Here is a 288,358-nt window from a genome sequence, read left to right on the forward strand (position 1 = left end):
AGAGCCAGCTCCTCGCAGGCTGGGATACTGTCCCTTAGGGGGAGGGAGGTTGGGTAAGGGAAGATAGAGTTAAACGAAAAATATTAGCATCTCTCTAAAGTGAAGTTTGCCAGAGAAGCATCCTTGAGTTTATGGAAAGGAGGAAAGGACAGTTGCCAGGGGTGCTCACAGGATGCCGATGCTGCTCGGAGCCCGTGCACGCTGGCAGTGGAGCCGGGCGCAGAACGCTGACTTTCCTGGCAGCCGGGAGGCCTTCCCTCTGGAAACGCGCCAGCCCAGCAACCAAGAGGGAGCATCACTTCCGAGAGGCTTTTGTTTTTGTCTCCCTTGTGCTGGCAGGTAATCCTTCAGCATCTGGAATCTGGCCCTGGAGACATGGGCAGAGTTTATTTTAAGACTCAGCTAATCACCAAGGTCCACACCCGCCTGATAAGCAAAGCGCAAAGGTGGGTGAGTCCATTCCCAGAATAGAAACTTTTGGTCCTAGTATATGCAGCGTCCCCACATCCGTGGCTGAACGCGGGCTGTGCCCAGGAGGCTGTGTGCTCCCGAGCCAGCGCCACCTACGCTCCACAAATCACTGGTCACTTTCCTTCACAGTGCTCCCCTTGTCCTGCCATTGCAAAGAGGTGCAGCGTTTGCTCTCTGGGGCTGCCACCAGAGAAGGACGCTGGGCAAGCTGAGACAAGGCAGTCATAACCTGGCCCTGGACAAGAGGTCAGAGAAAGTTTCTGGCAGAAGAAAAGCCAGCTTGGAAAGAGACCGAGAGATGGGATGCCTGCCAGTGTCCCTGGAAAATGGGCACCAAAACGATGGTGGAGCAAGGCCACCGGTCCTGGTGCTGGGGAGCCTATGCTGAGTTTTGCCTCAGCTGATCTGCAGTGATGCAGAGCTTATGACACCTCACCGACTGGTTCTCACGCATCGGAATCTCCCGGAGAACTTTTGAAAATGCAGATTGCTGGGCCCCACCTCAGAGCTCCTGACTCAGCAGGTCTAGGGTGGGACTGGGGAATTTGTATTTCTCTGGTGCTGGCGCTGCTGGGCCTGGGACCACACTTCGAGAGCCACTGTCCTGTTGGGATAGATTTGTATTTTTAGTAGAGACGGCATCTCACTCTTGCTCAGGCTGGTCTCGAACTCCTGACCTCGAGTGATCCTCCCGCCTCGGCCTCTCAGAGTGTTCGGGTTGCAGGCATAAGCCACCGTGCCCAGCCCCTGTTGGGATAGTTTGTAAAGATCACGGTCCTTGTAGATCAGGGGAACCACCTGAGTCTACTGGAAGACCAGAGGGTGCATTGATAGCACCACCTCACTTCCAGCTTTACCCGGAACCCCAAAGAGAGCTACCCAAGAGAAGACCAGGCTGTCAGTGCCAGCCTTTCAGAGGAAAGAGCAGGAGCCGCAGGAAAGCCCCTCCTCATCTGCCACTGTGTCCACCCACCAGGGGAGGCATGGGTGGGGAGGGGGATCAACCCTCAGCTTCCCCACAGCCCCCCCACCAGGCTGAGAGTTCACAGCTAAACATCCATTCCTGTGTCCCCACAGAAAAATACGAGAAGCTAGAGCTTCTCAGAGCATTGTCCATAGACCACCTGGGAATATTAATTCAAAGTAAAAAACTGCTTCCTGAGACCAAAGGTTTGGAGCCAGAGCCCGAGAGCCCGCATTTGACAGCGTGCACGTTCCCATCCACCACTCCAGAGCCAAGAGGCAGCTGAGCCAGCCCTGTGTGTGTGGACCGTGACGCCTGCCACTCCCGCAGCTCTGCGCCAGGCTGCCTCACGCACTCCTGCGTGCTCAGCTCAGCTCTCAGCCCGCCTGGCTCTTCTGCGGGGCACGTGCAGAGCCATGGCATCCATGAGTCAGCATGCCGCAGGCGGAGACTGTCACTGCAGAGTAGAGAGCACCCTGGCTAGTGGCAGGGGCAGCCGGCAGCCAGAGGGCGCCCTCAAGGGCAGATGCACCCTGGGTTTCAACACTCGTACCCAAGGCACATTCATCCTGTGGGATGGGGGAAGTGGGAACACAGAGTTCAGATTCTTTGATGGATTAGCCACTCCCTTAGGGACCTGAAATCACATGTCATTTTCTGCACTTCAGAGAGGATGTGGGATGTGAACCCCACCCAAGGACGTGCACACTGTGACTTCCTGGGGACTTACTGGACCTCTGCGGGAAGAGCGGCAGGCTTGTGTTGTGTTGACTCCCTAGGAAAGAAGGAAAAGAACTTCCCTGGAGGGCAGGTGGTTCCAGGTCTGGTTCTCCTTTCTCCCAGGGGCAGGAATTGGCCCCTGTGTTAGGGAAAGAGGAGGGTGTCAGCCAGATGTGGGTGCCCCCAGACACCAGGCAAAGAAAGCACAGCCCCACGGCTCTCCCCTCTGGTGCAGCATCTGTGAGGCCTCAGAGAGTTTGGCACTATGAGTACCCTGGGCAGCCCACCCACTGCGTGTCTGCCAAGAGTCCTGTTTGCAGACACCCCACTGACGCACTGCTTAGCACACGACCAGCACAGACTTGTTCTAATCACCGACCAGTCTATCAGTGCTCAATACATACACACCAACTGGTGCTTCCAGGGATGTTGACACCTGCAAAGCTTATCTTCCATTCCTGAAAACAATGCAGAGGCATTAACCAGGGTCAAAACGCCATCTCAGCTGCTGCGCCCTGGGGAGAGCCCTCTGCAGGGAGCAGCTTCCCTGAATTCTTCCTGGTCCACAGTTGTCAAATGTTCTAACAAATTCTGCAAAATCAGAGTCTTGTATGTAGCCTCAATGCAAGCTATTAAAGAGCTAATTTTCAAGCTTTGATGAAGTTTATCCCTAAAACAAAGATTTTCCAATTTTATCAGCACGTTTTACTAACTTATGCTGCTTTACACAATTTACTAGGACTATAGTAATTTCCAGGCACTTTATACACTAGCCTATGTAAACAGTTAAATAGGATAGCATCTCCACCTCCTTTTTAAGAATATGATACAATATTACACAAGAATATTGATCACAGCAAGTATGTCATTTAACATGGATGATTGGATAATTTAGGAATGACATTGAGGATGACTTTTAAATCGAGTAGGAAAGCAAATGAGACGCAGAGTGGCCAAAGATAAAGATGGGAATCTCAGAACCACGTTTCTTTCCTGCGACATGAAGGGGGCCTGACTCATAATAAATTCTAAGGTACTTTGGCTTCTCTTCTGATTTAAAAAGCTCCCAAGGGTAGATAGTTCACTATCTCTCTCCTGTTGGCAGATAACTTGGAGAAGTCTGGAATGCAGGAAGTCAGGAGGAGGCCTTGGCCAGAAGCAGCTAGACGGTAGACTGCAGCCGCTCAGGCTCCCTTCCCCATTTCCAGGGGCATGCAGGGTGGGCAGCTGCAGCTTCAGGCGGGCCCCCTGGAGGGCCTGGTGCCCGGGGAGCTGCTCCTTCGAGAGGGGCCCTGGCAGGCACTAGGAACTCCCTGAGAGGCCCACGGCTTCCTGCCACACACGGGATCGAAACCCAACTCCTTACTTGGCCAAACATGACAGAATAATGGCCTCTCCAAGATGTCCATGTCCTAATCCCCAGAACGTATGAATGTGGTATTTTACACGGCAAAGGTTGCAGATGGAATTAAGGTTGCTGATCAGCTGACTTTGAAAAGGATGGGCTTCCTGGATTGTCCACGTGGAGAACAGGAGAAAGACCGGCCTCCCATGGCTGGTTTGAAGAGGGAGGGGGAGGAAGCGGCCATGAGCAGTGCTATGAAGGCATCCTCTAGAGACCGCAGAAGGCAAGGAAGCAGAGGCTGCCCAGGGCCTCCAGAAAGGACCCAGCCTTGCAAACACCTTTATCTTAGCCCAGTGAAACTTGTGTCAGACTTCTGATCTGCAGAACTGTAAAGTAATAAATTTGTGTTGTTTCAGCCACTAAGCTTGGGGTCATTTGTTACAGCAGCCCTAGGAAATTAATGCAAAGGCTTACAGAGTTTGTTCCTGACCTTGGCTTGTACCCTTCTCACCCTGGCTTCATATGCTCTGGGCAAACTGACTTTCTCACTCCTCCCGAATATGCCAGGCTAAGTCCTACCTCAGGACCTTTGCACTGGCTGCTCTTTCTGCTTGCACCATTTGGTCATGCCCCATCTTCTCACAGCTTGACCTTTCAGCCAGTCAGTGACAGTCAAAGTTAAGCAGATCACCGGACATGTTTTCCTTGGTCACTCAACTGAGATACCACCCAGTCACTCTCCACACGTCATGACAATGTTTTCTTGCAGCACTGGCGGGTTGGCAGGTGGAGAGGAAGGGACCCAGCACAAGCTCAAGGCTAGCATTCAGTGCATCTCAGGTGTTGCTATCACCATCCTCCCTCAACTAGATGTGCTCTTGTTGATTTTGTCTTTTATTTGATTGCTACTTTGTCTGCTCCTCCCTGGTCGGCTCTGTGCAATCTCAGTCTTAGGGAGGGACTGAGGGAGAGGCAGTAAATGATAAATGATTATGGAATAAATGGATTGTCCTGCCGGAATGAGGCGAAAGGGCTGAGTACACTCAGAGTGACTTCTGGCTCTAGCAGTGCATGATTGCATGTCATGAGCAGTAATAGACTTTAATCTCTCTTTGCCTGTGACGAAACATCTATCTCCCTTGGGAATCAACAGCTTAAAATAATGGCTCTGCTGAGGCAAGATGTTGCCCTGCAGAGGGGTGAGGAAAGGTGTGAAAGAGGAGGGCGGGAGGACTGCAGGTCTCAGAGCTGCGGTTCCGACTTCATGTGATTTGGGCAAAAGGCGCTCACCCATGGCATACCACCGCACACGTCACCACCCTACATGTGGCACAGACATGTGCCTGTGCAGACATAAACACTGTCTGTCACTCTTGGTTACTTTTAATATTTCTATCTGGCATTCTTGTTCCCATAGCCACTTTTTTCTTCTTTGCGCTTTTTCCTCTGGTGGGTTGAAACTCAGCGGTAAGCATAGTTTTGCAGGCTCCCTAGAACTGAGCCTGGTAAAAATAGACCCGCGGCTATATTGTAACATCCCAAAGATCCAGCCTGGCTGCAGAATGGGCTGGCATAGAATACCCAGGGCAACTGAAAGATGACCCCTGGAGGTCCCTGGGGGTCCCCACAGCCTTCACTTTCCCAAAAGTACAAGTTGGGCAGTTAAAATTTCAAGGGTACAGTTTTAGAAACATAATTGTTTTACTTCCCAGAGATGGTTACTCTTGTAATATACATATTTGAAATTAATGGCTAGCAATTAACACTTTAAAAAATGATTTTAGGCAGTGGTGGCTCACGCCTGTAATCCTAGCACCCTGGGAGGCTGAGGTGGAAGGATCATTTGAGCTCAGAAGTTTGAGACCAGCCTGAGCAAGAGCAAGATCCGGTCTCTACTAAAAATAGAAAGAAATTAGCTAGACAACTAAAAATGTATAGAAAAAATTAGCTGGGCATGGTGGCGCATGCCTGTAGTCCCAGCCACTCAGGAAGTTGAGGCAGAAGGATTGCTTGAGCCCAGGAGTCTGAGATTGCTGTGAGCTAGGCTGACACCACGGCACTCTAGCCCGGGCAACAGAGTGAGATTCTATCTGAAAAAATAAAAAGTGGTTTTAACAATATTAATTTTTCCAATCCACAAACATGGGATATTTTTTTATTTACTTGTGTCTTCTTCAATTTCTTTCATCAATGTTTTATATAGTTTTTCCTTGCTTAAATGCACTCCTAAATATTTTTTGATGCTATTGTAAATGGGATTGTTCTCTTGATTTCTTTTTCAAATAATTTGTTGTTAGTATATAGAAATGCTTCTGATTTTTGTATGTTGATTTTGTATCCTGCAACTTTACTGAGTTTGTTTATTAATTCTAAGTTTTTGGTGGCATCTTCAGGATTTTCTACATGTAAGATCATGTCATCTGCAAACGGAGAAAATTTTAGTTCCTTTTTTTCCAATTTGGATACCTTGTATTTTTATTTCTTGCCTAATGATGCTAGGACTTCCAGTACTATATTGAATAGAAGTGATAGTGGGCATCCTTGTCTTATTACTGATCTTAGAAGACACTATGCAAAGCGATCTATAGATTCAATTCAATCCCTATCAAAATTCCAATAACATTAATCATAAAACTAGAAAAAAATCCTAAAATTTGTATGGAACCACAAAACACCTCAAATAGCCAAAGCAATCTTGGGCAAAAAGAACAAAGCTGTAGGCATTACGTTTCCTGATTTCAAAATACACTACAAAGCTATTGAAAAAGTAGAGAATGTGCCACTCCAAAATATGCTCCCCTGGCCTATTGACTATGTTGAATTAAAGCCACTTTAAAACACAGCAGGTGCAAGAAGATCACTCCAACCTTCATTCTTTTTCTGAAAAGCAGGAGATGAAATTCCCATGTAAAACATATCCTCCCTATACCAAACAAAAAGAAACATTATTATCATCAAGGGTGGGAAGTTGAAGGCAAAGGAAATCTATATAAGCAAATTTTGTTAAACTAACCCTGGTCTTCCTAGTCACTTCTCTACCCAATCATCTATCCTGGCCCAAGCCCCCTTGCCTTGTCATATGTTTACAGTTCAGGACTCTTTGTCCAATTCAGTATACAAGTGTTTGTTTCTTTGGGTTTTCATTTCCTGATGACATCTCCTGGTGACATCTCCTGGTACGTGTTTTTCTCCCGTTAATCTTTCCTATGTCAATTTAATCCTAAAAGTAAAGAGGTAAAGTTTTCTTCTCCCCTACATTATAGTAATCAAACCAGCATAGTACTGACAAAGACAGACACATAGACCAATAAAACAGAGTAAAGAGCCCAGAAATAAATCTACACATTTATAGTTGATCTTCAACAAAGGTGCCAAGAACACCCAATGTGAAGAATAGTGTCTTCAATAAATGGCGTTGGGACAACTTAATATCCCCAGACAGAAGGATAAAATTGGACCCTTATCTCACAGTGTGTACAAAAACCAACTGAAAATGGATTAAAGACAAACACAAGACTTGAAACAGTAAAATTACTGGAAGAAAACATAGGGAACGAGCTTCTTGATATTGGTCTGGGCAATGAGTTTTTAGATATGACCCCAAAAGCACAACAAGATATTACCTCACACCTGTTGAAAGGGCTACTATCAAAAAGACAAAAGATAGCAAGCATTTTCCAGCACGTGGAGACAAGGGACGCTTCCATGATGTTGGTGGGAACGTAAATTAGTCACAGCCATTATGGAAAGCAGCCTGGGTATTTCTCACAAAATTAAAAATAGAACTACCATATGATCCAGCAAGTCCAATTCTGAGTATATATCTAAAGGAAATGAAATCAGTACCTATTAAAGATATCTTCACTCCCACGCTCATTACAGCACTATTCACCATAGCCAAGATAAGGAATCCACCTAAGTGTCTACCAGTGCATACGTGGATAAAGAAAATGTGGCACATACACAGTGCAACACTATCTGGCCTTAAAAAAGAAGGAAGTCCTGTCATTTTTGACACCAGAGATGAACCCAGAGGACATTATGTTAAGTGAAATAAGTCAGGCACAGAAAGACAAATACATGATCTCACTTATGTGTGGAATCTAAAAGAGTTAATCTCGTAGAAATAGAGAGTAGGGTGCTGTTACCAGAGGCTGGGGAACGAGGGAAATGGGGAGATGGGGTCAAGGGGTACAAAGTTTGCATTAGGCAGGAGGAGCAGGTTCTGGAGATACATCGTACAGCATAGTGCCTATAGTCAATAGCAATGTATTGTACACTTGAAAATTGCTAAGGGTAGGTGTTGAACGTTCTCACCACAAAAGAATGATAAGTATGTGAGGTGACTGGACATGTTAATTAGCTTGATTTAGCCATTTCACAATGTATACATATGGCCGAACATCATGTCGTGCACCATAAATATGTGCAGTTTTTGTCTGTCTGTTACGCCCTAAGAAAGCTGGGGGACAAATCCCGCAGTCCTGGTGTCAGCGGTTGTGTGCGGGGCTCAGCCACACCTGGCAGGCGAATCCTTCCCCCTCGCTGTCCCGCCAGGCATCAGAGAAGGAGTGGCCCCACATCAGCCCTGGCGAGCGAGAGGTCAGCTTCCCCACCAGACCCTCCAAGCATTTGGTACTGATCACTTTAGTCAAAAGCAGAATCAATCTAAGGAAAAAGCAAAATCAAATCCCAGGTAAGAAGTTCGAGGCCCTGTAGTAACAATGACAAATGTTTTACAAAATCAAGTTGGATTATAGGTACCGTTTCTGAAAGACAAAGGAGAAAATGGAAAGGACTTTCATGGACAGTGAGAGATGAGTCGTAGCTCCAGCAGAGGTATTTCAGCTGGCCAGAGGGACTGAGACCAGAATGCTTTTCCCTTCCGAGTACAGCTGTGGGTAGGAAGAGAAAGTCTCAGGACGTCCCAGGAAGGGCCCCTCCTGTGGGCTAAGTTCAATGGAGTCAACATGCGAGGTCTCCCCTACTAACTGCGGTGGACATCCTACCTCCGGCCCGACTGACTCTACGCTTGTGACACTGCGCCCTTCTGTCAGATGGGCCACCTGTGAGGACAGACCCGCAGGCCTTCCATGGCATCTAGGACCAGTTTTTAGCTTGGAGTGCTGGGAAAAGAGTGCCATGTGCCAAGTAGCTTCTTTGTTCTTAGAGGTTAAGTATCTCCATAGGGCTTCCTGAAATATCAGTCTTTCCTTTAATTATATTTTCAGGTCTCTGTTCTTGATCTCTGAGCTTGGATCTATATTGCTGACCACTATGAAGTGTTGAGTTGACTTCAGAAAGGTTTCTCTTTTTTTTTTGATATGAGGGTTTCACTGTTTCCCAGGCTGGTCTTGAACTCCAGGACTCAGGCAATCCTCCACCTCAGGCTCCTGAGTAGCTGGGGTTATAGGCACGTGCCACCACAATCGGCTGGGAAGTTTCTTATCTTGATGAACACCCTTTGTGGTCTACCTTATGCAGAGGGAGTTGGGGGAGAATGCTGCTCAGAAATCCTTCCAGCGCGAAATATGTCTGCATTTCTCAGAGAGTGCCCTAAAGTGAGGAAGGAGAACTCCGTAATGAATCCACAGATTAGGTTGAGTATCACCCTTTGTCTACCAAGCATATGCTAAGCATCACAAATGTCCTTGCTTTGAGGGTCATTCTTTATTTTTTTTCTATATATATTTTTAGTTGTCCAGATCATTTCTTTCTATTTTTAGTAGAGATGGGGTCTTGCTCTTGCTCAGGCTGGTCTTGAACTTCTGACCTCGAGAAATCCTCCCGCCTCGGCTTCCCAGAGTGCTAGGATTACAGGCGTGAGCCACTGCGCCCGGCCCTTGAGGGTCATTCTTGAAAGGTGGCTAGAATGGGAACTACCATGGTTCCCTGATGTCATTTGTTCCCCTGCTATTCATTTCTCCTGATTGCATTGTCCTTATCTATAATTTCAAGTACTTTAAAACTTAAATTTTAAAAAAGAAGTGGTATTCACAGTGTCAGGGAACAGTCTTGAGCATTCCTTGAGCACTAATGTTATGATCTTTAACAATAATATGTCATTGTCCCAGTAGCCAGGCAGACAGAGGCCTACCCGCCCTGTGGGCCTTGGCTCTGAGCGTGCCCCTGGGGAAGACCTTGGCCTTGCCCACCACTCCATGCCTGGCAGTCTCTGCAGGAAAGACGTCCCTCCTGGGTGTGTGACCAACTGGGCTAGTCACTGCGGCTGACCACACTCTGCCTCAGGGAAGCCATTCTGGGAAGTTTTGACCTCAGTTACTGGCAACGTGTCCAGCCTGGGAGGCAAGCTGCCCTCCCTCTGCCCCGAGGTGGGCACTGGCTGCAGCCAGGAGTCTCCCTGCACCTTCCCAGGAGGTCTCGCAGGGCAGGGCCATTCTGGGGCAGACGCTCCACCTGCCAGCTGGACATTCCTGCTCATTGTTCACGCGCTTTCCTGTAATCCTAATCAGGACAGCTGGGCCCTGCGCATCACATTCCAGCTAGCACATGTGGGTCCTCGGGGGCCACTGGCAGGCCCTGCTCTGGGCACTCCGCCCACACCCTGCTCAAGCTGGCTCTGCCCTGTGCCATCGTTCCTGGTCCCCTGTCGCCGCCATACCCCGCAGCACAGCCCGTGTTTGCTGTATGCCCCTTCTGGACCACCACAGCCTCGAGGCTGCTCAGAGTCCTACACTGGGGAGCTTCCTTGGGGCTCTGGTCACCAGCTGTCATTTGGGAGCCATTGTTAGGACCCTGCTGAGTGAAATCTTCCTCCTTCCTCGGATGTTTGTGTTAAAGATGTGGCCACAAAAGTAAACCATCCTCCGTGTCACAAGAGTGCTGAAAGGCCTTTGCAGATGCCATTTTCAGGTAAGAGTCCCGAGGCCACAGGGCGGTTGCTGTGTCCCTGCCGCCCTGGAGTGTGCGGCTGGCCCAGTGCTCATCTCCGGCTGGGTCCCCCACAACCGGCAGCTCTTCCCTCCCCAGTTCTGGCCCTGTGGTGACTCTGGAAGTTTGTCTTTTCACTTAGTGTTTACATTCATTTTATTTCATAATGTAAAAGGCACTTTCAAACGTAAGTTTGTGTGGTCTGTGTTCAGCTCTCCCTGTACTCTCTCACCATGTCTCTGGCGCAGAGAAGTGGGAACCTGAATGTGGAAAGGAAACAGCAAAGTGTATTTAAAGTGTCTTAACTCCAAAGAAGTGCTCGTGGTGCTTTGCTTTGGAAACGATCATCATCAGTGCACATGCCTGCAAAGGACCAAAGGTAGGAAAAAAATTCTTAGAAATACAGTTTGATTTTAATAAAATAAGCAAAACAATCCCTGCACTATTTACTCAGTAAGCAGAATTTTTAGGACTGAAATAGATGCGTGTATGTACCTATATACGCAGCTTACATGCCTAAGTGAGTGAACATGTATGTTGGTTTGAGAGGACTGTGTTCAATTTACATGTGCTCATGCATACCTGTGTGTCATAGATGTGTGTTGAATGCACGTATATATGTTGTTCAGTTTGCGGTGTCTGCTGGACGTGTAGAGTCTGGAGTTCGGGGAGGGTGAGGCTGGGGTCTCCGTGTGGCACTCAGCAGGACACAGGTAGGGTTCAAAACCCAGGGATGGAAGTGGAGGAGGGAAAGGTTGAGGCTGAGCCCCGGGGGCTGCAGGGCTTGACCAGCCAAATAACCAGGTGGATCCGGCCAGGGAGTGTGGAAGGAGCAGCTGGGAGGCAGGCAGGCGAGGGCAGTCCCAGCCGTGTGCACGAAGACTGTCTCCAGAGGTAGGGCCTGGCCACCCATGTTAACCCTCCGAAGGTCAGGCAGTCTGGCAGGACGGGGGCGGGAGGGAGGGGGACCAAAACCTGACCCCCGCAGGTTCCAGAGAGGACACAAGGAGACATGTGTCCCCAGGTGGTCAGAGGACTGTCCCGTGCTGAGCGCTGACAGGACCCAGACAGGAGAAAGGGAGCTGGTGACCATGCCCCTGAGGGGGGCCAGGCAGCAGCCCCGCCCCTGACCAGGGCCACAGACAGTGCAGGAGCCCACGGTGCAGTGGGCCACGGGGCCTTTGGGCGAGTTCATCCACTTCAACAGGAAGGAAGGTGGCATCAGGGACAGAGTCAGTTGGTGGGTAGACACGACATGGGAGTGTCACCAGTCCCCCCTGGTGTCTTCTATTTTCCCAGTAAAAAAGGAGCTGGGTTGGCAGCTGCCAGTGATGGAAAGGTGAAGGCCTTCGAGTACAGAGGGGAAGACGCAAAGCCATTGTCTCTGCTGGGATGAATGACATAGTCACCTCTCAGGGTGGCACCAAGTCCATGGGGGTGTGAGGCCATGGTGTAAAGTGGGACCAGTCAGCAAGAATTCTGGAGTTTTCCCCACCTATGTTGGGCTTCAGGGGTGGGTGCAGGAATGGAGCAAGCGTGGAGTTTGATTAGACCAGGATCAAGGTTCTGCCATGGACCCAGCAGGTGGCGGGGAAGACAGGGTGAACGCTGTTGAGGGCACAGCCCTGGGCATCATGACAATCTGCAGTGCACTCTCACCTGGGGAGAAGGCGGGCCAGCTACGTGGGGGATGGACGGCAGCAAGCGGGAGGGTGGAGGGCTTGCAAGATGACACTGTCTGGGCCCATGCATGGATGCTCTGGGTGTGGGTGGCCAGGCATGGTGTGCCAGAGGATTCCAGGGTGCAGCCCTGTTGAGAGCCCAGAGGAAAAGCAGGAGAGCGAGGGGAACCCTCAGGGGAGAGATGAGGACACAGGGAGTATGGAGTCTTGGAGGGTAGGGTGGAAGGTTCCAGATCCACTGGGCATGGGAGATGGAGGTCAGGCAAGGCCCATGATTAGCAACCACAGTGGCAAAGGGAAGCTTCCTCTTCGCCCTCGGAAAGTTTGCTGGAAAATCAGCTCACAAAAGGCAGTTAGTTGGAGAAAAGGCACATAGATTAATACGATGTGTGTGCACGGTAGCCTTCAGCGTGAAGACCTGGCCCCTCAGCGGGCACAGAAGCTCAGATACCATCTCGAGGTAACAGAAGGAAGGTGCTTGGATCCCGACCAAGCACACTGGGGTGGGGAGAGGAATTCTGTTGAGGCCAATAAAGGATTGCTGGGGAGAGTTCAGTGGGCCTAAGGAACAGGGTGGTCTGGGACAAAGTCTGTGAGGCCCACAGAGCAGACAATGTTTGTAACAAAAGTCTGTTCAGGTTTGTTGACAGACTTTAGTCTTCTTGCCTGGGATGTGGGTTCAGTTAATGAAACCCAGGGAAGGGACCAGAGGTGAGTGTTTGCTTCTCTGGTAGGTCTGGACTGCAGGCAGACACGGGAACTTCAGAGAACAACTTCATCCTGGGCTTTGGGAGACCCGCGGGGCGGGGTGGGGTGGGCTGGGGTGGTCAGAGTTGAGGCTTTTTACACTTTAGTATGTACAAAGCACCATACTCTGGGGTACTCTGGGGTATCGGCTTCTGAGCCCCAGTGCAGGTAGGCAGAGATGGAGGCTCAGGTGAGCCGAACCCGGCAGGTGAGCCCGGAGCAGCTCCCAGCCCTGGCTGCCCAGGGGGAAGTTGACAGCTACCGCCCGGCCTCCTCCCCACACACTGGTGGCCCTGGTCAGGGCCGTGGCCTGGCCCTGGAGAGAGGGAAAATCTGCCCAGGTGATTCTGTGCACAGTGGGACTGAGGCTGCTCCAGCTCGGTGCTCCTCCCACCCAGGAAACGCCTGCGGGTCTCCTTCAAATGCCGATTCTGGTGCAGGGGGTCTGGGTGGGTGGGGCCTGGGAGTCTGCATTTCTAGAGAGCTCCTGGGTGCTGTCTGCGGCGGGAGAGATGCAAGAGTGTTCATTAACAAGGCTACTTCTGCCTGACTGCTTATGCCAGCCAACAAAATCAGGCTTCCAGGTATGCTTGATGTTGGTAGATAATGCACATGTTTATAGAAAGCAAGCAAACAAGATACAGTTCCTACAACATTCTCCATTAGCACGGACCACATTGGCCACCCTCCACAGTCTGCCTGCCATCCCAGCTCGGATCCCAGCAGCTCAGAGGGTGAAGGCTCTTGTCCCCCCGGCAGTCAGCCAGGCTTCTGCCTTCCTGCCCGGGTGGGCTGCAGAGGAAACACCTCCTCCCTCTGTGCTCACTGGGGCCTGAGGGGAACGTGAGGCTCCCTGCTCATATTCGGAGTGAAACAATTGACCAGACTCTCCAGGGAAGGGCAAGAGGTAGCCCAGAACTGACCTGTGCCCACACTCCAGCCGCTCCTGGCTCCTTGCAGTTCCCAGCATCTTCCACAGCTACTTGGCCTCTGAGCTCCCGGGACGTCAGTCTGCCTTGGGAGAAGCTGTGGGGGGGACCAGGCTTCCGTGTCGAGGGTGCCAAGGGCCAGGGGTGGCAGCAGTGGCTTTCCCCAGAGCATCTCTAGGGGTGTCACTAGTGGCTTCAGGGACACTTGATTCCTGGCTTGGTAGTGTCCCAGCCTGACACTCTGCTCCTCTCGGAGCGTTTAGAAGCAACTAATACAATAATACCTGTTGCACTTTTTCTTTTTGCTAAAGTGGCTATGCTGTCTGCAGCCAAGAACTCTGATCAGTGTTTCATCCTGCAGGTTCTGAGACATCGTTTCTCTGGGGCGATACCAGCACCACGCCTTGGCGCTGCACACGCACACGCAGCACACACGCGTCATTTACATTCTGCACTGCACACGCAGCACTTACACTCGGCTCTGTACGTGTGTCTTGTACACCCGCACTGCACGTGCAGGCCCTGCACACGCCATTGTACGTGTGCATCAAGCTGTCTCTTTTCACATGCTTTTCTTTTAGAGGCAGGGTCTCGCTGTATCGCCCGGGCTGATCGCAAGCTCCTGACCTCAAGTGATCCTGCCACCTTAGCCTCCTGAGCAGCAGAACATTTTTGAGAGCAGAGCCTGCTCTTTTCACAAGTGTATGTCTAGGGCCCAGGGTTATGCCTGTCACTCGTACGACACTTATCGGAGGCACCTTTCCTGCTAGCCAAGAATCCTTTCTTTACTTTTCCAGTAACCCTTGTTGTGTGTGGAGCCCAAGCCATTTGGGTCAACAGGGGTGACCCGGAATCTCCTGTGAACTGTGCTACCCATGCGGGTTCCCAGGCCCAGCCCGTAGCCTCGGATGCCCAGCTGTGTTAGATCTCAGCATCTGCGTCTTTAAGTAGCACTTCGGACAGTCTAGACACAGGTGACCCCAGGGCCACACTGGGAACCAGGCAGACCCAGCTGTTTAACCTTAATTGTAAACCTGATCACCTGGGATCCAGCCCACAGCCTGGAATTGGGGTTCAGCCAGGCTGGCGTGTGGCGGAGGTGCTGCCAGCTGTAAGTCCCTCTGCTTTCCATGTGAGCTGGGCTCGGGAGCCCCGTGCAGCCTCAGCAGTCTCGCTGCTCCCTCAGGTCCCTCCCAGCCCCTGCCCAGGGAAGCCTCCCGCCTCCTTCCCAGCCTCTTCCACACCTATCAGGTCCTGGTCGGCCTTTTCTTAGGCCACGGCCACCTGGGAAATAAGGATGCCGGAACAGCATCAGCACAGGGGTCGCAGTACGTCACACGTCAAACAAACATTAAACAAAGGCCAAAGGAGAGGAGATCAATATCTATGCAGCAAATTCCCTGTGCCTGTTCTAGGCACCTAACCACCAGCCTTAGAAAGTGTCCTCCTGGGACCCTCTTGCCCCTTCCAGGCGCCATGGCTCAGGGCGAGCAGCACAAAGGCTCACGGTGCCACCTCAGGAAACTGCAGTCGCCCCAGCTGGTGCCCCAGCCAGCCCTGCCTCCTCCCTCCTAGTCCCCGGCCTATGTCTCCTCTCAGGCCAGCCAGGTAGGACACCAGCCGCCAGCTGTGAAGCCTGCAGAGGGCCCCGGACTTCCAGGAGAGGCTGGAGATCTGCGCATTGGACCCTCCCAGTCTGCTGCCAGGCAGAGCACACGCACACCAGGTACCCCGCACCACACCACACACTGCACAAACACAGCGCACCCCCACGCCACATGCACCCTACACACCACACACACACACCACACACAACCCATACCACACATTCCACACCACACATGCTACACAACATATACACACAACATGCTCTCACGTGTGCATACACATGAGCAAACATGCACAGCATGTATATCTGTACACACAGAGAGACACACACCCGTATGCACTCACGCCTACACAGATCGCAAGCCCTTCCTAACTGCGAGCAATGCCCAGAGGGCTGGGGCTCCCCCTGGCGTGTGCGGGTACGTGCACTCTGCAAGCTGGAGGTCAGGCCCTCCCTGCCAGGAAGCCTTTGCCCCCCACACAGCCCCCTCTGTGGGAGCAAATTCCATACCTGTCGCCACCACGTCTGTCTCCCAGTCCTTCCTCCTCTCCTCCTCTCGTCAGTTACAGGCTTTTTGAGGACAGATACTTGGTCCTAGTCGTCAGTGTCCCCAGTGCCAGTTCTGGGCCTGCCACCGCAAACCTCAGCCAATGGACTGAATAAGGAAATCAACGAACGACAGATGGGAAGGGAGGGCGGGCGGGAAGCATTTCATTGCCCAAAGCCTGAGTTCTGTTTTCTGTGTAAAGAGCTGTGGAATTTACTCTCCACATGAGAGTGCGTGGCAAAAAGAATGCTGGCAAGCTCAGAAGGTTGATGTTTAAGACTTAGTTAAAAGTGACCAGAATGTAAACATGTGCTTGAGGGAGGACTGAGTGGATCTAATCTTCACCTTCATGGACACTCACGTAGCTGCGGTCCTGTGGTCTTGAGTGCATGATGTAATAGTAGCAGCAATGCTTAAAATACTAGGTTAACCCAGAAAACACCCTGCTTCATTGTCATCTAAATCAAGTACGACTGACAATGAGAAAAAAAATAACAGAGTTTCTACCTTAAATTTTCTTCCAACATAGCAAAAATGGCTTGAAAATACTAGAAACCAAGGTGGTAATTGGCAAAACATTCAAAAATCATCGTCAGACCCACCAGGCATCAGAAACAACTGCTGGGCAAGGGACTGGGGGAGGCCACAGGGCAACTGCTCCAAACTCAGCCTGTTCTGGCTGCAGAAACCTGCTTTGTCAGGTTCTGAGACCCTGGCTACACACACACACACACACACACACACACACACGCCCAACATGCATGCACATATGCACGTGTGCACATGCTCACACATGTATACACACTCACTCCTTCTTTCTCTTTCCTTTTCTCAGAATTCTGTTGAGCTTCAGGACTGCAGAATTGCTGAGCCTACATTTCTACTGTCCCCAGCTTTTGGAATCCTTCCAAAGTGGCTGTCTGTTTTCCCAGAGCCCTGCCTTCATATGTAGATTTCCCTCCTGGCCACTTAGATTAAGCAACCAACTGTCAAACATTTTAATTTGGTGAATAAAACCCTCTTGGCTTCAGAAGTCTGTGAATTAAATGAAACCTTGTTCTTCCTCTGCATTGTGGCTCTGCTGGCACATCTGGCCACCTCTGGGGCTCTGCTTACACCCCTGGGGAAGCAGCAGGCCTGGCTGCAAGACCTCCCAGGAGAGCTGCCCGGCTCCCGAATGCTGGGTCCCTACATGGGGACGGCTGTGGCATGCCAGGCTGAGACCGAAAAATGTCTCCACATCCTGAAAGTTCACTTCTGTTACATGTGCATCATGTGAGTTTTAAAAATAAAGATCAGTTCACATAAATAACTGGAAAAATATAAGTCCCTACTCCCCCCGCCCCCCAACACACACAAAAAGGTCAGGAACTATATTATTTCAAAGCAGGCAAGAAGGTTAATGAAAGTTTTGCTTCTTCCACATGGAGAAGAGAAATGCTTTCCACTTGGCCCTGAAGCTGTCTTGAATGATGCAAACCCTCAGGGATGCACTGTTCAAGTGTAGCAGAGATCCAAGTCCTCTCAAGAATGAAGCAGGGTCTCAAGGCAGATGCAGAATTGGGGTGGAGGTGAGGGAAGGAGAATCAGGGTGCATCTGTCTCCTCAATGGCCAGAGAGGGAACATGGAGCAAATCAGATATATCAAGGAAGGCTTCCTGCAGGAAGGGCCACTTCAGCTGGAAGCCTATGTGGGATTTAATGAGGTAAAGAAGGAGGCACACCCTTAAGCTGGGGGGACAGCATGTGCAAAGGCCCTGTGGCAGGAGGCAGCATATTGAGAAGGAGGTTTCCAAAGGCAGGAAAGAGAGAACCAAGAGAGTTTGGGTGTGACAAGGTGGAGAGAGCTGGAGCCAGGGTACACAGAGGAAGCTGGCCACGCAAGAGTGTGGACTTTACCCCCAGAGCTGGGGAACCATCAAAAGGCATTTTGAAAAGACCCCCTTGGCTGCAGAATGAAGCACCAATTGTGAGGAGTTAAATTGTGTATGTGCCTGGCCATTATGGAAATAAAAATGAGAAGGCCCTCAGTCCAGCCCTGGGGAGAGCCAAGCGTCACAGGAGAGCATGGGAACAGTGGACCAAGAATAATCAGGTGACCACGGAAGGAGCAGCTGCCCAGCAGGAGGTTCCGCAGCGCTGGCACAGCCGGCTGAGGCCACAGCGAGAGAGAAGGGGCCTTGAGCTCAGCCGCGTGGAGGGCTGGGCGGCCCTGCAGGAGACATGTGGCTGTGTCGCATCCATGCCAAGCAGGAAGGAGGAGGAGAACGGGGGCCGAGCAGTAATGTTCGGGGAGGGAGAGGAAGGAGGTGGGGCGGCAGCTGTGGGGAGGAGGAAGCCGTCTAGTGAGGGGTGTGTTTCTTTATTGTTTAGCATGAACAACTGTCCAGTGCTTAAAACCCATCGGGCTCCCTGGCTGAATATATTGCATTGACCACGCGTCTCTCCCTCCTGAAATTCCACATGAGTGGCAATAAATTAATGAAGTTTGAAGGCTAAAGGGGCAATGAAAAAAAGGGACCAGAAACATCAGGGAAAGAGACAGCTTAGCAAACTTTTGGGAGAGGGAAAGTGGATGAGGGGGTGGAAATCACCTCGGCAACATGGAGGAGGCTGTGAGGCAGCCTTGCGAGCGGGACGCTGGCAGCTGGCGGGCAGACGGTCCTCCAGAACCAAGAAGCAGAGCAGCGTGGCCCTGAGTGTAAGAAACCCACCTGGGAGTGCAGGAAAGCGAACCCCGGGGTCCCTGGGATGCAGCTGTGCAGGAGGCTCCCCAGTGATTGTCTCGGCGCCTCCTTCTTCTGCTGTCACCGGGAAGTGTGACAGTACTCTCCCATCAGCTCCCCGCAGAGGACATTCCCACCTGGCCTAAGGTGCCAGCGCTGGCAAACCACATCAAATATCGCCGTCTCCTGGGAACCCGCAAATATTGTGGGTGGTGGGATGGAAGCACTGGGGTGAGAGGAGGTGACCAGGGAGGGAAAGGGAAAGATGCCTGTGTGATGTTGGTAGGAAGACGGCGCTGGAGGAGAGGTGTTTACCAAGGGAATGTGTTAGGTGGAACCGTGGGAAATGTCCACCTGCCCCATTTTTAGCCAATAAAATGGTAATTACATGCAGTTCACACTAATAAGACTATTACTTAAGAAACATAAAAGCTCTTCTGGAGAAATGCCCTCAATCTTCCATAAACCAAGCACACAAACCCGTCGACATCATCCCACCCTGCCCTCTCCTCCTTCCTGACTCCTGCTCCCCTCACTAGCCAAACTATAGGGGAAAAAATAAAATGACTGAGACCTTCAGCTCAGAAGTCGGAAGTCGTGGCAGCTTCTGATCTTCGCTTCAGGGCTGGAAACCTCTAAGCAGGAAAGCCAACCCAAGGGCCCAGACAGCTAGTTGTAGCTTCAGCATCTTGCAAAGTCAGATAAAAGCGGAAGTGAATCATAAACTCAAAAATAACTCCTGCCCTCGAGTCCTAACCTGCTGTCTGAAGCTCACAGGTGACAGAATCCTCTACAATCGCCTGAAAAAAGACTCTGCTGTGCTGGAAGGAACCGACTTTGATCCATAAAGAGCAGATTCCAGTCAATAAAAGCCCTGGGGGCTGGAGCGTGAGCCCAGGCTTAGTAAACCATAGTGAGGCGCATGGCACTTGATAAACAAAGAGGCAAAGACAGAGTCAAAAACGCGTTGGAGCATCATGATTTTAAATTTAAATGCTCAGGCTACCCAAGAGGAGGCACGTGGATAAACTCAGGAAAAATAACCGCTCCGGCAGGGAACTATGCAGTTATCTGAAAGGCAGTGTCAAGGGCAACGAGCCACTCGAGGACCTGGGAGCCAAGCCAGGTTCCTTGACGCAGCAACGGCCAAGTCGGCCACCAGCTCCACACACGTCTCTCCGGGCACAGGAGCCTACGGCTCCCCCCACCATCATGGTATCCGAGGATTTGCTGGCTCAAGGTTTTTTAGTTCTATGAGCTCTACTGCACTGTCTGAAAAGAGGGTACTTAAGAAAACAACATTCCTCGCTAAGACCACAAGCTCCTGGAGCAGCAACACGATTCAAAAGCAAGTCCACGGTATTTCTACGTGCCGTTTTCCACCACCCTGCCGGCCTGGGGAGAGAGTCACCCAGTTCCTTCTCACCGGGGATGGGGGCTGCACTCCAGCAGTCGGGTATGGTCGTTAGAGCATGTTTGCCCTTCACATTGCCCGATGGAACAGAGAAACATCACTTGTTAAATCTTTTGCCCAAAATAGGGGATTTTTCTGATTTTTAATTATTTAAAATTTTAACTTCTTGTTTTGAAATAATTATGGATTTGTGGGAATTTGCAAGGATAAGGATAGTACAAAGGGATCCTGTGTACCCTTATCCCAGTTACTCCGATAGTTACATCTTACATAATTTTAGTACAGTATCAGAACCAGGAAATTGCCATGGTACAGTGTGTGTGTGTGTGTGTGTGTGTGTGTGTGGGGTTCTGTGCTATTTGTCATGTGTAGATTCACGTCACCACCACTGCAATCAATACACACAACTATATCATTGTCACAGACTCTCCCTCACGCTACCTCTTTAAGTTCACACCCACCCACCCGTCTGTCGCCACCAGCCCCTGGCACTGGGCGTACATCCCAGTGGACTCAAAACTAAATTCATCCCAGTGGAATTCTGTGGAATGTCCACAGAGAACCCATACGTGATGGATCACAGTGGCCTTATTTGTACCAGGCAAAAACTGGAAACACCCAACCACTAGTCTGCTCTCCATCTCCATTTGTGCTGTGTAAGCGGAATCACACGTACGTGACCTTCAGAGATTGGCTGTCTTCACTGAGCATGGCCATGCTGACAGCCATCCAAGCTGCGTGTGCATCAACAGCGATTCCTTTTCACTGCTTGGTGAAGCTCCATGGAAGATGTGCCACTGTCCGTTTGATGTTTCGCCTGTTGAGAATCTTTTGGTTGTTTCCAGTTTTTGGCTAGTACAAGTAAGGCTGCTGTGATCAATCATGTATAGGTTTTCTGTGGCCATTCCACGGATTCCACTGGGATGAATTTATTATTAATTCCACTAGGATGCGTGCCCAGGAGTGCAACTGCGGGGTTGGTATTGCATGTTTAGTTTTTAGGAAACTGTCCAAATCTCTGCCGCAGAGGCTGCACCATTTTACTGTCCCACTAAAGAGATCCAGTTTCTCTGCATCCTCACAAACGTCTGGTATTTTCAATATTTTTTGCTCAAGCTGTTCTCATAGGTCTGTAGTAAAATTTTATTGTGGCCTTACTTGCTTTTCACTAATGGCTGGTCATGTGCCCATTTTCCATCCATATTTCTTCTTCACATCTTTTCCCCATTTTCTACTTGGGTTTTTTACTGTTGAGTTCTGCATATATTCTTTATATATTCTAGATATGAGCCCTTTTGTCAGATCTGTGGTTTGCAAATGTTTTCTTCCAGTCTAAAGCTTGTTTTTCACCCTCTTAACAGGGTCCTTTGCAGAGCAAGTTTCTATTTTGATGATGTCTTGTTTGCTTATATTTTTCTTTTATAAATCATGCCTTGCTGTCATATCTAATTACTCCTCACCAAGCCCCAGGTCCCAAAGGTAGTCTCCTGTGTTATCTTGTAAAAGTTTTACAAAAGTTATACACTTTACATGTCAATCCATGACCCACTTTGAGTTTGCTTTTGGATTAGGTATAAGGTTTAGGTCGAGGCACATTTTTTCTTGTTGCTTATGAATGTCCCGTTGCCCCAGCACCGTTTGTTGACAAGACTATCTTTCTTTCACTGAATTACTTTTGCCCCCCTGTCAAAAATCTGTTGACCACACCTGTGTGGGGCTATTTTGGGGTTCTCTCTCCTGTTCCATTGATCTGTGGGTCTCTCCCTCTGCCAGTATCACACAGTCTTGATGAACGTAGCCATGTATTAAGTATTGGAATCTGGTAAAGTGATTCCTCTCATTTGTTCTTCATTTTCGAACTATTCTAGTTCCTTTTTTTCCCAATAGATAATAATCTTATCTATGTCTACAAAAAATCTTGCTGGGGTTTTTTAAAGGAATTGTGCTAAACCTATGTATTGAATTGGGAGAGTTGACTCCTTTATTATGTTGAATATTCCAATTCATGAACATGGTTTATTTACATCTCTGTTTATTTACTTTGATTTTTCTTTTCAGCACTTTGTATTTTTGAGCATACAAGTCCTATGAATGTTTCGTTGGATTTATAACTAAGAATTACATTTTGTTTTAATGATTGTAATAGGTATTATATTTTTAATTTCACTTTCCATGTGTTCATTGCTAGCATGTAAAAATACAATCGATTTTTATGTGTTGCTCTTGTATCCTGCAACCCTGCTTATCAGTTCTACGAGTTTTTTGTTTGTTTATTTTGCCTCTTTTTGGTTTGTCTGCTGTAGCTGCCTTGGGATTTTCTATGTAGACCATCATGTCATCTGCAAATAGGGACAGTTTTATTTCTTTCTCTTTGATCTATAAGCCTTTCATTTCCTTTTCTTTCTTTTTTGTGCTAGCTAGAACTCCCAGTACTATGTTGAACATAAGTGGTAAGAGGGGACATTCTTGTCCCTTTCCAGATCTCAGTCTTTCGCCATCGAGCATGATGTTAGCTGTGGTTTTCACAGGTGGTCTTTATCACATTGAGACAGGCCCACTCTATTCCTAGTTTCCTGAGAATTCTATCATATATGGGCCTTGGATTTTGTTAAGTGATTTTTCTGTATACATTGATATGATCATGTGGCTTTTCTCACTTAGACCATTAGTACTATGGATTATGTTGCTTGATTTTTTGAATATTAAACCAGCCTTTCATATCTGGAATAAACCCAATTTGGTCATGGTATATAATTATTTTTACATATTGCTGGATTATATTTGCTAATATTTTCTTAATAAATGTTTATGTCTATATTTATGAGGGATATTAATCTGTAGCCTTTTTATTTTGGTACTGTCTTTGTGTGGTTTTGGAGTAAGGATAATACTTGCTTCGTAAGATGAGTTGGGAAGTGTCCCACCTCTTTTCTTTTCTTGAGAATATTGTGTAGGGGTATTAATTCTTCTTTGTGCGCTTGGTAGTATTCTTCAGTAAAACAATCTGGGTCTTCATGTTTCTTTTTTTTATTGAGAGTTTATAAGTTATAAATCCCGTTTCCTTACTAGTTGTAGGGCTATGCAAATTGCTTATTTCATGTTGGGAGAACTGTGGTGATTTGCGCTTTTCCGTGAATTGGTCCATCTCATCTGAGTTGCCCGATGTACGTGTGCAGAGCTGTCCACAGCGGCCCTTAGTACCCTGATGTCTGCATGCGTGTAATGACATCTGGCTTCACTCCTGATATTGGTGAACTCTGCCCACCTCCCTTTTTTTTGTTGTTGTTGTGAGTCTTGCAGGCATTTGTCAATTTATTGATCCTTTCAAAGAACAACCTTTTGTTTTATTGATTTTTGTTTCTGTTTTAGTTTAATTAGTTTCCCTTCTTATCTGTATTTTGTCCTTCCTTCTGCTTCCTTTGGGTGTATTTTGCTCTTCTTTTTGTAGTTTCTTGAGGTGAGAGCTTAGATTTTTGAGACTTTTTCGGTCTTTAACCTCAGCTTTTAAAAAACTTTTTAATCAAGGATTTTGCACGGTTTCAATTCAAATAATATGGAAGGAAATTTTTTCACACATGTGTGTATTGTGAAGAACTCCTATGATCCTTTTAAATGTCCAGATATTCAACATTGTGCCCCCGGATCCAGCATCCTATTATCCAGAAGAGGATGCTGGCACCCAGAGGTAGACAGTTTCTTTAGTCACTGGGAGTGATGGTGGAAGCAAGATAAGAAGTGAGCCTCTGACCCGCACAGATCTGCCCATGGCGGCATCCACGTGGGCTGGGGCCAGGGCTGTCCAAAAGGCTTATTGCATCCAGTCCCCTCAAAACCAGCCCACAACAGTCCACATCTTAGAGTAGATGTGGGAGCAGCAAGGTTGAGGGTCTGCTCCCCTCCCCGACCTCAGGCTCCAGCCAGGCCCCCGCCTCCTCCGCAGGCACACTGGTTATTAGTCACCCCCACACAAAGATCAGCCTATGTCTTTCAGAACAAAAATAGGTCAAAACCTCTTGACTGTCTGTCAAGTGGCCAGGGTCAAACCACAGCTCTGCCACTTACCAGCTACGTGACTGGGCAAATTTATGGAGATCTCTGTGTCTCAGTTTTCTCATCTGAAAAATGGGATGATATTGCATTGGTCTCATAGGGTTGTTATGAGGAGAGAGTCTCTGTGGGTAAAGCTCTCTGAACAGTGCCTGGCAAGGCAAAAGCACTAGGTCAGTGTTGGCTGGTGTTTAATCTTATTGCCCCATCAAAACTCCTTCAGTCCTTTTTGCTTAGAATCCACCCGCTTTGATGTTGGAGGAGTGAGGAAATTGGCAATTACTCCTTACATTCATCCCCACCCTCTCTCTCCACTCCCACCACCAAGTAAACCCTTTGGTAGCCAAGAATAACCGAAGTTATTCTTCAACATTGCAGACACTTGTTCAAAAAGCCAGGGGCACAGGAGGAATACACCGAACCAGTCTTAGCAGACTGCAGACAGGTTTGTACATAACCACCCGTCCACCGCACGCTAGTGAATGAATGGTTAAACACACCGGGCATTTCTATTGAATTACACGGCTCACCGTGTGTACGAACAGGTTGTAAGTGGACAGTGCTGCTCCAGCAAGCCTGCCCCCACCACGATTTCCCAGGTGTGGCATCTGCTAAGACAAGGCACTTTTTTGGACTAATGTGACTCAAAGCAGCAGTGATGCTAAAGTCTGCGCTGCCTGTTTGTGCAATTCAGATGCAAGCTGCACCGCAAGCCTGCGGCAAGCCTCCTTGTCAAAACAGTAGAGAAGGAATCAAGAGTGCCTCCAGCCAGCCGTGTGCCTTCCAACCTGTCTTTCTGGTCTTGCTTTCAAAATGCACAGGCTCTTACTAAAACGTGTGTGTGCAAACACATTAGACCCTCACCGCCTGCCCTGGCTGAGTTCTCATTTCCCTTTCGGTCTGTTCCCACCGTCTCTGAAAACCCTACATCCTGCCCAATCTAAGTCTGATTCCTCATGCCAGAAGAATTTATTTTTTCCAAACCCTAAAGTGATGCTGCAGGTAACCAACTCTGAGTTTGACCTATGCTCTCCGAGAATGCACTAGGGATAGCAATGCTGGAATTGTAGCGATGGAGTAGCCCTGAGCAAACGTCTCCAGCCAGCTGTTCACTATGACAACTTGGGCCACATTTGCTCCCATTCCTTTCATGTGGTGGCTAAACAGCATTCTTCTCAGCAGGGCCACTGGGAAAGCACTGGGGGCGGGACAGAGAGAGGAGACCGTAAGGTTTCCTGAGAATCAGTGGCTCTCCTACTTATGAGCTGAGGACTTGACTGAGGCTCCCTTGGCGATGCCTCTCTGCTTCACAAATGGGGACATGAAGCGACCCCAGCATGTCCCCAACAGGTAGCAGGATCTGAGTGGGGCTCCTTCTCTGCCCCCACTATACCTCCTGGGACTCTCCCCAGCTGTGCTTCTCTGTTTAAAAGGGTTAAACCTACCGGTTTTTCATATTATATGATTATCTGCACATTAAATTCTCACAACTAAGATGGCTAGAGTGAGAGTGGAAATGCTAAAGACAGATTGTTGTCATTTTTGTGTTTTTTATTTAAATTTGTTGCATGATGTAAGTTCTTTTGAGGTGATTTTTCTCTCACTTTCAAACAGTTTGAGAATGTTTCGTTCTACTACATAATGGCTGAAGAAAAAGAGTGATCACTTGCGTAAGGGGTGGCTAATTCCTATTCTATTGTCAGCCAAGGGGAAGGAATTGGGGGCAAGGATCTCACCCAGAAAAGTGCAGTGGTCGCTTGAGTTTACCTTTCAGTTATTGAAAGTATTAATACTTTTCATCCACAAGAACTTGAGGCCCCAAGAAGCCCATTAACCTGGCATGGGAGTGTGCTTCCCACCCAGCTGTGCCACTGAGTGCCCCCGAGGTGAGCTCAGCCCCTGCCTGGGTGAGACACAGTCGAGTGAAGGAGGAGGAGAGGGCAGAGCACAGAGCAGCAGAAAGCCAAGCGGAGACCACGAGGGAGGTCAGGGTCCACGCGCACATCTTCTGTGGAGGGCCGGGCACATTCCCTCCCTCTCCAGCAAACAAACACATGCACACACAGACACGCACTAAACACCAACACACCACACAAACACGCCAATGCACATACCACACACACACCCCCCACACTAGTTACATTTCTGAATATTAGAAACATCCTTACAAAATATGAAATGTTCAAAGAACAATTCCTGGAAGTTCTGCTGGTTCCTGGCTGACCAGGAGGATGGAGACAGGGGACACATTGAGGGTGTCATGATGAAAACAAAGTGACAATCACTGTGAAGCCACAGTTGAGACTCAGTGTTGGTAGACGTCTCTGTCACCAAAAGAACACTCTTCCTTTAAGAGCTCCAGCAGCAAGTCAAATGCTTCATTTGGGTCCAGACATGGATATTGTACAAAAGGCCAAGTTTTATTCTGTGAATCCACATCCAGATCAATATTTTATTTATTTATTTATTTATTTAGAGACAGAGTCTCACTCTCCTGCCCAGATAGCTTTTTTCAAAATGCTTGGATTTTTGTCACATCATGTATAAATTTAGTTTTACCTTGCAAAGAAATATTCAAGTCATTCTGATTTGAAATGACTTCCTATAAAAATATGCATTCCTATAGAAATCTTCTTTCAATAAATTGTTGATTCTATTCTTCATAAAATTTAACTATCTGTTCTCACATAGATAAAATTTTGGCTAACAACTGTTCCTGTCATAGCCAAAGCATTTTAGAATGATATGGCAAATCCACACTGAATACTCATCGTTCAATGTTAACATGTTATGAAACTGACAATGCCATGTTGCATTTACTTGAATATACATAACAATACTTAAAACTTGTTGCAAAGTATCTCTTAAAATAGTATCATTAGCACAGAGATTTTGTTGATGCAGGATACAATGAAAAGAAATGAGAGCACCTGGATCTGTTAATACTTTTTTTTAATCTGTGCAATAAACCCTTCATGTTTTCCTGTCATGGAAGGTGCCCTATTTGTACATACACTCACTAAATTTACCAAATTCAGTCCAACTTCTTGACATGTTATCTTCAAAGTTGTTGAAGATATCTATTCCCCATGTTCTGTTTGCAAGAGTGCCCAAAGCAAGAAATTCTTCATAGCAAAGAAAATCGTCTGTTATGACCTGAATGAAGGATAAAACCTGTGCCAAGTCAATAGTATCAGTTGATTCATCCAAAGCAATTCAATAATATATATTTTCCTTTTGAAATATTACATGAAGTTGTTCTGTTAAATTGAGGCTAATTCGTGCTGCCGACCAGTTATGCTTCTCCTTGAAAGAGCCAGTTGTTTGTGCTTTGAAATGTTATTGGTGTCTAAGCATCCTACAACTTCAACAATGCATTTTTCCATAATTTCTACACCACTGAATGGCTTTCCATTTTTCCTGAGTATATAGGCTACTTTATAAGTTGCTTCAGTGGCGTTATTTCCAGGTGTTACTGCTACTTGAAAGAATCGTCTTTGCTTTTGCTTTTCATGTTTTAATTTTCTGCAATACAATCTTTCGTACCTCTCTCTCTGAAACATTTGTGGTCCTTATGAATGTTATAATGCTGATAAGCATTGAATTTCTTTAATGTTGATATTGCAGTATCACAAAGCAAGCAAATCATCTTATCTTTAGCAGAAGCAAGATAATATTGTAATTTCCAATCCTCATTAAGAAATCAGTTTTCTTCCTTCAGCATTCTCTTGGTCTTCTTTGACATTATGGGCTGTTAGACAGGATTTAAAAATACTGTCTAGTTGTGCAACTATTCACAAATTCCACTTCAAACAGAAACACAGTAAGGTGTTGTCAAAAGGTCTTAACAGACTGGCGTACCCGACCTCCATAAACTCTCGCCAACCAGCCTCATGCGGTAGTGGTGCCAGTCAGGCGGGGGAAGTTAGAACTCAATCATGAGTGCAGCAGCCGTCAATTTAGCCCTTACGGCTTACTGATGTTTCATATTGTGCTGGTCAGTCTGGTAGGAGTATTTCGTTGAAGCTTATTTTAGTCTTTGGTATTTTAAATAAGTTCATTTTAAAAAATAAAATAAAAAATATAAAAGACAAACAAAAATGTATTAATAAAAATAAAAGGATTTGTTCTGTAAAATCTGGATTCAGTCAAAAGGCTGCATTTAAGGACTTAGAAAACCTGTGGCCTTAAGGCCACAAGTTCCCCACTCCTGTGCTAGGACTATAGGCATGAGCCACTATAGATCAATATTTTAAAGTTATTTCTTCCAAGTTCTGTGTAGAGTAAGCCAGCATAGAGGAAATGGCCCTGGGATATTTGTTGAGTTGCAGATGACGTGACCACAAGACCTGAGTCCCCTGTGTTTCCCAGGGCTTCTTTCTGCCACAGTGGCCCGTATTTGTGAAAAGTTCTTCCCTTTCTCTGGGGCCACTGGATCAGTCAGGGCTCTCCAGAGAAGCAGAATCAGTGGGAGATATACATATACACACACAAAGAGATTTATTGTAAGGAATTAGCTCATGCAATTACAGAGGCTGACAAGCCCAATCCCCAAAGAGCTGGGGTCCCAGTTCAAGTCCAGAGGCCGGTGAGCTGCTGTGGAAGCAGGAAGTGTCCCCAGTTTGAAGACAGGCAGCAGGAGAATCCTCTGTAACCAGGGGGAGTCTTGGCCTTTTGTCTTTACAAAGGGTCTGTTCAGGCCTTCAACTGATTGTGTGACATCTACCCACGGGAGAGTGATCTGCTTTCCTCAGTCTAATGATTCAAATGTCAACCTCATCCAAAACACCCTCACAGACACACTCAGAGTAATGTTTGACCACATATCAAGTTGCTCTGCACGATTAACCATCACCCATCCCCGCTGCCCCTGCCAGGGACTCCCCTTCTCTGGGCACCTCCAGGACTCTAGAGGCTGGGCTGCCACATCTCTGGGCTGGTGATCTGCAGCTCGTTCACATGTGCACACTGACCAGCACATTTTTCTGAGTGCTCGCTTGAGGAGGGAACTCAGACAACCGAAAAGGTAGCGTGTGTGCACGTTTACTCAGATCTTGATTGTCCGCTGCAGCCTGTGACAAGAGCTAAACAGACCCAGGGACTGGGGGAGGCACCCGGGATTCCTGAGGCAGAGGCTGGGAGGGTGGAGGGGAGGAAGAAAGGAGGTGCATTTACTCACTCTTTTCTCCTCTCCTGCGTTGCGGATGTGCTGGCCCTGCTGGGGGAAGGTCTCGCTTTGGGACAGAGTCCTAAAAATGAACATCCTTTAACCACTCTGTTCTGCGCGCCAGGCTGCAGGCACTATTTTTTGGGGAAAGTAAATACATTTTCTTTTTTAAATTGCAAATAAGTATGCAAGATTATATTACATATGTTATAATATATAATCTATTTGTTCAAATCATATTTAAGATTGAAACCACATGATTGTGAAAAATATAGTGATGTAACTCAGACTAACTTTCAATTTTATTCCCATAAGCCTAGATTTGATTTGAAAGCTTGAGCACAGAGGTGGAGAAATATTTTAGTTGTTTAGTATCTGACATTTTATTTTTCTCCAACTTCTTATTATGGAACAATTTCAAATGCATAGAAAAGAGGAACAGATAGTACAACCCCTTTCCCAAATTCACCACCCAGAACCAATAATTGCTAGCAGTTTGTCATATTAGCATATGTGTACATACCGTTTGTGCTGAGCCATTTAAAAATAAGTTCTAGATATCAAGACATGTCACCCTTAACTCCTTCAGCTGGCATCTCCTAAAAATAAAGTCATTCTCCTACATAAACATTGTGCTATTATCTCACCTAATGTTAATGATAATTGCATAATATCATGCAGTATCCCGTCTAGTTTGGAAGTTTCTCCAGAATGTTTCCATGCTGACTTATCCAGCCAGGAGCCAATCTGGGTTCATGCTTATTGTTATGTTTCTTCTTTTTAGCTGTTTTTACACTAGAACTATCCTCCATGTTTTTTCATGACATTGACTTCTTTTTAAGAGATCAGACAACTGACTGCAGCTCATCCTACACCCTGGACTAGTCTGGTTGCTTTCCCATGGTGTCACTTAACTTATTGCTCAATCCATTTTATTTCCTGTAAACTGAAAGTAAAGTTTAGAGGCTTGGTGATTGATTCAAGGGAAACATTTCTGGCAAGAGCACAGCAGCAATGATGTTGTTGTATGCTTTACTTTGTATCACGTGATGCCAGGTGGAGCCAGTATTGGTGACATTAAGTTTGATCCCTTGTTAAGGTGCCAACAGCCAGGCATCTTCACAGAAAATGGAAAACCTTTTTCCTTTTCCAGTTAGTGCTGTGTGACAAGCCAGTTTGCCCGCACACTTTCACCAAAGGGTTTAGCACCCAGAAGTGCACCCTGCCTGACTGAATTGTTTCATCGAGGGTTGCAGAAAGGGAATTTCCTAATTCTCCCATTTCTTCCACATTTATGAGCTGGCATTTTTCTATTAAATTGCTTTCTCTTGTGACCCAGGGATGCAGAGAGGGGAGACTTATTCAATGAAATTTTTCTTTCAAGAGAAGCAATGAGAGAAGATGGTCTCTATATGGACACAGAGGCCCCTCGTCAGGGTCCAGTGTCTGAGCTTCAGGGCCCAGGGAGGGGGAAACAGACGGGGGTGGATCAGTGGGTCAGTAGAGGCCTGTGTGTGGGGAGAGCTGCTCAGGATGAAGAATCTTTAGGGACCTCAGTGATGCTGTGGGTCAAATCCCTGTGACTGTCATAGGACATCCTGCAGTTAAGTTTAAGGAGCACATTATTGTTCAGGGCTTCTGGAGTCTGACTCCTGAGGCTGTTTTTGGAAGCATCACCAGGCTTCAAGGTTGCTCTTATATCAGGGTTACAGACTTTCTCCATGAATGGAGACTTGGACAGGGGTCAAAATAAACTTCAGCCAAGACCCTAGCAGTGAATTACACAAAGTAAGAATCAACTAACTGGACAGATTTGTTTATGAATCAACTGACCATTTTGGTAATATATGGACACAGTGGTCACTACGCTGCATCGGTCCTGCCTATGGCAAGTGACTGAATGCTGCAGGAGTTAAGCAAATGTAGGTACATTCAGTCCCACCTGCAACTTGGGACAGAAATGGCTTCTCAGAGCTGTGCACGAGACGCTCAGAGCAAGTCTGGAAGGCTGCAGTGCTGAAGGGGCGCCACAGCAGCGCAGCCGATTGGATCACCTGAAAACACCGGGAGGTCTCCCAGCGCCTGGGGCTTTGCGCCCCTGAGACAGGCAGAGCTCTGCGGCTTGGCGGGGCAGTGCTCACGCTCCTGAAGGCGTGCATTTCTCAACAGGGAACAGTTGCTGCCAACTTCCACTGTGTTGCCTTAATACACCAGGCACCCATCAGCACTCGAACCACACCCCAAAGCAGCAACCGCTCCCGCCCCAAGGGAAGGATGCACTGGGCTGAGCTCTGGTGGCAAGAGGGCAGAGGAGAAAAGGTAACCAGCGACCTTTTCGCCACGACTCCCCAACTCCCTCCAGGGCCCCTGCAGCCCCTCCTGCCTGCCCAGGAGCACAAAGTCTGTAACAGGCCTCTGGTCCTCCTTCCTGTTTCATCTTCTTTCCCTTCTCCTCCTTCTCTCCCCCTCTACTCTGCTCTCTCCTTTTCCTCCTCTTCCTTTTCTCCCGTTTTCTCCGTGCTCCCCAAAGCGTCTGTGGCTGTTTCTGTGTTCACTCAATCGTGGCCTTTGCTTTTCATAGCTAATTGAAAATCTGGCAACTTCCTGAGGATTCTTCTGTTCGAACACTTCGCATGTTTTATTTTATTTATTCACACAAAAGGGGCAAATCCGTGTGCCGAGTAGCGGTGAGTGGGGGGCCGGGTCCACTGAGATCTGCCGGCCGCTGGTGTGGAAAGGCGCAGCTCCCAGCCCAGGGCGGCACCGCGCACGGGCAGAGGCCTCTGCGCGCCGGAGGGGCAGAGCGCAGAGCGCACGAAGCAGGCGCGGGAGGACAGGGCTGAAAAGCAAGAGGAAGCCCCCCAAAAATGCTGCCAGGCGCCAGGCGCCAGGCGCTAACCTAAAAGTCGGTCAGTTCCAAACGGAAGTGGTCGTGATCAGGATAATGATAATGATAGTATCATTATTGTCAGCGCGGCCAGGCGCCGGCCCAAGCCCAGCCCGCGGACCCGGTCGGAACCTGCCCCGCTGGGTCCTGGGTGCCCGTCGTCTGTACCTGGAGCTCGCCCGACGGGCGCAGGGTCTAGAGGCCGCCGGGGACAGGGGCCGAGGCACGATCCGGGCCCCAAAGGGACTGCGGGGAGAGGGCTGGAGGCCAGCCAGGCCAAGGGACGGTGGTGCGCCGGGAGACCAAGGTGGGGAGGGCGGGAGACGTGCGGGGCGTGGGAACGGGGCGGGGGCGGGGCAGAGGGGGCGGCGAGGTGGGCGGGAGTGGGGGCGGCAAGGGGAGGGTCAGAGCGCGGGGCCCCGCCCCCGCGGGCCGCTGGAAAAGTTTGCGCTCCGACTCGGTCTGGCAGAGGCTGAGGAAGCCGCTCCCGGGGGCAGAGGACAGGAACCCGGCGTGGAGCGCGGAAGCAGGACGAGCCCAAGCGGTACCCTGGACCCGAGAACGACCTCCCGAGCCTTGAGACTGCGGGGCCTCCCAGCCCAGCTGGCATCTGAGAGGAGGAAGGGGCGTCCCGGCACCGCCGCGCGCCACTTGCCAGGATGCCAGTGGCACCAGTGTCCTTACCAGACGGAGGTGAGCTGGCGAGACTGGGTTGGGGGCGCGCGGCCGCCGAGCCTGGGATGGGTGGGCTGGAACCCACTGGGCCCACTTTTCCGACAAAATTCCAACCAGTCCCGGCGCGACAGTGACCTGGGCGCGCCGGCGCGCTGCTGCCGACAGCGTTCCACATCAGCACCCCCTCCCCCAGGCCATACACGCCGGTGTCCCAGCCACCGCAGGGGCAGAAGGGGACGGTTCCTTGTTAACTACATTTGGAGCGGTTGAAACGAGCTGGATCCGAATAACCTGCATGAAAGTGAAGAGGCTCCTCATGGAGAAGTTCCATCAGTCATTTTCCTTGAACAATTAAAAAGTTAGGCGCCTTCCCTGGACCAGGGCCTGGGGACGCTGGCGATGGAGGGAGGGCTGTGATCGTCCGTCTGGAAATATTCTTTTAGCTTATATCCATCACAAAATTCCATTTTTTCCTTCCATGTCTCAAATAAGACGATTCGGGCTATCAGAATCAGGGCTCTAAGACAAAGTCCCCACAATGCAATAATGAGGATCTCACAGAAAATAGGTACAATATGTTGCGTTCATTACTTGATCCTAAACCCTAGGGAAGGGGTTTCGGCCAATCGCTGAGTCTCGGAATAGTCTCTCTCTCTGTCTCTGACTCTCTCTCCTGACTTTCTTGGCTTCGGACACTCCTAATGGCATATTTCTTTGCGGTATTTTTATATTTAGATATGAGACGGACTTCTTGTTGGACTTTTAAAGGAAACACACTTTGTTTTGAACATTACAATATAAAATGGGCAGCAGCACTAACAGAGGCTCTTCTTCAACATTACTTCTAAAATAGAAGGCCCACCCTGTACATGGTGCCCACTCCTAGTGGAGCTTCCAGACTCCAGCATCTTTCTAAAATCTGGACTTTAGAAATCACATTGGATGTGATCACATGCTCATAAGGCAGGGTTAGGAAAAATGTAATTTCTAGACAGTACAAGGAAAAGATTATGTTCGCAGGTATATGACTAACCAGGGTGTGTGCGTGTGTGTGTGTGTGTGTGTGTGTGTTGCTTGAGGAGCTGTGGAAGTGTCCAGATCTGTACAGTTTCTTATTTAATTGATGCAGAGCTCAATGCTAGGATGAATAATTTTGTTGTATAGACGAATCACACATGGGGTTTTTTAAATCAGTAAATATTAACTTTGGGCCCCTTAAGTCACTCCTGTCGTCTGACACTGGAGATACAAACTGCAAATCTAGCCTTTAAGAGCTAAAATAGAGAAAAGAATGATTTCTCAACCAGTTTTCATCATTGAAAATGCTGTTTTCCTCATTATGATTGTGAATTTTTAAAGTGCATGGCTCTCATAATTTTCCAGTATATGCAGATGGCAGAAACTACCATAAAGCTGTAGAAGCAGCTTTATGTGTTGACCTGATGACCTTGTTTCTCAAAATTCAGGAATTGATTTTCCTCTTTATGGAAATTATGACACTAAAGTGATTCCACAGTATCCCTTTCATCTTCTTCAGTACTTATAATGTATGTATATGTTTTTATTACAAAAAATTGAGAATTTGAGCATGCCACAATCTTGAAAACTTTGGGGTTGCCGTGTTATAAAACCTCTTCGTACTGTTTCTCAAGTGCTGCCAAAGCCAGGGAGCCTCCCTGAAGCAGTGAGTTTACAGGAGCTGGAAGAAGGGTGCCGTGGGTCTGCGGTCCCCGACCCCTGGGCCCGGTCCTGCCATCAACACCTGAGTGCCCCCCCCCCCCCGACCCCGGTCTGTGAACCGCTGCTGTGGATCCCAGGAGCCTTTCTATTTCTTCCCATTTGGCTTCATAATTCCTTTCTTATCAATTTTGGAGCCATTTCATTATATTCCTTTGCCATATATTTTCTGTTGAATTAGTTGCCTTAAGATTTAGAATTAATTGCCTTAAGATTTTCCTTAAGCTTTTGGAGATAATACAATATTTGAAAAAAAGAAAAAGAATGTACGAGTGGAATCCTATCTAGTCTCAGTGATACATTTCATTTGCTATTATTGTTAAAGCTACTGGGCAAAAAGTCTCCTTCCTTTTTTCCCACATCCCATTTTTGAGGAATTGAAGCTGTGTCTATAAGAGACAAGGAAACGGGCCAGTTGGGTCGACTCAGTGAAAGGCTTGCGCAGCAGAGAGTGTGGTGCCCACTGAGTGGATGTTCACCGCCAGCAAGCCGCACTGGTGTCAGGCGGCCCGGTGAGCTGGAGCAAGTCCTGAGTCAGTCAGCCATGCTCTTTGGCCTTGAAGGTGCCACTCCATTTTCTGGCTTCAAAATTTTCCAAATATTTCAGTAAAGCACCCACAATGGCATTCCACCATTTTGCTAGCACAGTAGCTAGAAGCAATTTGTCTCTAAAGCATTCCAGAGAAGGTCTTGTCACCCCCTAGGTAAAGAACATGTGGCAGGGTAGCAGGTCCCCAAAGAGCTTATCTTTAACATGGCGTCCCAGAATCAGATAACGCAGACAACCAGTCCAGCCCGGCCTGGCTTCTTCCAAGGCCTGCAACTAAGGACAAATGACACCAGCTCCTGCCTGCCTCAGTTTCCTCCAGTGTACTTTCAGAAGGCAGATGGTGCTGTGGGGACTCTGTGTGATACATCCAAAATGCAAGGTGGCACACATGCTCTGTCCCCGAGTGAGACCACCGCTTTGGGAAAGGATGGGAGAGACCTCAGAACTCTTGGACAGGACACATCGTATTTGCATATGCCTTTAGCTAGCTCATGGAACCTATTTCTACAAACCTGTATTCATACTGTGGAAATCTTGATAGTCATTCAGTCCTGTGCCCTTATGAAGAACAAGTAGAGTAGAGAAAGTTGGAAAAGCCTGGTTGAAAGGCAAAGAGGTAGAAAACCTCTTGTATCAGACACACTTTCCTCCGCATAAACAAGTCTGGAAGCCCAGCAGGGCGTTCATGGAGGTCGATGCCCGAGGTTCCTGCAGCACAGCCTCAATATCTGGGGTTCCCTGGCCTGCCCAGGTCTGTCACAGCATCCAAGCCTCATTTTCAAGGAAGGACTTGCAGAAAAGCCACTGGGAAGCAGGAAGCCCTACCAGGGAAGCACATTCCCTTCCATGCTCTAAAGAGGAAAAGGGGGAAAGATGTCAAGCCTTTACCTGGTTCATGTGTGACGGTTGTTATTTCACGGGGAGCTCTGTTAACAGGCCAAGCGTGTCAGGCTGTGTGTGTGAAGCACGCATTTTGGGATGGACTAGCTCCAAAGGCAGAGTGAGGTCACCCAAGAAACCCAGAGCAGGGGAAAATACTCATTAGAGAAAGAATTTTGCCGGAGCCGTGAAATGGCCAGCTCATTATTTCCTTTCTAAATTCTTTTGCATGAAAAAAAATTCTTGCTTTCCAAGAAATTTTGCTTGTTGGCAAATGCTTGATGTTTTAATTCAGTTTGGAGGATGAACTAGTTAATTTTCCTGGGAAGACATGTGTTTTGAAAATACAGCATCCTGTGTCTGACCAGGAGAAATGTCTCACCATCTTATTGTGCTTTTCTTTTATGCCAAGAAGAGGGGAGAGAGAGAGAGAGAGAGAGAAGACACGCCGACTTTGTGGAAATATTTTCTTTCTTTTTTTTCTTTTTCTTCTTTTTATAGTTTGTTTATTTTTCAAAGTGACATGTGTAGAGAAAGTGAGTGGCTGGTGCAGAGAGCACATCTGGAATCCATCCGGCTCCTCTCCTGGGCTCGCTCCTCCCCCAGCGGATGCGCCACCTTGGAGTGGGGAAAGGTCGGTAGCCCGACCTTGGCAGGGTCTCACTTAGGGTCATTCCCCCACTGAGTCATCTTCCAGAAGGTGTCATGTTCCTTCTCGGCTAAAAGAAAAGGTGTTGGTGTTAAAATGCTTTGAGTAGGCTGGATGACCCCAGCTTGGTGAGGATGAAATGGAAACTCTTGGGTAAACAGGGTCTTTATTGAGTACAAGTAGGGGAAGCTCAGACATGAGCAGTGTCTCTCATTAAAGAAGAAAGGACTGGAGATGCAGACATTCAAATACTTAAGCCCCTGGAAGAGCTGGGGGTGGGCATCTGCCTGGATTGTGGGGAAATGAGTGCTGTGCAGAGAATCTGCCTTGGGGTGGGCTGCGGCAGCCCCGCGGCTGTGTTGGTTAGAAGACCACCACTAATGAGAAAGAATGTCTCTGCGGCGCCTTCTGTAATGTTTCCCAGTTTTCTGAGTATGTTCAAAACTCGTCTACACAGAGCCACATTTCTCAACATCAGCTTTATTTCTCAGTATTGAGGTGGAAACTAAGCAGCGATCAAATGTACAATGTCACTGCCAGCTCCAGACACTTAGCTTTTGGAATAAAGCAAACTGTGAGCACTAATACTGAGTTATGTGAGCGTTAGTACTCTGTGAGGGGCCCCTGCTCCCAGAGACACCAGCTCTGCAGGGTGGACTTGCGGGGCGCTTTGAGCACACACTGCCCAGGAAGGCCAGCACCTCTGAGTCACGCTTACAGCCCAGCCTGGACAGCAACACATTGCTCAGAAATCAGTGGTGGCCCTGCAGAAATGTGAGCAGGTATTCACCGAGAACATCCTCAACCAATCCTAGCCTGGCTACCTGACAATTACCAACACATGGGCCATGGAAGAAATGACCCCACGACTACAAACAAGAACGGATGGAGAGGATGCGTCCGTCCACACTAGAGTGAGAGCAAGGAGAAGGACTATTCAGCACCATGTGCATCTCTGTGCACGGCTCACACGAGTGCCATGGCATGAGAACGGCACCAGACACGGTTGTATCCTACAGGGTTACATTGATGCCAAGGTCAGAAACAGACTGCATTCATCTGGGGAGAGTACCTAGCCCAGGTCACTGTCACACTTGGGAGTGGGCCCATCCTGGCCCGTTGCTGCCCTGGGTGTGGTCTCACTGACCTCTCTGTGGTGGGGCAGGCTGGCCTCCCAGGCCTGCTGGTGCCCCCAGTGCCCGGCACTCGTGCAGTGACCGGCAGAGACGGTACCCGTAAGCCAGAAAGGCCGATGCTGCCCCTCACCCCCAGCAGGGCTCGCTGACTGCGGGAGACTCAGGTGGGGTGGGGGCTGAGCTTTCTTCTGGCAAACTCTGTGGCTGTGGCTGGCAACCCTCAGGAGTGGAGGGGAAACCTGCCCTCAAGCTGGTTTTGACCGTGTGCAGCAACACTTAGATGCATCCAAAATCAATCTGGCCTTTGGCCCAGCACTTAACTCTCAGGGTGGGGCCTGCTTTGTAAATGTTGATAATCCAGAGAAAATGAGCTTTACAGTCCAAGGAGAGCTGGGTATCTTCCAGTTCTGCACAATCAGAGAATCACATTTAACAAAAGATGTTCAGGAAAAATATGTCCCTTGAGTGATGAATATCTAATTGAGGGAAATGATAAATCAAGTGTTAATGGGAGAGTATGTTTGCCCTCAAGATTCACAGTTTTGATGGGTATTCTTATACTAGTTTATTGTGGTTATTTTATTGCTGGTTATTAGTTTTTAATTGTTTCTTTGTTTTTTGCTCTGCTCGATTGTCTATGGGCCTGTGCAGGAGCCGTGGGTCTATCCACCCTCTGCTCTCCACCCGGGAGCAAGTCTGGGTCTGGCCGTTGTGAGGAGACTGGCTTCCCTCCCCCCCCACACTGTGTGGGGGACGTTCGGAGGAGCCAGGAGTGTGTGAAATGGTGGCATAGGGTTGTCACGGGAGAAACTGAGGCACAGGAGCCAAGCCAAGTCAGCGCAAGACCAGTGTACACTATGTCAACATATTGATATTACCTGAAAGGACAAGGAACAGGAGCTGTACCTAAATCTCCACCTGAGCCTCAGAAGGGGCCTTGGGCGTCGTTGGCATTGAAACCATGGCCTGTCTGCAGCTTGTCGGTTCTGGAAGTGGATATCCCGGAGATGTTGCAAGAAAAACTCGGACACTGTGGTCTCATGGACGTGGGGGCACATGAAGGCCCCTCCAGCAGGGCAGCGGGTGAGGCTCCCCGGCTGCTGTGGGAGACTCCCGAGGCGTCGGCACTGGGCGCCGACTCCCCTGTCCTGCCTTTGCTCTGCTCCTTTTCCGGGAAGAAGGATGCACGTTCACGGCAGTCCTATGGGAAATGGCTGAGCCCTCAAGTGCCGCTGTGGGCACTGTGCATGGAAATAGCGATTCTCCTGTCACAGATAAGCAATAGTAAAGGGCACAGCATCGTTTGAGCCCCTATTAATGTGCAGGATGCTGGGAAAGATACTGTGAACCTGGCTGTGTTGGCGAGGCTATGAGGTAAGGCCCTCCAGGCCAGGCGTCCGGTGATAATGGGTGTACCGTCAGTGCGCAGGAAATGTCAGCTGATTGTAGTTCTACTCTCAAAAAGAGAGTTTGCAATTTCTTTTCAAAAGTAGAATTCAGCCTTAGAGAAAAGTCACCCAGGGCTGGAATGATTCCAGAAAATGTTACAGAGCAGGTAAAGTTTGACTTGGGGCTTGCAGGATGGACAGGGTTTAAATAAAAAGTAGGAGGGGAGGCGTGGGAGGGGGCTGGTGGGAAAGCTGCCCACTGGACTGTCCACCTCCAGGAGAACCTGCAGACGAGGTGGGGCCTCAGTGCAGGTGGGTGGGGAGACAGGCAGGGCTGGGGTGGTGGTCCCCAGTCAGGGGAGGCAGGCCAGTCCCTGTGCTGCCTGCCATGGCTCATGAGTGGGGGCCAGACCTGGGCAGGCCACCCCGTGCATTGTCAGCCCAGACTCAGAACCGCTTTCCCTTTCTGGAGTTAGCACAGGGCCTTGGCCGACATATGAAGGTTCCTGCCAGCACTCAGCATTCCAGCTGACCTTGGCCCAGCCCTGATGATCTCAGACAGCTCTCACGGAGGGGGTGGAGAAGGGTCAGGGGACAGTTCCAGGCAGAGCATGGACAGACGTCAGCTCAGATGGGGTTTCCAGAACCACCAACACCTCGAAGCTCCAGGACTCCGGAAGAAATCTCTGCAAAAAAGCAATGGGCCATCTCAGAAAATCCAAGAGCCCCAGACTGATGTAGGGAGGGAATGAAGTCATGGGTGGCTGAGGCTGTCACACCCCAAAGTGCAGAGCCCATGTCATTGGCAAGGGGTCCGTGTGTCTCTGAATCAAATTTAGGGCTATGGCTTAAACATTATGAAAGTAAAAACTCTCCACTGGATACAGACAGTGGGCTTCTTTAAATTAACCTCATTTGATCTTAATTAGATATCTAAATACTCAAATAATTTTAAGTTAAAGTACATGAGTCCACCAAATTCTACCTTGATAGGTTGGGTATGCTTTATCATTGACATCACGGGAGGCCGATCAATGTTGCCACTGGGGTTGGGGAAAGTGTGCAGGGCCTGGTGGAAGGATAAGAATTCACAGCCACAGAGAGCCTCTGCTGGGCTCACCACCTTCCCTCTCTCTGTTCTCCCTAACTTGCTGTCCCTGTTGGCCAGCATGAATAGATTCATTCATATCTGGACATTCAGACCTCTGAATTTTAAGCCAAACTCAAAGACCATGTGACTTTCATTGTCTTCCCTTTCTTCCTTTAACCTCAGTGGAAGGGGGTCCCGTTTTTACAGGTTTGCATTGTTTCCTCACCCAGCTCTGGACTCAGCTGCCTGCACATGCCGTGGCCACACGGGCAGTGCTCAGCCTGTGCGGCTCTTCCTTCTGTGGCCAAGTGGTCAGAGCCCAGGGCTCTCTCCTGGGCAGACCTACAGCCCTTCTAGACCCGATTTCTGGAGCTGGTTCCTGCCCCAGGGGAGGCTGTCTGGGAAGAGCGGGGTTCTTCCCACATCACCCCAGAACTCATCAGGGAGGTTTCGGAAATTGGGTGGGCCTCAGTCAGATTCCATCCTGTTTTTTTGTCCTGAGAAAATCCTGTTTCTCTCTGGGTAAGTGGAGATAAAGTTCCCCAAGCTCCCATGTGGTAGAAGAGGACTAACTGGCCGGCGTTTCCTAGTGCCCTGAGATTTCGTGATGGAGGCTTTATCTGGGTGGTGTGTCCCCGTTACATGATTAAATGCTTGGGGCACTGGATTTTCCTTCCCAGCAGCTCCAGCCACCACACGGCTTCCCGTGACTTCCCTCGGTCACTAGGAACTTGGCCTGTGTTTAAAGACCTCTCTGCAGCCCCGACCTGACGAGCCATCCGAGTGCTTCAGCAGTGCCTTTCCCCCACAGCGCTGCCGGCCTCTTCGTGGAGACTGCCCTGTCAACGTCTGCCCCTCCGTTTATCTTTTTGCAGAAGGCTGTTTTCAACACCCTTGCTGGAGCGCTCAGCACTGACGCCGGAGCCTCAGTCCGCGTTTCCTTGCGATGAACGCTCCTCGGGCGCCCTCTTGTGGACATCGGAGCTAGAGCCGGTGAATGCCAAGCGATGGCAACCGCCCTCCCGCCGCGCCCCGCGCCGGCCCGCGGGAACGAGACCCTGCAGGAGCATTACAACTACGTGGGCAAGCTGGCTGGCAGGCTGAAGGAGGCCCCTGAGGGCAGCACGCTCACCACCGTCCTCTTCTTGGTCATCTGCAGCTTCATCGTCCTGGAGAACCTAATGGTTCTGATTGCCATCTGGAAAAACAATAAATTTCACAACCGCATGTACTTTTTCATCGGCAACCTGGCTCTCTGCGACCTGCTGGCTGGCATCGCTTACACGGTCAACATTCTGATGTCTGGCAAGAAGACGTTCAGCCTGTCTCCAACGGTCTGGTTCCTACGGGAGGGCAGCATGTTCGTGGCCCTGGGGGCGTCCACCTGCAGCTTGCTGGCCATTGCTATCGAACGGCACTTGACGATGATCAAGATGAGGCCTTATGATGCCAACAAGAAGCACCGAGTCTTCCTTCTTATCGGGATGTGCTGGCTCATTGCGTTTTCGCTGGGTGCCTTGCCCATCCTGGGCTGGAACTGCCTGCACAACCTCCCTGACTGCTCCACCATCCTGCCGCTCTACTCCAAGAGGTACATCGCCTTCTGCATCAGCATCTTCACGGCCATCCTGCTGACCATCGTGGTCCTCTACGCTCGCATCTATTTCCTGGTGAAGTCCAGCAGCCGCAAGGTGGCCAACCACAACAACTCCGAGCGGTCCATGGCCTTGCTGCGTACCGTGGTGATTGTCGTGAGTGTGTTCATCGCCTGCTGGTCCCCACTCTTCATCCTCTTCCTCATCGACGTGGCCTGCAGGGTGAAGGCGTGCCCTGTGCTGTTCAAGGCCCAGTGGTTCATCGTGCTGGCTGTGGTCAACTCCGCCATGAATCCTGTCATCTACACGCTGGCCAGCAAGGAGATGCGACGCGCCTTCTTCCGCCTCGTCTGCAGCTGCCTGGTCAGGGGCCCAGGGGCCCGCGCCTCGCCCACCCAGCCTGCTCTCGACCCGAGCAGAAGCAAATCGAGCAGCAGCAACAATAGCAGCCACTCCCCGAAGGTCAGGGAGGACCTGCCCCACGCAGCCACCTCGTCCTGCATCATTGACAGAAGCCAAACGCTCCAGAATGGGATCCTCTGCAAGTGACATGTCCACGCGCCCGCCCTGCAGCTATGTTCTTGCAGATCGCATGCGTCCCTTCCACGTGGGCCCTTCAAGAGTGTGACTTGGGAGAGCTGCTTCACTGTGCCCAAGGCCTGCCCAGCGTGGAGCCTCCTAAGGAGCAGACCCCAGGACTCTGCAGCCCATTGCAGTGTGGACTCTGCCTTGTCCGTCCTGGGCAGCAGAGTCTTCTGAATGCATGAAGCTGCTGATGTCATCTGCCGCCTGCCACTGAAGCTGGGACACCGCTCTCTGTTCCCAGACAGGGGAGGTCATGGGCTGCACACGTATGTTTCTCAGTGTGCCTCTGGATGATGTCTGGATAACTTCACACTACATTTATTGTGCACAGAATGGATGCCTGTATAGCCTACATTTCTATGTTCCACAGTTTGTGTTCTGAGTGTGTGCTGTGTGGCACCTACATGAAGTCTCAATATACCACACAGTTATGTGACAGGTTATACAAGGGTGTTCTGACAGAACCCCCAGGTACAAAGATATGGTTGTGACTTAAGTGGACATGCTGTTCCCAGTCTTCTCAGACTGACATGAAGTCTTGTGTTAAGCAAGTTTTTAAAGGCCCAAATTCTCAAAAAGGGCACCTCTGAGGCTGGGCCCAGTTGTGTGGGTCTGACCCAAACGAGCCCTGTGTTTCTTCAGTCATGTGTCCCTGCATCATTTTAAGCACATCCCAAAGCCAAATCACATGGTAGTTTTGGGGGTTCTGCAAATTCCTGAGAAGCCAGCCAAGATCTCCCAGAGGCCTGTGCCCCCAGACCAGCCACAGAAAGAAGCCGCGAAGGCAAAGCGGGAGCAGGCAGCCGGCCTGGCTCACCTTCCCACGTCACGGGCTGGTGGCCTGCTTCCCGTGACAGAGGGTGTCCCTGCAATGAGGAGAGGTACACAGACAGCACTTTGATTCCACATCAGAAAAGCACCAAGTCAGAAATCCTTCATAGTGTCACAGCGGAGTAGCAGTTCCATGGCTTCCTGAGAGCTAGAAGCAACTGCAGCTAGTGAGAGTGTCCAGTTGTCAGGCTGGGAGTGTGACCTGGCAGCGCACGCAGCCACCGTGACTGTGACAGTGTCCAGTTGTCAGGCTGGGAGTGTGACCTGGCAGCGCACGCAGCCACCGTGACTGTGACGGTGTCCAGTTGTCAGGCTGGGAGGTGTGACCTGGCAGTGCACGCAGCCACCGTGACTGTGACAGTGTCCAGTTGTCAGGCTGGGAGGTGTGACCTGGCAGTGCACGCAGCCACCGTGACTGTGACAGTGTCCAGTTGTCAGGCTGGGAGTGTGACCTGGCAGTGCACGCAGCCACCGTGACTGTGACAGTGTCCGGTTGTCAGGCTGGGAGTGTGACCTGGCAGCACACGCAGCCACCGTGACTGTGACAGTGTCCAGTTGTCAGGCTGGGAGTGTGACCTGGCAGCACACGCAGCCACCGTGACTGTGACAGTGTCCGGTTGTCAGGCTGGGAGTGTGACCTGGCAGTTTATGCTTCTTCAAAGAGAGGTATTGAATCATAACCACATGATACTGTAATTTAACTTTTCAACGTAAGTTGAACCTGTATCACCCTGTTTACCTTATAAAAGGATTACTTAAAAGACATTTTTGTACATGTTCTTCCCCAAGGATTCTACATCCAATACAAATAGATGAAAAGTAAACATGTTTGTAGAGCTATGATAAGTGCACAGCTTTTGTATTGAGGTCTTTATAAGAATAAGAATGAAAATAACCAACCTTCAAAAGGATTCTTACTTGGGTGAAACTCACTTCAAAATCCCCTAAAGTCTTTTAGGTTGAATGAGAATTTTGCCTGAGTAAAACTTAAAAGACTAATCTTAACACACTAACTTTTTCTGAGAGAAGTCGATGCTTGTTTGTTATCTGATGCAAGTCGCTGTTATCGAGGAACATGCCCAGGCGTTCTGGGTGACCTCCACGGACTGACCAAAGACTTTTCTAATTTTTTGTCACTGATGAGATAAAACCTATTTGTAAGATGTTCATTAGGGGTGTTTTGTGTTGCCTTCTCCACATCCCTGAAAAGTAGCTTATCGCCTTATCAAATAGCATGAGATAAGACATTATCTCATGGGCATTTCTAGAAGAGTAAAACATTAAGGTACTGGGTTAAGAAAAAGCAAAAGCATCTGGGAGCCAGAATGTTTGGTATTGCATTTCCATGACTAGAACTTTATGTCATAGTTGTGAGCGGCTTTGGGGGCTTTGATCTCTCTGTTGCTGACGTTAGTAACACTTTGTTCCATACCCGGATGCCCCAGCATCTTCCAGCATCATCTGTTAGCCCTTCTAGGGAGCCCACACGCACCATTCCCACTAGGAGGTATTGATGTTTGCGGTGTGACATAAGGCTCCTTTGAGATAACACAAGACTTTTAAGCAATCTGAATGTAAAATATACCAAAAATGTAATTGTGCTCATTTGATATATGCAAAAACTAGCCACCTTTGATAGCAACAGGCACATGCCTAACTAGCTGGGCAGCTGGAGATAATTTAGCAGCTAAGTGTTTCAGAGCCCTAACCCTGAAGTTTGGAAACAGATGATCTTATACACCACAGCAGAGAAACTACGTGTAAGATCTCTTTTCAGTTAGTAACCTTTATTATCTCCAATGTATGTTTGTTAAAAAATAAAAATAAAAACCACTCTTGGGAGTCCACGTGGTGGGATTGTGCTATCGTTTTCCCACTCCCCCCGCCCCGGCAGCGTGCGAAGTTGGGGGCTTGCCTCTCACCGGGTACCTGTGTCTCTCAGCATTTTGGAAATTAAACCACATGTAGAACCCCAAATAGCCTTTTCGCCTTCTACTTCCCCACTACCATAGATGGTATCTTAATGACCCTTTGCCGCACTGGGCGCCATCTACACAGTTTTGATAGACCACACTGTTTTGAGGAAGGGAACTGGACAGCCCTTTGACAGGGAGAACATGGTGACACCCATGGCAGCCACAGCGCAACCCACAGAGATGGGACATCGGGCTCTGCTCCACTGGCTGCTGTTTATGCAACGGGAGAGAAGTGACCAGAAGCAGCCCTTGTACTCTAGCTTCCTCTCATACGAGTGGTCAGTGTTAGCCTCTCTGTCCTGTGTCCTGCATAAAGAGGAGGCCAGCGTTCGGCATAACTGTCCTTGTGGTGACACTTGTTACAACTGGTGATGAAATGCCTCCGACACAACCAAGGACCACAGCCTTCTGGGGCAGCTGTCCCCCTCCGGTTCACCCGAGGGGGACGAGGTGCCTCATCTAGATCACAGCCCCAGGGATGCTTCTGCCAAGAGGCCATTTTCATTGCCCAGCCTTGACGGATGGACTGAGGCCTTGCTGTGACTGTTTTTAAAGAAGTCTCCTGGGGAACACCTGAGAATACTTAATTTCTAGGGAAAAGTTCCAAGCTCCCCTCCTCTCCTTTGTGAGGCAGTATAAGATCCATCATCCAAATGAAAGAGACTTTTCACAATAGCCTTTATTGCCAGCAGACTTACATTTATAGTTATTTAAACAATTAACTATTTAGAAAATGGTTGTTTCTCTCAACCCTTGAGCCATAGCTATTCTGCATTGGTAAGAGCCTTTCACAGAAATGTAACAAGGTGCATTTTATAGAAAACATCTAATTGAATGACCAATTCCATGCTTTTAAATTGTATCTACAAGTGCAAAACCTCAATACCCAAATGTTTTTAGTATCTAAGTCAAATATCCAAAGGGTTTGCTACATGATCAGAAATGCACACACCACTATTCTGATAATAAAGGCACATTTTCCAATAACCAGTTATAACGAGAAGTGCAGCATTACCTAAACTGGGTGTGTCATCTTCCACTCATGGGTCACAGTGACGACACGATGCTATGTGATACTCCACTTGGCGATCCCAGAAGCGCAAGGATGCACCAGACGCATCACAAGGGCTCATAATTGGAAACCACAGCGTTTCCTGAAGGAGTGAAGGGCCTCACCGGATCACTGCAGGGGAAGAGGGAACTTAAGCCAATTCTCTTCACCTACTGGATTGTCAATTCTCCAAAAGGTTGGCCGAATTACTTAAGTTTTATCATTTTTCACAGAGCAAAGATTAGAAAACTTGATGTGAGTTCTGTATTTCCACTCCTCCGGGATGTCCAAAAGGCCAAGTCTGTTCCAATATCAAAGTAGAAAGTGGTGAATTGGCAATAGGCCAAGACACAGAACATTACAGCCATTCTTTCTGTTTCACAAAAGTTAATGGAAACAAAATTTTCAAATAATATTCATTTATCAATATGTATAGTTTGCCATCCAAATGTTTTTTAAAGAGTAATAAATATGTCATTATTACACATTAACTTTACATAGAGTTGTCTCCTAATCCTGGGATTTAAACACCAAATGTTTAATTCTGAATACGAAGAAACATTCACATACTTAATTTTACAATATTCTGGAACAAGTTATATTCAAAAGTCAAATGAACAGAGAATATTTCACTTGCAACCAACACACAGTTATTACAAAAAAAGGTAACTCAATGTTCAAAGATGGGTTTGTCCATTAATTTCTGCTTTATTAATTGTCACTTGATTTTGGTGGTTAGAAACTTTGGTTGTGGTAAAATGTCTACATGAGTGAGAATTCATGACCTCAAAAGCTCGGGACTAGAGCATTCACTCTCCGTGTGCATGTTTTTCTACCTACAGCATTTCAAGGTAAGAACAAAACAGAAAGTTAAAATTGTAAGAGATTTTATTTCTAGTGCTTTCTTCAGTGAGAACAGTTCTTCTAGCCCTGGAGAAGGAGCTTGTGTGTTTGGGGCCTGAGGGATTCATGTATTCAGGGCATCCGTGGCAGCAGGGAGGAGGAAAGAAGGCAGGCCGGGAGCATCTCCCACCCACTCTAGCATCCCTGCTGACACTGGCGACTTTTCTGCCCCGTCCTGAGCCTTCCTCGCTCTCCTCTGCCCCCTCTGACACTCAGCACCGGACTCCTGCTCTGCAGACCCTGCACAGCGTCCCCAGACAGACCTGGGTGCTCCACCCTTGCCGATCCTATGGAACTCGGACGCACCAGTACTGTAAGGCTTGCCACACTCCAACACGCTTGCGTGTGTATGTGTGCATTTCCTACTAGATTGTAAACTCGGGCAGAAACCTTGTATGTTCACTTCTCTGTCCCATGAGCCCAGTACAGGGCCTGCCACATACGACTAATGCACAAATGCGGCCAAGGTTGGTTAGAAAAGCTGGGCCGCTGCACCCAGTGTATGCAGCTATACCTGGAACACAACACTGGAGCCCCAAAGCACCTCACTACGAAGACAGCCTCCTCTGCCACACCTTCCCTTCCTCCTTCCCCGCCACACTCTGCCAGATGCAGGTCCTCCTTCTCCCTTCTTCTTACCTTTATCCTGCCCCCACCCTCTTCTTTCCCTGTCTTCCCCCACTGGCTCCTCTGTCATTTCCACAGTGGACGCCCCCAAGCCCTGCTGCCTCATGTTCCTGCTCTCTTTGTGCTGGGATCCCACACCTGCAGCAGCCAGGACCCTCCTCCATGGTGGATCCCACTGCCTGCCAATCGCCAAACGCTTAACATTTGTTTGACTTTCTAGTTGTCGTCAGTTACAAAACCAAAGCCCAGGGCAGAGTCCCAAGGTGCATAGCACAGAGCAAATCTGTGTGAGTACTCAGAGAGAAATGCAGATCCCTTTTAGTCGATGTAAGTATATGCATGTATGTATGTACATATGCAATTCACATTCACAAGTCCTGGTATAAAGTTGCAATTTTTCTGGCTGCTATAAAATGTGCCAGTTTTAAAAGTGTGCATTTGTTGCTTGCAAACTTATAAATATGTATAAACCCCATTATAAATAAATTGTAGCTGGCAGATGGCATTTGAGCTGCCAGCAACGGTTGCATGGAGTTATAAATGCTTATTAATTCTCCACTTTTAAATTCACAGCATGGGCCCTGAGATCTATGACATGAAGTAGTATGAAAACATAATCATAAATTAGAGGGGAAAAAGTCATCAATAAGAAACAGGTAAGGGCTGGAAACAGACTCCAGACCGGCCGCACCAGCATCACCTCTCGATTTATTTGAAATGCAAACTCTCAGGCCAGTTCCAGGCCTCTGGAGTCAGGAACTGGGGGGTGCGCAGGGCTGTGATCTGTGTCTGAGCCAGCCTGATGCTGGCCTTTCGCTCACGTCTGCTCATCACCAGCGCCTGTCTCTCTGCACAGCACTTTCCTTGCTTAGGAAGTGTGTCAGATGTGCACAGGGCAAGTTAGAAATTCTTCCCAGAAACAGCCTCCCACCAATGACAGACTGGTGGATGAATACCCTGGCTTTCTCCCCTCTCTGCTGAACTGACTCTGAGGTGTGTTCAGCCCTGTCTCCCGGGTTCCCTAGTGGGAGTAAGCCCCAGTGGTCCACACCACGGTAACTGGCTTGCTAACGTACTCCTTCCTTACAGCTGTCTCCCCTGCTTCCCATCGTCACCCAGGTAAATGACATACACTGGGAGCCTCTCCCGGGTCCCCTGGAGGAACACAGCTAAGATAGAGGAAATAGAAATACTGCTTCTTCCCTCTGAAAACTCAGGGCTTTATGCATTTGGAGACGGAGCACAGATGTAAACCCCGAGAGAGAGGCATACTTTGCCATTTTCTCCGGGGTGAAGGACTTTAGTGAGTCCTGTGCTGTTTCTGAGATTCATCCTCAGCACGTCACATGGCTCCAGTTCCCTCAGCTGAAGAATGGGGGCCCCTCCAGCTGGACTATTTTATAAGGCTCCCCTCCTTGCCATCCCATATGTAGCTTACACTTCTCGGTTGGCCATATGTTCCAGGAATCGTGCTTATCCACTGTGTCTTTCTTGGAACTCACTGTGAAAGTTCCACTGGAGAACTGGAGTATCACTCTGAAACCTGCTGCAAAGAGCCATCTGGGTCCTGCAGTGATCTCTTTGCAACCTTCCCACAACCCCCCACCCCACTAGCAGTCCTGCTCCACAGAAGGGGATTTATGGATGGCGCACAAACGCGGACCAGCGAGAGGACCGATGGGCACTCCGGGAATGAGGACCCCCAGGAGATAACTGTCCTGGTGCTCCACACATGTCTCTCGGCCCCCAGCACTCTCTGGCGGTGGCCGGTGCACAACCCTGGGTGTGGAGCAAGCCGAGGCTCAGAGACATCAGCAACTGGCCCCTCATTCCGGGTGTGCCCGAGCTGAGGCTGAACGGAGCAGTGCCCCTGATGCTGGCACTGCCTGGGGAGGCCTGTGGTCCGAGGCTTCTGCCTGGCTCAGCCCAACAGGAAGGAAATGTGTGATTGCCTTCATGTGGCGACCAGTTCAGAGGAAATGAGGACCAGGGTGTCCGACTTAAAGCACTGCTTATATAAAGGAGCCACCCCAGTATCTGATGCTACCGGAAAGGAAATCTTCATTTCAGGCACTGGGGCCACCTTCAGAACCCCAGGGTGGGCACAGAGGCTGGATATACATGTTCACTGTGCGCCTCGGCACGTGGGCACCTTTGGGTCCACCCTCCCCCGGGACCTGTCCCCTCTTCTAAGCCAGGCCTTCCCCTCCACACATGCCTCATCACTTCCTGCCTTCGTTTGAAATGATCCACGACCCCCTCTACCACCAGGAGACCCTCAATGACACCACATTTGACCCAATCAGGCCTTTGTCCATCTGTCCCAACATCTGAGGTGGCCTTAAATGGAACACTTGCTCATCAAGGCTGAGCAGGCACCCAGCTTCTGGCCCCTCGAACATACCATGGAAAGCCCCAGCAGTGGCAGCTGAAGGTCAGGGTTTCAGGTTGAGTCGGTCTGACTGGTGCGTATGGGACCGCCCACCTGATTCCACAGGGAGCCCCTGGGTGGTCAAAGTGACTCAAAACACAGTGAGCGCCCCCCTCAGAGGTGGGCAGGTGTCTCCAGGGCCAGCCTGCAAGAGCAGAGAGGGGCTGTTTTAAGATTGCCAGCCCTGCCTGGCACTCCCAGCAGATACGGAGTTCTGGGTTGAATGTGGGGTGCCCATGGGAGGGGCAGCAGGGCCCAGGGTGGCCCAGCACAGCCCGCAGTGACCATGCCCTGGAGCTCTGAACCCCTGGAGCACATGGCACAGTGCCGTTCTGCGACGCCCCGGCCGAGACACAGTCTGAGCAACCATGGGGAAGAGGGGCCCAGGTTGGGCAGGGAGGAGGCCCCATTGCATTTGCCTCGGAATCCTGAGCTCCAAGCACGAGCTGGCGCACAGGAGAGCTTGGGAAACTTGAAGTGAGCAGAATAGCTCTCCAGCCAGATGACTGCATGGCCCCCAAGCAAGGTGCGGCACCCACTGAGCCTCAATTTCCCCATGTGTGAAGTGAGGCTCACAGGAGTGGCCCATCACACAGTGCCTGAAGGAAGAACTGAGATAAACCCATGTGCATTCTAACACCCTTTACAACTGGAAAGGAATTAGAAAATCGCTGCCATCCACCTGATGGCTAAAAGGAGTGCCAATTTTTTCACTGGCACTGTTCCAGTGTAAGCAATCTTGTAATAGGAGCTTAAAATATGCATTTTGAATTAATATTGAAAAGAGAAATTTGACCCCAATACTTTTAATTTTCTAAATTGATTCTCATGCAAAAAAATATTTTCTGTGTGTATATTGCTTATCACCATCAAAATAAACTTCACAGCAGAGAGTTACTAAAATCATGGATTACCATTTCTTAAAGCCCCCGGAGAGGAAAGATAAAGTAGATCAGCCATTACGGTGCTCATGGCTCTTAACTTTCATTACTTACTTTGCTAGTGTTCCTTAACATTAGCATTTTGGCCTTGCACACGTGGAGAATGAAAGAATGTTGAAAGAAGGTCATTTTCTACATTTCTCTATGTAGCATACACTCACACACAGGAGGGGCAGACCTGTATGTGTGTCTCCAGGGCTACAGGCCTCCCAGGGGACACGAGAACAGGGCAGCTGTCAGAGCCCCTGACCACACTGTCGCACGGCAGGAGCCTGGCCCAGCATGCCTGCTCAGCCCCGCTGCTTCTGGAGAACTGGGAGCCGTATCCGCCCTGAAGCTGGTTGGGGAAGCAGCAGGGCGGTCTAGTTCAGGTCAGGCTCTGCGGAGTTCTGCTCCACTGCAGAACACCCTGGAACGCTGACTTGGATTTCAGAGGACCTGCAGAGGGCAAACCTCCAAAGAAGGCTACACATGAAGGCTGGGACCTGTTTTGACCCATCCTCACCTGTCAGCCCTACCCTGTCCTCCCATCTGGCCACACACACCCCCAAAGCAGAAATGGGTTCACACCCTTAGCATTAGAATGCCACATAATTATTAATCACTAGATGTTTGAAAGTCTCCCCTTAAAGCATCACATTTATCACCATCCAACTCTAACTTGGAGCATCTCTCCGTTCAGCCGGCCGGGGTGCGTACCCTGCGGGCCTCACAGGGACACGAACCAAGGCTGTAGCACCCTGAGGAGGTGCCGACGAATGAATGGATCCACCTATCTTTTACAAGATATCTGTCAAATCACAGGGCAGTCTCAACCCATGTATTTTTAAAAAGTTACAAACATTGCCATCTCCTAACCCTGAATGACCCACCAGGACACGACAGTGCTTTATCTGGAAGGGAGGGAGCGAAGACACAGTGTGGCGTGGGGCGACACCCTCTGTGTGGAGGCCCGCGGGAGGACAGCAGGCATTTCTCCCTCCATCAGTCCAGAGGTGGAACCGCAAATGGAGTCCAGTGACTCCTGAGCCCCAGACCGAGCTTCTGGCACGCGAGGACCCAGGCCCGTCAGCCGGTGCCCGCGTCTCCGGGCCTGGACTCCGAGGACGGTGCTGTGCCTGCCTCAGTGGGGCCCTCACACAGGCCTCTTCCCGCCGCACAGAGGGAGACGGCAGATTCTACTGCAGCTGCCACCGGAGGCCCGTAGCTCGTCTGCCTGCCAGAGGATGTATAAACCGAGAATTTTCCTCGATTACGCTCTAGAGGCACTCATTTTGTCATCTCATGGATGAGAGCAAGGGAAGCATTTGTCAATGGAGACCTTGGCTGGCGAGGCTCATCTTGTGCCATATTTGGCATAAAGCGAATTCCCAAGTGCCCCGGCACCCCAGGATCCAAGGTGACGGGCTCCGTGCTCAGCACGACCCGGGACGCGGGCGTGCCGCCTGCTCTGTAGCGAAGCTGCGGAGAGTCGTCTGGCGCCGGAAACCCCCAGCGCGCGGCGTGCGACGCGGGGAGCACGGGAGGCACCGCCGGCACCGCCGGGAAGACGCCCAGCCCCGCCAGCAAACACAGGGCCAGCGTCCCGTAGCGCTTTAAGCGCCGCGCTAGACATCCTCGGGCAGCGTGTTGCCTTATTCTAGTTCCACTCTGTGTTTATCCCCCCGCCGCCTCTCTTCCCCCTTTGAATTGTGCTTGGTAGGTAAAACTGCAGGTTACACCTTCCTACTGGAATTTCCTGGTGGAAAGAGTCAGTTGAATTAAATTTTTGCCTGGACAACTACAGTCAAACTTTTTTTTCATTAAAAACATACAGCACAGAACATTAGTCTTACATCTTTCTTAGTCTTAAAAAATATAAATATAGAGGGATAATTTGTACAGGATATATAGGTATGTACACCTTTAATATGCATATGAGAAACCTGGAATAAGTTTATGAAACTTGACCTTGAAAGAAGCCTTCCTTTTGGGGCTTTTGAAAACAGCTCTGAGCCACAGGCAGCTGCCCCAGTTCCTGCAGCCCTGACCGATGTCCCCAGGTCCTCCTGACCTGGCGCGGTGTCGGGAGAGGCGCTGGCCGGGTCACTGCTTCCTCTCCACCGGCTGCTGGAGGCACAGCTCGCTCCCGGCAGACACGATGGGCAGGTTGCTGTCCAGGTGGTGGTTGATGAGGTGGCTGATGCTGTCGAAGACTCTGTCCTTGGTCCGGATCTGTGAAGGAAGGAAGGAAAGGTTAAACACATCCCACAGACAGAAAAGAGAACACGCTTTGCTCAGACTCAGTCCAGCCATCTGAATTGGCTCAGAAGGAGAGAAGAAGGGGACCAGGGACTGCCCAGGCTAACCACATCCGGAGGGGCCTCCACCTTCAGCAACCAGGGCCACCTCACCTCTCTGTCCTGCTCCCTCCCTGCCCCTCTTAGAATCGCTCCCAGAATCCTCTGTCCAGCGTCCTGCACAGCCCACACCAGGGTCTTCAGGCTTCTGTGCCCCGCCCACCTCCAGGCCTCTGCACGGCCAACCCCTGGCCCAGAATGTGCTTCTACCTGGGAACCCAGCTCAGCCTCCGGCGTGATGCCAGCACCTCCAGGCAGCCTCCCTTCCTTCCCCCAGCCTAAGGCTGGCATCCAGCATCCAGGCCTGCTCAGGGCTCCCACCAGGAGCAACCCCAACTGTTCCACATGGGAGCTCCAGGGAGGGTGAGCCAGGCTGGGGCAAAGGAGCAGTGCTCCATGACCCTGGGCTTCCGGTTCCAGAGCCCAGCACAGTGCCTGCCCCACAGAATTTTCCCGAATAAATGAGTGCTGGGGTGGGGGGAGGCAATGCTCTGCCCTGCCTCCTGGCCCGCGCCATGGCCCCTGGGGACCATCAGCCACCTTCACCCTGAGCTGGTACACTCATGGTGTAGACCACACTTGAAGAGGGTGGAGTGAGCCTGTCAGGAGCAGTTTCTAAAAGAGTTCTAGAAATAATCCCCTGGGACTTGTTCCTTAAGGAGTGGGAGATGGGGTAGGGAGCAAATGCCTGGCTAGACCCATTCACTCTCACGGGTCACCTGAGGGCCACCTGAGTGCCCTGACCTCACTCTCTAGCTTTAGGGATTCCCTTTCCATCAGCATTCACCTGAGTTCCCAGGAGCCCCGGCTCCCGTGGGGTGACCAGCTCTCCCCGCCCTCCTACAGGGACTCCCTAGAGGATGTCCACTTTCCTTCTCACTATTTGTCCCAATGTTTTCTTTTCCCCAAATTCTTAATGTCACTCCGGCCTCCCCTAATGTGGCTACTCTTTTCTCTCCCCTTCCATCAACCCACCAGTGGGACATCAATCTCTGGGCCTTCAGCCCCATTCCCACTCCCACCCCAAATCTACGATCCAGGTGTGCGTATTGGACATCCCTGCCCAAGGCGCTCTGAGAGGCTCTCAGCATCTGCTTAGGGCTCTACCAATTGGCACCTGGAGGCAAGAGCAGAAGCTTTGAAATTAGGATGTTCTCCTCCTGCGGGAGCCCACCCCACCTGTCTCTGTAAGCACCAGAGAGGAGGGAGCTCCAGGCCCCAGGTCCCCTGACTCTTGGCATTAAGCCTCACGAAGGAGGTAATCTGTTGGGCAAGTTCAGAAAGGAGTCTTTTCGAAGACTTCCCAGTTCTCCTTCCATTGAGGTTAATTCTCCTGGGGCTCCTTAGAATTCCTGACCAGGAAAGACACCCTGTGTGACTCAAGCAGGAAAGTTACTTAGAAGAAAGGGGAACCCAGGAACTCAGCTTAAGACCTGTATTGTTGGGGTGTTGCCTGGACTTTCACTCCTTATTCCCATGTCTTAATGATGAACACTTATGTAAGTTCTGGGGGAGTCCGGGCAGATGAAGAAGGTTTTATGATAGGAAAGTGTCTGGCACAGCAGTCTCAACCTGAGCTCATGTCCCAATTGCCTGAGGAGCTTTCAGTCACCCGGAATCCAGGGCCCAGCCCAGGCAGGGTCATCAGGAGCTGGGAAGTGGGGCCCAGACCCGAGGGTGTCTCAGGCTCCCCCAGGGATTCCAACATACTGCCAAAGCTGAGAACCACCAGTTAGCCTCTTTGCAGTTCCTAGCTGGCCAACATAAACACACACATATGCAAACAAAGGCATAAGAGATAAGTCAGGTATACCTACTGCCTAAAGAAATGGAGAGGCCAGTTCACTTCATTCCCATAAACACTCACTAAATCTCCAGTCTGGCTCCTTCCCAGAGAACTTGTAGCCAACAGAGTTAGCTATGTGGACCCACCTGTGGTGCACTAGAAATACTGATGGCCAAGCAAAACCACCTATTTGCTGGGACAAACCAAGGCTCCAGATACCTGAAGGGATACTGCTACAGTGAGAATGCACGGCATGTTAACCTCAGCCAACGGGGTGAGGCTCTACACAGCAAAGAGGAAATGAAAGTAAAGATGACAGCCTTCGTTCTAGGCAGGCCACAAAAGGGTAGATTAGAACGTGCATATGTCAGAAAAGAAGAAAGGCCTAAAATTAATAATCTAAGCTTCTGCCTTAGGAAACTGGAAAAAGAAGAGCAAATTAATCTAAAGTAAGCAGAAGGAAAGAAATAATAAAAACGAGAGCAGAAATCAACGAAATTGAAACCAAGAAATCAGCAGAGAAAATGAATGAAACCAAAAGCTGGTTCTTTGAACATATCAATAAAATTGATAAATCTCTAGCCAGGCTATCTAAGAATAAAAGAGAGAGGACCCAAATTATTAATATCAGAAATGAAAGGGGGGACACCACAACAGGTCCCATGGGTGTTAAAAAGACTATAAAGGAACCAGGAATAAAGGAATTCAACTTTAAGATCGGTTATCATAGTATTAAATGCATTTGACTTACAATATTTTTATTTAATTATAGGTTTATTGGGATACACCCCTGTTGCGAGTTGAGGAGCATCTGTACCATGAATGACTCTATGCCCATAAATTTGATAACCTGGATGACATAATGGACCAATTCTTTGAAAGACACAATCTGCCAAAACTCACACAAGAAAAAATATGAATATGCCTATATCTATTAAAGAGATTGAACCAATAACTAATGTACTTCCAAAAAAGAAACCACTAGGCTCAGATGAGTTCACTGGTGAATTCTACCAAACAGTTAAGGAAGAATTTTATCACAATTCTCTACAATCACTCTCAGAAGAGAATCAGAGAAAATACTCCTAAGTCATTCTGTGAAGCTAGCATTACCTTAATCCCCAAACCGAAAATACTATAAGAAAACTATAGCCCAAATTTCTCATAAAGATAGGTGCAAAAATGCTCAACAAAATATTGCAAATAGAACGCAACAATATATAAAAATAATTATACACCACAACCAAGTGGGAGTTCTCTGTTATGCAAAGTTGATCAATATTCAGAAATCAATTACTTTAATCCATCATATCAACAGGCTAAGGAAGAAAAATCACATGATCATATCACTAGATGCAGAAAAAGCATCTGACAAACTCTAACACCTAACATTCATGACTTAAAAAAAAAAAAGCTCTCAGTAAACTAGGAATACAGGAGAATTCTTCAACTTGATAAAGAATATCTACCAAAATGCCTACAGTTAACATCATACCTAATGTTGAAAAACTCAAAGATCAAGAACAAAGCAAGGATACCACCTCTCATCACTCCTTTTCAATATCATACTGGCCTAGCTAATGCAGTCAGGCAAGAAAGGAAACAGAAGGTGTACTGATTGAGAAGGAAGAAATAAAACTGCCTTTGTTTACAGATGGCATGATTATCTGTGAAGAAAATCCAAAAATAAAATCAACAACAAGAACAACAACAACTCCTTGAACTAAAGATAATTATAGTAAAGTTGCAGGATACAAGGTAAATATACAAAAGTCCATTGCTTTCCTATATACCAACAATGAACACATGGAATTTAAAATTTAAAACACAATACCATTTACATCAGCACCCCCCAAAATGAAATACTTAGGTATAAATCTTACAAAATACATGCAAGATCTGTATGAGCAAAACTATGAATGTCTGATAAAAGAATGCAAACAAGAACTAAATAAATGGAGAGGTATTTCTCATTTAATAAATTATCTAATAAATAAGTTATTTAATAAATTTTGTCAAGAACTGACATTTTGCCATTATTGAGTCTTCCTATCCATAAACAACATTAAATAAAGTATATTTAGAAACAAAAGAGTAGACAGGATATTCAACTTGAGGGTACTGGGTGGGTCAAGGTTTTCAAGGTGAGCAGCTGCAGGAGGTGGGGTAAGGTTTTACAAAGGAGGGAAAGCAACGTCTCCTACTCTTCAAACAAGGCCACTTTGTTTGTGGTGAGGAATTTCTTTTTTGGTTGGTTTTGTAAACCATTATTGCTAAAAATGGGTTACCTGTTTTAGGTATAGATCTGCAAGTTTTCACAGGAGCTTAATTAAAGTATGTGTAATCCTAGCACTCTGGGAGGCCGGAGGGGTGGGGGGGGGACTGCCTGAGCTCAGGAGTTTGAGACCAGCCTGAACAAGAGTGAGACCCTGTTTCTATTAAAACTAGAAAAATTAGCTGGGCATGGTGGTGCGTGCCTATAATCCCAGCTACTCAGGAGGCTGAGGCAGGAGAATCACTTGACCCCAGAAGTTTGAGATTGCAGTGAGCTATCATGACGCCACTGCACTCTACTCAGGGCCAAAAAAAAGGTCTCTTCCCTAGGCTGGGGAAGACATGCACACTTGGCTCTGTACAGCCTGTGGTCAGCTGGCATCACCCCCAGTGTCTGCAAGTAAGAGGGTTGGGGGTTAGGATGGGAGATGGGAAGGGGCAGTGGGGCAGGGTGAGAGCTGGGGGTGGAGGGTGGGAGGCAGGGAGGTGGGCACAGGTTGTGTGGCAGGTATGTTCCTGCCACATTGGGTGTGCACAGGTCTGGCTGGTCATTTTCATCCTTCCTCCCAGGCAACACTCATGGTTCCCCAAGTGGTTGGCAGGAAGGTGAGGGTTCCTCCTCTAGCCATGACCTATGTCCAAGTCAAAGCAGGGCAGAGTGGGGGCTGCTTCCAGTGCCAGGATCTAGGGGGACACTAAAGTAGCACCAGCCACAGAATAAGGTGGAGGAATCATCTTTGCAGAAGCTTCCAGGAGCTGGTAGAAAACAGCGGTGCTGTGCGGTGGGAGGTGCTGCCCAGGAGGCCCACTCAGGATGGGGATTCGTGAGTGGAATGTCCAGAGGCAGGGCTGGGACACAGGTGAGACCCCCTCAAGTTTTCTTCCTCAGTGGTGACTAAGCTGGGCAGAGATGCCTGCTTGAAGGGACATCAACGTGTCTGGGTTGAGATCTGCCATCTGGGCCCCGTGCCAGAGTGGGGAAGGCCGCCTGCTCCCAGGTGGTATGCATGAGGCTTGCGAGGGCTTGGGGAGGGGCAGCGGGGGGCGGTTGGTGGTCCGCTGAGCTGCAGGCCTGGGCTGACCTCACAAGGTCACTGCACACTGAGCTTCCACACCCTCGCAGATGTCAGGCAGCTGGACCAGCCCTTAGAAATGCTAACGTTCTGGCAGCATCGGCTGGTATCGTTTGTTCTAACTGTATGGAGAGTATCCTAGCTGTTAGTTTTGGCTAGCACGGCTGGATAGAAGGGTAGTCTCTCGTCCCAGGAAAACACAGGCTACTTCGGGTTGGGGGTGGGGAGGGTGTGGTGGCTCCATGAGACCTCTAAGATACCACTGGATGAGTCACTGCCCAGGAAACCACAAAAAAGTCTTCATTCAGTTGCCAAAGCAGGGAGGCTGGGACCACGCACTCAATGTCCCCAGTGACAGTGGGGTGCTCAGTGACTAAAGACCGCACTGAATCTGCTCACAGAGGGGAGGGCTAGGCCCAGGCCACACACCCAGAGAGGACACAGCTCTCCCACAAAACTAACCTGATACTTTCAGAAAAATCCACAAACTCACAGCAAACTAGCCGCAAAGGAGGAAGTCACCCAGGCAAGTGAGCAGTGGGTCTCCCTGCAGCCTGCCGGGGCGCTAGGCAAGAGCGGGGGCCGGAGGCTCACCTGCCTTAGACCCTCACAGGTGAGGCTCGTTCACCACCCGCCAGGTACAAACCATGTGCTTCCAGCAGCCCCTTGGGGCCAGCAGAACACAGCAGCAGGAATTTGAAATTTGAGAGCTGGAAAGTTCCTTCAGTGTTGTCAGGTGTTGCCATCTTAAAACACTGTCCTCTTAGCCGTAGAACAGCGGTGTCACACCTTGCATGGACGCCCCAAGTGTCCAATCCAGGAATGAGATGGGAGGGGCAGGCCCCAGCACTCACAGGAGCCCTGCCCTAGCCTGGAAGGTGTCTTTCCGCCCAGAACCTCCACTGGACAGGTGAGTCTCAGGACTTGCCCGAGGCTAGAGGTGGCCAAACGGGCACCATAATTTCTGTGTCTTTTTGGTAGGGAACAAAGGTACGATGCGAGTGACAGGCATCATCAGCTGTCCAGCGAATGGGGCAGAGGCCTTGGCCCCCCGTGCTGAGCAGCGGGCTACAGCACCCCAAGCCGCGGCAGGGAAGGGGCGTGTCTGCCTGGCCCGGGCAGGAGCCTGCACATCCTCGGGCACTGTTCCAGCTCCTTGACCTCCAGGATCCTGGAAGGAGGTGCAAGGAGACGGCCATGAGGAAGGGAGGGCTGCTCCCACTCCACTGCCGGGGCCTGGTCGAGGCCATACGGCAGGGAAGGCTCCATGGCGTTCTCCACGGCCTGCTCCCCCAGCTCAGCTGCTGCCACCGTGGCATGTGGTGGATTTGAGCCAGGTCATTCCTGGCCTTGCCTCCTTTGGGGACAAGGCAGACGCAGGCTCTCTCCACGTGATGCAGACTGCCAGGGAGAGGGCCAGCCCGAGGCCCCGAACCGGCTCTGACCCACAGCGTGAGCGCTACCTGGCCTTGGGCGTTAGGAGCCCAGAATAAACTCAGCCACCAGCTCATCGACAAAGTCTCTGAGTTTCTTACAGTATTTTTAATCATCTGAGAAAGGGTCTGAAAGTGGCACACAGACCCCACAGACCCAGGCTCCGTGGGAAGGAGCCCAACCCCAGGCATCCAGAAGGGCTGCCTTTATTTGGGGCCCAAAATGCCTGGAAACCTGAGAAACAACTCAAAAGTGGTGGGAAATTAAAATAATTAACAAATATGAGGTCTATTCTGATTTTCCAACCCCCTCTGTGGCCACACTGATCCGTTTCTTTCTCTGCACTGGGCTGGGAGGAGGTGGAAGTCGCTCCAGGGTATTTCTCCTTTCACTGACTGTTCTCACCTGCCTTTCAGAAATTTGGCAGAAATTAATTTTCAAACTTGATTGATCCAAGCACACAGATGACCCACTTTTGTGTTTAACTAGCCACGCAGAGCAGGACAGAATCAGATGGTACTGCCGTGTAGAGGAGAGACTGCTGTTCCAGCAAACACAAGTGCTGGGTTTGAATCCTGGTTCTACTGCTAATGTGCTGTGTTAACTTGACAAGTCACCTGACACATCCTTTCTCATTTGTAAGAGGTTCTGTGGACTAGATCTGAGGTTCTGATCCCAAGAGGGCTTGTGAAAGCTCAGACTGCTGCCCCACCCTCTGCACCCCCATCCGGAGTTTCTGACTCAGCAGGCCTGGGGTGGGGCCTACGCGTCTGCATTTGTGAGCAAGTTCTACGGGACGCTGGAGCTGCCAGAACCGTGGCGCGGAGCTCTGTTTGTCCGACACGTGCTGTTAGCCGAACCGTGACACCACCTTCAGCACACTCAGCGCCTCCCGTTACCCAGCAGAAACAATGGAGCCCCTTCGGGAAGCTCCACAGGTGTACAAAGGCACAGTGGTCCCAAGTCATTACCCCTGTGGCCCTTTCTCTCCTGTGGCACAAGCCAAGTGGCACCCTGTGCACCAAGCACACGTCTCAGACCCTGTGTGCCTTATTAAGGACCACTGGTCCTGCCTGTGACCTCCGGAGAAGCAGTTTCATGCGGTGACAAGAGACAAGATGGCAGTTTTGAGCAGTGCCCCTTATGGCAAGTTACTGACTTCTCTGCAAAATGGCTGTCACGTTTCCCACTCGTGGCACTGTCGGCAGCATTAAACGATTAATACTTGTGGAGTAGCGGGCACCGTGCACAGCCCCTAAGAAGTGCTCAGGAAATGTTCGCTATTCCTATTTTCTCACCACACTGAGCAGTGTAACCTCACCCTGGAGGATTCCGAGGAGCCGAGTGACATTAGCAGAGCCTGCCACTGGCAGTGCGGGGGCGGGGCCGGCGCTGGGAGTCCAGGTGAGCCGGGAGGAGGAGGCGGCTCTCTCCGGGATGCTTAGGGTGGTCTGGTCAGCACTTTATGGAGGGAAGTGTGGCGTGGCTGAGGTGACTAGGCTGAGGAAAGGAATCAAGGAGGGGGTGCTGGGGGCGAGCAGGTGGGAACAGCGCAGCAGCCGTGAGGGGCTTGAGTTGCCTGGGAAACGTTTAAGTAGAGCTGCCCGTGGGCAGTTAGAAATACTGTTTAAAGATTCTTTCATTAGTGAGTACACCTAATCAATAACACAATGATTACATCTAGCACCTTCCAAAGGGCCACACAAGAACAAAGCCATCAGACGGAGATGTCTCCTAATTAAAATTCAGGTTATGGCTGGCATGGTGGCTCACGTTTGTAATCCTAGCACTCTGGGAGGCCGAGGTGGCAGGATCGCTGGAGATCAGGAGTTTGAGACCAGCCTGAGCAACACAGCAAGACCCTATCTCTACAAAAAGTAGAAAAATTAGCCAGGCATGGTGGCATGCGCCTATAGTCCCAGCTACTCCAGAGGCTGAGGAAGGAGGATCCATTGAGCCCAGGAGCTTGAGGTTGCAGTGAGCTAGGATTATGATGATGCCACTGCACTCTAGCCAGGCAACGGAGTGAGACTCTGTCTCAAAAAAAATTTTTTTAAATAAATAAATAAGTAAATAAAACTTGGCTTATGTTAGAACAGGTTACACACACACACGCACACACACACAGAATGGCTGCCCTTTGCCTACTTTCTTGGCTTTAGCTGGATCCAGTGAGAGACCCCACCCCATGTGGTCCAGGTCCTTCCCAGACTCAATGGCAGGGCCACAGTACTAGGCCCACATCAGCTCCCCAGGGCTGCAATGCCAGGAGTCCAGCCTGGGATCTTGTCCATCCATTGCTTACATGCCCACGATCAACCCCCTTGCTCCAGGTGAGTACTCCTTTCCCAGCCCGGGGAGTGAGCCCAACCTTGAATCCCTGCACAGTGGGGCCCTGGGTGGGTCCTCCATCCTCTGCTCCATGGTTCCCCAGACTAGCCACATCCAGGGTGAGGAGGAGACTCCTGGGCTTCCCTGGACACTCTTTAGTTCAGCTTCCCAGCCCTGTTCCTCCTGGGTCTCACTTCCCTTCCTTTCCTAGTTCCAAGGTACTGAGAAGCCCCAGTCACCGTAACTGTCCCCAAGAGTCAGCAAAGTCTGCTCCTGACAATAGAAAAGAAAAAATGATAGAGAACTGACCATGGAAACCAAAAAGGAAATTTGCAGGAAATGGTCCCTAATCAGGATTTCTTCAGAGCTGGTCAGAGAAGGGCAGAGAAGGCCTAAGCACCACTGGGGAGAGATTCCTTGGCCTGGCCATTTCCACATTTACAGAAAAAAGGAAGGAGTGTTCTTACCAATTACCCAGTGAGCCCGATGCTAAAATTTACCTATGGGTTTTCATTTCTTTAATTTGGTTTGATTTTGAAATCTTTAACAGAAAACAACTAGAGATGGGTGGGTGCTGATGTTTTACAGCAGCTGGAAGAAGTGTGGGTGCTGCTGTTCCACCTTCCCCAAACCCAGTAAAAAGACAGTGGAATAAGAAAACTCCTCAAACAGAAGAGGAGGGAAAGACATGGTGACCTCAACACATGTGGACCAGAGGGAGGGTGGGAGCCCGTTGGATGACAGAAGAGAGTGGGCAGGGGCAGCCTGGAGTGCATGGGGGTGGGACCCTCCAGTGGAGGGGAGTGACCTGCAGGACAGCGGGAGGGAGAAGAGCCAGGCTGCAAGAACGACCACCTGAGTAACAGGCTGCAGCTCCCCCAGCCCCTCCTTCTCCTTTGCCTCCTCACAGCCAAACTAGCATTTGGCTTCAGGGAAGAATTCCAGGGAATATTTATCCAAAGAAATTAAAAGTGCTGCCTGGGCCGGGCGGTGGCTCACGCCTGTAATCCTAGCACTCTGGGAGGCCGAGGTGGGCGGATCCTTTGAGCTCAGGAGTTCGAGACCAGCCTGAGCAAGAGCGAGACCCCATCTCTACTAAAAATAGAAAGAAATTATATGGACAGCTAAATATATATATAGAAAAAATTAGCCGGGCATGGTGGTGCATGCCTGTAGTCCCAACTACTCGGGAGGCTGAGACAGCAGGATCCCTTGAGCTCAGGAGTTTGAGGTTGCTGTGAGCTAGGCTGATGCCACGGCACTCACTCTAGCCTGGGCAACAAAGTGAGACTCTGTCTCAAAAAAAAAAAAAAAAAAAAAAGTGCTGCCTGGAGAGAATTAAGGATATAGGAGAAGGATGGTGACCCCATCCTGGGATGGTGACCCCAGTAAAGTACTCTTGGGAGGTTCCCAGCCTGAAATTCCATGCCCCCTACTTCGACCTAAAGCCTGACCAGTCAGACAACACCTCCCCCTCCAGCCCACCCCAGGTGTACATACTTCATCCCTCCATCCTTTGCCTCTACCATCCCCACCCCACTCACACATAACTCCAGTCAGCCTCCTGATGCTGGGACAGGCTAGAGGGAAAGAGAACTACATGTACCATAGCAGAGGAGACCAATCTTAGGAAACCTCTTGTTCTAAAATATCACAGTGAAAGAGTAGCAGGCCTCTTAAAAATGCCAGCACCATGAAGAGAAAGATCATGATGAGCAAACTTACACCTGCCTCAGAATATAATTTAAAAAATAGAAAAAGAAATTAAATAACTTATATATTAATAACATCAAAAAGTCAAAAAGATACTGACTGCATCCATTAAAAAGAACAACATGCATGAAAAATAAAACAGAGGACAAGTCTTTTAGAAATTAAATATATAATTTGTAAAATTATATAACTATAAATATATTATATATATAACATCAAGTTTGTATGGTAGTCAAGGAAAGCTCCCAGAACATACAGCAAAATTTCAAAGAACTGAAAACTTTGGGAAAAGACAAGAGACAGCAGGTCAGTCCAGGAGGTCTACTCCCTCAACCAGGAGTTTTGAGATGAAAAAATATAGAAGGCAGGAAATTATCAAAGAAATTATATAAGAAAATTGCTCTGATTTAAAGAAAAACACAAATATTCAGAATGGAAGTGCTCATCAAGACCCTGGAACAATAATGGAAAAAGATACACACTTAGATTCATGACCATGTCATTGCAGAACATAAAAATAAAGAAAAAGCTAAAAATTTCTAGAAAAAGTAACCACAAGAGGTGAAGAATCAGACCAGCCATACTACATCAACCATACTGTGAATCAAAAGTGACTTGAAAACACATTTTCAGACATGTAAAGATAAGAAAGTTTATGCTCATGCACCTGTTCTGAGAAAGGCACTCAAGGAAGCAGTCCAGTAAAAAGTGAGTGAAAGCCAAGAAAGAAGATGATATGGGATATACACAGGCTGAACCTCACCCAAGAGCCCAATGAAAATATATCCCTGGAGTTACGGGTTTGTTCTAGAAGTCTAAAGTTCACTTTAGAAGAGGAACTCCATCTGTCTTTATATGTGTTCCAAACAATAGATGGAATGATCAAAGCACTGGTAACAGTAATAAAATTATGAAGAAAACACGGCTTTCTTCTCTCAAGAAGAAAACAATTAGAAACTTCAAGATTCACAGATTTAAAAAGTAATTGTATAAAAGAGTACATATATAATGTAATGTTAGGCCTAAAATATAGAAAAGTAATATATGTATAACATATTTGCCAATAACAGCACAAAGGAGATGAGTAGAGGCAAAGCTGCATTGGGCTGAGATAACTTCAGATGGTCAAGTAATAATTACAACAATGTATTGTTGGGTTTGTAACATTAATAGATATAATACATACAGCAACAATACAACACAAAAGGAGAAAACAGAATAGAGCAATGTAGGAGTAATGTTTCTATATACCACAAGAATTAAGCTAGTATAAATCTAAAGCTGATTCTGATAAGAGGTAAACCCTGGAGCAACCACTTTAAAAAAACTCAGAAAGTATAGTGAAAAAAATTATTTAAAAATCAAAACACTATATTATAAAATAATCACTTAATACAAAAAAGTAAAGAAGGAAAAGGAACAAAAAATGCAACATACAAAAAACAAAATGTCAAATGGCAGATGTAAATCCAACAATATCAAAAATAACATTAAATGTGAATGGATTAACAACAGTCAAAAGGCAGAGGTTGTCAGAGTAGCTAAAATCAAACATGATCCAACTATATGCTGTCTGGAAGAGACACACTTTAGATTCAAAGATACAAACAGATTGAGAGTAAAAGCGTAGAAAAGGATATATCATGTAAATAGCAACCATGAGAAAGCTGGAGTCTATGTACTAATACCAGACAAAATAGACTTTAAAACAAAAAAATATTACTAGATATAAAGAGGGACATTTCATACTAATAAAAAGTCACTACCTCAGGAAGCTAGAACAATTATAAACACTTGAGTACTTAAAACAGAACACCAAAATACATGATGAAGCCAAACTGACAGAAATAAAAAAGGGAAACAGACAATTCAACAAGAATAGAGACTTCAATGCCCCACTTTTAATAATGGACAGAAGAACTAGACAGAAGACCAACAAGGGAATAAAAGACTTGAACTATACCACAAACCAATTAGACCCAACAGATATCTACAAAACACTCCACCCAACAACAGAATATACATCTTTATACATGCTAACCAATTTGGTAGGTTAAATGGACAAATTCTCAGAAAGACACCAACTATTAACCCTGACTCATGAAGGAATAGACAATCTGAGTAGACCTATAACAAATGAAGATAATTAGTAATCAAAAAAACTACCCACAAAGAAAATCCCAGGACCAGATGGCTTCACTTCTGAATCTTACCAAACATTTAAAGAAGAATTCATACCAATTCTTCACAAACTCTCCCAAGAAATAGAAGAAAAGTGAACACTTCCAAACAACTTCCATAAGGCCAGTATTACCCTGATACCAAACCCAGACAAAAACACTGCAAGGAAAAAAAAAAAACCCTACAGACTAATATCTTTTATGAATATAGGTGGAAAAATCCTCAACAAAATACTAGCAAACCAAATTCAGCAACATATAAAAAGAATCATATGTGATGACCAAATGGAATTTATCCCAGGAATGCAAGGTTTTTTCAACATCTGAAAATCAGTTAATGCAATACATCACAATAGTATAAAAAACAAAAATCACAAATCATCTTAGTAGACACAGAAAAGCATTTGACAAAACCCAATGTTCGTTCATGGTAAACACTCAACAAACTAGGAGTAAAAGGGGATTTTTTCAACCTGATAAAAGGTATCTATGAAAAGCCCAAAGTTGATAATCATACTTAGGGTGAAAAATTAGATGCTTTGATTAGTAAGAAAACAACAGTGTTTGCCACTTCTATTTTTCATTGTCCTGGAAGTTCTAGCCAGGGTAATTAGATAATACAAAGAAATAAGCACATCCAGGTTGGAAAGGAAAAGGTAAAACTATTTATATTTGCAGATGACATAATCTTATACATAGAGAATCCTAAGGAATCCACTAAAAACTATTGGAGCTAATAATTACTTCAGCAAGTTTATAGGATACAAGATCAGTATACAAAAATCAGTTATATTTATATTCCCTTGCAATGAATAATAGGAAAATGAAATTGATAAAACAATTCCATTCACACGAGTGTCCAAAAAATAAAATACTTAGGAATAAATTTAAAGAAAGAAGTGTAAAACCTATACTCTGAAAATTGAAAAATATTGTCAAAAGAAATTAAAGAACTAAATAAATGGGGAATCCTCTCATTTTCATGAATTGGAAGATCAAGATGTCACTTTCCCCAAACTGATCTATGGGTTTTATGTAATTCTTATCAGAATCACAGCTGACTTCTTTGTGGAAATTGGCAAGCTATTTCTAAAGTTCATATGGAACTGCAGGAACCCTGAATAGCCAAAACAATCCTGAAGAGAAAGAACAAAGTTGGGGGACTCATGCTTTCTGATTTAAAAACTTAATATAAAGCAATGGTAATCAAAACAATGTGGTATTAGCACAAGCATAGACAGGTAGATCCATGGAACAGACTTGGGAGTCCAAAATATATCCATGGTCAACTGATTTTCAACGGTGCCAAGACCATTCAATGACAAAAGAGCAGTCTTTCAACAAATGATGCTGAGATGACTGGATATCCACAGGCAAAGGAGTAAAGGTGAAACATTGCCTCACACCATACACACAAATTAACTCAAAATGCCTCAAAAAACTAGATGTAACAACTAAAACTATCAAACTCTTAGAAGAAAATGTAAGAGTAAATTTTCATGACTTTGGACTTCACAAAAGATTCTTAGATATGGCACCAAAAGCTTGAGCACAAATGAAAAGATAAATTAATTAAAGTTTACCAAAATTAAAAACATTCATGCCTCAAAAGACACCATCAAAAAAGTAAAAAGATAAGCCACGGAATGGAAAAGAAATAGCAAATTATATATCTGATAAGAGACTTGTATCTAGAATAAAAAGAACTCTTACAACTCAATAATAAAAGACAACCCAATTAAAACAAATGAGCAAAGAATCTGAATATACTTTTCTCTAAGGAAAATATATAAAAATGGTCAATAAACAAATGAAGAAGTGCTCAACATTGTTAGTCACCAGGGAAATGCAAATCAAAACCACAATGAGATACCATTTCACAACCCCTGGGGTGGCTAGAATCAAAAAGTCAGATAATAACAAGTATTGGTGAGGATGAGAAGAAATTAGAACCTTCCTATGCTGCTGGTTGGATTGTAAAATGGGCAGCCACTTTGGAAAACAGTCTTGCAGTTTCTCAAACAATTAAGTAGAGGATGACCATATGACCCAGCAATTCCACTCCTAACTATATATCCAAGAGAAAGGAAAACGTATGTCCACACAAAAACCTGTACACACATAGTTAAAGCAGCATTATTCATAATGGCCAAAAGGTGGAAATAACCCGTGTCATCAACAAATGAAAATAAAATAAAATGTGGTATATTCATTCAACAGAACATTATTCAGCTATAAAAAGAATGAAGTATTGATGTATGCTGCAAGTTGGATGAACCGTGAAAACATTATAAAAGAAGCTAGTCACAAAAGACCATATATTACGTTATTGTACTCACATTAAAGTCCAGAATGGGAAAATTCATGGAGACAGAAAATAGATTAGTGATTCTTAAGGGCTAGGAGAGGGAGAAGGACAGGGGGACAGGGAGGTGATAACTAAATAGTATGGTATTTCTTTTTATGGTAATGAAATGTTCTGAAACTGATGACGGTGATGACGTACAGGTCTGTGAATAGAATGAAAGCCATTGAACTGCATACTTTCGATGAGTGTGGTGTATAGATACCCAAAATTGATTTAAAACAATTTCTCTATTTGCTGGTTAATAGAAAATACAAGAACAGAGGAACAAGTTAAACAGTGCCACCAGGAAGCAATAGCCAAATCATAATATGGGTTATTCTACAGACAAATATCTAGTTTTCTTAAACAAATCACTGGTGTGAAAAAAAATGAAAGGAAAACTACAATAGAATAAAAGAGTGTTAAGATACATAACAAAATCCAAATGTGGGCAACATTTGGATTCTGATTCCAGCAAACCTGTAACAAAGAGAAAATCTTTGAGACAATTAGAAAAATTTGAATATGGTCTGTATATTACATAATGTTAGTTATATAACAACGTTATCTTTGAAAGTCCTTATTGGTAGGGATGCATGCTGAAGTATTTATAAGAGAAATGACAAGAGGTGGTCCTGGGATATATTATAAAATACTTTTAAAAGCTCCTCCTTCCCAATCTTTCCATTCTTTTTCCAACTGGAATAATCAGTCCAAAAGCCAAACGAGGACAGGTGTCTGTGTCACAGGGTGTGGGGGTAGCCACAGTGGGACAGATGGGCCCCTAGAGCCCAGGCAGAGTGAGGAGAGAGAGCACACAGGACAACAGCCAGGCACGGGAGGAAGGGAGGAAGCCCGGATGGGTGTCAGAGTCCGCGGAGGGGCAGGGTGTCTGTGTAAGAGGGTGGACCAGTGCTGGGCGTTAGCGCATGAGTAGAGCAGAGAGCCCGAATGGTCAGGTGGAGGAGTCAGAGCCCAGACAGGGTGAGGAAGATGAAGAGGAGGGGCAGGAGCCCTGATGGGGATGGGGTTAGGGGGTGGATTACTCACAGGGGAGTTAGTCAAAAAAGTGAAAATAAGGATAACAAGAGTCAGGTTACTCCTTGTTGGAGAAGGAAGTTATAAACATGAAAAAGGAAAAAGCGATAATGAACTCTGTGATGTTGGATTGGGATTAGAAGACATGTGAGCTCATGTTTCTAATATATACAGATAGATATAGAAATATAAATATTAATGTACGTGTGTGTGCATGTGCATGTGTGTGTGTGTGTACCCTACTTCTGTCCATTACGAGGGCTGGTGACCTGTAACATCCCTCAAAGTGAGAAGCACACCCAGTGCCCAAATCTTGGTTTCTAAAGACCACGCCCCTGCAAAGGGACCAGCCAGAGTCCCCTGGAGAAATGGCAGGTGCCTGTGACATCATGCAGCCGACCTGAAGTGAAGACGGCAGCGATGATAGATAATCCATTGCATGAAACAGGAAGCCATGAATCCACCCTGACAAACATAAATGAATGAGTAGATTCAAAGAAACTTCAAAGGAAGTTTCAAATAAACTTATTTAGACAGTTTCAAAGTACCTCCCACAAAATGTGTATTAATTACAAAGGGAAAAGGAGTAAGTTTCCCGTGGGGAAGGCTGGCGGACACCCCCTTACTGAGCGATCAGCCATTTCTACCTTGCGGGACGCGCGCAGCGCCATTTCTGTGAGGCAGATCCAGAGAGTGAGGTCGCATCAGAAGAACCTGAATTGAGAACCATCCCAGGTTGAAGGGGACTAAAGAGATGTGACAACTAAATGCAGCGCGTGATTCTGAACCCGACCCTTGGCCAATACAGGGCACTGCTGGGGACTGAATGGGCTCCAGGGGATTAGACAGCAGTGATGGCTCCAGGCTCCCGTCTTGGTTCGGCGGTTGTGCTGTGGTTACGCAGGACGATGTTCTCATTTGTGATAGAGTCCTTGAGCAAGGACTCCAGCGATTCCAAAGAAAACAGTTCTTTGTACTATACTTTGAAAAAATACTCCAAAAAGTGAACGGCGTGGGATCAAAGGGCCAGCAGGCCTGCCAGGTCCCCATGGGCAGGGAGGGAAGTCACTAGATGCTGCTCCCTGACACTGATGGCATAAGGAAGACAAGTTTGATGTAGCCAAAGGCACAAAGACAACCACTAGACAAACTAAAAGCTTGTTATAAAATGAAAAAAGTAGCAAAAATGAACTAAAGCTTTAGTTTTCCCTTTGCAGCACCAAGAAAAGATGCCTTAAGCTATTAAATCAATGAATAGCAATGCAGGCACATTCTTTTGGGATAGGGTGATTCTGTGGGCAGTGCTTGCCTGGCAGAAATGGGAATGGGGTAAGGAAGACGGCAAGGGACTAGTGTTTTTCTTTAAAAGCCTTTCTATTGTATGCTATTTGTTTATATTTTTTTTTTGGTGGTACCCTGCTAACAGTTTAAAAGACATGTTGCTGAGACAGGCTTGTGGGTCAAACATTCGATGTTGCTCCTGGCACTTCTCAGCCTCCTTGTAGTGAGGTTGGGACTCAAGGACCAGGAAGGGGGGGGTGACACAAGTGGCCTCCCCAGAGAGCCATTGAGAGCCAGCAAGCTTCCTCCAGCCCCTCTTCTCCTTTGAGACTCTGTGTTGGTAAGCAGGACCCAGGACATGGACAACACCTGGATCCTGAGTCACGCAAGGACCAGAGGGGCCTGGTGAGCCACCGGCACACGAACTTGGTGTGAAGAGAACTGAAGCTCTGTTGGTTTAAGCCACTGAGAATTGAAATTTCATTACCACAGCATAGCCTAGACTGACTGATACAAAGGGAATTAAAAAAATAACAACAGGGCATTATAAAGTGGCAGGATTAAGAAACTTTTTGTTTTCTTAGTTACTCTCAGGATAAAAGAAAATCCCAGTAAATGTGGGGTGATGGGCTGTGGTCATTGTTTTGCAATTTTATAAACAAAAGCCCCAGTATGTGTTTGAGAATGTACAATAACCTGAGACCACACTAATCAAGCCCATGGGAAACCCAGGCACACGTGTGGTGCTGCTCATTCAGGTGCAAGCACAGGGCCCACCTCACTCTCCTGGTCCTTCAAGGCCAAGGGGATGAATCAATGACAAATGACTCAGGAAGTAATTTTAGACACAAGAAGGCTGACTAAGTCATTCTGAAATGTTAAAAAGAAAAGTGTTCTGGACTCCATCTCTGAGGCTTCTCCAAGAGACCCAGCCACCAGCTCTTTCCAGCTGCTATTTTAGGGTCAGTGTTCTTGACATCTTACCACCAAGGCTCAGAAGCTGCCACAGGCTGCTCCTCACCCGCATTGCTAGTGATCTCAGCGCACAGTGGGAAGGCACAAAGGTTGGCATACACTGGAGTAAATTTAGATGCAGAACTGTTTTGCATCCTTATTTCTCTGAGTAGTCTGCTCTGCCAAGTTTCCCCCTTTATAGTCAGGAACCAACCAATTACCATGAAAATCAGTTGAATAAATATTGAAGAGAATGTGTTCATCGCCTATTTTGGTGTCCTCGCAGCAAGGAAGCGATGTTACATTTTTAATTAAGTCTTTCATTTCCATTTTCTTTTTCAGCTAAAGCTGTCCTCCATAGGATCAATTAAACTAGATAATCAGATCCAGCAAAAAGCCCCCCTGCCAAAGAACAGTCATTAGCAGGTATGACTTAACAAATTTTCTCAACGGTACTACAAATTTCCTCTCCAAAATTAAAATTGTATGGATAACACAGCTTTGGGTATTGGCTTGCTTGGACACCTGGTTTAATCATATTACCACAAATTCATATTCTCCTTATCTGCTACACTATCTTGATACTGGTTTGTAATGTGTACTAAATATATTAATAGTAATACATAGCTCTTTTTAAAATCATTGTTTGGTGTATACAGACTAAGTGAACAAAAAATTTAATCATCTTTGGTCTATAAGATGACATATTTAGCTAGATTTTAACTTTTCATTTTTTAAAATATCTAAAATTTTAAACTGAAACATTTATATTCTCATAGAATTGCTTGGGTATTTTCTCCTTTATTTTCTTTTAGATAATCACAACTGAACTGTTACACAGTATATGCAAATGGAAAGAACTTTGGGCTGAATCTACCTAGAAAACTTTGCTGGTGATTCCACAACTGCCAGAAGTGTGTGACCCTCACCACCCTGTCACCTCTGTGGGCTCTCAGTTCCTAACCTGTAAAAGCCTGGGCTGATCCATGTGTTCATTCATCAAGCATTTGTTGAACACCACTATGTGCCAGGCACCATTCTAGGTGCCGAGGGCTACTGCACTAAACAAGATTCATACCTCCATGGAAATTATAGCTAATAGAAGGGGGTATCCAAATAATATGCAAATAAATAAATAAATAAATGTTTGTATGTGATAAATGCTTTAAGCTAAAAATAAATCAGGATGCAGAAATAGGGAGTATTCAGGTGATTCTATTTGAGATTACATGGTTAAGGAAGGCCTCTCTGATAAGCTGTCTCTGATTTGGAGTAAGCCTAGCTCATTTTTTGAAGTAAAAATAACCATATAATCTTGATATACAAACCAGATGAGCACATATAAGCAAAGGCAGCAAAGACAATTAAAACGGATTTCATTTATAAACAGAAACTCAAAAATAATCCTAAAGAAAATATGCAGTGTCCAAATTCAACAATGTATTTCACAATTACTATGTCAAGATGAAGCAAAGTTTATGACAGAATCACAACTCCATTTCTCAGGATCAGAAAATCTAGCCATGTAATTTTCCATATTAATAGATTTTTTCTAAAAAATTACATTATTATCTCAAAAGATGCTGAAAAATTATTTGATAAAGTTTAACACCTATATATGATAAAAGTAATTATATAAATTAATATGTATATGTTCCACAAGAGCAGAGATTTTCTTTTTAAAGTGGTTCATAGGCATATCCTAGGTGCCAAAAAAATCAATGTCTGGACTGAGTAGGCACTCAGTACATATTTGTTGAATTAATTAATAAATTAATGAAGTCCTTTAGTCTGATAAAGATAATCTCCCAAAGGCCAACTGCAAACATCATTTTTTTTTTTTGCGAGATTCAAGCAGTAATAAAAAATCTCCCAACCAAAAAAATCCCCAGACCAGATGGATTCACAGACAAATTCTACCAGATCTACAAAGAAGAAATGGTACCTATCCTGCAGAAATTATTCCATAACATCAAGAAGGAGGTAATCTTCCTTAACTCATTCTAGGAAGCCAGTATCACCTTGATAGCAAAGCCAGAAAAGGAAACAATAAAAAAACAAAACTACAGACCAATATCCCTTATGAACATAGATGCAAAAATCCTCAACAAAATACTAGCACACCAAATTCAACAGCACATCAAAAGGATAATTCACCGTGACCAAGTGGGTTTCATCCCAGGAATTCAAGGATGGTTCAACATATGCAAATCAATAAACATGATTCACCACATGAACAGAAGCAAAAACAAAGACCATATAATCATTTCAATAGATGCAGAAAAAGCGTATGATAAAATCCAGCACCCTTTCATGATAAAAACCCTCAACAAACTAGGCATAGAAGGAACATACCTGAAAATTATAAAAGCCATATATGACGAACCCACAGCCAACATTATACTGAATGGGTACAAGTTGAAGAATTCCCCCTAAGAACTGGAACAAGACAAGGATGCCCACTGTTACTACTTCTATTCAACATATTACTGGAAGTCCTAGCCAGAAAATCAGTCAAGAGAAAGAATAAAAGGGCAAACAAATCAGGGAAGAGGTGGTCAAAACATGTTTGCTGACAATATGATCTTGTATCCAGAAAACCATAAAGACTCCCCCAAAAGACTTCTAGAATTGACAAATAAATTCAACAGAGTCTCAGGTTATGAAATCAATGTACACAAATCAGTAGCATTTCTCTATATTAATAACAGTCAAGCTGAGAGTCAAATCAAGGTCTTAATACCATTCACAATAGCTACAAAGAAAATAAAATACCTAGGAATATATTAATGTTTAACCAAGGAGGTGAAAGCTGTCTACAAGGAGAACTATGAAACACTGATGAAAGAAATCACAGATGACACAAACAAATGGAAGAACATCCCTTGTTCATGAGTTGGCAAAATCAACATCATTAAAATGTCCATACTGCCGTACTGTAAAAGTGATTTACAGAGTCAATGCAATTCCCATCAAAATACCAATGTCTTTTTTCACAGACCTAGAAAAAATAATCATAAGCTTCATTTGAAACCAAAAAAGACCCTGAATAGCCAAAGCAATCCTAATGAAAAAGAACAAATCTAAAGGCATCACATTACCTGACTTCAAATTATATTACAAGGCTATAGTAACCAAAGCAGCATGATACTGCTATAAAAGTAGAGACATAGACCAATGGAACAGAATAGAGAACCCAGAAATAAAACCATATTGCTACAACCAATTGATCTTCAACAAATCAGACAACAACATACACTGGGGAAAGGAAGCCCTATTTGGTAAATAGTGCTGGGAAAATTGGATAGCCACATGTAAAAGAATTAAAACAGGACCTCTATCTCTCACCATACACAAAAATTAGTTCAAGATGGATGAAAGATTTAAATGTAAGGCATGAAACCATAAGAATTCTAGAAGAAAACGTAGGGAAAAACTCTTCTAAATGTAATGCCCAGCCTAGAATTTTGTCTTAAAAAACTAAGTTTCTTATATGAGGGAGAAATAGACTTTTTCAGACAAGCAAACACTGAGGGAATTTGTCAAGACCAGATGGGCCCTGCAAGAAGTACTCAGATTTGCATTATACATCGACCAGCAGAGTAGAAACCCACCAGTGTAAAATCACCCAAAAGCTAAAGTTCAGAGCCCATATAAAATAATGGTCCAAGAGGTAAAACAAAGCAGGAAGGCTCTACCCAACAGGATGAACAGAAATGCACCCTACTTATCAATTCTTTCAATAAATGTGAACGGCTTGAATTCCCCACTCAAGAAACATAGGGCTGGCTGAATGGATAAAAAACACAAGCCAAGTATCTGCTGTCCCCAGGAAACACATCTAACCTACAAGGACTCATTCAGACTCACGGTGAAAGGATGGAAAAAAATATTCCATGCAAATGGAAATCAAAAGAAAGCAGGTGTAGCCATTCTTATGTCAGATAATATAGACTTCAAATCAACAATAGTAGGCCTGGCGTGGTGGCTCACGCCTGTAATCCTAGCACTCTGTGAGGACAAGGCAGGAGGACTGCTTGAGCTCAGGAGTTCGAGACCAGCCTGAGCCAGAGTGAGACCCAGTCTCTACTAAAAATATAAAGAAATTCGCCAAACAACTAAAAATAGAAAAAATTAGCCAGGGATGCTGATGCATGCCTGTAGTCCCAGCTACTCAGGAGGCTGAGGCAGGAGGATCACTTGTGCCCAGGAATTTGAGGTTGCTGTGAGCTAGGCTGATGCCACAGCCACAGCACTCTAGCCCAGGCAAGAGAGTGAGACTCTGTCTAAAAAAAAAAAAAAAAAAATAGTAAAGGAAGACAAAGATGGTCATTATATAATGGTAAAGGGAACAATTCATCAAGAAGACATAACAATCCTAAATATTTATGCAACCAACACAGGTGTGCCCAGATTTATAAAGCAAACCAAATGTAAACAAAGTGATAAACAGCAACATCGTAATTGCTGGGGACTTCAACATCCCACTGACAGAACTACACAGATCCTCCAAGCAGAAAATAAATAAACAAACACCAGACTTAAACAGGATTCTAGAACAGATGGGCCTAACAGACATTAACAGAACATTCTACCCAAAAACTACTGAATATCCATTCTTCTCATCAGCACAGGGGACATTCTCTATATCTTAGGCCACAAAATATGTCTCAACAAATTCCAAAAAATAGAAATTATAACATGTATATTCTCAGACTGTAGTGGAATAAAATTAGAAATCAGCTCCAACAGAAATACTCAATTCTACACAAAGTCATGGAAATTAAACAACCTGCTGCTGAATGATCATTGGGTCAAGGAGGAAATTAAGATGGAAATCAAAATATTTCTCAAACTAAATGACAAAGGAGACATAAGCTATCAAAGTCTGTGGGATTCAACAAAAGCAGTCCAAAAGGGAAAATTCATAGCCTTAAATTCCTACATCAAAAAGACAGAAAGATCACAAATCAACAATCAAATAAATCATCTTAAGGAACTAGAATAGGAAGAGCAAACCAATCCCAACCCCAGCAGAAGAAAAGAAATAACTAAGGTCAGAGCAGAACTAAATGAAATTGAAAATAAAAAAAATACAGAAGATAAATGAAACAAAGAGTTGGTTCTTTGAAAAGATAAACAAAATTGATAGACCTCTTGTTAGATTCACCAGAAATAGAAAAGAAAGGACCTACATTAAACTCAATCAGAAACAAAAAAGGAGGCGTTACAACTGATACCACAGAAATATAAAATATCGTCTGTGAATACTATAAAAATCTCTCTGCATAGAAACTCAAAAATGTTGAGGAGGCTGGGTGCGGTGGCTCACACCTGTAATCCTAGCACTCTGGGAGGCCAAGGCGAGTGGATCGTTTGAGCTCAGGAGTTCGAGACCAGCCTCAGCAAGAGCGAGACCCCGTCTCTACTAAAAATAGAAAGAAATTATTTGGACAACTAAAAATATATACAGAAAAAATTAGCCAGGCATGGTGGTGCATGCCTGCAGTCCCAGCTAGTTGGGAGGCTGAGGCAGGAGGATTGCTTGAACCCAGGAGTTTGAGGTTGCAGTGACCTAGGCTGACGCCACGGCACTCTAGCCTGGGCCACAGAGTGAGACTCTGTCTCAAAAAAAAAAAAAACAAAAACAAAACGTTGAGGAAGTGGACAAATTCTTGGAAACGCACAACTTCCCAAGGCTCAATCAGGATGAAATAGAATTCCTGAACAGACCAATTACAAGAAACAAAATTGAAGCAGCAATAAATGGAATCCTCCAACAAAAAAAAGCCCTGGACCAGATGGTTTCACAGATGAATTTTATCAGAACTACAAAGAAGAATTGGTACTCGTACTGGAGAAATTATTTCATGAAACTGAGAAGGAAGGAATCCTCCCCAGCTCATTCTACGAAGCCAGAATTACCTTGATACCAAAGCCAGGAAAGGACACAACAAAAAAAGAAAACTATAGACCAATATCCCTTATGAATATAGATGCAAAAATCCTCAATAAAATCCTAGCAAACTGAATTCAGCAGCACATCAAAAAAATAATCCACCACAACCAAGTGGGCTTCATCCTAGGGATGGAATGATGGTTGAACTATGTAAATCCATAAATGTGATTCAACACATAAACAGAAGCAAAAACAAAGACCATATGATCATATTAATATATGCAGAAAAAGCATTTGACAAAATTGAGTACCCTTTTGGGATAAAAACTCTTAACAAAATAGGCATAGATGGAATCTACTTCAGAATTATAAAAGCCATATACAACAAATGCACAGCCAACATCACACTGAATGGGGAAAAGCTGAAAGCATTCCCACACAGAACTGGAAAAGACAAAGATGCCCATTGTCACCACTTCTATTCAATATAGTGATGCCCGCTGTCACCACTTCTATTCAACATAGTGCTGGAAGTCCTAGCCAGAGCAATCAGACAACAGAAGGAAATTAAAGGTATCCAAATGGGGAAAGAGGAGCTCAAACTATCACTCTTTGCTGGTGATATGACCTTATATCTAGAAAACCCAAAGATTCCACCAAGAGACTTCTGGAATTGATAAATAAATTCAGGAAAGTCTCAGGCTACAAAGTCAATGTACAAAAATCAGGAGCATTCCAATACACCAACAACAGTCAAGCTGAGAATCAAATCAAAGACTTAATACCTTTCACAATAGCTATAAAGAAAATAAAATACCTAGGAATTTATTTAACTTAGGAGGTATAATATCTCTACAAAGAGAAGTATGAATCACTGATGAAGGAAATTGCAGATGATGTAAACAAATGGAAAAATATATCATGTTCATGGATTGGCAGAATCAACATTGTTAAAATGTCCACACTACCCAAAGTCATTTACAGATTCAATGCAATCCCCATCAAAATACCAATATCATCTTTCACAGATCTAGAAATAATACTTTTATGCTTCATTTGGAACCAGAAAAGAACTCAAATAGCCAAAGCAACCTTAAGCAAAATGAACAAATATGGAGGCATCACTTTACCAGACATTAAGCTATACTACAAGGTTATCAACACCAAAACAGCATGGTATTGGCACAAAAATAGAGACATAAACCAATGGAACAGAACAGAGAACCCAGATATAAAACTATCCATGTATTGCCATCTGATCTTTGACAAAGAAGACAGCAATATACCCTGGGGAAAAGAATCCCTATTCAATAAATGGTGCTGGGAAAACTGGATAGGCACATGTGGAAGATTGAAACAGGATTCATCTCTCTCTCTCACCACTCACAAAACTTAATTCAAGATGGATAACAGACTTAAATCTAAGACATGAAACCATAAGAATTCTAGAAGAAAATGTTGGAAAAACTCTTCTAGATATCGGCCTAGGCAAAGAATTTATGAAGATGATCCCAAGGACGATCACGGCAACAACAAAAATAAATAAATGGGATTGATTAAATTAAAAATCTTCTACACACCCAAGGAAACAATCAACAGAGCAAATAGACAACCTACAGAATGGGAGAAAATATTCGCATACTATACATCTGATAAAGGGCTAATAACCAGAATCTACGAAGAACTCAAGCAAATCAGCAAGAAAAAGTCAAACAACCCCATAAAAAAAGTGGGCAAAAGGCATGAACAGAAGCTTTCCAAAAGAAGATAGACTAATGGCCAATAAACATAAGAAAACATGCTCAATGCCACTAATCAGCAGAAAAATGCAAATCAAAACCACAATGAGATATCACCTAACCCCAGTGAGAATGGCTTTTATCAAAAAGTCCCAAAACAATAAATGCTGGTGTGGATACAGAGAGAAGGGAACACTTACATACTTTTGGTGGGACTGCAAACTAGTGCAACCTCTATGGAAAATAATATAAAGTCTCCTCAAAGAACTAAAATATTTGATCCAGCAATGCCACTACTGGGTATTTACCCAAAGGGAAAAAACATCATTTTGTTAAAAAGACACACTTGAATGTTTATTGCAGCACAATTCACAATCGCTAAAATGTAGAACCAACCCAAGTGCCCATCAATTCATGAGCGGATTAATAAAATGTGGTATATGTATACCATGAAGTACTACTCAACCATAAATAAATGAATTAATACCTTTTTCAACAATTCCGGATGGAAATGGAGACCATTTTCCTAAGTGAAGTACCGCAATAATGGAAAAACAAACACCACATGTATTGACTATTACATTGGAACTAACGGATCGGCACTCATATGCACAGATGGAAGTAAAACTCAATGGAAATCATGCAGGTGGGAGGGGGGACGAGGTGATGGGTGAAACCATACCTAATGGGTACAATGTACACTATCTGGGTGATGGGCACACTTATAACTTTGACTCAAGCAGTATAAAAACAATCCATGTAACCAAAATATTTGTATCCCCATAATATTCTGAAATTTAAAAAAAAATAACAGCAACAAAAAGCTTCTGCACAGCAAAGGAAATACTCAACAGAGTGAATAGCTAACATATAGAATGGAAGAAAGTATTCACAAACTATACATCCAACAAAGGACTAATATCCAGAATCTATAAAGAACGCAAACAAATCAGCAAGAAAAAAACAACAAACAACCCCATTAAAAAGTAGGCAAAAGACAAGAACAGAAGTTTTTCAAAAGAGGATACAGAAATGGCCTAAAAACTATGAAAAATGCTCAACGTTACTAATCATCAGGGAAATGTAAATTAAAACAGCAAACATCATTTTTAATGGATCAAAATCTCCAAGCATTCCTTTTCAGGTTGGCAACAGACAAGGGTGCCCTCTCCTGGTCAATCCTCAAAGGTGCCCCTAGTCAGTGCAGAGAGGTGAGGGCATCGTCTAAGGTTGGGCCTTAGAAGTCAGGAGACAAAATTGTCAATGTTTGCTACGGCAGAGCTAGTCTTCCAAGAAAACTACTAGAATCTCCAAAATTTCTAGGCACAAGATCACATCATACTCCTTTCCCCCCAGCAATAATTGTTGAGAAAAAGAAACTCAAAGTAACATACCACTTAAAACAGGGACTAAAACTAGACACTCTAGGAAATAACCTAAAAAAGGAAACAGAAGAACTTTCTGGAAAGAATTTTAAAACTCTATCAAAAAATACATCTGAAAAACTGAATATGTGGAAACTTATGCCATGTTCATGGATATGATGATCTAATAAAAACAAATATCTGTTCTCCCTCAAATTAATCCATATACATTCAATGCAAGTCATATCAAAATTCCAACATGTGGTTTTGGTGACTTGAAAGATTGATTCTCAAATTGGAATAAAGAATAGTAAATGTCTGAGAGTAGCTAAGACAGCTTAGGAAAAGGAGAACCAAGAGGGAAGACTCACACCACCGGGTGTTAAGACAATTTCAAAGCTGTAAGGATTAAAATGGTGTGGTACTTACACAAGGACTAAACAGAGCACTAGAACAGAACTGAGAGTTCAGAAACAGGCCCATAACATAGAAAACTTAGTATGTTATAGGAGGAACATCAGTACAGTAGAGGAAAGACCAGTGACATGAAATGGGCTCACTACATAAAGATTTTTTTAAATGTTGGGTCCCTATCTCATATCATATTCAAAAGTACTTTCAGTTGGAATTAAAACCTAAATGTGAAAAGTAAAACTGTAAACCGAATAGAAGAAAATTTAGAATACAGTCTGTTTGTGGTTTGTGGGTGAGGAAAATTTTGACACTCAAAATCATAAATCACAAAGGGGAAAATTGATGAATTCAGTCACCCAGAAGTCAAAGAAAGATTTCTATTTGATGAAGAACACCACAAAATTATCAGATGGAAAAGCAAGAGAATATGAATGGACATTCTATTGCTGGAAAGCTCAACAAGAAAGCCCAATAAGAAAGTCAAAAGAAAAACATGGAGAAAACAGGAGAACACAAAATTTACAGAGGAAACCTGTTAATTTGCTAATGAGGTGCAAAGAATTGCAAATCAAACAATGAGAAATCCTTTCTCTCCTTACCCTTAGAGATTAGCAGAACTAGAGGACACTATCAAGGAAGAATGAGGTATCTGCTGGTGTGCTCCCAGAGCACAAATGCAAACCCTAGTGAAATAAATGTACGTACATCCTGTCACCAAAAACTACACTCTCGGCTCCTGCCCAAGAGAGATCTTCCCCAGGTACAGAGAAAAACATGCACGAAGGTTTGTGGCAGCTTAGCTGTCCTTCTAAAGACAGCTCAGTAGTGACATGCAGACCATGTATGTGACAGAACCACAGGTGGCCCATGCAGTAATGATCTGATATACAGGAAGCACCACCGACAGATCCCAAAAACATGTATTGGGGGAAAAAGTAAGAAATGAAATGAAATGGGATTTGTGGAACAACATTATGTTTGCAAATTTCTAAAAGTTGCAAACACAAAATATATATTTTCTCAGATGCACATACATAAATTAAAAAAAAAAAAAACTAGAGCAGGTGGGTTGAAAGGACACACATGACATTCATGGCAGTGGTTGCCTTTGAGAGGGAAGAGGAGCTATGCAGACACGATGTCCGGAGAGCCAGGAGCCGAGATGTTCAGGAAGCTCAATCTCAGGTAACGCCCACACATACACACACACACAGTTAAATTGTGTTCCAGTTCAGCTGAAGACAAAGGCTTCATCCAGAACTGTCAATCAGAGAAGGCAATGTTCTTAACTACTATTTAATAATTCTACCCCGCTTTTTCATTTTCACTAGATAAGAGATTTTAAACAACAATCTTGGGATTCACTCAGTGGTTAAGTTGATTTAATTGCATTTATTAAATTCAGCAATTCTTGAACTATATACTGGCCGAAGTCAAATATATTTCTTGACTGGAAGATAAAAAATTGAGCCAAACTCCTAGGATTATTTGGATGCAATTGTATAGCCAGCCTCAGCGTCACTAGGCATCACTTCTCTAAACGGGAAACAAGAATGCAGGTTCTTAATGGGGGTTTATTTACTGCTTCATCACATTTTACAGCCTTCAAATAAAATCCTCAGTGATTCACTTTCAGAGATATTTGAGATAAACATTAAAAGCTCAGGAGCCTGTATTCCAGTGTGAGTGTGTTTGGAAGAAAAATGTTCTCAGTTTCTGTATTTATTTACTTTAAAGGACATGAAACTCAAGGCTTTCAGCCTGGGCCATGGTAAATTTCCAAGTTTTATAGCTCACATGGGGCCCTGCCTTTTGGCTCCTGGCACTGGCTCTGGCCTAAAGGCATGAGTCCTCTGTCCCTGGGCTCCACTGGAGGACTTGGCGGGCACTTGTGGGTAGAGGAGGGAGTGTGGTGGTCACCAGTGCAGTGACCAAAGTGGAGACTGTTTAAGGTAGGTGTGTGCTCACAGGCAGGGTCCGACTGCAGGCCCACCCCCTCCGTGTGCTCACCGTGCCTTCAGGGTCCACAAGCAGCAGGTGCTTGGCCTGGCCGTTGTGCATGCCCGTGAGGACAAAGGAGCCCGGGTTGGTGGTGCTCTTTCTGACCAGGAAGTCTCCATCTTTCTCCAGAAGCCCCTCTGCCTCCTTCCTGCTCATCTCTCCTTGGTACCAAGGTTCGTTGTTCAGTTCCTCCAGCATCTTGGCATCCGGCGCTCTAGGTGACACAGGGCTGATGCACTCCACAGACGCTGCTTTGCTCAACATGGGCCCCAAGGACTGGTTCTTGAGAGCATCTTCAAAAGGTTCTGTTGTCAACGACATTTACCGGAAACAAGTCAATCCCAAGAAGAGCAAAGGATGAAAAACACAATGTGAGAGATGGAAATGCAAAGGCAACTCCTCTTAAAGGGAGAAAAAACACTGGAGAAAAATAACTGGCTGATAACATAACAAGAATCATCATAACAAGCAATTAAAAGCACAGCCCAAATTTTGGCATGACTTTCTGATGAGTCTGTCTTCCCGAGACAGCTGGGTATTGTGCCTTGTGCCAAGGATTCAAGCACACCCTTTGTCTAGCTAGCTATAATGGCTTCATTTTTGCATGCTGCAAGAGGCCATGCATATTACACACCATCTACTTTCTCTGCAACATCAGCCAGCCTCTTTAACAAACTCTAAATAAAATCCTGCCAATACCAAAGAAAAACACAACCCACAAAGCTTTGATTTCAAGCAAAACCTAAGCCCAACCCACCAAAGGTTTATTTCAAAATCTTTGCATCAGGCAAACTTTTAAAAAGAGAAGAAAATTGACATTTATTGGGCGCTTTCTGTGTGACTTGCTCCAGGATAGGAGCTCTACCTCTCTTTGACCTTCACTTGTTTCCCTGTGGAAAGAGGCCCTGGTGTGAGTGCCTGAGACTGTGCTTCATAACCTTCGGAGTGTACTTCTCAGTGTAGGGCATGTGTAAATGGTGAGATCGCTGCTGTAACAGCAACAAACTCTAGTAGCAAAAGAAGTAGCCAGGTACATCTAATTAAATCTCAGTGTTCGATTTTCAAATAAGGTAGTATGTACAAAAGTACTATGAAAAATGCACATGGTGCTATACAAGTGCAAGGCATTGTGATGATTATTTTGGACTACACGGTCCACCCAGTACAATGCAAGCAAAAGTCCACTTTGTTAAATGTTAGTAGAGGATGGACAAAAGTCAGGTGAATAAATAAAACCAGAGTTTGGTCTTTTTGACACTTGTTAAATCTTTGACAGATGTGGAGATAAAAAGAGGCTAAAAGTTTTGGCAAAAATTATATTTGTGGATTTTTTCTTTTTATCCTGCTTTTTTCCTGATAACCTAGAGTAGCTGAAAATTTGTATTATTCTGTTTCTGTACTATCACCACTTTTGCTATCATCAGCGTCATCAGCATTATTCCTATTATTCCCACGTTCATTTTATTGGCACTATCATCACCACCGCCATCATCATCACCATCATCAACACCACCATCACTAGCATCATCACCACCACCACCACCACCATCACCACCACGACTATCATCACCATCAACACCACCATCATCATCATCACCACAATCACCAGCATCATTACCACCACCATCACTATCATCATCACCATTAACACCACCATCACCATCATCATCACCATCACCATCAATGCCACCATTATCATCATCATTACCACCACCATTACCATCAACACCACCATCACCACCACCATCATCATTATCACCACCATCACCATCATCAACACCACCATCATTCATCATCATCATCATCATCATCATCACCATGAACACCATCACAGCATCACCACTACCAACACCATCATCATATCACTGTCACCACTACTATCATCACTACCATCATTATCATCACCATGAGCACCACCAATCACCATCGTCACCATCAGCAGTCATTATTTAGCTCTAGTGGTTTAAGATAAAGAACATGGAGTGCTGGCTTTATTTATTTTCAAACTTCTCAATAGATACCACCCTCTCCAAGGCCCCTTTTAATTTCCATCTCCCCTTCTCTGGTTTTGGGAGCAGGAGTAGAAATTAATAGATAGGGAAAGGTGGTTCTGGTTCTGATTTTTCCCATCTCAAACCCCAGCCCAATCTAACTCTCTTCAGGCTCTGGGGCCAGAAGTCATTGGTAAACTGACTAAATTAAACAGTAAAAATGGTCTGACCATCAACACCTCTGCTAAACTGCACGTGGGGGACACTGTAACGACTGAAGCAGAGGCCCAGAGAGCCCCACCTGGCTATGCATCTTGGGAAGTAGCTTCACACTTCTCGGGTTTCCACATTTATCTAAATGAAGGGACTGGTGGGAATGGATTAGGCTGCCTCAAAGCACTGGGATGCTACAGTCTGGCTCAGGTGACATTCATTAGTGAAAACGGGAGTCCAGTGTGTCTGGGAAGCTGAAGCGGCTGAGGAGGAACAGAGTGTCGTGGCATGATCTTGCCTGATCATAAAAGCACTTAACCGTGTCCTCACTCACACAGAATGCCACAAATAGAAGGTATTGGACCAGCAAGGCTGCCTTTTACAAGTGGTAAAGTTACTTAGCCCCTAAGGTCTCCATTTCTTCCTTTGCAAGACATGAATAATAACAGTAATCATAATATCTAGCTGCAGGGTCACTGCAGAAATCCAATACAAGAGTAGGTGCCTGGCTAGTCTCCCTTCCCTCCCTCTTCAGCCTATCAAATTCTCAAGGAATTTGAAAAGGAAATTTTAGCATATAAAGCTCTTTGTGAGCTTGGGAAGCTCTTTCAAAATTCTTTAAATTGTTGTTAAAGAATTTACGATTTCTACTTTCTTTAACCAGTTTGTGCATGATTTACTTTTCCCAGTCTACATGAAAACAGAAAGTCCGTGGTACAATCCACTATATCACTATCTACAATATTCCCATCACTCCCTTAACCTGTTTATTTTCCATCACTCAGGAGCACCTATCACCAGCTGGAAAAGCATAGTCAGTTGTTTACTTAAGTTCCGTGAGGGTACATACTTAGTCTGCTCTGTTTTCCTGTATATCTCCAGCAAGTAGAGTAGTATTTGACAAATGGCTACTGCTCAATAAATATTAGGAGAGGGGTGGGCGGACAGAGAACACTCACGAGAGAGAAGTGTTGCCATTTCTTGCTTATATGTGGGTCTGCTTAACAGACTAAGAGCTCTGTGAACACACGGGCCATACCATTCCATTTCTGCATCCTTAGCAACCAATACGGTATTTGGCATACAACAGCCAATTAATATTTTAATGAATAAATAAATAAACACATCTATTTATGTATATTGTTTGTCTCAATATATTTGCAGATCTTTGGGAGGAAAGTCAATTCCAAAAAGAGGAGGAAATTGTTTTGCCACTCGACTGCAGAGAAGGCTGTAATCCCAAAGCCTGAAACAAGCCCAGTCATCACCCAGAAAAGTGCGGCTAATCGTCGCTATTAATCAAGATCCTGCTAGCAGAAAATTCAGTAATTGACCAGATTTCAAACAAAAGGCAGTATAAGGGCAATCTCAAAATAGACAGAAAGCAGAGACCAACGGAACCCACTCATGTCAAAGAGGTCTTTTCGCGGGCTGCTCTCGGCACTGCTGACCACAGCCGGCCAGGCCTGTGACGGCATCTGCTGGGTGTTGATGTAGGTAGGTCCCTGGCCCGTGGGGGCCACGTGCGGTTTCCCTTCTGGCGTGCTGTAGATGTCCAAGGACCCTGCAACAAGAAAATGGGTCCTTTTTTCTCTTATTATGGTAACACTATTCATGCCTCTGCAGTGAATCCACTCTGCACTTCTTAAGTTCCTTAAGCCTACCCACAAGAAAACTCATCTCGCTTAAATTCTCCTCTTCCGAGCCTGTCACCACTGTGACCTGGCTGGGATGCTGTCCAGCCTCTCATGTCAACATGGGATCTGCCAGCCAGCATCAGGGTGGACAGCATGCTGGTGCCACCGTGATGGCCTTACCAAAGATCCTGGGGCCCCGCTGCCCAGGGTCATGGGAGCTGAGCAGACAGCGTGTGCCCCAGTCTCTCCTCCTCTCTCTTACAAACACTCCGAGATCAGGGCCGGGTGCGGTGGCTCACGCCTGTAATCCTAGCACTCTGGGAGGCCGAGGCGGGTGGATCGCTCAAGGTCAGGAGTTCGAGACCAGCCTGAGCAAGAGCAAGACCCCGTCTCTACTAAAAATAGAAAGAAATTATATGGACAACTAAAAACATATATAGAAAAAATTAGCTGGGCATGGTGGCGCGTGCCTGTAGTCCCAGCTACACGGGAGGCTAAGGCAGTAGGATCGCTTGAGCCCAGGAATTTGAGGTTGCTGTGAGCTAGGCTGACACCATGGCACTCACTCTAGCCCGGGCAACAAAGTGAGACTCTGTCTCAAAAAAAAAAAAAAAAAAAAAACACTCCGAGATCAAATAACTGAGCAGAACCACAGCCTGATTTTAATTTCTCATATTTTTTAAGTGTAAGGGAGTGCTTTAGAAATTAATCCATTTGAGCAATACAGTCCAGTCTCTGTTTAGAGAGACACCTTCCAAAGAACTGAGACTCCCCCCCTTACAAAACAGAGGCACCGCTGCCGAGCTGGGTCTACGGAGGGCACGTGCTGCTGCCTTGATGGCACTTCCCAGCTGGCCAGTGGGTGTGCTGCGGCTGGGCCCAGGGCTGTTCTGTCACCTGGAGGTGGCGTGAAAGGTGTTACCCCAGAACACCTGCCCGGAGCACTCTCGGAGTCTTTCTGCGTGTGCTCTGTCTCCGATCACTTACATAAACATATTCACAAGAACGCCCTGTGGCGTTCACAGTTCTGGAAAGAGGGTGTCTTTCATACCCTATGGGCGGTGGTGTGTGAAAGCCAGCTCAATCCAGCTGGCAAGAGTTGGTTCCGGGCTTTTTAAAAAGCTTTCCCAAAAGCCCATTGCTGGATGTTTGCCAGCACGCCACTGTCCCCCCAGCCTGTACGCATGAGAATCAAGTGTCACGCTGACATTCCTCCCCTGGGGAGCATCGCCTGCAAACTCACGAACGTGATTTCGATGTTGAAGAGGCTGTACCCAACTTGCAGGCCCTTGCTTAGTGATGACTGTTTGCAGTTTGCATATTTGTATACATTGCAAACAAATCAGGCTTTAGGAAAGAATCTCACAAACAAATTTTAAAAAGGGGAAGATCAAAAGCCCCATGAATAACCTTTCTGATAGCTCTTTCCAACCCTCAGCGGCACCATGGGGGCTCCTACAGTTCATGAGCATTTAGGGGCAACAGCTATCAGCAAATTAATAAGTGACATTCTTGTTTGTTCTATGGGAAAATATATTTGCTGTTTCCAAATAAGAGTTTGGAATTTACTGACAATCCTGAGTCTCAAGGCCTAGGCCAGGAACTTGTATGAGGCTCATCTTTGCCCTGGTGAGTCTTCTACGTCATCTGCTCTCCATCTGTACGGAATAACTTGAATATACCAAAAAAAATCTATTTAAAAGTAAATCTGACATATTTTATAATAAAGTAGATATGTAATAGAGATAATGTGTTATTATATGCCTATGCACACACATGTTGTATAAATACATTTTAAACGTATATAAAACAAAGATGAATAACCCACGGTGAAAAGGTGCCACGGGCAAAGTCATGGCTTGGACTTGCTGTTCCCACCCTATTCTGAAGCAGAGCCATGTGGTGGCTTCTGCCAGACCTTGTGTTTTATGAGCCAGGCCAGCAATGTGGTCTTCTTTCATCTGGGGCAGGCAACACATGAAATTCTTTCACATGGGGGAAATCTTTAAAGTTTATTGTCACTTGCTGCCTGAGACAAATGGCTATAACAAAGGAATAAGCCTTAATGTTAAACTAATAAATAGTTTCATTTATATACATAGAAGCATCAGTTGAATCCATCTCCTTCAGACTCTGTGGACTTGGTAGCTGGGACCCCAGAGCTATTGAGAGAGTGGTGAAAATTTTTAAGAAGGGGAAAATTTTAAAATTAAAAGAAATCTTTAAAAGATAGCTAGACACGCAGATACGTAGACAGAGATATGAATATGTTCATATGTATATGTACGTATAGAATTAACTGTCTAGAGAATACAGACTTGTGAGCAGTTAGCACTTAGTTATACCTAAATTATTATATTAACAGTTACATCTAAATAGATCTAAGTTGTTTATTTTTAGATATCTACATTATAAATAGTTATATCTAATTAGATAGTTATATCTAAATTATTTTTAATGTGTGATGTAGGTACATGTTATTATGTTTGATAAGAAGTAGAAATGTCCTTTAAAAGTACCCAGGACCTATAAGAGACTTCTATCCCTAGTATGGTCTCTGCCATCGATCCCGTTCTAGGGTAGGTGTCTTCATACTCCTCCTGCAGCTGACCCTGAGTCGGGGAGGTGGGAAGGGGAGTGCGACGAGGACGGAAAGGCAGCAAGTTGCTGTAGGAGCCACCGGGGCTCAGCCTTGCTGGGGCACTTGGAGACGCTGTAAAATGCACTTCCGAGTTGCCCCACCGGCTGCCGTCTGAAACTGGTGAAGGTGCACCTGGGATATCCGTTCTTCAGCACCCCTGGGCAAGAGAGCTCTCCTGCCACGGAAGCCTGGAGGTGACAGTCCCCAGGGTGCATGAGACAGTAGGTGCAGATGGGGTATGAACTCGTCCTGGTGCTGCAGGAGGCACTATCTGATTGGTGCCCGTGGATGTCAGTGACAACGTTATTTCTATTTCCGTGATCTAGTCAGGAATCTACAGCACCACCCACAGCAAATACTTTCAGGGGGGTCACTCTGACACTCTACAGGAGATGGATGACTCACTGGCAAGCCCGTCACTGTTTAAAAGCACTTTTTGTTTCCTCACCCCGCCGCCCCTTGCCGCTCACCTTGCCTGACAGGTGTTTGCTGCCAGTCTTCGCCAAACGTGTCTCCTAAGTGTCTTCCCTGGTAGTAAGTTTGCTCTTTTCCTGCAAACTATAGACACATGCAAATACACAAAAAGAAAGAATTATACTCTTCTCATTCACCCATCTCTGGAAGCCACAGGACAGTAGGCAGGACCTGAAGGGCAACTGCATCCTTTGTTACGCCTGATGTTCCCTCATGCCTCATAGCTGGCATTAAGATTTGGGAAATAAGTTTGTGTGGGTGTGAGGAAAAGGCTGCATCTCCATCAAAACTACACATGGCCCCCTCTTGTTTTCATGCTCCCCCACCGCCCCTCCACAAGTGTGACAGTAAATCAAGCTCTTCCATATGCATGCCTTAAAATAAACCTTAGTTAGAGAGTATCTATGTGTCAGAACATACTTCCCACTTAACACATACGCCTATCATCATTCACACTCAGGCAAGTCCACTCTGTGAACCAGGAAATTTCCTCCGAAACCAGGAAACTCCCTCTCAGTGTCAGATCTTTGAGCTCAATGTTATTTTCCCATTTTTATTGGTATCATTATTATTCATATAAGATAGGTGATGTTAAAATTTTCCTATAACAAAATGGAGATATCAGAACTCTAGAAAGCAATTGCCTTACTAGAATTTTGAGTTGGAAAGACAATTAGGAGAACAAATAAAATCAAAAAACTCATAAAATTCTCATCATTTTAAGGGCCTACATCTACTTCCTTTTCCAAGAACCCAAAGCACTCCAGGCCTTTTTAAAGTCTTGAATTCTCTCTTCTCCTCACTACAAACAAAGTATGGTGGGATTCATGAGGGTGGTGGTGACACACCCAGACTCATATGTCAGGGATCACAAGGTATTTGGCTAATGCACTGTGATGCTTTATGAGAGTTTATGAGTTATGATGTACAAAACTGAACAGAACATTGTCCTGAAATAAAATTGAAGAAAATAAAAGGAAATGAAGTTAAGTTAGCCACCATCTAAGGAAAAAAGTATAAGACTTACCTGGGCCGTGTCAGGAGCATGGGGTTTGGTTTTCAGTCGAGCATCAAGAAATCCCCCCGGCGGAGGCATCTTGCTTGGAATGCTGTTGTAGTAGGGGTGGTCTGAGCCATCCCCCTCCTCTTCCGTCCATGGCTCATCCAGGCTCTGCATTCTGTTAAAAGAGAATTTTCAAAGGTTTTAGCTGAAAGTTGAGCTCGCAGTCAAACCCAACAAATCTAATGTTAGTACCTGCTACCAAGAAAAAAGAGTTTAGTCAGTACCCCTGCAACCATCCAGGTCTTATGCATATATGAAAAACGGGTTAGTCATTGGGCAAACATCCACACCTTATTCAGAGTTCCACACACTGGAAAATCGCAGTCATGTTTGAAAGAGGTTCTTTTTTTAAAGTACATTTTAATTAAGAAAGAAATTATGTCTAAGGATAGCCAGATCTTCAAGGCATGGGCAAACATTTCAGTGTCATGAAATTTACCCAAAACAAAATCAACTAAAAAATGGAGATGTAGTGACATCAGGGGAAATGGCAGAAAGGACATCTGAAAATTCTCTCTGCCATAAAAGCAACGAGAAAACTGCCCCAGAAAAACCCCAAAAAACACTTTTGTCAGAATCAACTCTTTCAGAATTCAAAATTAACCAGAAGCATACAACTTGGGAGTATTTATTTAAAAAACAAACAAACAGTATAGTATAGTATCTCTGTGGCATTTTAAATTGCCCGGTTTTCATCTCTGATAGCCTTGAAAACCAACAGCTCACAGTCACAGTGAAAACCAGCAGGCTGGTGGCTACAGAAGGGGCAGAGCAGCACTGAGGCCCCAGTCCCAGAGAAATATCATGATTTGACACGTCTGGTGGTTCCTTGGAAGATCTGACTCCCAAGGCTGTTTTTACTTGACCTGACCTGATTTGGAGCTTGCCCAGGGCAAAATGTCTCTTCCCCAGGAGCCATTTGTCAAAAACAACTAGAGGCAAGCGTTTAACATTGTGGCTCACTGAGGCAGTGGATAACATTTGGGTCAAATCAAAAACATTTGCGTTAATCAAAAAGCTTAAAAGGAAAAGCTGAGAAATAAGATATCCATAGGAACTTTAAAAAGCTCTGACATAATTCTGGGAATCTAGAAGGAAACAGGCATATGTAGGGCTGTGTTCATGCCCAGCACAGTGTGCCTGTTTAGTGTAGATGTGAGAAGGCCCTACACTTCTCGCTCACCTTGAAGCTCTGCCCAAGAAGAAAGTGAAGGCTAGGGAAGAGTTGGCAACTGTCTGGCTGAGTGTTGAAGAAGTGCCCCCAACACACACACACAGAACCCCTCAGAAAAGACCAGGAGACTTCTTAGTTCCAGGCATTTAAGGAAATATCTCTCCAATCATTAGCTGACCAATAAGCAAACCAAGAAGACCAAGAATACATATAACCAAGCATACAGGCTTTATAGAATTAGTTTAGAAAAACCGCTAAAACAAACATCCAAAACAAACAGGAGCAGCAACAAATCCTGAGGAAGGGAGAAATCTGATTTCCAAAGTTGCCACATGGCATTACATTATTTAAAATTCCCAGTTCAACAAAAAATTATGAGACATGCAAAAAAATAAGAAAGTATGGCTCATACTCAGGAAATAAGCAATTAATAGAAACTGACCCTGAGAAACTCAGACTTTGGACTAACTAAACAAGGACTCTAAATTAACCACTTTAAATATGCTCAAAGAACTAAAGGAAGCCATGCATAAAAAACTAGACAGGAGGATGGTGCCTCACCAAATAGTGAATATCAATATGGATACAGAAATAATAAATCAAATAGAAATTATGGAGTTGAAAATTCTAATAACTGAAATAAAAAATTCATTTGAGGTGCTTAACAGCAGGTTTGAGCAGGCAGAAGAAAGAATGATAGGTCAATTGAGCTTATTCAGTCTGAGGAACAGAAAAAAAAAAAAGAATTAAGAAAATTGAAAAGAGACCCAGGGACCTATAGGACACCATTAAACATACCAACATATACAAAATGTAGTGTCCTGAGGAGAGGAAAGACTGAAAAAGGCAGGGGGGAAAAAAAGAAAAAACATTTGAAGAAAAAATGGCTGAAAACTTCCCAAATTTGATTTTAAAAAGTTGATCTGTTCATCTAAGAAGTTCAAAAAACCTCAAATTGAGATAACCTCAAAGAGATTCACACATCATAATCAAATTGTTTAAAACCAAAGAGAAAAAAAAAGTCTTGAATGCAGCAAGAGAGAAGCTACTCATGTACATGGGCTCCTCAATAATATTAACAACTGATTTCTTACCAGGAGCAGTGGAAGCCAGAGGCACGGATTGACATAGTCCATGTGCTGAGGGAAAGACTGTCTACCAAGAACTCTATAGCCAATAAAACCATCCTTCAAAAATGAAGTAGAAGTTAAGATATTTTCAAATAAATAAAAATGAAGGAAATTCAGTGCTAAAAAAATCTGCCCTTTAAGAAATATTAAAAGTACTTTAGGCTGAAATGAAAGGGCACTAAATAGTAATTCATATAAACTTGAAGAAACAGAGAATAATGGTAAAGTTAATAACATAGAAAAATATATAAGATAGTATAAATGTAGTTTTGCCTATAGTTCTTTTATTTCACCACTCTAATTTAAAAGACAACTAAATAAAGCAATAATTACAAATCTGTGTTGAAGGGCACATAGTGTATGAAGATGTAATTTGCCCGGCCATAGTAGCATAAAGGAGAATGGAGGGATGAAGCCACATAGGAGCAAAGCTTTTGTGTACTATTGAAATTAAGCTGGTGCCAATCTTAACTAGACTGTTACAAATTAAGAGGAAAATTGTTATAAATTAAGAGGAAAATCGCATGGCAACCGCTAAGAAAATTACTTTTAAAAATAGTAAAATTAAAAACAAGGAATTAAATGGTGCACTTGAAAAATATTTATTTAATATCAAAGGAGGTCTTAGATTGGTGCGAAAATGGATGTGAGGATGATATGGCTGCAGCATCTGTCATCCCATTGATTGCCAGGGTTGATCCAGCTGATCTGGCTGGCTAGGCGGGTGTCCCTTTCCTCTCTCACCATTCCATATGCTTCCTTTCCAAAGCTGCAAGCTCGAGCTCAGTGGAAGAGGACGACCTTCCCCTATAGGTTGGTGCAAAAGTAATTTCGGTTTCAGACTGTGAATTTTAAATCATCATAACTAGGCTCAGACACATCTTTATTAATCAAAATAGGAATCATTACAATCAACACATTTTTGCCAATGAGAAATAAGTTTGTTTATTCCTATGGTGTAAAAATCCGTGCTTCAGGATTCAAGCGAACTCTTGGAAAGCATTTTCTGCATCCTGCTGGTTGTGGAAGTGTTTTCCCTGCAAAAAGTTGTTGAGATGCTTAAAGAAGTGGTAGCCTGTTGGCAAGGGGTCAGATGAATATGGCAGATGAGGCAAAAGTTCATAGCCCAATTCATTCAACTTTTGAAGCGTCGGTTGTGCAACATGCAGTCGGGCGTTGTATGGAGAAGAATTAGGCCCTTTCTGTTGACCAACGCCAGCTGCAGGAGTTGCAATTTTTGGTGCATCTCATCGATTTGCTGAGCAGACTTCTCAGATGGAATATTTTTGCCAGGATTCAGAAAGCTGTATGGATCAGACTGGCAGCAGACCACCAAATGGTGACCATGGCCTTTTTTTGGTGCAAGTTTGGCTTTGGGAAGTGCTTTGGAGCTGCTTCTCGGTCCAGCTACGGAGCTGGTTATCGCTGGTCATCCTATACAATCCACTTTTTGTCGCACATCACAATCCAACCAAGAAATAGTTCATTGTTGTTGCATACAAGAAGAGAAGATAACACTTCAAAACAATGATTTTTTTTTTATTTTCCATTAGTTCATGAGGTGCCCACTTATCGAGCTTTTTCACCTTTCCAATATGCTTCAAATGTCAAACAACCATAGAATGGTTGACTTTGAGTTCTTTAGCAACTTCTTGTGTAGTTGTAAGAGGATCAGCTTTGATGATTGCTCTCAGTTGGTTGTTGTCAAGTTCTGAGGGCCGGCCACTGTGCTCCTCATCTTCAAGGCTCTCGTCTCCTTGCAAAACTTCTTGAACTGCCACTGCACTGTACGTTAGTTAGCAGTTCCTGGGCCAAATGCGTTGTTGATGTTGTGAGCTGTCTCTGCTGCTTTAGGACCCATTTTGAACTCGAATAAGAAATCGCTCAAATTTTCTTTTTGTCTAACATCATTTCCATAGTGTAAAATAATGTCAAATAAACAGCAAGTAGTAAGTCATTAGCAAAAAAACATAAAGTGAGAAGTGTGCATTAAAATGATGTATAACATAACCACATTTATTTAAGAATGTATTCCAATATCAAACAGCAAATAATAACAATGCTAAAACCACAATTACTTTTGCACCAACCTAATAGTAATGGAGGAATAAGGGAACAAAAATGACATAAAATGTGTAGAAAAAAATAGCAAAATGGCAGGGAAAAATCCTAACTAAAAATAATTGCATTAAATGTAAATGCATTAAACACTCCAACCAAAAGGCAGAGATTGGCAGAATGAATTAAAGAATGATCTAACTACATGCTTCCTATAAGAGACACACTTTAGATTTAAAGGTGTAAATAGATTAAAAGTATGTAAAAAGATACTTTATGCAAACAGTAACACAAGAGAGCTGGATTGACTATACAAATATTAGACAAAATAGACTTTAAGACAAAATTTTTACTAAAGATGAAAAAAGACAGTTTATAATGATAAAAGGGTAATCCATCAAGAAGATATAATTATAAATATTAATATATGTGTACTTCACAATAGACTCCAAAGTACATGAAGCAAAATCTGCCAAAACCAAAGGAAGAAATAGATAACTCAACAATAATAGTTAGACACCTTGATATGCCACTTTGATAATAGCTAGAACAACTAGACAGAAGATTATGCACTAGAAGATTGAACAACTCAATAAACCAACTAGACCTAACAGACATTTATAGAACATTACACCCAACAGCAGCAGAATAAAAATTTTTCTCAAGTGCATATGGAACATTCTCCATGATAGACCATATGGTAAGCCATTAAACAAGTCTCAAAAAAAGAACTGAAATCATACAAAGTATGTTTTCAGACCGTAATGGAATCAAAGTAGAAATCAATTTTAGAAGGAAATTTGGGGAAATCACATATATTTAGAAGGAAATTAAACAACATATTCCTAAATAAAAGATGGGTCAAAAAAGAGATCACAAGCAAAATTAGAAAATATTTTGAAATGATTGAAAAGAAAAACATACCAAAATTTATGGCATAAAGCAAAAGAAGTGCTTTTGTTGTATAGTGTAAACACTTGGCCAAACACAATGGTTCAGTTCCATAATCCCAGCATTTTGGGAGGCCGAAGTGGGAGGATCACTTGAGGCCAGGAGTTCAAGACCAGCCTGGGAACCATAGGGAGTTGCTATCTTTTAAAAATTATCCAGGTGTGGTGGTGTGCACCTGAGTCCCAGCTACTCAGGAGGTTGAGGTGGGGGGATCATTTGAGCCCAGGAGTTCAAGGTTGCAGTGAGTTATGATCACACCACTGCTCTCCAGCCTGGATGATAGAGCGAGACCCTGTCTCAAAAAAGATATATATCTATACAACAAAAGAAGAAAGATCTCAAATCAATAATCTGAACCTCTACCTTAAGAAACTAAAAAAAGAAGAGCAAACTAAACACAAGCAGAAGAAAGAAAATAATATTAAAGTGGAAATAAATAAAATAAAGAGTAGAAAAACAACAGAGAAAATTAGTGAGACCAAGAGTTGATTCTTGGAAAGATTAACAAAATTGTCAAATCCCTAGCTAGACTGATCAAGAAAAGAGAGAGAGAGAGAACTCAAATTATACAAATTAGAATAGAAGAGGGGATATTACTACCAACCACACAGAAATAAAAAGGATTATAAGAGAAACTGTGAATAATTGGATGCCAACAAATTAGATAAGATGGAAAAATTCCTGGAAAGACTCAAACTATCAAAACCAACTCAAAAGAAGTAGAACATCTGAATAGAGATGCAATAAATAAAGAGACTGAATTAGTGATCAACAAACTTACCTTGCAAGAAAAGCCTAGGATCATGTGGCTTCTTGGTGAAATCTACCAAACATTTAAAGGAGAATTAACAGCAATACTTCACAAACTCTTCTGAAAAATAGAAGAGGAGGGAACACTTCCAAGCTCAATCTCTGAGGCCAATAATACCCTGATACTAAAACCGGACAAAGACACCAAAACAAAAGAAAACAACATATCAATATCTCTTATGAATATGGATGGAAAAATCTTCAACAAAACAGTAGCAAACAAATCTGGCAACATATAAAAAGAATTATATACCATGACAAAGTAGGATTTATACCAGTAATGCAAGTTTAATTAACACTCAAAATTCAATTAATGCACTATATCATATCAATAGAATATAAAACAAATACCACATAATCATATCAATATATGTAGAAAAAGAATTTGACAAAATCCAGCATCTTTGCATGATAAAGACACTCAACAAACTTGAAATAAATATGCATTTCTGATAAAGGCATCTATTAAAAGCTTACAGCTAACATCATAGTTAATGTTAAAAGAATGGATGCTTCCCCTCTAAGATCAGAAATATAATAAAGATGTCCCCTCTTGCCTTTTCTATTCACCATTGTACTGGAGGTTCTAACCAGGGAAATTAGATAATAAAAAAAAATAAAAGGCATCAGATTAGAAAGGAAAAAATAAAACTATCTTTGTTTGCAGATGATATGATCTCCTACATAGAAAATCCCAATGCATACATAAAAAAGCTGTTAGAACTAATAAATGAGTTGAACAAAGTTGAAGGATAAAGGATCAATATAAAAAATTGTTGTATTTTATACATTAATAATTTCAAAACTCAAAAATAAAATTAACAAACAATTCTATTTATCATAGCATCAAAAAATAAAGATATTTAGGAGAAAAATTCCCAAAACAGTTTTAAGACTTATACACTGAAAACTATAAAACATTGCTAAAAGAAATTAAAGAAAATCTAAATAAATGCCAGAAAAATCTAAATAAATATGTGCAGGGATTAAAAAGACTTAAAATTGTTAAGCTAGCAATATTCAAATTGGTCTACAGATTCAACACAATCTCTATCAAAATCCCAATCATCTTTTTTTTTTTTTTTCAAAAATAGACAAGTCATCCTAAAATTTGTATGGAATTTTTAAAGGCCCAAAATAGCCAAACAATCTGAATAGAGAACAGCAAAGTTAGAGAACTCATACTTCCAATTTCAAACTTACAAAGCCACAGTATTCAAGACTATGTAACACTAGCATAAGGATAGACAGCTCAAGGGAATAAAATTGAGAGTCCAGAAATAAACCCGTATATTTATGATCAAATGATTTTGACAAGGGTCTAAAGATAATTCAATGGGTGAAAGAATAGTCTATTCAACAGATGGTGCTGTGAGAACTGTATGTCCATATGTGAAAGGATGAAGCTGGACCTCTATGTCATAATCATCATACCATTACAAAAAATAAACTCAAAATGGATTCCAGACCTAAATGTAAGAGCTAAGAACTACAAAAGTTTTAGAAGAAAACATAGGTGTAAGTCTTCATGACCTTGAATTAGGCAATGATTTCTTACACATGACACCAAAAAGCAGGTAAATTGGACTTCATCAAAATTTTAAAAACTTTTCCACTTCAAAGGACATTATCAAGAAAGTAAAAGTATGACCCACAAAATGGGAGAAAATATTTGCAAATCATATATCTAAAAAGAGATGTGTATCCAGAATATATAAAGAACTCCTATAACACAACAATAAAAAGACAACCCAATCTTAAAAATGGGCTAAGGATTTGAGCAGATATTTCTCCAAAGACAGCCAGCCAGTAAGCACATGAAAAGCAGCTTGACATCATTAGTCATCAGGAAAATGCAAATCAAAATCAAAATCAGAGACCACTTCATTCCCACTAGGGTAGATATAATCAAAAAGACGGCCAGTAACAAATGTTGTTGCAATGCGAAGATCCCAGTACTCTCAACACATTGCTGATGAGAATGTAAAATGGTATAGCCACTTTGGAAGACAGCTTTGCAGTTTCTCAAAAAGCTTAGCATAGCATGACCATATGACCCAGCAATTTCACTCAGGTACACACACAAAAATACTGAAACATACGCCTACACCAAAACTTGTGTATATCTTTACAGCAGCATTACTCACATGAACTAAAAGGTGGAAGCAATCCAAATGCCCATAACCAACGAATAGACAAACAAAAGGTGATATGTTCATACACTAGAATATTATTGAGCCCTAAAAAGAATGAAATACTCACAGCTACAACAACATGATGAACCTTGAAAACATTCTTCTAAGTGAAAGACAGACACATACTGTATGATGCCATTTATATGAAATGTCCAGACCTGGCAAATCTATGTAGACAGAAAGTAGATCAGTGGTTGCCAGGGGACAGGGGAGTGAGAATGGGGAATAATTGCTAATGAGTGTGAGGTTTCTGTTGGGGGCAATGAAAATATTCTGGCATTAATGGTGATAATTGTATGACCTTTGAATATACCAAATCAACTCAGTTGTATACCCTAAAAGGGTTAACTTCATTATGTATGAATTATATATCAGTTTTTTCAAAAAACAATAAACGGAGCCTTAGCTACATTTGATTTTTCAATATCTTCTCTGGTTTTGTGTTGAAATGCCCTTGGATTTCTGCAAGGAAAATCCTCCAAGGAAAATCAGACCATAACCAAAAATCCATTCATTTAAAAGTACTGTTTTTGATTTCCAGTTGAGGATGGGCCATAAATCCAGATCACAGAGTGTCTCCCCCAATAATTAACACAATAGGCAAAAAATAATTCACAGATAAGTAAACCACACACTCACCAGCAGCGAGAGAAGGAAAAGAGAAACCTCACTGCTCAGACAGGGAGCGCCGAGGACTCCGGCGCAGCTGGGGGAACCCTAACGATGCCACACTGCCCCCATCTTCCCCTGGCCCCATCTCCACCACAAAGCAAAGAAGCTCAAGGTACCAGATCCTCGTTCCCTCAGAAAATATGTCCCCATTTGGAGAGACGTGGCCTGAGGGAGTGAGCAGAAAACCCAAGGAGAGTGTCTCCCAAGTAGAAGCTGCGCTCCTGTGTGCCCGGGGACCTCAGCAGGTCGGAAGGAAAACCTGCCACTGTCCACACAGCTCGGGCAGGGAGAGCCTGGCGCACGCAGGGTGGCTTCTCCCAGGGCCCCAGGCTGCCCCCGCGGGAGGGATGGAGCCACCCCGGGGAGGCTGCCCCAAGGGGGGCCACCCTCTCTCCCATTCTCACCCCCATTCAGTGGACACAGGAGTGGCCATCGGACAGGGTGAGGTGGACGTCAGGGCAGTCACCACAGTAGGAAGCTACAGGCAGAGGCCCTCGTAACTGCTCTGGTTTAGAAATTCTATGCAGACACTCGCATTTGGAATCAACATCTTTCTCCATGGATAAGATCCTGTCTACTTGGTTTTCTTTACCCAACAGTCCTTCAAACTTTATTATATAGAAACATATACAGGACTTGATACCTTAAGTATATTATCAGAGAAGCATGGTAGTTAAATTAACTCCTCCCCACTTATTTTTATATATATTATTTTAATAGTATTTGACTTTATGCAGCATTTCAAATATAGGAAAGCATGATAATTAATACGAAAGATACCTATGTATCCAGCACCGAGATTAAATGTGTTAAACCTTTTGCTCTGTTACACGCTTCGTTTTTTTAAATGAAATAAAATTTGTCAAACTTCCTTTAGATGGATAGATAGGTGATATTAACAGTAAAATGTTAATGCTAGAATCTAGATGGTGAGTATATAGGTGTTCACTATAAAGTTCTTTGTGTATATTGGAGCATTTTCATTATAAAATGTTAGAGAGGAAAATACACTTGACAAATACAGCCAAACCCAACCCACCCCCACCCCTGCCCCATCCTCGGATATCCTAGAGTTGGCGTATAATATTCTTGCATGTTTTTATACTCTTTCTATACATGTATTTATCCATAAACTACATATTTATTATTTACATGTTTTTAAAATGTTTATAAATGGTTCATACCTTTTTGCAATGGTCTTTTCCGCTCCATTATAAATTGTGACATTTATACTGATAACACATGTATCCTGATGAATTCTTTTAAACTACTATGTCCCATTACATATAAAATAGAAGTGTTTCCCCACTGTCCTACCAAGGGCATTCGGGTTGCTGCACGCTCTGCCTCTTCCCTCCCTATACACATCTTCCTGTCCCAGCTTGCTGAAGTTTCTAGCAACCTGGGAAACACAGGCCCTTCACAGGCACCTCTGAAATGAATGTCTTAAAGGGAATTTCCCAGGGAATAAGGAAAAGTCTTCATAATAACGAAGGTAAGGATAGACACTGACTTCATGACTAGGTCACAGAATGTAGCTTTAGAGGTTGGAAGTAAAGTTTTGTTTACAATAAACACATCATTATAATAGATTTTCATTATGCAAGTTCAATCAAGGACAGACAGTAAATGACCAACATAACCCATATTATTTTTTTAATGCTTTATGCTTCATGGAATATTCTTATGTCCCGAGGAAACTCAATGTTAGAACCTGAACATTCTTATAATAAATGAAATATCTCACAATTACTGTTCACATTCACTGTTTCATTTAACACTTAAAAAAACTGTCAAGCCAACTACTATTATTCCTGTCTCACAGAACTGCTGAGACCCAGAGAGTTTAGGGAACGTGCCCAGGGCCACACAGAACGTAAACAATCTACAAAGCTGTTAAGCTGCAAAGGCCACGAGGCAGGAGCCGTGCTGGTGCCCAGCACTGTGCACCACGGACGGAGCCTCCTGCGGCATGACATTGGCTAATCGTGAGGACAAGGACAAAGGGATGCGTAGAACCTGTGGTGACACAGACCCAAGAAGGTAACATATGGAAGCATCATGTGGTTGCAGAGGAAACAGAACAAAAAATTAAAACGAAGTAGCTTTTCTGTAACCTTGGCTACCATCACTATAGTTTCAAGAAAATGTTTTTCTACACATTCAAAGCGTCATCCATATGTTGGCTTCCATCTGTCGGTTTCCTGTGCCACAGCCCAGCACCAACCAGGTGTCCCCGAGCCCTGTGACTAATTGTGCCTCTCCAGAGCACACAACAGAAGGGCTTAAGAGGAAAGGTCACAAAATGCAGAGAGGCGGCTGCAAATGGTGTCACAGAGCTACTCACCGATCGTGGAGAGCAGGGATCTTGGTAGGACACTGCAAATACTGCTTAAACCGGAGCTCAAAGGCTTGTCCGATGGAGCCAATGACATCTTGGGCCAGCCCGTCGCAGCATTCCAGAATGTGGCAAGCTGAGAGAGCGAGGGACACAGGCCCGTTAGAGACAGACACTGGCGCTCCCCGAGCTCCTCTATGAAGAGCCCTTCCTGAGGACAGAGGGACTAAGAGGTACGTGCTTCCTTCATACTGTGTCCTAGGCCATCTACGTGGAGACAGCATCTTGCTCTGTAGCCCAGACTAGAGCACAGTGCAGTGGCGTCAGCACAGCTCACAGCAACCTCAAACTCCAGGGCTGAAGTGATCCTCCTGCCTCACCCTCCTGCGTAGCTGGGAATACAGTCCTGTGCCACCATGCCCAGCTATTTTTTTTTCTTTTATATTTTGTAGAGACGGGTCTTGCTATGTTGCTCAGGCTGGTCTCGAACTCTTGGCCTCAAGTGATCCTCCAACTTTGGCCTCCCACAGTGCTGGTATTACAAGCATGAGCCCAACCTATAGCTTCCATTTTTAAATACATTTTAAAATTTTCAAGTTCAAATTGATGGTTCTTCAATTTCTTTAGATTTCACAAATCAGTTCTGACCTTCACAGGGAACAATGTTTAGAAGGAGACCTCAGCACGACAAACAACCTGATCTTGGCATGAATCAAGTCTCCTTAGGGCCCAAGAGGTTTAAAAAATGGACTTAAACTGGCATCTATTCAATGAATCTTGGTCCATTCAATGGACTTAGAGCAAGTTGTTCACTTGATGGGAGTAAAATGTCCCCCAAACATAGCCACTCGAAACACCCTCTGAAGATGAATGTAAAGTGATACTAATTAAAGGCATGAACACCCCAACAACATGCCACTTGCACCTACAGAAATTTAAGGTTGGTTATTCATGCAGATTTCCAGAGAAGCAGCTTGTGCGAAAGAGTAGATAACAGTTGGAGGTGTCAGTGGGTCAGAGCGACGGCCACTCCAAGGCCAGGGGAGAGGCCTGGAGCAGTCCTTATGCTCAGCAGCAGGCGCCAGCTGTCACAAGAGGACATGCTGTCCTGACGGCAAGGCTGTGGTACAATCTCCCTCAGAGACAACAGTGCCTGCAGCCTCTGCCTCACAGGGAAGCAGCACCTCTTCCCCAGGGCACGGGCAGAGCCTCTGTCCCGGGCACACATCGCAGTGCCCTGCCAGGAGCATCCACATGTCCCTCACAAAGGGGCTACGGATCTGATGCTATGCCCAGCCCAGGGTGATCTCACTACTAACAGGGTAAAGGCATTCTCCTTGGAGAGGATGACAGCTGCTCGTGTCACACCTTCCTCTTGCAGTCACAGTGCAATTGTACATCCAGGAGGTTCCTCCGGGAGCCCCGTTAGTCCCTGCGCGAGGAGGATGCAGTTCTATGTGAATAGTTGTTCCCTGGCACCAGCAGTGATTAAGGAGACACTGAATTGTGTCATAGGAGAAGCCAGTACACACCAGAAAGAGGCCTCATGAAACAGGAGAGCTGCTCAGGGAGGGGGCAGGCCCTGCCAGCCCCAAACACTGTGGCAGCCACCATAACGCGGCACCGGGAGCTCGCCCAGAGGCAGCCAGCCAGGCCCTGGGGCCTCAGCTTCTTCTCCCCCAGACTCCAGGGCAGGTGAACTTCTGTGAACACTGGGAAAAGTGTTTTCTGGGAAGAGCAAGTGTGAATGTGTTGTTGCTTCAATGGCAACGCAACTCCTCAGATACAGCGGTCCTATTTTAGGTACCGCCAAGAAAATTGTCCACAAAGGTAAAGGTGTCCTGGCTGTCTTTTTATGATTAATTAGTGACATTATTATTTATTAAATATCGACTTGGGTAGTCACAATGCAAGCCCACACTAAGCAGCTGTTACAGTTGTACAGGTTGTTGACTGATATGAATCAAAACATCTTTCCAGCTAAGAAGGAAGGAGGTGTCCAGACCCGAATGAAGGAGAGCCAGAAAGACATGCTGTCCCCCTGCCTGTCCTCTGGTTTCCAGCCACAGCCCCTCAGCCCCTGCTGTCCGGCATCAGCGACAGCCAAGGGAACTAGCTGGTAGTACTTTGGGGAACCAGAAATAACACTGGGAAAAGGTCAAAAAGTATAACCTACTTAAGGAGAAAAGTGGTACCTTAATCTTTAAAATGAAGAATGAAGAGTAAGATTTACTCCGAGTGGGCTGTGCGATCTCATCTGCACGCCACAAACCTTCCGCACACCCAAGAGCGGGACGCCTAAACGAGTCACCTCTGAGTAGGTTCCAGCACAGTTGGAGCCACCCAGCCTCTGGGCAGCAGCACCCTAGTGTGGTCAGTCTAAGTGACAAACAGGGTGGCAGACCCAGGACTCTCAGGAACTAAATCATGGCTCTGTCCTGGTACCTGGCAGAGTCCTCAAATGAACTGAGGAAATGCTGTCATCTTTTGCTTTGGTCTGAAGATTGCTTCTGTAAAACAGCCTCTATATGTTCCAGAAACTCACTCCAGATCCAAACTGAAATCTGGACTTTGTCTTTCTGGGGCTGGTATTTTCTCTAAGAGTGTTGCCACAGTCTTTAGCCAAAACCCACCAACATCTAACCTGCCCTGCATAATTGGGTGTGTGCATCAGGTCGCCTTTGCCCACAGGTGGTCACCAAGGCTGCTGGGCTCTGCTGGGCTTCACCCATCCACGGGGAGGTGACAAAACCGAAAGCCTAGTTCATGAGCAATAGAGAAGAAACTGACAAGAGAGATACAAAGCCTGCCGATGCCAGAATCGCACTCAAACGATGCAAAATCTCAAACATGGCTCAAAACAAACCAGGCAGCAGCAAAACGGAGTCATTCCATGTTCTCGCTCGTTTGGAGAAGACCAACGGCCTGCAGAAAGTGTCATTTACCTAAGGGTGTGGCTCACTCGCAACACTGGTCCCTCTCTTGCTTAGCCCTGACAATAAGAAACGCTGAAGTCACTCTCCAGGAGAGCTGGCCCAAGGCCACCCCAGAGCAGCCACTGGGCCATGCCATCTGTGAGGGGCTGTCAGCAGGCCCCGCCACAAAGGCTACTCCGAGCCTGAGATGGGCCACTTGAGCACAAACCACTAACCCATGATTGCGCTACCGCCCTTATAATGGCACGGCAGGAGCTGGAGTGCAGCGGGTTGCTACCACATGGTACTCCGGGTGTGTCGGCCCACACGTCTGCCGTGCACTGAAGAACGGCTAACAGCAGTGGATGAGAAGGCAGCACCCAGCTGTGCCCCATTGTGCCAGAATGCCAGGTCACAGCTTCCTCGTCTCTCGGGTAAGTCCAGAGGCCCGCATGTGCACCTGTCCCTCAGTGCTCAAGGCTGTCCCAGCGTGGCCCACCCGGTGGACTGCAGGCCACCCGGGCCCTCCAGTAAGCCGGTGCGAGGCTCGCTCATCTGAGCATGTTCTCAACACCCTGCCTGTGTGTGACACCTACTCTGCGAGTTAGGGCTGGTGAGTTATGCCACAGTAACAAACAACCCAACATCTCTGGCTAAAAGTAGCCATTTCCTTTTTCCTCACTCATTTCTGGGCACCTTTCATGGTGCCTAGTGAGCCAGGCCGCTCTGACCTGTGGTCCTGGATCTCAGTGCGAGGCCTGCTCCACACCCTGGGGGAGAAAAGGCGGCAGGGCCTCGCCAGGACCACATGTGCCCTCCGTCCTGCTCTTGGCTCATCACCGGAGCTGTCCCTGGCTCCTCCCGAACAGGAGGGGAATGCCAAGTGCGGGCTCGGCACGTTTGGAGGGGAGGAGAGCAGGGTATTCGTCAGGCCGCCACGCCCTCTCCACCCCAGCTCCATGTCTCTTCCCACGCGTGGCTACCAGTAAGAAACTTTCTGGGCCTGCCTGCATGTCTATAATTTATAAACTATTAACACGTACTCCTGTATTAGTATAATATAAGGGTATCTTTAAAAAGACATTTTTTGCCTGTAAGAAGGATAGGATAAAGATAAACAAAAGTTTAGGATGTCCTATTAGCCCTGAAAGCATTGTACTGTCAGTATCTCAATGAACAATAACTGCTTTGGGTATCGTTCATCAATAATGACACTGGATAAAAATTCATCTTTCTATCTTTGAAATACTTTTCTTAATCATTTGGAGGGGCTGATTTACCTTATCTGATTAGATTATCATTTTTACTTTGAAATGCAGGCTATGAATTGTTTAGATTCGCAGTATTAGGTTGGTGCAAAAGTAATTGCAATTTTAGTATTGCTGAAATTTGCCATTTGATATTGGAATACATTCTTAAATAAATGTGGTTATGTTATACATCATTTTAATATGCATTTCTTGCTTTATGTTGTTTGCTAATGACTTATTACTTGCTGTTTATTTTATATTTATTTTAGACTATGGAAATGACGTTAGGCAAAAAGAAAATTGGAGCAATTTTCTTATTGGAGTTCAAAATGGGTCATAAAGCAGTGGAGGCAACTCACAACATCCACAACACATTTGGCCCAGGAACTGCTAATGAACATACAGGGCAGTGGCGGTTCAAGAAGTTTTGCAAAGGAGACGAGAGCCTTAAAGATGAGGAGCTCAGTGGCCGGCCATCGGAAGTTGACAATGACCAAGTGAGAGCAATCATCGAAGCTGATCCTCTTACAACTACACAAGAAGTTGCTGAAGAACTCAAAGTCAACGACTGTAGAATGGTTGACTTCTACAGTCATTTGACATTTGAAGCATATTGGAAAGGTGAAAAAGCTCGATAAGTGGGTGCCTCATGAGCTAATGGAAAATCAAAAAAAATCAGTGTTTTGAAGCATCGTCTTCTCTTCTTGTACGCAACAACAATGAACTATTTCTTGGTTGGATTGTGACGTGCGACAAAAAGTGGATTGTATAGGATGACCAGCGATAACCAGCTCAGTGGTTGGATCGAGAAGCAGCTCCAATGCACTTCCCAAAGCCAAACTTGCACCAAAAAAAGGCCATGGTCACCATTTGGTGGTCTGCTGCCAGTCTGATCCATTACAGCTTTCTGAATCCTGGCAAAAATATTCCATCTGAGAAGTCTGCTCAGCAAATCAATGAGATGCACGAAAATTGCAATTCCTGCAGCCGGCGTTGGTTAACAGAAAGGGCCTAATTCTTCTCCACAACAATCCCCGACTGCATGTTGCACAACTGACGCTTCAAAAGTTGAATGAATCGGGCTACGAAGTTTTGCCTCATCCGCCATATTCACCTGACCTCTCGCCAACTGGCTACCACTTCTCCCAGCATCTCAACGACTTTTTGCAGAGAAAACACTTCCACCACTAGCAGGATGCAGAAAATGCTTTCCAAGAGTTCACTCGAATCCTGAAGCATATATTTTTACAAATAAACAAATTTATTTCTCGTTGGCAAAAATATGTTGACTGTAATGGTTCCTACTTTGATTAATAAAGATGTGTTTGAGCCTAGCTCTAATGATTTAAAATTCACGGTCCAAAAACCACAATTACTTTTGCACCAACCTAAATAAATGTATCAGTCAACTCCTGAGTTATCATTTTTAGTATAGTATAATCCCTAATTTACGGTTTCTCTCTGAGAGGTTTAGTTCAGTTAAAACTAGTTAGTAAAAGCTGTGAATCTACTTCACTAGGTCACTTCGCTCCCGTTGTTCAGCACAGCAGGCTGGCAGCAGAGCACCCAGTCTGTCTCCCGCATTGAGCCGCTCCTCGCCCCTCGGTACATTCACAAGGCGTGTCCTGGGGCACTGCCCCTCTTCTCTGCCGTGGTAGGCTGACGCCGCCCTCGATTTTCAGATTAGAACTAACTGCGCCGAATAGAAGCTCCAGCCTTTGTTTCCCTCCCCAATGGGCTGCTTCCACACCCTCTGGCATGAGCCTCCGTGCGCGACCTGTGAACGTGGGACTCTGCCAAGTCAGGGAAAAAACTTCTTGGTGTCTGAGTTTCCCTTTTCAGAAAGTCACAGCCCGTCCAGCCCTGCCCCACACCCCAACAGTGAGCACGCTGCAAGGGTCCCCAGGGCGGCTGGCTTCTGCAGGAGCCTGTTCGGGGCTCACCACCATCCTCTTAGCTAGACACACGGACGCACCCACAGTTCAGATTCACGGCCGGGATCTCTAACAGCTGGCCAAAGGCACAGGAAGTCCTGGAGACACTCAAAGTCATTACTCAAGGGAGGAAAAATCCTGCTAAGCACTCTCTGCTATCTTTTCATCTCAGTGAGCTGATAACCCACGCGCTTTAAAAGAAATGTTGAAAACTAATGAATTCTAACCAGACAGATACTCCCCAAACTCAGAGTTCTCAGCCAACCCTAGTCTGTTTATTCAACACAGCCATGCATTCTTCATTGTACCAGATTTTTTGATCAGCAATAAGAAATCCAAGATTCAGCTGCTATGCTACGAAGAGTTAGTCTTAGTATGTGTCCTAGTCCCAAATTAAAACTATAAGAAGATACCATTTTCACCCAGCAGATAGGTAGAAATTTACAAGTCTGAAAGTGCCAAATGTTGAACAAAAGGGAGCCCTCCTATACTACTTACGGGATTATAAAGTAAAATGACCATTTCAGAAAAGTTAAAGATGCCCAAAGACAGTGATTCGGCCTCCAGGTATATACCCTAAGAAAATTCTTGCAAAGGAGCAGAAAAGAGCATGTGCAAAATATTTCCTGAAGACTTCATTGACGCAGGCCCTGACCCAGGACCTGGGGGCAGACCAAGAAGTGAACCAGAGCCTCTGCTCCCACCAAGCTTGCAGTCCAGAAGGTGGACACCGAAAGAGAAGAAATAAAACTATCCCACTACAGTGGCTTGAATGGTGGCCCCCAAGAGACATGCCCACATCCTAACTCTCTGGAACCTGTGAAAAATGGTCTTTAAAAATGTGATTATGTTAAGGATCTTGAGAGGAAATCGTCCTGGATTAGGGTGGGCCCTAAATCCAATGCCAGGTGTCCTTGTAAGAGACAGAAGAAGAGAAGACACAGACAGAAGAGGAGGAGGTGAAGTGAAGACTGAGGCAGAGAGTAGAGTGATGCTGCCACAAGCCAAGGAGTGCCCTGGGCCACCTGCAGCTGGAAGGAGCAGGAAGGATCCTCCCCTAGAGCCTCCTGGCCTGCGCACCTGATTTCAAACTTCTGGCTTCCGGAACGCTGAGAGAATACATTTCTGCTGTTTTAGGCCACCTAGTTTGTGATAATTTGTTACAGCAGCCGAACGAAATGGATACAACCATGAAGATAATGTAAAATGAAGGAGATGGATGAGCATGACACTGCAGGGCGATATATAGGATGATCAGGGAAGGGCAGCCTAGCAGGGGCCACTGGAGAAGACCCCTGAAGGGAGTCAGGGAGTGAAGCTTGGGAAGGCTGGCGAAGAAGGTCCCGAGTGGCACAGGGCCTGGCAAGTGTAAAGGCCTCAAGGAAGGACCTTGCTTGGCACGTTCAAAGAAGATCCGGAAGTCAGCGTAGCTGGAGTGGCAGGGAGTCACTTGTAGCATACTCTATTATCATATCAAAAAAACACATTACATACAGGGTTCAGTACTATTTATGGTCTCAGGCATCCACTGGAGGTCTTGGAAAGTACCATCTCAGATAAGGGGGAACTTCTGTATAGTACACGATTTTCCATAGCTCAGTCCAGGGAGCATCAGAGGGTACCTAATCAGGGTTGCTATTGGATTATAAATTGTATAAATTCCACATCTTCTGGAGGCAGTCATATGTCTAATGTGAGCATCATTTACAGCTGCTTTTGTGACCCAGCAGTCTGTTTGTAACTGTCTAATATATACATAAGGTTGCAGGGGATGGCAGTCACTGGGTAGTAATGAAGAGTCCAGCAACACCTGATTTCTTGGGAGCTTCATCTCTACATATATCAGTAGTCATCATCCGCCTCCCACTGGTCCTGCCTTTTCGCTCTAACTCACCAACCTCACGAAACCTCGCTCACCTGCCCCTCTTACCTCCTTGAGCTGTTGCCGGTGGTTACCAGCCGACAGAACGGCTTAGGCCAGAGACCTTTTGCCTTTTCATCAGATTAAATATAGAAGCCATGGATTCTTGATATCAGAGAAATATAGATTTTTATTAGAAATTCTTTTAGAGTAACCAAAAACACAGATAGAAATGCATAAGCAGTAATCAGAATGGAAAAAGACAAATGATAACAACATTGAGGGACTCTGACCTATGGCTGTAAAATTTTTACAGAAGACTTTCTGGGATGCAGACACGTCCTGACCAGGTGGCCTTGAGGTGCTGTGCCTGCAGCCCAGGGGACCACAGAGGTGCAGGCCTGTGCACACACACAGACCTAAGAGCTCTGCAGGGGGACTTAGGTGTTTGAGAGCCCAAGAATTTCTTGCTACTCTGACCCCCCACGGCAGAGGCCATTCCCACTAAATGAAACCCTCCACTTGGCCTAGGGGAGGAGGAAGGAGATCAGAGCAGCTGGGAGAAAGCCCTTCCACTGGCTCCCTCCTGGGAGGGAGGTAATCCTAGAGCAGACACTTTGGAAAGGGAGGCAGAGTTTGCTCACAGCCGGGCTGATGGAGGGACCAGGCTAGACCACTCCCTGCCCACGCTGTCTCCCAAGAGGCTGGGCCTCCCTGTACGTGGAGAATAGAGCTGTGACGGACGAGGATGCCTGCAGATTCCCTGACACTCTTCCCTCAAAGGCTGCGTCTGATCCCCACCCTCTGCAGTCTGAGCGGGCTGTGACTGCTCTGACCGGTAAATTATGGCAGTGAAGCCATGCCTGGCCTTTTAGAGAATTAGAAGCTGCCACTTTGGGTCTCATGAAGCCCAGAGCTGCCATGAAGGAGGCTCTACTGCCCTGATGGATGGAGGGGCCACTTGGAGAGGCCCTGAGACTCCATGGAGAGGGCGCGGGATCCTGCTGACTCAGCCTCTACCCATCCCTGCCGAGGTTCCAGTCATGGAAGTGAAGGCCCACCGAGACCTTCTCGACCAGCCCAGACTCCAGCTAAAGACCACCGCCCAGTGACCCACCCCACTGAAGCCACGTGGGCAGATGAATTGGCCAACTGAGGCAGGCCTTAGTTCCTGACCCTTATTATATCATAAACTATAATAAAACAGTTGTGAAGCCACTAAGCTTAGAGTAGTTTGTTACAGGCAAGAGATAAGAGAAAGGAAAGAGTGAACATCTCCCACTCACTCCCTCAAAGAGCCTGTCTTAGTCAGCTGGGGCTGGGTGACTTAACAACCGACGTTTCTCACGGTTCTGGAGGCTACAAGTCCAGGATCAAGGTGCCTCAGACGTGGTGTCTGTGGAGGCCTCCTTCCCAGTCTTCAGATGACGCTTCCTCCCTGTGCGTCCTCACGTGGCGGGAAAAGGTGGGGAAAGCGCTCTGACATCTCTTGTATAAGGGCACCAGGCCCACTCATTCGTGAGGACTCCACCCTCATGACCTAATTACCTCCCAAAGACCCCGCCCTTAATTGGGGCCCTTAATTAATATAATACCATCATATTGGGGGTTTAGATTTCAACATGTAAGTTTGGGGGGTATATTCAGTCCATATCAGAGGCCCTGTGTTGGTGGTTCTCTCAAGCACCAAACATAGTATGGACCTTTCCCTGCACAGCAGATCTGGCCATTATCTTCACACAGCACTGCACAGAAACCTAGGGGCACCGGGTGCGGCGGCCGCAGGACACACGGAATGGACTCTGGTCCTCATGACTCAGAAAGGCGCTATGGGCAGAATGCACTCCTGCTTTGCCCCCGAGACACAAAACAGAAGCCTGCACCCTGACAGGGCCTTAAGTCCACTGACTGGGGGCTACGCTCCTTCCTGGGCTAGACCTAAGCCTGCTACTCAGACTTGGCCGTCCATGGTATCACCTGAAGTGCTTTTTAAACAATACTGTTCCTGGGCCCCTCTCTGAGGGCTGAGCACTGAGATTTTTTTGAAGTTCCCCTAGATGATTCGGACCTACAGCTCATTTTGAGAATCACTGACCTAGGAGCTATCAAACATGTCAAAAAAAAAAAATCTAGGATTACTCTAAGTTAATTTGAAACACAAATAGGGAAAGACCTTCAGTAACTGATAACCCTGATTGGGAACCCTGTGCCCGGAGAGAGGCACCCCCATTCCCTCTTCCCCCCACTCCCTCTTCCCCCCTCTCCCTCTTCCCCCCTCTCCCTCTTCCCCAGCTCCCTTTCCACACCCCCCTCCCCCCCCTCTTCCCCCCACTGCCGGAGGGCACCTGAGATCGTAAAGGGGTTGGCCTCTGTTCGGGGTTGGATCATGTCCCTCCCCAGTTGAAGTCCTCACCCCCAGAACCTCAGAATGTGACCTTATTTGGAAATAGGGTCATTGCAGATGTAACTAGTTAAGATGAGGTCACACTGGAGTAGGGTCGGCCCTGATCCAAAATGACAGGCACCCTCACGGGAAGATGCTCCTGTGAGCACAGACACATGGGGAGAACGTCATGTGACAGCCAAGGAGCACAGTGACGCGTCTACCAGCCAGGGGCACTGCAGATAGCTGCCGCCAGAAGCTAGGACAGGCAAGGAAGGCTCCCCTAGAGGTCCCAAAGGACGCAGGCCCTGCTGACGCCTTCATGCTGGACCTCCAGCCTTCTGAGCTGTGAGGCAACACATTTCTGTTGCTCTAAGCAACGCAGTTTGTGGCATTTTGTTAGAGCAGCTGCAGGAAACTAGAGGCAAACATTTTGCCTCTAAACTGGCAAAATGCGGCTTTGGCTCAGCTGGGCTTTTGGAGGCCGTGAGCCTGCTCGCCGGCGTGGAGGCTGGCCGCAGTCACTGCGCAGACGCTGCTTCCCATTCCGGAAGTGGCAGCCTGGAGTGGGTATGTCAGCAAGTCGTCTTGGGGCTGGTCATGGCTCAGCAAGACCACCCACGCCCTGCCCTTCTGTTCTCAAAACTTTGTAGTACCCTCCTTCTGTGCCGGAGTGACAGTGTAACCATTAAAAAATAGGAAATATCTGCATTTGAGCACCTCATCTGTAGAACCCCCTTCTCCCCGCAACCACCCCAAATGATGGCTTATGGTGAAACATGCTCCTCTGGGAAGAACAGAAGCTAAAATTCTTTGTACGGTCTTGTTATCTTCAACCTCAAGAAACCGTGGAAAGGAAAGACGGCCCCACTAGACCACAGCTCATTAACCCAAGGTTGGTGAAGGCCCCGACAGAAAATGACCCTCACACACTTACATGGGGATGCAACTTTTTACAGCCAGGCCGGGGGGAGCAATTTGCAAGGCCCATTGACCCATTAACTGTTTAGCCCTGTTCTCTGCAAATGCCGTCAGAGTGATGAGGTCTGCACAGGGGGCCCCTCGGGGGTGGATCTCCGTGGAGCCACCTCACGTAGAGCCACACCATGCAACAGTTCATCTGCTCTGCATGGGCTGTCTTGAAAATATGTCCAAGATACAGCATTGGAGGGAAGGGCAGCAAAACAGAGTGTCAAGATCTCATTTGTACTGAAATTTTAAAAGATGAAAATATATGTGTATGTATATGGATAAAAATTATGCAAAACAAATTAGAAAATCTTAACAGTTGGTACCTGGGGTAGGAGGGTGGGAGAAGGAGAGGAACCTGCCAGTGGTGGAAGGCAGTGCTGTTTCGTATTCTTATAAAGTCCACATGTGGTTTTTGTCAATGAGTTTCCAATTGCAGCTGTGGGTATGGCGCATCAGGGGCTACCTGTGACCACAGGGCCACGCCCCTTGGTCGGCAGCCTCCCCAGGTGCATTAACATCCAATGGGCTTCAGTTTTGTAAATGATCCCTCATCCAGCCTGTGTGCGAGGCCTTAGCAGCTTAAAGAGGTATAAGCAGACAGCACCCTGAGCATAGACCCTGGTCTCTAGGACTGGGCAGGGCCGTGTAAGACTGCCCAGGTGGCTGAGTGGGCAGTGAGCACACACAAGGAGCTACAACTGGGCAGAGGATGGGCAGCTGGTAGTCTTCCACTCCCAGACTATGGGCAGGGGCTGCTCATGTGTAATCAGGTGTACCAAACTGTAGCCACCTGGATACAGGTGTGTTTCATGTTCGGAGACATCCAGCACCTCCTAACTCAGCCAAGCAATCTGCTGCCTTTGCAAACCTCAGTTATCTCCAATAATACAATGTGACACTGCTCATTGTGGCGAAGGGAGCTGAGATGATGAGGAACATCTGGTGTATGGTGTTAAGCCTGGTTTTGTACAATTGAGAGATTTTAAGGCTTACGCATTGCTTACCTCTGCGATTAACAGGGTCCTTAGCTACGTATGCAACATAGTCTGTTGTGTCCTGTTAAAGAAAAAGGAGACATCTGCATCACTATTCACAGTGAGAGACAACACAGCCAGGGATACAGTGCACAAACCAGCAAGCTTAGAAGAACTCGACCCTCACATGCTGCCTGAGGAACAGCCCACGTAAGACTCGAACTGCAATGTGGGCAGAATCACCCAGAGGTCTTGCGATGCTGGCAGGTCTGGGGCAGGCCTGGGGCTCTTTACTGCCAGCCAGCTGCCACAGGACACTGGTGCTGCCAGTTCATGCTCACATTCTGAGCAACAAGGATAAAAGGCACCTGTTCTCTGCATGTTGGGTCACCTGAGAAGCACTGATACCCCAGTCCAGTGTGCAGATAATCTGAGTTAACTGGTTTGGATGTGAGGCCTGTGCATCAGGAATTTTTAGAAGCTATCTGGATGGTTGCAATGTGAACAAAGTTGAGAACCAACTATCTGCTCTGTCTATATCAGTGGTCCTCAAATTTGAGCTGGTGTGAGAATCTTCTGCAAGGGTTGTTAAAACAGATTGCTGGGCCATACCCCAGAGTTTCTAATTCCGTAGTGGTTCCGGGCCACTGCCTCAAAATTTGCATTTCTGACAAGTTTCTAGCTGCTAGTGATGAGGGGAGCACACTTTGAGAACCACTGGTCTAGAAGAAAAGCAGAGTGGATGCTCACAGGTTGGTGGTACATGCTCCCTGATAAGTGGATGAAATATGACAGTTCTTTTCTTCCCGGACAAAAATAAAAATTTGAATCCTTTAAGATGTTTAAAAATATGAGCTCTGTTTAGAAGTCTCACCCTTCCATGTGAAATGAGTTTCCTTGCCTGCCTTCTCACTTAACCAGCGCATAGAGGAAACTATGGTCTCAAAAGTAGGCCAAGGCAACCCGGTGCATTTTAATTTCTAATAATTAATCATTTAGTTTCTAAACAAATAATTCTCTTAACTCTTGAAAGCAGAAAAGACTCCTCTGAAAAGCTGATATTTCCAGCATTCAAACAAGTCTCCATGGGACAACTGGTAAAGGTCTTCCCCATTTTTGCAGGTATTTCTCAAATGTTACTACTTCGAAGGGCTCCCTGGTTATTGACGAGCACCTGAAAGGGTTCTACTGTGAGTTGCTCCACTGTTTTCCCTAGGGGAAGAGGAGATATCCCCTTCCCTTTCAATAGTGCCCCAGAAAAACTCTTCAGTGAGAGACGGGACGAGGGAGAGAGTGAGCGTGGGGTGGGCATGTCACTGGAGGGTGGGGTGGTGCTGGGCACTTTGTGTACTTCGTGCCCCTGGATCTGCACCACCCGCTGAGACCAGGGTGGCGCAGAAGAGCTCTTCCAGAAGCTCTGGGGATAATGCAACTGCTGCCCTGGGTCATTCCCCAGGGTGTGGGCTCATCTGAGCTGTTTTCTTTTCCTACTCAGGACACTGTCCATTGGTACATTAACAGACTGGCTAGAGAAAGGGAAGTGGGAGATTGTCAAACTGGTCAGACTGTCTTCTGGTCATTTCCATCAAGGGTGATCTGGCCAGCATGTGAAGCTACTGCAAAAATAAGAACTGCAGCTTGTAATCACAGACACTCTTCCTGAACTCGTGGTATGTGAATTCTGGATGGGCCCATAGAGAACATCTCAGAATATCTCAGAGAGCATTGGCATTTCCCAAACTGAGATCCATGGAGCTCTGGGTTTAGACAGGTGTGTTCTCCAGTTTGAGAGGTTGCTGGAATTTATTTTTAATTTTGTGTTTTCACTCTATTATTATCCTAAAAATTAATACAAGAATATCCAGGATCATTTAGACGACCACTGTGTTATCAAGTCCTGCACACAATTTCAGTGTCAAGATTTGCAGTTGGGTATCCAACACTATGGGTGCCGGGTTTTTAAAGAATTAGAAAGAAGAACAGTCAGAGTAGACTCTGCCCACTTGCGGCAAACTGATGTCACATTGGTACATGATGTACAACTGAAGTTTTTGCTTGAATAGAAAAAATTAGTGGAAGAATTGAGTCATGCGGGTACCCATGGTAACAGATACCAAACTCAAAAGACTGTGTACCGTGTGGCCAGCCCAGTGTCACATTTGGGAACGGAGATTTAGTTTCAGCAAACTTTGTCCATCACAGTAAATTAATGTTACTTTGAATGTTATTGGCTTTACAGTGTTTATTTGTATTTAACTTCCAAATTTTATTGCGGCTTAGAGTTCAATAAGAAGTATAAACATAAGAAGTCTACTCTTTATTTTTGTACATATTCAAGTAAGAAAATTAGAATCAGACTTAGTGGCGTATACAAGAAAATTTTTTTAAATTGTTACTTTGGTCTAAGAAACTCTCCTGTGGCTCCAAGTTGAGGAGGAAGAGACAGTAAAGAGATATAATGTGCCCCTATCTCACAGGTGGTCAATGGCCACACCGGGACGTTGCTCTTCTGATGCAACCTGGACCCTGCCCTGGCACATCGATGTATTACTGCTTCAGACAGCATTCTCGTCATCGCCCGGCCACACAGCAAGCACACTAGGTCCACAGACGGAGCTCTAAAGTGCTCGTTCTGTACTTCTCCATCCCTGTTCTCACTGCCCAAGACCCTCTGAGCCTGGCCACTGTTCTGGCATTCTTTTGGTGATCTTTTAACACTGCTGATAATAGTATTAATAGATTGTAATTATAGTGTGCCCTTTTATGAGGGGGATTCATAGTGTTTTTTAGTCTGTCTTGTTTGACATTTCAAACTACCATTTTCCTACTGGGTAAACTGAGGCACAAAGCAATAAATGGCATGTGCACTTAGCAGGGGAACAAGGGCTAGCACCTAGAATGTAAATTTTATTAAAACCATCTACCAATTGTAATGTGCTAAATTCATGATTACAGAATAATTAGGAATGGGATCTCATGCACAACGTAATGTGCATTTGGATTGGTTAAAATAGAAAGCAGCAAGGCTTCCTGTTCCCTGTTATGACATTTTCTGTACCAGAAAAAAAAAATCACAGAAAATATAAAGGTTATGGATTACTTTAAGGATTACTGAATGTTTCAGATTGTTTTTTTAAATGAAAAGGTAATGAAGAAATTTGGGGAAAAAATTGTATAGTCCTGTGTGCATCCTGGAGAACAAAATAGTTTTAGCAAAAACCAATGTATTTGGCTTCTCATGATCTAGATATTTGTATCTCCAGCTCATAATATCATCATTAAGACAAGGTTTCAGAAAAGTTCTTGAAGGGAGCTATTAATGCAGGTGTACGAGACCTCTGCCTTTTATCTTTCAAACCAGGTGACCTTCCAAATTTAGGAAACTATGGTTACAAGCACCATGGTGGGTGAGCAATTAGACAATCACCGCAAACTAGTTACAGCTAGAGCTAGATACAGAGAAAGGTGAGGGATGTGCACAGGGACAGCACAGGTGGAGAATAGGTAGATGTAGCCACACGGACAGGATCTTAAGAAATGTGCCTTGGTTGAGTTTGATTAGGGGAGACTTCCACTTTCTAGATATGCATCTGGATGAGGTCACTCATGTACAATGAAACATAAGAAATCATAAGGATTAGAAAGCAAGGAAAGGCACAAGAAGCAAAGGGAAGAAAAAAAAGAAAGAAAACCACTGTAGTACAGTTTTGACAAGACCCTTAGTATGAAAAGAGGTCTAAGCCATTTGACCCTATGGAATCGGTGCTCTCGTCATCCTTTGGCAACTAAGTGGAGACATAGGGGCGAAAACCACCTGGAGTGTGGGCAAATTGCTTCCCCTGCCAAGCACCTGGGCTCAAAGATCTGACACGGGGTCGCTGGAAAGCAGCGGGGCCCAAGCCTCCTGCGGCAGCCTGTGCCAGCCGTGGCAGGAACGATGCCCGAGGTGGCCACGGCGCCTGCCCCTGGAGTAGGGGAGGGAAGGTGGGCAGGGCACCGGGAAACTCCCTTCCTGGGCTAGAACTACACAGGCCCCTGGCCTTGAGATGAGATTAACAAAACATGCAGATTATTCAGGCCACCTTGGACTGGTAAACTTTTATGTAAATCTGAAGTTGCCAATTCATAATTTGGCCAAATAACACAAAATGACAATAATAACAAAACGTTACCATAACACATTATTTTATCATAGAAAGTCTATTTAACATCAAAAAATAAAAATAAAAATAAAGGACAACTTCTTGGGATAGAAAATCGTTTTTTCAATTGAATAAATTGAGCTCCAAGAAAAGCTCACTATATCAACCTAATTTTGACTTTTTTCCCTGGTCTGGTGAGAACTTTGCCCAGAGCAATGAAAATTAATATGACAACACTCCAGAGGGTGAGCCTTTCTCCCCTTCACTTGTGGAAAGGGCTGACTTTGCATTCTCCCCTCCCTCTGGGCCTCGCCCCTTGTGACCGATTTCCTGCCTGGTTTCTTTGAAGAGCTGGACCACGGCCAGTGAGCAGGCAGTTAGCGTGTGGCCACAGAGCAGGAGGGGTTGTCTGCGTTCTCCCTCCTGGCAGGACAGTTTAGAGATGGCCGCGCTGATGGCGAAAGCTGACGTCACAGCATGGCATTCCTGCCCAAATGTGGGGGCACATTCCCTTGCTAGTCCACCTTCTTTATTTAAGCAAGCAAGGCAAAAATAGAACATTCTCATTCTGTTCTCTCTTCTCCCTCCCTCCCTCTCTGTCTCCCTCTGCAATTCCTTCCTTGTTGGCAAAGCAAACCATTAAAGGGTTACAGTGGTAACATTTGGAGAGAAAAATGTCGATTTTAAATGTTTATGAATAAACCAGACGACGTAAATTCACAGCCTTTGAGCAGACTTAAAATATAGAAATGGAGGTCCGATAGGAAAAAAGTAAACAAGCAAGGCAAGCACAGAGTGATGACAGGAGAAGTCCCTGGCAACTCTGAAAACTGGGGGGCTATTTTGTCACTTCTTTTACCAATGATTCCAGGATTTCTGGCAGCTTTTGGCTAATGAAATGAAAATTAACAGTAGGTCCTTGTCATAGGTTACCCCTAAAAGAATGATAGTTAAGACGACCTTTTGACGTCAGGAGGGGGAAACCAGTTGGTGTCACAGTTCACTTTCCTGATGGGGTTCTACCCTCCTCAGACGTTCCCAATACGAGCAGGAGGAACAGCCCCAGGGACACTTACCGGGTCTCCCCCGGAGGCGAAGGAGATGGACCGCATGTGGTGGTTCGCTATGATCTGCCAGGCCCAAAACGAGAAACAAGATGTGCTGTTATCACCCTCTCCACGTCTCGCAAAGCCAACTGTTTATTGGCAGGCATTACAGAGTGACACATTTTCCTGAGAGTTGGTATCCATGTGAAAGTAAAAATCATCAAAGTAATAACAGCAGATAACCTTTCATAACTGATGGCTGCTGTCCAGCGGCTCTGCCAGATGATCTCATCTAAACGAGCAGCCTGAGACGTAAGAACTGTTGTAAACCCATTTTACAGGCGAGCAGCCCGAGTCCACAGGGACCGAAAGGCTTGCTCTGAGTAAAAGAGCTAGTCATCGGCAGAGCTGTGATGGAACACGGGGGGCCAGGGTCTTAACAACCATGCCTCTTTCAGAAGGAAACTGTCTCACCCACACACCAGAACATCTCACCTTACAGCTTCTGGTTCCTGGAACACACTGGGTCTCCGATACAGACCTCACGGCTAGAATGGGAGGAAGTGTGCCCCTCCCCGCATTTCATCCCATTTGTATCATGAGCATATAAATTAGAAAGCTGGCCTCCCAGATTCAAAGTCAGTACCATCTAGAGCACTCTTGTAATTTATCAATTTAAAAACCAGAGGGGACAATCCAAGTTCATTTTAAATGGGAAATTTCCATTAGCCGTGCAAATTGCAGCGTACAATGGAATTTAGAAGACACTGAGTAAATTAGAAGCTGCCCTAAATTTAAAAAGCTACATAAGTCTTCCATGCTATTTTTATCTTTCTAAAGACAACGTAATGACACTGAAGTAAATTTCCGGAGGTGGGAATAGAGTGCTTGTCTCCACCCCGACCTAACTGGGTTCATTTCTGCAGTCCCCTCAGGCCCTGGCCCTTGGGCAGGCAGGTAGAATTTTCACAGCCATAATCATACATCCCAGCGATTTGTCCAAACATGCTCCTGTGCAACTTGAAATAAAATATAACTGAATTACAAAAGGAAATGGGATAGTTTTTAATGCCTACTTCGGTTGTTGGCACTTGCAAAAATTCAGGATCCAGAAAAACCTGAGTGTGTAAGTGAATAGAGAACGAGGCCGGCCTCATAGCCTCGCTGGAATCTCGCCCCAGCCTAGGGGTACAGGGCTCCCAAGAGAACAATGAGGAAATAGCACTCACCAAATAATGATAAACTATGGCTTCCAAATTTCAAATGTTTGCTTATTTAATTTTTGATCATAAGGCAGCTCTACAACTGGGGTTTGGGAATTAGATTGGAAGCTATGATTTGGGGAAAAAAATGAAAGTCATATTTGGCAACATGAGGCATGACCACTGTGGTCGAACGTCACCCCTTTGGGTAAGAGAGAAACTGAAAAGGGGAGTAAGAAAATTGGCACTAATTGACATAAAGCATGTATTTCTGCTCTGAACGCTGCATCTTGTTTCTTCTACTGGGACCTCTGAAAAGACGAGTGGGTGTGGTCTTTCTGCTGTCTCTCTGGACTGAGAAGGGCGTGTCCGGCCTGGCTGTTCTCAGTTTGCTACTGCTGGGCCCCAAAGCTGGCGGGCAAGGACAGCCAGAGCCCTACGTGCTGTGCCTCCCGCCCCACGGCCGCAGACTCGCCATCCGAGCCGCCAGTCCCTCGGAGCTCAGCACCCTGCCCATCCGCCTAATCCCAGGGCAAAGAGACCCCACTGGACACCCTCACCCCACTGCCATGGGCCAGGATGGAGCAGAGCCAACCTGCCACCTCATGCCAGTGCTTTGAGCGTTTGCTTTCTCTTTTATTGAGGTGGGCAAGGGCAATTCTGGGAGGAGATCCCATAGCATTGAGGCACCTGAGGACTAAACAAAAGGTCCCCAAGTCATATAGAAAAAGAACACTCTGGCTGTGACCGGGCATGCGGAGGCCAGCGGACCGGCCTCTGTACACAACGGGTGCTCAGCTGGAGACCCCACCAGAGAAAGGCTGAGCCTGTCCAGCACTCTGAGTCCACAACCTCCAGGCTCAAGGGATTGTCTATCGGTTCTGTGAGGATAAAACAATCGAGGGAGAAGTGGTTTCCAGTTATAGCAAAACAAAGCCACGTTGCTTCTCATTTCTGCACTGGATCTAGAATCTATTTCAACACCTTGGGTGGGAGGTGGAGAAATAAATGAAGCTGGGGGATGCTGCTTGCTTATCTGGGTGATACGGAAATCAATAAATACAAACATGTATAGCAACAGAAAGGCCACCATGTGCATCCCTGGTAACACACCATCAGAATCAGGCAGTGTCACTAGGAGGACACAGCTGAGCACCAGCTCACATTGCCGGCCCCAGAGGCTGAACCTGGGCCAGGCCCCACTCCACACCCCCTGTATACTGCACAAGCATTTCACTTCCTCTGTGCTGCCTTTGACCTTCAGAACTGCCTTGTTAGTAGCCAGGACAGCTACTTACATACCCGTTTTACCAGCTGCAGAAATGAACAATAGGTAGATGGAGAAGCCTAAGAAACGGACGCTGAGCAAGAACACACCCACCCTACATGGAATTAGGCTTAATAAATACTGTGGTTGTGCCGCCACAGTCAGCTCCAAATCCATTCCACATGGGCTATGCCACAGACACGCCACGTCTCTCACCCTACAGCACTATGTATTACAAGATGCTCCAAAATAACAAGCTATTAAGGGGAAAAAATGCTGTCAGTTAGACTATGCCATCCACTTCAAAGGTGATAAAATAAAATGTGGCCTATAAACCAACAAAATATGATATGCAAATAAAAAACAGGGCCAAGGACCTTAAGAGGAGACTTCGCACGTACATCACCTTTTTTTACGTTGCAAGTAAATCAATGATTTTGTGCATTATCCTTCCCCAAAAAAGGTAGTTTATAGCAGAATTAAAGAGAACCAATTTCATCCATCCTTGAGTTGGTGACCGTTCACAGTGGTCAAAGTTCATAGACTAGTAAAGACCTGATTCGAACATATTCCAGGTGAGCTCAGTATAGCTGCAAGTTAGACACGTGTGAAGCACCCATCATTTGGGGTTGTCGGCAGGGACAGAATGTCTGAGCACCCACAGACCTGTTTGGAGTCGGGTGTCCGCAGGTTCAGACTGGCGGTGGAGATGGTCAGAGAGATGCTCATCCCCGCAAACTGGAGGTTGCTCTTTCCCAAGATGCTGGACAGCATTTTGCTCGGAGGCTGTGAAATCAAAGAGCAGTATTTTAGCTGTTTATTTACCAGAGGCCACACTATCTGGGCCTTTGTGTCTTTCCTGTCTAAAAGGGTGGGGACACCAACCTCTGCTATACCTTCAAACCCTCACTGACTATCCCTTCCTCCTTAGACACAGGAAAACAAAGTGAAATGAATGAGCTGGGAGGGTGGGATTCGGGGCTAACATGCACATTCTAGAATATGCGATATGCAAATTGCAAACCATCTAATATGCAAACACCGAGATGAGGACTCTTGCAGGCAGTCAGATGGCAGTCAGAGGTGTCAGCGTCTCCGGGGGTCCCTTGTATGTAAACCCAGGCCAGGCCCAGCCCGAGCTTGCAGACTCAGAAACCTAGTTCCACCACACCACAAGTCAAACTACCTCTCAGGAGAAGACTAACGAGCCATCCCAGAGAATTATGAGGATGCTTGTTGCTGAAGGGAATGGACCACAAATCTTTTGGCCCAAACATCCTCCCAGGTCAGGGCTCTCCTAGACTGTCCAATTAGAAACTGATGGGCCTAGAGGCAGCTCAAGGATGGACAGACACAGTCTGGTACCTGGTGTAGCTATCACCCTGTCAGAAATGTCCTTGGCACAGGACAGACAGGCTGCATTTTCCGGCCAGGCCCCTTCTCACTGGGGACCTGGAAGGGCACTACCAACTCCTTCTCTCTGTCCTTCAGGACCAACCCATCCTTTGGTTTTGGGTTAGAATACTCTATGTTAATTAGTTTCAAACCAGGTACATACTGTTGTTAATCTCCTGAAGGAGCTATTTAAAAACGGAGATGCCCAGGCCCCACCCATGAGATTCTGATCAAGTACACCTGGGTGGAACCCGGAAATGGGCATTGTTTCCACCACTTCCACCATATAACCGTGACAGTACCCCAGGTTTGTTAGCACCACCCCCCTCTGAAAGATGAGATTCCCTGTCTCTGTTCTCAGACACCTTCTTAGTAATGGTTCCTGCAGGCAAGACTCTGGAGCCCTGCTTGGTCCCAGGATCCCACAGGGACTGAGAACATAGGCTGCACACCGAGGCCTTCCCTCAGCATTCTCTGCCTGAAACTCAGGTGCCTGTTGGGGCATGAAATCCCCGGTCCTGAGCACAGAAGCCCTGGGGCCCTGGGACAGCAGAGCCCAGATCCCAGACAGTCTGCAGTCCCAGGGCAGATTGAGACATTCTCCAAGGGACACCTGTCCTACAATTCAGGTCAGGCATAGAAAGTCCTGGCTGTAGGTTTTTAGTTATATATTCACCAGACAAGAATTTTTCTCACTTTCTCCTAGTCCAGGCATTTTTTTTTTCTTCTGGTCCAACAGGCCGAAAAGTTCTGCTACAGTGGTTGAACATGGAGCCTCGAAGCCAGGCCATCTGAGCTGGACCTCAGACACCCCCTACCCGCATGGTGGCCACTCCTCTCTGTGCCTCAGTTTTCATCGCCTGCAATGTGGGGGTATTCAGCAGTGTTCTGGCACTGGCTTGTACCAGCTAATGAGGTCCAATTATTAAATTTAGGAATCTTATAATCTGGCCATTAAATGCAGCTGTTATTAAAAATTAAATTATGTAAACTTACAATTCAATAAATTACATTTTAAAAAAACAGATAATAAATCCTCAACACTCATCATTTCCTAACGTTTTGCTATATTAACTATTAGCTCTGCTTTTCAGGTTACATGTGGCTATTGGGCCTGTATGGTGGACGAGCTATTGCACATCTCTTCCTGACTCTGTTTTCAGGAACAGCATGTTGAGAGCTGGAAATCAGCCACAGTGAAAGCATTTACACCACAAAAATTGGCAAATGCTACAAATTCAGTGCTCTCATTCTCTGTCCCAGCTCCGAGAGCTGGGTGTGAAGCATTTACCGACACGCCACTGGAGATATCCACCATGAAGAGCTGTTATAACTAAGGGAGTTGGTGGATATAAAGTGCTCGAAGAACAGTCTGGCCCTGTTTTAAGTGTTTGCTGTTATCAGGATCTTCAGTGTTAAAGCCACAGTGAGCGACCAGGGTGTCACTTCTGGGACAGTGACAGCTAACTGTCCTCAGCCTCATAGGAGACAGAGCAATCTAAACTCTTTCTGCTTTTAGAAGTGACAAGAGCCAGGCCACAGAAACAGGACAACGAGCAATTCTCTGTGATTGAAGATACTGAGTGGTGAAATGAGAGCGGCAGGAGGAGACACCGCTAAATGCAGAGCACGAACACGGCACCTTTCTCTTCTTGAAGGCTCCTTTGGCACCAGGGACAGCTTCGCAGACTCGGCTGATGGCTTCCCTGCGGAAGACAGGAAAAACGATCCATTTTATCACGTGTTGATGAGGATTATGGGACCCAGAGACGCTACACTTGCACGACTAGAGAAAATAACTGCCTGTTTATTTCAGCATAGAAAATAAATAGCTGTCAATTTAGCAATCAGCCAATTTCTCTTCTAAAACATAAAACTAAGCAAAACACAGACAGGTCATCTCTGACTGGCAATGTTCCAGTTCTCTTCGTTGTGGTGGTTGTATGTCAATAGTGTCTGCGTACCAATGCCACATCTTTTAAGTGACATTCGGCTAAGATTCCATTTTTTAAAATCAGCATCCTAAAATCTACTCTTCCCAATGTTATCTTCATTTCTATGGTCAGGACACTAGGCCCAAACTAATCAATCACTGCTAAGGATCAAAAAACCTTCTGCAGTGAGTTAGAATACAATAAATTTGGTCCTCGAGTTTCATTCCCAGCTTCTGCAGGAAATAGTATAAAATCCAGAGGGTTTGGAAGGAGGAGACCTCCCATGGCATACGAAGCAGCCAGAGTGAGGTTATATGCAGGGCAGCGCCAGGGAACTACACAGGTGGAGCGGCTACTACGTCCAGGAGACACAGGAAAGTGACCCCCAATGCTGGGAGCCCCTTGAGTTCCATGTGGGTCCTTGGCTTCGCCCTAGAAAGAATTCAGGACTGAGCGACAGTATAAAGTGAAAGTGAGACTTCGGAAACTACAGCAAGTCTACTCCATAGGCAGAACAGAGGCTGGCTCTAGCTGCAGAAGAGAACCGGCCCCTGGTTCCCGCTGCCTTTCTATTTAAGCCACGGCTAAGCTAACAAGGGGAGGAATATTCATGCAAACGGCCGTGTTTTCCCGGAGTCGGGTGACGCCCTCTATTCCTCCACCATCTTGGCTCTACCTGGTTGGAACTTGCCCTGCCTCCATCCTGCTTTGAGCAGGGCGGTTTGAAACTTTGTTTTGAGACTTCCTGACCCAGTTAGGCAATGCTGCTGCAATGCCGCACGCAAAGCAGTGCCTGCTCGGTCCCTATCTCACAGGCACTGTCCAGTGAGGGACCAGCAGGGCAGGGGTCTAACGCGCGGGTCTGCAGGGGGCGCGAGGGAGCACAGGGGGCGCAAGGGAGCACAATGCCATGGAGGCGCTGAGGCTGGGAGGCTGGCAGTGAGGACCAGGGTGACAGAAAAGGGATGCTGAGGAACAGACACACCTCGTGACTCCACCTACGTGGGAAAGGGCTGGAAGATTGCCAAAGGTGGCTCCACGTCAGGGACCCAGAAAGGAGCCGGTGAATGTCTCGACTCCCACATAGAGGAGGAGAAAATAGCAGGACATAGAGAAAAATAAATAAACGGGAATTTGGAGACACAGTAAAAGAGAAAGAAGATAATGGGTCCTCAGAAACACTCTACAAACTTTCCAAGGTGAATATTCTTTAAATTGATCCCTACCATCCAGGTGAAAGATAATCCCCATCACAGCGCAATGCTTTTAAGGGAATGCCAGCAAGCCCTGGAGTAGGCTCTGAAGCTGTGTAACTTGGAAAAAGTGCAGTGAGAAACAAAGGTTTTTGGCGTTGATACTTACTCATGTTTACTTTATAGCACTATTCTGACTGTGGTTCTACCAAAGTGATCAATCATGTATCACCCAAAGTACTTTCTAAAAGTAAATCCTACTGAAGGTCAAACTGTCTCTTTATAGAACTATATGAGCCCCGGTGTCCATATTTTGTCAGTTTAATTTTTTAAGAAACAGTTCAGTGGCTTTCTGCATTGTGTTTATTACATTAAGTGATATCTTTAGCTGAGCAAGGCAGACATATCACTGATGGTCCCAGCAGGCTAGAGAGACACGGCATGGTGGAGTGTGTCCTAAGTCATTCTTTACTCCTAAAAAGCCTCAGTCATCCACAAGGCGCGCAGCGCTGAGCAGCAGGCCTGGGGAAGGCAGGAGGAACTGCACATCAGCAGTGAGACGGGATTTCAACGCGCTGCAAACTATGGACCGTTCTACCGAATGCCTCCTCACACAGAATGGCACACAAGGGTCTCAGGGCACATTTGCAAATGTAGGAAGTTCCAGAAATTTCTCAGAGCTCAGGTACTCAAGAAAAGTCCTAAGGAGCCCACTTGTGAGCCTTTAGAATCCCCAAAGGGGTTTTCAAATTGAGCCGCTTTTCAGGAAAAATGTTCTTCCTTCATCATTGGCATAAATTTGTTTCTAATGTTCACATCATAACACATGTGTGTGGATTCTCATTTCAGCCAGGATGATGGTATCTATTTCTGTCTGAAATAGAAATGTGACATAAGTATTAATAACTTCAATATTTAGATGTCTGAAATGAGTTAAACTCTAAAATCTAATTTTAAGTGTAACTATTCTTAATTTCCCTCCGTACTGTTTGAGTGCAGTGGATTTTGGTGAGCAGCATAGTTTCAGTTTGTTAACTTAGCAATAATTATTTAGCTTTGTGTAATTCCATTTAATCCCTCTTTGAGTTCCAGGTACCAATTTTGCCCTGTTTTTAATAATAGAGATTGCTTCTTAACATTCTGTTCCGTGTGCCCACATTTCAGGGAGCCAAATCATGACCTCAGAGCTCAGCTAATATGAAAATGGAACATTTGGCAGGCTCCGTGGTCAGCTGAAAGGAACCGAAGCCAGCCCTGCCCCAAATGCAAACCTTTGCTTTCCTCCTGATTGTACCATCTTCCCCTCTTCGGGCTAGAATTCTCGTCAATAGGGCGAGTACCATTCACAGTAATGACATTTTCATTGGAATGTAGAATTTTAGAACTGGACCCTTGGAAATCATGTAGCTCCATCCTTCGCCCTCCTCATCCATCTCACCATGGTCCAGCCCATTGCCCCAAACACACACACACTTTACAGAAGGAAATAATGAAAAATGAAACAGTAGAGGAGTTGGATGATTTCTGCCCTCCAGGGTTTATGAGCATTTAGTAGGGGAAAGGGGAAGGACAACAAGCAGATACATAAAACAGCAAATGGAGATCAATCTCATGAAAAAAAAAAAAAAAAAAGAAGGAGTGAGCCATGTGATGCCCCTGGTTCCGGAGGAGGTGACTTTGCTGGGTGGGCAGCTACCCAGGGAAAAGTGAAGTTGGGCTCCTCTCTCCCACCTTATGTGCAGATACAGTCTAGATGGATTGCAAATTGGAATTTGCTTGTAATGAAATCATGAAAGTACTAAAAGGAAACTGGGAAGGATATTTTTTAATTATCTTTGAGTAGAAGGATGATACAAAATCCAGAAACCATAAAAGAAAAATACTGACACACTCAATGGCATAAAAATAAAAATTTATGCACAAGAAAAAATGGTAACATTTCACAGTCAAGGAGAGAATAGTCTTAATATAAGTCAGCAAGGAAAATGCCAAAAGCCCAATGGAGAAATGAGCAAAGGGTATGAACAAAGAGTTCACAGGAAAGACAATACAAATGGCTCTTGAAAATATAAAAAACCTCAACTTTACTCATAACAAGAAGGCAAATTACAGCCTAAACTCAAATTCCATTTTCACAGCCAAAGACTGACGCTTGGTAGCGCCATGCAGGGGCACAGGCGCCTGCAGGTTGGCGAGAACGGAGCTGGGCACAGCCTCCGCGGGTGCCGTGTAGTCACGTCCCCAGCAAAGCGGAAGATGCACAAACCCTTTGGTCCTGGAGAATGTTCACTCTAAACGCACTCAAATGGGCTAGATGACTTGAGTAACATGTTGATGGCAGCAATGTTTTTAATAGACTGTGGGGAAATAATCAATGACTACCATTAAGACCCAGTTTACCAAACTGTGGTCCATCCATAAAGTAGACCACCAACGCGGCCCCGCCACTTCCCAGGGAAATGCCTTGAGAGCCTTGTTTATGCCCGTTCTCACCCCCACTCCCTGCTCAGCACCCCCCAGTTCCCACAGGTTGCTCCTGCAAAACCGCCAGCTCCCTCCACTGGAGCAAATCCAGCTGGACCTTCGCTGACCCTCCTCTGCTTGGTTCGACTCTCCTGATGCCTCCACCCCTGGGGCTCCTTGATCCCCTCACCTGCATTCCTGTGAGCTTCTCGCCTCTCTGAGACTCTGGAGACCCTAAATCTGGAGGCCGTAACCCCTGGCACATCTCCTCTCCTCTGCTGTGTGATGCGGCCCTCGGCGGTGCGGCCGCAGTCAGGGCTGTCGATGCCCTGGACCCCGCCCTTCTGTTTCAATGCGCTCAGTGGGCCCATTGGGTCCCCAGCCCAGACCAAGCCCCTATCTAATCCACTCGCTTTCACACAAGAAAAAGTCCTTCCTCACTAACATCTCACATCAGTAATCAACGTGTCCAGGCCCAGCAGAGCAGTAAAGACCCTGAACTTCACGTAAAGTGAAAGCGCTGCTCCTCCCTCCCTAAGGCCTGCCCAGGGCTGCAAACCTCCAGGTGGTCGTGGGAGAACGGTGCCTCCTAACCTCAGAGCTTCAGCTCCTGGCCCCTTGGCGGGGTGGGGTGACTGCGGAGGTGGGTACAGAGAGGTCAGGAGTCAAGTGGTCACTCCAACAGCCCCGCACCAGGCCTGTGGCCAGGGCTGAGGTTAGGAGTTGACTCCTTCTCACGGAGACACTTTCCTTTCTTCTTTGAAGGCTCCTCCCCTGGGTGTATGTGGGTGGCCGTGCGGTGAAATGGACAGTGTCTGTCCATCCCCAGGCACCCGCCGGCTCCCAGCCTCCACACCAGTAGGAAGCTGTAGTCTCTCGCTGAGGACATGGCTCTGATCTTCAGCAGAAAGCCCTTGGGGTGAGGCCACATGGGTGCTCCTGCCCCTGGGACCAGCACCTCTGCCAGGCTGCAGCGGGAGGATGGTTTCTCCCCAAATACAGCACCTCCTGCTGCGGGCTCCACTCATGTGGTTGAGACACTGGTCCACGGATGACAGGGACCCAAAGTGTGCATCATCTCCTCAAAGTCCCTCACTGTTTGAAGCCAGAGGGAACCATCCATCCCCTCCCCGCTTGGGGGCTCACAGGGCATTCAGGACTTGCTCCTTAATTCCCAGCCTACTCACTTCATACCTTCAGAGTGAGTGTTGTGCAAAATGCAGCAAAATAGATTCTCGCCCCGTCTTCCCAAGCCCTCCGTGGGTGGTTCAGCACTGTAGCTCTCGGTTTGGACACTTGGGCCCTTGAACCTCGGTAAAATGGAGCGAGAGAGTCCCAATTTACCCTGTGGTTACCTCCACCCACCTCCTGTCTGAAGGGGCGTCATCATCTCTGGGTTCGATGTGCATCTGCCGCGGCCACTCACCCGTTGTTGTCTCTAGCCCCACCATCTCTGAGTCCCAGGACGTCACAGATAATTACCACACTCAGTTGCTTTCTACACTTCAATGTCTTAAAGTCACCCCAAACTTGATGTTTTCAAACCCAGTCTTCATTTTCCCCACACCAAAAACTTTCCTCCCCTGTCTTCCCAGGGCAGAAAACAGTGCCAAAGTCCACCCGGCAGCTCCCGCTGCCCACGCGGGTCGGGTGCTTCCCTCACCAGCCACACACCAGACGTCACAGCCCTGCCCTGCATGGAGAAGGCGCGATGCTCTGTGTTCCCGGAAAGCCATGGAGGGGAGGAGACAGGGTAACACGGAGCATGGTGGTGGAATCCAGCCATGCCGCACACTGTGGACACCTAAGCAGGAGTCCGTCTGCCCAAGGAACAAGAGATCAGTCAGTCACCTGGTCAGGAGAAGCCTCGGTGTGAGAGGACTTGGTTGCAAGGGGCAGCAGGGGAAGATGTAACCAGGAAACACAAACTGGAGCTTGGACCAGGAGGGAGCAGAGCAGAGAGGTGGAAGTGGGAGGGGCTGTGGCTGGCTGGGGCCAGGTTTGCCGGGAGTCGTAAAAGACAGGCAGAGGCGCTGAGGGTTCAGACGCAGGTTTGAGAGGCATCGGGGTGCACTGAGGAGCAGAAAAGTATGGAGGAAGCACTGGTTAGGTAGAAACAGAATAGAATGAAAATTACTCCAGCCACAGTGTGCAGACAGACGAAAAGGGCTGAGAAGCCACGGCAGGGAGGTGAGCGGGAAGTTACTGATCTTACAAAGGCCCAGACTTGGGTGGTGAGAGTGAACATGAAAAGAGGACCATTTGGAGAAAAGACCCACAGACCTGCCCAATTTCAGCGAGTGTCATGAGGGCGGGACCACAGATGACCTGCTCTTCCCTCCTAGTCCAATGGGTCACTGTCTCTATCCTGAAACCCTGAGACACTAGGGGGCCATGTCTGAGAGCCCATACACAGCAAGGACAGAGCCAGGCAGGCTACCAGGCCAGTCAGATGGCACACGGGAGCCCAGGCACCAGGAGCAGGAGTCCAAAGGCAGGGGGACGCTCAGAACCAATGGCTTCTCCCCAGTTTCATCCACAGTGCGATAGGTTTGTTTCCCCACACCTGCACACTACAGCATTCAACTATAACTAAATTATTCGGTAAGACTTAACAGAGTCAAAAATCAGTTTTAGGCATCAAAATACCCTAAATTTGATTTTCAGAAAGTCATTTCACCAGGATATAAACCACTTCAATCCTGTATGTTGCAAACATAACCAAAGAGCCATGAACTTCAAAGTCTGCACACCACTTGAGAAACCAGTAAGGTACCAAAGCAGCTTCCCTGATTGTTCACATCTTCACAGTCACTTGTGCCACTGTTACCCCAACATTCTCCTGAGACCTAGTTCTGTGCCACAACACTTGATTTACTCCAGAAATGTGTTTAAACATACACAGTAGCTGTAAATAAATACTGGTTGATAGTTACTAAACAGATGCAAAAAAATAGCATCCTATAAGTTCTCATAAAAACCCCAATAAGGAAACTGAAAAGAGATTCCTTAACCATGCTGAAAGAGACTTCACAAAACGAAAGATAAGCTCTTGGAATTACTAAGAATGTATTAACCAAAAAAGCAAAGCCCACCAAGATAATATCGAGGCTAAAATTCCTTTTATGGCTAAAATAGCTAATTAGAGAGGGGCCAAGATGGACTAGAAGCAGCCTGCACACACTGCTCTCACAGAGAGGCTTGGAGGAGGCGAGTGGATGTCCACCTGAGATCAGCCACCTAGGAGAGAGCACTGCAAGCCAAAAGAGAGGTGACAGGAAGCACCCAAAGTGAAAGAGAAGACAGAGAGGCAGCCTGTTCTGTGGTTTGGAGGTACACAGGGAAGACGAGCACAAACACAGAGAAGGCACAGAGGAGAGGATCCCAGGGCTCCACACTCTCCCCCACTACCATTGCTGTCCAAGCTGCAGGAGGGACCCTCCACTGCAGAAGGCCATGGGACTGACATAGGGAGCTATCTGGAGACTGTGCATTGGCATTGCTCTGGAGAGAGGGCGCAGCAGTGATCCACTGGCTCATCAGCCCTACGTGCTATGGTTGCTGCCATTTTGAAATCCTAGGCCCAGAGTGCGGCCTGTATCCAGGGATCAGATCAGTTGCTGCTGCCTCCCCACTGGGAAGCCAGGCAGGAGTCCTGAGAGCAGCAGACGCATATCCCCACTGCAGCTGGGGGACCTGGGAAGGCTGATAATGGGTGGGGCTGCACTCAAGCTGGTGCCTGCCTGCTGACAAATGCTGCTGCCTGTGGATCTGAGTGGGGCAACCCTCCAGCCAACACAGACCATTAACTGCTGCCAACCACGGGCATGGATGAGCTGTAAGAGCCAAAAACACTGCTGCCCACGGATCTAATCCAGGCAGCTCTCAAGCCAGCACAGGCTGACATTCACCACTGCAAATGGAACGAGGTGGGGCATTCACTCACTCTGCAATGCAGGGACCACCAGTGACAACCACAGGGGAAAGGTGAGGCAGGAGACACAGGGGAGCAGCAGTGTTAAACATTCAAAGTGCATCCACCCATCTTGAGCTGGGTCCATCCTCCAGAGTAGGACACAAGTGTGCCATCCAGGGACCTCTCCTTCTCTGCACTAAGTAGGAAAGTTCCCAGCAGAGAAGAACAGGTGCACCACAAGCTTATCTGTCTTGAGCTGAAAGAAGAAATTTCCAGTGAGAAGGAACAGAATAGGAACTCTAGCAAGATGAAAAAAACAAGCAGTTTTGACATCACCCCCCATAAAGATCACAATAGATCTCCAGCAAAGGACTCCAAGCTAAAGGAAATTGTCAAAATGTCAGAGATGGAATCCAGAATATGGATGGCAAACAAGATGAACAGGATTGAAGAGAAAGTTGAAAACCAACACAAAGAAGCCAAAAAAAGTTTTCAGAATACGAATGAAAAACTCACTGAAAGGGTAAAAAAAATAAGAAAAGATACAACAGAACTTGAAAAAAATGAAAGTGTCATTCAGGGAATTCGAAAATACAGCAGAAAGTTTCAACAGCAGTCTAGACCAAACATAAGAAAAAATCTCAGAGCTTGAAGACAAGGCTTTCAAACTAACCCAATCAGTCAAACAGGCAGAAAAAAGAATAAAGAATGAACAATCAGTCAGAGAAGTATGGGACTATGAAAAGTGGGCCAATATAAAAATTATAGGTATCCCTGAGGGAGAAGAAGAAAAAGCAAAAAGCATGGAAAACCCATTCAAGGGAGTTATTGAGGAAAACTTCCCTGGTATCATCAGGGATTCAGATATCCAGATACAAGATGGTCATCGAACACTGGGAAGATTCATAGCAAATAAGACATCTCCAGGACACATAGTCATCAACCTGGCCAAACTCAAAATGAAGGAGAAAATTCTATAAGCTGCAAGATGAAAGCAGTAACTAACCTACAAGGAAAACCCATCAGGCTAACAGCAGACTTCTCAGCAGAGACTTACAAGCCAGAAGGGATTGGGGCCCCATTTTTAGTCTTCTTAAAGAGAACAATTGCCAGTCAAGAATTTTGTACACTGCAAAACTAATTTTCATAGATGATAGAGAAATAAAAACTTTTCCAGACAAGCAAACACTAAGAAAATTTGTCACTACTAGACTTGCCCTACAGGAAATATTTAAAACTACCTTATACATGAACAGCACGATAGATACACACTGGTATAAAAACAACCAAAAGTTAAAGCTCACAACTCTTATAAAACAGTAACACAAGAGAGAAAAATAAAGCAACTAGATATCTTTCTACATGATGAACAGAACAGTATCTCAGATATTAATACTAATATGGAACATTAATGGTCTTAATGCTCCACCTAGAAGATATAGACTGATTGAATGGATGAAAAAATACACCCCAAGTATATACTGACTCCAAGAAACCCTACTAACTAGCAAGGATTCTCATAGACTTGAGGTAAAGGGATGGAAAAAAAAATTTCACACAAACAGAAACCAAAACCAAGCAGGAGTAGCTATTCTCATATCAGATAAAATAGTCTTGAAATCAACAATGGTGAAAAAAAAAAGACAAGGACAGTAATTATATCTTGGTAAAGGGAGTAATTCAGCAAGAAGATATAACAACCCTAAATATGCATGCATCTAATAGAGGAGTTCTATGGGATATAGTAAAAGTAGTTCTAAGAGGGAAGTTCATAGTCTTAAATGCTTACATCAAAAAGACAGAGAGATCACAAATAAACAACCTAATGTCATACCTCAAGGAACTAGAAAAAGAAGAACAAATCAAACTCCAAAGCTAGCAGAAAAAAAGAAATAACAAAGCTCAGAGCAGAACTAAAAGAAATGAAAACCAAAAAAAAAAAAAAAAAAAACCCAAAGGATCAATAAAAAAAAAGTTGGTTCTTTGAAAAGATTAACAAAATTAATAGACCACTAGCTAGATTAACCAGAAATAGAAGAGAAAGGACTCAAATAAGCTCAATAAGAAATGAAAAGGGAGACATTACAACTGATACAACAGTGATACAAAATATCATCTATGACTACTGTGAAAACCTCTATGCACACAAACTAGAAAATCTACAGGACATGGATAAATTTGTGGAACCACATGACCTCCCAAGCTTCCTGATTCAGGAAGAAATAGAAATCCTGAACTGACCAATAATGAGCAATGAGATTGAAACAGTAAGGAAAACTTCCCCAACAAAAAAAGCCCTTGACCAGATGCATTCATAGCCAAATTCTACCAGACTTACAAAGAATTGGCACCTATTCTACTAAAACTGTTCCATAACATCAAGAAGGAGGGAATCCTCCCTTATTCTACAAAGCCAGTATCAACCTGTTATCAAAACCAGGAAAGGACACAACAGAAAAAGAAAACTACAGACCAATATTCCTTATGAACACAGATGCAGAAATTCTCAGCAAAATGCTAGCTTCAGTTTGAATTCAACAGCATATCAAAAAGATAATTCATCATGATCAAGTGGGTTTCATCCCAGGGATGTAAGTATGGTTCAATATACACAAAGCAATAAATGTGATTTACCACATAAACAAAATTAAAACCAAAGACCATATGATCATCTCAAAAGATGTGGAAAAGGCATTCAATAAAATCCAGCACCACTTCATGATAAAAAAAAAAACCTCAACAAACTTGATATAGAATAAACATACCTTAAAATTTTAAAAGCCATATATGACAAACCCACAGCCCACACCATACTGAATGGGGAACAGTTGAAATCACTCTCCCGAGGAACTAGAACAAGACAAGGGTGCCCACTGTCACCACTTCTATCCAACATAGTACTGGAAGTTCTAGCCAGAGCAATCAGGCAAGAGAAAGAAATAAAGGGCATCTAATTGGGAAAGAGGATGTCAAATTATCCATTTGCCAACAACAATATGATCTCATACCTAGAAAACCCTAAAGACTCACCAAAAGACTCCTAGAATTGATAAATAAATTCAGCAAAGTCTCAGGTTACAAAATTAATGCATGTAAATCAATAGCATTTCTACATACTGGTAACAGTCAAGCTGAGAGTCAAATCAAGAACTCAATACCATTTACAGTAGCTACAAAGAAAATAAAATACCTAGGAATATACTTAACCAAAGAGATGAAAGATCTCTACAAGGAGAACTACAAAACACTGATAAGAGAAATCATAGATGACACAAACAAATGGAAAAACATCCCACGCTTGTGGATTGATGTAATCAACATTGTTAAAATGCCCATACTGCCCGAAGTGATTTACAGATTCAATACAGTCCTCATCAAAATACCAATGCCATATTCCACAAAACTAGAAAAAACAATTCTACACTTCATTTGGAACCAAAAAAGAGCCCAATTAGCCAAAGTAATCTTAAGCAAAAAGAACAAATCTGGAGGCATAACATTACCTGACTTCAAATTATACTACCAGGGTATAGTAATCAAAACAGCATGATATTGGTATAAAAGTAGAGACACAGACCAATGGGACACAAAAGGGAACCCAGAAATAAAACCATATAGCTACGACCAACTGATCTTCCACAAAGCAGACAACAATATACCCTGGGGAAAGGAAGCCCTATTCAATAAATGGTGCTGGGAAAACTGGACAGCCACATGCAGAAGAATGAAACATGACCCCTATCTCTCACCATATACAAAAAATAATTCAAGATGGATAAAAGACTTACATGTACGGCATGAAAACAAAAATTTCTAGAAGAAAATGTAGGAAAAACTCTTCTAGACATTGGCCTAAGCAAGAAATTTATGACTAAGACCCCAAAGGCAAACACAGGAATAACAAAAACAAATAAATAGGATTTAATTAAATTAAAAAGCTTCTGCACAACCAAAAAAAAAAAAAATCAATAGAGTTAATGGACAACCTACAGAATGGGAGGAAGTATTCGCAAACTCTATATCCAATAAAGGGCTAATATCCAGAATATACAAAGAATGCAAACAAATCAGCAAGAAAAAAACAAACCCCATCAAAAAGTGGCCAAAAGATATGAACAGAAGTTTTTTGAAAGAAGATTGACAAATTACCATCAAACTTCTGAAAAAAAGCTCAATATCACTAATCATCAGGGAAATGCAAATTAAAACCACAATGAGATATCACCTCACGCCTGTCAGAATGGCCATTATGAAAAAGTCAAAAAACAATAGATGCTGGTATGGATGCAGAGAGAAAGGAATGTTTATACACTGTTGGTGGGACTGCAAATTCGTACAACCTCTATGGGAAACAGTAGGGAGATTCCTTCCAAAAGAAGTCATTTTAGGTCGGGCGCGGTGGCTCACGCCTGTAATCCTAGCACTCTGGGAGGCCGAGGTGGGCGGATCGTTTGAGCTCAGGAGTTCGAGACCAGCCTGAGCAAGAGTGAGACCCCATCTCTACTAAAAATAGAAAGAAATTATATGGACAGCTAAAAATATATATAGAAAAAATTAGCCGGGCATGGTGGTGCATGCCTGTAGTCCCAGCTACTCGGGAGGCTGAGACAGGAGGATCGCTTGAGCTCAGGAGTTTGAGGTTGCTGTGAGCTAGGCTGATGCCACAGCACTCACTCTAGCCTGGGCAACAGAGTGAGACTCTGTCTCAAAAAAAAAAAAAGAAAGAAAGAAAAAAGAATTCATTTTATCAAAGACACCTGCACTCAAATGTTTATTGCACACAATTCACAATTACAGAGATGTGGAATCAAGCTAAATGCCCAACAGTTCATGAGTGGATAAAGAAAATGTGTGCGTGTGTGTGTGTGTGTGTATATATATATATATGCATATTATATATATCATAGAGTACTGCTTAGCTATAAAAAGGAATGAATCCCTTTTGCAGCAACTTGGATGGAACTGGAGATCATTATCCTAAGTGAAGTTTTTCAAGAATGGAAAAAGAAACACCACATGTTCTCACTAATAATTGGGAGCTAAATGATGGGCACAAAGAGATGTAAAAGACATTGGAAACCAAGAAGAGGGAGAAGGGGGGGTGAGTGGTAAAAACTTACCTATTGGGTCCACACTATTCTGGTGATGGGCACATAATGGCCCCAACATAAGCATAATACAAGGTATCCATATAACAAAAACATTTGTACTCCCTTAATATTTTTAAATGTAAAAAAATAATAAATTTCACTTGAGGTCACAAGTGGCACCACGGACATCTTCATTTGACAGATCAGGGACTTGCATTATTCTTATGAACACTGTCACTGAAATTTTTTTCTCCTTTAAAATTCTAATAGTTGGTTTAGAAAAAATCTTCTGTTTCCAAATCAACCGCTTCCTGACACTGATACACCAATCAAGGAGAGAAATGCACACTGCTTTGGGCAGGTACAATTTCATAAATAAGCCAAGTTCTCAGACAGTGAGGAAGGAACCACCAAGCTGTGCCACACTGCAGGGGAGATGGCCCCAAGGCCTAAAGAGGGCCACTGAGAAGCTAGACCTCGGAGGGGCTGGACAGGGCTGCCTAACACAGCACAGAATCTAAAGACCCGTGGAAACCCTGCACACACCTGTCTTCACTGCCAGTTTTTAGGAATTACTTATCTTTTTGGAAAGATGCATCATCTGAGATCAAACACCACAGGCTGTAAAGAACCCAATTCTGCTGAAATCTGCTTCCTTAGTAGCAAAGCATGAATACAGGAGAAGTGAGCCACCCTGGCTTCCATGCCTCTGCCCTTTGGAAACACACACGAAGAAGAAAAGGGGATGCTGTGGGGCCTGCACCCTGCCAGCCCTTGTCCTCAGTGCTCCCAAGGTGTTGTCTCACAACCTCACACACCCTATAGGTAGGAACCATTGGTGCCTATTTTACAGATAAGGAAATGGAGGCCCAGAGACGTTAAGTGACATGCCCAAGATCATACAACCCGCAGGCTGCCTGCACCTGGACCAGAGCCCAAGGAGGGACCTCACTGCCACAGATCCAGGGCCCCCACAGCAGGCAGTCCTCAGAGGGACTGCTCTCTCTAAGCCTGTCTTCATGTCCCCAGCAGGGACACCCACAGCATGACTTAGAATCTTAAAATCCTAAGAATCACTGAATTGTATAAGACCTTTGACGTCCTCAACACCAATTCAAATCCACCAAAGAACTTGAGGGATGCGCGCGATGGGTTCATGGGGACCAGAAACCAGAGCCATGGCATTCAAAACGCTACCTTGAGCAGATAAACAAACTGTGGTAGACAACGAAAGAGTGCTCAGCTGTGAGAAAGCCCAGACCACCCCTACACACAACGCAAGTGAGTCTGACATAATCATGCTACGCAATCGACACCAGACAAAAGAGAGCATGTGCTATGCGATTCCATCTGGACAACAGCCAACAGCGGGCCTGCCAACCAGCCTTCAGGGAAGACGGGGACATGCCGGCGGGCTGGGGCAGAAGGCGGCAGGGAAGCAGCGATTATGGAAGAAGCCCTGGTGATGAAGATCCTCATCCTGAGCGTGGCAATGGTGTCAAGTGTGTACGCGTCACAAGGTACCAAACTGCACATTTCTGAAATGTGGAATACAGCAGTATTCCATTTATACCTCAGAAAAGCCATTTAAAAAACCCACCTTGCCTTTGTGCTACGATGTCATACCATGAAGTCCTACTTGGTTTTTCATGTAAGACACAGAAACAAACGCACACAGTCTCATGGGACGCCCACATGGTCCTGGTTAGATGGGGTGCCACAGTCCGGAACGCAAGCACAGGTGAGGCCCTGGGCAAAGGCCACTCAGCTCTTACCAACTGTGCACTGTGGGGAAAATTACTTAGCTTCCCTGAGCCTGCCCCACTTCACTTGTAAAACGGCAATAAAATAAGGCCATTTTGCAGATGAAATGAGGTGATCGAGTGACGTGTTTAGCACAGATCTTGGAACAGAACACAGAACCCCCCTTTATCTGTGTACAAAACCCTTCAGAGCCCCAGAAAGCTGCCCCCAGCCTCTCCTCTGGCACCAGTGCACGGGGAAGGCACCATGTCCGTTTCGGACGCACAGGCACGGGGGCTCCCCCTGATGCTGAGCAAACCCATCCTCCTTTCACTTCCCGCCAGTGGTCGTCTGCCGGGCTGCAGCACCACGCGGACGCCATCCTCCTCCAGACCCTGCTCTCAGGACCTGAGGCAGCTCTCCCTCCTCTACAAAATCTTTTCTTCTCTAGCAGCCGTGCAAGCTGCTGCAGCAGAGGGTCACGAGGGACGGTTCTCTGACCACCTCGGCTTCCTGGTTGCTTGTCTACAGGCACACCATCCTTCTCAAGGAAGTGGCCAGAACTTTCCACAGACCTAAGGGGCCATTGTCACAGATTTGACTGTAGTTCTATTGCTGCTGCCTAGAGCGATGACTTGTGCAAGCTTACGTCACCTGCACATGCACAGAGAACTTAGAGACAGCTAGTCTTCCCAAGATCTTCTATCCCTATAGGGGACACGGCTCGGCCACTGCCTCCCTTCCTGAACCTGTGCAGGCCTCTGGAGACCTAAGGCAGGAGTTGACATTTCTATGTCCTCAATTCCGTGTGTGAGCATCCCTGGCTCTTCCAGCCCGTGGAGTTCCATTGCTGTCATTCAGCATTTCCCGGATCCCTCCAGCTTCTTGCATCACTGCCAATTTTATCAACATTTCCCAACCCTCCAATAAAAATTGACAGGCGAGGGGTCAGTCCCAACCCTGCCCCCTACTACCGATGCCATCACAAGCCGCAGGTTGTTTCGCCTGTGCTTCTGACCAACCAGCTATGAATGGGGTTCCCACAAATCCCTCCTTGGAGTTGATCAATTTGCTAGAGCAGCTCACAGAACTCAGGGGAATATGTTTATTGGTGTCTTATAAAGGATATTACAAGGGCTAGAGATGAAGAGGTGAGTAGGGTGAGGTATGGGGAAGGGGCATGGAACTCCATGCCCTCCCTGGGCACGCTGCCCTCCAGGAATCTCCTATCCCGGGAGCTCCCCAAGCCCTGTACTCCTGGCTGTTTATGGAGTCTTCATGATGTAGACATGTTTGATTAAATCATCAGCCACTGGTCACCAACTTAAACTTCAGCCCCTCTCCTGTCCCCAGAGGTTGGGTGGAGCTGAAAGTCTCCCCAGTGACAAGCCCCATCCTGAAGCTACCTGGGCGCTGCCAGCCAACAGTCAACTCATTGGCATACAAAAAGACACTTACCACTGGAAAGTAACAAGGATTTTAGTAGCTGTAAGCCAGGAAACCAGACAAAGACTGCATATGTATTTCACAATGCACAATATCGAAATCAAAGCTGCTTGCGCACGTTATCCTCCAGAACTTAAAGAAGAGTGTTAGTTGTTGGAAGCATATTAACTGATCCTAAGATAGATTTTATATATACATATATATAAACACACGTAAATATATACTTACATACAGATGAGCCTCCCCCACCCCCGCTGTGTGCACACACCCATCCAAGACACGGACATCAGTGTATCAGCCATGACTGCCGTGCACAGATCCTCAGGAAGTCCATGGTTGAAATGGAATTAAAACTAATTTTTCTATTTTTCAATCAAGGAGACTGCAACAAAGTCCACCACATAATAGTAAAATGGTTGTCAATGAGCAAACACCAAAAGCACTTTCATCCAAGGGAGCTACGTCATGGGCCTGCCACAGGCTGATTTCTCCGGCGCCCGCCCCTGCACTAGCAGGAACCAGTGTGGAACTACTCTGTGAGACAACCCGAGCAAATGAGAACAGACCAGAACTTGGTGCAGAACCTCAGTTCAGGCTTGTGTGCCCAATGAGCAGCTAACACCAAACACTGTGACACTGGAGCCTGGAGACAGAGACAGGTTTATTCGATTTGGCAAAGTGACAGGCCAGGAGTACAAATCTCTCAGATGCGTCTTGTCCCAGAGACAAGGCAGTAAGCTTCTGTGCAGGGTCTGGGGTGAGGTCGGGGAAGTCTTGCTTTTAGTCCCAGTAACACCTTGAGCAAACAGACTTCTGCAGTGGGCAGCTGGACAGCTACTAGTCGCAACTTTCTCAGGGCCATTCGTTCCCTCTGCAAAACAAAATGGTGGCATTCTCCTCCTGACCCTGGAGTTACCTCTTCCTGCTTGAAAGGGAAGAAACACCATCAGCGGTTAATAATTGTTGTGAGAACAAGGGGTGGTGGGCAGGAAGCAAGTGGTTACCGCCTGTAAATGAACGATCAAGGGCCTAGTCCAATTTTACATTACTTTGGTCATTAAAAAATGCTGGGGTACTAAAATCCCAAGGGACCCAGCTACAAATTCTCCCCTCCCCGCAGCGGCCTCTTGGAGGGTGGTTGGGGGGTCCAGGGCCATCTGGGTACCCAGGCGGCTGGGGAGAGGGGGCTCCCACATGCCCACTTCTGTTGGTGGTCTACCTTGCTTGTCCAAAAATGCCCTTCTTTGTCCACATTTTAAGTGTTTATAGGACAATTACAGATTATTATTACTATTATAAACTAACTCTAGAAGATGAACAACATGGAATACAAGAAAATATAAACTTCTAGAAATAAATACTCCGCGGACACAATGTTTTTTAAAAAATATCTTTAATATCAGGGAAAGAGGTACAACGCAATCAGCAGAAAGGCCACCAGAAAAGAGGAGGGGGGCACACTGAGGCGTGGGGTGGCGTTGGCGGGGGCAGCCAGAGGGGAAGGGGCAGGGAGGACAGGCGGAGGGAGGGAGGGAGAGGCGGCGAGAAAGCAGGGTGGGCGTCACTGCAGAAGTGTTCACAGTCAGCAAAGCCCAGGGGAGGCCCCAGCGGGGGCAGGAGGAGAAAGTAGCAGAGCCTTTCTGGGTGCGAGCACACCTGCAAAGCAAGAGAGAAGGTTTCGGTTTATTTTTGCCATCTATAAACGATGCCAGTCATCTGCAAACCTTCCTGTGGGAGGTGCGTTTCCTGGAGGTGCGTTAGGCGACACTGTCCAGTTTGTGGCACTGCTCTGTGGCAGAATCTGCCTGGAGTCCGCCCTGCCTGGGCGGTTCCACTGGAGAGCACAGCAGACACTGCCAGTCCCATCTTGGTCCTGACCTCTGACCTCTTCCTGTCCCTGTTAGTGATTCTACATGGATGTGGCAAAAAGCCCCACTGACTGAACCGGAGGAGGAAAGAGGGCACGAGGGAACCTTCGGAAGGGCCTGAGTGACACCGAGCAAAATGCCCAGGAGATGAGTTTGGCCAGGTGCTGCGTGTGAGGGGACCCTGGAGTCAGGGAGCAGAGCACGAGGGGCAGGAGGGACCTGGGACCAGGAGGCACAGTGCCTGGCCTTTGAGAACCAGCTCCAGATCCAGAGCTCACACGCCCTTTGGGGAGCCAGCACTGGCCCCAGGCGAGGGGACAGCAAACCTTATCCCCACAGTGGCCCGGAGACAACTACCAGGTTTTCTGCCCCACAACTCACTGAACCATCAGGCCTAAGATGCAGGAGCAATCGTTCCCATTTGGGAAAAATAAATCATAATACAAGGAATTAAACTCAGAAAATGTTCTTAACTCTTCCCAGAATCACATGATACTGGTGGAGTCAAAATCAGAGTTTAGGTTTTCCAGGCTCTAGAGTCACCTTTTCGCAGGTCCCGAGTCTTCCCAGAGGCATGAGCACGGGGAGGGGGAGAGCTGGGAGGATCCCCTGGGTGCCTCGCCTCGGTCAGTCCACACAATGGCCCAGGAGGTGGCACCAAGACCAGCCTCCTCTTGGAGGGAGCAGTGAGGAGGCCCCCAAGGGCCACAGCAAACGAGAAGCAGAGATGTGGAGCCCGTACCCAGAGGCCACCTGAGATCATGTCCAGTCACCAACTAGAAGGGCAGTGCTCTGAGAGCCAAGGCCCCAGAGCTCGTGGAAAACACTAAGCACACCTGCCCTGCCTTTAACAGCCACCAGGCACACCCTCAGGCCCACGAACAAGCACACAAATGCACCAACGCACGGAGCCCTGGGGGCCAGGCGCTGCGGAAGGCATCTCATGTGATTCTGCGACAGTGTGAGAGGCAGGCATGGCCCTTACTCCAAGGTGAGGTATATTTTACCCCCATCCGTTTCTCTGTCCTCCAGAGGCAAGCGTGGTCTAGGACATTGGCCATGACCATGAAGCCAGCTCTTGAACTGGACCCCTCTGTGACATGAGAAATGAGACTAGATGCACAGACTGATGAGATGTGACAAACAGTACCCAGCCAAACACTACCTGATGCAGAACAGGTAAGACCTGGGGCCTTTGGGTATGAGGTTAGAGTCGGGCAGCAATTCTGCACCCGAGTGCAGGCTGGGGCCCTGCAGTCTTGGCTGGGTGCTCTGTTAAGAAGATGCTGAGGTCAGTGTGCTCAATGCCACACCTGCCACTTCAATGCCATGTCTGCAGGGGAGGTTCCCTTAGGAGGCCAGGCCTGCACGGGGCCTTGCAGGCTGAGGTCTGAGAAAGAAATGATAAGAGAGGTGGGGCTGGGCCCAAGTGGATCGGGGGTGCACTGGGCTGAATGACCTGGACAAGGACCACCCACAATGGGGAACCAGAGAAAACAGGCAAGAAACCAACGTGGGTGGCATCATAAATGCTGGGCATGACCACATTACTAAAGAGACTTCAGGAATTAAAACTACTAGAACTGATAGGAGGGTTTGGTCATTTAGAGGAAAACAAGGAAGAATCTTTTCCCTCGAATAGAAATGGAAATTGGCAGGGGCAGCACACCCAGGATATTCCGTATGAGGCATCACGTAAGGAGTCAAGCATGGCCTGTGTGAACACTTTATGGAGAGACATAAAACAAGATCTAAATAAATGAAAACTCACGCCATGTCAAGGACCAAACATTATTAAAATGTAAATTCTCCCCAAGTGAATAAATATATTTAATTCAATTATATTTGTAGTCCTACTGAGATCTTTTTGTACTAAACAATATGTTAGAGTACATAAGAAGTTTCAAAAATTGTGAAGAAATTTTCAAAAACAACAAGAAAGAAGAGCAGGTGTAACATGTCCTTCCAGATAATAACATGACCATGATACTCCCAAAATCAGAACTGTAAGTTATCAGCACTTAGAGAACAAATGTACCAGTGGACTGAAATAAAGTGTTCAGGAACGGTGTCAAGTGTATGTTGTAATTTAATGTAGGATAAGGTGGCATTCGACACAGTGGGGAGATTTTGGCCTAACTGGCTATCTGATTATAGGTGAATTAAAAATTCAGGTATAAAAAGTAAAGAAAATGAAAACATTAGAAGATCTGTTTGATCTATAGTAAGAGAACTATTCAAGATGGGGAAACCACAAACCACAAAGGAACAGTTGATAGATGTACTCTAATAAACATTTTTTAAATGTTATGGCAAACTGTTTTCAGCACATAGAAAATACACAAAAAGCTCCTACAAATTGATAAGAAAATAAAGAAGAACCCAATAGAAAAATGGGCAAGCGATATGAACAGGTAATTCACAAAAAAAGGAAATGAAACCAGCCAGCAAATAGATGTGAAAAGATGTTCACCTTTCTGGCACACAAAAAAGCTCAAAGGGAAACCACAGCAACTATTGTTTTGACCATAAAACTGGCAAAAATTGGCAACACTGATATCACCCAGTGCTGCAAAGTTGTGAAGAAGGGGCCACTTTCCTAAATTGTAGGTGACAGTGTGAAGCTGAGAAGTCATTGCAGTGGCCCTGCCTTGGAGTCTGTCCCTGGGAGTCAGCCCCAGCACAGAAGGGTGCAGGGGCGGGGGAGTTCTCACACCACTGTTTTGCCCAGCAAAACAAAACTGGGAATCATTGACTTTATTATCATATAGCCATAATGATTTGCTGCTATGAGAAATAAGGATTTAGACCCAAATCTACTGATACATTCAAGCAAAAAGCAAATTGTGGAGTAATCGGTGTGGTGTGATTCTCATTTTTAACATAAAAGGAGGGCTCATGTGCATGTGTGTGTGTGTGTGTGTGTGTGTCTGTGTGTGAATACAAAAAAAAAAAATAGACAGCCAACAGCTATTGACATTGGTTATCTTTTTAAAAAAATTATTATTATGTGTACATAATAACTGTATAACACTGGTTAACTTTATCTTTTTTTCTATTCCTCTATATTATTTGACTTGTTACAATAAGCAACTATTGTTTTAATAGAACAAAAAAAGAACTATTTTAAAAAGGAAACAAAAAATTAGTCTATGTTGTTGCATGCGTTGGCAGCTCATGCCTTTTTGCTCAGTAGTGTTTATAGCACCCACACACCAGGATTTGCTTATCTGTTCACTGGTTGTTGGACAACTGAGCTATCGTTTGAGTCTATTACAAATAATGCTGCTATGAACATAGACATACTGTGTACAAGTTTTTATTGCCATATAATGTGGTACATTAATATTGAACTTTATAATAAACTGTCCACCTATTTTCCTAAGTGCCTGTCCCATTTTGCATTCCTACCACACATGATTTGCAACAACATGGGAGACCCTCATATGCTGATTGAAAGAAGCCAGGCACAAAAGATCTAAGATAGAATGATTCCATTTATACAAAACTCCAGAAAAGGCACAATTACAGTGTTAGAAACTTCTGTGGTTGCCCAGGGCAGGTCTAGGGAAGGCTACTGACTGCAAAAGGCACAAAAGAATCGTAGTGGGTGGTAGAAATGTTCTCTATCTTGGTTGTGTTGTTAATAAACAACTGCATGCCATTACCAATACTTGTGAAACTGCACATTTAAAGCAGACTTACTTTGTTTATGCCAATCAGAGCTTAATGAAGCTAGGGAAAAAATTATAGCCACAAAAGAATTTTTTTAATGAAATAAGAAACAGCCTGTCCTTTGACCCAGCAACTGCACACTAAGGTATGTGTCCAGGAGAAATGCGCGCATGCGTGCACAGTAGGCATGCTCAGAGCATGCGCAGCGGCTCCACCATACTCATACTCACTGGGATGCTACCGGGCAACGAAAAAGAGCAAACTACAGGGACAGACAACACCATGACGGAAGGTCACACAGGAAAAGGTGAGAAAAAGAGACACGTCCGACACAAGGATACATGGCATCCTTCCATTTATGAGAACTTCACAAACAGGCCCATGACTGGAGCGGTGGGAGTGGTCCGGAGGTGGTTTGGGGAGGGGGTGCTCCTGGCTGGGAGGGCACAGGGGGCTTTCTTCAGGCTGGAACGTTCTGATCTGGGTGACAGTTACTTGGGAATGCGAATGCATATGTGAAACCCCAATGAACAATGCCCTTAAGATGTGTGTGCTCTATAAGAGGTATGCTATACAGCAACAAATTAATATTGAAATATAAAAATAGAAATAAAAATAACAAAACCACCAGGCAGCAGGCTTGGGATGTAATTGCTATGTCATTAGGAGCCATTATAGCTTTTGAAGCTAGAGAAAAATAAGTTGAAAGTGATTTTGGAACAGGAATGTGGCATTTTTCAGAAAGCCCTGGTGAGAGAAAAGTTGGTATGTTCTCAGGGGACAAGAGTACCTCTACCCCTGTGGTGAAGCAGCCAGGCCTGGGAAGGCCTAAGGAGGGATGGAGGAAAGGCAGGAGCCCAAGAAGCATTTCAAAGACAAGCATGCACAGTTTGGAGACAATGACTCCAAGCCTGGTGACTGGGCAATGTTGTGCCAAGGGCAGGAAGATTGTAAAAGTAGCAATAGCAGCCACAACAATAGTATTAACTATAGTGAGTCAGTAGCCCTGTTGTATAACTTCGAGAGTATCAACCTTTTAATATTGTAGCGATCATTATGACCTCCATTTTATGGGTGAGAATCTGAGACCACAAAGGGTAAGTAGCCCATCTGAGGTCACACAGCAGGTAGGAGAGATCACAAGTGGGTCTGATTTGCAGCAGAAGCCCTGTGTGTTGGAAGATAGAGAGCTCAGTCTGGGACACCTGGTATTAGAGTCTGAGCAAACACCCCTGCCAAAGAGGAGATCGATGCCAGTTCACATGCTGAGGGACTCTGAGATGATGACGCATGACACACATGCAAAACATGATTCCTGCTAAAGCCACAAAGAGATACCACCTCACACCCATCACAATGGCTATTAACAAAAAACAGAAAACAAGCATGGCAAGGACGAGGAGAAATTGGAACCTTGCACATTGCTTGTGGGAATGTAAAACGGGGCAGCAGCCACTATGGAAGATGTTTTAGTGGTTCCTTAAAATGTTAGGCATAGAATTACCTTATGATCCAGCAATCTCACTTCTGGGTATACAGCCAAAAGAAAGGAATGCGAGACTCAAGCAGATATTTCTACACCCATGTTCATAGCAGCACTACTCACAACAGCCAAGATAGAGAACCAACCCAATTGTTCATCAGCAGATGAATGGACAAACAGAATGTCATATATACAGACAGTGGACTATTATTCGGCCTTAAAAAGGAAGAAAATTCTGACACACGCTACAGCATGGATGCCTTGAAGACATCATGCTAAGTGAAATAAGCCAGTCTGAAAAGACAAAGACTGTGATTCCACTCCTTTAGGAGGGCCCTAGAGCAGTCAAATCCATAGAGACAGGAAGTAGAATGGGAGCTGCCAGGGGATGAGGGGAGGGAAAAGTAGGGAGTTGTTGTTTGATGGAGACAGTTTCAGTTTTGCAAGATGAAGAAGTTCTGGAGATGGGTGGTGGTGATGGCTGCACAACAAAATGAATGTACTTAATGCCATTGAACTGTACACTTAAAAATGGCTAAATGGGAAACTTTATGTGATATGTATTTTACCACAATTTTAAAGATGAGTAGCAATTAAGTAAAAGCCAAAAAACAAAAAGAAAAAGAAAAAAAAGAAAAGAAATCAGTCCTGTTAAAGCCAGACACCAAGGTCTGTGGACATAGTGACAAAGGCCATAGCCTGATATGAAACTCTAGCATGCCCCCACCTCCAGCCCAAGGACAGAGTTTCATATTTCATATTTTCCCCTTTCTTCATTCTAAGCATAGTTAGATCTTCAGTATTTCCTGTCAAATTCATCACCATTGTGTGATGCATTTTTATGCCTGTAATGACAGAATTCCTGCCCGAGGCTATAAATAATTGATCTAAGGCCCTTTCAAACCTGGGTGATAACGTGCTTCTCATGGGGCCACCGAGGTGGGATCCCTCAGCACTCCCTGCCCTTCATGCTATTAAAAGTCTCTGTGGGCGTCTGGCTGCAGATCAGAAAGTGCTACCTCATAAGTAAACAAATCACAGCTAAAAAATAATAAATAACACAAATATAGCTATACACATAGATTTCCAAGGATCCAGTTCTCTAGCACACGCATAAATGCTGAACATGGATCAGAGAATCTTATTCAGGTGAAAACAAGAATTCAACCAAACACACAAAAATGTTACCTGCTACTAAGTGAGCGTGGGATGATTTGAGATTCCTCGAAAAGCAGGAAATCATTACTTGCTTGGTCCCTGGGGGTGCAGAAGCCCAGACACAGTGAGCAGGCCCCATCCTCGCACCCCTGGGGGAGGTCTGTGCTTTGACTTGGCTCCCACTGTCCCACTCCCAATGTCAAAAGCTCAAGAGCTAATTTGCATTAACATGATGATGCATGCACTCAACATACAATTAAACTGGTATATTGATGCGATTACTTAATATTACAAGTAACAGAAAAATGAAAGGCACAAAATTTTATATAAAGTGTGATTGCAAATATGTGGAAAATTAAGTGAAAACTCCACCGCTTTTTGGTACATTTCTTTGTTTTCTGAAATTTCTGTTTGTATTACTTTTATAATGAAAAAAAAAAAATGACTTCTAAGGCATGTGGGTTAGTGTAGAGCAGCAGTTTTCTCTCCCAGGGGACATCTGGCAAAGTCTGAAGACAGTTTTGTCACAATGTTGGCTGCGCCATGCTACTGGCACCTAGCGGGTGGAGGTCGGGGGACAGCTAAATATCCTAAAATGCACAAGACAGCTGATCCCAAAGGTGGACCCTGCCGAGGTCAAGAAGCCCAGGTGTAGGGCCTTTGTCTCTCTCCTGCAAGGGCCCCCAGCCTGCAGTGCCTGGGGCGCCTGCTCCCCAGGCGAACGCCCCAATATGCTGTGTGGATATGTCAATGTGACTCTGTGGACGAAGAGCAACGCGTCCCAGGGAGGCAGGGTCCCGTCTCCACCCTCCCCGGCACACACCAGGAGTGCCGCGGAGCCAGCCTCTCCGTCTCCTGGCCGCCCTGCAGGTCCCACGGTGGGGGTGGAGAGGAAGAATGTAGCAGGAAAGGTCCGGGCCTCTGACCAAACCCAAGGCCTGACATAATAACAAGTTTTCAATCACTTCCTATAACGTGGAAGGGCCGGGTTTCCTTTCCCCGCAAGCCCGTCCCAGGCTCCCGCCCACCGAGGAGCAGGCAGGTCTTTACCGAGCGGCCCCCGTGCGGAGGTGAGCGCGGGCAGGCGGCGGTTTGCTGGCGCACGCCCCACGCCAAGGGACGGCGCTGCGGTCCCCTGCGAGGCTGCTCTGCGGGACTCGGTCTGGGAACTGGAGCTTGCTTTCTTGAAACAGAAGAAAGCAAGGGATTGCCAGGGCCTGCCTCATCAAAGGACCGCAGAGGGCCCTAGAAGGCACAGGACAGGACCCTGCAGGAAGCCTTCTCCCGCGGGTGTTCAGCCGGGGCGGCCCAGGCCAGCCAGAGGGGGCTGCAGGGACGCCCCACAGCACCGCCGAGAAGGGTCCGTTCCCTAAGAAAGGACACCAGCCACCAGCCACGTTCCGGGGAGGAGGCGGCGTCGGAATCACCATCCCACAATATGTCTCTCTCAGCAGATATTTTAAGTATTAAAGTGCATTTAACTAAATTACAGGAAATTACAGATTGGCTGATTAAATTTAATTTTCAGTGCTCAAAGGCTTTACTTCAAAAGGAGTTATAAATTCCTAATCTTTAAGTTTTCCAACAAGTCTTATTTTTCAAGGTTATAAGTAGTAGATGAAAAACGTGAAGAGAAAGGACACTATACTAAACAAAGGAAGCTGTGTTTCCTAAAATAAGTGACTTCCATATTGCTAAGCAGATGCAGATGTACTAATTTTCATAAAAAAGGCTCTGGGGATAGAAAGGAAGAATTATTTAATATAACTTTTCCATGTGGCGTTTGTCTCATAAACCACATCTGAGCTGGCGCTCTTAGCAGTTTGCTTTTTCTGCTGCTTCATTTTTAGTCATTTCCCTGGACTCCTGAAACTTAAACGTTCCCACTAGCATTGTTTGGGCACCTACTGTGTGCCCCGCCAGGCACTCCCACAGGCCTTTTCCAGGGACTGCCTGTCGCCTTCCTGGGCCATCAGTGAGCTTATCAAGGGAACTAACCCCAGGTTCGCAAGGTAACTGGGCTCAGTCCCCACTGCATTTAGACTTCGTTATTTTTCAATAATAAATAAATATTGAGAGCTTTTAATGGTGAGAAAATACTTATACTTCTAAAGGAGCAAAGATGAATTCAACTTTTTATAAACAAACAGAACACTATTATATCAAAAATGCACATGAAAAATATATCCTCTTAACTAAATCATCAAAGTTGACATCATCAATATTGGGCCAAAGGAATATCACATACCTCCAGTATGATGCACTTGGAAGGACACACAATTTCTGTTGTTTACTACCAGAAATGTATAACCTGAAACTGATCATGAGAAAGCAACACATAAATTAAAATTGAGAGAAATTCTACAAAATCACTGTCATGTACTCTCAATAAACATCAGCATCAGTAAAGATAAAGAAGGCTAGGCATAGTGGCTCACGCCTGTAATCCTAGCACTCTGGGAGGCTGAGGTGGGAGGATTGTTTGAGATCAGGAGTTTGAGGCCAGCCTGAGCAAGAGCGAGACCCCCGTCTCTACTAAAAATAGAAAGAAATTAGCTGGACAACTAAAAATATATAGAAAAAAGTTAGCCAGGCATGGTGGCGCATACCAGTAGTCCCAGTTACTCGGGAGGCTGAGGCAGGAGGATGCCTTGAGCCCAGGAGTTTGAGGCTGCAGTGAGCTAGGCTGACGCCACGGCACTCTAGCTTGGGCAACAGAGTGAGACTCTGTCTCAAAAAAAAAAAAAAGAGAGAGATAAAGAGAGGCTGAGGAACTGCTCTAGATTAAAAGAAACCCAAGAGATGTGATAACTGAATGTAATGTGTGATCCTGGAGTAAATTCTAGGGGGGGAAAACAGCTATGAAGAACATTATTGAGACAATTGATGAAATTTGGATCTAGACTATTAAATTGCTACTTGTGTTCTGTCATTGTCAAAGTTCCTGATTTGATTATTGTACTGTGGATATGTAAGAAAATATCATAGTTCTCAGGAAATATACACTTAGCTAGTTAGGGTTAAACAGATACAATATTTCCAACTTACTCTCAAATGGTTCAGAAAAAAATTTAGATCTATGCAGGATACATTTGTCCTATTCTTACATCTTTTCTATTAAAGTTATATAAAAAGTTTAAAATGCCTAGAAAAATGAAGGAATTAAATGCTATATTTAATCAAATCGAAGATGCAAGTGATTGTAAAATGGATCATATTTTACGTTCCACGATGAAAGAAAAAATACAGCCAATAAAACTATGACACAGTACTTTCCTGTCACTTGAGGTTTTTCTTTTACACTTTCAGAGAACGCTTTTAGACTTATTAATAAAATCTATAGATTTTTATTATATGTGACTCTTCTGCATACATAAAAGCAAATAGGTGAGGGAAAGAAGTTAAAGTATTCCTCCAACTTCTTCACATTCTGATTTCAACACTTCTGAGTCCCTTTTTGATTCATAGTTGTTTGTGTCTATGCTTTTCTATGCAATATCATCCAGCCATCAAGAATGGAGGCAATACAACTTTTCAAAAGGAGTCTCCATGATTATTTCCTGTCTTTTCTTCCAAGCCACTGAAGCCCATTCCACAAGCTTTAATGCTTGACTGTTCCAGAAGAGATGGGGGAAGGAAGGACTTCAGCCAACAGTGAGGATTCTAGTTCCCTGAAATGGTTGGTACACTGATCATCAAGGGTCAAAGTCACCTAATTACGCTAACATAAACAACTGCAAGTGTGCAGATGCTCAGGAGTGACAGCAGCCACACAACTGCCACCATCCTGGCAGAAAGAGCTAAGACACCACTGAATATAAGTTGCGTCCAGATTTCAGAGATGGTAAAATGTGAAAAGGGTGCATCTTGGAACTGGAATGTGGTATTCTAAAATATTAAGAGTGTTGGGTTTGTGGATGGGAATTTACACTGCTTCTATATATTCTAATTTTGTGCCAATAAGCACACATTAATTTGTTGGTGTTATTTTTATAATAAAAAATGGATACATCTTGATATACAAGATATAGTTATTTTATCTAAATTTAATGCCTGATTTTTATCTAAGCATCCCCTATGTTTTCCAGGGCACAAAATTATCCACCTATTAGGTCAGATCTAAGAAGCTTCTCTGCTGCAAAATGTATTAATCAACCTAATAAATATTAATCCAAAGCTTGTGAGATGTAAGAAAAAGCCAGACTCAGATGATACCATCAAGGATCTTAGAATCTGGTAGGGAATAGTCTTGAATTGATCCAAGATGCACATTTTTTTTCTAATTTCATCATTTCTGAAATCGCTGTGGGCCAGGCAGGAGTCATGATGTAGTTACCATTTTCTGCAAATATGCATCAAAACTTGCAGAATGGGTATCACTAGTTTGAAAGAAAATTCCAGAGACAGCAGGGGAGAACTTTTTAAAAGATTTATTGAGGTATAATTCACCCTTTTTAGATGGTCAGTTCTATGAGTTTTGAAAAGCAAGTATGTTCATGTAACCAACAAAATCAAGAAAGAGCATATTTCCATTATCCCCAAAGGGCCCCCGATCTCCCTTTTGTAACCAGTCCCAATCCCCCACCTTCAGACTCTGACAACCAGTGGTCTGGATCCTTTCCCTATAATGTTATCTTTTCTATAATAGAATGTCATATAAATGGAATCCAATAGCATGAAGCCTCTCATACCTGGTTTCTTTTACTTAGCATAGTGTTTTTGAGATCCATCCACATTGTTACATGTATCAAGAGTTTGTTCCTTTTTTATTACTGAGTAGGATTCCATTTTATGTCTGTATGGTGCTGATTCCACACTGCATTGACTACCGTAACTTTTATAGTGTGAATTCTCTTTGTATTGCTCTTTCAAAATTGTTTTGGTTAATCTAGGTCCTGGATTATTCTATATGCATTTAAGAATCACCTTTTTAATTTCTACAAAAAATCCTACTAGGACTTTGATTGGAATTGTGTTAAATCTATAAATAAATTTGGAAAGGTCTGACATTTTAACAATACTGAATCTTTTGGTCTATGAACACAGTATATCTCTCCATTTATTTAGATCTTTAATTTTTTCTTCCACTATTAATAATATTTAGCATATAAATCTTACACACCCAGCCTGGGCAATTTAGTGAGACTATATCTCTAAAAAACAATGAAAACAAATTAGCCTGGGGCGGGGAGCAGGTGCAGATGGTGGTGGCGCACACTTGTAGTCCCAGCTACCTGGGAGGCTGAGGCAGGAGGATCGCTTGAGCCCTGGAGTTTGAGGCTGCAGTGAGCTATGATCATGTCATTGCACTCCAGTCTGGGTGACAAAGTGAGATCCCATCTCATTCATAAGTAAATAAATAAATAAATAAAATACATATTTTGTTAAATTTAACACTGAATTATTTCATTTTTATGCTATTGTAAATGGTTGTTTTTAAATTTTATTTTCCAATGGCTCTTTGTTGATATATAGAAATACAATTGATATTTGTATTTTGACATTGTATTGCCAAAATCACTTATTAGTTCTAGCAGCTTTTATGTAGATTCTTCAGGATTTTCTCTGTAGATGATCATGTCATCTACAAAAAGAGACATTTTTATTTCTTCTTATCCAATTCATATGGCTTTTTCTTGTCTTAATGCTTTGTTCCCAATCTCAGAGTGAAAATATTCAGTTTTCACCATTAACTATGATGTTGGCTGTTGGTTTTTTGTGTATGCCCTGTTACCAGATTGAGGAAGTTTCCTTCTATGCATAGTATGCTAACAGTTTTTATCATGAATGTATGTTGAATTTTGTCAAAGGCTTTTCTGTATCTGTTGAGACTTTCATATTATTTTTCTTTTTTAGTCTGCTGATGTGGGTAATTATACTGATTGATTTTTTAATGTCTGCTACAGTTTGAATGTTTGTCCCCCAATCCTCATGTTGAAATTTGATCCAATGTTAGAGGTGAGGCCTAATGGGAGGTGTTTGGGTCATGGGGCTGGATCCCTTATGAGTAGATTAATGCCCTTCCTGGGTGGGGAAGGCGAGTGAATTCTCACTCTATTAGTTCCCTCAGGAAATGGTTATGAACAAGTGCCTGGCACCTCCCCCGCTTCCCCGCTAGACATGTGATCTCCACCTACACCAGCTCCCCGGCCCCTTCCTCCGTGAGTGGAAGCAGCTGAGCTGTCACCAGATGCCCGATCTTCCAGCTGGCAGAATGCTGAACCTAATAAACCCCGTTTCTTTATAAATTACCCAGCCTCAGGTATCTCTTTATACCAACACTAACTGGACTAAGAAATGTTGAACTTACCTTACAATCTTTGGAAACCCTTCTGGGGATGACCTATTATCTCTTTGATATACTGCTGGGTCCAATTTGTAACATATCGTTAGCGTTTTGTATCTGTGCTCATGAGTTTTCTTTTCTTGTAATGACTTTGTCTGGTTTTGGTATCAGGATAATACTGGCTTCATAAAATGAACTGGAATTGTGGGGAACTGATGTTATTTCTTCCCTAAATGTTTGGCAGCATTCACCAGTGGACACAGCTGGCCCTGCAGTTTTCTCTGTGAAAACGTGGGGGGTTTCTTTTACTATGAATTTAATTTCTCTAACAGATATAGGACTATCCAGATTATTTATTTTTACTTTAGTTAACTTTGGTAGTTGAACAAATTTCAAAGAATTTGTTCATTTTATCTAAGGTGTCAAAGTCATTGGTATCAAGCTGTTCAGAACACCCCCTCATTACTCTGTCCATGTCCGAGGTATCTGCAGGGCTGACGGTGCCTCCTTTCTCCCCGATGTCGGCCGTCTGAATCCTCTCTCTCTTTTTGATCAGTCTAACTAGCAGTTTATCAACATTATTGATCTTTTTAAAAACCACTTTTGGTTTCAAATATTTTCTCTATTCGTTTTCTAATTCCAATTTCATTGATTTCCAATGCTCTTAAAACAGCCTAAAGGACAATAAAACTTACCAAAAAATAGGTAGAAATGATCCTGTGTAAAAAAATGATTCCATATACTCAAGACTCTGAATTTGAAGAAGTTTTTAGGAATGCCTTTTTTATATGGCTTATATTTTCCCTTTAACAGATGCACAAATGTTATAATGATATAAATCTGTCTCTGGAATAATCTAAAATAGCTTTTTCAATATGTATAAAACGATTGTAAGTGATATGAAAGCATTGTATCATATTTTAATAGGCAGTGGGGGTTTTTTAGTGGTTACAAAATAAGTGTTTTACAATAGATGGTACAGTAAGTTCTCACTTAGCACCATCAGTAGGTTCTTGGAAACTGCAACTTTAAGTGAAAGATGTATAAGGAAAGCAATTTTTTTCTCATGAACAGTATAGCAAAATGACATTGAAGGAAATGACATTTTTTGAGGACCTGCTGCACATCGTTTTGCTTAAAATCAAAGTTTCCAAGAGCGCATGGAGGATGTTAATTAAGTATTTTAAAGTAGGTGAAAAATGGTCTGTGTCTTTAAAAGTCCAGTACAATGTGCAATGAGGTCAAAGTCTCTAGATGAATTCAGACAAAGTATTCTTGTAGCTCAGAGCAAAAGTGAGTAGTCTGTGCTGCATATTGAGCCTGGGGGCAGGGACAGCAGGCAGGAGAATGGGCAGCAGGCATTCAGTGCAGAAGGTACCAAGGAATCATAGTGAGGAGCTGTGAGAAACGGGTTTGGAAAGGTATGCTGGGGCCAGTCCAGCAGAACTTCGAATGCTGAGAACTTTTTATTGTATTCTGCAAGTAATGGATAAACAATGAAATTTAAGAAGGAATAATATGTTTCAGGCACATTAACCTACTGGCAGAAACAAAGGAAACTGAAGAAGGGAGAGAGACTGGAAAAAGGAGAGAAATCACTAAGGAACTTCCAAGAGAGGAGCAACAAGTATTAGTTATTGAACAAGGGGGAAAGATGAGATGAAACCTACTCCAAGATTTCGAGTTTGGGAGACCACGTGGATTGCAGTGGCAACACAAATTCAGAGATGCAAGCTGAACCCCACCACGGTGATGGAGGTGAGAGTGGTAGGAAAGAAACCAAACAGGGAGGCATGGCAGAGGCAGGACTCAGGACTCGGCAGCTGGTGGAGTATTGCCAAGGAGACGCCGTCCAGCAGGCCGCCAGAAATCCAGGCCTGGACCTCAAGAGAAAATTCAGAGGCAGAGCTGTGATTAACGCACCTGGAAATGCTGTTTGAAAAAACAAGATTGCCAATATGGAGAGGATATAATAAAATGAGAATATCAATATCAGCCAATGTGTTGGAGCCCATCCATGTACTGGACAGTATGTTAAGAGCTTTTCAGATATTAACTCAATGAATTCTCAACCATATGAAGGAGGTAACATTATGACTCCCATTTTAAATATGAGGAGCTGAGACACAGAGAACTTAAGTTACATCCACAAGGTTGCACAGCTGGAAAGTTGTAGAGCCTAGACAAAAACCCACATAATCAAACTCCAGTCCTGCTATTCTAGGCTGCCTCTGTCAAGAGCAAAGGGATCCTTATGGAATCACATATTTGGGGGATAGAGGAACTCAGAGAAAGAGACGGAAAAGGAGCAGTCAGAGAGGTATATTGTGACACAACTGTGCTTCTGGCACGAGGATTATAAATATGCACCCTGCCAGATGGTCCTTAAGAAGAGTATGGGAATGAACACCACTGATTCGTTTTATGGATTCTATTTAAACCATTCTCAGCCACCAATTCATCTATGTTCTCCATTTTTACAATGTCTGGATGAGTGGGATCACTTGAAAAAAATAAACAGCATCGTTTTCAAAGCTGTGGTTTCATAGACGGTAGTTGCAAATGATTCCAAAGTTAAAAATAGAACTCTGGAACACTGGTTCTCAAAGTGGGGCACCTGGACCACAGCATCAGCATCCTCTGAACGCTTGTTGAAATTCACATTCTCACCTCCCACCTCAGACCTGCTGCACTGGAAACCCTGCGGGTGGGGCTCAGCGATCTGCCTTGTAACATACTCTCCAGGTGATGTATGTATGCTCCAGTTTGAGAACCACTACTCTAGAAAATGAGATGATCTAAATATGTATAGCAAATCCTTAGGGGACCCTGCTCAGAATGTCTCCATTGATGGTGCTCCCTTCCCACTCACCGTGCCCACCCCCATCAGTGCTCCCTTGGTATCCTCCCAAAGTCTCAGGGTCTGCTGGGGGAATGCTGATTAAGACACCTGTACCTCAATATGATCAAGGAAATGGCTCGTGGGTCCCTTCCCTGCACCATACCTGTACTGGGCGTATCCATAGTGATGTCTGTTTAACCTCACAAATTCAAAGAAATCTAGTAGCATGCATGCCCACTGAGTTATGAGGAGCCCTGGTCTTACCTGGGCTGCTTCCTTGAGGTCCATCTTCACCCAGCCTTGCATGCCCTGAGGATAAGGAATCCTCTATTAAACAACACAAATATCTTGTTAGTAGCTGCAGCTTGTCTTAAAACCACAATATGCATTGTTTCAATCCCCAAATGAACTTGTGATTAAATGTCCATGCAACACACAAATGTCCCAGGAGAGAGGCAGAGGGGTCGCGGTGGATGTTCGTGGGTGGAGGAGGTCCCCCCTCGAGTCAGTACCAAGCTCGCGGCCCGGTCGGCCCCTCTCTTGCAGGAAGTCCGACGAGGGCGCGCACTCAGCCTCACGCACACGAGATCAAATGCACTGGAGCTGGGGAGGAACGCGCACGGGTGAGGGTGCCCGGGGCTCCATGGAGCTGACGGATTGCATGGGGAAAGTTTTTACCTTGGACTGTCTTTTCCCTCAGAGCCGAGCTTTGCCAAGCTTTCCGAGCGACCTCTTGGAGGAGAATAGAGGGTGGACAGAAGGGCGAAGCTGCGCTGCGGTCTCGCCTGGCCTGTCCTCCTTCAAGCTGAAGATGAAAGACACTGTGCGCAGGGCTGGCGAGGAGACCATGCCCTGCACGCTGGGCTGCGACTCCCACCAGCACCCGCAGTTCCGACATGTCCGGGCCCTGCTCCCTGCTTCTGCATACGCCGGGTTTGCCTGCTTCTCTGCGCAACCTCCAAGCCCTGCAGCTCCCGAACGCTTAGCACTTTCACACCAAGATCACACAGTCACTCCTCTACCTTCTATCCAAAGTCCCTCCCATGACAGGCCCAACAGAAGAGACTCCAGTCTCGCAGCGCTCCATCCGCTTGCTCAGGGGCGGCCCATCTGGGTGGCCTCGTTGCTCTGGCCTGTGAGCAGGCGGCGCTCTCAACTCCTGCACACGCCGGCGGCGCCAGTGATAAACGTCTCCATACCTTTCCTAAAAGGAAGATGTTTTTTCCACAGCTTTTGATTTTGGTTTTCAAACTAAGAGGATTTTATGCATGTTCCTGGAGAATGTTCCAGACTCCCCAGTTCTGAAGCAGAGTCCTCAAGTCTGTGTATACAAAGTGAGATGCTGGGAGCGAAGCGCCGTGGGGCTGTGCTAGCAGCCAAACGTAAGTCTGAGTTAAACTAGGTTCTCCAGCCCCCTGAAACCATGATGGCTTTTAGAATGAGGAAAACAACGAACTTAAAATGGATTCAGTTGTTCACTCTCTACAATTTGAAAAAGCAGGGTTATATTGAACCCTGAACAATGTATTTTAAATCTACTTGCAGCTCCCCTGGAGGTGTAGAAAAGCCACGCCCATCTGGGTGCATGTGTGCACATGACCCTGCGTCTTGGGAAAGCAAACTCAACAGTCATCGGGCATGGCTAAGAACCAAAATCCACGCTGGAGTTTTGCATTTATTATTGGAGAAAGACCACCTTGCTGAGTGCTCTTGGTTTAACTGTGTATTTATTTATGGCCTTCCATGTTCTAAAAGTGGGTGGGGAACTTCCTATGATAGACAAATTCAACATACATCCGAAGCATAAAACTAAACCAACCCTAACAAATAAAATAAAAATAAGTAGGTGAGGAAGTCAAAGTAATGGGGAAAGAAGGCAAGGCCATGCTAGGTCTAGTGACCTAGGTGACACGGAGGCTTCCTATCCCTCTGCAGGCTGGGCCCCACGGGGCTGTTTAAACAGAGATCCACAGCCCTCAGGGCGCTCAACAAGCCAGGGGCGTGGCACTCCATGGCCACCAAAAGTGCTCAGACCCGGAAGCACCGTCTCCCCTGGAATCTACACCTGTCCCACTCATCCAGGAAACACACTAACACAGTTCCAACCATCCCTCAATTAGAAATGAGAGACTTGCAGGAGAGGAATTCTCAGGGAGGCACACACACGGTCCACACAAGCAGCTCTCTGGCAGACTGAAGCCCAGGACAGCGGATGTCCGGCAACTGTAGCCACAGCAACCAGCGTGGAAACCCAATGGCCCAACTCAGATCAGTGCAGAGGTTTCTGATCGACTTCTAGCTGGGAAGCCTGGGTCCCCCTGCGTGGGGCCCCCACCTACCCAGGAAGACACCTCCCTGAAGCCCCTTGGAGTTTGCACAGCAGGGTGCAATCCATGCATACAGTGGGTGTCACAGGCATGGAGGGAGGGGAGGATAGTTCCCTCAAGTCAGTTGAGCAAGTGTGGGAAACACTAGGACAGCTCAGTTTCACTGTTCTCCACAGCGGGGTTCTATACAGCCTTTAACATTGCAGTGTGCACTGTGAACCTACAAAGGTGGGGGGTCTCATATGCACCTTCCAAAACCATATTTGACAGGGAACACTTTTAGTAGATATGAGCTCAGGGGAGCGGTCCTCTGTAAGACTGTACTGAGGCTGGTGGCCAAGGGCACACTGGGACACAACTATTCTCTGCAGAAGATATTTCTGCTTCTGGAGTGCATCCCTGTGGCCTGGGCAGCCTTCACAGAGGCTGTATCCCTGTGTTCCTCTGCTGCCCATCAGCAGCCTGGCCCAGGGGCCACCGTCTATCTACATGACCTCAATTTCTCTCATGCTCCTGGCCACTCACATCACTGGAGTGTTGTGCCCACTGTGTTAAATACAAGTCGGCAACGGGACTGAGCAACACTCCACAGCTGCCGTCCCCAATCCCCTGTTAGGGACCGGGCTACAGAGCTCTGCTGCCCGCCCCACTCCGCAGTCCATGGAAGAATTGTCCTGCCTAAAACCCATCCCTGGTGCCAAAAAGGTTGGGGACTGCTGTTCTACAGTCTACTCCCTCTTTGCCAGGCCCTCTGCTGTGGGCGTCAAATATAGAGACTGTTTAATTTATAACAACAAGCTTGTCAAGGTAGGTTTTATTCTAGAACCTTTTTTACTAGCTGTGCAAGTCGAGGTGATAGGGAAAAGGGAAATTCCACTAAGCAAAACCCCTCCCCATGAACAGCCCCCTAGGAAACTGCTGAACTGTCTCCGCTCTTCCTTCTGGAAACTGCTGGCAGCAACTTCTGCCCTGGTGGATAAGATAGGAAGAAATCCCATAGAAACTATACCCAGACCTGGGGTCGCTTGAGACCCTGCTCCACTAAAGATAACCACATTGTAACTGTTCCCCACACCCTCCCTAAAACAAAATGTATAAAAGACTGCTACACTCTCTGTTCAGGGCTCAGAACTTGGGGCAAGCCCTCTCTGAGCCCGCCGGCGTAATAAACCTGGTTCTTTCCACCCTTTTCGTGCCATTCGGTTTGGTCTCGGTCAGCTTTGCTGTAACAGAGGGGCTGAGGTTACACAGGAGGAGATCGGCAGAGCTGGGCTCTCCAGCCAGGCTGACTCTGCAGAACAGCGGGTTCCTCAGCCCAAGGTGTTAAGGATGTGAGGCTTTTCACAGCTCCCCAAGCACTAATTACATCATCAATGGTGACTCCACTGAGTACTTTCCAAATTATCTTTTAGTAAGACATCAGTAATCCATGCCTGGTGTTTTCAAAAGTGTCACCATAAATTTAAACTCAGATGCCAGTAACAGCACCTGGCAAAAAGAGACATGGTACAGCTCTCAGAGTCTCCAAACTGTATCTGAATTTTTAAATTATATCTAAAATTTTAAATTGCAGGAATAAGTAGGGATTATCTATTCATAAAAATTTATTTTTATAAAAGGACTTTTGGAAACCAGTTTTCCTAGTGCCTAGTTAATACGACTTAATCAGAACAGTAGATTTCCCTGCAACCTTCCAAGATGTCTTGAGTATGTAAAGGACACTCTGGCCATAGAGTTTAATGGCAGGCATGTGTGACACTCAGTTGCCACAGTGTGCCACATCCACAAAACACACCCACCCGCTGTTCTTCTTGTGAGTGCAACTGGCTTCCTTCTCATGCTGATTTAGCACTCGGTCTCCAGCTATTAACTAAAGTAAGAAACATGTCACGTGACAAAAATGACGCAAGAGAGAAGAAAGCATCCTGGAGACAAGAAAATGTAGCTTTCAAAAAGTGTAATAAAATCTCAGGCGATTCTGGTACAACTAGAATTCAGCACCAAGTTTCCTAAGTCCAAGAATGGTATTGTAGCCACAGCAAGCAGCGTGGAAACCCAGCGGCCCAACTCAGATCCGTGCAGACGCCTCTGACTGGCCTGGGTTCTCCCTGCGAGGGGCTCCGTTTGCCCCAGATGCTGCTGCACCTGTAGTGACACCTACACGGAATGAGATTAGAGAAAGACATCGAAACCTCCACACCAACCGGCCTGCTCCAACTGCTCTCTTCTGCAACGTTATTATCACTTCTCTCTATTTGGGTTCTACCCCACGATGCCGAATTATATCTCCAAGAAAGAGAAAAGTGAAATTATTCACTTGCTCCCTCAGCCCACCCCACCACAACCCCTGAGGAGCAGGACTTGGTCTGTGCCCCTCGAATACCTCCCGGTCATTTGTGCACACATCTTTCTCCCTGACACCGGGAGGCCTGGCATGCAGGACAGCCCACGCTGCTCACTGTGTGTGCCCAGCTGCAGTAGGTGTTTAATAAATATATCAGGAGAATTAAAATGCCATGAAATCATCTCAGAAATTCTAGCATTTATAAAGGGGATTTAGTAGAAATGGTTGACAGTTCTTTCCTAATTGATTGTTTATTCCTTTAACAACAGCCTGTACACAGGAGACCAAGGACAGTGGCGCAGTTCCTGTAATGCCCCCAGGCACTGAGGAAGTGCTCTGCCGGGACGCAGGGACGCAGGGGTGTGCCTTTTCACGGGTAAGGGGAATGAACGCTTGACTAAGGAAACGCTCAAACTTTTCTCTTAATGGTCTCAATTAAAAATATCATTCCTTTGACTTTGAAATTTTCATGAACCATTTTCTACAAATATGTGGAGGTGGATTCCTTCCCTAGTATAGACCACTGATATGGGTATGTTCCCATCCTGCGTATCTCAAGTCATTTTGGAGAGGAAAAAAAAATTAACTCTTTTGACCATAAATTCTTTCAGTGAGGAAGAGGAAGTATTATAATGGTACTTACAACAGAATTGAGGTGTGTACACCTCAATTTAGATACTACTTACTCAAAAAATTGCTTTCTAAAGCTCAATCTTTAGACTTTGGTTTGTTAATCCAAATATATACAATGGAGTGATTTGAACAAAGTAAGTATGATGCATTTTCTGAGGTCACTATTTGGATTAGGCAATTCAGTAAGTGCTGGGACAACCTATGCTCCTGGTTCACAGAAATGCAGCAATTTCACAGACTAGTCTAGCTTTCCAGTTCTCCTCTTCAAGATGACTTGAAATGGGCATTTTTCTAAAGGTCTATGCTCTACTAGGAACTACATTAGACTATAATATTTTATTAAAAAACAGTGCTTAAATACTTGCCCTCAAGAAGTTTGGACCCTGTCATGGGGAAGAAGAAAAAAAAAAAAGTTCTTTGGCCCCTCGTTGGTGGAAAATACATAAAACCCGTTCAAAGTCACGTACACCTTAAAGAATTGGTCCGTTTACTAAATGCCTACTCCCATGGGTATGTCTACTTCCAATTCTACACATTTTATTCTCTGTGTATACTTTTAAAAATTCTCTCTTGGCATCTTGATTTTCTTTTTTTAAAAAGAACACAGTTCAGTAAATTTTACCATACCAATCTTGTGTTAGAGTTTTACACATTAAAAAGACAAATGTAAACACTCAGGTTGCTCCATATGTCTGCCTAAATTTCAGAAAGAGCATGGAAGGGCAGCATGTCCTTCAAAGTACTCTTGTCGAGAGCTACATGTCACAAACATGGACAAACAAAAGTCTTGAGACAAGGGAATCCTGACTCTGTCACCAGCCATCAACACTCCAAGGGGCAATCTTTCCTTCTGGAGATTTCTAGGTTGTTAACCTCAGAGATCTTTCCTTTCTGCAGTAAAATCACAAGAGTCCATTTTCAAGAGGGCTTACCTGGTAATTTGTGTTCTTGTACTGAAGTCAAGAGACCTCATTGAGCGTAGAACTTCAATGCAGCCCAAGTACTGCAAGGGGAAAAAACAGACATCATGAGCCCTGAGAACTGAGATGAAGACACAATTCCTAGCTACACAAGGGCATCCTGGGATGCCACACACATTTCTTAAATCACATTTTAATGCCAAATTCTATGGGGAGGCTCTGTTCTGTTTCTGTAAAAGCAATAACAGCCATAAGAAAATATCCTGAGTGTTCAGATTGGCACTGTATGGGGCTTTTCTAATACCCAGTAGTATTTTTATTTAATTTAGATGAACGTTTTTAAAAACTTTCATTGAGGTATAACTGATACACCATAAAATGCAGAAATCTTAAATGTTTAAGTCAATGATTGTTTAAACACGTATTTGCCATGAAACCACCACCCAGACCCCGACATAACATTTCATGGCCAACACTTTCATCAACATTAAACTTCATTATCTAATGAATATATTGTGGTTTCTATGAATGAACTGTAGACTATCCTCAAAGATGCTTTACTTGGGTTTACCAGAAAGCCTTCTTCTGCATTACTTAATATAAATTTTCAGAAGTTCAAATATATACATCTAAATGTGTAGCTAAATTTTGATCAGTTTCCCACATGAAAATATACATGTGTATGTGAATATATGGACATAACTAAAGTTTAGATGAAGAACTAGATACAGCATTTATCTTCCAAAGCCCCTGGGGAATTTGAAGTTACAGATGTTTTAGACAAATGCCTTTAAATTTATATCTAGCCAGAAGAAACCTTATGGTATGGTACAGAAAAGGCTGCATTTGAATTACTTAGCAAACCTGAATTTGAGCATGGTTTTGTCACCTCTTGTTTTGCAACTTTAAGCAAAACTTTAAATTTCTCTAAGCCTAAGTCTCTACACCATAAATGTGACTGTTACTCCCACCATTACACTACCGCCAATATCACCATTGTCACCAAGATATGTGAGGGCCACAACAAACTCTGTAGAGTTATCGGATTACCACAACTAACACCACCTCAGAGTTATATGACTACCCCCACAGTTATCATCACAGAGTTATCTGAATTCCTCAACCACTGTGGCAGTGTTAAGAGAATACCACCACCACCATCCCAGTTACAGGAATTCCATGACCAAGGGCACAGAGATAGATGAATATGACTACCACCAGCATTGCAGCTATGTGATTACAACATCCCCCATCACAGATTCATGTGAACAATAGGACCAGTGCCACAGAGTTATGTGACTACTACCACCATCAAAATCACAGTTATTCCAACACCACATCCGCTATCACAGAGCTATGTGAAAACCATGACCAGTGCCACAGAGGTGGAGGAATACCACTACTGACAGCACAGAGTTATGCGAACACCACACACACCAATCTCACAGAGTTCTGGGAATACCACCACCACCACGGTATTCCAGAACTGTGAGAATTATGAAAATGTCACACAGAAACAATGTGGCAGAATTACATGAATACCGCCATCATCACTGTGGAATTATGTAAATATCATGAAAATGTCACAGAGCTATGTGAAAACTATGAACAACAATACAGAATTATGTGACTACCACCACTCCCATTACAGAGCTGTATGAATACCTGCCCCACCACGGATGTATAAGTTAGCCCTCCATATCTGTGCATTCTGCATCCAGGGATTCAACCAACTGTGGATGGAAAATATTTGGGAAAAGAAAAAACAGTACAATAAAAAAAATACAAATTAAAAAAATACACCATAAAAACTATTTACATAACATTTACCTTGTATTAGGTATTATAAGTGACCTAAAAATTATTTAAAGTATACACGAGGATGTGGATAGGTTACATGCAAATGCTTTGCCATTTGATATCAGGGACCTGACCATCATGGACTTTAGTATCTTTGAGGGTCCGGGAACTATTCCTCTGAGGATATCAAGGATGACTGTATTTATATGGAATAACACAACTAAACACCCAGAGTTATGCAAATACCACATCCACCATTGCACAGTTAGGTGAAAACCATGACCAGTATTTGTGTAAACACAGTCACACCTAACATTGCACAGTTTTAGGGACACTACCACCAACAACATTGCAGAGTTATATGAATATAATCACCACCACTGTTGCAAAGTTATGTGACTACCACCAACAACTTATAGCCTCAGAGATGTGTGTGAATACTGCAACCACCATTGCAGGTGTGTGAATATCACCATCGATAGTACAGAGTTGTGTGGATACCAGCATGACCACCATGGCAGGGTTATACAAATACCACTGCTATTGTCACTAAGATATGTGAAGGCTACAACCAACTTTGCAGAGTTATGGGACTGCCACATCTAATACCATGACAGAGTTATATGACTGCCACCACAGCCATTATCACGGAGTTACTTGAATACCTCAACCACTGTGGCAGTGTTAAGAGAATACCACCGCCAATGCAGGTATTTGAATTCCACCACCACCGACACTGCAGTCATATGCCAATACCATGACTAGCACCACGGAGTTATGCAAATACTGCCACCACCACTGGTGCAGAGTTTTGTGAATATGCTGACCAGAGTCAGATTTACACAAATACCACCGCCACTACTTTGCAATGATATGTTAAAGCCAATGTCACTATCATCAGAGTCATGTAAATACCATGACCAAGTTGTAGAATTACATGAATAATGCCATCACCACCGTCACAGATACAATAAATAACACCACCAGTGTTGCACAATCATGCCAATACCATGGAAAGCATGGCAGGGTATGTGAATACCACAACAAATCCCTCAGATTACGTGAATCCTCCTCCACCAACGTTGAAGAGACGTGAATGCCACCACCACCACCATTGCATTATGTGAATACCACAACTGACATCACAGTTACGTGAACACCACAAACAGCGACACAAAACTATGTCAATACCAACACCAACACTCAGTTATATGAATAACACAACCTCCAATGTCACAGTCATATGAATCCTATGAACAATATCACTGAGTTACGTGAATACCACCACCAACATCGCAGAATTACATGAATACCCCCTTCAATGTCACAGGGTGAACAAAATACCATGGACAATGTTGCAGAATTATGTGAATACCATGACAACAGCACAGTGATGTAACTAACACCAACACCATGACAGAGTTCTGTTTGTACCACAACCACCAACACAGAATTATGTGAATACCACTATCACCACTATCATATGTATAACAGCCAACATTGCAGAGTTATGTAAATATGACCATAATCAACATCACAGAGTTTTGGGATTATCCCCTGCTCCCCTGTCACAGGGTTATGTTAAGATCACAACCAGTGTTGCAGATCTATGTGAATACCACAACGTAGATTACAGAGTTATGTGGTTACCACCATTGCATTCACAGAATTATGTAAATAATCCACCACTTCCTTTGCAGAGTTACGTGCAGGCCGGGCCTAACTTCTCAGGGTTATATGATTACCACTGACACTGCATTTGCAGAGTATGTCAACATCTACCAAATTGACAAAGTTGAATTACCCTCCCAAAGGCGTATAGCAGTTTGTCCGCTCGCCCCAGCATATAAACAAGCATGATAGTGTCTGTCCTTCCTAACCACAGCATCAGTCTTTTGAGTCTTTGCCAACGATGGGCAAAGGCAACTCATTCTGTTTTAATCTGCATTTCTCTCATATCTAATAAGGTTATTCTTCTCACTCATTCATTGACCATTTGCACTTCTTTTTCTATTAACTGACAGTTCATATCTCTTGTCCTGTTTTCTATCACGTTTTTTATCTTTTTCTTATAGATTAACGGCTTGTTAAAATCCTATCCAATCATTGTTCCTTTGATGGTTTCCACATTTTACCTGTTAAAAGGTATTACTGAAATAATGACTATAGTCACCTGTGTCAATCACTTTCTGTATGGCTTCTAGGTGTCCTGTTTTGCTTAAGACCTTCCTGACCCCAAGTTCTTACAAATATTTCCCTAAATTTTATCTTAACAATATGTATTTATTTATTTATGCATTCATTTATAAGTGTTTCATTTAATGTTTTCCATTCAACTTTTCACCCTACTTGGAATTTATTTGTCTACCTGGGACACAGGATGAGCTGTAACATTGGCCTCCAGGTGGACCGTTGCGCACCTCGGTACCACGTGTTTCATGGTGCATCCGTTTCTTCCTGAATCCATGTGCTGACTTTATGGTGTATTGCATTCCTATTTCTGTGTGGACCTTTATCTGAACTCTATTCTGTTATATTTTGTTTGTCAATTCCTGTCTCATATATATTTTTCCTTAAGAACTTTAAAGTCATTTTGTGAAGTTCCCCGACCCTTCAGAACTATTTGGATTCTGGTTGGAATTTCCCATTATATGCTACACCTTTCTTCCTCAACGTATTCCATGGCAGTTTTTTAAAAGTTTTGGTCACCACTCTGGGAATGAGAGTTTGATTTTTCTATACGATGTCTTCATGTTTTTTGCTAGCAGAAAGAAAACCTATTGATTTAGGGTAAAAATGGAAAACTCAATCCGTGGGCTCTAGAGATGTACCAAACGGAAGAATTACGGAAGCAGGCTATGGAGCCCAGAAAACTCCTACTGACAAAGAGGCTGAAACACAACTGGAGGTGTAAAGTCTTAGAGTTTAGATACATCTGCCTCATAGGAATTCCCGAAAAAGAAAATTAAAAAATAGAGGGAAAGAAAAATTCAAGAACAACAGCAAAAAATAAACTGTTTAGTGTTAGAGAGAGAGGAGTCTTCACATTTTCAGGGCTCCCAGAAGAAATGTGGAAAAAGACCCACTCATGAACACATGGTAGCCTAATTTCAGGACAAAAGGATGGAGAGAGAAATCTTCTAAAAGCTTTCCATGATTGGGAAAAACAAAAAACAAAAACAGCTTACTTACAAAGGAAGGAGGGTTGGAGTATCGTTCAAGTTCTCTTTTAGCACCAAATACAGGAAGACAAATAACATCATCAAAATTCTGAAGAAGAGAAGTATTGAGCCAAAACCCTTTATCCACCCAAACTAGTGGGAGGGCAGAGCGAGGATTCAGAAAGATAACCACCCACAGACACGCTCTGAGAGAACCATTCCAGAAAAACAGTGAGTACAGAGAGAGGAGGAGGTGGGCTGCAAGAAACAATGAGAAGAAAAGAATCAACAGAAGTTACAGGTACACTTTATGCCCTAATAATTACTGATGCATAAATTGACATGTTTTTATGATGAGGAGGAACTAGTATCTCAGAAGATCTCAACATGGAAGATAAACAGAAAAGAAAGTGGGTAGAGGAAAAGGAGATCAGACCAAGGGCTGCTGTGTTTTGTGGGGGTAGGTCCAGAGCTCAGTAATTTTAAGTAGCATTAGAAAAATATAAGTTTACATATGTGTGTCAAAAATTATAAACCACTGTAAAAATAAGAACAGAATGATTGACCTCCAGAGTAAAAGGAAGAAACAAACAAAAATAGCCCAGCTGGTAAAAAGAAGGGGTAGGCCGGGCGCGGCGCGGTGGCTCACGCCTGTAATCCTAGCACTCAGGGAGGCCGAGGCTGGAGGATCACTTGAGCGCAGGAGTTCAAGACCAGCCTGAGCAACAGTGAGACCCCATCTCTACTAAAAATAGAAAGAAATTAGCTGAGTGTTGTGGTGTGCGCCTATAGTCCCAGCCACTAAGGAGGATGAGACAGGAGGATCACTTGAGCCCAGGAGTTTGAGGTTGCTGTGAGCTATGATGAAGCCACGGCACTCTAACCTGGGCAACAGAGCTAGACTCTGTCTCAAAAAAAAAAAAAAAAAGGAGGAGGGTTATAAAAATAGAAAATACACAAGTGAAAGGCAAAGGCAAAGAAAAAATATAAACATCAGTAACAGGTCCAAACACTTCAGTAATCACAATAACCCTGAATGGATCAAACCTGCCATTTAAAGGTCAAAGCCTTTCACACTTTAAAAATATGTACGTGTTAAATAGACTGATGAATTAAAAAAAAGAAAATACTATGGAGATAAAACATTCTATCTCAGGTAAATGCTAGTAAAAGAAAATAGGGATATAATGGGAGAAGTATCACATTTACAATAGCAAAAAAAAAAAAAAGCATGAAATAAATTTAACAAGAAATGTGCAAAACCAAATTGAAGAAAACGTTAATGAAGGATGAACAAATAAAAGAAAACCTGCCTATATAGAAAGACATATGCTTTCTGGACTGGAAGATTTAATATAAAAAACATGCCATTTCTCCCCCAAATTAATCTAGAATTTTACTATGATGAACAAAGTGCCAAGAGGATTTTTTCCTCAGAACTTAGAAAGTTCATTCTAAAGTTTTTACAATAAAAGAAGATCCTTAAGAACACAAAGAAATTTCTGGAGAAGATAAAAATGAACAGGAATGGTGAAAATTACATGATATTGACATGGGAACAGGGAAATCACACCAGGAATTGGAACAGAGGCCAGGAGGAAGAGCACACACATCCCTGGAAGTCACTGAAGAAAGGTGAGGCAGCCAGTAACTGTGACGATGGGATCAGCCACACAGTAAGAACACGAACATATCTCGACAGCCGCTCCTGGGGCTGCTGTGCGGTTGTGCGAGGCGTGAGTCACACACGGGTGCAGGAATAGCACGCCTTCCCCAACATGCCCAGCTTACCCCATACATAGAAATGAAGCTTAAAAGGCTTAAAGAGCTAAAGCTAAGAAACAAAATTATAAAAACATTACAAGAAACCAGAGAATAATATTTGTAAAACATGACCTAAAACCCAGAGGCCATAAGTGAACTCGTGAAAGCCAGTAATTTTTGTAGAACAAAACAAATGATATAAATAGCATAAAAAGGCAAGAGAAAGACTGAGAAAAATGCAATAAATTTCATAGAAAAAAAGTAAAATTCAGGGTACTCAAACAGTTTCTCTGAGTCATTAAGCCCATCAAATCAATAGAAAAAATGGGCAAACGATACAAACAGGAAATTCACAAAAGAAGACAATCTGTAAAGACTGTGATCAAAGAAATTAAAATTAACACTGAAGGAGATATAATTTTTGGCCCAGGAGAATGGCCAAATGTGATGAGGACACAGGAAAATGGGCCTTCTCACATATTCTTGAAGCAAGTGTAACCTCGTGAAACCTTCTTGGAGAACTATTTGGAAATATACATGGACATGAAAAACGTGCTTGCCCTTTGAACCATTAATTTTATCTGTAGGCCTCTATCCATGTATCAGTGCATGAAACTGTATGTGCAAAGGTAGATGTTCCTCACTTCATTTCCTGTATAGACTGAAATTTTGGGTTTGGGGCCATAATCCTGAGAGACACAATACCAAATGCTATAATTCCAAATGTTGAAATCTCAAAAGATCAAAATTCCAAAAACATGATTCTGTAAAAAATAATTTAAAAATTCTTTAAAAGACATTTATTTACATTTTAAAAGGGATTTTTTTTTTAGCAACATAAAAACATGACAGAATACTTCATAGCCCACTTTACACAATAAAATAGGCAATCATACATATTTTTGCAAGCATAAATGCTCAGGTATACTAACAATAGTCGCACAGCTATGACAGTTATGAGCAAACGAACTGTATTCATGAAGAAATAGAACATGTAACTGCAGTCACCTGAAATGCTCTATGACAGCCTAAGTCTTGTGAGGAGAGTGATCACAAGCTGTGATGGGTCACCACCACATATGCAGTCCCCTAAAGAGCTGAGATCTCAAGGAATTTTATCTTTCACAAATGCAGATGTACAAAAAGGAGACCTCTTCATTTATTGAGGAAGTTTCAACATTTTTACATACACTCACGATGCTTACACACAAAGTCAACGTTGTGATAATGCACTTTTGGGAAGTCAAATTTGTACCAAAAAAATGTATAAAATGAATTAGAACTCTCTAAAAGTCTTTACACAATTTTTACACTTCCAATATTGGAAATAATGCCAAGATAAAATACGAATTGTAAAAATTAATGCTGACAATTTAAAATAGTGGGAGAAAAAAACTAAAACGAAAAAAGAAAAAACTTTAAAAACCTAAAAAGAACATTAGATATATGAAAAAGTGTATTACAGAGATAAATTAAGGCTGACAGCACAGAAGTAGTCCATAAGAGCTGGCCGAGTTTCACAATCATTAACTGTGTGTGGTGTGTGCGTGTGTGTATGTGTGTGTGTGTGTAAAATATTTTTAGAGATGAGGTCTCACTGTGTCGCTCAGGCTGGAGTAAAGTGGCTTTTCACAGGTGCAATCATGGTACACTACAGCCTCATACTCCTGGGCTCAAGTGATCCTCCCACCTCAGACTCCCAAATAGTTGGGACTGCAGGCATGTGCCACCATGCCCAGCTCATTATAATTTGAAGTCTTTCATCATGGTGAGTAGATGCTTTTTTTCTTTTAGGGCATGGCTTTCCTTGTGAATGAACATGTTTGTGTTCATTTTCTATGTGCTGCTGCTCTTTTTGAAATGCTCCTATAATTCTATATACAGCAACATGAGCATCCCCTAGTAAGTTTTCCCATCTTCTGTGCCATTCTACTATGTTGTTTTGGGTACATGGAAATCCATTCTGCATCCACTCATATACATACCACAAATTTGGCAGAAACAATACTGGTGATTGAATAGCAACATTGTTGCACACGTATCTTCTTATCTTACCATGCACATATTTATTTTTGAACCTCTCAGTAACTTCACTGGCTGCTTCAGGCAAATGCAGCTTTAATTCATTAAAAGCTCCCGGAATTTCATCAGCTGGAAGGAATGCCGATGCAGAGAAATGACTCATTTTTTAACTGAAGTTTTCATCATTGTCATATCTCAAGGCCAATCCACTCATCTGCATTTTCTGCCAAATGCATTGGGCTGAATGGGAAAAATAAGCTTTATTGGAGATAATACCTTGAAATTCACTTTTGGTTAAGGCGAGTCACAGGATCAGCCCAGAGTCACAAGGAGAGGACCACCCAAGACTATGAACCTGAGGACATTGGGTTCATTGGGTCCCCCTCTGGAGACATGAGGGCACAGGGAGGAGACAAGGATGGCCCAGGTGCTGCCAGGATGAGGGGTGGGGGGGTGGTGCCTGGAAAGTAAGAATGGCAGGAAGAAGGCCCTTTACCTCTGAATGCTTCTGTTTAAACATTTTGTAACAAGAATGTGTTCCCTTATCTCTTGCACAATTTCAAAATAATGAAAAACTAAAAATATTTTCCACCACAAAGAAAGGCCATGCTTGACAAAATTGGACCTCCGAGATACAATCAGATTTAGTCACAAAGTGACCAATGATGCCTGGTGTCTCTAATTGCAAGGCATCTGGAATCTGCTCCTCAATGACCCTCTTGACAGTTGTCTTGTTCTTATGATGCCCTGAAGGAGGGAGGAGAGTGGGTGAGAACAGCCAGCCCTCTGCCCCCAACAAATCTCAGGTGGGCTCGTCCATGCCTGTCACTGAACTCCATTTCCACTGGTCAGGATGGGCACATGGTCCCACCTAGGCCTGCGAGTCATAGTGCTGGGGGAGTCACTGGAACTGCCGGAGCACCTGTCTAGGAGGGACAGAGTCAACCCAGCTAGGAGAGCTACACATTGCTCCATCCTCCTGTTCCTCAGCCACCAAACCTTCCCAGCCAGAGGAGGTTAGGAGAATTTATGAGTAATCAACCTTAGTGATTTCTACCCTCAGTGACTCTTAGAGACATCTTCTGAAGTCCATTTGGAATTACAGTGTGCCCAGGCCTATTGATTTCATCCATGCTAGACCCAAAGGAAAATCTATTATAAATATTTTATTAGTAGTATCCTGAGTAATTTATCATTTAGGCTTCTGGTACTGGGCAAAAAGGTGTCTCTTCAGTGACTTTAAAATACTTAAGCAATCATTAAGTTGTGGATATTAATAACATAAGCATTTGTTTGTTAATCACATGTCAAAATCTCCTACATCATTTATGTCATCAATTAATAAACATGTATCTGCACCTGTTAGGATGCTCTGGTAGAGAGAAATTGATTGTCTCGTATTGCCATCAACAACCTTGGAATTTACTAGTCATGCCTATGAAAGCTATCACATGGGACAGCAAAATTAAAGGTGCCAAAGCCAGGGTTAAAGATAAATTGCTGAGAAATCAAAAAGGAGAACAGTGGAGCACCATGCCCGGGCACTGTAGGTCTGCAATGGTGCATCTCCACCTGTGGTCCCCAGGCCAGCAGCAGCATCACCTAGGAGTTTGTCAGAAATGCGAATTCCAAACCTCCCGCCAGCTCTCCAGGGGATTCTGATGTCCAGTCAAGTTTGAGATTTGCGTGTATGAGTCTGATCTAAATTCCAAGCTTTCCTTGTCTGATCAGTGCTTAGGTAGAATTCAGCCTACATAAGTTCAAATGTTGGTTCTTCCAAGATTCCAGTGGCATTAAATTAAGTTTAGCCTAAAGCTGCTTCCTTGCATATTTTAAGTTCAGCCTGAAGGTCACTCCATACATCATGAGACTGTAAACTCCTCTGGTAACAAGTCGCCAAGTTGCAGCCAATCACAGAAGGCCAACAGTTCAGACTGTGTTCAAATGAGGCAAAGGACAAGCCATGCAGCTGTTTCTGTACCTCACTTCCATTTCCCGTGTGTCACGTTCCTTCTTCTGTCCACAGCCGTTACCAGCCCTGCGGGCTGCCCGAATCAGGAATTATTCATTGCTCAATTAAACTCTGTTAAATTTAATTTATCTAAAGTTTTCCTTTTAGCAATGGTTTTAACCTCCTCAGTTTTTTAGGTGTTTTGTAAAAGATTAAGTAAGTCTCCTTGAGCCTCAGTTTTCATGGATGAGAACAGGGATGATGATTCTACCTCCTGGATTTGTTGTAAGTTATAAGTATCTCGCAGAGGTCCTGGCACGGCATATGGCTCAAGATACAGTAACATTATTATTTGTCCACTCTGGTGCAGGTTCTTATGAGCACCTTTAAACATGTGGCTGAGGGCTCAGCTACAGTTCACACTAGCTAAAAATGGCTTAAGTTTCAAGGTGTTTTATTTCTCCAAACTCAAGATTACTCTGATGATCCCAGAACATGAGGCTTTTCAGCTCTTTCTGTTTCCTGCAGTGAGTCCTGGACACACAGCTCCTGGTTAGGGCACCAAAAACATCCCCAATCTTAAAGAGTCGATGGCACAATGGTGGATAAACTTTGTGAAAACTCAAGTTCTCAACATTAAAAAAAAAATTCCAATCAAGTTTCTGAAAGCTTTCATTGGGAAACAGAAGAATATGGGGAAACAGCACTGTTATTAAAAAATAATTACAGAATAAAATTAGCTTTCTGAATGAGAAACATTAAAAGCAAAAACATGCAGGGGTGGATACAGAGTTCCTGTAACAGAAATGAGAATGTCACTGCTAGAATACACGGAGCTGGCTCGTTACAGGATTCAAAGGAGTAATGGGGTGTGTGGGCAGGAAATCAGAGCCATCGGAAGAAGAGCTGCAACTTACAAAGGCCCTAAAAGAAACTCAGTTCGTCAGGAGCAAGAGGAAAATAAATGAAACATGTTGCTCCTTCAATACATAAGAAAAGAGCAATAACAGCCAGTAGCACGAAGACAAAGCCATTATTTTGTAAAGAGAGTCTTGACAAAGACCTTCCTCTGCAACTGAGAGTCTGAGCCGGCAGCAAATGCACGGAAAGGGCAGGAAGCCAAACAAGAGCTGGGAAAGATTAGTCATAGATAAGTCACCTTCTAACGCCTCACCCAGGAAAGCCATGAGCCGCCATCTCAGAGGTACACCAGATCCAGGGTGCACGGGGCGCCAGGAGTGGTCTGAGGGCGAGGGTGGCCACAGGTCCGCCCTTCCACCCCGAGTCTCGGAGAGGGAAGGGGCTTGGGAAACACATTGTTGGAGCCAGAACTGAAGATTTCATGGTATCTGGGAAGTTAGAGACAGAGGGACAGGATCCAAGTACAACAGAAAATTCTCGTGTTCATGAGTCACAGGAGACGTGGTCAGTAAGAGACAGCTCTCAGCACTCAGTCTACGCTGCCACTGAAAACGATCCTGCTCTTGCCTGTCGCTTGGGACCTCCAGGGACCCAAGGCAGGGTTAGTGTGTCAAGGTGCTTTGCTTTGTCAGCTGCGAAGTAATAATCAAAATATATAGCCCTCACTCTTCAGGTGAGAGGGAGGTACCACTAAGCCCCTAGGCCACGGGGACATGTCTAGACCTCAGGAGAGTATGCTGCACCCTGCTTGGGGGTGGCAGTGTGGTTTATCTTTTGAGCTCTTCAAGATCATGGCCCGACTGTGAGTTTTCCCAATGAGGATCCATCCATGAAGGGTCTTATTTAAAGTGTGAACTAAAATAAAATCTTAAGGCTCCCCCACCAACAGGCTGAATGAATGGACGCCCTCTTGGCCAAAGGAATATCCCAAAACTAAACTGCCTGCCACAAGGAGGGAGGTCAGCCATGCCTCATCATGCCCCCTCCCTTCTTGGGGACATCCTTTGTAACCCATTAACAGGCCTAAGGGTATGCAAGACAAACCTGCAGGTCCTCAATTTACACAACAAATATATGTCTCCGTGGCTTGTCTCTGATAAACAGACCTCCTTATCTTAAAACATTCCAAGCCTTTAGACAAAGCTTCATGTCTTTAACCAATTACAGGTCAAAGAATATTTAAACCCACCTATAACCTGTAAGCACTCCCAGCCCTCCCCACCTGCCCCTTCGAGATGTCCCACCTTTTCGGGCCAAACCAATGTATGCCTCCCACGTATTGATTTATGACTTTACCTGTGACCACTGTCTCCCTGAAATGTATAAAACCAAACTGTAACCCAGCCACTTGCTCAAGCTTCTTGTGCGTGGCTCCAGGTCATGGTCCTCAAATTTGGCTCTGTAAGAGTTTGGCCTTTTTTCCATTAACAAAAGAAAGACAAAGTATAGCTTGAAATTCCATGAACCTGAGAAATAATAGGGCAAGTCATAATAATATGTGCATGTGTGTATATGCACAGAAAACACACCACGCCGGGAACTGACTGACCACTGAGAAGGACTCTGGTGCCTGGTGTGGTTAAGAGGGACTTTTGCTTTTTCACTCTATGTGCGTCTCACTGTGTTACATCTTTACATCAGGAATATATCGATATATTGTTTATGCAATTGTAAGTAAATACATTGCTAAAAAAACAATAAAAGAAACTGATGCTTAACATAAGGGTTCTCAAACTTGAGCATGCCTTGGAATCCCCTGGAAAGCTTGATAAGCACAGACTACTGGGCCCCACCCGAGAAGTTCTGACTCAGTGGGTCTCAGGTGAGGCCCCCTGTTAATGATCTGGCCAGAGGCCACACCTTGAGACCCAGTGCCTTAGAGAGGCAGGATCCTGAGGTCAAGTGCGCAGGAGGACCCAGGACCGGAGTCCAGACTACCTCACATCACACCCTGACTCTCGACCTTAAAAATCTGTCAACCAGGGCTATCTTGTATGGTTGGATTAAGGGGGAGTTGTTTTGTTGAATTTTTAAATATAATATCCACTCATCCTGAAAATCCTGAAACTATACTTTCTGCATTTTCCAAAGTTGGCAAGTATTTGTTGCTTTGGTGATTACAAAAAAGTATGTAACAAACCTCCTTTGTCTCAATGCAGTGTCTGCCTGAGATGGAGACTTCTGATGTGGATCCAAACAAGAATCCACTCTCCAGGCTGTTGGATGCCCTCTCACCCCACGTTATATGGGCCTGGCAAGGACATATCCTTCTCTAACGAGAGCAGCATCCTAAAATACCAGTAGGTTTAACTAGCCCAAGTAAATCAGAAAAGAAATTATATATATTATGATGGAGGCAATTTTATTCTGTTTAGAAACTACTGAAGGTTCTGGATGATGTTAGCAATGTGCATGCCCACAGCAGCCTCTCGCTTCTACCCCACCCCTTGTAGTACAGAAGAGTTGTAAAGAATAAGAGAATCCCTAGCAATGATGGAAAACAGAAGGGGCCTGTTGGGGGACCAGCCACATTAAGGCATCCCACAAAGAGGGAAAGCCCAACAGGGCAGGACTGAAGAGGAAGGTCACAGACACGGGGCACTCGTAGCACAGAGCACGGAGAAGACCCAAGCGACAGCTGCCAAGAGAATGCTTTGTCCTGGCGGACTTCATCCTGCTTCCTGAGCCCGTTGTTCACAAGGGGAGCATGATCACAGTGGTTGGCTTAGAGGAATCAGTACCACCCCTAGAGATGATGTCCAGCTCCCAAAACACATTGCTGCTATGCAACGTGGAAGGAGTAAATGGACCTTGGGGATTCAACCACAATGAACACTAAACAGCGCAATGGACAAAAAGATGAGATGAATAAAAGAAAATTTAAGAGACATGGAAAATAGATCCAGATAGTCCAACACCCATCAAATATAAGGTGCAGAAGTAAGAATACATAGGAGGGGTAATAGAACTTTTCCAGAACTGAAGACCCAAGTCCTCATTTGAAAAGTTGCCTCCAGTGCTAAACAAAATTTTAAAAATAAATGAACAAAAAATCTCCCACATCTTGATGCAATATCAGAAAAACAGTATAATAAAGAGAAAATTCCAAAAGGTTCAGTCAGGGCAGCCTGGGCAACATGCCAAGACCTTGTCTCTAAAAAAAATTTAAAACTTAGCCAGGAGCTGTGGTGTGCGCCTGTCGTCCCAACTACTAGAGAGGCTGCAGTGGGAGGATCACTTGAGCCCAGAGTCCGAGGCTGCAGTGAGCTACTCTCGCATCACTGTCCTCCAGCCCGGGCGCCAGAGTGAGAAAGAATGAGACAACAATGTGAACACCAATGAACTTACACTTCCGTGGTTAAAATAGTAAATGTAATGTTATGTATATTTTATCCCAATTTAACATATATACTAATTTTTTTTAAGAAAGAATGATCCAATGGACATCAGAACTTCTCCAGCATCTTCAGACACAAAAGACAATGGAACAACATCTTCAAAAGTCTGAGGGAAAATAATTTTTGAACCTGGACTTCAATACTGTACTATACTGCAGGGGTGAGGGGAAAGTAAGAACATTTTCAGACATGTGTAGATTCAGAAACTTTACCATCCAGAAACTCCCTGAAAGAATTAACTGAGGCTGTACAAGCAAGAATTAATATAAATCCAAGAAAAATAAATGAAAAGCAAGAAACAATGTTGAATAATCAATAAAATTGAGTCTAAATAAGTGCTGTCGTTGTGTTTTAACATGGTAATGATCTGGAGTAAAATCTCACGTCAAGATGGGAGGAGGAATGAGTGTGGGAGAGGGAGAATGGCCACAAAGGGGAAGGACAGGAGGCTCAGGCTCTCACCTGCTTTGGGCTGGAATCCTGATTAACTTCGGGTATCAGAACTAGTATTAGAAAGATACTAGTTTAAATTTGTGCACTAAAATTTAAGGTCATTTGAAGTGGCAAAAATGCAAGTGAAGGTGATCAATTTCATCAGTCATCAGGCCGATGCAACTATGACTCACACACACTACACACCCACCTGAATGGCAAAGTGAAACATATAACATCAAGAGTAGGGGAGGATGCGGAGCAACAGCGGCGCTACCCACTGCTGGCCAGAGTGTAAACCGGGCCAAACACTTTGGAAAACTGCTTGGCGTTTTCCTGCAAAGCTAAACACGTACCTGCCCTATGACCTGGCAATTCCACTCTGAGAGAAATGAACCCATATGGCCACCAAAAGAAATGGACAAAAATATTCATAGTAGCATTATTCACAATAGCCTCAGACTGAAAAAAAAAGCAAATATTCGCCAACAACGTCACAAATTGTGCTATATTCATGGGATATAGCATCACACAGAAATAAGAATGGAAGAAACTTAGCTGCTTGATATTCATCCAGGAAATGTTGGCCAAGCCCCACTCTGCGCCAGGCACTCTCTGGGTGCTGGGTAGGGCCCCGGTGATCAAGATGCGTGAGGTCCTACACTCACTAGGCTTCATTCTGGTCAGGCAAGTGGTAATAAATCCAGTACTAATCAGCCTGGCCTTCCCCTACCTTGTGCATTTTGTGCCAACTCCCCGCCCTCACTCCTGCCAAACCAAATTTTTCACAGTCATCCTGTCCCTTCACACATCCTGTTTCCGCATATGCAGCTCCTCCTGCCTGGGATCCCCTGTCCTTCTCTCCCTGCCCACCCCCTTCTCCGTTTCTCAGACCCCAGTCCTTACAGATCCGCATCAAACATCACGTTGCGGGAAAGCCCTCCTCACCCCGAGTGAAAACCTTCCCGATCTCCCAAGAGAACTTTTCATGTTCTATTGACATTGACCTCTTTGCCAGTTGGCATGAAGCCTCTTTCACCTTTTGTCACACCATAACACTTGGCGCAGAGAATATAGGAAAGCCATGCTGCCAAAACTCAAAACAGAGAAAATGTAAACCTTTGGGGCTGTCTGGTGTTGCCATCTCTCCCTCCCTGTCGATACCCTGACTGCCACCTCGCCCCCAAAATGTTGAGTCAGTGCCCAGACCCAGAGCACAGGCTCCAGGACCCGCGCACACATTTCGTCATTCAGATTTGGCAGCTGCGCCTTTATTCCTCTGTGCACTGCAAAGGCTCACATGTGATGGGTACAAAATAAATGTTTGTTGAACATATTCACCAGAGGCTCACGAAGTTAAAGATGCTTTCGACAACTCTCCAGCGATGAGGACTACAAAGTTGATAGCACTTCATTTGATAATGCGGGGATCTCATGAATCATAATTTTTTCATTAACATTTTATTTCACTTATTAGCGCCAATTTGTATTGTCATGTACTTGAACATTCTCTGGGTTTCTCTGAAAATATTCTGGAGTTTTAGATATGTCACTGTTAAATAGACAGGCCTTTCCCTCGACTGTATGAATCAAGTGAATGTCTACGAGCTTGTACGTTGTAGCTCACGAGCAATGAGGGAAAAGCAGGGGCTGATCTCAGCAAAGGAAAAAAGGAGTACAAAGTGCATTATATTTACTAATATAATTTCCTGTGAGTCTGTAATTATTTCAAAATAAAATGTAAAACATTTTTCGGGAGAAAAAAAGTACTATAGCACTATGGCTATCCATTTCAACATTTTCCCTCAGTTTACCTAGATCCCCATCTTTCCCTGTCTAGAGTAGTGTCTTGAGGACACAGGCAACATTCAGCTGGAGCTACAGGTATATTTCCTAAAAGATCAGTAATTGAAATTTTCCAAATTGAATCACCTGCTTAGAGTTTCCCAATGATTAATTATAAAAGTAAGATGAATGTATATTCTGTGAGTTAGAACCTCATCTCTAAATCCAAGTATCAACTGGTACGTGTGCTTTCAAGCAGAGTTTACTACAGTTACGCCACTCAGCATTTATTAAATGCTTCCACATGCCAACCACTCAGATTGAAAAGAGAACAAGAAAAAGTCACTGACTTCAAATTTCATTCTTTCTGTCCTCTGTTCTTTTAAAAGCAGGAGACTACAGTTCCATGAAAGACATATGTCACTTTCACTGGGCTGGCAAATGACAAAGTACATATTTTGCATTCTGCTCTTTAGTGAGACAAGGGTGAGCTTCGCAGTCACACAACCCCAGGTTAAAGACCTGCTTCATGGCTACCTGTGTGAGCTTTCAGCAACTCACTCAACGTTGTGGACTCCGTTTCATCTGTAGAAGGGGTTACGGGTGAGAACTACATAACATGGCATGGATTTTTAGACAAGTAGCATCGATCTCTGTTCATCAAGCAAGTCATAACACTGTATTCTGGACAGTGACTACTCACCCACACAAGCTGCTGTGATAAGGATTTCCAATTTGCTTTTCATGAAACTTGTACCAATTTTCACATCCGCTCACAGTATATGAGAGCTCCTTTCTTCTCCCTTTTTGCCAGCTTTGCAGGGTGTGATTATGGATGGTTTCTTTTCATTGTGTTACTTATCTGAATGTCATAATTTTTACAGTGGACATTATTGCTTCAGAAATGGGACTTGATTTCAATTCTAATGCCCAGTTTCTTTCTCCTAATCTAAGGAAATAATGAGAGGTGCAAGAAGAAAATGCGTGTTCTTTGCAACACGCCTCTCTTCCTAAGATCTTTTCGCACTATGATCCTGTTATCTAGAATTTTTTCCTCACCTCTTCGTCTAGATAATTGCTACTTACCTTCAGACCTCAGATTCTTGATGAAGTCAAGTCCTCACTTACCCTGATTCATTTTACTTAACATGGTTATATTTCTGCAATTATTTTTTATTGAGGTATAATCACATGTCATAAAAGTCACCTTTTTAAAGTGTACAATTCAGTGATTTTTAGTGTACAGTAGTACCCCCTTATTTGCAGTTTCACTTTATGTGGTTTCAGTTCCCAATTGTCAACTGTGGTCCAAAAATATTAAATGGAAAATTCCAGAAATAAACAATTCCTAAGTTTTGAATGGTGCACTGTTCTGAGCAGTGTGATGAAGTCCCGCTTTCTTCTGCCTGGGACGTGAATCATCCCTTTGTCCAGCATCTTCGTGCTGTCTACACTACCTACCATCAGTCACTAAGGAGCCGTCTCAGTTATCAGATCGAATGTGGTGGTATCCCAGTGTTTGTTTTGTTCAAGGAACCCTTATTTTACTTAATAATGGCTTCAAATTGCAAGAGTAGTGATGCTGGGTTATTGTTAGCTTATTAGTTAATGAATAACTAATAAATTAGTTAACAAATAACTTTAGTTTTTATTAATCTCTTACTGTGCCTAATTTATAAATTAAACTTTATCATAAATATGTACATATAGGAAAAAACATAGTATATATAAGGTTCAGCACTATCCATGGTTTCAGGCAACCACTGAGTGTCTTGGGACATATCCCCCATGGATAAGTGGGGGACTCCTATATTCACAATGTTGTACAATCGTCACCACTGTTTAATTCCAGAACCTTTTTGTCACACCAAAAAGAAATCCCATACCCATTTGCAGGCACTCTCTATCTTCTCCCCACCCCCAGTTCCTGGTAACCATTAATCTACTTTCTGGTCTATAGATTTGCCAATTCTGCACATTCCATAGAAGTGAAACTGTACCATATGTGCCCTGTCATGTCTGGCTTCTTTCATGAGCATAATGTTTTCAAGGTTCATCCACGTTGTTGCACAGTCAGTGCTTCATTCCTTTTTATAGCTGAGCACTGTCCCACCATACAGGTGTACACACTCTGTCTATCCATTCAGCAGCTGATGGCATTTGGGTTGTTTCCACTTTGGGACTGCTATAAATAACACTGCTGTGAACATTTGTGTACACATATATTTCAGTTCTCTTAGATATGTACCTAGGAGTGAAATTGCTGGGTCATACGATAATCCTGTGTTTAATATCCTGAGGAACCTCCAAACCATTTCCAAAGCAGCTGCACAATTTTACGTTCCCACCAACCACGTATTCAGTTTCCCCATCTCCTTGTGGATACTTGCTATCATCCATCTTTTTTATTATAGCTAAAGGGTATGAAGCAGGATTTCATCGTGGTTTTGATTAGCATTTCCCTAATGAGTAAAGATGTTGAGCATCTTTTCATGTAATTATTGGCCATCTGCATGTCTTTTTTTGAAGAAATGTCTATTCAAATCCTGCTATGGTCTGAGTGTTGGTGTCCCCCCAAAATTTGTACATTGAGACCTAATACCCAATGTGTATGGGATTAGTGGCCCTTATAAAAGAGATTGAAGGGGGCACCCTTGCCCCTTCTGCAATGTAGGGATGCCATGAGAAAGAGCCATCTAGGAAGGAGAAAGCCCTCATGAGACATCAGATCTGCTGATGTCTTGGACTTCCCAGCCCCAGAACTGTGACCAACAAATCTCTATTGTTTATAAATTACCTAATTTAAGGTATTTTGTTATAGCAACAGAAACAGACTAAGGCAAATTTTTGCCTGTTTTTAAATTCTGTCATTTTTGTTTCTATTGTTGAGTTGTAAGAACTCTTTATGTATTCTGGGACAGAATATAATTCAGCCATTTAAAACTATGTCTTCCAATAATATTTAATGATTTGGGGAGTCACTCAGCTTGATCTCAAGTTTGTGTAACTAAAAATAAGGACTAAATTAATTCATGGAAATTTTAATAGAAGTAATCATGGAGGGTTGTGATTACAGGTGATTTTAATTTTCTTCTTTATGCTTTTCTCTGTTTTCTACTTTTTCTTTTAGCATGTATTGCCTTCATAAAAGAAAGCTAAAAGTTACTAACTAAAAGTATTTATATTCATTAAGGTTGTACATAGACTTCTGGATTTGCAATGTTTGATGATTCTCTTTCTAGGATTATGTTGTTAGTGGAGCCCACCCCTAGTGACTTGAGTAACTTCAGATCCTATAAGGGAAAGTAGCCACATGTTATGAACTGCTCTCTAGGAAATTAGGGTTAAAGATACGGGGTGTAAAATAGCACTATAATCCAGCCCCTGCCTATATGTTAACTCTGACTCGGTGACTAGTCACTCAGCAAACATGGAAGAACCCACAGCCCTGTGAACTTCCCCTCTTTTGTCTGAGTCCAGTGGGCTGCTCTTCTTCTCCTCATCGGTGGCCAGTTGCCTGAGCATATGTCAGTTCTGCCACCCACTGTATAAAACAGAGGTCAAATGAAATCAATTTACAGAACACATGACAATTTTAAATTCAAGCAAAATTCTGCTCCAGAATATGTAGGTTTGAAAAATCGTTTAGAATTGCTAAAGTTAGTTGAGGCTTGACTGTCTTAGTGGGTTCACCATGGACACCCTCAACATCTACGTCCAGCTGCCTTAGCAAGTCCACCACAAATGTTCTAGATGTCTGTGTTCAACAGTACCTTCTCACAATGTCTTAAAGTTAACCATCCTCCTCAGTATAGTAGTGAGTAAGAAATTAAAAGAAAATAGTTAAAGCCAACCCCTGCCCACTCGCCAACCTATGCAGCATGGCACATCCACCGGATATTTCTACTGAAAGAATGTGAGGTTCCAAAATGACTTAATTTAGTGATGCTAAAGTTAAGATTATTTTTGTGAGTGTTTATATGCATTTGAGAAAAAGAAAACTCCACTTTCATCAATTAATTTGTCTAATCTATTTTATACAGAATTTTGTATAATCAAAGTATTTCTAAAATTTGTAAATTATCTACAATTTATAAAATTGTATTTCTAAAATTTTCTCTAAATGATAGCCTTGGATTTATTTAAAAGTTATAATCCATACTGGAAGAATGGACCACACTTAATAGTACTAATTTGACGAATATCATTACTATTTTTTTTCATTTAAAAGATCATCACCATAAACTAACCAATGGTGGCAGAAGTCAGAATAGCCGATACCCCTGGAAGGTACTGACTGGTTGAGACACTCAGGGCCAGGACTGGGAATTTGCTTTAGATCTTCTTCTGCCCGTGTCTGTATGAGTGTGATATGTGTGTATATCTGTGCTCACTGAGCTGGATATTTAAGGTTTCATAGTCTACCATGCATGTCGTACTCAATAAAAAAGAATGAAAGATCACTTCTTTTAAGAGAGCCCTTAGAATTGTTTTATTTTTAATGCTCATCTTTTTCTGATAATGTATGTACTTTGTAGAAAATTTTGGAAAATACAAACATGTATCAAAAAAATAAAACCATTTCCAATCGATTCCCCCAGAAAAACCTGTCATTATGAGAAATGTTGTGTGAAGCCCCACTTAAAACGCAGCGACCCCTGGGCTCCTCACCACACCGCCAGCTTCAGTGCCGGCACGGGAGGCTGCAGCCCCACAAACCACCCACCCCGGTATCCACACTGCTCCCACCCAAAGGGTTTCAAATCTCAGCCCTGGTTATCACTTTGCCATTTGCCCTCTGTGACAGGCTTGTGCTGTTACTACCGTGGCCTCAAAAATCATTTGCAGAGGCTGTGAAGCTGAGAACCCAGATTCGGGGCCAGGGAGAGCCCTGAGCCACTTCCAGGTTCAGCATCCTGTCCACCTCGGTGGCATCCAGAACGGCACTGCGACGTCACCTCCAGTAGAATGAATTTCATGTGGGTTAGGAGGCTGAGCTGACATGTGGTTAGAGTCACGATCTTGTGATATAACAGTACTCTCTCGAAGAAAGTAAATATGAAGAATCAGCCTCTTTGACTAAAGGCAGAGGTTGGCCCTGACTCATGAGCCTTTGGAGAGGTGAGCTCTGGATTCAACAATAGGACCTGGGCTGGCTCAGACAGGCGCGCACTTGGTGAGGCTCTGCAGCCCGCGGGCGCTCTGCCAAGCCTTTCACAGACGCTCCCTTCATTTCCCACGATGGCCCCATAAAAACAGTGCTGCTGTCATTCCCATTTTACAGATAATGGACTCGAGGCTCAGGTGCACCCCAGGGAAGTGGAAGATTTAGAGTTAAGTAAAGTCGCCCAGTACCAGCTATTAGGGTGAAGCCTAACTCCTCCAGAGCCAGACTGTGTGTCAGTGTGGCCAGGTTCAAAGGGCACGTGAGGAGGAGGTGCCCTAGGACAGTCTTAGGCATGGAAAAAGGTGCCAACCCCCTTTCAGTTTTCCTGCCTCCTTTGCCAGACTTTTCTCAGCTTCCATACAATTGACTCAGGGAAGAAATTAGCCATTTGGCTACATCCTAATCCTGTATCTAAATTTCCTCAGCCACTACGACAACTGTCTTTTACATCTTTCATCTCACAGAGAAAATTATAATAATGTAAATGCCATATAGATGTTCATCAGAAGATCTAGGGTGCCTTTGTAAATGTTAGCTGGTGGTGTGTGTCATCGGTCTCATTTACGATGAGGAAGCTGAGTCAGAGAGAGGAAGTATGACTGGGGTTTGGTTAAAAGTAACCACTGTGCTTGATTTCATCTGAAAATCACAGCAATGCAATAGACCACATCTGCTATTCAAAGTCAAAGGAAAAGAGCAAAGAAATGTTCTAAAAATACATACTGGTATTACGACCGAAGCCACGTTCAACGGGTGAGAGGCGCAGAGCTAACAGTCAGCTTTATTCCAGCACATTCCCATTTGCCATTCTCGTGTGCACTCAGAGGCTAAACTGGCTGCTTGGTCTTAGGAAACTTAGATCCCTGTGTCGTTCATAAGCACGATGACTAGGTTTTCATGCTAATGTGTGACATGTGCCTCAAACCTTTTTATGACGTGGGCCGTGACTTAAAAAAAAAGAAAGAGAGAAAATTTATAGTCTCCCTTCAAGCACTGGTTTTCCGCACTTCCCCCTCAGAAACAACTGTTGGCCAGGATGACCCCAGGATGGCCTGCTCAGCTCCTCTTCGTGCAGCTGCGTTGGTTTCCCAGAAGGTTCTCCGTGCTGTTTCCGGTCCGATGGAGCCAGACTTCTTCATCTCGCTTGTGGAGCCTCAGCCTTGGACCCAGTCTCTGCAGCAGCCTCTGTTTCATGAGACTGGACTGTGTCTGGATGCCTGGCTTGTGTTCTACCCTGGGCCACCAGCCCTTAAGCCTGCAGCCTGCTTCTCTCTCCTTGCTCTCAGGGAACAACCATTCAGCCCACCCGTGGTCTGGCTGGAATGACCGAGAAGCAGGCCAGCGGCTCTGAAGTCTGGGCCAGAGGGCTGGTCATGGGGGCCTCAGCTCCCTTATTCTGGTCCATTCCTTTCCCACCCACGGTTAGAAAGCCCCACCTTATAGGATGTGCTTGCATCACCCTGACCTCACAGGACTGCCGCCAGCTCCGTCCCCTATGGGAATGCTGGTACAGTCTTGCTGCCACCAGCCAATATGCCGGACTTGTTCTTGGGTGCCGCTGAGCCCAGCAAGGCCACCCTGAGTAACCCTGTTGAGAAGCAGTCCCAGCTGCTGACTCTGACCTCAGCTCAGCCCCTGAACCACATCTGGTTCTCACGTCATAGTCCAGCTGCCTCTCCACCTGGCCACCTTCTCAAGCACTGCCCGTTCCCTCGGTCTTTCCCTCCCAGATCCCCACTGACTGCTGGCCCAGCTCTGGTTAACTCAACGTGGCACCTGAGGGTTCCTCTGTTATAACTGCCTCTGGCACAAGAAATTCATGCCACCCCATCTACCTCTTTGTGGAGGAAAATTGTTTCTATTAAACTTTTAAATTCCATTTTTGCTTACCCATGAGACTGATTCTTATTCTCAGCCAGGCTTTGTGTATGCTTCTTTCCAGCCTAAAACCCATGAATCTATACTCATGACACGACAGTTATGTTTCCAAGGCCCCCTGGTATCTGTGCCCTTGTGGAGTCCCCTCTCCCACTGAATGGGGTGGACCCATGCGACCAGGAGAATGTGGCAGAAGTGATAGCACGTGACTTCCAAGGCTAGGCCATAAAAGACGTGACTGCCTCAATCGCTGCTCGTGCTGGGGGAAGCCATCCATGACACCATAGTGACACTCACGCAGCCCTGCCGAAAGGTCTGTGTGGAAAGGAACTGAGGCCTCCTACATGCAGCCAGCCCTTGCCAGCCTCGACATTTGCCAGCTCCGACACTTGCCAGCTCCAACACTTGACAGCTCCGACACTTGCCAGCCCCAGCCAAGCCTTCAGATGACTGCAGTCCCAGCTGATGTCTACAACCTCATGGAAGACCCTGGACTATAACTTCCCCACCAAGCCATTGCTTAATTCCTGACCTGCAGGAACTGTGAGAGATAGGAAATGTTGTAAGCCACTAAATGTTAGAGTAATTTATAATGCAGCAACAAATATCTAATATAGAATGCTTCTCTATTTATCGCCATGTTCCTATGACCCTGCACGGACTTATGGTAGACATGTACACATACTTTCTAAGTTAAACTTTTAATTTTGAGATTATTGTAGATTCACATGAAGTTGTAAGAAATAACACAGGGAGACCCCATACACCCTTTAAGCAGCTGACACAGCGGTGGCGTCCTGCAGAACTGCATTATGGTCTCACAGTTGGGATATGATGTGGATGCAGTCACGACACAGAGCAGTCCCACCCCGTCAGGGGTCCTCACGTTGCCCTTTTACAGCCACACCCACCCACCCCCAGATTTCCCACACTTAATCTCTGGCAACCACTAACATGGCTATAATTTTATCATTTTAAGAAAGCTGTATACAGGGAATCATACAGCACATAAACTTTTAGGATTGCCTTTTTTGTTCACTATGTTTTTCTGAGAGTCATCTAAATTGTTCTGTGTGTCAATAGTCCATTCCTTTTTATTGCGGAGTAGTATTCTATGGTGTGGATGTACCAAAATCTTGTTTAAGCATTCACTCATTGAAGGACATCTAGGATGTTTCTGGTTTGGAGCTATTATGAATAAAGTTTCTATAAGCATTCATGTACAGGTTTTTGTGTGAACAAAAGTTTTCATTTCTCTGAGATAAATGCCCAGGAGTATAATTGCTGGTTTGTAGAGCCATTGCATGTTTAATTTGATAAGATATTTAGTTTAATAAGAAACTGCCTGTGGTAGAATGAATAATGTCCCCAGTTCCCAAAGATGTTGAGGTCCCAATCCCTGGAACCTAGAATGTTAAATGGCAAAAGGGACTTTATAGATGGTGTTAAGTTAAGGATCTTGAGATGGAGAGATTATTCTGGGTTAGTGGGGTGGCCCATAAATACAACAAGTGGCCTTATAAGAAGGAGGAAGAGGAAAATCTGACTACAGATGGTAAAAAGGCAATGAGACAATAGAAGCAGAGACTGGAGTAATGTGACCACAAGCCGAGGAGTGCTGGCAGCCTTTGAGAGCTGGGAAAGACAAAACACAGATTCCCCTCTGGAGCCACCAGAATAAAGCAGGCCTACAGACACCTTGATTTTAGCCTGTGAGACTCATTTCAGACTCTGACCTCCAGAATGGTAAGATAATAAACTCCTGTTGTTTTAAACCACTAAATTAATGCTAATTTGTTAGATAGGCAACAGGAAACTAATATACTGCCAAACTGATTTTTTTTTCTGGAGTGCTCTTGAGCCCAATGTGAATGTCGGGTGAGTAACCAGAGTGTTTGCAGAAGGACGGCACCATTTTATATCCCCATCAATGATGTTTGTGATTTACTTCCTCCACAGTCTTGCCAGCATTTGCTGTTGTCCCTACTTTTTATTTTAACCATTCTGGTAGGCATCTAATGATAATTCATTGTGGTATTAATTTGCATTTTCCTTATGGCCAATAATGTTGAACATATCTTCATGTGTTTATTTGCCCTTTGGTAAAATATCTTTCATGTCTTTGTCCATTTTCTAATTGTATCTTTTTTGCTTTATTACTGTTTCATTGTTTATTATTTATTATTTATTATTTATTTTACAGTTTACTACTCTTTAATATTGCTTACTACTGTTTTTATTATCGAGTTTTTCAGAGATTTTGGTAGATTCTAGATATTATTCCTTTGTTGGACATGTGGTTTGCAAATATTTTCTCTCACTTTGGAGCTTGTCTTTTCATCCTCTTAACAGAGTCTTTGCAGAATAAATTTTTTAAACATTGGGATGGGGTCCAATTCATTACTCTTTCCTGGTACCCATTATACTTTGGTGTCATGCTAAAAGACTCTTTGCCTACCCCTAAAACTCCGGGACTTTCGCTTATGTTTTTTTCTAGAAGTTTTGTAACTTACATTTTACATTTAAGTCTGTGATTCATTTTGAGTTAAGTTTTGTATAAGGTATGAAGTTTGGGACAAGGTTTCCTTTTTAGCATATGGATGTCCAATTGCTCCTGCACAGTTTGTTGAAGAGGCCATCCTTCCTCCACTGAGTTGCTTTTGCATCTTTGTCAAAATCAGTTGGCCATATTTGCATGGATCTATTTTGGGGTTCTTTAACATGTTCCATTGACCTGTGCCTATCCCTCTGCCAATTCCACCAGTCTTGATTACCATAGCTATAGAATAGGTCTTCGTACTGGATAGAGTGATCCATCCTCCTTTATTCTTCATTTTTAAGATATTTTTAGGTATTTACGGTCTGGGCCTTCCACATAAATTTTAGAATAAGCTTGTCTTTGTCAATAAAACACGTTGTGGGATGTTGCATTAAAACTATAGATTTGAGAAGAATTGACATTTTTACTATGTTGAGTCTTACAACATGGTGTTTCCATTTATTTAAGCATTTTTAAAATTCCTTTCATCAGTATTTTTTGATTGTCAGCAAACATATCCTATACACTTTTTGTTAGGTTTATACCTAAGTATTTCCTTTACATTGGTGTGATTGTAAATGTTGTGCATTAATTTCAGCTTCCACATGTTTATTTTTAGTATTCAGAAATGAGATTGGTTTTGTGTAGGCATCTTGGATTCTATGACCATGCTAAATTCACTTATTAGCTCTAGGAATTTGGTTGATTATGTTGATTAATTTTTGAAATGTTGGCCAAATCTTGAACACCTGCTAAATTCCACTTAGTCATGATGTATAATTTTTTTAGATATTGCATATTTTCCTTGCTAATCTTTTGTTGAAAAATTTGTATGTAAGTTCTTGAGAGATAGTGTTCTGTAGTTTTCTTTCTTTCTTTTTTCTGTTCTTTCTTTCTCTCTCTCTCTTTTTTTATACTACTTTGTCTGGTTTTTGGTATCAACATAATACTACTTCCAAAAAATGAGTTGGGAAGTGTTCTGTCTTCTATTTTCTGGAAGAGATTAAGTAAAAGGGATGTTAATTCTTTAAATGTTTAGTGAAATTGTCCAGTAAAACCATATTGGCCTGGAGATTTTTTTTTTTTTTTTTTTTGGAGAGCTTTTTAATTACAAATTTAGTTTCATTGATGTCTATAGAACTGTTGTCTCTTTCATCTTGGTTGATTTGGGGTAGTTTGTGGTTTTAAAGCAATTGATCCATTTATTCTATGTTGTTGAATTTATAAGGATAAAGTTGTTCATAGTATTCCCTTATTGCCCTTTTAATGGCTACAGGATCTGCTGAGATCTCTCATTTCATTCCTGCTATTAGTGATTTGTATTTTCTCTTTTTTATCTTTGTGAATCTCGCTAGGTTTATCAATTTTACTGATTTTTTTTCAAAGAACGTGATTTTGGTTTTATTGATTTTTTTATTGATTTTGTTTTTAATTTCATTGATTTTTGCTTTTATTTTTGTTACTTTCTTCCTTCTGCTTACTTTGGTCCTTCTTTTTTAGTGTCTTGAGACAGATAATTAGATTATTGGTTGGAGAACTTTTCTCTTTCCTAATGTAAGCATTTGGTGCTATAAATTTTCCTGTCAGCAGTGTTCTACCTGTGTTTCACATATTTTGATATGTTGTAGCTTTATTTTCATTCCATTCTATGTATCTTTTATTTCCTTTGAAGCTTCTCCTTTGTCTCATGGATTATCTGCAGGCATGTTTTTTTAATTTTAAAGTTTGGAGACCTTCCGATTTTCTATTATTGATTTCTAATGTAATTCCATTTTAAATTGAACTCCATTATGATCAGAGAACATATTCTGTATGATTTTAATTCTTTTAAATTTAGTTAGATTTGTTTTATAGCCAAAGATATGATGTATCTTGGTGAATGTTTCATGGACACTTGAATGTTTATTCTGCTGTGGTTTTGTGGAATGCTCTATGAAGGTACATTAGATCCTACTGGTTGATAGTGTCACAATTTCTGTATATTGTTGCTGATTTTCTGTCTAGCAGTTCTATCAATTGCTGAGAGTGGGCTATTGAAGTCTCCAACTATAATTATGGATACATATATGCATTTTTGTTATTGTTCCTGTTCCGGTAATGGGTTCATATCATACATGCTTTTTGCATCGTGCTCTTCTCACCCAACAATATCTTGGGAAAATCTTTTCAAATCAACTGTAATAGGACTCTAATTCACTTTTTAAAATGACTGCATATTATTTTATGGTGTAAATGTACCAGAATTTATTCTACTATGTTTCTACAGAGGGGCATTTGCTTTGTTTGATTGGTAACATAATTCCCAGTGACAATTCCACTGGTCTCCTCAATTGCCAGTCTGAGTTTTGATCACAGAGGCTGACAGCTGGAAACTCGCAGTGGTGAAGTGGCCCATAGTAGGCAGTGGGGATGGGAAGGTGGGAGGTGAAAGTCAGTCTGTATTGAGCCTTTTGAGAAAAGAAAGTGACTTTGGAAGTCATCAATAATTCTGCTTGTAAATCACAATAAACAAGCACAAAGAAAGCTCTATCATCCTTTCTTTACCAAAGAGTGTGGTACCTTAGGCAGAGATGAAGTTATCTCTTAATCCTGTAGGACTGTGAACTAAAGACCTGAATTATTCTTAAGACAAGACAAAGCTCTAAAGATAGAATATATACCAACCCTGGCCAAAACTGTAATTGAACCACATTCTTTATTATGATCAAGTTTTCTTAAATTTAACTTACAGACCAGAATATAAACAAATAAGAGAATTCAGGATATAGTGGAATCAGGAAAGTTGAAGGAGTGAGAAATGTTTAGCTCAGGGAGGAGAAGGATAAAGGAAAACATCTCTTCAGAGACCTCAAGGACTGTCACCTGGCAAGGAAGGGACTCAATCTGCAGGGCTGGAGAGAACAAATGCCCACCAGATGCAGGGGGTCATGGGGTGCAAAGCACAATGGCCCCCAAGGGACAGTCACTCCATTCCAGAGGGAGCTCCTGGCCACTGAAGGGACTCCCGCAGAGCCCTGATTCCCAAGGATTCTGGCCCTGACTGAGTGCGTTCTCACTCACGGCACAGACAAATGACCACTGATGTCCGGTGTCAAGCTTTCCTCTGACTGCAGCCAGCCTACGGTAGCACATCTTCCCCATGCGCCCACACACAGCGTGCACACTCCCACCTCCAAAGGGCTTCTCCCTCTGATTCTCCTGCCTTGAGCACTCTCTTCCTACCCAGATCTGGATAGACCTCCAGGACCCAGAATACGATACAACCTGCGTCCTCTGAGAGGCCTTTCCTGATAACCCAGCCCACCACTGATCTCTTACCACATAATTAGCACCTTTGGGAACATGGATTTGTTTTTAATGGTCAGCTTTTCCTGTTCAACTGGGTCACTAGTTCCTTTTAGGGTATGTCCCTATACCTCTTTCACAGCCTACAATACCTTCCACAGAACTGAGTCCCAAAAAAGTACTTGTTGATCCATTAATTCCCCTGCCTCTTTTTTTCCATAAATGCTTTAATTAGAAATGGGGCCATGTGAAAGCGTTACCGAGTTTGCTTTCTGTTTGGAAACACCCTAGTAAAATTTGGCTGTACAGTATTTTAACTTAATGATGATCTCTGTTGGCTCTCATTAAAACTGTCTCTCACTGAGACCTCCTGCAATTAGCTTTCAAAAGAAAGGACAGAAGAAAACAGAATTCCTGGGTCTGCTAAGAAAGCTCCCCAAGTATGGAGCAGCCCGTTAGAGACTTTGGGTGGGCTGCGGCACACTATGAGTTCACAGAAGAAATAATTACTAAAGAACTTACAAATAGACAGAGTTCGAAATGTGCCTGTGGAGTTATGTTCTTAATCCCCAACAGCCAGGGGGACAATAGGCCCCTAGGTTAACTTCCTGGCCACTTGTGATCAGTGACATTCCCCAGTGCCCTGCGGACACTTCTACTCCTGTCTTCACACACTAAGTGCTTACCACGGGCTCTGCCCCCAGGGAAGTCTTGGGGTAAGTGGCTTTCCACCTTTCCCGAAATCCATGGCCTTATAGCATATCTCAGTCAACTCAGGCTGCTATAACAAATATACCACACGCTGGTATGATATAACACATTTATTTCTCATAGTTCTGGGGCTGGAAGTCCTAGATCAAGGCCTTGGCAGGTTCAGTGGCAGGCGAGGGTCAACTTCCTAGTTTGCAGACAGCTGTCTTCCCACTGTGTCTCACATGGTGGAAAGAGAATGAGGCAGCTCTCTGCGGCCTCTTTTATAAGGGCACTGATCCCATTCAGGAGGGCTCTACCCCCAAGACCTAATCGCCTCCCAGAGGCCTCATCTCCTAATACCATCACCTTGGGGCCAGGGTTTCAGCATATGCATTACAGGAGGACACAGACATTCAGTATCACAATTCGTGGCCTTGTATCACACACATACATGCGCCTCTGGATTATGATGTCCCTGAGAGCAGGGAGCATTTCATTCATCCTGGCCTCTCCGGGGCACGGCACGAGGCATCTGGCAGATTCTCACTTAGCACGGGTTGAATGGATGACTACGGAGGTAAACAGAGCTGCGGAGACCCTGAGCAGCGAATCACCAACTGCCGGCACAGGAGAGACAGGAGAGAACAGTTGCTTATTTGGGCTAAGTCTTGAAGGCCAAGGTGAGCTGGAGAGAAGAGGCCAGAGGAGCAGCTGGTTGGGGAAAATGAGTTGTTCCCCGTGACTGGAGTATCGGGGAAGGGGAGCAAGAGATGACGATCAGAAACTAAGATGAAGCCAAACCAAAAGTTTTCCACTCATAATAAGGAATTTGGATTGAATTCTCTAAGAAAGGCAAGCTACAGAGAGCTTTTAAATAGGAGGATGAGATGACAGACATGTATTTTAGAAAGGTAAAGGATTCCTACACTTATAGAAAAGGGGGAAATATATATATTTATCTTAGTAGATGCTGAAAAAAAATCCCTGATAAAATTCAGTAACCATTTGGGATCCTTAAAAAAATTTTGAAAACTAAGATCATAGGTAAATTTTCTTAACTTGTGAAAATGTATATAACAACAATTTCCTCCTTGATAGTTGAATACAGACAGGCTCACTTTGTAGCCAGAAGCAGGAAAGTAACTTTTACGAGTAGAATAGGTCACTGTGCTTATGGCCAAGGCCACAGCCAAGACAATAAGAAATTTATTATTAGCTAAAACTTGTTGCACACACAGGCAAAATTTCCAAGTGGAAAGATGAATATAGAGGAATGTTCAGTATCTTATCATTTGTGAGATATTAGAAACTATCTACATGTCTAACAATTGGGACCTGTTTGAATAAATTTTAGTCCATCCGTAATTTGAATACTAAATGAATGTCAAAAAGAATGAAGCAGAATTGTAGATATTAATGTTGGAAGATCTTCAAAACATGACATAAAAAGCACAAGTCACAGAACAATATATATAGAATGCTTTGCTGTGTGTAACAGAAAGGGAGAAGAAAACATGAAAGAAAGAAAAAGGGGTGGGTGGGTGTGTGTGCGCGAGTGCGCACACACCCTGGAATGGAAATAGCCAATCATTGTTGGGGATTACCTCCGAGAGGAATAACACTAGACATATTGGGAAGGGAGCCGAGGATACTTTCACTTTTCACCCCACATATTTGTGTATTGTTTGAAACATTTCGGTGAACCTATATCATATTTATTCTGTAATCCTACAGGGAGAGTCTGCCAAAGCACCCATCCAGCGAGACCAGTAGTTTATTGCAATAATCAAGGCAAGACACGGTGAGGGCATGAATGAGGGCGAAAGGAAAGGAAAAGAAGATGAAACTCTTTTGAGGCAGAAATGAAAGATTCGTAACTGAACAGATGTAACGGGCTTAGGAAAAGGAAGTATTCAAGGATGACTAGGGGGTCTGAGATTTGGGAAGCAGATGAACAGCGACACATTAACAAAGAGCAGATGCAGGAGGGAAAGGTCGTGAACTCGTTTTGAGATGCGCTACACTTAGGGAACCCCCAGCACTGTGGACAGTAGGTTGCACTGCCAGTTAGCGACACAGATCTGGCTGGACATGCCACTGGTCTTCAGACTGAGACAGTGGTCCCAACCGCCGTCACTGCTCCTAATTGTCCCCTAATTGCCTCTGCATTTATTCCACTTTTCCAATCAATTCTCTGCACAGAAGATAGAATCATCTTTTGAAAAATTTGCAGTGGCTTCCCACTGTACTTACCAAGCCCAATGCACTGGGAGCCTGCCCTACCCCGCCCTGGCTCCTACACTCCAGCCATGCGGCACTCTAGCTCCTCCCCTAGAACGGGCCTATGCACTCCTGCACCAACTCCTACACACCCATATCCCACCACCTTCCAGATAGTTCCACTCATCATTCCGAGCTCCACTTCAGTATCATCTGAGAGAAGCCATCCTTGATTTCCATGTCACCACGACCAGGTATTTTCTCTCTTCTGTCTTCCCCATTGGCACCTAAAGAGCAGGAAGCATGTCCAATTCATGCTGTCCCCAGTCCTAGCACAGGCCAACCCCAGCATGGGGGCTCAATCAGTACCCACTGAATTAAAGAGTTGATTCATATAATAAATTGATGGAGAGATGCATTAATGAATAGATGCATGGAGAAGGTCAGACTGTTCAGAAAAATTCCAGAAACGAAAGTGGGAAGACAAGAAGGCTGCATCAGAACCAAAGAGGAAGACACTTGAGGGCGGAGATTGGGAGTCTTGGAGAGACGCTGGGAGTGAAAGCACGGGGGGCTGCAGGGAGGGGGGCCAGGCTGGAAAGCGCAGGGAAGGGGTTAGCATTCAGGATGAGTGGCCCTGATGCCCCTTCTCCTGTCCGTGGGTCGGCAGAAGCCAATCGTCACATGTTGCATGAAGAAAGGAAGCAGCGACATGGAAGGAAGGGATTTGAAAGGGAAGAAACAGGGCTTAAAGGGCAGGCAGGAGGGAGGGAAGGCTGTTTTAGGGTGGAAGAGACCTAAGGAGGATGTCTCTCTCTATATAAATACAATTATGTGAAAACAAATACTCAAAACTCAGGACTTCCTAATTATTGTCACTTTTGCTATCACCCACGCCTTGGGGGTAAGTCCATTATCCCCTGTGCAGCTGAGCTGCCGCACACCCCTCCCGCCTCCCAGTGGCAGCAGGGCAGCAGCAAACATTGCCAGTCGTGACTTCTTTGTGCAGAGAGCCAAATGCTAACAATGACCATTAACACCCGTGCTCCAGGCATCCTGACCAGGTGAGTAAGCAGGCATGGGGGTGTGAAGGTGGGAGTTTGTGGTCAATACCCAGCAGACATCAGAGTTCTCTCTGCTGGCCATTATCTGATGAGTCTTATTTTCGTCTCCCACCCAAGTTAATAAGTCACTCTGCAAATATCTATTACAGGAGTTGCTACTTCCAGTGAAAGAAGTCACAGCTCAGTTCTTTAGATAATGCAGCCATCACCTCCTCACAAATAACAATCCTTTAAAAAGCAGTTGCTCCATCCCTGAGACCAGAGGAGAACCTGGAGGACTTGGGCCCAGGAAGGAGTGAGCAGGCAGTCAGAACTAGGGCTACCAGGATCCCATCAGTCACAAGATGTGGGGAGTCAGAGGACAGATTGAGGCTTCCCAGGATGTGGGGAGCAGGAGGGACTCAGGGGCAGAAGGGCGCCTCCTCCAGCCCCCACCCCTGCCAGCTCACCCACCCCACCCCTGACCTTCCATGCACAGCTGAGCTCCCAAAAGAGGCCCAATTTTCTGATAGTACTTATTTGCTATCTGCGCTTTAATTTGGTAAAGGCCAGAGACATGCATCAAAATACTTTTTTAAAAAATCCATGACAGCGAATCTTAAACTGAGAAAATTACATCTATAAATTATTATTATTGTTATTATTTGCAAATTAGGAGGAAAAACCATGCTTTTTCAATTTAGTGTGAAAAACCTTGATGTAGAAACCTGCTTCCCTTCCTGGGTGTCTCCGTCACTGGTTGTGATTCTAAAACCGTCAACATATTAATATAAGACGGCTGCATCTCCCGCTGCCAGGCTGCTCCAGCCATGCGGGGAATGTTAGGCATCCCTCCGGGCACAGGCGGCCACCTGAGCCCCCACACTCTGAGCCAGTGCGCCAGCCGCAGCCCAGACCCTCCCCACCCAGTGCTGTAAAGGCCCACTCACAGCTCCCCTTGCCAGCAGGGTCACAGTTCATCTGTCTCCTAGCCAACACCCCCAGTTCAGTAGCCATCTATGGTAAACCCTCGACAAACGTTTGAGGAATTTTTTAAATGTTTCTCCGTTTAACGCCCACAGGAATAGTAACAAAATCTAAGACCCTTCCAGGTAAGTTTATTTGATTATTTCTTATCCCGAATCTCCATGTTTTTGGTGAATAGAAATCCCCGTAAGTGCTTCGGATCAGCTAGTAGCCACTCTAGAAAAGACTTCAAAAGCTGTACATACTTGAGATAGTGAATTTTATGTGTCAACTTGACTGGGCCATAAGGTGCCCAGATATTTGGTTAAACATTATTCTGGGCACATCTCCAAAGGGCTTTTTGGATTAGATTAACATTTGAATCAGTAAACTGAGTAAATAGATTGCCTTTCCCAATGTGAGTGGGCCTCATCCAGTGGGTTGAAGGCCCAAAGAGAACGAAAAGGCTGACTATCCCCTGCATAAGAAGGAATTCCTCTTGCTTGGCTGCCTTCAAGCTGGGACATTGCTTTTCTCCCTACCTTTAGAGTCAAACTGAAACACCTGTTCTTCTGGTCTCAAGCTGCCAGCATCAGGACTAGAACTTACACTGCTAGCTCTCCTGGGCCTCCAGCCTGCTGACCCACTCTGCAGATCTTGGGACTTGCCTGCCTCCAGAACTGTGTGAGCCAATGCCTTATAATAAATCTGTTTTTTAATAAGCAACTATTGGTTTTTTTTCTCTGAAGAACCCTGACTAACACAATGCTAGTAAAAGCAACTTAGGTGAACAGAAGGATTGTCTGATGCTGGCAGAGGCCCCAGCAGACACTGAGCAGGGGAGGGCAGGTGGTACAGCTCCCACCGCTACCACCTGGGGGCTCAGAGACCTGCACCCTCCTTACAGCTCTACTTTGAGGGCCACAGAGCTGAATGCAGGGAGGTCTGACCATACTTGGGACACTGAACTTGCTCAGCCATATTTGGGATCCCTATTAAGCCCAAGGCTGCAACTTATTAGTTAAGAATGATGCTCTCTGAGCACCAAGGCGGAGGCACCACCCAGACCTGCAGAGTATTAGAGCACCACAAATGCCACTTGTAAGTTCGTTTCTGAAAGACAGTCACCATGTGCCAGCTGGGGACCCCCACTCCCATTATGCAAGGACCTCCCTCATTTCTGGAAGATCTTTGAGCATCCAGGCCACAGCTTGACCAACACCAGGGCAAAGACAGGTCCACACAAGTCAGCACAGGAGCAACAGGCAAAACCTGGATGTTTGGAAACTGTGTGTGGAGGCACAGGCGGTGACCTGCTGCCTGCTGAAGCAGGGTGGCCGGCGGTGTGTCCCTGGGGCTCATGATACCATTCTTTCTGTTCTTTTATGTGTTTGGCATGTTGCACGTATATTTCAAAATTCCCTTAATAAATGCTTAAATTTCATAAAAGAATGGTTTGCAAGGCACAATACAAGGTTTAGCAGTGATCTACCAGGGCATGCAGAGCTGCACGCGCAGACAGTTGGGATGGGTGTGAGGCAGTCTAGGCTATATCACCCCTTCCCCTGGGCCAGGGACAGGCAAGACAGAGGGAGCCAAGGCTCTCTTCCCCGCAACCAGCTCCTAGGCACCTCTCCTGCTGAGCGGGCTGCAGGGGCCCTCTAGACCAGAGGGCTCCAAACTGAGACTGGGGGCAGGGGGAGGAAGGCAGCAAGAAGGGAAGTGCTAAATCCCGGGCAGTGAAGGGGATCTTTGGGACTCAACATGAGACAGCCCCGTGGCCCAGGGAGGAGCCAAACTGTGTGCTCACCACAGGCCAATATGTATTTCTGCCAGCATGGAGCACAGTTCATGTCGCCAAGAGGAGGGAGAGAGGGTCTACCAAGGTCAGGAGAGCCACCTGCGCTGCCCCCTTCCATCACAGAAACAAGCACGTGCTGGGCAGTAACGGCATATGGCCAGCCCTCCAAATCCCAGGAAATATCTTTTAAAAACAATAAAAATAATAATCCAACAATGAGAAATAACACAAATAGAACAAAACAATTCAGGATAATAACTATTTACATAGCATTTACATTATTTTAGTTATTGTAAGTAATCTAGAGATGACTTAAAGTGTACCAGACGACGTGTGTAGGTTATATACAAACACTACATTTTATGTAAGGGACTTGAGCATCCATGGCTTTTGGTATTTTGAGGATCCTGAAACCAGTCCCCCTTGGGTACCCAGGGACAACTGTACACAGATGCCCTCATAATTAGCTTACACTTTGTCTCCAGGAGAAGAAAGAAGTCACTATGAGGGGCTGAGTCTTCCAGGCAAAAAAATACTCAAAATAGGCATGTTTTCATTGTTCTACCCTGAGGGGTGAAAGGTTTCTGTTACTCCTTCTTTGGTGGGAACCATAAGACGCTCAGATTATGGCTCGGTGCCTCTGCTAAAAACCACGTGAGCGGCCAATTCTTTGTCAACAGAGCTAGAACCATGTTTCGACTTTCAATTAAAAAAAAAAACAGAACGTTTCTTTTGGGGGCAGGTGGCATTAGAAACTTTTAATATGTACAAAGCCAAAAGCAATAGTATTAAACATATTGTTATTAGGCCCCTCTAGACTGCCAAGCAATTATATTTAATGGAATTTGATAAAATGAAGTCTGTCAGAATGACCTCAGAGTGGAGAGTACTTCCAATGTGAGGCTGGGTGAAGGCCAAGTTCCAGAGTTTGAAGCGTTCTTACAAGTTTAAACTCTTAAAATCTGGAATGGAATCTTTGCTTCTTTTTCGGCCTACTCAATAGACAGAAGTGAGGAAAGCCTCTCTGGAGGGCTTTTCCACTTTGAGAAAACAACATGCCTCAGACGACACCCTAGGATGGCTTCGAGTCTAGAGTAAGCAGCGTCATAACAATGAGCTCTTTGAATATTTTTCTCAGGAAGCCTTGGCCGTAAGCGTGTCAGATGGACAGCTGCTGGGGAGTCGGGAACAGAAGCTCTAGCGGACAAGGTATGGCACCTGAGTCTGCCAGACAAAAAACCCTCAACACTGGGCACTCCCGATCCTCGTACCGGGAGACACCGACTGGTGGCACATCAGTGGACCCTTGTCCTTTTGTGGTTTGTGCTTGGGGAGCGGGGAGGCGACATCATAATGGGGACAAAATGGTTTGTTTGGGTTTTTCTTACCTCCTGAAAATTAATAATTATGAACTTGCAGGACCAAAAGCAACTTGTGAGGCGTGTTGTGCAGCTGCGCGCGTGCGCGCGCGCGCGCACACACACACACACACACGCACACACGTGCGCGCGCCACACCCAGCAGCTCAGTGAGCCATTCCTATGCTCAGAGACTCCCGTTGTAAAAATATTCATTAGCCACCACTTGTAGATCTTTTGTGGTAAAATGCAAAATGTTTTTTTTTTTTGTCCTTTACCCAGAAAATTGTGCACAACTGGCCATGTCTTTCCGTTACATCCATAACCATTTTATTTATGAACTAAATAACTCCACTAACTTCATTATTTTGGGTGATTTTCACTGAACTGGCTGGCTCCTCCGCATGGCTTTCATCTGAGCCCCACCATACAGACACTCGGGTCCTGCCAGTGCTGCGGCCCAGGTGCCTGCCTCTCACCTGGTCTCACCTCTACTCTGATGCATCGCACCTAAGCCAGGGCCCGCGGGCTCAGCACGTCCCCACATTTGCTGCCCTAGGCTTTCTGCTTCCAGGACTTTGCTGAAGCAATATTTACCGTACGTTCTTAAAAAATATGACATATGTTCAAAGGTAAAACATCATGGGCAGGCAGAGTCGAAGTCTGTTCTTTATAGGATTAAAGTTTCACTAATAGCTTATCTTTCAGAATGATTTTTTTCTTAAACATGAATATAAAAGAAATGAATGAGATAATTGGGTATTTCTAAAAATATGACATTTACTATTTTCTAACAAAAAAAAAAAACAGCACCCATCCAAAGTCATCATAAGTTGTCTACCTGTGGAGGGGGTGTGTGTTGTGATTGTGGTTGTGTGTGAGGGGTGTGTGGGGGTGTGTGTGCATGTGATGTGTGTGTATGTGTGAGGTGTGCATGTGCATTTAACATATCTATGCTTATGCCACATAAAAAGAGATGACGCACTTTCCAGATCAAATCAATAACTGTATCTATGAAAGTCAAAAGAATTTCTTAAACTATTTTTCAAACCATTTGGACAATATTTACATGTAAGTTACCCATATTATGAGATGTTTAAACAATTTTAAGAAGAGAAATCAACTGACAAAGTTCAACTTCACTTCAAGGAACAAATTTTTAATCTAGAACTAAAACAATATTCAATCAATTTCACCATAATAATACTTTATGGCTACATTTAAAGTAACTTTTTTATGATCTTTGCTCACAGTTACCAAAAGAACATAGTTCTAAGACAAAGACGATTTAAGATATTTTTATAAACTTAGGCAAGCAAAAACAAAAACAAGAATAAATTCTAGAGTAAATGCAATTTATAAAGACCATCTATAAAGAACAATAGAACATTTACAAATAAAATAAATGATTGTCAATATCATCAGACTCACAAATGGGAGAAATAAAGTTTAAAGAGTTCTTTTTACAAACAAGGTTTCATTCCAAAAGGGAAACACTTTGGCACACCAGGAAATGATGCAGTACTTTTCTGATCATCCAAATCTCCTACCAATAGTCATTTTCATTGTCAGTAAAGCTGTAACACTCCACCACCGAAACCCATGTGAGTCTGACGAAGCCTGGGCAAGTGTCTGTGAACGGCACAACCCGTGTGCTCACTGCTTGCTGACTGTGGGAACAGCGCTGAGCAGTGGGCACCTAAACGCACTGCTTTCCAGTTTGCTCTCCTGATTCTTCTCCTTGGCATTTGGGTCAGTCCTAAAAGTGGTCGCTTCTTTTTTTTACCTTTTTCAGTCTGTGGTGTCATATGATCTACGAAGGAGCCCTTCTTTTGGGGACCACCCTGGGGCCAAGGGCTAACAGAGCAGCCCACAGAGTTTCTTCCCAACTCGCCCCGTAGCAGACAGTTTCAGAGCTAAACCTCAAGGCTGTGCCTGTCTTCAGAAGGTCCAGAAGTTTCTTCTACCTCAGCCCCAGTAGCTCCTTAAGAACTGAACCCCCCACCGACCTCCTGTCCCCTCAACTGTTCATGTCTTTCTTTCCTCCCTAAAGTCTTCCCTGCGTGAATCTGAGGAAGGAGGAGGTGGAGCATCAGTGCACTGCCTTTTGCACGTGCTAAAGACCAGCAGCCTCCATGAGTGATGGGGTCCTGGCCAGCTGTGACTTCAGGGCAAGAGGATTTAAAGGCTGATAGCCCCATAATCAGTACTCTGTATTTCCATCAGTCTTTAGCCCAAATATAAAATAGTTTTTAAATGGAAATTTAATGAAAATATTCATTGTTCTTTGTTGTTGAAATTCTTTTCTATCTGTAGTTTCTCGTTCTTTCTCTTTTACATCATCAAAAGAAAAAGAGGGGGGCCACTATCCTTCGAGGGTGATAGAAAGTGTTTCCAATAAGGCCCACCTGACATGAATATAAACCTTGAAGCTGCGTGAGTTGGAGCCTTTCTCCAGCTTCCAGATGTGCAAAACGCGAGCTGTTATTTAACAGCAAACTCAACGACAGACCAATTTACCATGCCATGAGCTTTGAATTCTAGTGCTGCTCAGGAATGTTTTCCATTTTTAAATTTTGCATCTTTCACTAATTAATGTTACAAGCTGCTGCTCAAATATTTTGATGTTTCCTAGATGATCAAACCCCACCAGATTTCTGTATTTTACAGTCTGTGCTCTCAGATTAAGTTGAAATATTTTTGAATTACAATTCTTATGTGCAATATCCTAGTATCACCTATAAGTAGGTATTTCTGTGAGAGAGGAAAATCTATAATAATACAGTACATACATGTTTCAGGAAATTGGAAAACATTGGGGCTTTCTTTAATTTAGAAAAAATTTCTGTCCAAGAGAATAATAAATCCTTTTTCAAACCCTAAACCTTTGGATTTTATGATCTATATCTAGTCATATTATAAAGATTGCCCATTTCTGTCTGCCAGAAATCTTTAAAGTAAGGATACCAATAGAACTGCTCACAAATCAGTAACACCAAATTAAGATATTTTTCAGTTTCATAATTTTTTAATATATTAAGTTCGTGGTTTTAAACTCAACACAGGCAATGCGGGAATTTGCACATGTGCACCAACAGAGGGCCATGTGATGATTTGATTCGAACGTGCACACAAGAAATTGTCCTTCGGTACCTGGTTTTCTTGCTGCGTGATTTCAAACTTCTCCAGGAAAGCAGGGGACAATGCCTGCATTTACTTTCACATGACACCACTGTTCACAGCTGCTGATGAACAAGGGAGCAAACCACCCACAACAGCACAGAGCACTAATCACTCATGCCATGCACCCCCGGTCACTGCTACCCTCAACTTTGAGGCACCATAAAGTACCCCCAAGACACAAGACAGACTCCACACAGATCCAGCCCTCTAACTACAAATACTATTGCTACCACTGGGGGTAAGTCACAAACCTTACATCAACAGATTGTGGAAGCAGGGCTGACTTATTTTAGTACGTTCATCATTATTTTGCCACATTTGACCTTTAGAACTAGACGGCTGCCTTCATTCTTCATTCAAACAGCAAAAGCAAAGCTCTAAGCAAAGGTGTAACTTTGAGAATTCTCCCTAAATTTGAAGACTATCCTCTATGTTCAACATGACAGGTATAAAATGCTTTGCCAAGGTCTATTTATCTATCTATTTTAAATGTAGGCTTTTTAATAGCAATTACACTAACACTCTAGAAGTAATTATTAATAATACACTCTGGTGTTGCACTTTAACCTCAGAGTTGTCAGGATTTTTTGTTTGGTTTTGTTTTTTCTTTTTGTTTTGGGCCACTGGTTACATAATTTAAATAAGCAATACAAGACGACTATTCATTTTTTCTTAAAATAAGGTCAACCAAATATGCATAGTTTATGCTGATCCTTTTTGGTAAAACATAATGGTCCATATTCAGAAACTAAGGTGAAGGTTAAATTTAAGAGCAGATTCAAAAGGCAGAGGCTCTCTTTTTAATACCAATGGTCACATTGGTTTATAAGCACTTTTAATATAGTTAAAGGTAACCCACAACGTTAACTGTTTCTTTTACTAAAGAAACAGTTCCAAAATTACCAAGATGCTGCATTTTACCTGAGGATGTTTTCTGTTCAATTTTTAAACTGGCTCTGTAGCCTGTATTTACAGACCCACCATCCTGAAGGTTTCTCCATGTTACTGACTACACCACGGGGATAGAGTTTGTGTCTCATTTCTTTTACAGTAAAAAGTCATGCCTTGGAGTGGAAGGTCTGAAATAATGCAACTTTGACCCTCCCCGTCCCGGTGCAGTACAGCCGGTGTCTGCCCAGCTGTAGAGAGGCTCTAATAGCTGTTGCCAGACAGGCAGTTGGAAATAAGCGTGCGGCAATTAACTGAACTGCGCTATATGTTCCTTAAATATCATAACAGGCTTGCGTAAAGGATGAATTTTATTGACTACATCGTGATTTTATAATTCTTTGTATTGTAGGAAAAAAAACCCTTCCAGACTGTGGCTCCAAGAGCAGCTCCCTCATCTCCTTTTAGCCTATTTAAATGGAAGCGTACAGTCACCGGAAAAATAGTCCCAAATTCTTGTTGGACTGCTGTAAACCAAAGCGTTTCCGCACGGAATGCAAGGCAAACACCAGAGAAAACCTGGCCTGGGTAAGAAAGTAGAGCCCGTCTTGTAGAAAGCAGGACGGCATTTGGCCTGCTCTGCAAGGAGCTGGGAATTCTTACTGTGGGGGAAAGAAAACGCCCACCCTCCCCCGCCGGAAAACGGCAGAAGTGGGGTGACAGGTCCTCCAAGTGTGTTTCACCTACAGTAGGTAGGCTGAACCCCGCTTCCCAGGGGTGGATGCCCGTGCCGAAAGGGGCACTGGCTGGACGTCTGGTAAAGCCAGGTGGCAAGGGCATGCCCAAAGAGTGAAGCCCAGGGAAAACCAGGACAGACTGGGTCACCCGATTGTTATATCTGTCCCCATGGATGCGGAAAAAGCGCATTTGTAGTTCCCTCCTCATCGCTGTGAAGCGAGCTGATTGCTAAGGAGTGCGCATTTCCTCGCCTCTAATGTGACAGTCGCAGGTGCTCCCCGCGCCCCCAGACTCAGGGAAGGAAGGAGTCTGCCCCGAGCTGGGCCCCCACCCGGGGCCGGGGACCCCTGCCTGGGTGGCCCGTGGCGCACTCACCCACTCACCTTGACGACGTAGGTGACTCCAGGGCCCAGCACCTGGTCGCTGGCGTGCGGCACCCCCCGAGGGGGCCTGGGCAGCGGCTCGTCGCCGGGCCGGCCCTTCCTGGCGGCGCTCATGGCCGGGGCGCGGGGCGCCGGGGGCGCGCTGCCGTCCGGGGCTGCCAGGCTGGGCGCGCTGCAGCTGCCCGAGAGCCGCGCGCCGGCCCGCTCCCGGGCGGCGGACGACAGGCCGCGGAGGCCCGAGCTGGAGAGTTTCAGGTGGGACACCTTGTGGAGCAGGTGGCCCAGGCTGCCGGGCCCATCGTCGGGCGCCTTGCGCAGCGCCTCGCCGGACACCAGGTAGGGGGCCGCCTCCGGGGTCGCGCGCGCCGCGGAGACCTTGCCGCCGCCGCCGCCGCCGCTCACCGACAGGCTATGGAGAAGGTCATCGACAGATGTCACCGAGTCATTCCTGAAGCGGTTGTACTTGGTGCGTGGAAGCATGCCCCTCCGTGGGCTTGCTGCATCCGCCCGGGCGCTGCTGGTGCCGGCCCCGGCGCGGGCTACCGCGCATAGCAGGCGAGCCAAGGTCCCCGGAGCGGGACAGAGAGTGGGGGCCCCGGGACAGCCCTCTAGGGAGGGAGAGCCGAGCCAAAGAACGGTGCCCTCCCACCATTAAAAGCCAGCACAACAGCGGCCACGCAGCCCCGGCCCGGAAGATCGCTGCTTGGGGTTGCACGTTTGCTTTGCAAAAGTCATAGTTGCCTCTGACGGAGCGCCAGCTGCTGGGGCCGCTCACAGCAAAAGCATGACTCACTCTGAGAGGAGACCCTTCTCAACAAAGGCTCGGTGAGCACTGCAAATCACTTCCTGTAGCAAAAAAAAAAAAGAAAGAAAGAAAGAAAGAAAAAAAGAAGAAAAAACGACATCCACCCGCTGACAGCACACTAGAGCCAATCAATTCTCAAATTTCCTTTTTCTACCTTCCCAGATATTTCTTTCCAACCTTAGGTTTTTTTCACCTCCCTATCCGCCCCCACTCTGCATTTGTGCCAAAGGTAAATCCAGTTCCTTCAATCGGTCAAATGAACTTTCTGAAACCCATTATCCTGTTAGGTTTTGCTCTTCCCTGCTCAGCCCATCTGTGTAAGCCTGTAACAGTGTCTAACAGCGGTGCGTTAAAATGTGACGAAGGCTTTTTAAGAATAAGATCTTCAGCGAATCCTGATGAATTCTGATTTGGAAGGCAGCAGAAATTTTTGAATAGAAGAAAAAGGGACATTCATCCCCCCAAGTAAACATAAAATACCAATTTCCTGGGTTTTTCCTTTTCTTTTCAAATCAACAGAGCAGCCATGACAAGTGTCTTTGTGGCAATGCAGTTCCTCAAAAAAAAAAAAAAAAAGAAAGAAAGAAAGAAAAAAAATCTGCGTATGAACTTCTACACAGTGCCAGTCAGAAGTCTTCCCTGCTAATTTCCATCAGTCTTTCTCAGCAAGGGTTAATTGAATATCCACCTCCAAAAAAGAAGAGTGCTTCTTTGATGAGTGGCAACAGGCTCTAGAAATCCATTCCAAAAAGGGGGCTGCAGTAGAAGCTGTAGCTCTGCTGAATGTGTCTGAGCTCTGGAAAAATGCCTAAGAATCGCTATGAATACATTTCAAAGTTCTTCGGTTGCTGCTTGCAACCCTGCAGTCAGCAAGGAAACAATGCAGCTGCTCTCATTGCACATCCAACCCGCAGGAGAAAATGCCTTCTTTCCAGGCGTCAGACCCGGGCTTGGAAGAGAATGCACAGGCCTTCTTCCTCTCGGCGAGAACAGTGCCGTCCTCGGAGGCCTGCCGCAGACTCCAACCCCACTGACACTGTCCTCGGTGGGCTCTGCCAGTCCTCCTCGTGCGTTAGGATAACCTGCCCACAGTGAAACCCTCGTTATCAAAGTTTCCCAGCAACTTCCGTGCCGGCGAATGCATTCACCTCTAGCACATCATCAGGTCACCCCGAGTCCTTTCGCGTGTGGCACCTGAGGTCCCGAGTCCTGAGCCCTGCTCCGCGGAGCAGCGTTTAAGGAGCGCCGCTCGAGGCGGGCGCGCGGGCAAGGCCAGCTCCGAGGGCGCAGGGCGCAGAGGGGCCGCGGCGTACCCGGCGCAGGAAGCGCGTCCCCTCCCGCGCCGCAGCCCTAGCAGAGCAGCCACGCGGAACCCCTTCGTTCCCTGCCCCTTGCTCGCATAGCAACAGCCAGTGCACACCCCGTAGGCGACTTTGACGGTCATCAGAGTCCTCCCCAAATCTGAAGAGAAACGGCCCTATGGTTCCCAAGCCGAGGTCTTCATTAGCAGCAGAAAAACAGCGACAAGTGAATGAAATGCTGTTTGTGTGAATGGAGAGGCCGGCGAGCGACCAGCGTTTCTGTGAATGAAGCGGCCTTGCAGCCGGCGCCAGGCAACCGGCTCGCGGCTCAGCCAATGAGCTGCCGCCCCGATGACTCATTCAGCAAAGGCTCGCTCAATAGTGGAAGATTCCATTTCAATCAAAGGCGGGATCTTTTCTCCAACGGCAGTGTGGGAAAAAAAAAAAAAAAAAAAAAAAGCACCAGCCTGACTGCAAAGATGCAGGAAGAGGACAGTTGCTATGGTAAGAGGAAAAACTAGTTTTGCAAGGAAATTCGAGGCCCCTGGGTCAGGTTTCAGTGTGAACAGGGTCGCTTTCCTGGAGGTGAGCTGTGCCCCCAAACTTTCATTCAGCTGTGCACTTACATCAAGAAGCCACCGGGAGTGACTGTGCCCTCGTTCAGCTTTTATTATGAATGTACACTGAATGCACATTCAAAACCTAGGCTCCCGGCCCTCGATTCTTTTATGTGAGAAGAATACTGAACACCTGTGCACGTTCTGCGCCTCCAAGGCAGGAAAAATATCCAAAACGATGTAATTAACCCTTTAGCCACCAAGATACTTTTATTTCTTTTATTACGAGGCCAGTGGAGGGAAATCGGCGATTTTAAAATATGAATAGCAATATAAATTTGCTACATACAAAAAGATGCCTAATCAAAGCGGGAAATTAATATTCTAAGAACATGACAGTACAGTAAAGCCTCACGTACCCAGAAGGCAGCATCAATGCTTTGGAAGGTAGCAGAGACCAGAAGGGCAAAACCCCCCAGGCCTCTCCGCGGCGGGAGGCAGCCGGGAAGCCCATGAAGCTCATGCACCTCACTCCAGCAGGACACTCTGCCCTGGCTGGGGAGCTGTCCCTGCTCATTTTGGACCTTCTTCCAAAAAGCCTAAGCATCTGATCCGTGTGCCATGTAGAGATGGATGACAACGGAGACTACTCAGTTAGATAATGCTAAATAAAGGTAAATGAAATTTTCGTAGTCTGACAGCACAGAAGAAAACTGAAGAAGAACCTCATTTTAAAGTCAGCCTTGAGACACAAAGGCCAGGCAGTCTGGGGTCATTTACAGTGACAGCCTTTTCAGCATGTTGTGGTTTTTCTTTTTAAAATCAATAATTAAAACGTGTATTTGTTTTCTAAGCCACTATTTACATTAAGCTTTCTATGTAATCAGTGGCTTAAAACAACACAAATTTATTGTTTTCCAGTTCTGTAGGTCATAAGTCCAACATGGGTCCTAGCAGGACCCAGCCAGGGTGCAGGCAGGGCTGGTTGTTCCTGGAGGTTCTGGGGGAGAGTCCCTCTCCTGGCCTGTTACCAGGTCTAGAGGCGGCCCACGGGTTCCTGAGCATGTGCCTTGAGCTGGGCCCTGGGAAAGGTGGCCTTGCCCCCTGGAAGGCAGAAAATCTAAAATTAATGTTATAACCCAGTAGGAGACTATGTGGATTTTTTAATACATGTTGAGATACATAAACTATCCAGAGGGGAGTGAGCTTGACCTGAGGATGTGGAAGCTGCCCCCACCCCAGCAGAGTTGTGAGGGCTGGCTAGGGTCTCCAGGTGCACGCCTCAGGAGGAGACTCTGTGTGGGGAAGGGCTCCAGGGAGACCAGCTCAGAGACCAGCTCAGAGGTTCCCACTGGGCTGGCTGGGCTGGCGAGCAGCAGCAGGGGGTGGGGTACGCAGGGAGGCATGGAGAGGCTTCAGAGGGGGCTGCGCAGTCAGGTTTGCATTTTATGTTGCCCACTTTCATAGTGACTTGGGTTGGCTCTGGGGCATTGTGGGCGGGAGATAACAGGAAGAGTTAAAAATAATGAGGGCTGCAATAAAGGCAAGAGTAAGGGGGTCAGAAAGAGAGGGATGGATGCAGGATACCATGAGAAGGTAAATGACCTGTGGCCATGACAAGAGTGAGGCAGGGTGGCGTCTGGAGGCAGAAGCTGTGACAGAGTTCGAGATGCAAAATGCTTATCAGGTGTCAACCTCCATGGAAAGCAGGGGGTGGTCAGGTCACAGGGTTGAGCATAGTGAGAAGTGGGCACTGACTCAGGCCCCACATGCCCCAGTCCTGCCTGGGGTTCTGGAGAGAGAATGCCATCCACAGGGAGTGTCCCCTGGGCCTGCAGGGCTCCTTGCTCACTCTCACTCTCCCTTCTCTCTCTCTCTCTTTTCCTCTGCCCAGGCAGGGAAGGCCTCCAGCAGGTGGTGCCCTGCAGCTGAGTCCCCCACAAGGCATTGACAATGGAGGCTGCTTGCCCGTGGCACCCCTGAAGCCCAGCATCTTCCACGGACAGGAACAACAAGAAAAGCCCACGTTTCTCATGTGGACGATTAGGCAGAGTGGAGCCTTGTCCATCAGGAGGAAAAGCACAGGCGGGTGGGAAGGAGGGTGAGGGCTGGCTTTGGATGCATGTGAGGGGTGGGGTCTTTCACAGAGAGATGGCCAGTGCTGAAAAGCACTCAGGGCTGGAAGTGGAGACTTGAAAATGCCAGACTTTCCAGATGGGAGCTAAGAAAAAATGGGCAGAATTTGGAGGATAAATATGGAAACCTGCTTTGATGGATGTCATGGAAGAGAGTTTCAAGAGAAAATCAGTGATGGTTAACAAGTGCAGTGGTGACTGTTGTAACTACCCTGAGTGTCCCCACGCACCAGCAATGCGTGCCCATTGTAGATAGATATAGATACATAGAGAGCTTACATTCTATTTTGCACAAAAAGAAACCAAGGGTCAGAGGAGTTACAAAATGTGCCTGAGCCACACTGGGTCAGGAGCTGGTAGAATGGCCTGACTGAGAGCCATGTTCGTAACCCAGCATCACCCTGAGTTAGAGCACTTGTGTGAGGTCCCTGCTGAGACCCATCCTTTGGAGGTGGTTATTATTCATCACTGGACGTTGTAGCAAGGAGGATGGAGGGGATCCCACTCAGGTCGCAGGATGGGGCCAACTGAACGAGAGACAAGAAAATGAATGACAAGATCATACTTCACCCAGAAGAGTGAATGAAATGAAAGGTAATGCTTAGGGTATGGCAGAGGGTACAAAGCAGGCGATGGAAGAGTTAGGAGTGTGTTTAGGGTCAGGGAGCAGAACAGAATGGGAGAAATTAACATGCAGGAAAGAGGCAAGGTCAAGAGAGCGGATGGGCTGATGCCCTGGTGCAGATGGTAGGATGCCCCATGCTCTAGAGAGAAGGAGGGAGGAAGTGATGAGCAGATCGTTCAGGGTCCAAGTAGGAGATAGGAGTCCTTCCTACCCCCACCAGGTGGCCCAAAGGCAGAGACTTTGAAAGAAGAGACCCACACAGAGATGGGGCTAAGGCAGTCTAAAAGGGTGGTGATACACCAGGGGTTCAAAAGAAGCAGAAGCCATTTCCACCTTTAGGGCTGAAAGAATAGAAAGGAAATTGAGTCACTGGAGCCAGCAGAATTCTAGATGGAAATCTGGAGGAAAGGCTGTCAGGGGGAGCAGTAGTTATATTTGTTTTTTTTTGTTGTTGTTTGTTTTGTGGTTTTTCGGGGGGGGTGGGAAGCTATGGTTTTAGAGGACTAAAGTTACTGACAGAGAGGAGGGGTCAGGGAGGAAGAGGCCTCTCTCTTCCCACTCTCTGATCTCCTGTTGGTGCCCCCCACTGGCCAAACCCAAGGGAAACCAGAGGCCCTGTGAGGGACCCTAGGGCAGGGGAGGCAGCCCCCAGGCACAGAGCAGGCTGCAGAGGGCTAAGGGGAGGTGCACCAGGGCCAGCACAGTGAGTGCGTCTGTCCATAACTTTTGGGTGGTCATGGTAAGAAGCTCAGATATTTTATGTCTGATTTGGATGTTACACTTGACTCTCACTGTGAATAAAAGGCAAGGTTGTGCTTAAAAAAAGTGAGATGGGGTATATTTAAGTAAGGAATTTGAGCCATAAGTGAATGTACAGAATGGCGGCTGAGGGGATAGAGGGTGCTGGCAGTAAGTCAGGACGTGAGGAGAGACTGCTGTGTGCACAATGAGCCAGCCACTGATCTGTGGTGTCCCTGAGGCCAGAGGTGTGATTTTCTCTGCAGATGTTCACCTGCCCATGGATGGCCCAGAAGACCGAGGTCCATACAAGGATGAAGGCTCAGGGCAGGGCATGGAGGACACAGGCCAGCTGGAGTCTGGAGCAGGTGTGGGACAGCGGGAGGATGGGGGTGGATATAGTAGCCACAAAGGAGGATCAAATTTGAGCACAAGGTCTTGAAGCCCCAGGGAGACTGCCCTCTGAGTGCTCAGGGACATGCATCACAGAGAGGTGGACGGGAGAAGAAGGTGCCTAATGGTGTGTGCTGAGGCATGGGTGGGGAGAGGGAGCAGCCTCACCAGAGGGATGGGGTGGGGGGTTCCAGTTTCATTAAAGCAGAGATTGGGGTCATGCTGGGAGGAGGCTGGGTCAGAAGGAATCTTCCCCATGATGAGGTGGGATGGCGGGATGGCCGGCACTAGGGAAGAGCAAATGAGGGCACAGGCTGTTTAGAAGGGAGGAAATGAAAGCCAAATCTCGAACTGACCATGGTGAAAGGAATTCCAAGGCTGAGGTGGCAGGCGAGCTCTCTTCAGGGACCTTCAGTGACCATGTGCCCATTCCCCACTTGGTGGGCAGTGGGAGCAGGATGGGGTATAGGAGTATCTGTGGTGTAAGATACTATGGAACAGGGCTGTCAACAGTGGGAGCCCAATGGTTCAGCACCAAGGAGAGTTCCTCACAATGTGAAACCGGGTCTGCCTCCCTGTCCCCAGAAGCAGCAGGAAGGGTCAGATTGGCCCACTCACTAGGCCCCAGTGCCCTCCACAAGAGCTGTGTTTCTTTATTTCTAAGGTTCAAATTATTCTCCATCCATCCAAGTAGTTCCAGCTCCTCGTGCCCACACGAGTGGGGGTGACACTGCTCACTGGGCCAGGCACCTTGCCAAGCCCCTCACATGGGCCCGTTATTTCTCATGACCCCACCATGTCTGTCCTATTATTACCCTATTTTACAGATGAGGACACCGAGGCCAAGAGAGGCCAAGTGACTTTCCAGGGTGACATGGCTAGTAGGTGGCAAAGCAGGAATTCACACCAGAGCCAGCCTGACCCAGCACCCCACAAAGACAATCATAAAAAGAGGCACCCTCATTCTAGCTCTGCCACTGCTGGGTTCCCACCTCACTCGCTGGAGGGAGCACAAAAACACAGCCTGCCACCCCCTCCCACAGTTGCCATGGTGACCAGGAGCAAAACACAAGGACCACACTGGCTCAGCATGAGGTGTATTTTTTTATTATTAGGGGAAGATATGACAGGTCACAGCCTACTTTTTTAAATTATAAATTGACAAATTATAATTGTATACATTTATGGGGTACAAAGTGATGTTATGATTTATGAATACAGTGTGTTATATTTAAATAAAGCTAGACAACACATCTGTCCATCTCAAATACTTAACATTTAGGTTACTGCCTGCTTTGCACACAGAAAGGGGACAAAGTAAGTCCTGAGAAAAGCCCATTGGCATCTGGCCTAGTTAGGGGAGATAGGAACGGAGGGGAGGGCTTAAACACTTTGAAAACCGAACCCTGCAAGGCAAACGGTACTAGGAAAACAATTCTTGTGTCAGAAAGGAGAATTCCCAGGGACAATCCCACAAAGAAGGAGAGAGCTACGAGGGTTTGCACTCTATGGTGTGGCGAAGAGGCGACTGTACGCTCAGAAATAGTTGCTTGGTTAAAGTATGTAAGAACCGTACTTCATTTGTAGAATAATAAATTATAGCTTTTCCTGAAGAACTCATTCATTTAGAAAATTTTTAACAAGATTTTGTATTCTCTTCAGTTCCTTAACTGTATGTGTATCTAGTTTTATGTATTATAGGAACAATTTCATGTTCTTCATTTTTCCTCTAAAAGACCCATTTTTACAGACTTTTCATTTTATAATATAACCTCCACAAATATGTCTCCTGGCTGAGTAATATTGCGTGGAGTTGAGACATTACCATTCCCTTGCTTAGACCCTCTCCTGTCGCGGGACACTGTGGTTGTTTCTGATTTATTGACACTGTAAACATTGCCGTAATGGCAGCCTTTGCACAGGCAGCTTGTTCTTGTACCCACTGAATTATTTCTCAACCTAATTCAAGGGCATGAAAATTTCTGTAACTCTTAATTGATGTTGCTAAATGTTTCATCAGTTTTCAATGCTGGCAGTAATCACTAGGAACATATTAATTTCCCTGCAACCTTAGCAGCTTTGGTTTTTGTTATTTTTGCTGTTTTCATAGTTGGAAACGGTGTCTTCTATTATTCAAGGGTTTTCAGGTGTTCATTGGTAGAGGAAATGTCAGATTGCTGCCTACATTCTGACTTGTAGGTTCCAAACCAAAAGTGTTGAGATTTGCCAGACACTCTGCCTGTGGGCTTGAGCTTTGCATACTTTTATCTTCCCATCAAAAATGGCTCTGCTTTGAACCTGAGATTCATAGTTCTTAATGCACAGTAGTGTTTTAGCTACTTTTAATTAGATTATTTCTGCCAAACTCTGTGTGAGTTTTCCCTGTAGTTGTCAAATGTTTACCATTTTTATATTTTTTGATAAATATTTTAGCATATATTTAATTATGTATAATACAGTTACATTATGTTATATAATTCATACTATATATAAGATATGCATTAGGATCTATACATAATTGTATATACTAATATTTGTACATAACCTATATTGGCATAATTTTATATTGATTATTTTGTTGTCTCATTTTCATATGGTTAAATTGTGTTAGGATTTATTCATAATTACATATTAATATATGTAAAAACCTATATGGTATAATATTTATATATGTTATATACACTATTTCTCTTTCATATGGAGAATCAGCAACAGCAACACGGGGCATCAGCGTGTAGACAGCTGACACTCCACAAAGGCCTTCATTATCTTGAACTCAGAAAGGCTGCAACTACCAAGACTTTACATTTCCCACTACAGGCCACCAGCAGCCATTCCATGCTGTGGTTCTCAAACCCGAGATTCCCAATCCCCTGGCGGGCTTGTAACACACAGATGGCTGAGCCCACCCCAGGGTCTCTGACTCAGTGGGCATGGGGCAGCTCCTGGGAGATGGCAGTGCCACTCTGTCGATTCCCGCATAAACAAGGCCGTCTGCCTACTCAGCCAGCGTGCCAGCCTGTAATCCCAAACTGAAAACAAATTCCTGGGCATATCTCAAGCATAGGGCAAGACAGACAGAACACGCCTGCTGCCCGGAATCTGGGGAACAGCGAGATGGTCGGCCTCGGGCGAGCGAGCAAGACAAAGTCCTGGCACAGTTGCTGACTCGGCATTTGTGTGGAGCTCAGGAGAACCTCACAATGTGAAATCCCTCTACAACAGAGCTCCAGCTCTGGCTGCAAACTAAGCAAAGAAACCAGGAATTGAAACCAAGAATCCCTCAAAATAATAACAGTAGCTAAAAACATGTGCCAGGCACTCTTCTAAGTATTAATACTTTAAAAGTGTTTTCATCCTAATGATGTAGAAACTATCATTACCTGTTTCACAGATTAAAAAACTGAAGCAGGGAGCAATTAAGTAACTTGGTCAAGGTCACAGGCCAGTTAGGGATAGAACCAGGACCCAGCTTTAGTCACTGTTGCTGCAGGCTGAGCTGTGAATGGCCAACCCCTGCAGCCTCGTGAGTTCGCAACACCAGCTGCCTGGGAAGTGAGCACAAAGGGGAGGTGGCTATGATGAAGAGGCTTGTTTGGAAGTCTGTTTAAAAAGCCATTTGGTCCCCAGGGCCCCTTCCACTCTACACATCCAGGCTGTAGCTTTTTGCCCACCTGACAGAAGACAGGATATTTTTGTTCTGGAGAAAGTAGGATGAAGGTGTTCACACTGGGGGATAGCAGGTAGAGGTAAGGGTGAGGCCACCTCAGAAAAACAGGGAGTGAGCAGTACTTACAACAAGCACATGGTGAAGACTTCCTGCTGCCGCCCACTTGCACACACTCCTTCCCAGAACGCTGGCAGCCAGGCCCGTTCCTTCCAGTCCGGACAATGTTGGGTCCTTCTCTGGGAGCTGACCAGACCTGACAGGTCACCTATGATGGGGCTGACCATTGATGCATGCCACCCCCTGCAGTGCCCCTGTAGGCACAGACAGAGAGCAGAACTGTCTGGGGAAACTCTCCAACGTGAAACACAGTGTTTTTGTCCATTTGTGCTGTTATAACAGAATGCCTGAGACTGAATAATTTATAATGAACAGAAATTTAGTTGGGTCATGGTTCTAGAGGCTGGGAAGTCCAAGAGTGAGGGACCACATGCATTGGAACACAGTGGAAGGCAGGACATGGTGAGAGAGAGCAGGAGGTTGAACTCACAGCCTCAAGGCCTTCGATAATCAGCAATAACCTGTTCATGAGGGGGGAGCCCCTACAACCTAACACCTCTCATTAGGCCCCACCTCCCAACACTGTTGCACTGGGGACTGAGTTTCCTACACATGCTTTCTGGGGACACATTCACACCATAGCATGTAGGGATCAAAACAAAGGGGCGGGAAAAGCAACTTGGAGGAAACAGACTATGCAGAGAGAAGAAAACACAAAAAAAATACTATTGAGAATACTCTCAAAGAGATAAAGTTCGCATCTGTGAAACAAGACAAGATGCCTGAAAAAAAAGAGATGGGAAGGAGGAGGGAGTGAAAAGGAAAGAATACTAAAAAAATAAAAAGAATCTTCTGAAAATTAAAACCTGACAGAAATAAAAACTTTGTTTTATACAAGGTTGGGTAGTATGTGGAGGAAATCTGGAATGTAAATCAAAAATGCAAAGTGGTGCAAAGTGGGAGAGAAAAGATAAGACATTAGATGACCAGACCAGAAGGTCAATCATTCAGATTATAGGAGCTGCAGGAAGAAAAGAAAAAATAAAGACAAGGAATAAAAAAGAGGTGAAGCAGGGGAGGAAGTAATCAACGAAATAACACAGTAAAATTCCCGGAACTAAAGCGTATACCGTTCAGGCAGAGGTGCTGCCGGTGCCCAGCGCACTGAATGAAAGGCCACTTGAGGATCTGGGGACAAAGAGACCATGCCATACGGGAAAGGCCAGTGGCAAAGAGACAGAGGCAGAAGCTGTGAGAACAGGTCACAGAGGAGCAGGAATTGGAAATGCCGGGAACTAGAACACCCCAGAGCAATGCCCGCAGAATTGGAGGGAAATGATTTCTGATCTTCACTTTATATGCAGCCAAGTAGCCAATTATTAAGGGTGAAGGTAGAACAAAGACAGTTGAAGATATTCAAAGTCTCAAAAAAGTATGTATCCCTTTATATGCAGCTGCTCTAAGATGTGCCCCCCACACCCTATAGGGCATATGAGAGGAAGGCATGTGGTCCAGAAAATGAGAGCCAACCCAAGACAGCGGGGGAGGGGACGTCCAGGATGATGATGATGGGGATCTTAAGGTGACCACCGTAAGAGCAACCAGAAGGCACCAGGACGGTGCTTACTAGAAAGTGAAACTGACTATAGTGAGAGGCAATTTAGACTACTGGTTAGGGTTTGGGGGTTACATTAACAATAAGTACAAAAAATACTAAGCAAATAAAAAAGACAACTTTTAAACTCCAAGGAATATAAAGAATTGGCCAGAAAAGGAAAAATAATTGTAGTATACCATGTGGCTCAGTTCTGAGTAATATTTGCATAACCAAAATAACATAAACACTGTGCATTAATCTAGCCAAAATACGCTATAAGCATTTTGGGAAATGTGGGGGTTGGGAAGTGCGTATGTGGTGTGGCTATACTGTAAATTCTAAGGAATCAATGATTCCAAACAATACTGAAACTCCCTGCTGCTGGGGCATGAGAATTAGGAAAAGAGAGACCAGGAGCTGCTGTTTCTTACAACATGTCTCGTAGAACTTACAGATGCTTCAGATGATGTATGCATAGAACATTAGCCCAGGAGTTTGTAGGTATTAGGTACACACATAACATTAGCCCAGGTGTAGCAATAGAAGCCCCACCAGGGGAAAAATATTATTCTCCCTTAAGGCTCTGATTTTGACAGTTCTGTATCTTTGTGGACCTGCCAATACGAACTGGCTGCAAATGTATTTCCAGATATCTAAGTGAATCGACCTGTTAGGTGAAATTTCTTCTGATTGCCTGTCTACATGGTGAGAGTCTGCTAGGAATGACGATGGCTGGCTCCATAGCAGTGGCTCTGTCTGCTGTTTGTCAGATGTTTGTGCCATGTCTGCTGGCAGTATGGAAGTCCCCTCCACCCTCAGTGTAGGGAGAGGATCAGTCTTAGCATTTACTAAGGGAAGAAGCACACAGCTCACTCATTTAAAATGTAACCCCCTGGAAATGCAAAACAGTGCAGTCACTTTGGAAAACAGTTTGGCAGTCTCTTAAAAGGTTAAACATAGACTTAATTATCCACCCAATAATTCCACTCCTGGGAATTTGCCCATAACAAATGAAAAAAAAATGTGTCCACAAAAGACTCGTGCACAAGTGTTCACAGCATCATTATTCACGATAGCCAAAAAGTGGAAACAACCCAAATGTCTATCACCTGGTGAATGGACTACTACTCAGCAACAAAAAGGAACAAACTATTGATATATGCTACAATATAGACGAACCCCAAAAATAGTATGCTGAAAGAAAGAAGACCAGACACAACAGTCTACCAATACAATGCTATTTATATGGAACATTCAGACAGGCAAATCTATTGAGGCAGAAAGCATATCAGTGAATGCCTGGAGCTTCGAGGGGGCAGGATGAAAAATTGGCTGCAAATGGGCACAAGTGCCCATTTGGGGTGATGGAAACGTTTTAGAACTGGGTTGTGGTGATGGCTGTACAACCCTGTATATTTACTAAAAATGATTGAGTTGTACATTTTGAATGGGTGAATTTTATAGCATGCCTGAAAAAAGTACTTGGAAATATTTTTTAAATAAAAAATAGAAATTAAGATGTCACTTTGTATAAAACCATTTCCATTATGATTCTCCCAGCAATAGCTATCAGGGGTTAGGACTTGAAATCATTTGTTGTTCATATAAGATGTTATATCAAGTCAGCTGCCCCGCACCTTGCGAACAGCAAAGTTGTTTGGGGTGAAATGGGATGAGATGGGGGGAGGGGAAGAGATCTAGAAAAATAAAGGATTTGTAATTTTAGCAAAAGTGAGAATTATTGACAGTTTTAAAAATGGAACGTCCTATACTTTGAGGTTTCTTTGAAGGAGTTGTGCCCATGATGTCAAATTTTGCAGTAAAAGCTTTCCCTTAGGGCACTTCTCAGCACTGAAGGTTAGTCCAGGGTGGTGTTACTGACTCCCATCTGGAGAGCGCGTTGGAGTCTACAAGTGTAGAATGATAATCACAAAGGCGTCAAGTTGAGAGAATAATTCACACAATAACTAACAAAAACTGGTGCCTAATATTAATCTATGATCTACTATGAAAACTCATTTTTAGAATTTTGTTTAATAATTTGTGTGTGAACTTCTTAGAATTGCAGGTTTTACTGATTCTGTTTGGCTTTCCTAGCAGCTTTCATCAAAGCAGAAAAGTACAATATGTTTAAAGAGTCAGGACAGATTTAGAAGGAGTATGACTACATTTAGCTTTGCCTGAGATCTCTCTTTCAAGGACAGAGAATAGTGGGTTGATAATAATCTGAATTCTATAGTAATCTGTAATGCTATCTGTGAATAATATAATAATATATCAGTGACATATAATGATCTGTAATACTATAGTAATCTATAATGCTATATGTGAATAATAATACATGAGTGATAGATAATCATTTATAATACTAGACATGAACATTTTCCTACCCTGAGCTAGTTGTGATTATAGGTTAGTTTTGCCTTATATTTCCCTCCCTGAATCAGACACTTGCTCTAGGACTGTGTTTCAGGAGGAAATAGCCTTTCAATCCAAACTTTCCAAATGGTGGTTTAGAACAACAATTACTTGATATTGCCCAGCAATCAGACTGCCTATGATGGTTGTGTTAGGCGACAGGGGCATAGAACATATATGTCCGTGTGATTGGCTTGGTATTGTCAGGGTAGACTAGGTTACACTGTGGTAACAGAAGACCCCAGCATCACCATGGCTCCCTTACTGTCTCTCACACATGCGTCTCCGGTCAGGTGGGGATTTGTTCCCTACTGTCTACTCTTAGGGACTCGGCACACAAAACAGCCTCTATCTGGGACTTTGTGCACACAATAATGTGCAGAAGGAAGAGCGCTAGCAATGCTCATGCTTCAAGTCTCTGCAAGAAGTGACATGAATCACTGTTGCTCACATTTCAGTGGCCAGAGCAAGTCACATGGCCATGCTTGAGTTCAGCAGGGTGGACCTGCAGAGTGCTGGGTAGAAGGGAGCAATGGTTGGCGAGCAGTAACACGGCGTTCCACAGCCACCCTGGTCCACTGACTAGGCTGCACTAGCCTCCCTGCATCTTCAGCATCTCAACGCTGCCTGGCATGCGTGACCTGCTAACTCATATCTCAAGGGAGACTAACACAAGGGATGGCTGGATGAATGAATGAAGAAGAATAAGTACTAAAGTAATATAGTCTGGGGCTTGACTAGAGAAAGGCCCAGAGCCTTTGACAGGAAGGAATGCCACTTACCATGCTCGAGAGCAGCAGGGCCTGCCCACAAGCCCCGTGACTGAGTGAGAAGGTAAGTGTGGAACCGGCAATCGTGAGATCACATGCTGTGAAAGGGAAGAACAGGGCTTCTGGGATCACCTGAAGGGACACCTAAAATATAGACGTATATAAAGAAGAAAATTAAAACACTGTTAACATTGTCTGCTCTTTCATTCTTTGTCTGTATTTTCCCACATAAATAAAATCATGTTGTTTCATCTCCTACTTCTTTTATTTAATGATACTGTCAGCGTCTGTCCTTACCAATGGATATTCTTTTACATAAGCAGAGTTCTTAACCTAGGGTCCACAGAATTCAAATGAGGAGAAAAATGAGTCATTAATTGTACTTTAGCATTTAAATAACATGAATGCAGCCAATAGCCATGGTAGCTGATTATCGCAGTGCAATACTACATATGTCATTTATGTTTCTCATTAAAATGTCATTTATGTTTCTCACTGTTTGAAAATTACAGTAGTAATAACTATCACCACTATATCTGTACAACTTATGAATTAATAAAGATGCATCTATATTAGCATATGACATGTGTGTTTTCAAAATATTGGTAATTGCATTTCAGTCTACAGTCAGGCTTCCATGTCCATAGGTTCCGCATCTGTGGATTCTATCAGCTGCAGATTGAATATATAGTATTTGAGGGATGCAGAACCCTTGGATATGGAGGGCTAACTCTTTACAGCTATGGGTTTTGCAGGGCAGACTGTGGGACTTGAATATATACTACTTTTGGTATCCACAAGGTGGTCCTGGAACCAATCCCCTGTGGACACTGGTGGATGACTGTAATTGGTCGTCTTTGTAATTTTATGAATTTTATCTTGTGCATTGAAAAATATTATTCTATCCAAATACATGCTATCTAAAAGAGACTCACTTTAGATCTAAGGATGCACATAGGTTGGAACTGAAAGGATTGAAAAAGATATTCCATCCAAATAGTAATCAAAAGAGCAGGTATGGCTATATTAATAGCAGAAAAACTTTAAGTCAAAAACCTGTTACAAGAGACAAAGAAGAATATTCTATAATGATAAAAGTTTAAATCCACCAAGAAGATATAATAATTATAAACATAAGCACACAAACATCAGAACTCCTAAATAAACAAAGCAAACATTGACAGAATTGAAGGGAGAAATGACAGCTCTACAACAACAGTAGGAGACTTCAATACCCCACTTTAAATAAGGGATAGAACTATATAGAAGATTAATAAGGAAAGAAAGGATTTGAACAATGTTATAGACTAATTGGACCTAACAAATATAGAACACTCCACTCAACAATAAGAGAGTACACATTTTTCTCAAGTGCACACATGGGACATTGTCCAGGATAAACAATATGTAAGACCACAAAATGGCTCAAGAAATTTTAAAAGATTGAAATCATATACATTATATTTTCCAATTATAATAGAATATAATTAGAAATTAATAGTAGAAGGAAAATTGAAAAATTCACAGATATATAGGACTTCAACAATGCACTTTTTTTTTTTTTTTTTTTTGGGACAGTCTCGCTTTGTTGCCCAGGCTAGAGTGAATGCCATGGCATCAGCCTAGCTCACAGCAACCTCAAACTCCTGGGCTTAAGTGATCCTACTGCCTCAGCCTCCCGGGTAGCTGGGACTACAGGCATGCGCCACCATGCCTGGCTAATTTTTTCTATATATATTTTAGTTGACCAGATAATTTCTTTCTATTTTTAGTAGAGACAGGGTCTTACTCTTGCTCAGGCTGGTCTCGAACTCCTGACCTTGAGCGATCCACCCACCTCGGCCTCCCAGAGTGCTAGGATTACAGGCGTGAGCCACCACACCCGGCCAACAATGCACTCTTAAACAACCAATGGGTCAAAGAAGAAATTGCAAGGGAAATAAGAAAATATCCTGAGACAAATGAAAGTGAAAACACAGCATACCAAAATTTATGAGGTGCAGCAAAAACTAAGAAATTTATAGCTGTAAATGATTATGTTAAAAAAGAAGAAAGGCAATTATGCAAGAGAAAGAAATAAAAGGCATCAAAATTGGAAAGAAGTTAAATTATTCCTGTTTGCAGATGACATAATCTTACATATGGAAAACCCTAAAGACACCACCAAAAAACTATTAGAATTAATAAACAAATTCAGCAAAGTTGCAGGATACAAAATCAACATACAAAAATCAGTAACATTTCTATGCACTAATAACAAACTATCTGAAAAATAAATTAAGAAAATAATTCCACTTACAATAGCTACAAAAAAATACTTAGAAATAAATTTTACCAAGGAGGCAAAATATCTCTACATTGAAAACTATAAAACATTGATGAAAAAAATTGAAGAATACACAAATAAATGAAAAGATATTTCATGCTCATGGGTTGGAAAAATAATATTGTTAAAATGTTCATACTACCCAAATCTTAAAATTCAATGCAATCCCTTTCAAAATACCAACAGCATGCCTCACAGAAATATAAAAAGAATCCTAAAATTTGTATGGAACCACAAAAGACCCCAAATAAAGCAATTTAGAGCAAAAAGAACAAAGCTGGAGGCATCACACTACCAAACTTCAAAATATACTACAAAGCTACAGTAAACAAAATAGTATGGTACTGGCATAAAAAATAGACACATAGACAAATGGAATAGAATACATAACACAGAAATAAATTCACATACAGCCAAAGGATTTTTGACAAAGGTACCAAGAACACACAATGGAGAAAGAATAGTCTCTTCAATAAGTGGTGCTGGGAAAACTGGATATCTACATGCAGAAGAATGAAGTGAGACCCCTATCTCTCACCACACTAAAAAATCAACTAAAAGTGGACTTAAATGTTTGACCCAAAACAATAAAACTGCTGGAAAAAAATAGGGGAAATACTTCATTACATTAGTTTGGGCAAGAATTTTTTTGGCTAAGACCTCAAAAGCACAGACAACAAAAGCAAAAATAAAAAAATGGGATTACATCAAACTAAAAAGCTTCCACACAGGAAAAGAAACAATCAACAAAGTGAAAATACAACCTACAGAATGGAAGGAAATATTTGCAAACTATGCATCTGACATGTGGTTAATATCCAGACTTTATGAGGAACTCAGACAACTCAATAGCAAACAAATAATCTGACTTAAAAATGGGCAAAGACTTTAATAGACATTTCTTGAAACAAGGTATACAAATGGCCAAATATGAAAAAATGCTGAACATCACTAATCAAGCAGAAAATGTAAATCAAAGTCACAATGAGATAATACCTTACTCCAATTAGAATGGCTATTATCAAAAAGAAAAAAAAATAACAAATATTGGTGCAGATATGGAGAAAGGAGAACTCTTAAACAGTGTTGGTGAGAATGTAAATCAGTACAGCCATTATGAAAACAGTATGGAGGTTCCTCAAAAAATTAAAAATAGAACTACCATATGATTCAGCAATCCAACTACTGGATACACATCCAGAGAAAATGAAATTAGTATGTTGAAAAGATATCTATACTCCCATTCCAGCAGTATTCACAATAACCAAGATATGGAACCAATCTGTGTCTGTCAACAAATGAATGAATAAAGAAAATGTGGTACATAAACACAAAGGAATACCACTGAGCCATAAAAAGATAAAATGTTGTCATTTGCAGGAACATGGATGAACCTGGAGGACATTGTATTAAATGAAATAAGCCAGGCACAAAAAGACAATACCACATGATCTCATTCATATGTGGAATCTAAAAAAATTGTTCTCATTGGAGTAGAGAGTAGAATAGTGGTCACCAGAGTCCGAAGAGGGTAGAGAGTTGGGCCAATGGGTACCAAATTGCAGTTAGGAGGAATGGGTTCTGCTATTCTATTGCACAGTAGAGTGGCTGTGGTTAATAATAACAGATTGTATATTTTCAAATAGCTAAAAGAGAGGATTTGTAATGTTCTCGCCACAAAGAAATTATAAAAATATGAGATGATAGATATGCTAATTACCCTGATTTGATTTTACATGATGTATACTTATATCAAAATATCACACTGTACCCCATAAATATATACAATTATGTATCAATTAAAAACAAAATTAAAAAACATTATCACAATTTAAAAAAACAAAAAAATTTTGTAAATCAGCAATCTAATATTTACACCTTGAGGAACTAGAAAAAGAAGAAAAAACTAAACCCAAAGCTGGCAGAAGAAAAACAAAAATAGAGGACAGAAAAATAATTTTAAAAATCAATAAAACTAAGAAGTTCATTCTTCAAAAAAATTAACAAAACAGATAAACTTTTAGTTACATTGACTAAGAAAAAAAGAGAAGACTAAAAGTCAGAAATAAAAGAGATTACAATCAAATTTATAGAAATTGAAAAGATTATACACCAACTGATGTACAATTATACAACAATAAATTGGATGACCTATATGAAATTGATAAGTTCCGACATACAACTTACCTATACTGAATCATAAGGAAATGGGAAATCTATATCTGAGCAGATCTATAACTGGTAATAAGACTGAATCAGTAACCAAAACTCTCCCAAAAAAGAAAGGCGCAGGACCAGATGGCTTCCCTGGTGAAGTCTACCAAACATCTAAAAAAGAATTAGCACCAATCCTCCTAAAAGTCTCCAAAAAAATTCAGGAGGAGAGAATACTTTCAGACTCATTCTATGAGGCCAGCATTGCCCTGATACTAAGGCCAAAGACACTACAAGAAAAGGAAACTACAAATAAATATCCCTGACAAATACTGATAGAAAAATTCTCAACAAAATACTAGCAAACAGAAATCAATAGCACTTTAAAGGTTTGTACACCATGACCAAACAGAATACATTTCTAGAATGCAGGCAAGGCTCAACATATGAAAATCAATTAATGTAATGTATCACATTAACAGAATGAGAGGGGAAAAATCCCTACATGTTGATCTCAATTGATGCATAAAAAGCATTTGACAAAATTCAATATCCTTTCATGATTAAAAAAGAACACTCAAAAAATTAGAAATAGAAGGAAACTCTGTCAACAAAATAAAGAAAAAAAACAACAAATTAGGAACAGAAGGAAACTATCTCAATGTAATAAAGACCATATATGAAAAGCCCACACCTAACGTCATATTCAATGGTGAAAGTTTGAAAGTTTTTTCCCTAAGATCAGAAACAATACAAGGATGCCTGCTTTCACCACTTCTGTTCAATATAGTACTAGAAGTCCTAGCCAGAGCAATTAGGCAAGAAAAAAAAAGGTATACACACAGGAAAGGAAGTAGTAAAATTATCTCTGTTTGCAAATGACATGATCTTATATGTGGAAAACCTTAAAGATTACACAAACACCACACATAAACCTATTAGAAATAATAAGCAAATTCAGAAAAGTTGCAGTATACAAAATCAACACACAAAAATCAGTTGCATTTCTGTACATTAACAATCCAAAAAAGAAATTAAGAAAATAATTTCATTTACAACAATGTGAAAAATAATAAAATACTTGGGAGTAAACTTAACCAAAAAGGTAAGAGACTTGTACATTGACAATTACAAAGTGTTCCTGAAAGAAATCAAAGAAGATACAAATAAATGGTAAGACATCTATGTACATGGATTGGAAGATTTAACATTGCTAAAATGTCAATACTGTGCTCGCTTTGGCAGCACATATACTAAAGTTGGAATGATACAGAGAAGATTAGCATGGCCCCTGCGCAAAGATGACACACAAATTCGTGAAGCAAAATTTAAAAAAATAAAAAAATAAAAAAAATAAAATAAAATAAAATGTTAATACTACCCAATGTAATCTACAGATTTAATGCAATCTCTATCAAAGTCAACGGTGTTTCTGTTTTGTTGCAAAAATAGAAAAATCCATCCTAAAATTCATATGGAATATCAAGAGACCTGATAGCCAAAACACTCTTGAAAAAGAAGAACAAAGTTAGAGATATCACACTTTCTGATTTCAAAATGCATTACAAATCTACAGTAATCAAAACAGTGTGATACTGGCATGAAGACTGATATAGACCAATGAAGCAGAATAAAAAGCTTAGACACATACCCTCACATGTATGGTCAAATGATTTTCAACAAGGGTGCTGAGACCATTCAATGAGGAAAAGATAGTCATTTCAACAAATGGTGCTTGGAAAACTAGATATCCACATGCAAAAGAATCAACTTGGACACTTACCTTAAACCAAACACAGTCTACTGCCAAACCACCCTGACTGCATCTGATTTCATCTGATCTCAGAAGCTAAGTAGGGTTGGTACTGGTTAGTACTGGATGGGAGACCTTAAACCAAATACAAAAATAACTCCAAATTGATCAAAGACCTAAACATAAAACCTAAAACTATAAAGCTCTTAGAAGAAAATCTAGGAGAAAAACTTAATGGCATTTCATTTGGCAATGATTTCCTGAACATGACACCAAAAGCACAGATAACACAAGAAAAAATAGACAAATTGGACTATATCTAAATTAGAAACTTTTGTGCATCAAAGGACACAATCAACACAGTAAAAGGACAACCCATGGAATGGGAGAAAATATTTGCAAATGATACATCTGGAAGGGATACTCTTACAACTCTACAACATCAAAAACAACCAACCTGATTTAAAAATGGGGAAAGGACTTGAAAAGACATTTTTCCAAAGATATACAACTGTCCAAAAAGCACATGAAAAGACACTCAACATCACTAATGTTTAGGAAAAATGCAAATCAAAACTACAATGAAATATCACCTCACACCCATTAGGATGGCTACCATTGAAAAAGAAACTCAGAAAATATGCACTGGCAAGGATGTATAGAAACCGGAATCTTCATTGGTGGGAATGTAGAATTGTGCAGCCTATGGAAAACATGGCAATTCCTCCTAAAATTAAACACAGAATTACTACATGACCCAGCAATTCCCTTCCTTAGTAAATACCCAAAGGAATTGAAAGCAGGAACTAGAGATGATATTTGCACATCCACCTTCACAGCAGCATCATTCCCAGTTACCAAACGGTGGGAGCAACCCACGTACCCCTCAGTGGAGGAATGGATAAACAAAATGATCAGAATGCACATTCTGCTCCCTTTGGATGTCCGTGTTGTTTCCCTGCAGGAGGAGGACGTGCTGGCCCAGGGAACCCCATGCTGGTGGACGTGATCCGAGAGTCTCCTTCCTTCCCTCCCATCAGGCACTGTGCCATTTGTGGGGAAACCGCTCAGCCTGCCTCCCAAAAGGGAGCCTGGGTGCATGTCGGGAGATCAGCGAGGGCCCTGCAGTGGGTGGGTGTCTGCATCGGGTTTCACAGCAGCGCACAGGGAATGGGGAGAACACGACTGTGCTGGTGGGGTGAGGTCCCGCCCAGCAGAGGCCGCCAGAGGATGTGACAAGAAGGTCACTGGATCAGAGGCTAAACAAGCTGTGAGCCGAACATTGAGTCTGAGTAGTGGGGGCGCTAGGGACAAGTGTGGGGAGGGGGCTGGAGAACCCCTCAGGTGTAGCTAAGGGCCTGAACCATCACCATCCATGAGCTTATGCAGGGCACGTGATGAAAGCAATAAGAAGGCTACTTACATGAATAAATCAAGTTGTTTTTTTAAAAAAAAAACTTTGGGGTCACAATGTATGTAATGTACAATTTGGTGCTTTGCCCCTTTACTCAAGCTAAATGTTAGGATGGTATAGTGCCATAGTCTAGTCCTCTTTATGCAAATTTAATATAAGAAGTCAGCACTAAAAATGCTTTTCTAAAAGAATCTCATGTTACAAATAGGATTTCTTAAAAATGGAGAGTGTTAGATAATGCCACCTTTACAGTGGAGAAATCTGGTGGGCACATCTTTGAGTGAAAGCTCTGTAGAGCAGGAAGGAAAACAAGAGTGACTCCATGACAGACTGGACCTCCTAGGATAGGCCTAAGTTTCGGTTTCCCCCGACGCAGGCCCTCCCCCTCCCAGGAATGCCGCTAGTAACAACTGAAAGCCCCTGGCTTGGAAACCAGCCAATCAGGAGCCAAAGCCCCCGGCTTGGAAACTGGCCAATCAGGAGCCAACACTATCAGCCACTTTAAAGAGCAAATGAACTAAAAGGGGGCTGGGGGATGGTGTGCCCGATACATGTAACCTACTGATGAGTATAAAAGCTTAGTGCCCACCCCAGGGCAGGGTCCTGGCTCATGGAGAGACCACTGCGTTGGTGCTCTGAGCCTTGGACTCTAGCTCAGGCTAGAGAATAAACTCCTTTGTCTGTTGCAGCCTTGGTGACTCTGCCTATCTGTTCCTGGGGCTGAGGGAAACCAGTTCTAACAGCTCGAACTTAACTTTCCCAATACTGGATCAAACGGCTACGTTGAGATGCTCTGAGAAGGACACGGAGCCCTTGCTCTTGGAAACGCTCAGGGAAGGAGTCAGGGTGAAGTGGAATGGTGTCCACAGCATGCTTTCAAAGGGTTCAAAAATGTGCTCAGAGAGCGAGGAAGAGAGCAGGCCAATCTGCAGAATGTGGACAACTGAGTCTAGGTGAAGGGCACATTTGCTCACTGATCTGTTCTTCCAAGTCTTCTCTAGGTTTGAAATGTTCCAAATGGAGACTCGAGGGACAAGGATAGAGAATGCTGCAGGGAGATGAGGCCCCTGATGAGGCAGGATGGCCCAGCAGGCTCTGATTTGGAGACTGTGCACCGACAGGGTGTGCAGACCAAGTGCTCCGCAAGCTGATGACACACAACCCCTTCTGTCTGTCCAGTCACCGTCCTGCAGCACAGACATCTCCCAGGGGTTCTTTCTGCCTCCAGCCCATTCTCCATCCTACTTCCTTTTCTTGATGTCTGCCATGAGGCCCACGGGGGCATTTTGTACGTAAAGCTCCTGACAAATGCTTCAGACTGATCACCTTGACGTCTTGTGCTTCTTTCTTTGGAATTCTAACTAGCCCCATCTCGGGTCAGTTTGGGGCAGTCCCTCGCAGGAATTCCCCTGCCCCTGCTTTTGGAGGGGCTCCAGCGGGGGCTCGCCCAGACAGAACACACACACACTAACACACAGACCCTGCTGGTTCTGTTTCTCTGGAAACCCCTGCCTGATACAGCCACCATGTTCCCCCAACACTCTAACTCAGGGGTGCACTCTGTTCTGCAGCACTAGAGAGAAAGCCTGAAACAACTATTTTTCAAAAGAATTGCATGTGGACGTGTAGCCTATAGTCAGGAAGCCAAACTCTGCATCCAGGTTAACTGGAAATGTAGATGCGAGTGATTAACTTCCTCTGTGTTCTTCCTAAAATGGCAGAGGTGGTATGTGTTGAAGGGTCAAAGCCCTGAGGTGGTGGCACACTGAATTTCCTGTGGGGAGGATTGGAGACTTCCCTGGTAAAGCATCCTGTGTAGCCTCATTTCGTCCATACAGCAGGGTCAACATGATCCCAGAGGTCAGTCACTTACCACTGGCATGGGCAGTACCTCCTGCTGCATCGTCTGCCGCAGAGGCCCTGTGTTTGCAGGCTGTGCAGCCGTCCCCAGCCACGACACTGCAGAACAACTCCCACTGGCTCCCTTCCTGAAGGGCTGTCTCCCTAGCAACTCACTACCCATGCCTGCCATAAAGCCAAACGCGATGGCCAGCAACGATGCAGACAGAAAAGCCGCCGCAGGAGCCTGATGGAAGGTCCAGCCACTCTCCTCCTGCCTGTCAAGGCTGCGGGGGGGCTCGCCAAGATGTGAGAAATACGCTGGGCTGGTGGAAACCGAAGTCTGCCACAACAGCCAGCAGATGTGGCAACCATGTTACTGGCAGCCCTCGAGGGAGGAACAGCACAACTCCAGTAGATGAACGGAATGCAAGTAGAATAAATACCCAAAGGCTCAAGAAATCCTGGTGCAGGCAGAATTATATTTCATGCGAAATGTCCTATCAATTTTAAGCACCTCCCCATTGTTTCCTCTGGATGCAAATTATTGCCCCTAACTTTCCTCTGGCAGTGAGGTGTCACAGGAAGCATCCAGAACAGAAAGAGAGGCAGACAGGCCTCAAGCTCTTTGCTGAGCAGCGGTGTCCTGCAGGGCCACGGTGCTGGGATCCTGCCTGGTGGGTTTTGCCCCTTTCCTGATTTAGAACCTCCCCTACTCTCAAACAGATGACACAGCTGCAATGCTTCTCAACTTCTCATAAATCTAGGTTGGCAAAAGCTAGAATGAGTGGGTCCAGTGAACGATGCCTGCTGTTCGAGGAAAGCAGAGTTGACAGCTGTTTGTTCTGTTTGAGTAACTTCATTCCTCCCAGCTATGCAAATATGTATCACTAGATATCGGATTGTCTCAGTCCATTCAGGCTGCTATACCAAAATACCATAAACTGAGTGGCTCATAAACAATAGAAATTTATTTCTTACAATTCTGGAGGCTGGAAGTCCAAGATCAAGGTGCCAGCAGACCCGGCGTCCGGTGAGGGCCCACTCCCTTGTTTATAAATGGCACCTCCTCTCCGGGTCCTCACATGGTTGAAGGGAAGCACCTTGGTTTCTTCATCCTATAAGGCATGAATTCCATCATGAAGCTCCGCCCTTGTGACCTCAGACTTCCCAAAGGCCCCACCTCCAACTACCGTGACACTGGGATTGGGATTCCAACATACGAATTTGGAGGGGACATGAACACCCAGTCCACAGCACAGATGCGGAGCTGAGGGTTTAGAAGGGTAGTCTCCCTTAATCCCCATGGCAGGCCCATAGGAATTATTATCCCCATTTACGGATGAGGAAATAGACTCAGAAAAGTGTAAAAGCATAGACAGCTGGCTTTGCGCAGTGGCAGTATCGTAGCCAATGAGGTTTACCTGGGGCACGGTTATTGCTAATTGAAAACTTTTCCCAATACCCTACTATGATGACTTGAAATATAGTTGGCATTGGTAATTTTTGACAGTCTCTTTGGAGATTGAATAAAAAACAAAAAAGAAAAAAGTAAGAAAGAATAAAAAAAACATAGATAGCTAAGGCCTCACAGCTCTAAGTAGTGGTGATTCCAACGCATGTATATTCAACTCCAGACCCAATTCTCTTAAACCCCCATCCAACCTGTCTCATCAACAACCCCAGAGTGAAGGAGATCTTCCCAACTGGCTTACAAACTGTGACTGGAGATTCTTTGGGATTGTTTGGCATCACATCACAGGAAAGATTCTAGGACCACCTGGAATATTAGAGCTCCAGGTTGTAATTATTTACATCATCCAGGACAAACTGTCCTATTGTCGAAGATTTGCAAGGATTAAGATTTCCAAAGATTCCATAACTTCTCTTGTGACCTAAAGATCTTATTCTAAAATCATAACATGGTCAAGAAATTTTTCCTATAAAATTTGTATTGCCAATTTAAATATACCACAATAGAAATTCACTTAAAAAATTATAGTATATTCATATGAAATAGAAAAATTATGACATATGTTATTTTAATATATTTTGTTAAATAAAAAAGCATGTCACAGAGCATTATATACTCTGATCTCAAATATTTAAAGTGGTATACATACATAGACATGTATATATTAATATGATATCTATTATAAATATATGAAGTTCATACAAAATATTAATATATTTTTGCTATATAGAAAACAACCTTGTTACAAAACACAAACTATGCTCCTGAGTATGTAGAACAGTTCTATGGCATATATGTGTTGAGAGAGACAGTCCTGCGTGAGTCCCTCACACTCCTAAATACCTTACAAGTGTACCAAGAAGGGGAGGCCCCGACCGCTCTTGGCCCAGGCAGGGTCATGTTTGCAGCAAGCATCACTGAGGGATGAGAGAAGTCCCCTCTGGGACAAAGAGCAGGCTTGCTTACTTCTTGTTATAAAAGCAGCAGATTCTCTCAGGCTGACATTCCTCTCCTGTAGCATCACTCACTGGCTTTGCAAATGTCATCTGGGCACTCTGCGTGAGCCCCATGGGACTTGGGGGCAAGAGGAACTGATAAAAGCATGCTGACGGTCAGCCTGCTTGCTGTGCTGTAATGATGTTGTTTGTCTCTGAACCAGGGTCTTGTGTCTTCTGTCAGGCAGGATCCATGAAAGACTAACAGGGGTAAAATCAAACACCAGGCCCAACTACCTACTTATATATAATTATGAATTGTGGGTATATGTATATAAACAGATACGGTAATCTCCAGATGATAGGGGTCACAAGTGATTTTTTTTTTGCCTTATGCTTATTTTCCACATTTTTATAATTAACATGTATTATTTGTAATCAGAAACAAAGCAATACATGTACTTTTAAAAATATGTAGAGTGATTTCAACTATATAACAAATTCATTTAATGCATCTCACTATTTTCTACATTTACACCTCACTCTTCATTTAGCCAGCATTGTCTCTGGTAGCTGAGGACGTGGTGGTAACTAAGGTGACATGGATCTATCTCATGAAATCCCCTGGAACCTCATAGATTGCCCCAGCCATTCTGAGCTGAGCTGGTCACGGCAAACTACTGTCCCAGGACAGAGTCGCTGGAAAATCACCTTAAAAAGTTAACATAACACATATAACATAACACGTAACATATAAAATAGTATTTCTTTAGTGGGCACTGTAATTACTTTCTGCATCATCAAAAATACAAACTTTCAACAAATTTCGTTTAAAGATCTAGTTGGCTTTTATTAGCAATTCATGAGTCAGGCAGTGTCCCAGCTAAAGATTTAGAAAGGCACTTGCTCTGATGGGCTGAGCAGAGGAGATGAGCTTTACAGGCAGAAAAACGTCAAAGAAAACAGAAACAAGGAACAAAAGCGGATTGGTCATTACAAAGTTACCTCCCTATAGGGTTGAAACAGAGGGGGCTTCCTTATCTTGCTGGCTCAGATATACTGGGCCCATTCTGGGTGTGACTTCGTTTTGGTTTGGTCTGGTCTGTCTGGGCCTCACCCAGGAGCTCGGTCCAAAACAATGGCCTCCCAGAATTTTTACCTAACACCACAGAGTACCATCTTGTTGAGTTAAGAACTAACATCTCTGTGTGTCAAATTAGCTGCACTGTTTGTGCTTTGATTTTTCTTCTTGGCTAAACAACCCAGCATTTTTTTACTTTGTATGTTATTAATAAATACATGTCTCCTAAATGGTAATCTTACCACAATCATTAAACTAAAATGAAGAACAATGCAAAAATCTAAAATAAAGATTTCAAGGAAGGATGCCAAAGTCTTGATGGTGGTTATAGCTCAGACATAAGATTTCTGGGCAATTCTTATATTTTTCTTTATACTTTTATAGAACTGCTAAAAGTTCTACCAGGAAGACATCTATACTTTTTTATCAGAATAAAAGACTACTTTTTAAAAAAAAATAAAAATCAAGGCCGGGCGCGGTGGCTCACGCCTGTAATCCTAGCACTCTGGGAGGCCGAGGCAGGTGGATTGCTCAAGGTCAGGAGTTCGAGACCAGCCTGAGCGAGACCCCGTCTCTACTAAAAATAGAAAGACATTATATGGACACCTAAAAATCTATATAGAAAAAATTAGCCGGGCATAGTGGCGCATGCCTGTAGTCCCAGCTACTCGGGAGGCTGAAGCAGTAGGATCGCTTGAGCCCAGGAGTTTGAGGTTGCTGTGAGCTAAGCTGACGCCACGGCACTCACTCTAGCCTGGGCAACAAAGTGAGACTCTGTCTCAACAAAAAAAAAAAAATAAATAAATAAAATAAAAAAAAAAATAAAAATCAAGTCCTTGCTACAAAAAATTAGAAGCAATTCACTAAATGCCATTTCATTATTCTTTTAGTTCTGATTCAGACAAGCACCTGTGCTCTAAATATAAGCAAACTCTCTCACAGCAGCCCTAGAATTTCCGAGACGGTCAGGCTTTCGGAGGCCCAGTACTAGCTACAGCACTGATGCAGCCCACCTGCACACGGGGACGAATGGGATCAACCAAAAAAGGTGATAATTCATTTTAAAGAGTATTTAAACAAAAGCACAAATTGTACAGTTTTTCAATTAACACAAAATCATGTCTAATCTTTGATGAACTTGTTATAAAAAACAGTATCGCACACCTCCTTTCTGTCTTGTACATACATAACCAGTCCCCGCCACAGGATTTTTATATCTGGGTAAACATTTAAAGGTACACGATTCTCTGTATTCTGGAAAAAATAATTGGCCAACAAATGCTTCCCAAATACTCTTTTCACAAAACACATTATGATTTAGATTTTAAATAGTAAGCATTTGAGCTAAACTCTTTGGATGCAAGACACATTTTGAAAAAGAAAATAAAAAAAAAGTCATGGTGCATTCATTTCTGAAACACACTGAGAACCACTGTAATTATTTCAATGAGAAATTCCTGCAAACTCCTCCCGCCTCCTCTCACTTGCTCCCTCTCAGGGAGTCACAATGTGTTTCCATGGCAACTCTGTTGCTAAGGGGAACCCCGTAAGTACATCAGCGTGTTATCTGCAGCTTTGAGATGGTGTTAGCCTGAGAGCGGGGTTGGCTGGAATATTAAGATTTAATTTAGTGCTATTTTCTTCCATCTACTCACAATGAATTCACCAGAAACTGTTAGAAGTTGTCCCTGCAGGCAGAACTATGGACACTTCCTAGGTTATCCTCTGGGCTTTTATGCCATTTCGATCACATCAATCTTCCTTTTAGAGCCTTTCACCATCCTCCTATGCCTTAAATGCTAGAATTGTACGACAAAACAATAATAGCAATCACAAACATTACTAAATTGCCACAAGAGACTGGTTTTGTTGCATGTTTATAAATGGCAAATATAAACCAAACGTAAGTTGTCAGAAATAAATAGCATTTTGAATCATTAATCTGGAAGATATTAAACAGTAAATGTTTAGAAAGCCCCAAATCAAACAAATCAAAATATTTTTGAAATCTCCCCTTCAATGTCTCTGAAATCATATTCTGGCAAACAGATTGTAACATTTCATCAGAAATTGATTGGAATCCAGAATCTTCCACCAAGCCAGCTTTCATTGACTGTTTTATCTGTTGGGGACAAGTTTTATTATTGTAAGAGATAATTCCTTAAAGCTGCCCATTTCCTGATTCTATTTTCTTCAGCTCCTGATTCTGAATGGTGAGAAAAGGCCCTCCCAGAGGTCCCAACGTGGCTGTCCTTGGTCCAAAAAAAAGTTAGGAAAAAAACAGCAAAATGCAGGGCAAGCGTGTGGCGTCAGGAGACAGGCAAGCCCACCCTGCTGCCTGGGGCACCCATTGCCCCGAATGGCCATGAGGAAGCCAGTCTCCAGCACTGCAGCCACGTGCGTGGTGACAGCAGGAAAACAGCAGCCAGAGGCAATACTCACGCCTTGGCAGGCCTCCTCGAGTGAAAGCTGAGAGGCCAGGCTGCGGAGATGCCAGCAGAAGTGGCCGCAAATGGCTGGGGCAAGCCTGAGACACTGCTGAGGGAAGGACAGGACAGTGTAGGTATGGGGCCTCATCCGGCCCACAATGGACATCCCTCTTGGGGGTTTCGCTCGTCCCCACCTCCTTCCCAGAACTTTGGGACCCATTCCTGCACTGTCAACACTTGCTGGGACAAGGGAAGGTTTGGAGAAGCAAAGAGAGCTAACTTGTCAGGCCTTTGCCCGTAGGGTCACCAACCATTCCTGAACCCCGGGGCCCCTGATTCCCCTGGAGGCGCTTCTGATTTTCATGCTGGTGAATGGATATGCACCCAGTAGAGTTGATGATTTTATCATCAGTCCTGAGTGTCCCTGTCCCTCTCAGCTAAGTCTCAGATATCCCTGTGCAGTCAGCCTTCGTTTCGCTCAGAAACATTATCTCAAGCTTCAGATTCAAGCTAATACACAGACATTTACAAAATGAAAAATTAATGCAGGGAGGAGTGGAAATGAATTGTCCAGGGGTTTCCCTTTTAATTCACTGGCCCTTTCATTTCATTTTAGGAAGGAAACTAGTTTTAGTTTATGCCTATGGGAAACTTGTCACACTGACAAGGCCCTAGAAGCCTAAGGGCTAAGCCCCCTTAGCTGGCGTGACCATCCACTTCTGGACACCCAGAGGAGGCCCCGCACTCAGCCCCATCAACTGCCACATGTGAGCTTTGGTGAGGACAGTTGAAAATCGCCCAGTCAACTTTCCCTGCTTGTTTGAGCAAAGCAGTAAAGACCAGAGGGACGGAGTTTCACAGAAACAGGACTGAGGCTGGCCATGTCCTGACGGGGGAGGACTGAGAGGGCATGTGCATGTGCCTTGGGACCTGCCCCTCCGTGGCCCTCCCTGTCCCTACGTCACCAACGTAAAAATAAAACTAAAAATAGCAGCCGCTTGCCAAGCACTGACCAACTGACCACATGGCAGGTGGCTTGTCCAGACCTTCACACACTGGCCTCACGCAGTTCTCACAGACCCAAAGGGCAGCGGTCACCCCATCTGTGGGCTTACCGGGGCCAAGGAAGCTGCCCAAGTGTGGGACAGCTGGGGAGGGGCTGAGAGGGGACCTGGGCTGGCCCTGACACTAACTCTGACTCAGCAAACCATGGGACACCCCCTACCCATGCGACCACCCTCCTCATAATGCCACCCCAAAACACAAAGGTTAGCTGTTCAAGGACCTGCTAGCTCCCCAGTGCTGGCCCATACTGAAAAGATGATCTTCAGGAGATGCTACAGGACTCCACATCTACCACAGTGCACAACACACAGACATGAAACCAAACCCTCACAACCACTATCCCGCTGTTCCATGTTCAGACAACCTACCCTTCCTTCCCTAAAGAGAGATGGCCCAGGGCCACGCCCACCTCCTCCATCCAGAGGTGACGTCCTGAGGCCATGTGCCAGCTCTGTGTCACACACACACTCACACACAAACATGAATGCACTCACATAGACTGCTATGTTATTTTCTAGGTTTCTGCCTCTGAATAGATATAGACAGATTCAGGGGAGACACCAGGGTTGCAGAGGAAGACTTTACCCCAAAACACATGCCCAGTGTGGTACAGAGAGAACACCCAGCTCTCAGATGGAAAAGACTCCAGGAAGAATGTTAGTAGGGAAATGTACAGCCTCAACCCAAATTGTTGTGAGGTAAAGGCAAGTAGGTTTTTCTGAGTCTACCCCAATCTGCTTGAGGCAAAATAAATATAGCTACAACACCCTGGCCCTTTCCTACAGAGGGGTGGTGTCCTCTTGAATCTGGGCTGGCTTTGACCTGTAGAGTATGGTGAAAGTGGTGCCACGACAGCTATAGGCCCAGCCCTCACAAGGACTGGCAGCTTCTGCCTTGATCTCTCGGAGGCCTGAGTCACCATCTAAGTGATCTGACCACCTGGAGGCTGCCATATTGTGGGGAAGCCCAAGCTAGCCATGTGGAGGGATTGTGTGTATAGAGAGAATAAAAGAGAGAGAGGAAAAGAGAGGCCCAGCTAACCCTCAGCCCTAAGCAATCCCAGCTGAGGCCCCGGACATGGTGGCACAGAGATGGCTGTGCCTTTCCCAAATTCCTGGCCCACAGAATCAGGAAAGGTAACAATAATAAATGGTCATTTTAAGCCACTGAGTTGTATAGTAATTTGTTATGTAGCAGCACAACACTGGCACAAAATCACTGACAGCTGCTCAGGGCTCTACCCAGGCCCATCTCCAGCCCCGCTCCCTGGGCAGGCTCCTTAGTCCCCATCACGTTCAGTTCCATCGCTATGCTCATGGCCTTGCTGCGCAGCCCGGGCATCTCCTTCTATTTGCTCACCAGGTCCCATCCACTTACACACCCATGTGGATCCTCACTTACCACGTCCTAAGTTCAACTCTGATTACCGCAGTGGTAATGGTGGCCCCCCAAATAAGTCCATGTCACATTCCTGGAACCTGTGAATATGACCTTATTTGGAAAAAGGCTTTTTGCAGATGTAATGAAGTTAAAAATCTTGAGATAAAGAGATCATCCTGGGTTATCCAGTGGGTCCTAAATCCAATGGCAAATGTCCTTATAAGAGACACAGAGGAGAGGCATAGAAAGAAGAGCAGCAGGCCATGTGGCGATGAACGCTGGGACTGCGGTCCTCTGGCCAGTCCAGGGGTGGCTGCACCAGCCGCAAGAAGGGGCAAAGAACAGTTCTCCCCACAGAGCCTGTCGAGGGGGTACAGTCAGGCTGACACCCTGATTTCGGACTTCTGGCCCCCAGAAGTGTGAGGGGCCAGTGTGAGCTGTATTAGTCATGGCAGCCACAGGAAACTGGTACAATTAGCCTCTGTGGTCACCAGCAGCACAGAGGGGTTCCGGGTGAGAACAACAGGAACGGCTGTGAATGGGCTGCAGGATGCAAAGCCAGACAGGCCAGCACAGGAGCCCTGGTGCAAACATACCGTCCCCATCGGGCACTCCCTGTGCCAGGCCATCTGGCAGCCTCTGGACAGCTGTCCACACAGGTCCCAGGACTGCGCCCCACATTACTCCCATGGGGGCTTGATCAGCCCACCGTCCGGTCGGGAGGAAGGGGTGCTGCTGGCTGGCTTCTGACATGGGAACCAGGCCCTGTCCCCATCTGTACCAAGTTCCCCACTGAACAGGGTGTCTTCCAGCTCGGGTGTTCACTGCCCCTCTAAAGCGGCCCGGCCCCTCAATCTCACCGACCTGTTTATTTTCCTCCCACGTGCCCAGTCACCAAGCAGCAGCCTGCGGGTGCCCTCGCTTTCCCTCCTCCCCTCCCACATGCAACCCTCCGCGCTCCCGGCGGTCACACCCTCAAGCCTCTGTCCCCACGGCTCCTCTCTGCTTTCACTCTCACAGCCTAGCTCAGCCACAGCGGGGCTTTCAAAATTGTGAAACTCCTCTGGCGTCTTCCCTTTCGACTTCTCCCCTGCCGTATCCGCAGCCGCCCTGAGAAACCTGCTCCAGCCGTGCACCTCCTGCCTGTGGCCTGGCCTGCGCCCCCACGCCACAGGGGAAGCTTTCGCTCCTTCTCCCTGCACGGGACTGCCCGGCACTGCAGGTGCCAGCTGGCCTGGCGCCTGTCCCAGGGGCCTTCCGTCCTCATCTCCGCAGCAACGGTTCAGTCAGCCCCACGCTGGCTGCCAGCACGGTCTCTCAAGAAGGTCTTGCTCACTGCTGTACCCCAGGACTCACCCACTGTTCCCCTAAACCCAGGGACGAACAAATAAATGCATCCGTCAGTGCGCTGTCCGTATTATCAACTTTTGTCAGCGATGTGAATTTTTCCCCTTCTCGAGGATGAAAGAGGTTGTAGGGGTGGGGTTTGGGGCATGGCCCAGGCAGCCTTTTGAACTGGAAGCACCTCTGTGTGCCGTTTGGTGAAGGTTTTGTGTGCACCCAGCCCCACATGATGCGGCCGTGGGGACCCCGTGAAACCTCCCCTCTGCTGAAACGCAGGCGTGAAGGACGATGATGGGTGGGGGACAAAGCATTTTCTCTCCTCCATCAGGTGACGCCCACACTTAGAGGTGCGGAGGGCAGGTGGCTCGGTCCTGGGGTGCTGATGCCTCCTGGTGCGGCACTTTGAGGAGTTCGCCTGTGGATGGCGGGTGTTGAGAGAAGGGGCCTGGCTCACCCGACCCTGCTGCCGGCAGCCAGGGCAGTGGGAGGGAAACTCTGGGCTGAGTCCTCATGTGTGAAACAAGAAACATGATTGTGATGCTTTGTTTTAGCTCTGATGTTCTAAAAATATTAACTGAGTCACGCGACACTGCTTAGGCAGCTGGTATGCCTGGAGCCTGAGCAGCCACCGTGGAATACACCGCTAAGTGCACCTTGGTCCCGGCACCGATGAGTCCCTGTCTCTCATGGGCAAACACGCCACACGGCACCCACTCATGCTCACCAGCAGGTGGTCCAAGTGATTGAAGAAGGGGATTATTATAGGCTGAGTTCTGTCTTCTCAAAACTCACATTTTGAAGTCCCAACTCCAAGTACCTCAGTATGTGACTGTATTTAGAGGTATGGCCTTTAAGGAGATGATCCAGTGTGACCTGTGTCCTTGTAAAAAGAGGAGATAAGGACACAGACACACACAGAGAGACGCCCACATGAGGACACAGGGAGAAGATACCGTCTACAAGCCAAGGAGAGAGGCTCAGAAGGAACCAACCCTGCCCTCACCTTGATCTCAGACTTCCAGCCTCCAGAAACATGGGGTAATAACCTTCTCCGGCTCAAGACCCGCACCGTTCCCGTCTGGTACTTTGTCGAGGCAGCCTGAGAAAATGAATGCAGGGACCGCCTCGATCCCTTACTCAGTTCTTTTGCCCTTTAATTTCATCCTCTCCCAAGACTATACTAAAGCAATAACAAATAGGGGTTTTCTTAATGGCACAAACCTATAAGACAAAAGAGAATGGGAGAGGACACAACGGCAGCAAAACTGGTGACATTGGCAAGCGTCTGATCCTGCAGACCCAGGAGAGCAGAGTTCTGGAGAGCTTTTGCTGGGGAGCCCCTAAAAGGCACAGGAACTGGGGGCTCCAGAGCCCAAGATCAGGTGCGAGAATGGTCAGCTCTGGGGAGGGCTCTCATCCTGGCTTGCTGACGGCCACCTTCTCACTGTGTTCTCATATGATTGTGGTGGGGGGAGAAAGCTCTCTGGTCTCTTCTTATAAGGACACTAATCCCATCATGGAGGCTCCACCCTCATGACCTCATCTAAATCTAATCACCTCCCAAAGCCCCCCATCTCCAAATACCACCATATTGGGGGCCAGGAATTCAATGTATACATTTTGGGGGATGCAGTTCAGTCCATTGCATCCCAGTATTTAGTCAGTGGAGCTCTTGCTGTTAGCTAGTGATCAGAGCCATCTTGATTCTCGCTGGCCAGACAAGCTACTATTACGAACAGTGTAGGGCCCTCCTGAAAGGGCAATTTGTGAGATCAGTCCGATGACGGGATACCTTTGGAGGTAACCCAGCAGAGAACTCAAGCCCTCTCTGGCACAACAGCTGCATTTTACTCTGACGGTATTCATCAGGACCCGTTCAGTTCTAAGCCACAGAAATCCAATTGAAATAAGCTTTTCTCTTTAAGGAGCAACATGCTGGCTCGTGTGACGGGGAAATCCACAGTGGGTGGGGTGTATCTAGCACAGGCACCACCAGGTCCAGGTGTGCAAATGGTGTCATCGCTTCTCTCTCCCCCCACCCCCACCTCACTGGCCTTTCTTGGCCTCTTTCTCAGGCAGGTGCTCTCCATGTCGAAGTAAGATGCTCCCTTGGCTCCCGAATCTTGGGGTTCTTCTGGTCACCACCCTCCAGAAAGAGTGAGAGACTTTCTGAGCTAAGCTCCCAGGTTAGAGGATGACTGGTCCGGTATGGGTGACAGGCCAGACCCTGAGCCAGTCACTGTGGCCAAGGGAAGGTGCTCCGATTGCGCAGGCTGGGCCAGTACCACATGGTTTGAGCAGAACTGTTCTAAAATGGCAAAGAGGGGCTCCCTCCACCCCCAAACACGTGAGACCTGGGCCACTGCACTCTTGCAGCCTCACTAGGACAGCCTGCTTAGTGCACAGGGCCCATATTCTCACACTCACTGGATATGTGACCTTCTCGATAGGCTCCAGGACCTGACTGCTATGAACTCGTCATGATTTATCACACTCCCAGCACAGGAAACAGACACATTTTATTCACTGACGCCCAGAAGGCCACATAATGGGATAAAATGCTTCAGGCATGAATACTGGGCTCTGCCTTGTTCTTTATCTTTTTGGGTACAAATCTCTCTTGGATGTATTAGAGTCAACCATCTTCTGTAAGAGCATCCAGAGCACACTTGAAATGTCCCCTGAGGGCACAGTGCTTTATGAGGTATACATGGATGCTGCAGTGCACAATGTTTCTAGTCTCGTCTGGAGGCCCCTGCCTCCGAAAGTGACACATTCCTGGACTTCCCAGGCTGGACTTCTCTGCATTGGGAACCAAAGTGCTCAGGATGAAGGGCCAGGGCCACCACTACCCAACGGAAAGCAAAAGTGCTCCATGTTTAGGCTCTGATTTCTCTCTTTCTGTTTCTCCTCTCTGGGTCACCATTGCCCAGCAGAGGGCAGGTGCAGGTTCCAGAAGGAGCCTCGGACTGCCGCTGGCTGGCTGGCTGGGCAGCCGCATGCACGTGGCCTGCCTCAACTAACTCGTTGTCTGCAAATGAGAAAAAGCAGAGTGGCTTTGATTCCCAGCCCCGCTAAGCCAGGCAAGGTGGCTTCACAAGCCCCTGTGCACCTGAGCCAGAGGGGCCACAGCAGGCGTGGGGGTCCCAGTGGGTCCCCAGCCTCCCTGTCCTGTCCTGTCTCCCCAGGTCTTCCTGTGTCATCCCCTTCCTGAAATGCTGCTTCCCAGGCCCCTTTTCAGAGGAGCCGGCTCAGCGGCAGGCATGCTCTTCCATTACCACGTACTTTATCTGCGAGGAGCTTTGCAGGTCCTAATAGCACAGCTGGAAGGGAGGGCCTGTTGCCAGGGAAACCGAGCAAGTGCCTGCTTCCTTCAGCTCCAGACTTGCTCTCATCACTCCTGTGGTCGTGAAAAGGTGACCCTTTGTCCTCCCGCAGGGTGTCGCCTGCCACCTCCCTGTCCTCCTCTCTAAAGCCTGCGGACCTGCCAGCCTTGTTCTGAGTCTGCAAATGATCCTTTCTCGTTAACTCGCCAATCTCTTTCCCTCCACCCACACGGCGAGTCCCCTTCTGATTCAGACTGCCTGGTTTAAACTGGCCCAGAGTTCCTCACCGGGTACAAATCCAATTAATTTCATTCCCCGCCTTTCTAACTAATGAAAGTTACTGAAATTTGACCTCTCAACATGTGAGCTGTTGTCATCAAAATCAAAAACTGGCAATAATAGAGGAAAAAGTTCAAAAATAAAACAGCTACGAGTGGCGAAATGTGTGCATGCTCTGCTGCCTCCTTTTCTTGAAAGGAGAAAAAGCCTTTCCACTACTCTTCATCAGAGTGTCAGAAAAGAGATGAGCACCAGCTTGCAGAATCGGTGCCTTGTGTCCTGCCCACAGGGACTCCCTGGACCCAGGCACCCGGCTGCTGGACCTCTGGCCAGCCTTGGGTCCTAGGGGTCAATACTGTAGACTCAGTTTTCCCTGCTCTTCCCCTCTAAACCCAACTAAAACCCCCGTAAATAATTTAACAGGTAATGATAAGAGAACTCTGAAAGCAGAAGTAAAGACATCAACTGACTGTGGACTTCAGGACTTAAGGAATGACAACGCAGTGAGTTCCCTGGGTTCTCTTTTTATCTCCCACATATCCTAGAATGGACGCTGGAGAAATCTGCAACCAGAACCAACAGGGATAGACACAACAACAACAGCAACAACAACAAAATAAAACCAACAATAAAAATAGCCACCACCCCCACCCCGCCTTTCCCACGCCCCCTTAAAGGACCAGAAAAGGAGAAGCGCAACAGAGACCTAGCAGAGACCCCCAACAGGGACCCAGCAGCATTTGCTGGCCGACTTTACCCAGTGGCAGTTTCAAAGTCCCAGCTGGTGATCCAAACACTGTTTCAGCCACAGTGGAGCTCAGCATCTCTCAGCCCTTCAGCCAGTGGCAGAGGGAAACCCAGGCCCAGCAGAGTCCGCCCCTCACCCAGAAAGTGGCCCAGAACACCAGGTCACCCATGGAAGAGACTTCTTTTCCTGCAGGTGACAATAGCAGGGACTGTGTAGGAGCCCCAGCAGCACCAAAACATGAGGCAGAGGAGAATAACATTGCAAGGACTCTGAAACAAAACCGCCATTGGAACTATCACCATAAAAATAATAAAACAAAAATTATACAACTAAAAAATACAATAATCAAAAATTTTTAAAACTCACTGGATGGACTCAGCAGTAGAGTGGAGATAACAAGATACAATCAATGAACATGAAGATATTTTGTCCCCAACAAATCAATAGAATTTACTCACCTGGACCACAGAGATAAAACAGACAAAAAAAAAAAAAAAGAACAGAATCTCACGGGTCTGTGAGGCAGCAGCGACAACAAAATAATCTCATATTATTGGAGCTCCAGAAGGAGAGGAAGAGAGTATGAGGCAGAAAAAGTATTCAGAGAAATAACGGCTGACAACTTCTCAGATTTGGCAAGACATATACCTACAAATTCAAGAAGGTGAACAAAACACAAATTGGATAAACCCAAAGAAATCCACACCAAAACACATCATAATTAAATTTCCAACAACTGAAGACAAAGAAAAAAAATCTCAAAAATAGAGAAACAGCGCATTTCCTACAGAGGAACACCAATTCAAATGACAGTAGATTTCTCATACCACACCATGGAGGCCACAAGGAAGTGAACAACACGTTTCAAGTTTTGAAACAAAAGAATCATCAACTGTGAATCCAACATGTGGTAAAACTATCCTTCAAGAATACAGAGAAAATAAAGACATTCTCAGATGAAAGAAAAGTAAGGTAATTTATTGTTCTCAGACATCTTTTGAAAATAGGTAAAAAAAAAAAAAAAAAAATCTCTCCAAAAAGAAAAGAAAATGGCAACAGAAGTAAGCTGGGCCCTTCAGAAATAAAATTTTAAAAATGAGCAACAGAATGGCCCAAAATAGAGGTAAGCATTACAGACCACCCTTTACCTTGTCAGTTTCTATAACCATATGTTGTGATTAAAGCAAAATTTACAGCACCATCTGATGTGGTGCTCCATGTATGTAGAGGAAATATTCAAGACAATTATACTTAGAAATTGGAGAGGGTAAAAGGACCTCAGTGGAAGTAATTTTTCTTCACGAGAATTAGCAAAATATCAGTAACAGTAGACTCTGATGAGTTACTATGCAAATGCAATATCTACAGCAATCCCAAGTAAATGTGCTATGTGATAGACTAAAACATTTTAGATTAAATAAATATTAATATAAATAAATCAGTAGGGAACTAAAAAGTTCAAGTAATACACAGAAAGGCAAAAAAAGGAAGAAAGGAAGGGAGGGAGGGAGGGGCAAAAGAAATAAACAGAAAGCAAACAAAAAAATAGCACACTTAAGCTCTACCAATAATTACTTCAAATGTAAATTATCCAAATACACCAATTAAAATATAAAGTTTGGCAGAGTGAATTTAAAAAACACTGTAAATATATACTGTTGGCTGGGCACAATGGCTCACACCTGTAATCCCAACACTTTGGGAGGGCAAGGAGGGAGAATTGCTTGAGGCCAGGAGTTTGAGACCAGACTGGGCAACACAGTAAGACCCTGTCTCTAGAAAAAATTTTAAAAATTAGTTAGGCATGGTGGTGCACACCTGTAGTCCTAGCTACTTGGGAAGCTGAGGTGGAAAAACTGCTTTAGCTCAGGAATTCAAGGTCATAGCTAGCTACAATCATGCCACTGCACTCCAGCCTGGGCAAGACAAGTGAGACCCTGTCTCTTAAAAAAAACAAAACAAAACTATATTCTGTCTACAAGAAACTCATTTCAAATTAATGATATATGTAGTTTGAAAAGTAAAAAGAAAGAAAAAGATGGATCATGCAAACATTGGTTTAAAAAAAAAGAAAGAGTAGTTACATTAATATCAGATATAGTAAACTTCAAAGCAAAGAAAATTACTATGGAGCAGCAGAAACATTACATAATGATAAAAGGACCTGTCTCCAAAGAAAACATAGCAGTCCTAAATTTGTATGCACTAAACACTAGAGTTTCAAAATACATAAAGCGCAAACTGATTGAAATGAAAGAAGAAATAAACAAATCTACAATTATAGCTAGGGACTTTAACTCCCCACTCTCAGCAATTGCTAGAACTGCTAGACAGAATTAGCAAGGATATACAAGAATTGGACACCACCATTATGCCACAGGATGTAATTGAAATTCACAGAACACTCTACCCAACAAGAGCAGAATTCACATTCTTTTCAGGCACCTGTGAAATATTCACCAGGATAGACCTATCCTGGGTCATAAAATAAACCTTAAAATTTAAAAGAATTAAAATCCTACAGAATATGTTCTCTGATCATAGTGGAATCAAGCTAGAAATTAATTACACAAAGACAACAAAAAATCCTCAAACACTTGGAATTTACCAACATAGTTCTAAATAATCTATAGGGCAAAGGAGAAGTCTCAAAGGAAATCTAAAAACACACATAGAATTGAATCAGAATGAAAATACAACATTTCAAAATTTGTGGGATACAACTAATACAGTGTCAAGAATTAAGTTTATACAACTAAATGGTTATATTAGAAAATAACAAATGTCTCAAATCAAGTGTCTCTGTTCCCACCTCAAGGAACTAGAGAAAGAAGAGCAAAACAAATCCAAGGAAAGCAGAAGGAAGAAAATAACAGAGAAGAGACAAAATCAATGAAATTAGAAACAGGAAAACAATAGAGAAAATCAGTGAAACAAAAAGCTGATTCTTTGGAAAAAAATCAATCAAATTGATACACCCCTAGCAAATGACAAAGATAAAAAAGAGACAAAAATCACCAATATCAGAAATAAAATAGACGATATCACAACAGATCTTGCAGCCATTAAAAGAAAAATAAGAAAATATTACTATGAATAACATTACATTCATATATCCAACAATTTAGAAGACATATACCAATTCCTCTATAACTGCAAACACCCTAAAACTCAGTCAAGATGATAGGCATTGCCTGAATAGTCCTATATCCGTTAAAAGTTGAATTTGTAGTTTAAAAGCTTCCAGAGAAAAAATTTCCAAGTCAGATGTTTTTACTGGAGTAATCTACCAACATTTGAAGACGAATTAACACCAATTCTACACATTCTTTTCCAGAAAATAGAAGAGGAAGGAATAGCTCCCAACTCATTTTACAAGGCCGATATTACACTAATACCAAAACTACACAAAAACAGCATACAGATCAATGTCTTTCACGCCTCTCATTACTCTCTCATGGATACAAAACCCTTAAGAAAATGTTCCAAATTGAGTCCAACAATGTATAAAAAAAGGTTTGTTAGATATCTGAAAACCAATCAGTGTAATCCACCATATTATCAGGCTAAAGAAGAAAAACATATGACCATAACAATTAATGTAATAAAAGCATTTGAAAAACTCTAGCATTCATTCATAATTAAAAATGCTTGGCTCACCAGAAATAAAAAAAATAAATAAAATTAAATTAAAGCCTTTGCGCACCTATAAAAAATCTACAACTAATATCATACTTAATAGCAAAATACTGAGATCAGGAACAAGTCAAGGATGTCCACTCTCACCACTCTTATTGGCATATTGGAAGTTGTAGCCATTGCAATAAAGCAAAAAAAAGAAATAACAGGTAATGATATTGGAAGAAATAAAATGATCTCTGTGTTCAGGTGACATAATTGTCCACATAGAAAATCCCAAGGAATCTGCAAAAACACTTTTGAACTAATAAATCCTGAAGATCACAGGATATATGACCTGTGTATAATATAACACACAAAAATCACTTGCATTTCTACATCCTAACAATAAACAAGTGCACACCATAATCAAGAATGTAATGCCATTTACAATTCCAAAAAAATAAGAAAGAAATACTTAAGTATAAATCTAACAAAAATATGTATAGGTCTCTATAATGAAAATTACAAAACGCTGATGAAAGAAACCAAAGAAGACCGACGTATGTGGAGAGACATACTATTGTTCATGAATCAGCAGACTCCTCAAAGGAAAGATGTCAATGCTCCCTAAATTAATCTATACACTTAACACAACTCTTATCAGCAAAGTTTTTGTACATATAGACAATCTTATTCTAAAATTTATATAGATAGGGAAAGATGCTAGAGAAGCCAAAACTATTATGAAAAAGAAGAATGAAGTTTCAGGAATCACTCTTCCTGATGTTAAGTGTTATTCTGCAGCTACAAGACAGTGTGGTACTAGTAGAGGGACAGATACATACATAAATGGAACAGAATAGAGAATCCAAAAATAGGTCCATAAAAAGAAGCAAAAGCAATTTAATAGAGGAGGGACAGACTTTTCAACAAATGGTGCTACAGTATTGGGCATCAATGGGGGAAAAAGACCTAAACCTCATACCTTATTTTTTTTTTATCATGGACTTAAATGTAAAATGTAAAACTATAAACCTTTTAGGAAAAAAAAAAAAAGGAGAAAACCTGTGAGACTAGAACTAGGAGAAGAGTTCTTAGATTTGACCTAAAAAAGCACAATGCATGAAAGTAAAAAATAATTTCCACAAAATTGGACCTCACCAAAATGAAAAGAGTTTCTCTGCAAAAGGCCCGATTAACAGGATGAAAAGATAAGTTACAATTGGGAGAATATTTGCAAACTGCATATCTAAGTAAGGACTCACACCAAGACTATATAAAGAACTCTCAAAACTTAACACTGAAAAAAGCAAACAATCCAATTAGGACATGAGCAAAAGATAAGAAGAGACATGTCATGGGAGAGAATCAAGTAAGCACATGGAAAGATGTTCAACTTCATTAGTCTTTGGGGAAATGTAACCAAAACCATAAAGAAATATCACTACACACCTATCGTAATCACTAAAATTAAAAAATAGTGATAATATCAAATGCTGGTGAGGCCGCTGAGAAAGTGGATCACTCATATATTGCTGGTGAGAATGTAACATGGTGCAACCACTCTGGAAAAGAGTTTGGCCATTCCTTTCAAAACTAAAAATGGACTTACCACATGACCCCACAGTTGCACTCTTGGGCATTTATCCCAGAGAAATGAAAACTTATTTTTATGCATAAACTTGTATACAAATATTCATAGCAGTTTTGTTTGCAGTAACCAAAAAGGGGAAATTACCAGAGTGTCTTTCAATGTGTGGCATAGTGACGCATCCATGGACTGTTAGCAATCAAAAGGAACGAGCTGCAGAATCCCGTACCAACTGGAAAGAGCCTCAGGTCAGTATGCTCGTGTATTTATCACCGAAGTCCTGGGAGGTAATTACTTTCGTTTCTCCATTTTACTGTGAGGTAACTGAGTCTTGAAGAGACTAAGTTCCCTGCCAATGTCACCTGCTGGGTAGATGGGGACTCTCTCTGAACCCCTGCCTGCTCTGCTCTCCAGGCTCTGACTTTTTTGGTCTCTTCTGCTCTTGCAAGTGCTTGTTCCTCTACCTCCCACCTCTCTCCACTCAGAAAGGTCTTATTCATCATTCAGGTCTCATCTTGAACATTTCTCTGTGTCTTCCTCCCCATCTTCAGGTGATGGGGGGACAGGGGTGGGATTAGGAGTGCAAGCTGGACGGCCACCATGGGCAGAGCTGTGGGCAGGAGCCTCCTGAAGGAGCCTGTCACTAGAGTATGGGATTGTGGAGACTTGGGCAAGGGACACATCGGGGCTGCTATTGGGCTCTATTCTCTGCACCAACATCCCCCGACTCTCTCAAGCCTTAAGTCAGTCTGTTTCCATTCTTAGTACCTTTAGTTGAGTCCTCACTCTGCATGACTTGCGATTAAGACAAGATGTGTTGGGCCAGGCCCTGTGGCTCACGCCTGTAATCCTATCACTCTGGGAGGCCAAAGCGGGCGGATCGTTTGAGCTCAGGAGTTTGAGACCAGCCTGAGCAAGAAGGAGACCTCGTCTCTACTGAAAAAAAAAAAAAAAAAAAAAAAGAAAGAAAGAAATTAGCTGGACAACTAAAAAAATATATATATAAAAAATTAGCTGGGCATGGTGACACATGCCTGTAGTCTCAGCTGCTTGGGAGCCTGAAGCAGTAGGATTGCTTGAGTCCAGGAGTTTGAGGTTGCTGTGAGCTAGGCTGACGCCATGGCACGCTAGCCGGGGCAACAGAGTAAGACTCTGTCTCAAAAAAAAAAAAAAAAAAAAAAAGGAAGAGATGTGTTAGTACCCAGGGCAGTCACCTCTTCTAAAATATGGCTCTCTGGGTGACCAGGGCCCAAGGCCCAGTAAACAGGATGCTGGATGAATTTCAGTCCCCAGCTCACCACCCAGGTGCCCCTATGCAGTGAACAACCTACCCAACAGCATATGGTAGCTCTGTCTTGGGAAAGATCTAGAGCTTCAGGTTCCTGTGCACCTTGTCACTTTATGTACAGAGATTCCATCCTAAAGCCTGCAGGCTGCTTTTGTTTTTTTTTTTTGTTTTTTTTTTTTTCTTTTTTTTATTTAATTTTACAGAATCAAAGAGTCTAACAGTATATCTTGTTAGATACATTATGTCCTCATAATGTATACATTATTTCTTGTACAATGATATGAAATAATATGGGAAATATTCATGATAAATTATTAAGTGAACAGTGCAAGTTAAAAACAATAGTTTCATATTTTTTCCCCACCCCCCCTTTCCCGAGTCAGCACCTTCAAGTGTTACCACTCCCCAAACGGTGCGCAATGCACTCATTGTGTAGGCATACCCCCATCCCCTCCCCCACCCCCCACCTCAGTCTGATGTCCAATTGGTGTCGTTTCCAGATTTGTATTTAGGTGATGATCAAGGAAACCAATTTTCTGGTGAGTACATGTGATGCTTGTTTTTCCATTCTTGGGATACTTCACTTAATATAATGGGTTCCAACTCTCTCCAGGAGAACCATAGAGATGTTGTATCTTCATCATTCCTTATAGCTGAGTAGTATTCCATGGTATACATATACCACAGTTTACTAATCCAATCATGTATTGATGGGCATTTGGGTTGTTTCCACATCTTTGCTATTGTGAATTGTGTGCAGGCTGCTTTTGTTACCTGCCTTCTCACCTTTTCTTCTGGAGAACAACCTTTGCAGAGTCTTGTGCTACTTAGTGCAACCTGCCAACCATGTTAATTGCCATGCTTAGGAGCTACTTTTAGCCCCCCCTCATTACATCACTACCTGCTACTCTCTCTGACATTTCAAGGAAAACAAATAGTTCTCTGCCCAAGTCTTCAATGTAGAATCTGTTGTATCTCTATTGTGTCTATAGATATTTAATTCTTCATTTTGCTTTTTTAGTACTTGAAATGTATTAGTTACATCATGTGCCTATTCTCCTAAATTATTTTAATACTAATGTTCCATATTTCTAAAGACCACAGGATACATATATCTCTGCATGAAACATTACTGGAAGAAGTACAATTAAGGCAAAGAGACTGTTGTCTCCAGGAATTTGTAGACTAAATTCTTGCATTTCATTCTTATATTTTGCTTTTGTAGTATTATTTTCTTAGTCCTCCTGATAATCTTTAAATTCCATCACCAACACCCCGACCCCCCCCCCCACACACACACACACACACACACAAACCTGCTGTATATTTCCCTTAATAATCTTCTGGGGAGAAGGACCCTGTCATCTGCTCTTAGATAGCCCTCTCTGCAGGACTTGCCTGAGCCACCAGCTCCTAGAGTACTGAAAACACCTTTAAATTTACATATGTAGCATTTTCAAGTGATTTTCCAAAAGTGCTATAAATAAAATATAAACCAGTCTCAGAAAGGCAAGTTTTGGATTTTAAAATTTTTTAATTATTTTCTAATAAATAATTTTTAAATATCTCTGTTAATGCTTTGCTTTGTTTTTAATGATGACCTGATTCTCTGTAAGGAAAGGCTCTCTGTACACACAGAGGGTTGCAAAGAAGCCTGAGAATTTGGGGACAGCTGGGCTAGGGCTAGTACTGGAAAATTAGAGTTAGCTAATTCTGAGAGACTTTTAGAGTTTGGCATTCAAATTTAAAATTTTTTCCAAGTATAAGTACAATGTACTTATGCTTAAATACATTAAAAATATTTTTTATCCACACTTTAGAAAATGATGTATTGTCATATTTGGAAGAGTTTTGTAATATGAACAATTTGAAAATCCTCTTGCAGTGTGAATGAGCAAAAAAAAAAAGAAGTGGTAAAAATTAAGGGGAAAGAATAAAAATTTCCATTCAATAGAGATTGATCCTAAGCACAGACTGAGGGAACAGGCAAGGGAGGTGACGTGGTTTTACATATTTACTTACACAGATTGAATTTGATGTAAACTATACTTACTTTAACATATCACTTGTTTTTCTCTTAACCAACAAAATAACCTCAAGATTAAAATGAAAATGTCTTTTGAAATTACAAATAATTTAAAAAGCTATTTGTAGCACTGTATTCTAACACTGTTACATTACACACACATTTTTAAAGACATTCACAAGTCTATTTTTAAATCATTGTTTAATGTGGTTTTACTAATCTCATTTAAAAAACTTGAGAATGCAAAATAGTTAAATTACTTAGAGGAAATTTGAACTGTTTACTCGTGCTTATAGCAGCATCATACCTTATGTAGAAATGTACACTGCTTTTAGTATACTAATTACATTTTGGTAGAAGGCAGAAATTTTTTAAAAGCCAATTTCTATGTCCGTGCTGCTTTTTCTAATCGTTGCTAATACACACCACCCCGCGGCAGCCAATTAAGGTCATATTTCATTGGGAACATTTCGCTGCTTCCCCTCTCCCCTTTACTGCATTGTTATCTTCTTGAAATGTCACTGCTCATGTCATCGTGCAAAGCAGGCTATGAATTGTTTCAGCTTCATGGTTTCCAAATTCTCATTAGTATGAGGATTCAATCCATTTTAATTTCCCCTAAAGAAGCTCATCCGATTGTTAAACGCTTCCAATTTGGCGCCGGGTCTTTTGTCATTTTAATGGCGAACGTGGGTCACCTGAACCCTCACCCTCCACTCCAGGCGCGATCTGACCTGGTTGGTTATGGAAATAAAGTCCAAACCCGCACAGCCTTAATCTGCCCTGTCCTGACTATTTCCGTCCGACCCTCCCCAAGGCCGAACTGCTGGCTGCCCGGGCGGGGGCGAGGCTGGGCGCACGTCGGTTCCGGCGGCGCCGGGGCAGGGCGCGGACAGACTGGGCGCACGTGGGGGCCGCAAGCACGGTCGCCAGGGCAGGGGGGCCGGGGCGGACAGGCTGGGCACACGTGGGCGACGAGGGCGCGGTCGCTGGGGCAGGGCGTGGGGGGACGAGCGGGGCGGACAGGCTGGGCGCACGTGGGGGCCGCAGGCGCGGTCGCCAGGGCGCGGGGGGGGGGGGGGGGGACGGGACGGACAGGCTGGGCGCACTTGGGAGCCGCGAGCGACGGTGCCGGGGCAGGGCGCGGGGGCCGCGGCGAGGCTGGGCGCACGTGGGGGTCGCAGGCGCGGTCGCCGGGGCAGGGCGTGGGGGGGGCGGGGCGGACAGGCTGGGCGCACACGGGGCCGCAGGCGCGGGGGCGCGCGGAGTGGCCGCCCAAGCGGAAGGACGAGCGCTTCCTCTAACCCAAAACCACAGCACTGCTTACAGAAACCCTTGAAATGCTAGCAGTCACCCCAAGATACTGAGGAACCCTGGAAAGTAGGTGTTATTGACGCGACATAGCGAGAACCGTGAGGTAGCGAAATCCGTCCTATCCTCTCGTCAGTGAGTCTCCAAAGAGAGGTCATCTTGCAAGGACTATTCCATGATCAAAGAGCCCAAGCAAGGGCCTCCCAAGGCATGAATCAAAATCTGCCTTTTCTTTTTAAAAGATGAAAGGGGGAAGAGAAAGGCGCGTTGGGCGGGGGATCCACGTCCGAAGTTGTAGGAGGCTTCCGTGCGTGCTCCCCCTGGGAAGGAGGGCGCCGGATGCCACGCTGCTGCTTCTTCACACCCCCTTTTTAACAGCTCTGATGTAGTTGGTTCATTTATTCAAATGTTGCGTTACAAGAACTGCTAATACTAAATAAAATTTCCAGCCGGGCGCAGTGGCTCAAGCCTTTAATCCTAGCACTGTGGAAGGCGGAGGCAGGAGGATCGGGAGGATCGCTTGAGCTCTGGAGTTGGAGGTTGCAGTGAGCTATGATTATGCCACTGCACTCCACCAGGGGCCCCAGAGCGAGACTCTGTCTAAATAGATAGATAGGTAGATAGATAGATAAAATAGAATAAAATTTCCGCTAATCACAATACCGTCATGGGCCGCATAAGAACATCTTGGTCAATGATGGACCGCATATATGACTGTGGTCCCCTAGGATTATAATATCGCGATGTTACCATACCGTTCCTATGTTTAGATACGTTTAGGTAGATACACGAATACTTAACCATTGTGTTACAATTGCCTACAGTATTCAGTACAGTGTCAAGAAGTATAGGTTTGGCGCCTAGGAAGGAGCAACAGCTAGACCAGGGAGCCCAAAGTTCGGTAGGCTGCACCAGCCCGGTTTGTGTAAGTACCTTATGATGTTCACACAACAATTAAATTGCCTAATAACGCATTTCTCAGAACATATAGCACCCAGATCATTGTGGCCCTCTCACCTGGTAAAGCAGAATTTTCCGTGGAGAGTGAATGTAAAGGAAAGAGGCTGCCCCAGGTGCAGTTTATGGAAATGGACCTCATGTCTTTGTCATCATGCTTGGCTCCCTTCCTCCCGATTGCCCACAAGGCAAGAGACTGAAAAGGCAAATTCCTCCATCAGACTCTTCCTTCTGCAGAAACATGAGTTTTGCATGCATATTCATCAGTGAAGTTATTTGAAACATGCCAATGTTGTCATAGAAATCTCTCCATAGATTCCATTAATTTTAAACTTCTTAATACTTGATATATACACATGCAAGACTTGAGGAAATGGCAGTGCATCACAAAACTTAGTGGTGACTATTGAGAAAAAGTGGTTTTCCTTTTAGGATTTTCAAACTTCCAAAAGTAGGAAGAGAAACACGCTGGGGAGGATGGGATGGACACCACAAATTTCTTTCCTCTTCTGGGTTTTTCCTTGGATTTCTGGTCCCCACCATTGCTTGTTGCAGCCTTTTTCACTTTAATTCTCTGAAGACAGAATTCGGCTTTCTCAAAAAGAATGGTGGTAGGAAAGAGGAAGTGCAGCTGGTGAGCTTGTGACCTGCGGTTGGGAAAGCCTGGCTACAGGGGGACGGCTCACTAGGCTTACCAGGCTGGCTCCTGTTCCTCTCTCTGGGCTCTCGGAACTGCTGTACCTGAACTAGACTAACCACAGAGCTCAAGCTTTGCCGCTTAGGATCCAAGCTGTCACCTGGGTAGAGTGTTGAGCCCCATTTTCCCTGGAGCTCACCTGGATGGCGAATCCTCCCTGTCTTCCCTCCTCCTTCCTCAGAGGCCTACTGCAATTGCGTATCCCCTCCCTGAAGATATCTCTGGGCTTCCTCTAGTGACCCACTCTCACCCCTTCTATCTCCCACCTCAATACAGTGAGAAAAGGCAACCAGCATTTCCTCACCTCAGATAAGCAATGGAAATAAAAACACCCTGCAAGTAAATAGGAGTGACAGAGAATTGGCAGAGGAAAAATTATTTTCAGCCAGTCACTGACTGTTGTACATTACTTTGCCAGGCCTAAGTAAATAGCAAATGCCTTTAAGGTTCCTTTGTGTTGGATATGAGAGCCCCTTTTAAAATGCATGTGTTGTACAATATTTATAAAATACCCAACAAAGCACAACTAGTATATGTAACAAAAATGTGAATTTATTTTGCTTTCCCTCTTGTCTCTTTAAAAATTTACTCAGCAGAGCATGTTCAGGCAGGCCCAAAACTTGCTGGCCACCCCCAAGTCAAAAAAAAGAAAAATCTTACAGTGCTTTTAAGTGACCAACACAATCTCATTTTGGTGGCTCTATCTTCTCTCCCTGCATGGGGCTGCAGAGAGAACCTGCTGTCTTGCTTCCTCTTTCTTGTTTGTCACTGTCTCTCCACGGGCTGCTATTCTTTCTGATTTCCCTGGGCTCTGAGAAAGGTGATGGGGCTACAAAGTCTTTACCTAACAGGAGCTATTGCAAAATGATGACCCTCTCTAGGACTGGCAGCTGTCAAATGCCAACTCTTTCTCTCATAAACACTGTTGCAGACTGAATGTTTCTGTCCTCCCCAAATTTATATGTTAAAACTCTACCCCATAATGTGATGATATTAGGAGGTAGGGCCTTTGAGACGTATTTAGGGTTAGATCATAAGGGTGGAGCCCTTATGATCTAATACACATAATGGAATCAGTGCCCTGCTAAGAGCTGCCAGCTTGCTTCCCCTCTCTGCTCTCTGCCACGTGAGGACACAAGAAGAAGGCAGCAGTCTGCAAGCTGGAAGACAGCCCTCTCCAGAACCCTTCCAGACTCCAGCACTGTGAAAAATAAGCTCTGTTGTTTAAGCCACCAGTCTGTGGTACTTTGTTACTGCAGTCCAAATTAAGGCAAACACTTCCAAAGCAGTTAAGCAGTGGCCCCTGCGAGGTCCCTCCTACCGCAACTCCCCAAATGTGGGCAGTACATCCTAATTCCCAGACTGCTCCCACTCTGTTTCTGGTTTCTGGTGGTCCCCGTCACAGAATCACCCAGGGGAAGGCCATTGTCCTCCCAGCAGTCATGTACTCGAACTCCAGGCTCCTGCACTCTTGCCAATCACAGACAAATGTATTGTCCTGGCAAGCTGTCGGTTACTATTGCTGCATCAAAAACTACCCCAAAATTTAGCGGCATAAAACCACAGTCACTTCATTTTGATCATGATTTTGTAGATAAGAAACAAACATCCCAGTAAAATATGAGCAAAAGATTAGAACATACTTTGCCCAAAGAAAATATAAAAATGGCAAATAAACACATAAGAAATTCAACAATATTAATAACTGGGGAAATGCAAATTAGAACTACAATGAGATATCACTACGTATCTATTAGAATATCCACAGTTTAAAAGGATGGTGTTGGTGAGGATGCAGAAAAACTGGAATTCAGTGAGGCATTTTAATAAAAAGTTAAACATCCATATACCGTATAACCCAGCAATTTTACTCCTAGGCATTTACACAAGAGAAATGAAAGCAGATGTCTGTATTAAGACTTGTACTTGAATGTCCATAGAAGTTTTATTTGTAATAGCCCAAAACTGGAACTAGCCCAAATGTCCATCCATAAGTGAATTAATAAACAAATCATGGTATAGCCATATAATACTGCTCAAGCATGAAAAGGCGTGAACTATTAATACCTATAACAATATAAATAAATCTCAAAGCAATCAGCTGAAGTGAAAGCAGCCTGACGAAAAGGAGTCCCATTTATATAAGTCTCTAGAAAATACAGACTCTTGCGTATTGGCGGTGGTTGTCTGGGGCCCAGCAGGGTGCAGCGCAGCGGGAGTGAGCTGACGAGGAGAGCCGTGGGCGTGTCCCGCATGGTACTCACAGCAGGGCTCTCACTGGCAGACTCCTGTGTCACAGTTGATCAAATTCTGCACTTCACACGTATGAAATTTACTGTATGTCAGTTATGCTTTTTATGTCTTTTTAAGATTCTATTCCAGTCCCAAGGTTTAAGGAATTGTCATTCATTTTGTATTCTCCAGAACTGATAAATTAGGGATTATTGCTCCTTGATGTTGATAAAGCTCGCTCAGAAAACTGTCTGACCCTGGCTGGAAGGTGGAGGGTGAAACTTGTGGGTAGACTTTTTACTGCAAACTCAATAGGAACAATACAGCTTTTTCTTTCTTCTTATGTCAATTTTGGTTGTTTGGGCATTGCCAGTTTTATCTAAGTTTTTAAGTTCATTGACACAAAGTTAATCTTAGTATTGTCTTATTCTTTTTTGTCCCTATCATATCAATACTTATACCCACTTCTCTTGACTAATGTTTAAAAGCCTTCTGGTTTTTATCTTGATTTGTTTAGCCAAGCATTTTTCTATACTATTACTTTTGTTAAAAAATAATTTAATTTTGTCAATCTTTTCCATTTATTAGTTTTCTATTTTCTTAATTTGCACTTTGACATTTATTGTCTCTTTATTTCTACTACTTTGGGTCTACTCCTATATTCTTTGCTGAGCTTCCTGAGTTGAATGGCTGGTTCATTAACATCCAATTTTTCGTTCTTTATAAATACCACTTTGAACTTTACAAATTTTGAGATACAGTTTCATAGTGATTTAAAATATTTATAGTTCCCATTATCATTTTTTTCTCCACCATTGATTTATTTGGAGATGTACTTTTACTTTCTAAATGTATGGGATTTTCTTAGCTGTATCCTTATTACACTGACACTGTCACATCATGGTCAGTGAATGTGATGCTCATGATGTTGACTCTTCGGTGTTCATCAGGTCCTTCATTGTTGCGCATGTCCTCCATGCACTTGGCATGTGCTTGATTTTCATAACTATTCTATGTATGCTGAAGAAACTATGCAACTAATGACGTAGTCTAGTACAGGAGTTGAACTACAGCTCCTGGTCAAATGTAGTCAGCTAACTGTTTTTGTTTTTGTTTTGAGACGGGGTCTTGCTATGTTGCCCAAGCTGGTCGTGAGCTCCTGGGCTCAAGCAATCCTTGTGCCTCAGTCTCCCAAGTAGCTGGGACTGCAGGTACATGCCAGCACATCTGGTGACTACCTGTTTTTGTAAATAAAGTTTTATTGGAGCACAGTTATACCCTTTCATTTACATATTTTCTATGGCTGCAGAGTAATGTGGTGAACACCATATACTTCGCAAAACCTAAAATGCTTTCTGGTACTTGATAGAAAAAGTTTGCTGCCCCCTGGTATAGCAGATAAGAGTTTGGGTTTTGGAGTCAGATGAGTTCAGATCCCAGCTCTGCCATTTACTTGCTGAGTAATCCTGGGTTAATTCTTCAACTTCTCTCTGCCTCGGTTTCCTCATTCGTTCTGAGTTAACATGAGTTAGTCATGTGAAGTCCTTGGAACACTGCCTGGCACCAGGTAAACACTCAGCAAATGTCAGCAAGTATTATTTGTTTGGCCCACGCAGGGTTCTAAGAATGTGCTTTAGTTCCAGCTTTTAATTTTGCTCTTCAAAATTTTGTCCAGTCTTGAAAGAGACTTGTTAACATTCATCTTTGTATACTTGGGCTTTATATAGGCTGAAGATGAGCTTTTAAATCATACAGTTTTATGATTGCTTTATCTTCCTGGTAAATTATTCCTTTATCATCAAGTAATGACTCCTTTTAATCCTTAAAGTTCTTTTCCCCACATAGTCTACTTCACCTGAAATTTGCACTGTTATACTTCTTTCTTTTGGTTTCTATCAGAAAAAGTTATGTATCACATCATTGCCAACATATCTGGCTTATTATGTTGTAGGTGTCTCATAAACCATAGAAAACAAATTTTTTCTTATTCCAAATGTAATTTCTTTTATTGGATGTATTTAATCCATTTTCATGTATTGTGATTACGGACCTATTTGGTTATTTCTGTCATCTGGTTTAGTTTTCTGTTTTCCCTTCCTTCAATTATATTGGTAATACTTTGTCCCTATTCTTTTTTCTCTATATTTGTTTGGAAGTTACATTCTTCTCTTGCTGAGACAGAGAAAGAGGAGGCATATACACAGATTTTTACAAATAAGTAACATACCACAAGGAATAAAAGATTCAATCATGAACCCATAGACCCACCCCCCAGCCTCTATCCACAGGGACACCAAATGTTACCAGTTCCCTGAGGTTTCTTCCAGGGACGTTCTATGCAACAGATAGCAATTTTAATTCTTCCTCATCTTAATTTTAAATCTGCTATTTATTTCAATATGTCCTCATTATTATATTCCTTTTTCCCTACTCCCTCCATCCTTCCACCAGTCTTGGCAGGAATAAACAGCCAGAGAGAGACTAAAAGTGTAGAAAAGAATTTGGAAAAGGGGAGGGAGAAAAGAAATGTTATCAGAGAAACTGAGAACTCAAAAAGAAACTTAAGAGGGTGAAAAAAATGAGCTAAAGACAAGAAGAAAATATTCACATTTTCAACGAACAACTAGTGCGCTGAATATAGAAAGAACTTGCAAAACTCAACAATAAAAAAGTCAGTTAGAAAATGGATAAGAGATATTAACAGACATTTCACAGAAGAGGACACACAGATGGCCCATAAGCACAAGAAAATAAGCCCAATGTCTTTACTCACTAGGGAAACGCAAACTAACACCACAGTGGGCTGTTGCTGCACATACACCTGTCAGAATAAAAATTAGGGACAACGCCAGGCACTGGGGATGAGGCAGAGAACCTGGGTCTGTCTACTCCTATGTTGGTGGGCATATGAAATGGTGCAGCCACCCTGAAAAACAGTTTGGCAGTTTCTTATAGAATTAAACACGCAAAATACCATATGACCCAGAGAAACAAAAACTTATATTCACGCAAAATCTACACATGAATATTTATAGCAGCTTCATTAGTAACAGCCAAAGTCTGGAAACAGCCCAGGTGTCCTTCAAGGGATTAACTGCATGCGGCACATGTGGAATAGCACAAAACACTACTCAGGAACTTTGTAAATGAGTGATTGACACAATCAACAACTGGAATGAATCTTCAGAGAATTATGTTGAAATTAAAAAGCCAATCTCCCAAGGTTACTTACTGTGTGACTTGACTTATGTAACATTCCAGAAATGACAAAATTACAGAATTGGACATCAGATTAGTGGTTGGCAGGCACTAAGGACAGTGGATGGAGGGAGGGAGGTTTGGCATGAGAACAGAAGGGGCCTTTGTGGTAATGCAATGTCCACATCTTGACTATGAGGACGGATACACAAACCACACGTGATAAAATTACAGAGAACTATACATATGCACACATGCAAACACACACACACACACACACACACACACAAGTACTTGTAAAACTGAGGCAATCTGAATAAGATTGTATCAATGTCAACATCCTGGCTGTGAAACTACACTATAATTTTGCCAAGATGGTACCACTGGGAAAAACTGGGTAACAAGTACACATGATCTCTCTATACTATTTCTTACTACTGTATATGAATCTATAAGAATCTCAAAATTAAAAAGTTTAATAATAATGCACCCAATTGATACCAGTATTATTCACAATAGCCAAAAGTTGGAAGCCACCCTCGCCCATTGACAAATGAATGGATAAACAAAATGTGCTACATCCATACGATGGAATATTATGCAGTCTTAAAAAGGAAGGAAAATCTGACACACACTGCAACGTGGATGAACCTTGAGAACATTCTGCTAAGTGAAACAAGCCAGTCACAAAAAGACAAAGACTGTGGCTGCGCCCATATGAGGCACCTAGAGTGGTCAAATCTGTAGAGACAAAGCAGAATGGTGGTGCCAGAGGCTGGGGAGAGAGGAGAATGGGGGCATATTGTTTAAAGGGTGCAAAGTTTCAGTTTTGCAAATTGAAAAGAATTTTGAAGGTGGATGGTAGTAATGGTTGCACAATGTGAATGTACTTAATGCCACTGAATTGTACACTTAAAATGGTTAAGATGTTAAATGTTATGTGTATTTTACAATAATTTAAACATTTTTAAAGTTTAATCATTTTTTTAAAAATTAGCTTAAGCAAAGGAAAAATGGAGGCAATTCATTGGCTCGCTCTGGCTCGGATCTGAGGTCTGGGAAGGCTGGCCCCAGGAGTCAAATGACGCTATCAAGACCTGTCCTCTCCAGCTCTGGGTCACATTCATCTCAGGCCAGCTCTCTCCAGGCTCATAGCAGCACGCAGACCCTCTCTCCCCCAGTAGCCACCCCACCCTGCGCCCTGGCATGGGGACAGTGGGGGTGTGTGATTGGCCCCTGCCTGGCACTACCTGGAATGGATCGAGGATCCATTTCCAGAAGGAAAGTTTGCAGGCAGATGCCCACCAGAGGAGACGCAAAACTTGTGACATCGAAACTGTATTTTTGACATGATGGCACTTCAGTGGCAAGAGATTTTTCACAGCATAAGTAAATCCTGGGGCACCTAGACATAAAAACAGGTGAACTCACACACATTTATGGAATCGATTCTCCAGTGATAACTAAATCACTAGAGTTATGTAGTATTAAAATTTTGCATTATGAAGAAAATGGAAATTATAATCAATGGAGATAAAGAAAGTGGCTTAGAATTAGAAACAAAAGTTTTCTGTGCTTTAATAGCATATATTTCTGCTGTATTTGGCAGGAAGTTTGGTCTCTAATAAGAGTCTCCTCTAGCTGTTCTAGAAGGCCTCCTTGGAACAGTCTGCAGTGATGGCTGGGCTGGAGGACACTGGGTATGTACAATGTACCATTTTTAACGTATTTCCAAGTGCAACTTAAGGTACTTACTTTTGCAGAAAAAACCTCCCCTGATCAGGACTTCTCTTGAGCAGGCATGTATGGTATGTAGGGTATGTATATTGAGTGCAGAGATGAACAGAGGAGAGGGACAGGGCTGTGGACAGCCTCCCTCGGCAGCCCCTCCCACACCCGGTGTCATGCCTTCTCCCTGCAGAGTGTGGAGGTGAGCGAGTGAGGCCGGTGTGTCCAGGAAGGTAAGATTGGGAGTGAGTTCAGGGTCTGCTCCCTACGACTGCAGACCCCATGGCCCGTGATGGCCCTTGGCAATGCTCCTGGCTGCTCTGTTTCTTGCTATGTAGCAGGAGGTCATGGTCTGCTGTGCCTCCCAAGAACTCTGCCTACTGCCTAATAGCCTGGACTTATACCCGGTGCAGTGAATTCATTTGCAAAAGGCAACAGTCACCCGAGAGTCATGATTTACGGTTTGGTTCACTCTGAAGGCAGCAATCCAACTTTACTCTCCCCACTCTGTATGCCAAGCTCCTGTGTGCCAACTGGGATTGCCCCAGTCTCCTGGGCCCCTCAGCCCTTTTTCAGTTTGTGCCTCCAGGTGCAGGCCATGCCTGGTGTTCTTATATGGCACGAGCATCAACTCAACACCCAGCCTCAGTCACTGCGTTTGCTAAGACGCCTTGTCCTACCATCAGGCCAACACTGTCACTTCCAGACACGGTCTTCCCTGATGCTCTGCACACAAATCTGCGTACAGACCTGTCACACTGGTCTGCAATGGTCTGTTCCCTGGCTACATGCATGTGCACAGAGGCCAGGATCACTCCAGACAAAAGGTAGCTTTTCAACAAATGCTTCCTAATGGAACTGAATTCATTCCTTGTATCAGTCAGGGTTCTCCAGAGAAACAGAAGCAATAGGAATGTGTGCGTGATTGTGTGAGTGTGCATGTGTACAGAGAGAGGGGCATTTATTTTAAGGAATCGGCTCACACGATCGTGAAGCTACAACGTGAAGTCCAGATCTGCAGGGCCCACCGGAGACCCGGAGCAGAGTCTGAGGCCGGGCTGGAGGCAGGCTCCCTCGGCCTTGGGGAGATCAGCCTTCTGCTCTGGGCCTTCTGCTGCTCGCATGAGGCCTGCTCCCTGTGGAGGGTCACCTGCTGCACTCAGAGTCTACTCATTCAAATGTTGACCCAGCTAAAACTACCTTCAAGTAACTTCTAAACTGGTGTTTAACCACGTATCTGGATGCCATAGCCTAGCCAAGGTGATTCCTAAAATTAACCACATTCATTTTATACGTTTTGTGCAGTACCTACTAGATGTTCAATAAGTGAGGAAGGAAAGGGGCAGGGAGGGAAGGAAAAAATGAGCTGGTTCTGACAACGGTTTGGTAAATCACAAAAATTATTAAAATAAAAATGTAGTTTTCCTAATGCCTACTTTGAAAGCCAATACCATTGCTTATATAAGTTCTGATGGAATCACTAAAAATAGGTCTAATTAAGCTATAAACATAATTTGTATGAAGCAGGACTAGAGAATGACATGAAAGGATATCACAGATAAGTACAAATTCTCTGGGGACATTCAGAGCCTCTCACTTGCTGGGCCTGCTCTGCTGTCTTAAGCAGTGAATCAGGGACACCTAAGGGGGCCAGGGAAGATGTGATTTGCCCCTAACACACTTGCTCTTATTTTCTTCCTATTTCCTCCCATCAGAAAACTTTTCAAGAAACTAATACAAATAACTGTATTCAGTACTAAATACAGTACTAAACACCAAACAGTAAAAAACTAAATGATAAAATGATCTCCACAGAGCCAACTCTTCCTGTTCTACTCACTTAAAGGAGCAGATGACGTTGTCACTGGAGCACCACGTGGGTAGGCATCACACGCCCCCAAAACAAGTAATGCTCCACTGAGAGAAAGAATCTCCACAGTCTTAAAACGTCAGTCTGAGGCGTTTCACATAAAGGATTTCAACTTCCGTTATTTTACCCTGTTGTGGCTCACTGCTAATACATGTAATTTACCAAGCTATGTCACTGCACAGTAGCTGAAGAAACCATTTCATAATGTAAACACAAGCTTGAAGATTTAAAAACAAGAAGAGACCCACCGCCTCCCAGCCAGCAAGTGAGCTGGACAGGCGTGTGCAGGCCGGCGGCCTCGCAGAGGGGCCTGGGCTGCATGGGCAGCTTCGCTCCCCTGCCCCAGGGGTTGCGTGTGCCCAGGCTCATGAGAAGGCACCCAGGTGCGCGACTCATCTCTACGTATAGCCAGTGTTAAGGAACAAATTACTCATGGCACTCGGTAAAGATGGCAAAGCAGACTTCATTGAGGGGAGCACTGGGGCTTGACAACGGGAGAGAGTGGGCTCCAGACTGTGACTGAGTACAAGGAAGAAGTGGGTTCGGTGGAGCCTGACTGGAGCCGGACCAGGGTCTTTGTCACTACGTAAAACCGTCCAGGAAAAGGACATTTCCTTTTCCCAGTTTTAATTTCCCAGCTTTCCTGGTTCTGAGTAAACAGGGCTCTTCACTGGCCTCCCTGGGATGCCGGGGGAATCGGGGTTGTTCCCTGTGGGTCGATTGCACCTTAAGGGAAGCAGCTCGACCCCACATCCCCGCCCTCGGACAGGGCCCCCAGGCCCCACTGTGAATTTCAAACTGTGGCCTATTATTTAAACCAGTGTTTCCTCCTGTGTAGGCCTGTCTTAAGTCTCCAGCCTGAGGGCTCATTAACCACTGCATTCTCTCTAGAAGTTCCCTGCACCCTGGTGTATCTCCCAACATTTTCCACACATACCACGGTGTCTGTATTCTAACACGCCCCAAACACACTCTCAGAGTGTAGTTTGAAACACATTGAATCACTTTCTTGTGATGCATCAACAAAAAACATCGAGAAACATTGAAAACACTGAAAAACATTTAGTTCTGACAGATTTCTTCAGGAAAAAAAAATCCTTGCTTTAATTTTCACTTTCTTTGACTAGTTACCTCTCTCTTAAATGTTGCTTTAAAGTTTCTTCATTTGGAAGCTACTTTACATCATTCACGCCATTGAATTCCATTCTTTATTCTTCTCCTAGATTAGACCTATTCTGAATTTTCTTCCTGTTTTCAGAGTAAAGGAGAAAGACAGTGTCTGCAAAACAATACTGTAATGTTCCTAAAGAAACATCTGAATCCCACAGCATACTTCATCAGCAGAAACGCTTTTTCCCAGAATAGAAACTGTCACAGGCCAGGGGGAGTGTTCCTAGTTAAATCCCTCTCTGAAATATCTGATACCTCCTGAAGGGAGGTGGGGCAGCCTGGGTTCCCTAGCGCTCTGGCCTTGTAGAAGCTCCTCCCAGCCCAGGAGAAGTTCGGGGACCAGCCTGGTTTTGTCCCTCCTGTCTGGCCCTGGCCTCTGAGTAGGTACCCTTATTATTTTATACACAGTGCTTTCTTGGAATGCCAACATTAACACAAGGCAAACATCAAAACCTACAGCTACACATTCTCAAAGAGCTGAGACCGACTGTGTAACAAGTGTAGACCCTTGCTCACAGTGTACTGCCAACACTTCACCCGTGACTCTGCTGGCGTTTCTTTACTTCATACGTGAACATGTGGTCAACTGGCTTAAGCCTCAGGGGAGTATCTGGTCCCATTTGCCCAGGACCATCCCAGTTTTAAAACTAAAAGGCCTGTGTCCCAGGTAACCTCTGGATCCCAGGAAGACTGGGACAGCTGGTCACCCTGCTTAAGTCCATGGGCGTCTGATGGAAGACAATCATGTGAAAGACCAATGGTAGCTAGATACAAAAGTATGATCAAGTATTACCATGAGGATGATGATGAAGAGTATCTGTGGACCAGCAAATATGTTACATTTGCCCATTTCCAATAGCACCACTGAGTTTAGTCACTATAGGGACATCTGTGCTACCAAAATGGGGGTGGGGGAGCTATTTTTAAAGTTACATTCAATCATAATCCACATGTGCAATCATTCCCCCAAATATTTATGTATAGTAGAATCCTGACATAAAGTAGAATTCTGATATAAAATAGAATTCTATATGACAAGAATATGGGTATACCTGTAGATACACAGCAATTGGATAGACCAAATTGTGTTTCCACAAAGTGTGACAACGTGGCATGGTTAAAGCCTGGTATTGCACAGAGAAGTCACATCACTCCTCATCTCACTCCCCGAAATCACAAAGATGAAGGGAGGCAATGATGGTTTCAGTCCCTGGTGTCAGTCCAAATTTCTCCAGCATCTTAGAGCACACCCACTAAGTACCTGGCTCTGTGTACCAGGAATAGAAAGAGAGAAAAGACTACACTCGGCCCTCCCTGAAAGCATTAAGAACAGTGGGACCGCACCTCATCCGGAGGGACAAGGATGGCTCCCCGAGGAAGTGATGTGGGAACTGGGACCTGAAAGCTGTGAAGGTGGAAAAGAGGGTTAGGAAGAGGAAGCAGCATATGCAAAGGCCTGTGGCAGGAGGGGCCTTGGGGCATAGGGAGAACTGATAAAAGCCAGTGCAGCAGAACAGCTGAAAGGAAGGAGGAGGAGAGCTGGGGGACCCCACAGAAATCAGCAAGACAAGACGCACAAGGCCTCCTTCGTCCCTGAACGATTTGGATCTTGATCCTAAGTGGAAGCCTCTTGCAGTCTTTTGAGCAGGAAGTGACATGGTCCCATGCATGGTGTGGAGACAGATCAGAGATGAACAAAAGAGGTGTGAGGAGCCTGGCAGGAGGCCAGTGCTTCAGCCAGTGGTCCATGGTGCCTCGGGCTGGGGTGCAAACCCAGACAGAAGAGGGTGGGCTCCAGGGGAGCCAGGATGTGAAATGCAGAGGAATTGCCGTTGAGGGTGATGCCTGGATTTCTGGCTCACCTCACCAAATGAATGGCCACACCCTGCATCAGCTGGAGAGCACTGGAAGGACTCATCAGGGAGGATGGCGATGCTTTTGACTAGGATGCCTGAAGTCTGGCTGCAGCGCTGCAATAAAGCAAAGGTTCTGCTGAGAAACAGAGTAGGGTAGACGGCGATGGACTGCATCGAACGCAGAGGTTCTCTTTCCAAATGGACCCATTATGACACAGATTCTTGTCCACCGATCATGACCCCAAACATAACTGCCTGAAATGTGAGCTAGATGCTACATACACAAATCTTTGACACATGTCCATAGTCACTTCCCCTCTCATTCCTAGTGGCTGTCCCAAGACAGTGGGTGGGGGAATAGTATGCACTAACCAGGTATCTGGGTTTCACCACTGACACCTAAAACTACAAGATTCAGTGTACTCTTCCTTGAGAACTCATCATGTGCATCCCCTGCTCATTTAAAGCTTCAAGCCTATTAGAGTCATGGAAGGATTTGCCATAGTTAAAATTAGGTTCCTCTGCAAGTGGCAAGCAAAATCCAGGTCGTTTCCACTGAGAAATCAGTTGAAGTTGACTTCTCTCGCACACAAAGCAAGTTCAGAAGCTTCAGCAGCACCCACATTCCAGAAAGCAAGAAGGAGAGATGAATAGAGAAGCCAGCAAGGGGCGCAGGCTGCGGGATCTTAAGCAAGGATCCAAGAAGGTGAAATATTCTGAACTACATTGTGACATTAGTCACATGACCATATGTAGCTGCAAAGGAAGCTGGGAGAGGCAGTCTTTATTCTGAATAGCCATGCACCCTTCTAGAATTACATTACCCTGATGGGAACAGATTTGAGTAATAACAAACCACTGACTTGAAATCTCACCTTGTAATTTTCAAATGTTTAAAATACTCTACAAAAATGACATAATTGGGGGTCAGGTGCAGTGGCTCACTCCTGTAATCCTAGCACTCTGGGAGGCAGAGGAGGGAGAACCCCTTGAGCCCCGGAGTTTGAGGTTGCAGTGAACTATGATGATGCCACTGTACTCTAGCCCGGGCAACAAGAGCAAGAGTCCGTCTCAGAAAAAAAAAAAAAAGTAATTTAAGTTCTGGTGATAATCTAGATATCTCTGTTGATTCATTTCAACATTTTCAAAAATGTTGAATAGTTTATGATCATCCACAGAGAATTCTAAATAAGTTCCTGTATTTCATCTAGCTCTGTCCACAGCATTCTTCAAGTTAAAAAATATTATTGACTAAAATAAAGCATATTGTAAACTAAACTTTGGTGCTGAATTTGCTAATTTTTATGAGATATGTATCAATTAAGAAGTTTAGCACAATAATTGATACACCGCCATACTGTTGGCAGTAATTCATTATAATTCTATATAGTAGGACTTTGAAATGTGTTTATTTTAGCCTTAATTCTGCTCCAAATTTCTACCCCAATAAGACACCTTCCTCTCAGTAGCTCCATCTGCTAATTGAAATTTTGTTTTAAGAAACCATGGTAACACATGTTTTGCCATAACACAGAGTGGAGGAATTATTCCAGGTTCTTTGGGCAAAACCAAGCCTTCTGCAAAACACAAAGGCAGCAGGAATATTGGAAGCAGTATTTCTTAAGAAAACCAAACAGATATTTTGTAATTGATGGACTATCACAAAACAGTAGCTGGCATGCCTTTATAAAACGCGTATTTTGAACTCCCCAGTAGAGTGAGCGGAGTTAGTCACACTGTTCCGTGTGTAGGTTATAATTAGCATCAGTCTGTGCTGAAGCGTCGCTGTTTCCTGCCGCCGTCCCCCTCAGAGCCCCTCGCCCCCATCTCCTCCTCCCTGCCCCAGAGCAGGCACCTCCTCCAGCGGCGCGTTTTAGGCTTAGGTGAGCTTGCCCCATGGCAGTGTGGTGGGTGTTCGTGTTGCGTGTGGGGGGCTATGGGGTGTGTATAAGGAAGTATGTGTTGTGTATAGTGTTGTGTGTGTGTTGCATGTTTACGTGGTGTGTGTGAGTGTGTGGCGTGTTGGGGGCGTATGTGTTGCGTGTGAATGTGCGTGTTGATGTGTGTGTGGGTGTCTGGTGTGTGTGGTATGTGTGCGTGTGCACAGAAATAAATGGTTCTGGGCTTTCTCCCAGTGGTTTCCCGGTTTCTGCACCATGTTTTCAGCACTCCCCATGTATTTCAGAACGTGCCCCCCCCACCCCCCGTCATTTTAATTGTCCGTCCTCCCCAAGATCACACCTGCGTTGCCAGCTCCCTGCCACAGCCCGGTGCCCTGAGTGGCATTGTGCACGTCCCTTTCTCAGCCTTCCCATGGGTTCCGCGGGGATCCCGCACAGCCCGCAGTGGTTCTCAGAGCCAGAGCCACCCCAGGCTGTCGCGTGGGTCAGCGGCCCGCAGGGGGTGGATGAGACCTCCTCCGCTAGGGGAGTTAGAGCAGGGTTTAATAAAAAGAATGTCCAAAAATATGGCCCGGAGGGCCTCAAGGGCTGGTGCAAACCCCCGGGACTAGTCACTGTGCAGGTGTGACCGCCTGGGCCTTCAGCTGGGCTGGAGGAGCCGGTAGAGAGGCCGCCCTGCCAGGAGCAGACGCCCCTGCGAGCTGGAGTCGGCCTCACGCCACCCACCCCGCAGCCCTCCCATGGGTGAGCCCGCCAGAGGGCAGCCCCCGGGCAGAGAGAGGGGAGGTGGGGATCACAGGTGAGGCCAAGGAAGATACGGGACAGCCATATTCTGAGCTGTAGCAAATCCCGCCCTTACAGATTCAATTCACAAAAATCACATCGCGCACACAGTCAAGTGGGCTCCTGGGAGGCTGCCACAACCAGAAACAAACTTCTGTAAGTTGTGGGTTCCAATGCTGGTAGAACGCTTCCCTGTCAATTGATGCTGAAAGCCTCTGGGAGCAATGTGAAACGTTGCTTGTCATTCTGCACTTGATGCAGCGTCTGCCGGGACTTTGTGTTCCCAATTTTGAGGGGCGTGTGTGTGTGTGTGTGTGTGTGTGTGGTTAGTTTTAAAAAATAATAATACCCAGGCCTCACTCCAACCAATTAAATCAGAATCTCTGGGGCTGAGGCCTGACATTGCTGTTTGTGTGTGAGCATGTGGGTGAGCAGGTGTGTGTGCACACAAGTGTGAGTGCACACATGCATATTCTTGTGCATGTGGGTGAGTGTATATGTGTGTTCATGTAATTTCTAGACAACCATCAGTGGCACCAAATTGCCATCAGAGGCCATCTGGAGAAGCATGAGACAGAGGGAGGGAGACCACAGCAGCCAGGCACAGGTGCTGAATACCTCTGCTCTGTTCCGTCCTCCTGCATGGAGTTGTCACAGAGGGGAGCAGTCAGCTCCAGAGAGAAGAGGCAACCTCTTCTGGCCATGAGGCCAACGCGTGGCCTGAGGTCCCGCTGGCAAGTGACTCCACCACCAAAGCCATTGCTCTCCTTGTGGAGGAGCCTCCTGGGGACACCCAGCAGGGAGTGAAGACATTTTCCAGCTAGCATTCAACAAGGTGTCCAATTAGAAACGTGGCACCGCACCAAGCCTCAACGTGGCTCCTACCTCCAGAAACAATGCCACCCGCAGAGGTAACAGGCTGGATCAAAACACTGAAATTCGTTATTTTAAATATAGTTTTAATGAGTTTTCTAAAGTGAAATTAATCACTTGATCTTTTTAAATTCACTGCATTTCAAAAGGTAAATCAAATAGCTTGTAAAGCAACTATCCTTTTGAAAATCCTAAATCAGTATTCTTCTTTACAAATTGGGCCAGTCCAGGTTCACTATAATATTAATAACTTAGATTTGCCTGGTGTCTGTGGTTTTCAGAGAGCTCTCTCATATGTCATTCCTGCAGGTTTGAGAAGCCTTTATGGAATACATGACTTGGCCCACACACTGGCCAAATGCCTCCTAAGACTTGGCCTTTTTATTCTCCCAAACACCCTGAGATGCAGGTGGTTTTATTATTTTATAACTAAGTAAAGGGGGACAGTAAATTTAGTGCCTTGGACTGAGTTCTCATCTCATGCCAGGGCTGGACTGGATTCCAGAACATCCAAGGACTGCATGTGCTTCCCCTACATCTCCCAGCCCCTTGATCTCTGTGATCAGCTGAACAACGGCCACCCAGAGATGTCTAAGCCCCGTTCCACAGAGCCTGTGACTTTGTTAGCTCACACGCAAGTGTGACGAAGGGTACCTGTGCTTGAGATGGGGAGCACAGCCGGGGTTATCCAGGTGAATTCAGTCTGGCCTCATGAATCCTTAAGAGGAGTACGTTTCTGGCTGAGAGAGAGGGAGTCAAGGATGGGAGAAGGGTCAGGGAGGTGTGACCTAGGAGGATCTGCTGCTGCTGGTCTTGAAGATGGAGGAAGGGCCTTGAGCCAAGGATGCAGCTGGTCCTGCAAGCTGGAAAAGACAAGCAATTAAGAAGTCAAAAACAAAATACGGAAAAACATTCCATGCACAATAACATCAAAAGACCAAAATACTCAAGAATACATTTAACAAAAGAAATGCAAGACATACATGGAAAGCTACAAAGCACCATGGATAAAAATTGAAGAAAACCTAAAATATAGGAAGACAACTGTGTTCATGGATTGAAATACTTAGTATTGTGAAGATGGCAATACTTACCATTCAACATAATCTCTATCAAATTCCTGCTGCAAAAAAAGAAATTTATTGCAGAACTTGATAAGCTGATTCTAAACTTCATAAGGAAATGCAAAAGAGTTAGAATAGCCAAAATAATCTTGAAAAAGAAGAACAAGTTGGAGGACTCACACTCCTGATTTTAAAGCTTACTACAAATTTACAGTAATTAAGACTGGGTGATACTAGACATATAGATCAATGGGATGGCATTGAGAATCCAGAAATAAACCCATATATTAATGCTCAATTGATTGTCAATGAGGTATCAAGACAATTCAATGCAGGAAAGAATAATCTTTTCCATCAGTGGTGCTGGGACTGCTGGATGCCCACATGGAAAGAATGAAGTCAGATCCCTCTTCACGCCATATAAAAATATTTACTCAAAATGGGTGAAAGACCTAAATGTAAGAGCTAACACTGTAAATTCTTAGAAGAAAACATAGGTGCACATCTTACCATTGGATTAGGCAATAGTTTCTTAGATATGACACCTAAAGTACAAGCAACCAAAGAAAAAGAACAGACAAATTGGCATTCACCAAAATTTAAAACTTTTGTGCTTCAAAAGACACTATCAAGAAAGTGACAAGAGAATTCACAGAATGGAAGAAAATATTTGCAAATCATGTATCTGATAAGGGTCTAGTATTCAGAATATACAAAGAACTCTTAGTCCCTTAAAAGTTAAACGTGGAATCATCATATGAGCCAGAAATTCCACTCCTAATTATATATCCGGGAGAATTGCAAACATAGTTCACACAGAAACTTATTATTGTTCATAACAGCTAAAAAGGGGAATCAATTCAAATGGCTGTCAACTGATAAATAGAAAAAATACATTATATCCCCACAGTGGGGAACCACAGAAAGCAAAGAAGTACTGATGCGTGCCACCGCGTGGATGAACCTTGAAAACGTTACACTAAGTGAAAGAAGCGAGACACAAAAGACCATAAATTGTATGATTCCATTGATGTGAAATGTCCAGAATGGGCAAATCTTTAGAGACAGAAAGTTGACTAGTGGTTGCAGGACACTGGGGGAGAGGATGCAGAGTGACTGCTAATGAGTCTGGGAAGTCCTATGGGTGATGGAAATACTCTGGAGTTACATAGCAGTAATGTTGTACAACCTGTGAATATACCTAAAACCTCTGAACTGTACCCTTCAAAAGGGTGAATTTTATGGTATGTGAATTATATTCAATTTTTTCAAGTAGGAAAAAGGAAGGATAAGGTCTGTGTAGCTAGCACATCTCTACAGGATAGCACATCAAATATTTAACTTGAAAATTACCAAATATCTTTTCATGATAATAGGATTTATGTAATGTGAACACCTTTCCTTTTAACTTCTAGAGTACAAGTACTTGCTGCCTCTAACGCTCCTGATAGTTAGCAGTAAGAATGCATTTTTCTTCCCAAGTAGCTTGTGTCCCACCCAACACCTTGCACAAATAGGCTGCCAACCCAAGGGGGACCAGAAATTGCTGCTGAAAGCCCAGATACAGAGACAGATACTGGAGGGCTAGGGAGAGCAGGGAAAGGCAGGTGAAAGAGGCAGTTCTGCTCTTGTCACCCTCACTTACAGGCTGTATCATGGGGGAGGAGGAGAGCCCTAGCAGTTGTGGTCAAAGAATAGAAGCACAAGCAACAATAGCAGGACTGGGTCAAGACCCCCAGCAGCCCTCCTTTGAGATCTACAAGGCCTTCTCTGTGAAGACAGAAGCACATGTTGCAGCTTCCTCCTGGCCTAGGCACTCACACAGTACCTGAGCACTCCAGATGTTTATTTGCGGTGCTTCCAAATCTCCAAATCACCGCATTTTCTGACCACACCCCTAAGAGGCCACAATCCTACTATTATAATACTTCAGCAGAACCATACTTCACCTCCCAAGAAGAGCCTATGTATTCTAGATTCACTCAGGCCAGGCCAACCTCCAGGAGTTGCCCACTGGGCACCCCTAGTCCCCATGGTCCCTCCCTTCCATGCCCCATGGGTGCACTCCTCTACGGAAACACCACTCACTGCCCCAGAGAGCATGCCCTTCTCGAAGATCAACATTGCTCCCTGAAAGGCTCCAAACTGCTGTCCGTGGTGCAAACCTATTCTGTGCACTGAATGACACTATGCAAGTCATGGCTGTGTCTGCATAAGTACCGCACACTGACCGATCACACCACTGGAGCTCCATGGCTGTTTCTTACTTAGGCATGTCCTCTAAGCCTCTATTTGGAAGGAGACATCCTTAATCCATTCACATAGTAACACGATCATAAGTAAAAATGACCAAGAAAAATAGGAAAAAGCAAACAAAGCAAAACTAGCAGACAAGCATAAGCAAATTTTATTTTTTAGGTTTTATTTTTTATTTATTTATTTTTTATTTCAGCATATTATGGGGGTATAAAAGTTTAGGTTATGTATATTGCCCTTGCCCCCCCCAATCAGAGCTTCAAGCATGTGCATCCCATAGATGGTGCGCATCGCACTCATTATATATGTATACACCCATCGTCTCCCCTCCCTATCTGCCCGACACCCGATTGATGTTATTCCTAAATGTGCTCTTAGGTGATGATCAGTGAAACCAATCTGATGGTGAGTACATGTGGTGCTTAGTTTTCCATTCTTGGGATACTTCACTTGGTAGAATGGGTTCCAGCTCTATCCAGGAAAATACAAGAAGTGCTATATCACCATTCTTTCTTATAGCTGAGTGCTCCATGGTATACATATACCACATTTTATTAATCCACTCATGTATTGGTGGGCACTTGGGTTGTTTCCACATCTTTGCAATTGTGAATTGTGCTGCTATAAACATTCGGGTGCAGATGTCTTTGTTATAGAATGTCTTTTGTTCTTTTGTGTAGATGTCCAATAATGGGATTGCTGGATCAAATGGTAGGTCTACTTGTATCTGTTTAAGGTATCTCCATATTGCTTTCCACAGAGGTTGCACTAGTTTGCAGTCCCACCAGCAGGGTATGAGTGTTCCTGTCTCTCCACACCCATGCCAACATTCATTGTTTTGGAACTTTTTGATAAAGGCCATTCTCACTGGAGTTAAGTGACATCTCATTGTGGTTTTGATTTGCATTTCCCTGATGATTAGAGATGTTGAGCGTTTTCTCATATGTTTGTTGGCCATTCTTCTGTCTTCTTTTGAGAAATTTCTATTCATGTCCTTTGCCCACTTTTTGATAGGGTTGTTTGATTTTTTCTTGCTGATTTTCCTGAGTTCTAAATAGATTCTAGTTATCAGGCCTTTATCAGATGTGTAGCATGTGAAATTTTTTTTCCCATTCTGTAGGTTGTCTGTTTGCTCTCATGACAGTTTCTTTGGCTGTGCAGAAGCTTTTTAATTTAATCAGGTCCCATTTATTTGTTTTTGTTGTTGCTGTGATTGCCTTTGAGTCTTCTTCATAAATTCTTTTATTTATTTTTACATACAAAGCCCCTCAGTAAATGTAAATTTTAAAAGGTGTGTATCAGTCTGCTCAAGCTGCCATAACTCAAGATTGAGGTGCCAGGATGGCCGGGCTCTGGTGAGGGCTCTCTTCCTGACTTGCAGGTGGCCCCTTATGACTTAATTTGACCTTTGTTACTTCTTTACAGGCCCTATCTGCATATATAGTCACACTGGGGGTCAGAGCTTTAACATATGAATTTGGGGTACACACAATTCAGTCCATAACAAAGGGATACCATTTTTCTTTGATAAAATTGCGGGGGCGAACTTCTATATTAATAGTATTAATTTGTGATGTAAGAGTGCTGAGAAACTAGCAGTCTCACACTCCACTAAAGGGAATATAAATTAGTACAATTGTATGAATGGTGATTTGTCATTTGATATCTAATGCCTTAATAGCTATTCTAGTTCTGTGCATTTATTCTAAGAAAATAATCAGGGACATGCTTAAAGATTTAGAGACAAGAATATTCATGGAGACATTTTTTAGAAAATGAAAACTTGGAAAATATAGTGTTCAAAAATGGAGGGTTGGTTAAATAGCTTATGGTTCATTCATATACTGAAATCCTATGTAGCCATTAAAAATGATGCTACAGAATATTTAAGATCCTGAAAACCTGTTAAGTGGAAATACACAGTTTATAAAATAGTAGGCTTAATGCAATCTAATTTTAATTTAAAAAGTGTGTGTGTATGTGTGTGGTATGTGTTATGTGTGTGGTGTGTGCGATGCATTGCTATGTGTGATGTGTGTGTGGTATGTGTGTGTGCTGTGTGTGCTGTATATGTGTGGTATGTGTGGTGTGTGTGTGGTGTGTGTGTTATGTGTGTGTAGTGTGTGTGGTGTGTGTATGGTATGCATGTGTGTGTGTGGGGGAATGTGTGTGTGATATGTGTATAGTGCGTGTGGTGTGTGTGTGCTATATATATGTGGTATGTGTGATGTGTGTGTGGTGTGTGTGTGCTGTATACATGTGGTATGTGTGATGTGTGTATGTGGTGTGTGTGTGCTGTATACATGTGGTATGTGTGATGTGTGTATGTGGTGTGTGTGATGTGTGTGTAGTATGTGTAGTGTGTGTGGTGTGTGTATGGTATGTATGTATGTGAGTGTGTGTGTTATGTGTGTATAGTGTGTGTGGTGTTTGTGTGCTGTATATGTGTGGTATGTGTGATGTGTGTATGTGGTGTGTGTGTAGTGTGTGTGGTGTGTGTACGGTGTGTGTGGTGTGTGTGTGCTGTATATGTGTGGTATGTGTGATGTGTGTATGTGGTGTGTGTGATGTGTGTGTTATGTGTGTGTAGTGTGTGGTATGTGTATGGTGTGTGTGGTGTGTGTGTGTGCTGTATATGTGTGGTATGTGTGATGTGTATATGTGGTATGTGTGATGTGTGTGTTATGTGTGTGTAGTGTGTGGTGTGTGTATGGTATGTATGTGTGTGTGTGAGTGTGTGTGTTATGTTTGTACAGTGTGTGTGGTGTGTGTGTGTGCTGTATATGTGTGGTATGTGTGATGTGTGTATGTGGTGTGTGTGGTGTGTGTATGGTATGTATGTGGGACTGTGTGTGTTATGTGTGTATGGTGTGTGTGGTGTGTGTGCAGTGTGTATGTGTGTGTGTAGGAGTGTGTGGTATGTGTGCAGACGGAAAGATAGAAGGCTGTAAACCAACATTGAAATACAGACATTATTTATTTTCTATGTTTGCTTGCCTTTTTGCTTAATGCTAAGGGTATTCAAGAGGCCAACCAGCAGGCTGTGCCTGGGGCTTCCCAGTGCCAGAAAGAGCGAGCTAAGAAGGAGGAAACCACCACTCACGACTGCTTACTATGCTCCTAGTGTACATTATCCTGTGCAACCTTCACATTTGCAGGGCAAAGGTGGTATTATTAATAGTATCATTCCCATTTTAAAATGAAGAAACTGAGGCTCTGAGAGGGTCAATGTCTCTCCCAACCCGTTGATGATGACATCTTAGGAGTGGGATTCCAAACCCTTGCTCTTTCTGCTGCTGTTACCTACAAGTACCCCACTGTGTTGTTGTTTGTTGTTGTTGTTTACAAACTCATACACCTATGTAAGTGCTGCAAGACTGAAGCAAAGACCCAGCAGAGGTGGAACCAGCTGGAAGGAAGAGCACATTGAATCAAGCCGTCAATTAAACTGGACCAGTTCCCAAGAATCACGGATGAGGGAAGCAAGCTCATGCCTGACACGTGAAAGCTGACACTGGAGACAGGACAAAGATAAACACCAAGAATCTGGACTGAGGACATCGAGAAAGACGTAAACCAGTGCAGAAAGAACAGGATAACGCCAGGGTAAGCTTCAGAATGGGAAGGAATGTGTTCATAAAAGCCAAATGACCTGGAACTCAAACAATTGTACTGACTGTGTGTTCAGGGTTGGGGGAGAAGAGCAACAGAGGAAGCGAATCGGAGAAAGAGAGAGACAAACTTCCCCTCGTTTGGGACACTCACTCTTAGAATCCAGCTGCCATGACATAGGAAGCCCAAGCAGTACCATGGAGGCCCACATGGAGAGGAACCAAAGCCCCAGACAAGTTCCAGCTGAGCTGCCAGCCAACAGGCAGCACCCCAGTGCCAACAAGTGAGTGCACCCCAGTCACTCTTCCCAGTTGACACTGCATGAAACAGAGATAGCCAAGCTCTGTTCTAGTCCATATGTGGGAGCAAAATTAATGACTGGCATTTTTAAAAGAAAAAAAAAAACATCTCCCTGAAACTTTAGGAGATTGATTCTAATCTTCATTTCCTTAGATGAGGAAACTAAGACTCAGAAAAATGAGATACCTTTCCTAAGGTCATATATAGTGGTGGAAGCAAATTTCCACCCAGGTCTTAATGCACAGCTCATTGTTTCAAACCTCATGCTGGACCACCATCTGACGTGGTCCGTCCCTCCAAAATACCTCCTCTTCAGAACAGCACTGCTTCGACAGTGTTCTCTGGGATTGCCTAGGGAGTTATCCTGGAGAGCCTTCAAGGACATCTCAGACAAATGTGTGCACACTACACTGGGCACAGACACAGCACCCCAAACACACTGCCCACTTTCGAGGCTCCGTGCCTCTTTCTGCTCACGTATTAATAGTTGTCCCAGGCAGGCGTGCCCTCCTCCTTTCCCCGCCTTTCACAGCCCCTCCGGTCACCCAGAGCCCTCTGAAATGCTCGAATCCTTGTGCCTTTTCTCCAGCTGAATTATTTTCTCTCAAAATTAATTGTGCTGTGGTACCCAATCATTCTGCCTTACCTTTATTAACACTTATTTTATTCTAGATTATAAAAATTGTTCTTTGCATTTAGAAACAGTGTTTCTGTAACATAAAATATAATCTGGATTAATTTGCCAAATAAATGCTCTTTTTAAAAGAAATTCATAATTAGAATATGACCGTTTCTACTACAGCTTCTTGGCATAGGTACGAGTGTCTGTGGAGGCTAAAGCAACTCTGTCTGTCTGTCTTTCTTTCTTTCTATTCTTTTTTTTTTTTAGCATCTACTTATGAACAACCCCATCTTGGATGCTGATCCACCGTGTTGATTTCTGATTAACCCTAATTCCAGGAATGCCTCTAAGATTGCTACTTTCACTTACTTACTGAAAATCCTGCCCTTAGGTAAATTCTTGCCTTTCCCTGAGGGGTTGACATCAATTGTCCTACACATTCCTTCCCCATGATATATAAGCCCTGGGTCTGGGGGTACAAGTGAAGGGACCCACCATCTCCTCTTGTGGCCGCTGAGACATGGCTTTTGTTCCTAAGTTCCATTAAATGTTCCTTTCTGAGAAACTTGATTTGTCAGCCTCTTTCTTCGGCCTCTCAGCTTTCTCGGCCTTTGGGGGTAGGTTTGTACAGACCTGCTCTCGAGGAACAGTGGCATGTGGTTTAATATAGATCGTTGTTTACTTACTGCAGTGGGCATCTATTGGGTTGTCTTTCTAGCTCCCACTCTCTGAAGCTACCCTTTCTTCTCCACTTCAGTGACAGTTAGAATGAAAGCTCCCTGAAGGCAGAGCAATTGCTTTGTTTACTTCTGTATCCCTGTGCCTAGAATACCACTAGGAACCTAAGTCAATAAGTGGTCCATGAAGATAGCAATATGCAGAACTAGAACAAGAAAGGATGGTAGTCTCAGTCCACTTAACTAGACAGATAGTATATACCTTCAGGGGCTCTCTTTTCTGCCATGTGAACCCAAGATGCAGAGGAAGGTTATCTTCAAAGAAGGCAAGAATCACAAGAAAAGGACAGTCTTTTCAACAAATGGTGTTGGAAAAACTGGATACCCACATGCATAAGAATGAAGTTGGGTCTTTCCCTTACCTTACACCTTATACTCAAAATCTATCAAAGACCTAAATGTAAGAGTTAAAACTATAAAAATCTTAGAAGAAAACAAGGCAAAAGCTTTATGAGATTGCATTTGGCAAGGAAAAAATGACATCAAAAGCACAGGCAACAAAACAAAAAATAAGTAAATTGGATTTCATCAGAATGTAAAACTTGTATGCATCAAAGGACACTAACAACAGAGTGAAAAAGCAACTGCACTCCACAAAATGGTAAAAATATTTGCAAAGCATATATCTGAGAAGAGATTAATATCCAAACGACATAAAGAACTCCTACAACTCAATAACAAAAAGAAAGAACAACATGATTTAAAAATGGGTGAAGGAACTTGTCAACACTTCCAACACTTCGGGTCCAATCCAACATCTCTCCAAGATGATTCGCTTCTCTGTTTAGAACTCTCCAAAGGCTTCCCTTCCCAGAATAAAAGCTGAAGGCCTTGCTTAGCTAACAATTCTTCCTTGAGCAAGCCAGGGAGGAAGGAAGAGAAAGATGGAGGGAGGGAGGAAGCAAGGAAGGAAGGAAAGAAAAAAAAGATCAAGTGTTAGCAAGGATGTGGAGAAATTGAAACACTTGTACATTGCTGGTAGGAAGGTAAAATGGTGTAGCCACTGTGGAGAATGATATGGCAATTCCTCAAAAAATTAAACACAGAATTACCATATGATCAAACTATTCCATTTCTGACTATATAGCCAAAAGAATTGAAAGCAGCAACTCAAAGAGGTATTTGTATACCCATGTTTATAGCAGTATTATTTACAATAACCAAAAGATGGAAGTTCCCCAAATGTCCATCAGTGGAAGAATGGACAAACAAAATCTGGCAAATTCAGACAATCAACTATTATTCAGCCTTAAAAAGGAAGGAAATTCTGACACACGCTAGTACATGGATGAACCTTTAAGACATTATGCTAAGTGAAATAAGCCAGCACAAATGATGACTATTGTATGATTCTACTTATACGAGGGACCTGGAGTAGTCAAATTCATAAAGACAGAAAGTAAAATGGTGTTTGTCAGGGATTGGGGGAAGGGAGGAATGAGGAGTTGTTTAATGGGTAAAGAGTTTTAGTTTTAAAAGATGACAAAGTTCTAGAGATGGATGGTGATGAAGATCTCAGAACAATGTGAATGAACTTAATGCCACTGAACTATATAATAAAAATGGTTAAAATGGTAAATTTTATGCTATGTATATTTTACCACATTAAAAGAAAATAAGGAATCACAGGAAACAACAAATAGAAGACAAAGTTCTGAAGCATTCAAGTCCTTAGTTCCAGCTGTATCCCTGCCCTAGGTTCCATGAAATATCCATTTCTCTAGTTAGTTTCTGTTGCTTGCAACCAAAGTAACTTGAAGACCAACACTGGGATCACAAGGACTTGGAGAATGTGGTCCTATTTCACCTTTGAAATGAGGTGATTATTAATGAAAATAAGTAAGTTTATAGACAGAGAGGAAAGGATTACTGTTCTTGTAAGTTCTCCTCTATGTTGGTCACCTTGATCTGCATATAAAACAGTGCTTTTGTTTATACTGAGTTAGTTGAATTAAGGGTGTGAAATAAGAAATAACCCTGGAATAGAAAAAAAAATTCTTTCCCTAAAAACTAGCTACAGTAATTTTATAGTAACTGAGAGATTGAGCCAGGGAAAACATATTAGCACATCTGCAAGTTGGCACTACCTGAACCCTTCTCAGTAACCATGGTAACTACTGATATGTGGTTAAAAATGAAACAAAGGCATTAAATTTTAATGCCTGTATAGCTAGCTTAATCAGTCTTTGCCTGAGTACCAGACATTTTTACAAAAAAAAAAAAAAAAATAAGGAAGAACTGAATCATAGAATTTTAACGAGGATGCAATGAATTTACAACGAAAGTCAGAAGCTGCAGATAATTAAAACTAATATGTTTCGATGTTGAAACTAACCAATAACATAGATTCTAAAGTTTACAAAAACAAACAATTTTTAAGGAAAGACTGACTCATATAGAACATTAATGAGAATAAAAACACTATAAATGAAAACTCAAATTGAAAGTTATGCATTAAATTAAAGCTATGTTTCAACCTTGAAATGGTTTAAGTCTTACTAATGCTATGGACTCTGAAGTAATAAAAAAGAAGAGAGATTTTACAAAAATAATATCTCACTCCCCAAGGCCTCCACCCTAAAAATCAGTTGCTTCAAGATGCAACAGAAACTTCTAAGGTACTGGAAACATTCTGGCTCCTAAATTGAGTGTTAGGAGCAGAAATGTTGGTTTTATTCTTCTTTTAATCTTACACATATATTAAACATAATCTTTTGCATCTAAGATTTATTTCATAATACAATTTTATTTAAAAAGAATAGGTAGAAAAAGCATCTCCCTTTCAAAACATAAAGCCTTAAACCAACATAGAGTAGGGCAGAATGAAAGTTGCAGCTAATAGAAGAAATTCCACAAGACTCAGTGAATCTCAGAATCACTAGGAGGGCTTGTTAAGACACACGCTGCCGAGGCCCTACCCTCAAGTTTCTGATTCAGCAGGTCTGGGTGGTCCTGGGAATCTTCATGTCTAGGAATTTTCCAGGTGCTGCTGCTGCTGCTCTGAAGAGCACACCTTGGAAACCTATGTTCTGAATCATTCATCCTGACTTAATCCCACTCCCCCATCTTTGTTGTTCTACCCTTCTATTATGCTGGCCCGTGCTAATGCCATAATGGGATGACTTTTACTTTTAAAGACTAATTTTTCCACTTTATTGAGATATAATTGACAGAAGTTGTATGTATTTAAGGTGTATAACATGTTTTGATATGTGAATACATTGTGAAATGATTACCATAATCCAGCTAATTAACATATTCATCACCTCATGTAGTTAACCATTGTTCTTCATTCATGTGTGGTGAGATGGGCTCTCTTAACAAATTTCAAATATACAATACAGTATCATTAACTATAATCACCATGCTACACATTAGATCTCCAGAATTTATTCACTCTGCATACATAGTACTTGTACTCTTTGGCCAGTATCTGCCATCTCTCACTCCAGCACCTGGCAACCACCATTCTGCTCTCACTTTTAATAGGTCAACTTTTTTGATTCCACATATAACTGAGATCATGCAGTATTTGTCTTTCTGTGTCTGGCTTATCTCATTTAACACATTGTCCTCCAGGTTCATCCCTGTGTCACAAATGGCAGGATTTCCTTCTTTTTGAGGCTTAATAATATTCTATTATAAATGTATACATGCCACATTTTCTTTAACTATTCATTTGTTGACAGACACTTAGGTTGATTTCATAACTTGGCTAATAAGAATAATGCTGCAATGAACATGGGAGTGCAGACATCTCTTTGAGATACTGATCTCATTTCCTTTGGATATATTCATAGAACCAGAACTGGGATTGCTGGGTCATATGATAGTTCTATTCTTAATTTTTTTGTGGAACCTCCATACTGTTTTCCATAGTGGCTGTACGATCTACATATGTAGATATAACCTAGTGTATAGGATTCCGTTTTCTCCACGTCCCCACCAACATTGGGTATCTTTCGCCTTTTTGAACAGAGCCACTCTAACATGACTGAGGTAATGTCTCTGGTTTTGATTTGCATTTCTCTGATGTTTAGTGATGTTGACCATCTTTGTGTATACCTGTTGGCCATTTGTATGTCTTCTCTGGAAAAATATCTGAGTCCTTTGCCATTTTTAATTGGGTGAGTTGGTTTTTTGCTATTTAATTATTTGAGTTCCTTATATATTTGGATAATAAGCCTTATCAGATAATATGGTTTGCAAATATTTTCTTCTATTCCATAGGTTGTCTCTTCATTCTGTTGTTTTCCTTTGCTGTACAGAAGCTTTTTAGTTTAATGAAATCCCACTCGTCTATTTTTGCTTTTGTTGTCTGTGCTTTTGGTGTTATATGAAAAAAATCATTGCCCAGACCATTGTCAAGAAGCTTTTACCCTAAGTTTTCTTCTAGTGATTACAATGAATCTGCATATTACTTTGGGTAGTATGGGCATATTAGCCATATTAATTCTTCCAATTCATGAACACAGGATATTTTTCCATTTGTTTGTGTCTTTTTCAATTTCTTTCATAATGTTTTATAGTGCTCAGAGTACACATCTTTCACTTCTTTGGTTAAATTTATTCCTAAGTATTTTTTTTTTTTTTGATGCCATTGTAAGTGGGATTTTTTAAAATTTCTTTTTTGGATAGTTCGTTGTTACTTTTCAGAAATGGAACTGATTTTTGTATGTTGATTTTGTATTCTGAAACTTTACTAAATTTATTTATTAGTTATAACAGTTTTAGAGGGAGTCTTTAGGGTTTTCTATATGTGATTACATCATCTGCAAGCAGGAAAATTTTATTTTTTTCTAACTTGGATGTCTTTGATTTCTCTTTTTTGCATAATTGCTCTAGCTAGGACTTCTACTACCATGTTGAATAGAGTGTTGAGAGTGGGCATCCTTGCCTTATTCTTGATCTTATAAGAAAAGCTTTCAGTTTTCACCATTAAATATGATGTTAGCTGTGAGCTTTTAATATAAGGTTCTTATGATGTTGAAGCACATTCCTACTACACCTAATTTGTTGAGAATTTTGATCATAAAAAGATGTCAAATTTTGTCAAATGCACTTTCTATATCTATAGAGAGGATAATATAATTTTTATCCCTCATTCTGCTGATGTGGTGTATCAGATTTCTTGATTTGAGTATGTTGAACCATTTTTCTTCCCAGGGGTAAATTCCACTTGATCATGATGTATGATTCTCTTAATGTGCTGTTGAATTCAGTTTGCTAATATTTTGTTGAGGATTTTTGCATCTATATTCATCAGAGATATTGGCCTGTAATTTTCTTTTCTTATGGTATTCTTGACTG

At 44.4% G+C, this 288,358-nt stretch overlaps 3 protein-coding genes, 2 non-coding genes and 1 pseudogene across 5 annotated transcripts; 5 read left to right on the plus strand and 1 right to left on the minus strand.

Annotated features, from left to right (window-relative positions):
* Positions 1 to 31,889: 31,889 nt before the first annotated feature.
* On the plus strand, positions 31,890 to 43,773 carry S1PR3 (sphingosine-1-phosphate receptor 3). Its single transcript, XM_069474009.1, has 3 exons — positions 31,890 to 31,946; positions 32,616 to 32,839; positions 41,126 to 43,773. The coding sequence occupies exon 3, from the start codon at positions 41,258 to 41,260 to the stop codon at positions 42,392 to 42,394; it is 1,137 nt and encodes a 378-aa protein (XP_069330110.1). The 5' UTR covers positions 31,890 to 31,946; positions 32,616 to 32,839; positions 41,126 to 41,257; the 3' UTR covers positions 42,395 to 43,773.
* A 3,866-nt stretch (positions 43,774 to 47,639) lies between these two features.
* Positions 47,640 to 48,277, plus strand: LOC138385900 (uncharacterized). Its single transcript, XM_069472086.1, is given in 4 exon segments — positions 47,640 to 47,658; positions 47,801 to 47,887; positions 47,890 to 48,135; positions 48,138 to 48,277. Coding segments are annotated over 4 exon segments (492 nt in total).
* Positions 48,278 to 53,275: 4,998 nt separating this feature from the next.
* SHC3 (SHC adaptor protein 3) lies at positions 53,276 to 209,222 on the minus strand. Its single transcript, XM_069474010.1, has 12 exons — positions 208,743 to 209,222; positions 165,379 to 165,449; positions 125,688 to 125,751; positions 123,317 to 123,436; positions 120,212 to 120,265; positions 115,024 to 115,075; positions 102,714 to 102,840; positions 91,341 to 91,491; positions 90,310 to 90,397; positions 86,967 to 87,125; positions 83,367 to 83,662; positions 53,276 to 53,404 (listed from the first exon to the last, which is right to left on the minus strand). Exons 1-12 carry the CDS (start codon positions 209,220 to 209,222, stop codon positions 53,276 to 53,278), a joined length of 1,791 nt encoding a protein of 596 aa, XP_069330111.1.
* On the plus strand, positions 188,627 to 188,716 carry LOC138388640 (small nucleolar RNA U13; annotated as a pseudogene).
* A 20,295-nt stretch (positions 209,223 to 229,517) lies between the features above and the next one.
* On the plus strand, positions 229,518 to 229,620 carry LOC138388805 (U6 spliceosomal RNA). The gene has a single exon (XR_011234291.1). It is a non-coding gene; the product is annotated as a U6 spliceosomal RNA (small nuclear RNA).
* A 5,058-nt stretch (positions 229,621 to 234,678) lies between these two features.
* Positions 234,679 to 234,819, plus strand: LOC138388701 (U4 spliceosomal RNA). Its single transcript, XR_011234199.1, has one exon. It is a non-coding gene; the product is annotated as a U4 spliceosomal RNA (small nuclear RNA).
* The last annotated feature ends 53,539 nt before the right edge of the window (positions 234,820 to 288,358 follow it).

The sequence above is a fragment of the Eulemur rufifrons genome, chromosome 7 (genome assembly GCF_041146395.1).
Source record: "Eulemur rufifrons isolate Redbay chromosome 7, OSU_ERuf_1, whole genome shotgun sequence".
Lineage (NCBI taxonomy): Eukaryota > Metazoa > Chordata > Mammalia > Primates > Lemuridae > Eulemur > Eulemur rufifrons.

What these genes read in the sequence shown, in the direction of transcription:
- S1PR3 (XM_069474009.1), top strand. Translation starts at nt 41,258, where the DNA reads ATGGCAACCGCCCTCCCGCCGCGCCCCGCGCCGGCCCGCGGGAACGAG.
- SHC3 (XM_069474010.1), bottom strand. Translation starts at nt 209,222, where the DNA reads ATGCTTCCACGCACCAAGTACAACCGCTTCAGGAATGACTCGGTGACA. An exon ending in GAGCCTTCAAGAAGAGAAAG is followed by an intron (nt 123,437 to 125,687) that starts GTGCCGTGTTCG and finishes TTGATTTCACAG; the next exon opens with CCTCCGAGCAAAATGCTGTC. An exon ending in GGACACCCGACTCCAAACAG is followed by an intron (nt 120,266 to 123,316) that starts GTCTGTGGGTGC and finishes TGGGCCTGGCAG; the next exon opens with ATCATAGCGAACCACCACAT.